The sequence below is a fragment of the Ahaetulla prasina genome, chromosome 3, assembly GCF_028640845.1.
Source record: "Ahaetulla prasina isolate Xishuangbanna chromosome 3, ASM2864084v1, whole genome shotgun sequence".
Lineage (NCBI taxonomy): Eukaryota > Metazoa > Chordata > Lepidosauria > Squamata > Colubridae > Ahaetulla > Ahaetulla prasina.
The window spans coordinates 181,930,124-182,218,481 of record NC_080541.1 but is presented as its reverse complement, the minus strand read 5'-3'; the positions used below and the strand labels follow the sequence as shown (position 1 = coordinate 182,218,481).

Genomic DNA, 288,358 nt, shown 5'->3' with positions numbered 1-288,358 from the left:
TGTAGGTTCGCCATCATGGTATCTACCCATGTCATACCCTATATCAGAGAGATTTCAACCCAGTCTAATTGTTGAAGCACACACAGTGGCTTCATTCACAATACAAGTAGTCCACCACTAATTCAGCAACAGATCAAAATTATGACAACACCGAATGAGGACTTACGACTGGTCCACAAAGTTTCAACTGTGGCGACATCCCCACAATCATAGAATTGCATTCTGGGCATACAGGTACCCAGCTCTTGATTGAAACTTGGCAGCAAGCCACAGTAATGAGATCGCCATTTGCAATATTTCTTACCAGCTTCTCACAGGCAAACTCAATGGGGAAGCTGGCAACGAAGGTCACAATGTGCACCTGTAAAACACTCCCACTGCCTTTTCTTCTGAGGAAACCCACTTGTAGATCTTGTACTCTGTAGCATCCTCTCGCATGTTGTGCTCCAAGTGAGAGGGACCGAGGAGTCAATCATTTAAGTATAACCTAGAAGTGTGCTACGGTTGCCAATAAAGCCAATGCGGTCCTAGGTTGCAGCAACAGAGGGATAGTACCAAAATCACATGAGATGTTAGTACCACTTTATACTAAGACCATACTTGGAATGCTGCCTCTTAGTTTTGGTACCACTGCACAAAAAAGATGCTAGACTCTAGAAAGAGTGCAAAGAACAACAAATATGATTAGGGGACTGAAGGGTAAAGCATACGATCAATGGTTGCGAGAATTTGGAATATCTAGTCTAATGAAGAGTGGAACTAGGGGTGGCATGATAGCGGTCTTCCACTATTTGAGGAGCTGTCACAGAGAAGAAGGAGTCAACCTATTTTGCAATGAGGGCAAGGCAAGAAGTAATGGATAAAAGCTTAACAAAGAGAGATCCAACCTAACATTAAGGAGAATTTCCCTGTCAGAACAATTAATCACTGGCTTGCTCAAGAAATTGTGGGTGCTCCATGAGTGGAGATTTTAAAGAAGAGATTAGACAGCCATTTGTCCAGAATCTATAGGTTTCCTGCTTGAGCAGGGAGTTGAACTGAAAGACCTCCAAGGTCCCTTCCAACTCTGTTTTTCTGAAAGAATTCTATAACAAATGATCATTGCAAGTATATGAGGCTTTTTGTTGTTTTTTTCCAGATGAAAAACTGCTTAATTTCCCATGAGGTATTTTTCTATGGGTAGGAGAGTAACTCTGAGAATACTTTGAGAAATTCTACAGCAACCTGACCGACAGAGGAACTAGAACTGATTTGCAGATTCAGTTTTTAAACTTTGTTTTGCACAAATGCTTCTATTATGTTTGACAGCAGAAGTCCAATGGATTAGTTCTTTGCATTTCATTTACAGGATGTATAATTCCCCAAGGCCTTTTTTGTTTTCTGTCTTCATATAGACATCAAATATTTTCCTGCTGACAAGCTCTTGATGCTACTATGGCATGGCAAAATTGGCAAATGTCTACAGTGAGATTTCTGGTAAAATGTTTGAGTCCTCTGCTTTCTGGTCTTCATGGTTCAATTTACTGGCTGTGTACTGTTTTATTTCTCCAGGAACTTTTAGGAATCTGGAATTAAGCATTAAAAAAAATCAACTTTTTTTTCCTGATAATCCAATACCCTCCCGACTCCTTTCAATAATACACACAGAGATACATACAAAAACCCATAATCCAGAGACAAAAAGGGATTGCTCTGTAGCTATTAAAATATTTATGTTAATGCAGGAAGTCAAACAGTGTTGCACTGGATATGCTAATATCCCTGCTTTCTTATATGAAAAGATACTTTAAAATGAAAAATGTGCTTCTAGTCCTATTTGCATAGAACTTCAAAACATATTAGTCAAGCATTAAAATGCAATTCTAATTTATTTTGTTGACAAGGGATTACGGTCCAGAATTTCCAAGATTCAAAGGATAGAGTTGTAACGAAGGAGGAAAAAACATCCCCCCAAAAATACATAAAAGTTATTGTGCTTAAACCTGTCAATCAAGATTATTTAATTATGAAATTTATATAGCCATCCATCTCGCCTGGTATTCCTAGGTGGCTCATGGCAACCAGGAAAAATATCAACAGAAAAACATATCACACCTTTCCTATCAAAATAATAGATACTTTTAATCCTCTGACTCAACTCCTTGGGCAAAAATCAGTAAGTCTGAAAAACATGAATTCTGAGCAACCAAGCAAGGCCAGGAATGTTCTCTCCATCAAAACAGCTTTAGAAATAAGATGAGGGAATCCCATTTTTTTTCTTTGTTCTTTCCCAGAGGAGAGGCATCTATTCAGACTGGCTTCTTACCAGGAAAGGAAAAGCACCTCAGCCAGAGAAAGGTTGGAGAATCGAAAGAAAATAGCCATCCTTTGAAACGTGGCACTAGATACAGTTTAAAATCCTTTCTAATATTTAATTTATGAGCTGATTTGTGTTGTGTTTTTGTTGCGCTGTATAATGGATGTGTGGCTGTTCCTGAAAGATTCCTGTTGAGTTAAAGCTTCCAGGAGTTATCCTTTCTTTTTACTCTTTTGCCACTATTTTCAATTCTGAATAAATTTCATAAGGTTAATCTACATAATAAAAGATGTGTATCATCTTTTCATTTCTGGTATCAATCAGGCCATTCAAACAGGGTGTGAAATAGGGTGTGAAACCTGACCTTTCACACATCTCAGTCATTTGATGACAGAACCATTTGAGAGCAGAATTTTTACTCTTTTTCTCTTAAGTAAAGTTGCAGGGAGCACTTACTGAACAAGGACTGTGAAGGGGAAATGTGAGGGGAAGGCTCAGGGATGCATTCTTGACCTCACCTGAATAATAATTTCTGTCCAGTTTCCTTTTTGATGATGTTGAGTTTATAATAATGCCTCAATGCTCTTGACATCTTCTCATATGTCATATTCCTTCGGTTCTGAAAATCGTTTAAAATTGTGATTATAACATCAGTTTGCTTTCTCTTGCCTAATTACTAATTTGAATTAGAAAAGAGTTGTCAGGAAACCTGCAGGCATAACCTCTTTCAGTGGAGATAGGATGGGAATTATGTAACCAAACATAAATACCTTGTTTTACATACAGTTAAAATACTAGCTTTATGAATTAATTTAGAATTAAAAGAATGTAAAAGGGAAGCACTCTAGTGCAATGATAAGATAGCAAACTAAGGCCTAGGAAACCCACATTTAAGTCCCTATTCAATCTCTAGCTGACTCTGGCCAGTCGTACTATTTCAGCCCAACTTATTATTGTTCTGATGATTAAATGAGGAATGCCAGTGCATGCTACCTTGAATTCTTATAGGAAAGTCAAGGCAGACATACTGTATAATAAATACATGCAAGTACTCCCTTTGTCCCAGACTGTATCAAATCATCTTTTGTGCTCCCCTTTAATCTGTCATTATAATAGTTGATTATGAGATCAGGATATTTCCAGCTCTACTTTTAGCAAAACTGACCAACGTTATGGCAAATGAAGAGGTACATTTACCCACACCTTGGGAATATAACTTTGTTAAATTATCTCCAAAGAACATTGGGAAACTATAGAAGATGTACAAATTGGTGCCCTCCAGGTAGGCTGAGAGTGTTAGTCCTAATCAGTGCGTCCGAACAGAAATTTATCTCTACTTATGGAGTTTAGAAGGATCGCCTTATTTAGTACCTTGTGATTACCCCAGAGTCCAGCAAGGCCTTTGGGATCTACCACCCGAAAGATCTTGGTTTCTTTGTCTTCCCACTTGATAACTGATTCATACTGGCTATCAGAGAGGAGCCGGTAGATGTAATCCAAAAGTAACCTACAGTCTGAGAATTAGTTACATTGAAAGAAATGTTGTTCAAGACAGAATAACATGGATTAGTTCCTGCTACACTGCATCACTTTTAAAGACAGCTGTAGGATGCATTTGCAAGTGACCATAGCTGGATAGTGAATAGAGTTGGGTTCCCATGCTTCCAAATCTGTGCTGCTGCAGTGGGGGGAGTGGAGCAAATGCCCTTGATGTCTAAGAACAGGTAAGCATTCCTGTCAACCACATAGCAAAAGAATAACATCTTGGTAACCTTATCCTTACCTGATATTTTCCCACTGACTGGAGCAGCTGATTTTACAGCAAAAGAGCAAATGTTTCCATCATGGCTGATCTCTGGATTGCTATAAGCAAGAGGTGTCATCCCAGGAGTACAGAGTCTCTTGGTGGAAGACTGAGATGAGTCCGAGTAACCTGCATGACTAGTGAAGATTGTTGGATATTCTGAAGGCAATGCAGGGACCTTAGCTGGGAAATCTTCTAAGTTGCACTTGGTACCTGTGAGAAGAGACCAGATTCAAAACAGGGCTTTTGATATTTTCTAAGCCAGCCCTCTTCAATCTGGAGCTCACTAAGTACAGTACAACAATCTGAAAAATACCAGGTCGGGAAAGGCAGATCTACACTAATTAACTGGAAACTGATGTAACAGAAGGTACTGCAATTAGATACATTAGCTATGATTGTTTTGCTATGAACGTAGTCATCTCTGAAGTCTGTTTGGTCATATATTTCTTTTATATGAAAAATAACGCTTACCAGGTTTGTAAATGTTTATGATAGTTGAGAGAAATAGAATTATTCCTGTAAAGAACATAGCTTCTGTAACTCCATATTTATGCTACTCATGACCTAAACTAAACCTAAGCTAAGTAGCTGTGTAAAACATTAAAGTAAGGAAGTATGTATGATGCCTGTTCTGAGATAACAAAACCATAAACTTGGTTAGTACATTCTGAGTTGGGTCAGGCTGACTGAAGCTGACTGAAGCTCATTTGATAAGTAGGAAAGAAACTGACATGTTCCAATTAATTGTTTTATTAAGGACACGTGGCAAGGGGATATCGAATTGGGGAATATGTTGCTGAATAAGCCAAAAACTTTATGTAATGTCCGATAAACAATGATAAGAGGGGGCATTCGGGGCATTTTAATTGTTTTGCTGTTTGTTTGCAAATGTATTTAAACCATGTATTCAGATCTGTAAGATGTTCTCTCTCTTTCTTGGGAGAACCCTTTTGCAAAAGCTTATGATATATATCTCTGTAATAAATCTGCTTTTTAATTGTTCATGGTCTCCGCATTACTTTTTATGAGGTTGGTTTTTAAATCTCACAACAGCGATCCATACAAATTCATTATTTATTTACCTAAACTTTACTGTAGGCAGACAGGCAGCTGAGAGACAGATACATTCAACTGACTGAGTCAGAATACTGGTTTGCTTAAGCTAATTCCATCCTAACTGATGTATCCATGGAAAAGATATATAGTATAGCAGGAGCCACTTCCTGTGACTTTGCTATAAAGATCACTTAGTTTACTTTCATCTTAACTCCCCAACTGTTTTTGTTTTCCTTTTGAGTCATATCTTTAAATTAGAAAGTTATGTAGAATGCAAAGCATTCTACATAACTTTTACAGATCTATAGCTGACCTCCCATAAGCTGCTCTAGTGGTGTTGAAGAAGACTCCTGAGAATACCTCAGGTAAAGAATATAAACAAATGGCTCAATCAATACATCAACCCAGAGTTCCCACCTGAGGCACAACCAGGCTTAGATAATATTTTGAATATATTATGCAAAGTATCAGTTCCCTTGTGAAATTTGTCATGTTGGAAAAGATAGAAGAAAATAAATGAAGAGATGACCAGAAGGAAGTTGGATTGACTCAATTTCAGCAGCGATTGGTACACTAAGTTTGGGCCAGTTTGGGAACAAAACCTCCTGGAGACAATCTATGTAGTCACTAAGGGTCGCCACAGATTTGAGGGCACATTATCAATTGAACCTATTCTGTCAGTATGGTAACCAATAACCTGTTAACATGCAAGAACTCAGGAAGAGGTAATTCCTAATTTAGAAAATGAGGTGCTTAAGATTGCATATGGAACCCTCTGAAGCAGGGGTCTCCAAACTTGGCAGCTTTAAGACTTGTGGACTTCAACTCCCAGAGTTCCTTAGCCAGCAAAGCTCTGGGAGTTGAAGTCCACAAGTCTTAAAGTTACCAAGGTTGGAGACCCCTGCTCTGGAGGATCAGAAAGGATTTTGCCTGTGTATCCTCCTGTATAGATACTGGCCCAAAATGTGAGCCAAAGATTACCTAGCATAATGCATATAACCACTGTTGCACAGCACTCACCTTCTGCAGCGCTCTGGATCAGGTTATGGTCTATATCCCAAAAGGAAATGTTAAAGAGAGGGCTACACACAAGGGCTCTTCTCTGGGTCTTTATGTATTGGAGTAATTCATATAATACATCTCCTGTGAGAAAAGAAACATAAATACCAATCCCACTCCATTTGTATCAATACCAACTGGTGACAAAATACCTCCACCCGCTCCATTTGCTGTTTATTTCAAAAGGACTATTTCAACTTGGGGAATTTCTAATGTTTGCAAACCAGAAATATAGTTTTGTTGCACATGTTTGTGGGAATCTGAAATTTTCTGTTAATGCATTCAGCACATTCAGTTTGAATTAATTTACATCCTGCCCCCAAGGAAGCACAATTTGAAAAAATGTATTAATATAAACATGATCAAACAGCCACTAGAGTAACCTGGTTCTTTCCATTAGACATCTATCACATTGTAAAGCTGCTGGATCCATGGGCTTTGGTTCAACCAATAAGTTATTGTCAATACAACACAATTTAGAAGGCAAATCTATTTCAAAGGACATTAGAGACTTCATGCATCTCATAGTCTTTGAATTATTCCTCATTTATACTTGCTACATGGGATAATTCTGAGATAAGAATGCAAACACACAAAGCCTTGACCAAAGAAGGCAATACCTCTAACCTGAATTAGGAGCCCGAAATTTGAAATCGTCCTTGGTGAGAATACAAAGGGCTTTTCCATTCATTTCAAAGTTACTATCATCAGATTTCCTGAGTGAATATTCTTTTTCAGCCCATCTTAGCCAGTGAATCACATCATCTTTGCTCCATAGAAAGGGTTGGATTCCTGAAAACAAACCAGGTTACTTGTAAATTAACATATCTACCCAATCAGTTTTTTGCCCTTCTTTTGGAAGCAGCATAAAATGTCTCAAAAAGCAAGTCAACGACATCTCAGCAATTATTATTAGAACTCATTCACTCCAACTAATAGCACTCTCCATAGATTTTAAAGATAGGTCAATACATTTTCAAAAATAGATTTTTTTTAAAAAAGAAGAATATTCTCTGTGATAGGAAGCAACCTTACACCAGGTCCAACTAACTGATCATCTAATCCTTGTTTCCTCAACCAGATGTTTACAAGATATATCAGCCTAGAATCCCATCAACTGCGGGCAATTTTTTGCCTGATCTGATAGACTCCAACTCAAGATGTGCTGGACTATAACTACAGCTGGGGAATACTGGAGTTACAGTCCAAAGACAACTAATTTGTATAGTGTTGTTCTTACATTAGGAGCAGGTAACACTTTATAAGCCAAGATTGCTTAACCACAAACAGTATAGTGGAACTGCACTCCAAAAAGTAGGAGAACCAAGCTAAAATTTAAATTAGATTTGATTTAAACGTAATAAAAATAAACTCATTTAATACAGATAATAAGAAAATATATATGCCATCCTTCTGTTTAGTGTCACATTAAAATTACAACTTGGTGGCCCTGCTTGGAGAAGCTTGTAGAGCACATATCCAAAGCTTTAAGGAACCACCTTTGAAAAGCTGCCTTAAATAATACAACTTCTACTCACTGAGTCGGCCTGGCAATGTGCAGATTTGTCCATCATACAGCGACTTTACTGATGTCTTCAAAGTGGAGTGCAATGGTAAAGGCAAAGCTGATGTAGCCACAGGAGTCAAAGAGCCAGCTGCCACTTCAACCTTAAGGGAGGAGAAAGACACAGAAGCTATATAGTAACTCAGATGTATTTTCCAGTGCCTCTTCTGTTACTCTGCACTGCCTAGAAGCCAGATAAGTAAGAATCTATGAAGGAAAATGTTTGTAATGTAACTAGAACCAATATGCTTCAGCAGAAGGAACCAGGTGAAAAATTGTCACTACTCTTTGTGGGAAAACTTGGATCAACAATTGTCCCCAAAGCTAAACTATATCCCAGAATTGCTATGCGGATAAAATGGATCAAATACACAGAGAAAGGATGAGATAAAAGCTGTAGACATGTAAAAGGGGAGAAGCATTAAGTGATTAAGAAAAAGAACCATCCTGCTGAGAGAGATCTGCTGAACAAATTGGCTGGCGGAAAAGACTATTGTACACTTTTGAAAGAACAGAGCAGATTGGCAAATGTGTTTTGAATCCAAGAAGTCCAGAAAAGAGACACTTTTCTCTCCTCCCTCAGACATAAGGAAGTCCAGAGGGGAAAGTACAGAAACCAGCAGCAGAAGACTGAGAAACAGATATAAAAAGCTTTGTTTGAAATTGTCTACATTAAAGTGTTTATGTGTATCTTAAATGAAGCCCATGATATATTATATCGCTGTAAATAGAGAACTCTGTAAATTGAGATATCTCTCCCTCTCTCTCTCTCTTTCTCCCTCTCCCTCTCCCTCTCTCTTTCTCATTAAGCATATGAAGCGAGCACTCAGGTAACCTAAACTGGAGTTGATTAGTGTTTGCAAGGGTGATCACTGCTAAATCCCAAAATTGTTCAGTCTGCAAAGTTAAAGAAACACAAAGACACACCTACCTAGTAGAGGCAGGTGCAGGGCATGGGGGGAAAAAAGACAAGATGGCTATGATGGTGAGATGGAAGCACCACTGATTTTTATGTGCATCACATCTCACCATTAAAACCGCCATCTTAAATTTATTTGGACACACTCAGCAGACACTCCTGAAATCTGGAAAGAAAGCAGCTGCCAATTGTTAAATTTATTTTATTTATTTTTTTATTTTATTTATTTATTTTTGTCACACATTATATATAAGCATAAGCATGAAATAACTAGACAATATATAAGTGTGAGTATATAATAACTATATTAATTGGATATAATGAAACAATGGGATAGGAACGGTAGGCACGCTTGTGCTCTTATGCACGCCCCTTACAGACCTCTTAGGAATGGGGTGAGGTCAATAGTAGACAGTTTTTGGTTGAAGCTTTGGGGATTTTGGGAAGAGACCACAGAGTCAGGAAGTGTATTCCAAATATTAAGAACTCTGTTACTGAAGTCATATTTTCTGGATCAAAATTGGAGCGGTTAATATTAAGCTTAAATCTATTGTGTGGTCGTGTATTGCTGCAATTGAAGCTGAAGTAGTCTTCGACAGGAAGGACATTGTAATAGATGATTCTATGAGTTAAACTCAGATCATGTCAAAGGCGGCGTAGTTTTAAATTTTCTAAACCCAGGATTTCAAGTCTGGTGGCATAAGGTATTTTGTTGTATTCAGAGGAGTGGAGAACTCTTCTTGTAAAATATTTCTGGACACGTTCAATTGTATTGATGTCAGAAATGTGGTATGGGTTCCAGACAGTCGAGCTGTATTCAAGAATTGGTCTAGCAAATATTTTATATGCTCTGGTTAGTAGTGTAGTGTTTTTGGAGAAGAAGCTACGCAAGATTAGGTTTACAACTCTTAAAGCCTTTTTTGCGATGTAGTTGCAGTGGGCTTTGGCACTTAGATCATTTGATATGAAAACTCCAAGATCTTTAACAGGGTGGGGGTCATCGGTAAGGTAATGTCCGTCAAGCTTGTACTTAGTGTTTAGGTTCTTTTTTCCAATATGTAAAACTAAGCATTTGCTGGTTGAGATTTGGAGTTGCCAAGTTTTAGACCATTCAGACACAAAGTCAAGGTCTTTTTGAAGGGTAGCTGTATTGTTGGTGGTGTTAAATAGTTTGACATCGTCAGCAAAGAGAACACAATTACTTGTAATATGGTCACAGAGATCATTAATGTATAATATGAAGAGTGTTGGTCCAAGAACGCTGCCTTGGGGAACGCCACTTTTGACAGGAACAGGATTTGATAGAGCATTGCCAATTTTGACCACTTATTGTCTGTCTGACAGGAAAGCTGTTATCCAATTGTGGAGAGGTCCTGAGATGCCATAGGATTTTAGTTTTAGGAGAAGTTTATCATGTACTACTGAGTCAAAAGCTTTACAGAAGTCTATGTAAATTGCATCTATTGCTTTGCCTTGATCAAGATTTGTAGTCCATATGTTTTTGCAGTGGAGAAGTTGTAAATTACATGATAAATTTTTTCTGAAACCAAATTGTTTATTAGAGAGTAGGTTGTTTGTTTCTAGATGGAGGGTAATGGATTGATTGATGATAGATTTCATTACTTTGCAGGTGATGCAACATAGATCTCACAACATAAATCTCACAAATCAATAAATACCTAAGTTTAAGTATTATACCTAAGAGTAGAGTTCACCAAATATTTGATAAAGTAAACTCTTAATTCATGAATGTATATTCCATAATAAACAAATTGTTTATTCTTCATCATATCACAAGAACCATTGTTGATTTTGTAGCTGCAATTCTTTTACCATTGCATGCATGTCTTATGCAGACATGCATAAGACTTTAAAAAAGTTTCAGATTCATTCTTAAATACCAGGCGATAAAGAAAATGAAAGTGAAAGACATGCTTTCATTTCAGTTTTGTTCTGGTAGCTTGTTTAAAAAAATATTTTAGTACTGTACTTTAGTTATAATGGTATAGCGTATAAAGTGTTATTTTTACTGGTTTGATATTTTATATATCTATATTTATACATGTACCCACTTTTAATTTGACTGTAAATTGTTGCATCCTGCCAAGCAGTATATAAATACATGCAACCTGCCTGTAAATAAGTAAATGATTTCCAAAGATCTTTCTTTGAAAAGAAAAAATAGCATACCATGTCAGTGTATGCAACAATAATGCCTGGTTTAAAGAAGTGTTCCCACAGATGGGGTTCAGTTGTCCTCCTTCTCTGGTTGGGGAGAAATGTCTTTTGACTTACCAAAGATAAGGCTTCCCCAGCTTCTCATACAGGAATGCATAACCTACATGGTCTTTTAAGACCAACGTTTTTCAGACATGGTAATTTTAAGATGTGCAGAGGTTCAACTCAATTTGCTGGCTGGGGAATTCTGGGAGCTGAAGTCCACATATCTTAAAGTTGCCAAATCTGAAAAATGCTGGTCTAAAGCAGAGGGCTAATTGGGAAAAGTAAGGGAATAAAAGGAGGGAATAAGGTCACCCTTATCTGAAGTAAATTTTCCCAATCAGGCACTATCATTTGTGTTAAAGTGCAGTACCCATAATTCCCAAAAATGGTATGCTATGAATCCCATGGGTTAAGGAATGCTGGCTTGCAGGGACTAAGAGACTTGCCTTCTGCCCTAGCTCCTGCCCTCTGAATCAGGGGTCTCCAACCTTGGCAACTTCAAGTCTTCAATTCCCAGAATTCCTCAGCCAGCAAAGCTGAGTAATTCTGGGAGTTGAAGTTCACAAGTCTTAAAGTTGCCAAGGTTGGAGACCCCTGCTCTGGATCATTCTTCTTTCAGACCCTGACCTTGCCTTGAAGACTTATTTGAGATGGGCAGCTATAGAAATTGATTGGTTGAATGAATACATGAATAAACAAACATGCCCTGAAGCAATGCTTCATTCTTTTCATGTATTCAAATTATGTTTATACTTTTATCTGTTATCTTATATATGCTTGACAAATAATAAATAAATAAAATAAAAATAAATAAATGCTGAACGGGAATCACTGCAGCATAAATGAAAACCCCAGGCTGAGGAAGGCTGGTTGAAAATACAGGCTTAAAATAGCTCCCTTCCACTTTCTATTCCAGAGTTTAAGATAGAGGGGAAGGATACAGCCCAGATTAAAAAAAGAAAAGTATTTAAGCTTTGGTTACATGAATCTAGCCTTAGAATAAGCGAGCCACTATTTTCCCATTTGAAAGAGCTTCATTAACTCACACACCCGGATTAATTTTGCCCAACAACAAAAACATGTTTCTCAAAGAAAACAGTTGCTTAACTAAATTCCGGGGAATTCCGGGCTTTGTCCATTTTGAAACGATTTTCTTTTGAACCACCAAGAGAAATGCTTTCCGTGGATTCAGCACTAGTCCAGAGAACCCCAAGGCTTTCTGAAGCAAGGGAAGCACCCGTGCAGAGACGCTGCCCTCCAAACGCCTCAGTGTCTGCATGCCGTGCTGGCAGCCCGTATGAAGACGAGAGATGTGGGGCTCAGGGAAGCCGCCTGGCGAAAACGCCGCCTGGGTCAGACTACCTTAGCGTGAATGCTTGGGGCGAGAGGACGTGAAAGAAAGCTCGCAGCCTACGGGGATCTAAGGCGCTGGGACAGGGCAGGGAGAGCGAGAGAAGATCGAGGGGTCAGAGAGCGGCTGCTGTTCTCCCCAGCCCTTACCTGCATTACAAGGGAAGTCGAGGGGAGGGGGAACCGCGGAACCGGGATTGTCCGGACGCGCGCAGAATCCAAGCCTTCTTTCAGCCCAGGCGATGCTCGCTGTCCTTCCGGAAAACGAAAACGAAAGGCGGCGCTCCGAAAGGTGCTGGAGCTTGGCCCGTGACACAACCGCCGTCCGCGCCCGGAGCGACCTCTCAGTCTCTCTTCTCGCCTCACAGCTTCCGCCCCTTGGCGAACCGCCCGCGGGACTGGCGGCGCTTCCAAAGACCCGCGCTTCACTCTCCCGACGCCTCTCCCCACCCCACTCCAACGCCCCGTAAACTCTCCAAACGGGGTTGGGTTGACCTCGTGTCCCCGAAATCTCATCGGGGTTGGGATTTCGCACCCCAAAACTAGGGCCGTTGCCCCGAGGCAGGTAAGCACAAGCGAAACTTTGCGGGAAGAAACTCCTTTCCCTCTCCCGTCTCAAACGCTGGTTTATGGTGCCAGCGTCAAGAACCAAGCCAGCCAGCCAGCCAGCGTGCTGATATTTGTTGGATTTAATTCCAAGGAATATTTGCAATATCAACCGGTGCCCCTGAACAAACCGCGGGTGCATGTGCACTTTACCTTCAGAGTCATAAATAAGTAATCAGTTTAAATAACTAGTATGCAAATCGTGCATCTCGGTATTCCTGAGAAGTGTTATAAATAGAGCGGGGAAATTGTGTTTTACTTCTCCCTGGAAGTTATGCAAACAAAACTCCGTAGTAGCCAACCAAGTCGGATTCCTCTTCAGTCTAGGGCAGATCTGCACAACTTTTTTTGGCTGAGGGTGTGTGTCAAGTTTTTTTCACTTTTTAAAAAGGTGAGGCTAGGACAAAAAGTGTTGAAGCCAGGACAAAACTAAATCTAGTTAAAATTACTATATTTAATCCTCAAGTTCCCAAAGTGTTCTTCTGACTCATTTAAAATGTGAAATGGCTGACACTTTCGGGGATCACCTGGCACCTCAGGTGGTACTTGTCAGGGGGTAATTCTCCTGATACATTAAGGCAGGAGTGTCCAAACTTGGCCCCTTGAAGAGTGGTGGACTTCAACTCCCAGAATTCCCCAGCCAACATGAGCTATAAATATGAACAAGTTGCTGGCTGGGGAATTCTGGGAGTTGAAGTCCACCATTTTTCAAGGGGCCAAGTTTGGACATCCCTGCATTAAGGCAATTGTGCTGATATACAAGCATAGAATCCTTGAATTACTTTTGATCTATGCTACTTCTATTCTAGGTAATAGAAATTATCCTGATAGTTAAATGTGATCAGTTTTGAACAACCAATTTGCTGCTTCTTGCTGTAAGCCGTCTCACAGCCTTAAAGATTTATTACAGATTCATGTAATAAATAAGCCACCAATGCACTACTTGAATGAAAGGGTAAGGTTCCAGGAACTTTACTGCCAAAATCTCATTATCAACCTGATCAGCCTAGATTAGTCAATACCATTTAATTTTTCTGGGCATCAGTGAATGTAGGAAATCAAGTGACTACCTACCTACTACCAGTTTACAATACATAGAGAAGACACCATTTTGAATTGTAAGGTTACCAGATCTAGAAAACTAAAATCTGAATGATCTCTAGATGCAGCAAAGATTAACATTGTCTGGATAGCTTTAATATTTTTTCTGCCTTCTAGCGGGTGTCCAGATTTTTGTAGCCCATGTCTGGCAACCTTTATAAAAGTTAATTGTACTGAGATGAATGTGTTCACACTTGTGATGGCAGAGCTGGTATGGGATGTTGCATCTATCTTTATGCTCCTTCATTTCTTAATAGCTTTTGATGCCATCAATCACAATATCCTTCTGGACCAGCATTAGGGACTACGAATGGACGATACCATATTAACATGTTCTCTTTCTCCTTCTGTGGCCTGTTTCAACTGGTGCCAGTGTTGGGGAAACGGTCAACTCCACATGCAATTTTTGTGGCATGATGTAGGGGCTTGACCGTTTCCCCTCCTGTTCAACAGCTACATGAAACCAGTGCTTGAGTTCATGCATTGATTTGGGGTTTGGTATCATCAGTATATTATTCAATTGTGCATCTTGATCCTGGACCATCCTTGACTTGCGGTCAATGTTCTGTTCCAGTGTCTAGAGAGGCTGTGAAGATTTGATCCTGGGAAGTTTCCATCTCTATAGTCTTGGATAAGACAGCATTATCCTTTGAGATTGGGCAATGTGGGAGTTGCTTTCGATTCAAATTCCTGCTTGAGGAGGAGATAACAGCTGTTTCCAAGAGAGTCTTCACATAGACCCATCTAATATGCTTGTTGTGCCTGTTCCTGATTTGGAAGACCCTCCAGATTATTATTCATGCCCTAACAACCTCATGAATGACTACAGTATTGTGTTATGCTCTATATAGGTATGCCTTTGAAAGCCATTATGAAGCTACTGGTGGTCTAGAATGAGGCAGCATAGTAGTAATTAGTAGTAATGCCACAGTTTTGATAAAACTCTCTCTTCCTCTTTCTCTCTCTCTCTCTCCCTCCCTCCCTTCCGCTTCTCTCCCTGTGTGTGGGTGCATTTCTATTGTTTTCTATGGTCAAAATGTTTTGGATTTGCAAAATTGCTTTTGAGTTTGTTCTGTCAATATATACCACATACTTTTTTTGATGAGAAATTTGGGTGAAATGTTTTGTTTCAAGCTCAGAGTAGCAATTTGCATTCCATATTTGAAATTTTTAAACAAACAAACAAACAAACCAACTAGGAGCCAGCTGATAACAAAGCAGAACATCAGCCTCAACCACCATCTTTATTTCCACAAAGGCCAGTAGATTATACATGCAACCTGCTTCCCAGAAACAGGAGATAAATATTGTAGGTGACTAAAATACAGGCTTTCTTGGGAAAATAAAAATAGATTGAACCAGTAGAGAACACCTTGGGAGAAGAATGGGTAGCAGGAAGTAGTTTCACTAGTTTGTGACCAGCCATTGGTGCTCATGCTTATTGCTGGAAATTACTGAGGGGAATTTCCAGTTTAGTTTGTATCCAGCACATTCTCAGTCATTCTGTCTATCCAGATTAGACTAAGCACAGAAGCCACTCAGTTTGGCTAACAAAATACATAGCCTGATCTTTATTTATTAAACATCCAGCAAATGTCCAACAGAGTTAACTGGCAAAACCAGGATAAAAAGCAAGAAAAATAGACCGCAACAACAACAAGGCAATAATTTACATTATCTCTATACAGTATATTTATCAAAAGGAACAGGATTTTTCAGCACCACTGAAAATAATGCTGTGGATATTAGCATAAAGAATCTTGTAGGGAACAGCCTTTGTTTATTCCAGCTTTAATCTTTGTATGTGCATAACAGTGGAAGAATAAAGATGGTAAATAGGAAAATATTCTGAACCATGAAAGAAACAATCTGATGAAAGGAGATGATGTGTCCAACATTTAAGACATTTTCTCATCAAGGGTCCATTGACAGTGAGAAAGGCAGCATATAAATTCAATAAACAAAATACAAAATAAAATAAATATCAAATGTACCCATTAACCCCAAAAATGTCAAGGGTGGGGGTGGGGGCAGAGAAAAATATTCAATGATGTTCACAGGGATACAGTATGTCAACATTTACAAGATGGCAGGCATGGTACAATGACTTGTATGTGCTTTTGCAGTTTCAAAGACTTTCTGGTCTCTTTTTTATTTTCTTTTATTTGCTGTTCACCTTTAAAGCTTGAGATCTCACATACCTTTGTGTTTCCTAAGAATGCCATATATAGTCCACCTTCCATCAAGCTCTTAGACGTTACCTCCAAAGAGGAGGGGTGTATTTCTTTTTTACACAGTACATATTCCATGAGGTGTTTTCAGGTTTATGAGTCACCAGGAGGCAGGTACTATGTGACTGGTCTTCTCCTACAGAGGACACATCAGATATAGTTAGGTTATTCTATGGGGCTCAAACTCTAGGCTCTGATGAGTTCCTAATACATGCAGTCCTCAATTTACAAACTGGGATGAAACTGGGAACTGAAAACACTACACAGTCTTCTCTCAGGCTTTTTAATGTGTTTATGGTAATAGCTAGGCTGCATTGATAGAGGGATAGAATCAAGATCACATGAAATTCTACTACCACTTTACAAGCCTTATTAAGACCACACTTGGAATACTGTATCCAGTTCTAGTCACCAAGTATAAAAAAAGTCTCTGGAAAGAATGCAGAGAAGAGCAACAAGAATAATCAGGGGGCTGGAGGCTAAAATATATGAAGAACTGTTACAGGAATTGGACATGTCTAGTCTAATGAAAAGGGACGCAGTGGCTCAGGGGCTAGGACGTTGAGCTTGTCGATTGAAAGGTCGGCAGCTCAGTGGTTCGAATCCCTAGTGCTGCCGTGTAACGGGGTGAGTTCCCGTTACCTGTCCCAGCTTCTGCCAACCTAGCAGTTTCTAAAGCACGTAAAAATGCAAGTAGAAAAAATACTGGTGGGAAGGTAACAGTGTTCCGTGCGCCTTTGGCGTTGAGTCATGCTGTCCACATGACCACAGAGATGTCTTCGGACAGCGCTGGCTCTTCAGCTTTGAAACAGAAATGAGCACCGCCCCCTAAAGTCGGCAACGACTAGCACGTATGTGCAAGGGGAACCTTTACCTTTACCTTTTAGTCTAATGAAAAGAAGAACTAGGGGTGACATGAGAGCAATGTTCCAATATCTAAGGGGCTTCTGCAAAGATGAGGGGATTAAACTGTTTTCCAAAGCACCAAAAGGCAAGACAAGAAACAATGGATGGAAACTAACCAAGGAGAGAAGCAACCTAGAACTAAGGAGAAGTTTCCTAACGGTGAGAGCAATCTTCCAATGGCCTTCAGAAATTGTGGGTGCTCTGTCACTGGAGGCTTTCCAATAGAAACTGGACAACCATTTGCCTGAAATGGGATTGGGTCTCCTGCTTGAGCAGTGAGTTGGATTAGAAGACCTCCAAGGTCTTCTAATCCAATACCTGGATATGCACTACCAGACTCTGTGGTCTCTTCCCAAAATCCCCAAAGCTTTAACCAGAAACTATCTACTATTGACCTCACCCCATTCCTAAGAGGTCTGTGAGGGGCGTGCATAAGAGCACAAGCGTGCCTACCATTCCTGTCCTAATGTTCCCTTTAATTGTATCCAATTCGTATAGTTATTACATACTTATGCTTATATATATGCTTATATATCATATAGTTATTTCATGCTTATGCCTATATATACTGTTGTGACAAAAAAATAAATAAATAAAGTTAAAAAAATAAGGTCACTTCCAACTATTATTGTATGTTCTATGCTTTAATGTTGTTGCTATTTTTTTGTTGTTTAATTCCCTTGGTTTTGTTCTTAGGTTTTGCTTTTATCATCTTAGAAATATTTTAGATAAAAAGACAAGTCAATCAATCAGCACTTTCATATTTCCTTCCTTAGTAGATAGCCACATTGTGCTAGACCATGGTTTAAGCATAGTTTACTAATAAACCACAAATATTTGGATTCACATCATATTCAACAAACTTCAGTTTACAGACCATTATAGGCGGATTGCCTTGACATAAAACCAAACAAATCACTTACGATAGCTAATTGTATGCTGGTATGTGTTTGATATCATATAGATACCTTTTAATGAAATTTCATTAAATTATTAAACTTTTATAATGTGCATATTAAAATAGTAATAACTGACATGGAATATATTAGAACAGCTTAAATGTGGAAAGAAGTATGTCCCAGAGACTCAGTGAAGTTCATCAAATGTACATAGATTTTAGAAAAGCTACAAACAAGAAACGGGGTAGAGAGCAATTATCCAAGGCCAGGAAAGGAATGCAGCGGCTCTTGTAAGAAGCTCCCAATAGCCCTGTCCTTTGATATTAGAAAGCAACAGAAAAGGGCAGGACCTTGATCATCCAACCCCAGAAACCATTGTTGCTTTTTGGACATTTGTCCCTCTTCTGCAGGTATCCCTGGTCCATAAATTCTTGAAACCATATCGTGCTCTTTGAATCCAGACCTCTGCCTATTCCTAGTGGCAAATGTCACTACATTATCTCTGCGAAAGCCTGCAGCAGGGGCAGTAGTGGGTTTCAAAATCTGTCGCTACCAGTTCGCTCATGGGCGGCACACGCTTGCACACGCATGCAACACTTCTGCACATGCGTCCGGGTGGGTGAGCAGAGCCTCCTGCTGCCACTGCTACTGGTTTGCCTGATCCGGGGCGAACCGGTAGCAACCCACCACTGAGCAGGGGTTTCCAACCTTGGCAACTTTACAACTTGTGGACTTCAACTTCCACAATCTACTTTTATTTTATTATGTAAAAGTGTATACACTAATATTCCTCCTTCTCTTATTTCTCTTTTTTTTTTTAAAAAAAAATTGTTTTAATGTGATACACAATCTGACAAACACACAACTTATAACATATAAATATTTCCTATTTCTAAACAGCGTTTCTTAGTGGTCTTCTTTCAGTTTTATACCTTTCCCCCATATCACATTTGTTATTTTATTTTCTTTCTTATCCCCTTTTCTTCATTTACATTAAATTATCTAAAACTAATACTAATACTAATAGCTATTTATTATTTACATATTGTACATTTCTAATACATTCTGTACATTCTAATTTCTCCTCTTTATTTTTTTCCTTTATTTCTAGACTGAAGCCATTAATTCCTTGCAGAGGCAGGCCAGAATCAGAATTAGAAGTGGTAACTTTATTAGGGAATCTACCCCTTGCAAGTGTCATGTTAGCTGGGGAATTCTGAGAGTTGAAGTCCACTGATCTTAAACTTGTCAAGATTGAGGAACACTGGGAACCCCTCAGTTAGAGAGGGGCAATTAATAGAGCAATATAAGATGAGGGAATAAAATATTTTATAACTGTTAAATAGATTTTTGTAATATATTTATTAAATAATAAATAATTTATTAAAATATATTTAATATCTTTAACAATTAGAAAAAAGAGCCTCCTTGTAGGAGAAATGGGGGGCATAAAAGTTAATAATTTAATGAATAGAAATAAAAATTAATAAATAAAACAGTGGTTGTTGCGATATTTAAAGCATGCAGTTTGAACTCACATCCTTTGCAGGGCAGTATTCCAGAGCAAAGGTGCTTAACGTACAGTATAAACATGTTCTTTTCTTTTACTGGGCAGGGACTCTTAATTTGAAATAATGCTCATGAATAATCATCTGGATTTAGAAGGGGTGGGGAATATATATATATATCAGCTCTTCTGCTGCGTGGATTTATCCACATCGTTATTAAAAGTAGATTTGCAGGCTACAGCGCTGATTCATTAAGTGGGATCCAGCGGTGAATGCCGGTAAGTAGATGCAAATAATTGCCTCTCTACATTTTTCTGTATGAACTTGAGTCTAGAATAGAAATTAATGTCGACGAGAGCAAAGTTTTCCATGCACGTATTTAATTGCGGCCTGAAAGAAACAGAAAGTGTTTTACAATCATTTTGAGATTTCTGCCCTTTAAAGCTCTATCGCATTACGTAATTGTGGCATGCTAAACATCAGAATGTAGAAATCAATCCAGGACGGTTGAAAGCGGCCATCAAAAAGAAAAAATATATATTATGGGGAGCGGGGGGGGGAAATGCCCATGGTTTTGTGTTAGAGGGATTCTCTTGCAAGGTTTCTTGCAAGGCGGGGCCTTCATGGAGAAGCTCCAAGCGAGCAGGGATCTTGAGTTCGTTTTTCTTGCGATCCCTCCTTAAAAGATCCCGGGATTGGGCAGAGGTTGGACTCGGCAGTGGCATTCCTTCTTCCAGGGCGATGCTCCTCCATGAAGAAAGAAAGCCCTTCCCAAGGTTAATGGTGTCGTACATTGCAACTTTATGGTATCGTTCTTCTTTTCATTGTTGTCTACATAAATATAGAGATTTACTCTCGCGTAATTCCGACATGCAGGAAAAAAAGAATCACTATATTCGGATCCAAGGGATTCATTCGTTTTTCTAGGGCGAATTATCTGTCAATTTGGCGGTGTTATTCAGCCGATATTCAGAGAAACTGCTTTGGATATTAGGTTTTTTTCCTCTCCTAGCAGTGAACAAATATAATTTGAGACGGAGGTTTTGCAACACTATTTTAACAATTAATTTACATTAGGGTAAATTACGTGGGAATATTTTAAAATATTTGTCTTTTCTGTTATAACATAACAGAAATATAACATAACAGAAATATAACATAAAGTAGTCTGGCAAAAACAAAAGGTAAAAAGCATTTTAAAAATCTAAAGTAATCTGTTTTTTTTTAAAATTGTCATCCCAGACTAAGGAATAGTAGCAAAATCTGCTATGTTGTGATAAACTAAGTGTACCATATCCCCAAATTGCTTGATGTTGTGAAATCTGAGAAATAAATCAGAGAAGCAAAATGATAAATCAGGTTTCAGAGACCAAATTCAGGAAATTTGAAAGGAAACATTAAAAATGTCATGCCTGGCACATTACTCTGCTTTCTGTCACCTGAGCCTCAGGTCCTGATTAACAGGTAAATTGAAGGATTCCTTAATGCAAGGGTGGATAGCTACCATATGGGCAACTTTATAACCTGAGGACTTCAACTCCCAGAATTCCTGTCTCAGTATGGTTGGCTGTGGAATTCTGGGAGTTGAAGTCCACAGGTCATAAAGCTGCCATAATTGCCTATTCCTACCTCAATGTCTTCTGTATTGATGAGATCAAGAATGTTGCACTTTTTCCTAAAACAGTCTTACCTCCAAAGGTAGGTAAGAATGGATGACTTAACATTAATTAAAAATTTGAATAGAGCAGACACAACATCACACTTGGTGGATCTAGTTTTTATTCCACAAAATGACAGAACATTTGCCATATGATGTTTTAATTATAGAACAGGAATGGAAAATTAGTGTTGGGTTGTTGTTTTTTTGTTAAAATACAAAGATGGCTTTTCTTTTATTAGATGTGCTCAAGCAGAGGCCGGAAAGTCATCTCTTTTTATAGAATCATTAAATTAAATGGTTGGAATAGATTTGGAGCTGATTTAGTCCCACTGCTAAGTAAAATATTTTCTGTCCAAAGGAAATGCAGTATTACACATCACTGTATCATATGAATCAGCATCTAAAGTACCACATCTCTAATCTTCAATTGGAACCATTAGTTTCTTCCAGAAAAAGAGACATGGGGGAGTGCATATCAAATACAGTGATATTTTGTGTTGAATTAGTTGTAGTTTTAAATCCCCAGTGTCTGTGTAAATCATGAATAATAAATAAATGCCAAGATAGTCTTCTATTGATATTCATGTAGTAGACATTCCCATTTCTTTTGCTGTGACTCCTTAGATTTTTTTAGCATATGATTTTGCACATTCTAAAAATGAATTCTAAATTGCTGTTATTACATTTGTAAATAATGTCTGTAAAGGATTTTCTAGTACTGTACTATTGAGGATTTTGAAGCCCTTACAGCTTGGATTTCACATGCTAGTTTGGCTGAGAACATTTCTACTCTGCAGTGATGTTTACATTAAAAATTGCAACAATTGATCATTTGTCCCAATAAATACATTTAAGGTATTCACCTAATAAGCCACGCCCATTTCTCAAATAAAAGTGTTTTCTTGTTGTTTTTTGGTTTGGATTCCCTATAGGTTAATCTTTGAGGATCAAGTGGGAGCTGCATGCCACACCTCTCCTAATAAATTAATATGGCAGAAGGGGAAACATCATGCTTTCCAAGTTATTTCCTTAAAATTTTCCATCCATTCTTCTGAAAAAGAGGAAGTTAATAATTTCTGCTTTTGACAGTTAAAACTTCCTTGGTGAAAAATGATTGTTCCTCAAACCTTCTTGTCTTCCAAATAAATATGAAAGAAGCATTAAATGTCTGGAAATATGTTTGCCATGCTACAAGTTGCTTGAAGCAAATTTTTTTTCTCCAGATATTTTTTTTATTCACCTGTCCATATCTGTTGCTATTTAAGTATTAATGTTGTTCGGGAAGAGTTGCTGGTTTGGTAGAACTCTTCTTTTTAATTATATATCAGCAGTATGGAAAATAGCAGGAGAACAAAAGGAATCATCCTCTGTGCTTCTGTGGTTGCAGAGTTAGTAATGCTATAAGGCTAGAAGAGCAGTCATTATCCATCAATTATACAGTGATCTGAATTGCTTACTTTTCTTTCTATATTTAGATGAGCTTTGCATTTCTATTTGTTTCTTTTTATTCTTGCAGGGTTTCTTTTAGTTTGTGTTAGTTTTTAGCTTTTTAGTGGTAATGTTTAATAAAATTATTATAAAAAAATCTTAATGTGCCAAGAAAACCTTTTTCTAATATAAAGTCACAGTCTCTAGACTGGCGGCCCACAGGTTGGATGCGTCACGTGCAGGCCACACCCACTGCCACTCCGTGAATGGAAAAATGTCGTGATACGTCACATGATAGTGACGTGGCAAGTTTTGACACCTGTGTTCTAAAGCACGAGTGTCAAACTTAAGGCCTGTGGACCGGATCCGGTCCCAGGGTGCTTAGATGGCCCCCTGGAAATAGTGAAGGACTAGCCCGCAGTGCCTCTGCCAGTAAAAACGGAGCTTGGGCAGGATGCACACGTATCTCCCTAGCTCCGTTTTTGCTGGCAGAGGGCTGCAGTGCCACCGTGCCATCACAGCTGCCATCCGTGCCACCGCAGGTGGCATCACTCCTGACATGAGTGATGTCGACCTGGCCACACCCACCTCCCCCCCCCCCCGAGGTCAAACACAACCCTGATATGGCCCTCAATGCAGTCGAGTTTGACATCCCTGCTCTAGAAGGACCTCCTTGGAAGAACCATCTCTAGATGGCTTTCTTGGATTGAAAAAGATTGGAGCATCCCTGGTCCTAGAGTGGGTAGCAGATGCAGTTTCACAGGGGAAGCACAGCACAAAGAAAACTCAATTCTAAGAGTTTATAGTAGCAAGACTCTTTCAGAGGGTGCAGTTAATGTTTATTTTTCTCCTTACTTGTCCTTAAATAATAATAATTTATATAATTGGAGATCTGTATATATCTAGGACCATCTTTAACACATGAGAAATGTATCCTTTTGTGGGCTTTACTTTTTTCTTCTCCATTTCATCTTTTCTTTTTTCTTCAGATACTTGCTATGGTGGCAAATGTCCGTGGTGGCACAGTGGTTAGAATGCAGAATTGCAGGCTAACTCTGCCCACTGCCAGGAGTTCGATCCTCAAGGTTGACTCAGCCTTCCATCCTTCTGAGGTCGATAAAATGAGGACCCAGATTGTTGGGGGCAATATGCTGGCTTTGTAAACCACTTAGAAAGGGCTGTAAAGCACTATGAAGTGATAAATAAGTCTTAAGTACTATCGCAAGTGCTACTTAGAATATATTTTACAAAGTCAATTACCAGAATATCCCCACCAGCCTTCAAGTCTTTCTCATATGATACAGAGGTCATTCCTGGAAAGTGGCCTCTCTGCCAGCTGTCTTTACCAATGATAGGTCCCAACAGCAATGCTTATATCTAAGGATATGTAAGTTCATCACCAATTTGTTACCCTCCCCAATTTTATCTAACGTGCCCCAATAAGAGAAGCAAAAATAATGTCAGACTTTGTGTTTTTTTTTTCTTGCTGGTCTGTCTGGAAAGCTGGAAGGTGATTCTTTAAAAAAAAATAAAAAAATCTCCTGAATCCTTATCAATCCGGAAACTAATCAATATAGAAGCACTGAACTCTAGAACCAATTCTGTAGTGGTTATAAACATATCCTGATAGAAATTTAATATTTCATAATGAAATATGAGCATGCCTTTAATATTTCCATATTGGGAGAAAGTATAATGTGAGAGGGCCAGCAAATCACATTTGGTTTCCATGGTAGAATTTAGAACTGTACGTACTTCAGAAATAAAGCAGAACGATTTTTTTCCCCAGGGTTCTATGCAGCCTCCCCCACCCCTAATGCCATTGCTTTAAGAGCTGCTTTAACTTTAATAGTAGATATCTTTAAATATCTGCATTTTTTTCAGGCCTCTGCATATTCCAAAGCATTTCCTTCATATCATTTTTGGAAGGATGTACAGACCTAGCAACCATTCCCCTGTACACATAATCCAAACTAAGTTGCCACATGCCTTGTTGTGACTTTGGTTCAGCTTGTTGTTCAAACATAGCAATTGTGGTTAGTTCAATAAACCATAGTTGATCAAGGCTTGGAATTATGCATGAAATTCGGCACTATTGTATACTGTATACATACAAAGACTGAATATAATATGTTAATCATAAGTAGAATTCCAAAATACATTAAACACATATCTTCCTTAAGTCAAGTTGCAAAAAAATTGAAAATTTTGAGTTTGTTGGACCTTCATCAAGCAAGATGTGGGTTTCATTGACAAAAAAATGTCTCTCAATTTCTGTAGCTGGTTAAGCAATACTATAATTTGATGATGATTTTAAATAGGAAGATGAAGAACCAGAAAGGCAAATCCCTGGACCAAAATCTATGTAAGTTGCATGTTGTTTCTGAGTCATGTAGTGAAATGTGCTGTGTTGAGAAAAGAAATTAAACACATTCATATGTCAGCCACTTGTCTTGTGATACTATTTACAGAACTGGATTTATTTTTAAATATGAGTATGTCAATAGAACGGTTTTGGGTTGCTAATAAAAATGGTTAACTGGAGGATTAGAAAAACAAATAGATATTTCATTAGATTTACGGTATGATCTTAAATATTGTTTAACAGTATTACATGTTTTTTTTAGCTGCTAACTTAGAAACTTAGATGTTATTTCGTGTTATAGTTAAAAGAGCCAGTTTACTGTGATGGTTAAGGCACCAGGCTAAAAACTGGTTGACTGTGAGTTATAGTCCTGCTTTAAGTACAAAGCCAGCCTTAAGAAGTCGGCAATGGCAAGTTGTTCCTGAAATCTTGTTGTTAAGAGTCAAAACTAAGTCAAACCACCTCTCTTCCCAAAAGACACTGTTTGTCATTTTGGTTTCTTAGAGCCAAGGATTTTGGCTAAGAATATATATATATATATTCTGTTACATATAATGTATAGGCAACATTATATGTAACAGAAAAGTGAATTTATCACAAAAAAGGGAAATGATTTGCATTTATTTAATTCAGATATTTATTATTCCCATGTGCTATTTCTTCAAACAGCCAGGGACATAAGATTAATGAGGCTCCTTCACAAAAGGCACTTTCTTTTGGAAGGTGTGCAAATCTGAATACTAGTGTCCATGTCTCTTGTTTAGTTTGCTGGGTGTAAACTGTTGAGACTCTGCCGGTAAGCTTTCCAATAAGAACACATCTAGCAGAATAGACATTTTCACTACCTGAACATGTGATCCACTGCATTGGTCTTCTTCTCCCCATTCATGTGTGTACATGGAACAAGATCTTGTATGAAATCAATGCTCATAGTTACCAGCTTGTTTGATTGATTAGATGCCACCAAATCATTGCTGATTCTAGCAACCACATGGATAGATTTTCTCTACGATGATATCACTGTAACACAGACTGTCCACCTTGTTGCTGATCATCCTTTTCTTCTCTTTCCATCCCCTTGCACAACATTAGAGTTTTCTCTAGAGAGCTAGATGTTTGTAAAATGTTTCGGTAAATGTAAAGGCCAAGTATGAAACAAAAACATTTAAATTCTAAGAGAAAAACATCATATGAAGTCATAGTCCACATGGTGAAGTGATTAGAGAGGCTTCCCCAGCTTGATGCCTTCTAGTTTCCAGATATACCTTGTGCAAGCTAAACGTATCTCGTTGGCACCAAATTGAGTCAAGCTGAGATAAGAATATGCTGCTGAGACCACAGTCTAAATTCCCATTCAGGTTTTTTAGTTGATGATTTTGGCCATCTTTTGTTGGAAGCCATGAGCTGCTGTTAAAATTTGGATAGTGGAATTAAGGCACAGAAAGTGAGTAGGAACATATCACACATATATAGTAGTTAAGCAACTTTGGCACCTTGTGTTTGTTTTTATGGGTGATATTATTGAGTCTGTCATCTGCACCTCTATAACTGTCTGGTTTGGTTCTGCAACCCAACAAGACAGACACAGACTTCAGAGGATAATTAGAACTGCAGACAAAACAATTGATACCAACCTGCCTTCTATTCAGGACCTATATACTGCACGAGTCAAAAAGAGGACTGTGAAAATATTTACAGACCCCTCACATCCTGGACATAAATTGTTTCAACTCCTACTCTCAAAAGGATGCTACAGAGCACTGCACACCAGAACAACTAGACACAAAAACAGTTTCTTCCCGAATGCCATCACTCTGCTAAAACAAATAATTCCCTCAACACTGTCAAACTATTTACTAAGTCTCCACTACTATTAATCTTCTCATTGTTCCCATCACCCATCTCCTTCCACTTATGACTGTATGACTGTAACTTTGTTGCTTGTATCCTTATGATTTATATTGATATTGTTTCCTAATTGCTTATTTGTACCCTATGACTATCATTAAGTGTTGTATATTATGATTCTTGATGAAGGTATAAGGTATCTTTTCTTTTATGTACACTGAGAGCATATGCACCAAGACAAATTCCTTGTATGTCCAATCACACTTGGCCAATAAAAATATCCTATTCTATTCTGTTCTGTTCTGTTCTGTTCTATTCTATATGAGATTCCAGGGTTTATACTGCATCTTCATATATTTTCTACCTCTTTTGTGTCAGCAAAGCATGTGGAGGGATTTTCAGGGGCTACCTATGGCCTTGAGCATGTGCATGTTGCTCGAGAAAAGAATAGACAGAGAGATTTTGTCGTGATGTAAATCCTTTTTTTCTTTCCTGTAGGACTGCTTTTCCAGTTGAATATTAGTCATGCCGGTGGAATGGAGAAACTGAGTAATCAAGAACTTGAGAATTTAGCTTCTTCAACCCATGATCAGGACAAAGGCAGTGTGAAGCAGGGCAGTCACAGCATTAACATGTTTCCTTTGTGCAGAAATCATGGTAAGGACAAAACCAGTTTTTTTTAAAAAAAAATTAAAATGTATCACAAAATGTGGTCTTGTGTACCTCTTTGGGATCAAAGGCCGCATTTTCACAGACTCTTTAACCAATTGTTACCATACTGTGAATAAGATGCATTGTGGTGTGCATAGTCCATTAGGTTATATTTGTCTCTTCTTGATAGTGTAAAACCTAAATAGATAAATTGTAGTGAAATGAAATGAGCCAAGTGTGAAAACAAAGAGATTGCAGTCTATCCCTAGATAAATTCATACCAGCTGTGTGAAAATTCATATAATTATAGAAACATGAATGCAGAGTGTGAATCAGTCTTCTGTCCGATCAAACTACTATAGATCCTTAAACACAAAACTTTTATTATGTAATCAACCTGCTTTGGACATGAACTGTACCAAAGGTTGAGCCATTCACAATTTCCATCTGGAATCTTCCATTTTTTTAATATCATAAAAAGGAAGTGTGGAACAATTTTGCATTGTTTTATATTAATTCAGCTTGAAGAATCTGTCTATAGGTATTCTAAACCAGCAATGCTTTTTCTTATGACATTGGGGCATTTCTGTTTTAACCCACAATTAATGTATTAAATATAGTTTGAGCGGCATGGTGGACTAGAGGTGGAGTTTCGTCTCAAAATCAGGAGGCTGTGATTTCAATCCTAGGTAGTGACAGATATTTCTCTCTCTGGACATAAAGAGAAAATATCTATTGTGAGCTCCACATAGGCATTGGGGGGGGGGGCATCTGGCCAGTAAATGCTCATCGTCATTCAGTCGCCCCAACTCCACTCCAATGCAGGGGATAACAGGTTTGTTCAAAAAAATGTATTAAATATAATTAATCTCATCAACCAGCTTGGTCTAGTAGTTAAGGCATCAGGCTAGAAAGCCAGAGACTGAGTTTTAGTTCTGTCTTAGCCATAAAAGTTAGCTGGGTAACTCTCACAGCTCTCTAACTCTCTCTCAGCCTAACCCACCTCATAAGGTTGTTATTGTGGGAAAATAGGAGGAGGAAGGTGTGTTGGGTATGTTTTTCGCCTTGAGTTATTTATAAAAATAATAAAGTCAGGATACAAATAAAATAATCACTTTGAGTTATAGGTGGACTTTTAAAATCTAATAATTGATGCCAATTATTCAGATGCTGCTCATATCTGATGTCTTTAGAAGAACAGCTCAGATCTGCTTTTCACCCAGCAAGTTCTCTATGTTCTAATGGCTTTGAATATGCCAATATTATTTTCTTCCCAGGAGGGAGTAAACGAAATCAAGGCTACTACAGTACACAAGAACAGTCTGGGAACAGTCCTAACAACTTGAGCAATAGTCCACAAGTCCAAGCCCCAGAGAAAGTGACTCTTATTGTAGATGGAGCAAGATTTGTTGTAAACCCACAAATTTTTATAGCCCATCCTGATACAATGTTGGGAAGGTAAGTGACTCCGAGGTGTAAAGAATTCCAGAACCTGTTCTACATGCTTTCCTATCATAGAGGTATGACCAGACTAAACAGGACTGTGAATGGTATGTGTAAAATTATATCAAGTGCTTAGATCTAGTTTTCCTATTCAGTGTTAGCAATTCAATCACAATTTCTAGGCTTCAAAAAATAAAAACTTTGTAAATGCTAGATAATTTTTATGATAATCCCCAATAACAGCTTGCTGATATAGAAATTATTCTTTGCTTAAGTGGTCTTAATCGGATCTTCCTACCTTAATGTCTTTCTGCTTTTCAGAATGTTTGGACCAGGACGAGAATATAACTTCACTCGTCCAAATGAAAAGGGCGAATATGAAATTGCAGAAGGCATCAGTTCTGCTGTTTTTCGGATTGTGCTGGTAAGAAATTCCATGATGTTCCAGAAGCAGGGCTATTCCTCCTATTTATAAAGTTCCTATTCTTGCTTTCAACTTCAAGGGAATTCTGATTTACTTGATAAGTATTTTTTATTCTGCTTAGACTTCAGATTTTTCTCTCTCATTTTTCTCCATTTAAGGAAGACCATATTATTTTATTTGTTAGATTTATATCTCATCTTCCCTCTAAGAGCTCACAGAGTTGCTTAGGGATCTTGGTGCATTTTATTCTCACAACATCAACCCTATTAGCTAGGTTAGGCTGAAATAGAGTGACTGATCTAAAATCATCCAGTGAGTTACAGTGGTTAAGAGCAGACCTGAACCTGGATCTGTCTGCTCCTAATACATTAGATGGATTGCTCTCCATAATATATTGAGCTTTGAATCCCAAATCCACATAGGAAAAGTCTTGGAATTCTGGGAGTAGAAATTAACTCATCGAGCAAACACAAAGTCAAAGTTGAACATGATAAGTACACACACAGACATACACACATATATAATCTCACATTTTTATCATATGGTTTATTCCGTATTCATTATTCAAGGAGGAAGGAAGAATATAGGCTTAGGACCGCGCTATTTACGAGACCGCCTTCTGCCACCGATAGCCTCCCAACGACCTGTGCGCTCCCACAGAGCGGGCCTGCTCCGGGTGCCATCAGCCAAACAGTGCCGGCTGGTGACCCCCAGGGGGAGAGCCTTCTCTGTGGCAGCACCGACCCTATGGAATGAGTTACCTCCAGGGTTACGCCAACTTCCCGACCTCCGTACCTTCAAGCGGGAACTGAAGACTCTGCTATTCAATCGGGTGGGACTAGCCTAAATATTATTTTAATTTAATATTTTAGTGTAACTTAATTTTAATTGAATTTTAAATTGTATTAATCTATTTATAATTTTATATTTTAGGGTTTTATATCGGTCTTTTGATCGTTTTAGTTTTAAATTGGCCGGTTAAATATTTCATTTTAAATGTATTTTAAATTTATTGTGTACCTATGTGTTTTAATAAGGCTGTACACTGTCCTGAGTCCTTCGGGAGAAGGGCGGTCTAGAAATTTAATAAATAAATAAATAAATAAATAAATAAATAACAAAATCATTATGTACCAACTATATGTAAAGCATTAGAATATGCCTAAACTATCAGTAGATTACCTGATGCACAATTGCCTGTGCATGCTATTTTGAATGTTTTTGATGGGGAAATGTATTAATAATAATATTTTATCCCTTGACTTTTCAGGATTATTACAAAACTGGAATCATTCACTGTCCTGATGGAATTTCTATTCCTGATCTCAGAGACACTTGTGACTATCTTTGCATCAATTTTGATTTCAACACAATCAAGTGTCAAGATTTAAGTAAGTATAACAGCATTTATAACAGCCTTCCGCACACAAGCGCTCTCCAGATATGCTATCTTCCTTTCCAGAATCTTAAAGCCATCATGGGTCCATTGATCATGCTGGCTAGCATTTTGAGAGTTAAAGCCCAGTCCCTTTTGGAGAGATTTAAAGTAAGGAACACTCACTTAAGGGAGAAATATATTAGTTCCCTATACATTTATATGCTTTTATGTTTTGTGCTAAATCTTGCTGTTGAAATGATATGAGACTGATAGAGTTAGATGTATAACATTCAGCCATATATCTTCTTTCCTTAGGTGCATTATTGCATGAACTGTCCAATGATGGGGCTCATAAGCAGTTCGATAGCTATTTGGAAGAGTTAATCCTGCCAATAATGGTTAGTAGTGCTAAAAAAGGAGAACGTGAATGTCATATTGTCGTATTAACGGATGAAGACATAGTGGACTGGGATGAAGACTATCCACCTCCAATGGGGGAAGAATATTCACAAAGTAAGTATTTTTAAATGTTTCATGAAATACTTTTAAAAGTAAAAATAATATTGCGCTTTTATAAAAAAAAATCTCTGTAGTGTCTTGTGCAAATACCAATTTCCAAGGCTCTGTGCATCCCAAAAAGAATTATTGAAGATAATTTCTTCTGAAGTTAAGAATATAAAAGTCATATTGATCAGGACATACTACACTGCTGAATGTAAAACTGTATGTTTAAGGCCATATACCATTATAAATTATATAATATCATCTTTGCAATAAATGTACAATTTTAGTTTATTAATTGCTTGGGAGATAGATTCCTTGCTATAGGAATATTACATTATTTCTTTTGACAACAGTATTTTTCCATGGGAAAAATGCAGTGCTTCTTGAAGTTTCTGCATTGGTATTTTAAATGCTTTGTAAAATATGATTATGAAAATGATATGGGTGTGAAATGCCTTGCAGTCCGACAGGGAGATGGGTGGCATATAAACCAATCAACGGGCCTCTGTGGCTCAGACTGCTAAGACAGTCTGTTATTAACACAGCTGCTTGCAATTACTGCAGGTTCTAGTCCCACCAGGCCCAAGGTTGACTCAGCCTTCCATCCTTTATAAGGTAGGTAAAATGAGGACCCAGATTGTTGGGGGCAATAAGTTGACTTTGTATATAAATATACAAATAGGATGAAGACTATTGCTAACATAGTGTAAGCCGCCCTGAGTCTTCAGAGAAGGGCGGGATATAAATGCAAATAAAAACAAAACAAAACAAAACAAAGCACCAGGCTAGAAAGCAGGAGATTGTAAGTTCAAGTTCTGCCTTATCTATGAAAGCCAAAGGGCCAGGGTGGTTTTTGGGGAAAATAAGAGGAAGAAGGTGCCTCCTGCCTTTGAATAAAGGCAGGATGCAAATAAATAATTAAAAACCGTATCTGAGTGGAGTAATGAAGAAATACCAATATATAAATCAATGCATTGAAAAACTTCATAGGCTTTTAGTGGGTATTGTGCCATGTCTACACTGCATTTCAAAGTCAACAGCAGGGTGGCAAAGACATAGCAGTGGCAAACAAGCATTTCTCTGTTAGATGGCTTTCCAGATGTGACTTGGGCACTAACCCATTGAATGGTGGATGGTGAGAAAAGGATAAGAGTTTCTTTAGAACATTAGCAGCTTGAAAAACAAGATGGCAAGCAAGATGCTAAACCTCTTTGGGGAATTCAAAAAAGATAAGTTCTAAGTAAAACATTCACAAACAGAAGGCTATTACAAGGTCCATGAACAAGATACAGAATCAATGGAATGGGAAGGGAATGAGAGAGAAGCTTCATCAGGGCTGCAGTATTGCTTGGCAGAGCAGAAGGATGTTGAGGCAAGAATTTGCTCAAGGGAAAATAAATCACATTGTGGCTGCTGAACCACAGCAAGAATTTTCTAAGAAAAGCAGGAGCTTCCTAATTCAAGGGAAAGAAGTAAACATTTCTCCTTTTACAGAAATAAGAACAAGGGGAAAAAAATAGAAATTGTATTTGAGAGGGAGGCCTTTTGGTGTTATGAAACTGCCAGTCTTCCTTGTAGGCCAGTATAGGGTCTTTGGAAATCACCTGTATTTTCAACTGTTTTTTAAACAAATTGGAAAAAAAGTTGCTCAATTATTGTTTGTCTCAGCAAATTTAAGAATAGCTGCTGTACTCATATTCATTAACGCTGTACTCATAGTCATTAATTCATGTGGCTTTTTTCTCACCTCCAAGTTCTGTATAGTTCTAAGCTCTACAGATTTTTCAAGTACATTGAGAATCGGGATGTTGCAAAAACTGTTTTGAAAGAACGAGGCCTCAAAAATATAAGAATTGGCATTGAAGGTACGTAAAGCATTTCCTAAGTAATACAAACTGTTAAAAAGGAAAGTAGCTGCACTTTCCTTTTCAAAACAATCAATTTACTGATTTTATTAGTCAGCCCTATGTAGTTTGGCTGATTCCTTAAATGATACATTTTGTTGAGATCTTTGGAATGACCCACCCAGTCAGTTCCTGACAAACCCTTATGCTTAACATTTCTTGAGCTTTGGCTATTTCTGAAGTTTTCCATTAGGGTGGGGTGGGTGGATGTTATTTAAAGTCTGGTCCTCCCTGCTGAAATTAGCAGCAGCAACCTGACTCAAGGCCAAGCTAGACATAATAGTTCAGTTTTGTGTACTGAACACATGAGTCAGTTCCATTTATATTTTCAGTGCTGGGAAAGTCTCTTCTTTGTGTCAAGTCTTTTTCAGTCTATTCTCTGCCTCAAGATGCCTTGGGATCAATCCTCCCAGACTAGATGGTCTTCTTTTTAGGAGGATATTATCCTTTTAGGAATATTTAAGTAATAATAAGTAATGATTAAGCTTACACGTAGAGACTGGAGTTGGGGTGGTGGTGGTTTGGGAAGATAATTATACCAGAATTACTGTGTTCCAGGTTACCCCACTTGTAAGGAGAAAGTGAAAAAGAGGCCTGGCGGACGCTCTGAAGTTATCTATAACTATGTTCAACGTCCATTCATCCAGATGTCTTGGGAAAAGGAAGAAGGAAAAAGTCGGCATGTTGATTTCCAGTGTGTTAGAAGTAAATCTCTAACAAACCTTGTAATGGCAGGTGAAGACGTAGCAGAAGATCAAGAGATTATGTTGCATCACCCTCCCCAGGTAGACGAGCTTGATCGATTAAATGCACCACTCTCTCAAATGGATGCCAATGAAGTGGCAGATTAATTAAGCAGCACAAAAGGCTCTCAAATGGACTTGACTGAGCTTTTGGGTGGAGACTTAATGCCCATTTCAGAGCCGAATTTTCTTGTCATGGTTGCTATAGTTTCCAAATATAGTCTCTTCAAGCCCAGAGGACTATTTTTTTTTATTTGCTTCTTGAAAGTTCCAAGCATTCTCTTAGGACAGCTGGAAATCTGCGAATTGAGTTAATATTTATCCCTGTGGCTAAATAATTGAATTGGAACTAAAAGAATGGAAACCTATTTTCAACTCACTTGAATTGAAAGGATTGTTTGATTATGTGACGTCAAGTTATTTTCAGTTCCTACCACTTAAGATTTTCTCCATGATGATCTGTCCCTAATTTGTTTGTTCACGTCTCCCAACAGTGCGCTCCCAATGCCCCTGCAAATGTCCACCCATCTTGCTCCTGGTTGTCCTCCTCTTCTCTTTTCCTTCCTGCTTTCCCAGAATTAGAGCTTTTTCTCGAAAGACTTTGTGTAAAATATTAAGTGGGATAATTTGACACTGGTCATTTGTGCCTCAAGTGATAAAGTCTACGTTGAGCTGTTTGATGTTCCACTGAATTGAAGGAATACAACATAAAAAAGTGTTAAGAGTCTTCATTAACATTAGTCTAGACAGACTCAGTTTTAAAAGGTACCATATCATGAAGGATTCCGTTGTGGTATTACAACCATTATCAGTATCATAGCAACGAGTTTGGTACCCTTCATCCTCCATTACCTGACTGAAGTAGATACTTGTAGAAACATCACACCTACAATGCATGCACTTTTGTCACCTTTCTCTTCAATTTCCTAATACTGATATAACAGCTCAGAAAGGACGATCAGACACACTTACCAAGGTAAGCACTAATTGGGAGAAATTGGAATCTGTGGGTGCCCAGTGAACCACTCAAATTAGTTACAAGGAAAGAACCAGTCCTACTTTACACATATGCCTAAATTGTGCTTACTTATGGAAATAAGCTACTGGAATACAAAAGAAAGTACCACTTGCAGAAAACAATGCGTAATCTTGGGCTCAAACATTCAAGCAGTAACACTGGATAAACGAAGATGGCTGAACATCCCCCCCCCCTTGAAAAGCAGCATTTCTTGAACGGAAAGAACTTCCTTGTGAAAGAATTCCACAGCATTTTTTAAGAAAGTGACTGTTGCAGGAAAGCCTGCATTGCAGCAGCTATCATGAGTCTTGAGTATAGTAAACGCTTTGTGGTTGTTCCATATAATCCGTTCTCTTGGCTAAGGATGTTGATCTTTGATACTAGCAAGGATGTCAGGTTTTATGACATCACTTCTCAGCATTTTGGCTAAGATCATTTGTAGGAGTAAAGTTTCCTAGCTGCCTCAGCAATTTGGGACTATCAGGGTGCTTGAGGCTGGCCCTTGAAAGAATCAATTGGGAAACATTATAATCAGCAGGATCAGTAGAAAGCAGGGCTTTCTATACCAGGGCTCCTCAAACTCATATAACCGCAATTCACAAAAACAATAAAATGAATTTCTGTGATCCCCTCTCCCCATTAACAACTCATTTCATTGGGATTATGGTTGGGCAATAAATAATAACACCTTAATTGAAATTGAATTCATGTATCAAATCAAGCCATGATAAAACTTTACATTTATAGTCAGAACAGTGGAGGCGATCCCCACTTCTATGAATAAATGCCAAAGTTAATATTAAGGGAAAAAGTTTTTTTTCTTTCCGTTCTATTATAATTTGCCTTCTTATAATTTGAAATGATTATAGAGCGTCTTGCACTCTGGAATGATGGAGAACCGATCTTGTCATTTTCATTCAGGTACAGTAGTCCTTCAGGTTCAAGAATATTGTCATACCTCCCTGCTCCCTTTTTTTCCTTTTTCACAGCTAAGCATTCCTAATTCCTAAATCTTCTTTTGTAATAAGACTTGGTTTCTAATCCGCTGCTAATTCTTATTTCCCTTTCTGAATCTGTTTATTTAAATCTTTTTTAAACTGTGGTACCAAGAACTAGATGCTGTAGTCAATATTGGGATCAGTGACTGCAAAATCTTATGTAAGCCACATTGTAAAGTAAGTTTGAACATAGAGTACAACCAGCTCATTCTCATACAAATTAAATATTTCCTTGGAGGCCTATCATCTAGAGAAATTTGTTTTAAATTTGGCAATTTCTAAATTGGTTGACATTTTTTCCCAATTTTCCAATGTGAGTAATTCAAATTTGGTTCTAATATCTAATGTACTCCATGATATTTACATGTTGATGGGCTACAGTGTTCAACAGTCCCAGAAAGCATGAATGATGGTGAAGGGTGCAGAGAAACATCTGGTTCAGCAACATCTGGAGGCCATAGCTTTTTTGGGACTTAGAAAAATTTGCTGTTAGCACTCTGATGGCGAACCTGTGGCACGCGTGCACGAAATGGCACATGGAGCCATGTTGCCTGGCCTGCGCAGCAGCGCCAGTTCCTCTTCCGGGTTTCTGGCGCACATACGCGCATGACGATCAGCTGGCCTTTTTGCATGCGGCAGTGCCGGAAACTAGGAAGATCTTCTAGCTGGTCTTCTGTTTTCCTGCATGAGGACATGCACGCCGGCCAGCTGACTTGTCACGTGCACATGTGCGCCAGAAACCCAGAAGAGTAGCTGGCTGAAACTGCAAGTTCAGTAGCTGAAACCAGAGGTCCATTTTTGGACTCGTGCATGCACCCTGGGCAGCTCCTCTTCCAGGTTGTGGCCCAGACATGCGCACGCATCCCTTTTCAGTGCCAAAAAGGCTCGCCATCACTGCTGTAGCAGATAAAAAGCAATGCTTGTGCCATTGGACCAGATCCAAATCAGAATTTTAGGAAAATCATGGTTTCAGTGGGTACAGATCAAACCTGAATCTAACTCACTGGATAGATAAAATAAAAAAATAACTTTTAAATTAAAACAGTAACAAATTCAGATCTGTGGCGTTTAGGCTCCTTGTATCCCAGTGAACTGAATATCACCTATCTCGCATGCAAAGGCCAGCAGCATTTCTTGTAGAACTACTCTGGTCTCTTAAGAGTGAGCATTAGAGGCAATACAAACTCAAGCAATTCATACAGATTTATTCTAAAAAAATATTTCTTAATTGATGCAAGTTTTTATTTTCCCCTCCCATTGCATTTGAGCAAATGGAGAATTTCAGTAATCACAACCTTGTTCTTTTATTATTGTGATTTAGTTTATAAGTTAATTCAATGCTTAGCATTTACAAGATCATGCTGTTTAAGTATTTTTTGTAAAAGTTATTTTATATACTTCTTCATAGACTTTATTAAAATACCGGTACATTTTAATCTATTTTCCTGTGACTTTTCTTCTCAGCCAAGGAGGATCAGTAGAAATTGCATATATTGGTATCTATATTCACTTAATAGGCTCCACCTAGGTATGCACATATACAATATATCGACAATTGATGCTACAAAGTCTAAATGCTGCCATCTAATTTCTATCATATGTGAACCAAATCTGATTATAACCAAAATGGTTTGCGCGAAGTCTCTATAAATTCCCTCACTCTCATTGTAACAAAAAAGGTTTATATGGACAACTATAGTTTTCCTTTAATCAACATCCTGATGCCATGTATTCTTTTCTTCCTGTCTCCCTTTCCTAAATTACTTGTTGATTTTTTGCAAGTATATAAATTTACTAACTGGAATAAAGTTGTGAATCAACTGCATTTGAAAAATATGCTGAACAAATACATCTAGTCACATACTGATCATAAGTTATAATGAAGCAACTTTTAGTAACTTTTCAAATTCAGAAAACCACCACAAGAAATAGCAAAACTACATTTATTGAAAATGAATTTTATACATTTCAGAATGCAAAGGTTGTTCCATATAGAATTGGTCTCCAAATAAAACCAACAAATCACATACAAAGTGTACTAAATTGTACATTGCATTTAGGAACAGCCATATGCAGATACAAAATAATTGTCATCTACCAAAATAAGGCAGAACCCAGGCACAGCGGCTAGTCAGTACCTAAGTGTAGTATAACCTGCTAGGAATCATACACAACCAGCAGTATGTTGCTTATATTTACCTTAAGCCAAGATTTTTATTTCGTCCCATACCCCAGCAAGCCAAAATCTTAAACTTTCGCAGTTTTGGGGGTATGTGGAAGATACATCAGTGATTACTTAATAATTCAGCTCAGCAAAATACAGCAACTTGCATTTACTAGTATGATATAATTGCTTGGCCAATTAGATCGAAAAATTGCTTTAGAACAAGGAAGTGTCATCCTAGAAAAGTGACTTTCAAAAAGTACAATGAGCTTGTGCAAGATGTCAAGAGCCAGCAATATGAAAGTGGCAGCCTATGGCAATTACATGCTTCAGTGCAGCCCAATTATGGTTATGAGTTCACAAATAACATTGACAATAATGGCAATTAAGCTTTAACAGGGTTCCTTTTAAGTTAGAACTTAATACTTTCAAATGTTAAATAGCTGGGATTTTTAATTCACTTTGAGAACAATACCAACATAGCTGGGCTTAAAATGAGGAGGAATAAGGACGCAAGTTCATATGGACCACTCTCTAAACTGTGAGTTAGGTGCCAACATTATGCATTCAAATATATAACCTGTTTTGTTAGAACCCTTGCTTTAGTGTTCCCAAACACACAATTGGAATCCAAATGCTAATACTTCCATGCAAGGGGAAATGGCAGAGTTTTTTTTTAAAAAAATGAATAAGATTTAATTTTCATAAGCTTCTCAATATACTATCCTTGTTTGTGAGTGTCCTGAATTTAGCCATAGTCACAGTGGCAAACAAGCACACTACACAATAACAGGATAGTCTACTGAGATCTTGGCCACTGTCCAGATTGCAGAACTCAAGTTAGTCTTTTGCTTATAGCAATATGCTTTATTCAACTTCACTAAAATAAAAACACATAAAATCCCTCTAGATATTTCCTAATTACAAAAGACAAGCAGAATTACACCTTGTACAGTAAATTCAATTTACCCACATGCATACTATCCTTGCATTCATAATCTATCACACTGTGCACAACAGCTATGTACTATATTGACATAATGCAAAAGAAACACATTACTGTAATGGAGATAGAATGTAACTCAAATGTTCTTCCCTTTGAAAAGTTGTTGGCTGGTCAACTCTCTTAAGCTATTTGGTTACCCTGAGGGTTTTCTACAGCTTTTTTATTTAAGGCTTATTAAGCACCAGTTATATATGCTACATGTTTTCAATATTTAGCAAGCACCAGAATTTAACTTCAAATCCATCATTATCTAGCAAGTAAGCAAAACCCTAGCCTCATTACAGATGAGACACGTCTAAACATGGTAATTGTAAAACTAGGCACATAGATACTTAAAAGCGGAAGCAAGCCTAGCTTCCCTTTAGGCTTAAGTTAAATGCAAATATTTCATTTGCTTCTTCCTCACATTTCTGTGTAGATTCACATCTAGAAAGCTACTTGGAGTAGCAGCCTTTCTAAGACTCTTGGAGATAGATAGCAAAACTTGTGGCATTGAAAATAAGGGTTAGGATTAGAAAGAGTTTACATTACTGCTTTATGTGGTAGAAAGGCACATGGCACACTCTTGGAGAACATGTATGTCACTATGGCATGTATATAGCTACAATAAAAAAAGTTCCGTTTTTAAAAAGTCCAGTGGGTAAGAACAGATGAAACAGAATGGGACAATTTATGGTTAATGTAAATGGCTGATATTACTGCAAGCTGCTTCAGATCTTTCAAAAAGAATAAGGGCTTTTGAATAATCCTGGAACTGACATATCCTTCCTGATCTATTTGAGCAGAAAACTTTAGGTGCTCTTTGTCTATTAATTATAAGAAAAGAGCCAGAATATATTAAAACTTCATAATTTTATTCAATTATCTGATAAAAAATTTAATGTACTTAAAAGTATTCTGGGACATAATTTTCAGGTCAATCCTCTTTCCTTTTTCTATTTCCAAATGCACATGTACATTTCTTTATAATCATTGTGCTGTGACTCAGAATAAATCATCCTCCAAACTTAATGAGATACTAAATAAGAATAGTAAATGGTACATTGTGTAGAGCTGGGATTTGCCTGGATAAACTGGATATCATAATAGTGTCAAAGAGCCCAGTGTATGCAACTATTACAACCAAACAAACTTTGATTCAACAATATGAATTCATGTAATTTGTATTACAAAACTATAGCAGCTCAAAATCTTAGAATCATTCTCTTTTTATAACTATGTATTGGCTTTGATATGTAAAAGATCTGAAAGAAGGGAAGGAAGGACGACATATTGTTTCCTATTTCCTTACAGTATTGCCTACAAAGTGTTTATGTTATTACTAGTGATCTGCTTTTTTTTTACCAAATAGAAAAAAAAAGTTCTTTAAACAGGTTTTACTAGAAATTGCCACCATTGCTCATAACATTGCTTATAGACTACATAATGTTATACATACCAGAAATTTATTAAAAGGCATAATACTTCCAGATGACTATTTTAGTACCAGCAGTAAAGTGCCGCAGGTTTTGAAGCCATTACTGGACTGAAAAGATGCTATCAAAAAAACACGAATAGCCCTATATTTAAGGCAAAAAAGATTCTGCCATCCTATGGGATAAACTACTGAGAATCAGCTCTCTCACCATAGTAATTACTGCTCTGCTTCTTCTGTAATGCCTTAGCCCTTAGAACTGAGCTGTATTTTCAGACAGCACTTGTAAGACAGAACACATCATACTCGTAATTAAAAACCTCTTTTCTTTGTTGATGAAGTAACAGTCTTAAAAAAATTTACCTAAAGACCAAAGACTAATTAATAAAATCTGCAAATGCATCTGTAAGTGCGATTTGTGGAATTTCCCCCGTTCCATCACTTGTAATGTAAACAGAGCATAAGATGTCATTTTGCATTCTTCAAACTTTCACAGTCCTCGGGGTAAAAGTTTCGAGACGAGAGTAACCATCTAGCAAAGAGCTGTTATTTTCCAGACTTCATGTAGGATGGTATTGCCCCTCGAGCAGTCAGGCCTTCAAATCGTTTGTAGGTATAATTGATAAAGACCCAGTCTTTGTTCTTGTAGTCTGTTTCTGGATGGTTACCTGTGGTCACTGAAGAAAAACAAAATTCAGAAGGAACATTAAACCATTTAATACAAGACAGAAATTTGTTGTGAATATTAGAGAGTTGCAAGATAGGTGAATATTGTCATTCAGCTTGAGTGTATTGTGTATTGTATTGTAAAGAAGAAAGAATTAAAAATCTGGGAGGGAGGGAGGGAGGGAAGGAAGGAAGGAAGGAGCGATCATTAAAGAGCATGACATCAACCCTTCCAAAGAATGAGGAGACAAATTAAATCAGCTTTTAAACTCAGAGAATTTAAAAAAAAAATTCAAACATTTAATCACGTGTGAAATAAGAGATTCATGACAATGCATTTCGTATAAAAAATTTCAAAAAGGAGGGGAAAAAAGATGTTCAGATCACAAAGATGCCAGCTGCTTTATATCACTCTTACCCATCGCCCAGGCCAGCCTTCTTTTAGATGTGATCTTAAAACTGGACTGTAGTAAATGCCTCTAAATTTGGAGTTTCCTTTTCTTTTTTAGCTCCCATTTCTGGGATTCATCTACTGTATCCGGGCACTAATAAGGATAATCTCTGCTTAGCTTCTGAGATCAGCCAAGGCTAGCTAAGTATTGCCATCAGCTAAGGCAAAATTAACAGCAGGGATATGCAAAACATACAATTCTAAGAAACGCTACAACAGGGGTGTCAAATTCACGTCATCGTGGAGGCATCACATGATGTATCAGGACTTTTTCCCCCTTCACTAAACTAGGCGTGGGCGTAGACAGCACACGTTGCATCTGGCCCATGGGTTTGACAGCCCTGCCCTACAACATTCTATTTTCTTTCTGATAATGTCAATCTGGACATTTCAGAACTGGTCTGCTCATTTCCTGGAAATAAATCTTCTGTAATGGGAAACAGTTTACTACTGTATTATGAAGCTAGTGTTTGTCAAAAGAAAAACGGAACATTCTGATGTTCCCAGAATCCTCAGTCTCTGGAGGAGAAACTTTTGCATACAACTTAAGAGTAGATATGACACCCCCAGAGTAGAGATTCAACCACAGATTCACCCTGCTCCTAAGTGAAAAAAACTAAGGATCTGCAGTGATTTTTTTTCTATGAAAAGGCTATTACTTGAGAGAATCAGTGAAAGCTAACGTCTCACCTTAGAATAAAATAAAGCAAAAAGATTAATAATATACCTGCAGATTTAAGGATATCAGATTCCGGAAATTCATCGAAGTTTGATGTGTCATCAATACTTTTGATTTCTATGGAAATTGCTGCAGGTCTCTCTCTGTGAAAGAGAATCAGGGTTAAATAAGTGGTCTTGCAAGGGAAAATAATTTGTTCTACCACAAACCAAATATATATCATGAGTCTTTTGAAACTCAATCTCCACCATGTTCATAGTTGTTGCAGTCTTTCCCTACTGTGTGATTCAGTTAGAAAACCGAACAAACGCTGAGAAGAAAATACTGTACCTGATATGCTCCCAGTCAACTCCTTCAAAAAAGGGATTTGTTTTAATTTCTTCAACACCTGGGGCACCGATTCGATGTTCCCATTCACAGCAAAATCTGAGGACAAAGACACCATGGAGAATTCAGAAGTATTTAAATATGAACTACTAACTAGAAAAGAAAGTATCTGCAGTAGACAAATACATATATTCATTCCAAGACAGCATAACTCTTTCTCAGGCAAGCCTTAATAACCTATTAAAAATAGAGTATCAGTGCTGATACAATGCTACTGCTATAAACAAACTGGAAAAAAGTGCAGGGTCTTACAGCTTTCCAGGGAGCTACAGAATGTACTGAAAAAAATAGTTTTTGATATATCAAAATACTAAATGAATGAAATCAACATACTAATGAAATACTGTTTTTGTATGAAAAACACTGGTTTTCCCCCCAAGCCCTGGATATCTTATAAGAACCTTTCCATTGCACTTTGAGATACAAATCTTTCAATTTCTAGAAATTAATACATATAGGAATGCAAACTGATCATCAATGTGATCAGGATGCATATTTTCTCATTGTAATATTGGCTTTTCAAGAAAATAGGAAACAATTTAAGCCCCCATTGGATGGTGAAGGTGGACTCAGCCCAGCAGAGTTCTATGCTAAGGTATTAAGAGCTCTAGCATTTTATTTCCTTCCTTAATAATCAGTCAGATACTTAAGGGAATCCCACAAGTAGAGACACACATGAAACAGCATCCATCCACTCATGCTCCTCAGTAATAGTATTCAGAATCAGACCCCCTCCCTGGACTGAATATTACATATAATCATGATTGTAGCCATTGTTAGTTATACATTCCATGCATTTATTCATGAAATGTTAATTACATAGGTACAACCAAATCTATGCAGTGTTTGGGGGAAAAAATTAAACACGAAAGAACATAGTCAAAAAAAGAAAGAAAAGGCAAGATACCATTTTAAAAAGCATTGGATTGTAAGCAGCTCTCTTGAATATAGGATTTTCAGTTTATGCGGAATACGGACCAAGTCTCTTGTTTGAAGGAAATGGAGTGCATGTTCTGGAATACACCCAATGCTCTTCCAGTTTCTATGCAATACGAAGTATAGGGGAAAGTGCTGGGTGAACCAGATGGGAGGAGGGGGGCTGAAAGCATTGGCTGAGGGAAGGAATGGAATGGTGAAGCTGGCAAAAAGGCAGATGGGCCAACAGATTATTGTTGGAAGCAGGGTAGAAGACAATGCACACTAACGGTGCTAGATTTGCTCTCCAATCCAGATTTTGTTCTTCTGAAAACGTGGATCAACCTAAATCTTTTGAATTTTATTTCTGCCAAATCATGGCTTACCCAACAGTTCAGGAAAATGTCTAGCAATGATGGCTCGTTTCTAGCTCAAAACAGAACTATTTTTTCATTTTTAGAACATCTCTACTTATACTCTTGAATATCAGTGCCCGACTTGGATAGTTTATAAAGCACAATTTTATAATTTCAGAAAATGACAACCCAAATCATTGAAGAATGCATATTAAAGTTTGTGTAATGAAAACCAAAATATCAGTTTCATCACTCTCCAAGACTTCAAGATTAGCAATTATAGATTTAGGTACCTTAAAATGAGATCTTTGGCTCTTTCAGAAATAGGAACTTCTGGGGGGAATATTAAAGTCTCTTTCCAATTCATTACTTTCTTGTATGTTTCTTGAGGAGTTTCTGAACAGAAAGGAGGGTAACCTGAGAAAAACATTATAAAAGTTAGATCAGTAATTAATGAAGCAAGCCTATACTGGTTACCAATTCCTAACTCCATACATTTCATTTCAAAGTTAAACATTACAACTGCAAATAAAAATCAAGATAATGTTACACCTCAAATTGTATTCTGTTTAGAAATCAAGGAACAGATTAAGATCTGTGACCATATCGTAGCTCTAATTTGGATCTACTATGTTATCCCTTACCAATTAGCATCTCATACATTATGACTCCAAGGGACCACCAGTCACAAAGCTTATTGTACCCTGTCTGCATGAAGACTTCTGGAGCAATATAATCTGGAGTTCCCACAGTGGAGAAAGCCTGAAATGAAACAGTATTTATTCAAATGATTTTAGAAATATTCCATCTGTGAACAAAGGACTGGAGTAGCTGAAGAAAATTATGCAAGACATACTGCTTTTGTAATAATTCCCTGAAACAATCTTGAGGTGTGAAACTTGGAGATGAGGTGGTATTTTCTTTCTAAGTTAATATCTAACACAAATGCTGTACTTCTGGAGAGCAGTTTACTTCAGACTGAATTATTTATTAATGCAAATATTATTTCTAATATTATTTCTTAGCATTTCTATTTGCTAAGTCAGTTTGGCTAACAGTTGCAATACTTAATATCAAGTCTAATGTCCACAAATATTAAGATTGTGCTATTGTTTGCTTTCTATCCCCCAAAGCTTTTTCCAAGTACATATATCTGGCATCTGTCTGCAATGCCTTAAAGCAGCTGTTCCTTTCTCCAGGATTTCATAATCCTGAGGCAAGATACATTTACTTTACAGCACTAACATTTATAAAGGGTTTTACTTGTCAGATCTTCCAAAAATCACATCTGAAGCTTGACTTGAATATCTGCGACATAGGAACAGTATAACTTACCAATGAAGGAAATCTAATATACAGCTGGGCCATGTCCTCTTACCAACACCAGCATTTTTTACATGATAATATTAGAATGCATGTTATTTTACTCCATCTTCCAATGCCTTCAAGGGGTTTGTAGGATCTTATAGACTTGTCACAACACTGCTTTCAGGATTATACCATCTACATATGTAAATGTTCCCCCACACAAGAGGAGTGCAGACTCCTGAATCAGGGCTACTACAAGCATTAGCAATGCTTACCACCTGTACTCTTCCTATATATAGGAGCTTTATCTAACCTGCACTTACAGAACAGAGAAATAATTACAGAAGTCGTCCCTATCAGAAAAGGGTGTCTCCACCTATTTTGCTGAGACCCCAGTTCCACTTCCCTTTCAACTATTTCCATTTGGTTTAAGAACTAGAATCCAAGTTTGTTTTTCTTCACTCTTCCCTTATCTTCTTTTTGTTTGTTTTTGGTGTTATTTACGATCACATACTTATTTGCAAGGAGTGTCCTGTTTGTAACTAATCTAACATGAGCCACTAAAGGAATTTCTTTTTTTCTTGGTTGAACGGCAGAGTATTGCTTCAAATAAAGCCATATAAGACAAATTATCCAGAGAACACTACCTACCAATTGTCTTCTGTTTCTTTTCCAAGTTTCTGCTTTTCTTTTGGAATTCATATTCTGAAAAGCTGAAGATAAATAACCAAAGATAAATGACACTGGTATTTTCCATGTTGAACTGTTTTAATCTACTGATACACTGAAAAAAAGAAATATTTATAACATGGTGAACGTCTTTTTATATATTTGCTCTGAATCCTAATGGCCCACATTCTCTCCCCTCTCCTTCCCAAAAAATGCAATGAAAAGAATAATCTAGTGCAAGAGGGAAGTTGCTGTAGATGAATGAATGGCATTAATAAATATTCCTAATGTGTGTGTGTGTGTGTGTGTGTGTGCGCGTGCATGTGTGTATAATCAAGTATTTTGTAGGCATTTGAAGCTAGAAATAGCAAGAAGTCATAAACATGTATATAAATTCTGAATAAGCTACCCAATTTCACGAAAGTATTATATGAAGGCAGCATCTCACCTGTTTTATCTATCAATTACTGCTAAAAGGGTATCTACATGCTGAACTGAAGGTATAATTCCAAGATAAAAGCATTTCAATATCTAAGCTTAATGGGGTTGTCCTTAGGCACAGAATAAAGCTACACATGTTGTATAAAAGACATTTAAATCACACTCCCACATGGTTTATTTTTTTTATATTGATACCAGTATATATTATGTAGCAGACAATTATCAAAGGATTTATTTTAAATGAACAGAATCTTTTTTAATGCAAATGCAATTCTCCTAGGGAGAAGATCTATCTTTTTAACTTTAAAATATGAACAGTACCCATATCAAGTATTATAGGTAGTTTTCATTTAGCAATCACACTCAGGCTGAGAATTTTGGTCTCAAGTTGTTGCAGTTGTTAAGTGGGTCACCATATTACCTGATTTGATTTGACAACTGTTTTTACGACACTCATACAGCACATCACCATGTGGTTGGTAATCCATTCTCTCAAATGAGCATTTTTTGCCAGAAGCAAACAAAACCATTGCAAACCTTGACCATGTGACTATGGGATATTGCAACCAATCAAGTACCCGAAATGAAATTATGAGAACTGGTGTGTGTGTGTGTGTGTGTGTGTTTGTGTGTGTGTGAGAGAGAGACAGACAGAAGTTGAGGATGGATTCTAAGTTTAAACAGTCATTAAGTGACTGGTTATTAACCAAGGATTACATGTATATCATGACTGGCAAGAGTGACAGTCTTGTTTATGACTGGCAAAAGTGTTTATAAGAGCTTTATGAAGTAGTGCCCAGGTTTGCTTTTCTCCTTTCTAGTCTAGTCTCTTTTCTTTTATGCGTGTATATTGTGCCTGAACATAGCCTATCTGAAAGCAGAAAGCATTTTGAATGTTACTTACTTTATATAAGCTACTTTTCTGCTAAATAGTAAGATAAAAATACTTAAAATTAAATAAGTATCTGAGAGCCACCCACAAAGGAAACAAACTCTTCTAAACATATAGACCACCAGGTAGACTCAGAGTGGATAAGAACAAAAGAATATTTGAGGGCACTTATTATTTGGGTGGTTACAAGTTTGTTTAAATTATATAAAAAGGCTTACTGAAATCACTAGGAAGATTATAGCTCAAATTCCTATAGAATTCTGTTCTATGTGCTTTTTTCAGTCCTGTGCAAAGACCAAAGTCTGACAGCTTCACATGGCCCTGAAAGTAAACAACAATGCAAAAATAGGAGAATTAAATAACAGCACACAACAATTCAAACACTAAATGCTTAGCAAATAATGATTTGATTTTCTTTTTAGATGAACTTTTATATTTTAAAATAAAGTAAAAAAAGAAAATTTCTGTGTACTATTCTTTGCCTATCAGATATGCAGAATCAGGTGGATTCTTTAAATAAATTAGGAAAATAGAAAGTAATATGAGTACTGGTAAGTATCCCAGGAATTCTTAATCAAATCAATAATATCATGCAAGGATTCAATCACATCTGTCATTCTGTGATAGTCATTCATATTTTTCCTGTTACAGTGAACAGAACAGTATACGGTGCAAAAGATGGAACACTTAAAAAATAAATTAAAAGGAAAGCTCTATTAGATGCCTGCTGATTATTGTTCCAGAATCTTCCCTGAGAAAAGCCATATATATTTTCATTTTCAGCAAAGCTAGAATGATCAGGTTTGCCCAGGCTGCAGAATGCCCTTTAACTGGCTTGCATCTTGGGCCATTATGACAGAATACAAAGACGCATGTTTTACATGTTCTACAAATGCAGATATTTACTTAAGATATTGTGGAAGAATGTTTAAAAAGTATTTTAAAAGGATAGCTTGCTTTCAATCAAAATCATTTCATTGTCATTTCTATACATAAATCTCCTAAGAAGAACCCCATTTCAATATGTTCTTTCTTGAAGGCCAGCGAAAAGTATAAGAAAGGGTACTAGCCAACAGAATGGCATCTTTTCTTTCCCTATTTATTCCGCCCCCCTGCGCAGTATTTCAAATGCCGTGACAATATTTCAAGTAAGAGCTAAGTCACAGGTGCTAACAACAGACTTCCACTAGATCAGGGGTCTGCAAACTTGGCTCTTTTAAGACTTGTGGACTTCAGCTCCCAGAGTTCCTCAGCCAGCTGGCTGAGGAACTCTGGGAGTTGAAGTCCACAAGTCTTAAAAGAGCCAAGTTTGCAGACCCCTGCACTAGACAGCCACACAATTCATTGAGTCATCATTTAGAGATATTTCCTTAAACAGAGAAACAGAATAACCATCGACAGGCCAAAAAAAGAAAAAAAAAGTTGGAGCAGGAGTGATTTCCAACTTCCTGCCAGTTTCCACATTGGCTTTCCATGTAGGAAGCTGGCAGGGAGTGTTGGAAATGTTGATTATGTGCCACAGCAGTGCAATGCTGTGGTAGCACTGAAGTGGCCACAACATTGCCAAATTTCAATCCCATGGGATTGATGGGTCCCAGATTTTGGATACATTCTCTAAGTGTGAGATATATTGATTCAAAAATTGTTGCTCTTTGATGCACCAGGTTACAAATGACCAAGCAGACCACGAGAGTTTTAGCAGTATATAGATTTCAAGCTTAGAACAGAGATAGTTTTATTCTAGATAATTTTATTTGGAATGATTCTAAATAATAACAAAAATGATAAAGTCTAGCATTTTAATAGGAAATGCTAAAGAAAATAGCACTCATACTTTACTGTCCAAGAGAAGATTATCCGGCTTGATATCACGATGAATAAAACCCAGCTGATGAATTGAATCTATAGCTAACACAGTCTCTGCTATGTAAAATTGAGTCTCCTCTTCTGTAAGGGTATCTTTTTTCATTAATAACGTCATCATATCACCTGCATGCACAATGGAAAGTGAAGGCAAGTTAATTCACCTCTTTTATAAACACAGTATCGGCACTTCACTTAACTGAACTTATACTATAAAAAGTACTCTGTATTCTCTACAAAATCTTCTTTTCTCTGGAACAATTTCATCTACTCCTTTTTATTTATTTGCAACCTGACTTTACTATTTTTACAAATAACTCAAGGTAGCAAATATATCCAAGACACCTTCCTCTTCCTATTTTTCCCACATTAAAAATCCCTTTGAGATAGGAGTCGGGCAAAGAGAGAAAACGAGAGACTGAATTGACTGGTCCAAAGTTACTCCGTTGGTTTCATGGCTAAGACGGAAGTTGAACTCAGTCTCCTGCTTTCTTTACCACTAGAATTTTCACAGATATAATTCCAAATAAGCAAAAAATATCTTCACATTCTGAAAACCTGCCACTGATTACTTCAGGATCTTTTACTCAAATGAATGCTGTTGTAAAGGAAGTTATCAGTAAGGACATACAAAATACCATTACTAAAGACTTCCGGTGGCTCTGTGCGCGTTGGAGACGGTCCTCTTGGACCAACGCCGTGATTCTGTTACAGCTGCTCAGACAGCACAAATCAGCTGTCTGGCGGCTTGAAAGGGAGAAGAGGGAAAGGTGAGCAGCTGATGAAACCCAGCTGATGAATTGAATCTATAGCTAACAGTCTCTGCTGGTAGAGGTCCCCAAGAGCTCCAGGAATAACTCCTGGAGCTCGAAGGGTGAGAGCTCCCTGTTTAAACCTGGCAAATGCTCCAGATCTGGGAAGCTTCTGCATCTATGCAGAACAAAGCGCTCGCGACCATCTCTGCTATCAAGATGAAGATATTCTAATTACTTTAAGCAGACGGAGCGGAGGCAAGAGGCAGGGTGGATGCATGTTTTAGACCTCATCTCGATCTTCGGAAGGTATAGAATAGAATAGAATAGAATAGAATAGAATAGAATAGAATAGAATAGAATAGAATAGAATAGAATTTTATTGGCCAAGTGTGATTGGACACACAAGGAATTTGTCTTGGTGCATATGCTCTCAGTGTACATAAAAGAAAAGATACGTTCATCAAGGTACAACATTTACAACACAATTGATGGTCAATATATCAATATAAATCATAAGGATTGCCAGCAACAAGTTATAGTCATACAGTCATAAGTGGAAAGAGATTGGTGATGGGAACTATGAAACGATTAATAGTAGTGCAGATTCAGTAAATAGTCTGACAGTGTTGATGGAATTATTTGTTTAGCAGAGTGATGGCCTTCGGGAAAAAACTGTTCTTGTGTCTAGTTGTTCTGGTGTGCAGTGCTCTATAGCGTCGTTTTGAGGGTAGGAGTTGAAACAGTTTATGTCCAGGATGCGAGTGATCTGCAAATATTTTCACGGCCCTCTTCTTGAATACCGTGAGGTATTTGAGAAGAAAGAAAATGGCGGATTTGTTTAATGAGGTGTGAAAACGAAACTTAAGGAAGTCCTTGTTAACGTCGTTAGCGCCTTGTTAACTCTGCTTAAATTTGATGGATTTTATACTTAAGTGAAGAAATCTTAAAGAGAAAAGCCGAAGGTTTATAGAACTGATTTACCCATTTCAAATAAGTTGTTTGAAAAGATTTGACTTTGTTGCAATTTACAAAGTTAAAGCAAGATGGCTTCTAAACAAATACAGCCTGCTGATTCTAAGGGAGCTGCCTTGCTAGTTCAAATACACAAATTACAAGAGGAGCTGAAATAATTTTTGAAGGCTCAAATTTCTGCTCGAGACAAAAAACTTAAGGAAATTGAGGAGAAATTATTGGAAATTAATAATTCTGCTACAGCTGAGAATGAAGACTTACAAGAAGATATGAGGTCAGCCTTTATGACTATGTTTGAATTTATAAAAAAGCTGGATAGAAAAGTGCATGAGATTGATCAAATTAACTTGAATTTAAAAAGTCAAATAGAGGAGCTTCGGAACAAGGTGGAGAGAGCAGATGAAGGACGGGTTTTATTACAATATAAAATAATGGAATCTGCATTGAGGGTGAGAGGTTTAAAAGAAAATAAGCGAGAGAATTTTAAAAAGATGTTTGCAGAAGCCTTCTCACAGGTGATTGGACTGACATCAGTGGATCTTGAAAATCAAATTGAGAAAATTTACCATGTTAATTCATGGGTGGCAAGGCAGAGACAACTGACAAGGGATACAGTGATTTATTTTACATCTAGGAAGATTAGGAGTGAAATTTCACAAGCCTCCTATAAAAGTAAAATTCAAATATTGGGTCAAGAGGTTTTAGTGTTGAAAGAAATTCCTTCCAAAATATTGAGGGATAGAAAAGAATATGCTTTTTTGGTGAATGAGCTTAGAAACCGCCAGGTATGATATAGATGGAATGTGCCAGCCGGATTAACAGTAAATTATATGGGAGGGAAGTATTGTCTTAACGCAGTTACTAAAGCAAGAGATTTTAACATTAAGGTATTGAAGGCTGGAAGTTTACCAGTCTTAGAAGTTAAGGTGGGAGGAGAAGTGGAAGTAGCTAAAAAAAGGGAGAAGGAAGTAAAGCAAACACAATTTGAAATTGGGGGTGTAACTTTGGGAGAAGAAATACAGAAAATAGCAGGAGAGGAGCAAAGGATGGTAATCTTTAAAAAAGAGCAAGGAGTAAAGAAGCAACATTGTCAGATGAAAAGTGTTTCCTTTTATGGGAAAGGGTAAACTGTAAGTAAAAATTTCTGAACATAAAAGAAATAGAAAGGATAATGTGCAATTGTTTGAGTCTGTAAGTTAAATGTGGGTGTATTACATTTATACTGTTATTATTATATATGGTGGATTTATCTATTTTGGATAAAAATTGAAAGAAAGGATAATTTAAATTCTTTTTTTATATAAAATGTTTTATAGATGGTATTTGGAAATTAAGTTGGGGTGTATTTGTTTTAATTTGCAAGTAAAATGTGGGAGATATATTTTATTGATGTTATTTTATTAATCGTGGATTTAGTTACTTTGGATAAAAATTGATGTTGGGTTTAAAGTGTTGGGAGAGGGAAAATTAAATTAAAAATTAAAACAGAAAGGGAGTTGCTTAAGGTTAAAATGGTTATTATTATTATTTTATTATTATTTATTATATTTGTATACCACCCAAATAAAATATAAAATATTTATAATTTATTGTGATGATGTCAGTGTAATATTGGAAAATGGATTATATGTTTGTTATCAAAGACTGGAGGTCAAAAATATTGAACTTGTTGGAAACTTCAATGTACCAGACTGAAACCCACACAAGAAAATATACCGGAAGGAGGAAGATGGACTGACTACATTTAGAACAATTACTGGAGGAAGAAACATCAAATATTTTATGAACGAACATTTCCTTCTTTTTTGTTTCTTTTTATGGAGAAGGATAGTTGAAGTTTTAGGGGAGGAATGGGAATTTATGGATAATTAGGGTATTCTAGCTTATGATTGTTAGATTTTATACCTTGTATTCTGCTCTGGGAAATCCAGGGGGTGCGTGATGGTGGGCGGAGGGAGGGGTGTGGGATGTAATGGGGAAAAATTTTATTGTAAAACTTTTTCAATAAAAAAATACCATTACTACAGATAACCACCCCATCACAATTATAGTTGTCTGTGATATCAACATTAACTTTTGAATATACTCTTAATTCCCTCACGCCTACCATTTCTTTTTAAAACAGCTTCTGATTATTTTGCAGCTAAGAAAACTAGTAACTGCAAGTTTAGCTATGACTCTAAAAAGATAGATATTGAGCAACAAACTGATAGGCTTTGATTACGCTCCCCTACTCCCCCAGCAAATATGCAAAATAGAGCACAATCATTATTTCATGGAATGCCAACACAAGCAACAAGTTTTTGACAGGCCAAAAGTCTCACATACTACTTCATTTTTCAAACAAACAACAATGAATAATTACCTCCAGGTAGAAACTCCATGATAAGATAAAGGTTTAGCTTATCTTGAAAGCTATAAAACATTTTTACAACCCACAAACTATCTGCCTCCACTAGAATGTCTCGTTCTGCTCGAATATGGCCAACCTGGAGATGGATATATAAGTGAATGTGTTTAGTTACAGGTACCATTTTCAGATATTTGTAAAAGGCATTCAGGCATTTCTACCTCTATCATAATTTTAAAATGAACTGTTTTTATGAATTACCCAGTAACATGACTGCCATTTGGGACACATAAGCCATCATGAAAATTATAAACCGTAGTGTAATACAGATATTTTTCTATATAATATACCCATTAAAATCTTCAGTGACTAAATAGGAAGCATTGTGGTCCTTCACGTATTGCTGAGTTACAGCAAAAACAATTATCTACTGTTGGCCATACTGACTGGGTTATTAAAAGAAATATATACAAGGCCACACTATCCTCTGCTGTTTTAGCATTAGTCTTTTTGAATCATAATTTCTGGCAAATATTCTTTTCATTGTTAATTCAGTATTTATTTTGTTAATCAATTGCATTTCCGCTGTGCAAAGAGTAGTCTATAAATTGCAAAATTAACACTAATGATGTAGCCAAAGAATATTTTAAATAACATGCAGTTGGAAAATCTGCATTGGTAAGTCGTTTCAGAAGGAGGGAGGTTTTCAAATTACATTTTAAAAGTGATCAGAATATCCTTCTAGCTGGGTCTCCTTCATGGGCAACATCTTCAGCAGATCCTTAGTAGATAAACAGAGCTCCCGGTTAAAGAATGATGAGTCATTATAGCTAGGGACCTGCCCACATAAAGGAAAGGCATTTATATGTTAGACACTTTTGAATTTGGTTTGGAACACAATGGGTAATCGGTGGAGCTGAGCCAGGACTGATGTTATGTGCCTTCAGTGAGGGACACCCAACAGAAGCCTGGCTACTGCATTTGAGACCGACTGTAGTTTCATTAAAGGCATATCTATTTAAAGCAAGGGTGTTCGAACTTGGCAACTTTAAGACTTGTGGACTTCAATTCCCAGAATTCCTCAGCCAGCAAAGTTGAAATCCACAAGTCTTAAAGTTGCCAAGTTTGGACACCCGATTTAAAGAATCAAAAGCTGAAATAATTAGTTGAAAACATATAAACACATAGAAATAAACTTTAAATTGTTCTTAATCAGTCAATTTGCCTTCTAGTTACTTAGAATGCAGTACTGCAGGCTGATTCTGCTGACTGCCAGCTGCCAGCATTTCGATCCTGAATGGTTCAGGATCCTTCTGAGGTCAGTAAAATAAGGACCCAGATTGTTGGGGGCAATATGCTGACACTGTAAACCGCTTAGAGAGGGTTGTAAAGTGGTATATAAGCATAAGTGCTATTAGTATTAAATAACCACCATTCATTCAACTCCGGTTCCTGACATATCCTTCAATATTCACAATTAAAATGACTTTCAGAACAATTTCTTTACGATTTCTACAAATGTTCAGTTAAGTTCCCTTTGGTTGTATTCATTTTATGTATTCAATTCATGCTTATACTTATATATATTATTTAATATGTATTTGACAAAATAAATAAATTCAATAAATAAAAAGTTCAATGAGAGTTACTCCCATGTAAATAGTTTCTGTAAAATCAATGTTAAAAATTCAACAGTATTTAAATGAAGATGGAAAGGATACAAATTCAAGAGGAGCTCATCTACAAGTATACATTTTTGCTAGAGTGATGTTCCAAAAATATTAATACTCAGTCAATGTAGTGACTAAAATGACTGTTTTTGTTTCTTTAAGAAAAGTATCACTTACCTTCCAGAAATTCCAGTTATTTTTAGAGTGGTAATTCAAGAAATCCAATTACCAGTCTAAAGGCTTGATCAAAAAACATGTGCCCCCACCCCCCAACTTCAATAGTAAGAATTAGATGGCATAAACCTTTTGGAAACTGCGTTTACCTGCTCTTTTTCTAGCATGTCAGCTTTTCGTAGGATTTTCATTGCATATACATGCCCTGTGTCTTTCTTCTGAACAAGCCGCACCTAGAAGTTAAACACCAATTATTTTTGTGTTAATACATTTCAGATATTTCAGTTAATAGTCTCTGCTAAGTTAATATCTTAATATCAGTTAATATCTCTGCTAAGGTTAATAGTGACAGAAACCGATCTCTTTCTTTATAACAGCAAAAACATTTGTATCAGCAGGAAGAAATCTTGTGCTCTCCCCATGTTTTCAGCTGCTACTCCTATAAGTCTCAATCAACACTTCCAGGACCTATAAGACGATGTCCAAAATATAATCTAGGACACTGAGTTACCTACTTCTGTTTCATTGCAGTAAAAATGCTACCTAATAATGAATGCTAGCCAGCATGAATGGTGGTATTATTTTAAATATTTATGTATCACTTCTCAATGGAAAAATCCTGAAGGTGTTTACATCATTTATAAAAATGATTGTAACTTTAATACAATTCCTTAAAAAAAAGTTATGAGGAGGCAGTATTGCATTGCAGGGATGTGTTCACTCCCTAGGACAGATGCAATCACAGAGGTGTCTTCAAAATCAACTCCAAAAAGTAATATTGTGGACAAGATTACCAAGAGATAAGCAAAGATTTTGAATAATCTGTAACAGCATTACAACACCATGATGACACTTCAAGCAAAACGAAAAGCTCCATTCACTCATTATGCTAAACCATGGTGTAATGTTTTAATAAATCAATATAACACAAAGATATAAAACAGGGTTTATAAAGACTGATTAATTCATTGGTCTAAGTTAATACCAAACAGAAACATAATATGATGGATGAATCCAATCTAAGGTGCAAGCAGTATGCTTCTCTAGTGAATAAATTAAAACTTTTAAACAGTTGAAAAATGAAGTTAACTGATTTTATCTGATTTTCAAATTAGCCAATAAAACACTGTCTTCTAATTAATTAATTAATTAGAATTAATAAAATAGCCAAGTTTTTTAAAGAAAGAATATAATTTAGAATGCAGAAAGTAGAAAGTTATTATGGAGTTCAACATGAAACGCCACATCATTTGGTAAAATAGAATAATGTTAAAAATGAACTATTGCCTAGTTATTCATTTGTTTTAGATACATACTGTATTATTGACATCTTTTTATAGTTATATACAAAGGAGTGGTAATTGTAACACATGAACTAAAAATAGACTACCCAAAACTGTGTATCTTTTTATGTAAATCAGCATGATTTCTGGACAAGAAATTGCCATTGCCTTCTTCCAGGATATTTTTTCAGCTTCTCAATTTAGCCTTTAGATCTGGTACAGATCCCAACAAAGTACTAGCAAGGAATGACCTTGATTATTTTCCAAGCCCAGAGCACATTGAACAGGCTCTGTCATTTGCTAAAACTTCAAATCATTAGTCCTTCTAACATTATTAGTCTCAAAATCGTACCTCCCCAAATGCTCCTCTGCCTATTACTTTTAAAGACTCAAAATCCTCTAGTCCAAGCCTTGTTCTTTTCAGTCGCAGAAACTCTGTCTCCTTTCTGGCGTGTGCTGATCTTCTTAGTCTTTTCTAATATATTTTTAAAGGAAGAAACAACAACAATTAGAGTATAGTCATACACAGCAATAGCTTTGGTACATAATCACCAACAAGTTTTAGCACATGCAATAATACCTCTTCATCTTTTAAGCCTTCTTCTTCCATCACTTTTTCTAGCTTCTTTTGTCTAAAAAAAAATTAAATGGATTAGAAAATTCCTATCTTTGTCTAGAGGCATACAAGTTCAATACTGAACAAAGTCATTTCAAAAAACAAGAAACAATGTGGGGAATTTGGCGTTTGTACTACTTTCACTACATTCTTTCAATTAGGACTAAAACTGATTTAATTTCAGAATTTAATTCAGAATGTTATTTGTCAATATCCTGCTTGGTATATGGTATTTGATCAATAATTAAGTCATTTATCTTTTTATTTGTTAAAGAAGATCACATCAAAGTATGAAAAATGATGTGTTTACAGACAAAACAAGTTTTAGATATTATGTAACCCAACATAAGTCAATTATGGATCATCTTAGGACCTGGGTACTTACGGGACCGCCTGCTGTTACCACATGCCTCCCACCGACCCGTACGCTCCCATAGAGAGGGACTTCTCAGGGTGCCGTCCGCCAAACAATGTCGGCTGGCGGCCCCCAGGGGAAGGGCCTTCTCTGTGGGGGCTCCCACACTCTGGAACGAGCTTCCCTCGGGTTTACGCCAAATACCCGACCTTCGGACATTTCGTCGCGAACTCAAGACTCATCTTTTTATCCGCGCGGGGCTGGCTTAAAATGGGATTTTATTGTTTAAATTTATTAATTTTAAACGGGGTTTTTTAGTATGGTAAATTTTAATCATTGGGCTAATTTAAAATAAGTTTTTTAAATCGTATTTTAAATTTGTATATTGTATTGTTGGTTTTATTATGCCTGTACACCGCCCTGAGTCCTTCGGGAGAAGGGCGGTATAAAAATCAAATAAAATCAAAAAATCAAAAAAAAAAAATCTTACTACTTTGATCAATACAGGTTTGTGATTAAAAAAACCAAATAATTGAGACAACAGGGAAAATATATAGGCTTCATGTCAAATCCCATCTACTACTTGGTTCTCAATGCACAAAATAATTTCACCATACTACAGAGTAAATGTAAAAAGCAGATGTTCTATAAGTCGACATTATTTCTCAATTTTTAAAAGTAAACATAAGTATGACAAAATAAAAGAGAAATTGCAATATAATTTGAAAGAGCATTCATACTTCTCATACAGGCAGTCCTCCACTTACGACAATTGAGTCTAAAATTTATATTTTTTAAGTGAGTTTTGTCCCATTTTACCACTTTTCTTGCCACATTTGTTAAGTGAATCACTGCAGCTGTTAAATTACTAACAAGCTTGTTAATTGAATCTGGTTTACTCATTGATTTTGCTTGTCAAAAGATCTCAAAAGGTGATCACATGACTCCGGGACACTGTAACTGTCATAAATGTGAGTCAGTTGTCAAATATGTGAATGTAAATCACGTGACCATAAGGATGCTACAACAGTCGTAAGTGTGAAACACTGTCAGGTCACTTTTTTCAGTGATATAACTTCAAATGGTCACCAAATGAACTGTTGTAAATTGAGGATTATCTGTATTATATTATTATCTTTCTTTCCATAAAAAGCTGGATAGTTCTATCTTTAAAAATTCTATTCTATTTATCATAAAAATGATCTCGGTATAGATTCAAAATATTTAAAAGCCCAGTAAAATGAATACATTGGTTCAAAAAAAGAGGAAGGACTTCTTCCATCATTTTCCAGTATATAGAGCTTATTATTAAAAAAAAGGTATAAAATTTTAAACTGGTACTGAAATTAGCCAACCTAATTTCCAGTAAAAATATATTCCAGAGAAAAAGTGCCACCCCAGAAATGTATTGCTATAAACACCAAAAATCTTTGCTTCATTTGATAATAATATGAACAACATTTGCACTGGCACTAGCAAACAATACATATAAGGTACTCATTTAAGTAATCAGAGTTATAGGTGTTAAAATTAATATTTTGAACTGGGATTGGTAATAAATTGGGATCCAGTTCTGTTCTTTAAAGGCTAAAATTATGTGGATCGTGCTACAGGTACCTGAACAGGCTTGTAAGTGGATCACAAGCTTCCTAACAAACAGGAAGCAGCAGGTAAAGCTAAGCGGGATCACTTCAGATACCTATACACAGGGACCCCCCAAGGCTGTGTGCTCTCCCCACTTCTCTGCTCTCTGTATACCAATGACTGCATGTCTAATGATCCATCAGTTAAACTACTGAAGTTCGCAGATGACACAACAGTGATCGGTCTCATTTGAGACAATGACGAATCCGCATATAGACATGAGGTCGAACGACTAGCCTTGTGGTGCAACCAAAACAATCTGGAACTGAACACGCTCAAAACCGTAGAAATGGTGGTAGACTTTAGGAGAAACCCTTTCATACTTTCACCTCTCACAATACTTGACAACACAGTATCAACAGTAGAAACCTTCAAATTTCTAGGTTCTATCATATCACGAGATCTAAAATGGACAGTTAACATCAAAAACATCATCAAAAAAGGACAACAAAGAATGTTCTCTCTGCGCCAACTCAGAAAGCTCAAACTGCCCAAGGAGCTACTGATCCAGTTTTACAGAGGAATTATTGAGTCTGTCATTTGCACCTCTATAACTGTCTGGTTTGGTTCTGCAACCCAACAAGACAGACACAGACTTCAGAGGATAATTAGAACTGCAGAAAAAATAATTGCTACCAACCTGCCTTCCATTGAGGACCTGTATACTGCACGAATCAAGAAGAGGGCTGTGAAAATATTTACAGACCCCTCACATCCTGGACATAAACTGTTTCAACTCCTACCATCAAAACGACGCTATAGAGCATTGAACACCAGAACAACTAGACACAAGAACAGTTTTTTCACGAAGTTCATCACTCTGCTAAACAAATAATTCCCTCAACAAAATCAAACTATTTACTAAATCTACACTACTATTAATCTTCTCATCATTTCCATCACCAATCTCCTTCCACTTATGACTGTATGACTGTAATTTTTTGTTGCTATCATTAAGGGTTAAATTGCAACCTATGATCATCATTTGTGTTGTAAATGTTGTACCTTTGATGAAGGTATTTTTTTTCTTTTATGTACACTGAGAGCATATGCACCAAAACAAATTCCTTGTGTGTCCAATCACACTTGGCCAATAAAATTCTATTCTATTCTACAATATCTGCATGCTGTGCGACAACATTTATAATATACAGTATTTTATCCCATTTAGTGCCCTTTAAAATTATCTAATTAGCAGGTTACAAAAGCATAGTCTGCTATGATCAAGCCATTTATATTGAGGATGGGCAGACAAACCGGACAAGAGAGCTAATAAGAGATTCTATGCTGCTAGTTACTAGCCGCCAATGACAATGTAGAGTGAATCCAGAGGAATGCTGTCGATATAATTTACTTGGACTTCAGTAAAGCATTTGATAAAGTAGACCATAACCTACTACTAGATAAAGTAGAAAAATGTGGGTTTGACAGCACCACCACCAGATGGATTCGTAACTGGCTGACCAACCGCACTCAACGTGTAGTCCTCAACGGAACTACATCCACATGGAGGGAAGTATGCAGTGGAGTACCCCAAGGCTCTGTTTTAGGCCCAGTACTCTTCAACATCTTCATCAATGACTTGGACGAGGGGATAGATGGGGAACTCATCAAATTTGCAGATGACACCAAGCTGGCAGGAATAGCCAACACTCCAGAAGATAGGCTCAAGTTACAGAAAGATCTTGACAGACTTGAACATTGGGCGCTATCTAACAAAATGAAATTCAACAGTGAAAAAGTAAGGTTCTACATTTAGGCCAAAAAAACAAAATGCACCAGTACCGTATATGTGGTACCTTGCTCAATAGTAGTACCTGTGAGAGGGATCTTGGAGTCCTAGTGGATAACCATTTAGATATGAGCCAGCAGTGTGCAGCAGCTGTTAAAAAAGCCAACACAGTTCTGGGCTGCATAAACAGAGGGATAGAATCAAGATCACGTGAAGTGTTAGTGCCACTTTATAATGCCTTGGTAAGGCCACACTTGGAATATTGCATCCAGTTTTGGTCGCCACAATGTAAAAAAGATGTTGAGACTCTAGAAAGAGTGCAGAGAAGAGCAACAAAGATGATTAGGGGACTGGAGGATAAAACATATGAAGAACGGTTGCAGGAACTGGGTATGTCTAGTTTAACAAAAAGAAGGACTAGGGGAGACATGATAGCAGTGTTCCAATATCTCAGGGATTGCCACTAAGAAGAGGGAGTCGGGATGTTCTCCAAAGCACCTGAGGGTAGAACAAGAAGCAATGGGTGGAAACTGATCAAGGAAAGAAGCAACTTAGAACTAAGGAGAAATTTCCTGACAGTTAGAACAATTAATAAGTGGAACGACTTGCCTTCAGAAGTTGTGAATGCTCCAACACTGGAAATTTTTAAGAAAATGTTGGATAACCATCTGACTGAGATGGTGTAGGGTTTCCTGCCTGGGCAGGGGGTTGGACTAGAAGGCCTCCAAGGTCCCTTCCAACTCTGATGTTATGTTATGTTAAATTCCTTAAGAGTGCCAGAACAGTCTTATTTCCCTAAACTCTAGACCGAGAAACAAATAATCCACAACACTACCCTCTTGTTGATTTTCAATTTATTGCCTTATGGATCCTATTACTGCCTTCAAACATCTGTACAGTTTCACCTGATCTTGATGGACAAAAAAAATAGAGCTTAGGCATCATCAGGATCTTTGTATCTTATCTTTTTTCATCTGTTGACTCCATTCAGTGGTTTCATATAAATACTGAACCATGTAGGAAAAAAATATAAACTTATGCAGGCTCCTTTAATATAACTACTAAAGGGCAGAAAATATTTTCAGAAACAACTTTGCAAATAAGAGAAGAGTCACTGTAATACAAGTGCCTCCAGCTCTCCACAATTCTAGAAGGTCAAAAGCAGTAAACAGAAAATTATAGCCCTTTCTGGCTATATATCCAGAATCAAGCTGACAAAATTAAATTCAATCCCAAGAGTTAAATTGAGTTAAACTAACAATCATCACTCTTGTCTTTGATAATTAAAAGGTATCTGCTAAATATATTTGACAGATCAAATCTCACCAGGCTCAAGGTTGACTCAGCCTTCCATCCTTCCGAGGTGGGTAAAATGAGGACCCAAATTGTTGGGGGCAATTAACTGACTCTGTAAACCGCTTAGAGAGGGCTGTAAAGCATTGTAAAGCGGTATATAAGTCTAAGTGCTATTGCTATTTATTGCATACAATTTTTACAGATCTTTAATTCACAACATACAAATGGCATGGCTATATACTGCAGAAGATTGTCCAGCACTTTTTTAGAAATCTTTTTCCCTATAACCAATCTTCTAACTGAAAAAGATTACTGAACACCACCCACCTCTTTAAGTGATCAGAGACTATCACGATTACACCCACCATGTTTAACTGCAAAGACAAGGAATAGCCAACTCAAACTAATACTTCCAAAAGCCTATTCAGTATGCAAAACTAATATGATCTAACATAATCCTTTAAAACTAGTAAAACCAGTAGAGGATCCTCACATTTTCTTCTCCAGTGGAAAGAGGCCTTTAGTAGAAACACAGCTTTTGTTCTGTTCCATTATGTGCCCCAATGAAATTTCTTATCAAGGAAATACCTTCATCACAGCAATAAGTAGCAAAAGGAAGGAAAGGGTGGGTAAATAGATAACTGGAAAAAAAATTCAATTTCTGACTAGAATGAATGAACTAAATAGCTTTACAGAAACATAACATCTCCCTCAGGAAGGAGTTATTTTCCATTCAAAAATTTATTAAAAAGAAGCCTGGAACTTCTAATTGTCTCTGCATAGTTTTATGTGCTTCATAGCAACAAAACACTACATTGTATTTCATTAAGCTATTCTTCAGAATCCCAAGACCTTTTTCCTGGTTATTGACTGGTGACGTAGAACACCTCAGCATTCATGGAACATTAGGATCTTCTTTGCTAAGAGAGACCATTTTGTACTTGTATATACTGAAAACTATTTCACATATTAATGCCCACTCCCTAAAGTATATCTAAGGGGAAAAAATGAGAGTATCATGGAAATAGGTTTCCAAAGGTTTACCTTTCGCACAGATGTATACTATACTATGTATAGAACAGATAGGTTGTGGAAGGAAAAAGTGTGTAACAGCACAGCCTCCACTGTTGTCTGCATTGTATCGCAGTCAGAATTAATTGGATGGATATTACTCTGGCATCTACCATTAGGATTGGACTGATTGATAATCAGCTTTAAAATTGATTTTAAAATTGTGAAGACCCAACAGATTGGATTAATGGAAGAAAAATATTTTAAAAAAAATATATTTATAAATTGAGATAGTTGGTATAACCGTTAAGGCACTCAGCTAGAAACCAGGAGATTGGGCATTGTAGTCCTGCCTTAGGCAAAACAGCAGCTTGGTATTTTAGGGCGAATCAAGTTTTCTCTCAGGCATAGGAAGAAGACAATGACAAGTCACTTCTGAAAACTGCCAAAGAAACTGCTTTCTATCTTCACAATTTGTATGCATGCACAGATTTTCATTTTTTCATTTATTTATTTATTTAGTTTTTACTCAGCTCAACCAGGTGACTCTTGAAAAGTCAAATTATTAGTAAAAGGTAATGAAAGATCCATTATCCTGATTTATTCATCTTATTAATAAACTCATTTGGGTAAAAAATAAAACTGATTCCATAATAACTGAACTGAAAGATAAGCATAACCACCGGCTTATAAATGTTTCCATTATTTAGGTATGCACTATCCTCCTTTTCAATTTAGTTGTTACTTTCAGTCTCCTATTCAAAATAGCTTATCCACTTTCCATATACTAATGGAGTGAATAGAGCATCTTAAATTTTTAATACTGCATTCCAGGTACAAAAATTACTTTGTTAATAAAAACCTAATATTAGACTGCCTGATCAGCGGCTATTTCATTCCTTATTTCAGCTGTCCTTAGAGGAACATTTGACGGCCGTCGCCAGGGGAGCATTCTATCAGGTTCACCTGATTCGCCAGTTGTGCCCCTTCCTTGACCGGGACGCCTTACGCACGGTCACTCACGCCCTCGTCACTTCCCACCTAGACTATTGCAATGCTCTCTACATGGGGCTCCCCTTGAAGAGCACCAGGAGGCTTCAGCTAGTCCAGAATGCGGCCGCGCGGGTGATAAAGGGAGCACCGCGTTGCTCCCATATAACACCTATCCTGCACGGCCTACACTGGCTGTCGGTGGCCTTCTGGGTGCAATTCAAGGTGCTGGTCACCACCTTTAAAGCGCTCCATGGCTTAGGACCGGGATATCTACGAGACCGCCTACTGCCACCGATTGCCTCCCAACGACCTGTGCGCTCCCAGAGCGGGCCTCCTCAGGGTGCCGTCGAGCAAACAATGTAGGTTGGCGGCCCCCAGGGGGAGGGCCTTCTCTGTGGCAGCACCGGCCCTATGGAACGAGCTACCTCCAGGGTTATGACAACTCCCCGACCTCCAGGCCTTCAAACATGAACTGAAGACCTTATTATTCCACCGAGCTGGACTAGCCTAAGAAATATTTTTGTGAAATTTTAAATGGGTTTTAAATTGGTCTTTTACCGTTTTAATTGATTTGGCCATCAAATATTTGGTTTTAATTGTTTTTAATATTGTTATTTATTATATTGGTATTGGTATTGTGTGTTTTAATATGGCTGTGAACCGCCCTGAGTCCTTTGGGAGATGGTGCGGCATAGAAATTTGATTAATAAATAAATAAATTCATTACTGGCTTCAAAATAGAAAAAGAAGAAAACAGATAGAAAATATTGTTAAAATAAAGCTTTCATTCACTGCAAACTTTAGCAATACAAGATGAATGCTACTTTTCATGTAATCTAGGTAACTTAATTTCAAGTTAAACTAAGTTGTTTATATTATTTACAGCTATAACTGCTTTTTAAAAGAGTCAACCTACCCATTTGAACTGAAGTAGAGTGGGGGGGGGAGGAAGGAAGGTACACACACAAGAGTTATTACAAAAACAACTGAAAGATTTTTGTGGCTTAAAACACAGCTATGAAACTTCAGCGTTTCCATAATGGGAACATATTTATTTTTTATCAACAGCTCTACCATATAGGTGGAATTAGAAGAAACTGGCTAGTCCAACATTATCCACTGAGCTTCAGCTAAATATGGACTAGAATAAGATTGAATAGAATAGAATAAGATATCCACTCCAACATCTTAACCACTGTATCACTTTAAGCTCCAAGAGGAGAAAGTAGCCAGAACCTACACCAGAACTCAGAACCTGTAATGTTGTATTAGAATGACATTGGGAGACAAAAGGAAGAGCTGGTCTAAATAACTATCATGCAAAAGGTATCTCAGTCCACAGAAGATGGGGCATGGGAAGTATCTCAGGAAGGGCTCTCTCTAGTTTTCTGGAAAGTAAGAGGTGGAAAACTACATTCAGTTTGAGGAAAGATTCTATCATTGTAACACCTTACAATAAAGATAGTGTTAGGGTTCATGGTTTGTGCTTCTTCTCTAGATTACTTCAAAAGGCTGACAGAACCTGTTCATTTCCTATATCAAAAAGTCTTTGCTACCTCAACATCAAATACACATCTTTAACTCATTGTCTTTATAACTAATGTTTGTCAGCCTCTTTTAGAATTGAGGATAACAAGGTGGGGGTGAAATAATTAAATATTTCCTCACAAGAAAACTGAAGAAATGGAAAACACATAATGCAGAAAGTATATGAGGAATATGTATGGTGACAAAATAATTATTTTGTGTTTCCTTTGCTATTGATAAAGACTGAATGGGAGGAGGGGTGCAACTGTCTGCTTGCTGCATACAAAAATGATTTTCTTTCCATTGACCTTATACACATGATAAGGTAGTATTTGGAAAGTTATAGTTGTTTTAAGATGCCGAAATTTGTTTTGTGTGGGACTTCGTTTTCCCAAAGTTCTAGTTAACATGACAAATGGAGTTATAATGCAATTGTTATCTTCAAGTATACTGAGCAACAATCTAGAAAGAGTATAGGAATAAGCAATATAACCTACAACCAGTTACAGTATTCAACCACTTTGTACATTATATCTAGCACACTCTGTATTCGTGCAGAATATCTGTTTTTCAAAAGCATTGAGATTAATCTCCAATGTGAATCTGAGCTCTGCCTCCAAAAGTGACTATATAAAAAAGATAGCAAATGTAGTTATTTATACTATGAAAGAACTAGCATTATGTTGTGAGGGGCATAGAAACATGGAATACATGATAATAAAAACAGAATTTGGAATTTGTCATTTTAAAAAACAGAGCCCAGCAGAGTTGAGCAAAATCCTAAAAGGACTATAAGGGGCGTGCATAAGAGCACAAAAGTGCCTACCGTTTCTGTCCTATTGTTCCCTTTATTATATCTAATTAATATAGCTAATGCATATTCCTTACTTATATATATATATATTTTCATGATATGTTTTTTTACTTATGACAATGTATACTGTTATGACAAAATTAAATTAAAAAAATGTGGAAATGTTTATATTACATTGCAAAAATTAGTGTTTTGTCTAGTGTTTCAGTAACAGTCTGACAATCCTAGAGTTTACAACAATTTTATGCACTCAATTATTTTATAGGTATTTCTAGTGCTACCTCATTTTATTACAACTCCTATATCAACAGCATGCTACCTTAAGTTTTTTAAACATAGGATCTTAACTTTCTATCAAGTTTCTTGATTATTTTAATCAAACTTACAAATGAATTCTAGAATCCAATGTAATTTATAAATTCCCTGCCTCAGTTCAAGAGGATTAATTAAATAAGAGTCGCTCTGAATAATCCGAGATAGTTCTTCCTGATTTCTTTTCACCTGGGCTTAATTACCATTTATGAGATAAGCCAGCAACAGGCTCATTCATTGCATCTTAATTACTATTACTCCCTTCTACTCCCCCACAATCTGAAAACTTAATCTTTTATTCGTCCACCAATAAAATTTAATTTTATTAATTTATAGAGCTAATTTAAGTAGCTCAACACACATATATCTTAAGAATCCCCCCCACTAGGAAGTATTCTTTATGGGCCTTACTCCCCATCTTTGGAGTAAAGGAAGTGATAAGCAACATCACATTCAATATCATATTGCAGGGGATTCCAATCTCCAGGCCATGGGTCTATGGTCCACCAGGAAATGGGCCATGCAAACAAGTGAAGTCTCATGCATGCATGCACAGGATCCAAGCAGTGTGCAAAACCACGCCAAAAACTGCCTTCCATGGAATCCATCCCTGGAGCTCAAAAGGTTGGGGGCTGCTGTCATATTGACACCACAGGGAGCTTTTTTTCTATACTTACTTTCCCAACTACTATATTTAATATTGTGCTTCTTTTTTCCTCCTAGTGCTCTTTTAAAAAAGTTTTATGGTCTTTAGTTTATGCAAGAACTTCCAAACTGAAAATTGAGATATGTACTAAATACCGCAAATGAAATACAATATGTATGCACTGGAATGCATTTACAAAAAAGTATTTTCTGACAGCTATCTAAAGAAATACAAAAAGCTGCTAAGGACCTTCCTGAGTACTCAGAGCAGAAAAGTTTTTTTTAAAATAAAAATATATGATTTAAAGGGTGAGATTTGCAGGAAAGACAAAAAAAATGTACTTAGAAAGGCTGCTTTTGATTATCATGCTCAATCAAGCCAAGCATATTTCGCAACACAAGTTACGTTTATGCTGGACACCCTAAAATCAAAAGAAAGAAAACATTAAGCTGGAAGAAGAAAAACAGCTTTTAATTCAGGGGAAAATTTCCACTCATTTTCATAAAGCAGAGACTAGTAGGGTAGTCAAGAAATATTTCCTGTTGGGCAATTTAAATAAATGTTAGAAAAATTGTTCAGCATAATAAAAGATCAATGCACTTGAGGCATTCAAGTTTTTTATCCTGAAATTAAGAAAGTATCCCATATTCATATAACAATATTTTACCTCATTTCTCTTTCTTCATGCTGGGCAATCAGATTACTGTAGAAGTTTTCTAATGTCACTTTTGTCATTGTAACTCGCTCCTTAGTATGGTTACTCATAGATGAACAAGGTGCTGGACCGGTCATTGCCATAATTACTTTAGGAGATGGGAAGAAAAATAAAAAGATTTTGAGGCTAGGTTCTTTATGTTCTTTTTGCTTAATTGAAGGAAAAATTCATACTGAGCACATAGAAATGCAATACAATAACAAGTAGTAATCCAAACTGGAAGCACATTAGAAAACCATATTGTTACAAAATAATTTCACACACTGGACTTCCTCTTTTTCTTTCTTTTTTTTACCAGAGTTATAAACAAGACAGAAAGAAATGCAGTATTTATGGCACTAAACAATATTTAGCTGCCTCATTCTTTCTTTAAAACAACCGGTAAAAGATTAGTCAAATTCCTGGAAGTTAAAGGTAGTAAAGGGAACAGAATTGGTTGCAAAGCTGCCAGTACATTAAAAACGTTTAAAAAGCAGTTTTAATAAAGTTCCTGTGCCTATTTCCATACCGCCAACATAATTAGCCAATCTGGAACCAGCTTCAGTACTCTTTACAAGAAATGGTAATGCAGTTGCTTAGAATGCAGTTGAAATTTCTTAGTTCGACCCAAGAGTGTCTTTGAAGGGATATTCAAAAACCACTAACATGTTTTTCTTGATTTGACATCCGAAAAAAAGTTTCCTGAACTACTGCAGCTGCTACTACTCAGCCATTGTTCATATGCCGTAGGAATCCTAAAAAAAAAAACCACCACCCATCCCGGATCATTTAAATACCCCCGAAATCAAAAGCCTCGCGCGTGCCAACTATACTGGGGAATAAATAACTACAGTCGGGTACGCTTTACTCTTTTTTTAAAAAAAAAAAAGTTCCGCGGAAAGGAAACAAAAGACCGCAGGTGCGGACAAAGAAAGCAGGGGAGGAAGACGCCAGGTGTGCGACCCGCTAAAGATCGACAGAGCCAGGCTAGAAAAAAGGGGCGAGGAAGCAGAGCCCCCCTCTTCCGCCGAATACGGCCACGCCACCAGAAAAGGGGACGAGCCGAGCCCAGCACGATGGGCACCGGAGGGAGAGGTCTTCGCCCGCCGGGCATAACTTTTTTTCAGGGAAGTAGAAAGGTGGACCCTGAAGACAGAGGAAGGGCGAGGAGGCGCGGGGAGGAGAGTCACTTACCAGCGCCCTCTTCCAAACGGGGCAGCCCTGGAATCGAAAGAAGCTTCGCAGATGAATTCCCGCTCAGGCCCCGGACACACGAGAGAGAGAGAGAGAGAGAGAGAAAGACAGAAAGCCGCTCCGGAGGCCTAACCCCGCCTCCCTCTCTGAAGAAAGCCGGAGCCTGCGTCGGGACAAGCGCCAGCTCAAAAGCCTGGCCTCACCCGCATGCGCAAAAGCTCTCCAGGTTCCGCCCTCTTTGGGAGGCGGGGTCGTTCAATTTGTTTAGACGAGTGCAGAGGCGCGCGTGCGCCTGGTTGTCTCTCGGGCTATTGCGGAGTTGTGATTAAATCCGCTTTTGAGAGGATTGAAGAATTTGGTGATTTCTTTTTCTTGTGCCATGCGAATTGTGCATTTTACCACTAGGCATATACGGAAATATATTCCAGAGCATTACTTGCTCCCCGAATAAAGATGAGTGTATTTCCAGGTTGCAGCATTAACAATTAATCTCAATGGTGATGTTATCTGGTAGGTTAAGAGTGTGATTTCCATCTACATAGGATGGCGAGGCTGAAAAGTTTCGGACATCTGTCTCTTCTTGTATAGTTATTCAAAACTGTGTGTCGCTAACTTTAAGGAGAGGGCTCTAACCAGTGGTGGGATTCAGCCAGTTCGCACCACTTCGGGAGAACCGGTTGTTAACTTTCTGAGCAGTTTGGTAAACTGGTGTTTGGAAGAAATCATTAGGGCAGAGAACCGGTTGTTAAATTACTTGAATCCCACTACTGGCTCTAACCTCTACTATCAATTCAGAAGTACCATAAAGCTTGATCAAGTTAATGAACACGTAAGGGGAAAGCAGTTATTCATTGCTGCAGTTTATAGGCCATTCCATTTCCTGAGATTGAGTGGAATACAATATATGAAAATGGATATAGGAAAGTAAAGTTTATCTGGAAACCAGACAAGAAGATATTATTGTCTTAATTCCCAGGACAGTAGTTCTGAAAATTACCAGTTCTGTGCGTCTCTTATCAGAAGCAATCTCCAAGGAGTACAATCTAACTGTACCTTATTAGGTTTGCAAGTTAAGCAGCATTTAATGCTGTAAGTCAGAACAGGTAATAAACTATTTCCTCTCCACCTCCCCCCAGGTGAAACTTGAGGAAAATACAAAGGACTTGTTTTGAGTTGAAGAGAGAAGAAGCCATGTTAACCTTTGCCTGCATTCAGGCATATCCCTAATTCTGCATGACAGTCTTCCTTTCATCCCACCCAAGGCCAACCAGTTTCCTAAATTTTGAACTGAAGCTGAAGTGGCAAGTTCAACTGGGATAAGTACTGTTAATCTGCCACTTCAAAGGCTTTCATGTTAATGTTATGGCCAGGAGGTATGTAGAGGATAAGGAAGATGGCCTTGAGAGATATATGCAAGCTCTGTTGCCTAGGCAAAGGGCCTGCTTATCTTCACTAATGTCATCTTCCTTATTCTCTATTGGGTGGGATGTAGCCGGCTTCTCTTAGATATTACAAGCTCATTGACAGTGCATCTTATCCGGCTGCTGAGTAGATTGCCATTGTGGTTTTTACTGTTGGACTGAGAGGACACCTGATTTCCACAGGAAACCATCTACTGGGCTGCTTTCAACCACTGGTGTGTGGGAACACAGCATTACAGAGCTCTCTTCCCCAAACATACTTTTACAGATGGTTGAAAGACCAGAAATGCAACTTGAGTTTTCCAGTTTTCATATATTCTGATATGTTCTCCAGTTGTTCTCTGACTAATCATGTGCTTCATAAACACAATCAAGTGTTTTACCCAAATGAGGTTAATGTACAGCAATGACTGCAACACTTTTTCTCCCCTGCTGTGAAACCTAGACAGCAGCTTGCAGGAAATGTTGGGAAACAACCAATCACACTACTATATGAAGTGGTGGATGCATAAACACAACTGTCAAAGGAAGAAGTGGATGTTGAGGATGCTGAGCAGGGGAACGTGCAAATGCTGAGTTCCATCCTTCTTATGCAAGGGTAGTGTCAGCCTCCGCTTTATTTGAAGTGTACATTTACCTATTGGAGTGTTTTACTGTTTTATTACTTCGTTAAAGGTTTTCTTTACTGAATATCTTACTTGATTTATGGGAAAGGGGGAGAGGTTTGTACTGTTGCCAGGGTTCGGCTGATCATTGCAGGTGAAGAAGGAGATAGTCTTCCAACCAGATGCTTGAACTGATTTGGCGTGTGAATGTAACAGGAGTTGCATGCTTCGCATTCCATCCAGAAGATTGACAGAGGGAGAACATACGGAAGTGAAACAACACGTGGCCAAGGAGGAAGAGGACATTGGACTATGACTGTTTGATCCCTGGTGGCAGGAGGGTTCAAGAGAGGAAATACCTTTATACAGTTGTAATTACTTTCAGTTCTGGCTTAGCTTTCTCTGCAATCTGACGTGTTTAGTAAAAATTACCAATCTCTTCAAACTGATGGAGTTGTATTACTGAGTAGCTTCCTCATACAGCAAGTATAGTATGCATGAAGCTTATTGTTCAGAGACAAATGATGAATCTTCCGTGAAAAAGGGTCACCATGAACAGCGAGACCAAGTACAACCTAAAGTACAACCTGTCCTAAAGGAGGACAGTTCAGCAGAATATATGGTGTAGACCTCTGGACCTGTCCTATTAGGATTGTAATGCATGGATGAGTTGTGTTGATAGTACCCCTAAGCTTAAAAGTGCTTGGTATACTTTGAAATGGATTGTAACTCAGGCAGGCATCTGCTGCATGGCAACCAGCCATTTTATGAATAGCCTCCTTAGATTGTTATGTGTCTTCTCTTGCCATCCATGGACAGGATCCCAGACAGCCTGACCAGGAAGCAATTTGCAGAGGTGTCAGTGTTCCCAGGAAGTTAAGATGCATGCCATTGTCAATGAATCTTATCAAAAGTCTTCCATAACCAATTCATTGCAGCAGGTATGTACTTCAACCTCTCACCACCACCCCTCAAGTGCAGAGAGTGCCTGGTATCCAGTAGGGATTTGGTTCCAAAAACAGGCCAGCCTCCAATGAGGACAGTATCCCCAGGAGTTGAGGAGTAGCCACTAGAGGAAGGAAGGTGCATTAAAATCAGTGTCTCATGGATTGCACAAAATTCTTGCCATGGCCTTAAGCCTGAGGAATCATCTTCAGTACAGTTGTGCTAGAGACCCAGTCACTGCCGCAACAAGTACAGCAAAGTTCACATTACAGTCTGCTTTCATCTGGTTGGTGAAGAGAAAATTCCTTTCTAGCAATCAGTGAACCACGAAGCACACTAATACTATGTATTATTTTCAGCCCTGATCCATAACAGTTTGTTCTAGTCCTCAAGAACAAGGTGAGCAGTGCAGAACTTTCTTCAGGCCATACAAAGCAAAACAACAGAACTGAACAGCACCATGTAAAATAATATACCAGCACACTTGCTGTTACCTGGACTTTCATAGGTACGTGATCAAGATTTCCACAAATAAAAGACTCTGTTATTTTTTATGGAGAAGCCTCACCATCTAATCCATGGGTTAAGATTCAATTTGCTTGGCTTGTACAATCTGTCAGTTGGGGCATTTTTAGTGGTGGGATTCAGTCAGTTCAGGTGAACTGGTTGTTAAATTGATGGCTGGCCCCGCTCCGCCCCTTCCAGAAGCCCCCATGCACCCCATTTTGGCTCCCAGGTAAGTGCAGGAAGGCCTACTAGGCCCAAAGGCAGTCTGCTTTTGCTCCCAGGGGGGTGCAGGAGGTCCAGTGCTACCTGTCACACCTCCTGGCCATGCCCACCATAGCCACACCAACCCAGCCGCTCATTAGGGCAGAGAACTGGTTGTTAAATTATTTGAATCCCACCACTGGTTCATCTATACAAATTAATTGGCAAATCAAATTCTATGCATCACTGACAGACAGTATCTACTCACTAAATAAATAATCTGCAGTTTCTGGTCAACAGGATTAAATCCAATAAAGCAGGAATAGAAAACTCCCACCCATCCTGTGGATTAAATTCTGACAGATGGCTTAATCTACCACAAGCTTTCAAAACTTCAATTACCCCTAACATCACCACACATTAGTAAGAGTGATTGGTGGATGAAGTGAATCCTGATGAAAAATTATGCCCAGATAGAACAGTTATAGTTTTAAGTTTGCTACAGCATTTAGTTGTTGGATTAATATATTTTTTTGCAATGGATGAATATGACTATTACCTTAGAATTTAAAAATATCACAGTTCATTAAAACAGATTGACATCTTTGGAAGAACCAAGAATTCTAATTTCTTCATGTGGTAATTTTCTTTCTAAAACAGACATTTAAGGAAATGACTCAATGGACAACACGAGACTTCTCCAATCTGTAGATGATTGGATCCAATCCAAGGATCTCAGTCAAAAGAAATTCTGGCTCAGGTTATTAAGCTGTTAGGTCAGGGCTGTCAAACTCCTGGCCCATGGGCCAGATGTGTCATGCTCTGGCCATGCCCATGCCAAGTTTAGCAAAGGGGAAAAAAGTCCCAATATGTCATGTGACGCAGCCTTGATGACTTGAGTTTGACACCCTTGTGTTAGGTCAGATTAGTGTAACTTCTCTATATAACCCAACTATAAATAACATGTAAGACATAATCATGTATCATATGTTGGCTATATCAAAACAGCTGTTCAATCAGAGCAAATATTTATAAATAATGAACTGATTGATTCAGAAATGTGTGCAGTTCAGAAATTATTAAGAAGTACTTTGGACTTTACATAATGCAGCAAAATCCATGAGGTATGTTTTTTTTCTAGCTCACACAGATGTTGGGCTTCCTTAAAAGTAATGAGATTTGTGTAATGACTTGTGATCACATGAAATCCAAAGCACTTCTTCGGGATCATTTTTAAACAAGGTACAGCTACATTATTTATCGACCAGGTAACTATTAAACTAAGATGCAATTGTGCATAAAAAATAGGATGCAATTGTAATGCAATTTTTTGAAAAAGCTTTTAAAAAGTCTTACTACTAGCTTGTCTGATAAAAGTATGCCGGTTAATTCTGTCTCTTTGTGATACCACAAAGTTGCTGACACCCTGACTAGAATGTGACACTTAGATGAAAAATTCTTTGGATAAATCTACCTAAAGTTCAATATTCTTATAATAACTAAGAAAAAACACACGTTGCTGGGGTAGCCATCCTCATCCTTTTTATCAAAAGACATCTTAGAGCATTTTGACAAGAATCTCAAATTCCACATTAACATTTTTAAAACTTGCTTTATTATTTCAATTTATAGAAGAATAATGTCTTCATGGTATCTTCTACATAAACAGTAGGTAAGTTCACATATTTCACCATACCACTTAAAATCTTTATTGACATTTTGTTATGACAAAAAATGTGATTTAAATAGAGTTTGTCTTACATGTATAGTAACAGAATATTTATATTTTTGGTTGCATAATAATAGGTAGATTTCTTGGTCCATGAAGGAAAATAAATCCAACCTTCATAAAGGGGCAGTTCCATTAATAGAGATCAAGCAAAATCTTGCAAAAATGTGCATGTGAATGATATGACAGGCTTTTCTATTTCTGGAAATGAAGGAGTACACACACACACACCCTACATTACACCCAATCTTAAATTAAAGTTGAAAAGCCCTAAAATGAAGGGTTAACATCTGATTTTTTTTAAAAAATCCAGAATAGTACTATCACCTGATAACTGTAACACCTTCAACTAGCTCACTGAGTGTGAACTATTACAGCAATTACATCTGAACTTCATTTTCCACTTCATTGTTTTTGTATCATTTCTTAATTTTTTTAAAATTGAAGATGTCAAATGCTTGCACACTCTTTTGTGACACTTTAGCAAGCTATAATAAAGGTACATTTTGTATTTTTATTATCCATAAAAACTGAACTATACCCAATAATACATTTTACTTGCTGTATATATTTTAGCAATTGTAGAGTGTGCATTACTCAGACTTATTAGCTTATTATGTGCTTGTGCCTTTTATTACTCCTTCAGAATGTATGGAAGTGGTCTTGTATGTTTTCTTGTCCCAAAATAAAATGCCACAAGTTAATTTTTCTGTTTATGTGAAATAAAACTAGAAACTGAGAAACCACCATCCTTATTATTAGCAAAAAGAAACACAGATGTTTCACAAATCTAACCGTGATGTATGTCACGAGATTCTCTGAAAATGTACCAAAAATATATGCAATGTTCCAAAAGTAAGAAACAAATTTACGCTTAACACCATCTAATAGGCATTCAGCTAAACTCCTGAAAAATGTTGCCCTGCACAATGTACATTAATATGCACCTGCACTAGTAAGCAGTTTGGTCACATATATGTACAATACATTAATCAGGTTAAAGGTTCTGGTTACCACCTTTAAGCGCTCCATGGCTTAGGGCCCGGGTATTTACGGGACCGCCTGCTGTTACCTTATGCCTCCCACCGACCCGTACGCTCTCACAGAGAAGGTCTTCTCAGGGTGCCGTCCGCCAAGCAATGTCGGCTGGCAGCCCCCAGGGGAAGGGCCTTCTCTGTTGGAGCACCTACCCTCTGGAACGAACTTCCCCCCGGTTTGCACCAACTATCTAACCTTCGGACCTTTCGCCGTGAATTAAAAACTTATTTATTTATCCAAGCGGGACTGGCTTGATTTTTAAATTTTCAAATTTTTAATTTTTAGTAATTTTATATGGGGTATTTTAGGCTGGGTCAATTTGACGGTTTTAATTTGGCCATATTGAATATGTATTTTAATTGATATTTTAATTTTGTATATTTAACTGTTTTAACTTTGGCTGTACACCGCCCTGAGTCCTTCGGGAGAAGGGCGGTATAAAAATTTAAATAAATAAATCAGATTTAGGTTACTTGTGTCATAAATGTGATGGTTATGCAGCACCTATAGCATTAATATTAGCAAAGCACTATTCTTGACTGATAATCAGGTCCAATTGATTAGCTCTCCCTTAAGTATGTTACTCTTGTCTTAGATGAGAAAGCAAACCTAAATTCCTATTTGAGTGATGGCTCAGAAAGCTGAACATTATCTAGCATTTTTATTTGAACGGTGCCTGAAAATAACATGTTCTGTTTCTCCTGTCATTTCACATTCCATTCAGTATTTCTATCATTGGAACATGTAAAATCATGCCTTTTTCCATGAAACTAGTCTTTAAAGACTCAAGAACTCTTGGATATAATTTTTTTTCACTTTTAACAATTTGGAAAATTACAGCCAATTAATTCAAAATAATTCTTCCACAGATATACCTGAATGATTTCTTTATACAGAAGTAGTTCCAATTATTTCTGATTCAATTGATTATTCCAGTAATTTTATTTAAAATCTGTTCACTTTTTCTTGAGTACAACCAGTGGGAGCAAACTCTCATAATAGGCCCATTGTCTTAAATTAGAAATGTGAAGTACTCTGGTCCTTACTATCTGTAAAAACTAGAAGAAGTAATAAACGGCAGAAACATGCATGTCTAATTATAGCATAACTTTATTTCTGTCCTAACTTGGACAGTACATAATTCAGGTCAGACACAGATAAAGACAGCAGCTGGGGTTAGAAATCTACATCTGAGCACTAAGATTTCTTTTACCATCTTGGCTTCCCATTTGAAATAAATCAGAAAGATCTTGCAGGACCTGGTGGCCTTTTCCATTCTTAAGATAGTGCAGCAGATTTGCTTTTGGTATTTTGGTAAAAGGTGTGCCCCTCCCCAGGAGCTCTAGCAATAAAGGCTCCATCATATCAGACATTTCTTCTCTATCCATGGTGTCATAGAGATCTGAGAGATCTTGCTCCTTTGAGGTCAGCAGGACATGTGCTTGGGAGAGGTCTCGGCCACTAGCTGTATGCACTCCCCCCATGGCATTATGGAGCCACATGAGTCGCTTTAAACTTTGAAGGGTTCTTCCTCTGTCATTCAGCAGCTGGTGTTCTGTCACAGCTCTTTTACTGAAATATGAAAAATCAGTACCTTGAGAAGCAGAACATATTTAGAATGGAAGAATAAAACATTTCCAGCCTCTTTCACTTTCTGCTACAGACTTCTTAACAAACGAAAATGAAAAGAAGAAGATTGAACACAGAAGAACACAGCATTGCATTCTGTTGTCATATTACATCCAACTCCTTGCTCAAACATTTAATGGCATTCCAAGAATTTCAAATGGAAATAATATAAATTGTTGATCGTTGATTGTTAGGTTGATATCCTGCCTTGCTTCTATACTGTTGTGACAAATAAAAAAAAAAAAATCAAGGCAGTATACATAATGCTCCCTCCTGCTATCTTCCCCACAATGGCAACCCTTTGAAGTGAGCTGGGCTAAGCTGAGAAAGAATGGCCGAAAGAATTAGAAACCCCATCTTCTTTATGCATCAAGTCTAGTTGGGTTTTGAATTCAGAAGGTTAAACGTGAGCTTTCAGTCTGAGTCAAATTGTTCAGCATCAGTACCTATGATTCACTTTGATGCTCTCCAAGTCGTTTTTTGAATTAACAAAATACCAGAAGAGTCTTACATTTAGTTTTGCTATTTACTGGCTACAGGATAACTTTGCCTTAAAAAAATGTCACCAATTTTTAAATGAAAAATAATTTTGAAAAAGATAACATTAAATTCCTGTTTTAATTTTTTTCTACAATTTTAACTAGTAAAATACTGGTATAATTACATTTTAACATTTAATTTCACATGCAAAATACATAATTCTAGATACATAATACAAGATATATAATACATAGAATTACATAATTCTATATGAAATTCTTACTTTTCTGTTTCTTGACATGTTGCAAAGCAAGCAAGAAAAAAGATGAATATAATTTTTGCCATTTGTAGATGTTTTTCTGACAAGAAGATCTTTTTTCGGTCCTGTAAACTTTTTAATGAGATGAAATTATAATCACTGAAGTACAATTATAACATGCCATCTTTAAATAACTACTAATAAGAATAAATATATCTCAATCAAAAAGAAGTAAAGATAATTAATCTTTCATATTGCTTTAATGTATAGCAATTAAGTAACACTAGTACCATAAGAATGACGGTATCAGTTCAATATAACAAAACCATCACATTTGATTTACATGTTATTTGTATTTAAAGCTAAAAAAGGAGTTATTAAATACATTTGTATTATTCCTTTCATTAAAAAAAAGTATACATTTACTTGGTTACAGACTTCCTCATGTAAATACTGTCAGGATTTTTTTTCAAATTCAGCACCCATTGCCAGCCAGCAGTCAAGTTAGGGAAGGATTGTATCATAAAGGAAAACCAAGAGCAGATGCCTATAAAACAATATGCTTCGAAAACCATAAAGCAAATGCAATGATTCACCTCCCCCCAAAAGGCTTGATGAACAATACAAGATAATAATTCAATTTTTAAAGAATACTAATCACTTACTGATGAATTTTGTATGGGCTTTATACTCAATACTCACTATTATATGTCTTCCTACTGAAGTATATTCAGGCTGACCTGCTGGAGTCTATTGAGGCTACTGGAACTCTGGTGAACTTGCTCTACACTGCAGAATGAGTCTTCAGAGCTGTTTTTATACTTACCCTGTGCCTCATGAACAATAGGTATGAGCTGTGCATCATATTCCATAAGACCTTCCCCCCTGCCCTTTTATAAATGAAATACGTGTTCTGTCTGAAGTCAGTCAGTCCGGAAGAAAAGAAATCTACTCATATATCCTTATTAGTGATTGAGGCAATGGGATATCATTAGTTTAAAATATTACTAAATATTTGATACTGCAGTATTGTTTCTTTATAGGATCATAAAATAGTGCAATAAGTGAGTCAATAACAAGTTATAGGTGATTTTTTGTTTTAATTATGAGGTGCACAATTCAATCAAATGGGGGTAAGAAGACCATCTCATCCATCTCTTAGCTCACTTAGTACAGTTTAGATCTGTACTTTTAGTACAGTTTTTAACAATGAGTTAACCTTTGTAGTTTTTAATATTTAATATTTTAATTATTCTTGTTCTATATTATTCTTATTCTTGTTCTATAACTTGTAAACTGCCCAGAGTCACCTTGTAGGGTGATAGGCAGAATAAATTTTAAAAAAAAAAATAAACTGAAAAAAATGTTGGATACCTTTTGACATGTATTTTAAAATCAGTATCAATGGATGCTATAAGATGTGTGTTAAGAGAAGGGAAGGCAGTCCACATCCTCTGAGTTGCATACCTCTTGCATTCTCATTATTTGTGCTACTAGATTTTGTTGTGTCATAATACAGTGGTCCCAGTCTTTGTGGCTTGGTGGCCTGGGGTGGGGGAGGAGAGAAGAACCAGGCCGTGCAAGTGCATGCCAGCCCTCTACTCATCGGGCCTGGTTTCGAATAGGCCACAGTCCAATAGTGGGCTGCAGCCCGGCGGTTATGGACCCCTGTCATAATAGTTGAAAATCAGTGGTATGATTTTGAGATGAACAAACAGAGTAGTTATAGAGTAAAGCCCCACAATTGAGACTTAAATTACTTAAATAAATAGCAATGCACTATCCTTCCAAGACAAAACACAAGGAGAAGCGACTCTCCATCTCATTACAGCCCAGAAACCCCCCTTCCTCTCAGCCTTCTATAACATGTAGACTCCAGCCACCAAAGGCTTGCCCACTACATATTGATTATTTGAGCGGGTTCTTTTTAAAGGTATCAATAAATGTGAGACAGCAAGAGAGAATGAGAGCTATTATACTTTGTAAACCATAGTTTATAGCTTAATTTGTAACCATTTATTGTTTACATAGCAAACCGTGTTTAAGCAAACTAACTTCACACAGTAAATAAGTACGCTTTATGGTAAAATTTAAAATTCAGATTATTTAATGAAAGAGGCAAAAAAGAAACAAAACAAATTAACATTAATACATGTACAGCTGCCAAACCTCAGATAACCTTTAGATGACAGCAAAGGAATACAGGATACATAACTTCTCGATACCTTGTGATAAACTTAATTTTGCAACCCAGGCCTGGTAGCCTAATCTAGGATTTTTTATATTTGTTGACATCATACTTAACTTCACTTAAGGGTTCTAATATTGTCGCCTGATTTTCAGCTGTTGCTGTAAGAGCCATTTACTGAAAAGGTTAAAAACTGTAAACAATTAAAAGTTTTAAATAAAGATTGCTAAATTGGTACTTTTGCGATTTCTCTTTAGTTTTCAGAGTACCCATAAAGATAAATTATTTCTTTGTGAAAGAAAAACTACCTAGTTACAAGTTCATAGACTGATCAGCATTAGACAAAGTCAAGTCGAAAAAATCTGATCTAATTTGCTGTTCAGCTTTATGATTGCCTTCATTTGATAGAAATGAATGGAAAGGAAACAGCAATTATTTTAAGAATTATGTTTACATTCATCTGAACAACTGAATGTCAACTGGAGAAACTGGAAGATGCTGACTGAATGACGTCATGCATTCTATCATGGACCAAATACACTGCCATGGCTACTCTTTTGTTATATTTGAGAAGGTGCATTCAAGGAAAAATCAAAATGGTTCTGAATTCAGAGACTGGATCTGTCCAGCATTTTTAATTACTGCACTAAAGAAATTATGGATGCTTTATAATGTAGTGATATTCCTATTAGACCAAGAACAGCCAGGCAAAAATGAAAGCCTAATGATTCTCAGGTTTGGCTTCCTATGGTGAACTCAAAAATGTTCTGGGCAAAAAATGTATCTCTTCTCCGAAAAGTATTTGCTGTTCATTTCTGTACATTGTAGTGTCTCAAATGAAAATATAGATTACCATCAGAAGAAGTATTAAATGGATAGACAATAAAATGGTTTTAAAACTTGATTTTTAAAATATACAATTTAATATAACAGGGTTCCTAAACCCAATTAGGTTAGTCCAAATTGTATACCAGAGGTTCAGTTGGTTGTAGTAACTGGTGGTATTGTAAAACAGTTCATATGTAACCGTTTTGTTAGAATTGACAACCACACAGACTAGATTTCTTTAAAGCTAGCATTAACTCTCATAATCCACACCAAAATCTCCTTTCTGAACTTCAAAAACTAATTTCTCAGCTTTAATGTAATTGCAAATTTTAGGGTAGGAGAAGGCAACCTGTGACTCTTAAAACTTTTCCAGAGTGACTAGAAATATGTGTCATGAAATATTAGTGGCAAAGCATTACAAATGTATATGAAATTTGGAGTCCATGCTGTTTGCTAACAACTTTTGATGTGCCTTTGTTTAATCTGGATTCACCAAATATAAATGTAAACTCCATCTACATGGAGGTAAATATTATGGAAGGAAAGTTTACTGTTATATATGCCTTCTACTTATACATATACATACTTAATCATTGATTGCTGCTAATACTGAAAAGTAAAAAAAAATCCACGAGCTTGGATAGTGTAAGCTTGCATTAAATTTGAATTAGAAACTATCACCAACTTCTGCAATTAAGTAGAGTCAGAAATAATAAGCGTTCTAGATTGTGACCTCAAAACGATCAAATTCATTTTCATTTTCTCAATGAAACAGAAAACCAACAGCTGCATTATCTCTGACAGGGTGTCCACTATTTGAGACAATCTCTTTTATTGGCAAACAGGTTATAGTTGAAATAAAATTTACTTTTGAATAATATACACCTATTAGTTCAAATCCTATTTTTCTGATCTTAAAATCCAAATTTGCTTTATCTTTTATGTGAAAATTCTTCAAAACTCTGAAGATACAGTAATTGCTATTTTTTTTTCTTGGCTAACGGTATGCAATTCTTTCGACCTTTCCATCACTATTAACTTTTAGACCTTTCGTTATATTTTTTCATGCTCTCCTTAACATTTCAGTTTAATAATAATATGCTTCTTAAATTAGGCAAACCTTTTCCAGTGGAGTTACCCATGTTTTTGATGTGTTATACATCTCAGAAAGAGAAAGTAATCTTTTGTGGCTGATAAATATGTTTGGATTTTTAAGATTGTGTCATGAGTATTCTCAGAAAAAGGCTGTCATGGGGGTTTGTTTATTTATAAAAGCACTGTCGTGGTTGAGCAGACAAAAGCATCTATTTACCAGACATCAGGAGAAATGAAAGCAGAAATAATGTGAGGAAGAAGTAAATTACTTTAATTACATATATCTAAATATAGTTACAGTGGTAAAGGACAACAATGAAATAGTAAACCTTGAGATATTAAAAGAAATGAATCCAGAAGAGCAAAGACTACTGGCAGGGAGGTATCAAGATGTGAGTGGCCAAGCAAAAAAGGCTGTGATGATAAAAATAGAGATAATGCTCATAGGATCCAGAATAGTAAAAAAAAGAAAGTTAGCATAATATGATTACAGTCCTCGATTTACAATCACAATTAGGACCAGAATTTCTGTTGCTAACCAAGCTGGTTGTTAAGTGAATCATGGGCAATTTTACCACCTTTTTCGCCATGTTAAGCAACTCACTGCAGTTTTTAAGTGAATCACATAATTGTTAAGTGAATCCAGTTTCTCCCATTGACTTTGCTTGTCAAAAGTTGGCTGGGAGCATCGCAAATGGAGATCACATGACCCCATACATTCCAGTTACCAAGCATCCAAATTTTGATCACCTGACTGTTAGGGCCATTCATAAATCACTTTTTTCTCAATGCCATTATAACTTTGAACAGTCACTAAATGAATGATTGTAAGTCAAGGACTACCTGTAATAATAATTGTAAATTATTTTGACAACTGATACTAGAGGGGGTGAAACTGAAAGAATACATCCCCAAAAGAAAACTACAGGAGAGAAAATGTTTATATGAACAAAAATAAATTATTTACAGTCCCAACTGACCAAGTAAGCAAGAAGGAAAATGGGATTATAAAAGAACACATGACAGGGTTGAATAACCTTGTGTTGAATTCAATGTTATTTAAGAATGCCCCACTGCTAAAACTATTTGTATATCTTCCTGATAATTAGACATTGCTTCAAATTCTATGCATCATAAAAAATACTAGGAAATTACTGTGATGGAGATAATAAAATATAATAGGGCAGCTATGTCCAAAGTGGAGCACCTATATCCAAATTATTGAACATAGAAAACAGTGAAAGCAAAAAATGAAACTATTATCATCATCAGAAAGACAAACAGAATTACTTAACTCACCGCTAGATGGCAAAGTGCAATAAGTTCACATATGACACCAGGCCAAAGTATATACAGTACTATATTTTATACTTTGAACTACTCACTTGGATACCGTATTCCACTCTATACTAAAGATCAGTGGCAAGAGTATCTATTACTAGGTTGGACTACAATCATAGAGAAAGATGCAAAAGACTATTTGCTTCCATCTACTGGAAATCCAGATTTTTGCCCATCATTTCACTTTTGCACCAAAAAATATTACCAATGCTAGCGTGGATGGAAAGACCTTGGTTGCCATGAGAAAATTAGCACTTGGAGAAAAATGGAGATATTAGTGATATTATAGCAGTGCGCTAGTTACAGTACAGTATGTGCCTAGCCCAGAAGGAGGCAAAAAACAAGTTTGAAATCCCAAAAAGGCATAAAAATGAAAAACACATCCTCATGGAAGAACTGCAAATTGCCACCAATTTGGGTATGCTAAGACATTATCCATGTTAACCAAGTCCTACTTATATTGTGGAAGGCAGCTGATCCCAAAAGAAGCACCAGGGTACTTCTCAGAAAACACCACACATTTATACCATCTCCTCTGTGAATTCCAGTAGCACATTTATATCATTTTAAAATATTCCTTCAGAGGAATATTTAAGACACTTTGCTGCAAACTATCATTTTACAATAAAATATATAAGACGTCAGCCACATAGGTTCCTTGATAGGATATTTACAAGTTACACAGCCTTTTTTGGAACAATAGTTAAAGAGCAACCAAAAGAAATGTTTTTCAAACAGCTCAAACCACAGAATCCCAAAAGGCATAATGATTTATTTGTGCATTATTCTAAATCATAAATCATGATTAATAACAATTTTCAATTGTTACATTCACATGTCCAAAGGCAACTATATGATGTATTATGGTTCAAAAACATTTTATAATAAATATGGCTTGTCAGCTCATGAGTGATAATTTAGCAAGTTGCATAAATGTAGATTATGACAGGTAGTACTCAATTTACGAGCACAATTGAGCCCAAAATTTGTTGTTAAGTGAAACATTTATTAAGTGAATTTTGCCCCATTTTACGATCTTTCTTGCCAAGTTGTTAAGTGAATCACTGCAGTTAATAACACGGTTGTTAAGTGAATCTAGCTTCCCCATCGACTTTGTCAGGTTGGAAAAGATTATCACATGAACCTGAGACACTGCAATTGTTATAAATAGGGGTCAGTTCCCAAGTTTCTGAATTTTGATCAAGGAACCATGAGGATGCACAATGGTCATAAGTGTGAAGAATGGTCAGAAGTTATTTTTTCAGTGTTGTAACTTTGAACAGTTACTAAATGAACTATTGTAAGTCAAGGACTACTGTAACATCTTCCAGAGACCTGCTGTGGTATTTAGGAATTGGAGACAGGAGTTTGTATTTTGCCAAAAGAACAAAGCACTACACCCCACTGACCTGTTGGATGTTTGGCCTTTAACAAATGCATCAGAAAAAGAGAAAGGACTAGGGTGGGGTTTTAAATTTGCATATCAACTATTCAGATGTAGAAATACCTGCAACACTGTGTACTGCAGGAAAAACTTCAACATTAAGTTGTGTACTGCAGAAAAAACTTTTGTGGGATGAAATAGTTTTGTTTTACAGAATCCAAGACAGAGTTTACCATGGAAAAGGTAGAGACACCCTATTGATGCAATAGTCCAAACCCTCAACTGTCACAAATACTCCTCATAAATTAGACTTTTTCTACTTTGTCACTTCTCCTAGTGTGTGGCTCCTTCTTCACTACCCCACCCAAGTGCACTTGGCATGAGGCCCTTTTCCTTACAAATCATCAAAGCTTCCATTTGGGAACATTTATTGCTTCTTTTCTGCTAGGAGTCTGTTGGCACAAAAGTAAATTAGAAAATATTATTTTAGCTCCTTTTCATGTCATCTTAGTCCAAAGATAACCAGACCAAGGTGATTCCACTTAAAACTGCATGAACGCTTCGCTTTAGTTAGGGTTTTTAACCCTTGAAATTGTTTTCATATTCTGATTTCAAATATGTTAAATCATTAGCACAAAATATTTATTTTCATTTTTTGTTCAATTTCTGTAGTCGCCCTTCTCAGTCAATGACTGAGCAGCTTACAATTCAAAAAATATATTAAACATATTTGAAACATTTTAAAATAATAAAAACAGTATAAAACCAATAAAAACATTAAAACATCCAAATGAAATATACATAGGCGCAAGATACTTGGCCAGTTAGCAATATAGCCAGGAAACGGGAAATTATGTATTATTAATCATTGTTTTCCTTATTTAAAAGAAGTTTTTGGTTGCAAGGTATAATTTTTAAAATGTAGAATGAAGTGACTTTCATTCAGCGCTGAATCAACAGTATCTATTGGATATTGTTGGACCCGATGGACTATTGGACCCGATGGACTATGTGCATACTTCTTAAAAAAACTTTCCATTAATATAGCAGAACCCCTAAGTATTATCTTTGATAAAGCTTTCACTACCAGTTCCCTTCCCAAACTTTGGTCACTAGCCACAGTCATCCCTATCTTCAAAAAAGGAGACCCCAGCTTAGTCGAAAATTACAGACCGATCTCTCTTTGCTGCGTCACCTGCAAAGTCATGGAATCAATCATCAACCAATCCATTACCTCACACTTAGAAACTAACAACCTACTCTCCAATAAACAATTTGGTTTCAGGAAAAAATTATCATGTAACTTACAACTTCTCCACTGTAAAAACATATGGACTACAAATCTTGATCAAGGCAAATCAATAGATGCAATCTACATAGACTTCTGCAAAGCTTTTGACTCAGTAGTACACGATAAACTTCTCCTAAAACTAATATCCTATGGCATCTCAGGACCCCTTCACAAATGGATATCTGCTTTTCTGTCTAACAGACAACAAGTGGTCAAAATTGGCAATGCTTTATCAAATCCTGTTCCTGTCAAGAGTGGCGTTCCTCAAGGCAGCGTCCTTGGACCAACACTCTTTATACTATACATTAATGATCTTTGTGACCATATCTCAAGTAATTGTGTTCTCTTTGCTGACGATGTCAAACTATTTAACACCACAGACAATACTTCTATCATTCAAAACGACCTTGACCATCTAACCGCTTGGTCTAAAAATTGGCAGCTCCAAATTTCAACCAGCAAATGCTCAGTCTTACATATAGGAAAAAAGAACCCAAACACTAAGTACATACTAGATGGACATTACCTTACAGACAACCCCCATCCTGTTAAAGACCTTTCTCCATTGCTCTGAAAACAATAAAATACCTTATCCCACCAGACTTAAAATCCTAGGCTTAGAAAACTTGGAACTCCGTCGCCTTCGACAAGACCTAAGTTTAACTCACAGAATCATCTATTGTAATGTCCTTCCTGTCAAAGACTACTATTATTCGTTTCATAGTTCCCATCACCAATCTCTTTCCACTTATGACTGTATGACTATAACTTGTTGCTGGCAATCCTTATGATTTATATTGATATATTGATCATCAATTGTGTTGTAAATGTTGTACCTTGATGAACGTATCTTTTCTTTTATGTACACTGAGAGCATATGCACCAAGACAAATTCCTTGTGTGTCCAATCACACTTGGCCAATAAAATTCTATTCTTCTTCTTCTTCTTCTTCTTCAGCTTTAATTGCAATAATACTAGAGCAACTAATAGATTTAAACTTAATGTCAACCGCTTTAATCTAGATTGCAGAAAATATGACTTCTGTAACAGAATCATCAGTGCTTGGAATACTTTACCTGACTCTGTGGTCTCTTCTCATAATCCTAAAAGCTTTAACCAAAAACTTTCTACTATTGACCTCACCCCATTCCTAAGGGGACCATATGGGGCGTGCATAAGCGCACAAACGTGCCTACCTACCGTTCCTGTCCTATTGTTTTTCTTTTCTTCTTCCTATATATATATATGCTTATACCTCCTTATATTTACTCATATAAGTGTTTATATACTATATAATCTTTTTGTATGATACCTACATATATTGTTGTGACAAAATAAATAAATAAATAAATAAATAAATAAATAAATAAATATCGGAAACAGAGCTGTAACATTACAGTTTGGAAAGTCAGGTCTGAATAAACATCCCTTTTTTCCCCTCCCTTTTCCGCAACACAATGCGGTTTGTAGTTAAGATTGCATTACATAGTCTTGATATTCAAAAACACTCATCAACTGGGACATAACTATACCCCAGAAAGAATGGAGCGCTGAAAAAAAATACAATCCTCTCCTTGAGCCTTTATGCATCGCAAGAAAACCTGAGCGCAAAACACGACCGATGTACGGTAATCGCCACCCCAACTCAGGCCTCCACGGCTCCACTGTCGGGCCCACCTATTCCTTCCTTTCCCTCCCTCGCCACTTCCCTGCGGTTACAATAACGGTTGCCATGGCGAACCGGCTGTGCCCACCCGACCAGTACTCTCAGTCTGAGCTGGGCACCGGGAAGAGGGTAGGGCACTGGAGAAAGTCAATCATCAGAGAGGTGTCTTGCTATTGGCGAATGTTTTGGTCACGTGCCAATTGAGCAGGCGGTATATAAACTCAGGGCGTGGAGGTGCCGTCCGCCATTTTGTCCAGTGGGGGAGAAGCAAAAGAGACAGCGGAGTCGAGTCTTGGCGGGAAAGCAAGCGACTCCGACCGCGCTCACGGGGCTGCCGGACGAAGTAGAAGAGGCGAAGAAGGAAAAGACTGGAAGCCGCTCGCGGGAGTCTTTTACACTCCTGGTTAGGGAACCGGTGAGGGAAAGGGAGTTGGGTCATCGTAGAAGGCCTCGCGGTTGTATTAGCGGACAAAGAGCCGGCCGCCATTTTGTGTGATCGGAATAGCGTAAAAGTTACTGCGATCCTAGGGATTGATCGCATACGCGGGAACGGAGATGGATTGTCCTTTTTTTTACTGTACTCGCCCGCGAGGTGAACGAGGGGATAGTCAAAGGGAGACGGAGATTGTGAGGGACTCTCACAATCTATTGTTTAATCTATTGTTAAAAAAGGGCGCGCCATTTTCTATGTTTTTCCTTGTGGACGAACACGAGGTTTATTTAACTGGGGGGCTCGTCTGCCTACCTGATAAAAGGCCTTCCCCGAGTATGTGGTGGTATATGTACTTTGCACAGCAGCAATTGGGGGTGGGGGGGAGAAATGTAACAAAAATGGAAAACGTCGCTGCTGGTTACCTTCCTGATTTTCTATTGAGTTAGCTAATTACCTTCTCCAAATTCAGATCATTTTCCGATTTCAACTTGCATCAGAACAGGTTTCTGACTTCAGAACATTTTTTTTCGATAAATGTGAACCTTTATGAACTCGGAAGTTGCTAATTCACAACGGTTTTTTAAAAAAACTTTAGCGTTATCTGTAATAAAGCCGTGTGCGATTTATAGGATTCTCTTGTTTGATAATCCATACGTGAATTACCTTCCGCTATGATTGTCGTTTTCGCCCATATTGATCACCATTTTTGCATGAATTTCAGAGATGCATCGCGATTCGTGTCCACTGGACTGCAAGGTTTATGTAGGAAACCTTGGGAATAATGGCAACAAAACTGAATTGGAACGAGCTTTTGGCTACTATGGACCGCTGCGGAGCGTCTGGGTTGCTCGAAATCCCCCTGGTTTTGCTTTTGTTGAATTTGAAGATCCACGGGATGCTGCCGATGCAGTGAGAGAACTAGATGGGAGGTAAACTTCTTTATGATTTTCTTGGGAAACCTCCAAATGAGCACTCTGATTTTTAAAAATGGAATGAATAATGAGAAAATCCCATGTTAAAATGTTCCTTTAAAAGGATTTGAAGTAAAGGACTTCTTGCAGGTATCTTGCATCTCTTGCAGGTAGTTCTAAGTACTGATCAACGTATGAATTGTTACCTTAGGAAGATTTTAATTTGAAAGCAACTCAAATACACACTTTTTTCATGGTTACCAGATTTTAGAAATACTAAAATGCTTTATCATTTGGTATTTTGATTTAGCATTTAAAATTTTAAGCATTGTTAATTCTTAGGAATAATGACTCAATCCAACCATATTACTGGCAATTATATTTGCATGTTAATTTCTTTAAATATTAGCCTTTATACTGAAAACCTAAAAGTGAATATGAAATAACATTTTGGATGTTTGTACTTGTACTGTTGGCATTCTTCAATAATTAAACAGCTTGAATGTGAGCAATAGGACGAAGTAAATAGATTGGCTTGCAAGATTTTGTGTTCAGATTATTCTGACCATAGGTTGTACTGATAGGAATTGTCTAAAAGATTGAAAAAACATGCCTGTCTCCTAGTGTAGGAAACTCTCCTTAAGCACATGTCCTTAAATTGTTTGATTTAAATCGATTAATATCAATCATGATCTTTCCCAGAACATTGTGTGGCTGTCGGGTCAGGGTGGAGCTGTCCAATGGTGAAAAACGCAGTCGGAACCGTGGCCCACCTCCCTCATGGGGTAGACGACCTCGAGATGACTATCGCAGGAGAAGTCCTCCACCTCGCCGCAGGTATCTAAGATGAAATAACTTTATTTATGATGTTGGCAGTATTACCATTTTGACAAAATAGACTTTTCAAAATCTGCACTGTCTTTATCAAATCACCAAATTCTAAAGCATTAAGCAGATGTTAGAGGGATACACTTTGTAGAGCACTGACTTCTGTCATTGGGTACCTGTACCAGTTGATAGTATCCTCTAACGTGGTTTATCATCTTTTCTTCTGAGGTATATTCATCTAGTCACTTCCCTTTTTTTGTCCCAATATTTCAGCTTTTTTTTTTTTTTTTTGCTTCATTGTTGATAACATTACGTACAACAACTTGGATTTTTTCACTCAGTTTGCTTTTCCTTTAGCACAAGTGATGCTAAGCAGGCAACTGTTTTATGGATTCTGAAGCAATGAATAGTCACTCAGCTAAATTTCGACTGTAATAAGTTTGTTGAAATATTATTGCCTCATTTGAATTCTGCAGTTATGAATTCCCCAAACAAAAGCAGATTGCTTGGTAATGCATACTCTGACCTGGAAAATTGATGAAGTGTTAAATACTCACTTCAGTACTTAAAACCTGATTTCTGCAAGGGCTGACCTCAACCTATTGCAGATGAATGAAGTCCATACTAAATAATGAAACCTGTTCCCTTTCACTGTAGAACACAATAGGAGTATTTGTTAGCTGCTAGATGGTTGTACTGATGGCTTGTTTTTCATTTTTTTATGCTTTTTGGTCCATCTATTAATAAAAATGAACCCGTTACAGAGTCACCATCATGTCTCTTCTCACCACCCTCTGAGTCTGCATTAGCCAGTCAACTAGCCCTTTCAGCGTCATGTGACCAGCGCGCCCCATTCAGCTTGGCTGGTGTCGTTTCACATGACCCAGGCATGGCCAGTCGTCAGGTTGCACCGCCCTTTGGTTCCCGAGCATGCTGTTTCTCTCAGCCTTCTCTCCAACCTTAACCAAATCGGCAGCAGCCACCTCGACCGCCCACACATTCCCGGCCAATCAGCTCAGCTGTTTATTTACCAAATGTCTTCACAACAACTACAGCAGCAGCCTTCGGCTAACAAAAAAGCAGGAAAAATCCACAACACCCCCTTCGCCAACCAGCTAAATACAACGCAACATCTGGCAAAACCTTTTCAGCAAATTCTTCTTGGCAGTCAGTCCGGCAGCCTCACCTCACCATTTCTAGCTTGTTGAAACCAAAAACTAGTAAGTTTTTCCTGCTTATACAGTTTACTGCTGGTTAAAATAAGGAGTAAGCGGCTTATAAGTAATTATTTTTTCTCAATCAAAGGCTGGCTGTGCATAATTTCGTGGTAACATACATATGTTGCTTGAATAAAACTTTTAAGGGTGTTAAGGAATCTAATATAAATAACTAAGCTGCAGTATATTTGCATGTGAGTTGGGCAAACTTAATTGCTAACTTTGGTTTTCCTTGCAAAAAAACTGCCACATCCTTTCACCTTTAAATGGTTTTACTAACTATTTCAGAACAATTACTTTATGGGATAAACTGGGCAAGCTAAGGTTCTTTAGACTAAACACACTATGACCTTTTAAAAATTACATTCACAGATGCAGCTCTAATTAGTCATTGTCACTGTGTGCATTAGTCTTTCACTTGGTACTCTGCCTTGCATGGGTTCCAAAACACTAGTTATACCAGTTTTGGAACTACTTGTGGGACTTTGGTATAGTCTTTTAGGCAGTGGATTTAGTTGAGATGGAAGTGCTGCATTGGAGACAGGTTTGCTATGACATGGTATTAGTTAAAACAAACTCATGGCTGGAAACATGCTGATCACGCTGAGTCTTTTTAATGCCTGAACCTTTCCATTTTGCTGGACGATGGGTGCCATTTATCTTGGCACATTCACTGGGCCCAACAGTGACTTGACAAGTTGGGAATTACCTCACCTCAGTTGTGTTGGATTGATGAAAATACTCACCTTTCTTTTTTGATTGTAGATCTCCACGGAGGAGGAGTTTTTCCCGTAGTCGTAGCAGGTAAATTGTTGAGGCTGATCATGCATTGCCAAAATATTTCACACACAGATGTAAAGAAGCATTCCCTGTGTCATGAAAATGTTTCACAAATTTAGTAAGCCATGCAAACAGACTTGCATCGTAAATCTGGGAATGGGGACTGTAATGCACTAATGGTCCATACGCTAGATCAGTGTTTCTCAAGTACAACAATCTCAAGATATGTGGTCTTAAAATCCCAGAACTACCCAGGCAGCTTGCTGACTCTGGAATTCTGGGAGTTGAAATCCCCACACGTTGAAGTGGCTAAAGTTGAGGAAAACTATAGAATGAAAGAACATGGCTGAACATAATTTAATAGTTTTAAAACGACCTTTTAAACTGTTCTTTTCTAATTTTCTAATTCGTTTTCAATTGGGAGGCTTCAGAATAAGTTTCCTTGCCACAGATACAAATTGGATTGTTAATTTTTTGCTGAATAGTTTATTCACAGTTTATTCTGAAGTCATCCTTGACTTTTTCTGGTAGCAGATATTCATATGGAATCTATTAGGGATTGCCAAGCATGAATCTGAAGCATTGATAGAGCTTAATACATCACAGCTCTAAATCTCTTTAGAAAAGTTTATATGTATATATCAGCCACAAGTGTTAATTGAAAATATTTAACACACTATTTCTATCTGAGACTGATAAACACTTATCTTCTAGAACGAGTCCCCAACCCCTGGTCTGTGGACTGACACCTGGACACGGCATGCCAGAAACTGGCCGTGTAAACAAGCAAAGCCCCTTTTGCGGGATGCAGGCGATGTGCAAAACCACGCCCCCTCTGATCCATGGAAAAACCTCTCCACAGAATTGGTCCCTGGTGCTCAAAAGGTGGGGTGGGGGATGCTGTTCTTAAACCTGATTTTTGATGCAGCTAACTTTATGATACTATTTCCTTTACAGGTCCCTTTCTAGAGATAGAAGGAGAGAGAGATCACTCTCAAGGGAGAGAAATCATAAGCCTTCCCGTTCATTTTCCAGATCTCGTAGGTAAGAATATATGGACTCATTCAAATACTGGAGTGATTTAAAATATAATGTATTGTCCTTAAAAATCTCTTTGATCATATACGGGCCAAGTTGAATATTCAAATGTAAATTAAACTTGTGTAATATTACATTACATTGAAATATATTTTGGAATTCATTTATCATTGTTTGACTAAATCATTTGTGTATACTCTAGCCGTTCCAGGTCAAATGACAGGAAATAGAACTTCAGGAAGAATGATGTACAGGAAGTCACATTTTGGTCTGAAGACAGTATGTACAGAACATTGTTTTGTTTAAGACCTCATAAAGCTTGGTGCATTTTAAAAATGTTTTAGCTGTCAAAATTTTGTGTTTTTTTTTTGTAACAGGTGACATGTAACAGTTGTGAAAATGTATATGGTTTTGAGCAGGTCATTCAAAGTGTAATAAATCTGTTCTACATTGTACCCTTAAGCATAAACTATTTTAATGTTGGCCAGTTACCTTGCAGAGATAAACAGAATAAGAAACCTACAGAATAAAGAAACCTTATAGCAGCAATTATTCATAGTCTGCTGGGTCATCTTTTAGAATCTGCAAAAGCTAAACTCAAAAATAAATTAACACATAGACTTGTAAATCATGAATATTTTCTATAATTGTGAACGGACAATCTCTGCAGTATGAAATGTGGAGGCTTAATTGGCCAAATAAACTAATGGCAAACAAGACTGAAAACTTGTAGCTAGCCTTTTTTCTAAACCTGTCTTGACTTGTGATTTATGCCAAAATTCCCATTATTGTGCAAAATTCCAATTAAATATTACACCTTTTTCTGTAGAGCACTACTAAAACAGAGCAGATTAACTGTTGATTTGGATAAGTACATATGTATAAGGGTACATTGTAGATAGAAATTTTCCTCATTGTGCATAAGTTGTCTTGTCACTGTAAACTCTGAGATTAAAGTTTTTGTTACAAATCGTTCTAAGGATTTAACTCTTGTATCTTGACAACCATTCGTGCAAAATAAAAAGTTGACTTAGGTATAGCTTAATTAAAATTTGTTAATAGTTTGAAGGCACATTCAAACGTAATAACTTCCAAGCAAACTCTAGTGCTGTTCGGCTTAGCATGCTGTCTTCCATTACTCTTGTATTTGAGTAATAAAGAATTCAAGCTTTAATATCAAAAGTTAGCATAAAGCCCTGCGAGTAAAAATTAAATACAAAAAATATTTTTCTTATGTTTACAGAGCTTTAAAATTCCCCCTAAATATTGCATGCAATATTTATCCACATAAGCCTTTGATGGTTTGTGATTTGAATGCCAAAATATACATTGATTTTGTACCCAGATATTTAAATTAAATCCATGCCAGTGGAAATAAATCTGTTTTAATTTCTTCATGTTTTTAAAAATAATTTAAAGATCTTAAATGTTTAATTTGTTTTAAACAGAAGGTCTTCAAAGGGGGTATCAAATAGGAACTTCATAAGATTTAATATACTGTCAAGTTATATCAGACATAAAGCATTCCATGCACAGCTCATCTTTTAGGAGCCCATTGTGGAAATAGCTCTTTAAACTGTTAGTTCACAACTAATAAATTCAGGTGTCATTTAAGAACATCTGAGAAGAATAAATGTGATCTTGCTTATTTTGCATGTAGGTCTACTTTAAGCTTATAGACAATGAATGTCTAATTGCAAATAGGTAATGAGGTTATTGTTCATTTAAAAGTAACTGGCTGCTACTTAGCTGATGACTGATTTTTTTGGGGGGGAGGGAATCAGAACCTTATTAGTACTTGGGAGACCAGCTGATAATTCTAGAGTTTCAGGTTAGATCCTGGCAGCCACCTTTTTGTGGTTACCAAGAACAATATGGTTGGTCCTTACAGTTATGTGAAAAAGAAGGTTGGCTTCCTTTTTGTAAAATAAATGACATGGTGTAAATATGTCATGTTGTTCATCTGAGGGTTGTATTTAACTGCTAAAGACAGGATGATTTTTACTATGTCCTGATATGTAAAACTTTAGAACTCAAGGAAGGTGTTCTTTCTTTTTCACAGGACTGCATAGTCAGTAGGAGTTGGAAGTCAACTCACCTAACATGTAATTAAATTCATGTGATGAAGTAGCCCAAACTGTATTTTTTAAAAAGAAACTAACTGCTGAATTCCCGTTCGTCATTTTTATAATTATTTAAGAAGTAGTATGTATTTAAAAAGTAATAACTAAGCCACTTATCTTTTAGTCTTTTGAATATCTTAGTTAAATTTGACCTTTCTAAGTTTGCAAATCCTCCCCTAAACATAAAGTTCTGAAACTTGTGTAGGGGGTATACTACAGAGCCTCACTGTGAAAGAATTGGGCAGTAAATCCTGGTAATTCAGGTACATGTTTAAGTAGATCCAAGAAAAAATGGGTATATTCTTGGGCTAGCTGTATATAATTTTGTTATTTGGCCTTAGCAAAGTAATAGCAATTGTTTATTTTGTTGTTGTTCTTGTCCTAATTAGCATTGTGATCTGTGAAAGGATTTTATCCTTTAGAGTGCTGGAACTCTCTTCTGTGAACCCTCTCTAATGTTTGATAGCAAAAGCCGGTGGATTTTTAATTGCTAAATTAAATTTCCTTTAATAGGAAAAACAATATAAAGAAATTAATCTTTTTTTAAGGAGCTTGCACTTGGAGATTATATTATAGTGGGTTGCATATATGCTCATCATACATCACTTGGATAAGGTATGTGGTACAGTTCTAAAAGTTCCTTCAGTTAAAATAGACTATGATAGTGTAGGTGGTTACTACAGTTTAATACTCTCAAATGCAATATAGTTAGTTTTGAATTCTGACTCAGAAAATTACACCTAACCTTTGTGATTACATTCAAGGCTTGTAATTTTCTTTTGATTTTACTTATACCAAATGTAAATAAATTTAAAATTGTGCTAGTCACAGCTTGAGATACTGATAGTAACCTCAGTAACCATTGAGCAGAATCAGTTGGTGACTTTGCAGTTGTCAATTTCAGCTGGGAAGAAGGAGATGCTACTCTTCAGTACTTCTCCTGAGAGGTTAAATCAGCTTGGAGTTTGTTAGAAAATAATCACTCTTCCAGTGAAATTATTAAATATATACTTAATTGACTCAATATTGTCATTGTTTAGGTCAATTTGTTCAGAATTGTTCAGGTAAATTTATACTTAGGCTGAGTGAAATAATTTTTTGCTCATTGAAAAATATCTTAAATTTTAGTTAAAAATAAAAATAAAAATAAAAATATAAATTTTATTAAAAATAAAAGATTAAATAAAAGGGAAGAAAGCTAATAAATGTGGTCTACAACAAAACATTTTACATTTGTACTGTATCCACACAAATATTTTGTGGGAATCAATAAATAATTGAAGATTCAGTAAAAAAAGTAAGGCAAAGGTTCTCGCACATATGTGCTAGTCGTAGCACATATGTGCTACGACTAGCACATATGGGAACGACAAGTGCTCATCTCTGTTTCAAAGCCAAAGAGCCAGTGCTGTCCGAAGATGTCTCCGTGGTCATGTGGCCGGCATGACTACACGCCAAAAGCACATGGAGCGCTGTTACCTTCCCATCAAAGGTCGTCCCTATTTTTCTACTTAAAACTGACAAAATCTTGGAAAATGACTTAACGTTTTATGTAGAGGATATGAAGCACCTAGACCCTCTAGGTATTTCTGACTTCCAGTTTTCATAATCTTCTGTTGTTAGCAACAGTCTTTCATGTTACAGACTACAATTAATACTTTTAAGATGGTTGATTCTTATTTCCTAGGTGTGTATGAAATAGAAAATGTTTTTGTTTCAGATGCAAACATTACCATTCAGACATTTTGTCAATCCATTTTGAACAGTCACCTCAGTTTTCGAAAATGTAAGTTTTCAGATGTTATGACCGAAGTATTCTGATCAAGAAAGTGGTAATTCTTTGCTCCCATTTAGTAACCATCTACATTTATTCAGCTCAAATCCACAAAATCTTAGCTTTTGCATGCATAAGAGCAAATATTTTCACTGGAGGTATAGGCATTCTAGTGAAATGCGAGAGGAGCTAGGCTACTTTACCTTGTGCATGCGAGAACACTTCTAATCAATCCTGTCCTCTAGAGCAGAAAATACTACATTCCAGTCAAATTATATTTATATATGAATTACATTTGTTGTCAAAACACCAAATACAATACTTACATGACTTTTGCATATAACTTATTTTTGCGCATCTGAATGCTATAGGGACAGAACTGCACCAACAGGTCAAGCATGCTTGTTTAGTAAAATGCGCAATCAATTGTATCATTAGTGCACAAGAGTATTGTACACAATCCAAACAGAATCATCTTTGCATTTTTAAAATACATTCTAAAGTTTCTATAAAATTAAAGGCATAAGAAGAGAGAATGAGCAACATCCATATTCAAATTTAAGCCAAACAACCCATTACCATATTTTTGCTTTCAAATGCATTCAGTCAGAAACAGCCGAAAGCTGACTGAACCAAAAAAGACAAAAGTGCAGAAATCTGGGGGAGGGGAGAGAACATGGTAATATCTTGCTGAATTTAGTTATGCACACACACTTTCATCTTGTTAATTGGGAGTTTTCAGGATGCCTTTGAAGTTGAAGAAACTGCGCAAAAAGGCATTTTGAATCTCAACATTGGTGAACCATGTGGATCTCATCCAATGTGCATCTTGGGTGGTATGAGCCAGAGTCCCATACCACTGATTTCTTGCCTGTTCTGTCAACTTAATAACAGATTAAGAACTTGACAAGGTGAATTGACACTTGACACTGAGATAAGGATATAGACCTCAGTCTTCACCAATTGTTTTGAGAAGTCCAGCTAAGGGACGCTCATCTTGAGGACATGTAATCAAATCCATTTCAGATATGAATTGTGATATTGCCACACCACTTAGCTGAGAGAACTTTGTCTTGCTCAGAACTTCTTAGTTGGTGAGAAGGAAGCATATAGCTGGACAACACTTACTGGATCTGGTGAGACCTTTACATCAATTGCCCAAAACAAGTAGGTTCAACTTTCCAATTTCCTCTGGAACTCTTGTCTGGCAATAGATCAAAAGATGTCCTTCCTATCTGTAGGAGTTGCACACCAAAGGCACTGGTCTTCAAGTACAAGTGCTTCCATCAGATTATGCCCTCAGCATGCCCTACTCAGCATATCCATTTGGTAGTAGATGGTTTACTGGGATGTCTGAAGTGGATCTACGACAACCCACTATGGCCAATTTGCCGCAGCCAACTCACCATAGAACAATTCACCATGGCAAACATGGTATGGGACAACTCATCACGACACGAAGAGTTTCAAAATTAAAATATTTTTAAAATTATTTTAAATGATTACATTGAATTGTTGAATTGTCTCACAGCAAATTGGCCATGGTGAGTTGTCCTATTCCCGTCTGAAGCATGATTTCCATCACATGCTAGGGATTCAGACTTTCCTTCTCAGAACTTGGGCTGCTGAGGAAAGTGGAGGCACATCTACGATTGTCATTTGCTTGTGCAGTGTATAGAATTGCTTCAGCAACAGATTCTTCCTGAGCACCACCCACCATGGTGCCCCCAAAGAACCCTTATGGCATAGAGTTCAGCTGAAGCCTTAGTGTGTCTCTGCAAACATTGGCCCTGACTTCCGTTTGTCCTAATTTCTCTGAGTAGTGGATTTGGGGTGGGTGAAGTTTGAAAAAGGCCCCTGTCTAGTCTAAAATTGGCATGATGGTGGAATTAAAATTTTTTTAAAGCAAGTTTCTGGACAGAAAAGGAAATGAATCTTCATGCATGTATTCAGAAAGCAGTACTGTAATGCGATCAGCATCCATCAGGTTGGAAAAATTAGTTCTTGCTCATATAACAGCAGGCTTATTTGGATTAAATGTTTTGGGGTGACAAAAATGTTCTTTTAAATTCAAACGGTCTGATCTAAAAAGTGACGAAATAGAAAATCCCTTTAACCATCACACATTCCACCACATTGAATCAAAATTGAAATTATAAGAACAGCAGCAGTTAAAATGGAATTGGGGCTATGGAGGTTGCACTGTTAGCCAGGTAGTTATCACTAGTCACTACAAGTCCAGGAACAACAACAGTCCTGCTCTGAGCCCAGCGGCCTTGCAATACATTCCCTTGGCAGTTTTTTCCACAGATCCAGAATGGTTTCCTGTGTGCCTGGTGTTTTTTAAATGACTGCAGTTTTATTTATTTTTTTAAAAAACACGTATAGCTCTCAAACCAAACTCTTGAGTGGCTTACAACTAAAAAGAAAACCACATACATACATAATAAAAACAATAATAAAACCAACAACTAGAAAAACTTGGTACCACAACCACACTCCCCTAATACAACCCACATGTTCTCTCCCACTCCGAGCCCATCCCATCCCACTTTTTGGAGGGGATGGAAGCCAGCTCTCCCCTGCCTTTGGTCAGTTAAAAAGATGGGGACCTGTCAGATCTCAGGGGGAGGGTATTCTATAAGTCAAGGGCTACAATAGAAATTTCACAAAAGTCATCTGCCGCCTGGTTTAAACAGCAGTATGGACCCAACTCTGTTCTACTGGCCCAGAAGGAGAATGCAAAAGAAGTATTTCAACTGCAATAGTCAACAGAGCATCCAGCAGAGAATCTGTTTTTCAATCCATACTGGAAACAGCTTCCCTTTGGTCAGTGTCTGGAACAAAATATCTAAAATACACATGTTTTATTTAGTTCAGGCACAGACCACCTCAAATCAGCTGTTCCCTGTCTAGAACAGTTCAGACACAGAACATTTTGCATATTTCTTCCATCTCCCAATTGTTTTAATTTCAGGTTCTCCAACCTGGCTCAAGCTCAGGCAGCTCCAGCGTGGTAAGGCAGAAATAAAATATTCTGAATATCTGGCAAGACTGAAAACTGACTTAAAAGATCTATGCAAAAGCATCAGCTTCTGCTTAAAGTTTATCATCTTTTATATAGTTTTATTTTAGATATGGGAACAACTGGCCTGCATTGCAGGGGTCAGTTGCTTTTAAACAGCTGCTGGTGGTTTAAGGGGCACTTCTGACTTTGTCTGGCATGCCAAGGGCTGTACTCCAAGAATAAGCGGATCCAAAATCCATTTGAGAAGGATTTGGGTCATACGGTATGAAATGGGCACATTAAGCCCTCTCTGAGCTTAAGACGGTGCCTCCTGCAAAAAAACAAAAAAGATGAAATCTGAGGGTTACAAAAAGAATATTGGCAGACCACATGCCCACCTACTACTATACTTTTTCCACCTGGCTGCACAGTGTGTAATCCTGGTACCAGCACGGAAGCTTCCGGGTTTTTTTTTCTGGAACGCTGACACCTGGCTTATGTTTTTCAACAGACACATTTAATTAGTCATACAATTTAATGAGAGCCTAGCAGTATATTGATAAAATTCATAATTTCCTTATGATCTGCAAAACATAAGTCCAGTGGGTGGCAGACTTAGTTGCCAGAAGCTGGGAAGCATAGGACAAAGCCTTTGTAACTGAATTTCAGATGAGAAAGAACCTGTTCTGGCTGCAGGACTAGGGAATGCATGCGTATTGGAGAGAACAAAACTGACTGAGTCTGTCGGCATCTATAGCTGGTAGGGTACCAGTTGCACTGTATTTCTCTCTGCTGTGAGGTCCGTGAGAGTTCTAGCAAGTATGCAGAAATGGAAACGGGAGTCTTGCCCAATACTGTATCTGGTTAGGAAAGATACAGCAGGAGACATGCCAATCAAACTGCATTATCTTTTTGAATCTCCCAGGAATCGCCATCAGTAACACGAGAGCTGTAGATTCCTAAATAATGTATGAGCTCAATTGAATATCTTCTACTCAAGCAAAGAAAAAAAAATGCAGCACATATTGATACTGAAATCTTAACATCTTCTGTTTTCATTGGATGCTGATAAAATTGAAGCAGATGGCTAAAATAACAGACTACAAAAGCATTTACACATTCCTTTTAACATCTTTTTCACAAAACCTAAAGATTATTCCATTATACGGGATGGTTCAAGCTAATGTTTATTGAAAGATACTGAACTCAGTGAGTGTACAGAAGCTGATACAATTCACAAGTCCCCATTCTGAAATCTATTACAACTATAGCTTTGACTTACTGATACTGAAAGTTTATTAGAAAAGATTATACACATCTATACATATTCATTAGCTGATTCCATTTTTGAAAGTCCAAAAAAAAAAAAAAAAGAACTGGTGAGCAAAATAATTGAAAGGCAGGATATTAAGAAAAAGAAATATAAATCAAGTTCACTATATTCACTTCTTCCTGTCTTTCTAGCCTTCCAATCCAAATGTGCTCCCATCAGATCTGGATGTGTAGATTATTTATCACCCCTTTTTTTTGTAAACATCAACTGCATCCTGATTCATTTAGTGATCATATTGTAATGTACTCTGTACTGAGTTACCTTATCGCTAATCCAGAAATACCAATTAGCAAAGAATTCAGCCAACAAGGTTGTTCTCTGGCAAACTCAAAGGGCCAACAGTACTAAAAGCTTGCATTGGCTACCAATCCTTTTCCAGGGAAAATGCAATGTACTGGTTCTCTAAAATCCTACACAATTTGGGTCCCTGTTAGCTGAAATAATTATGTTGCTGTGGAATCTACTGTGGGCATTGAGGTCATTGGTGAGAATTTGGCTGCAGTTGCTGAAACTCAACTGGTGATGAAGCAGGATGAAGCCTGCTTTATATGGTCCTGCTGGCTGGAATACACTTCCTCTTTCTTGTTTTTATTGTAACCTATTGTCAACTTTCAACAGCTGGTGAAATAAATAAAGCCTTTTCTGTCGTTTAACTTTCCCTGCTTCAAAATTGCCATGTCATAGCACTGCAATACTCATTAAGAAGCTACAAGTGCCAGAATTTTTATTTCTTTTTAGTTCTAAGGAGGTGGTTTTTTTTAGAAATTTAAAGATATTAGAAAGCCCTAATAGAACTGGCCAAGATTCTATTCAAACATTCTCTATTGCATTTGTATGTCATTTCACGGAAGGATAGAATATCAGGTCTGCTAGTTTTGATGGATGGTGATTCCAAGGCAAAATGAGAACTAAAGCCGTAAGTACACAAGGGATTTGCGCCTATTAGCTGGCAACCAGATTGGTTGGCAATCTTGAGAGCTGCACAGTAGTCCAGAAAGCTCCATGCTTTAGTCATTTGACAATTTTTTCAGATGCTGGTACAGTAGTACTTATTTTGGGGAGGGTGATTTTTATTAAAAATAATTGAAGCCCCTCAGCATCTGTCCACACTTTTTATTCAAAACAGATGAGTTTAATTATTTAACATAACCAAGTAAAGAGGCAATAAAACAACCAGAACCGACTATATAAAAGTAAATCAGGCCGATTCTACATTATTTCTCCCATTTACAGATACAAAAACCTGACAAAAGCCTGTGGGAAAATGTTACTGTCAGATGAGGCCAAGCTTGAATTTTTTAGCCATAATCCCAAAAAGTATGTTTGGTGCAAAAATAACAGAGTGCATCATCAAAAGTACACCGTACCCACACTGAAGATCGATGGTGATGGCAGCATTATGCTTTGGGGCTACTTTTCTTCAGCTGGAACTGAGGTTTTGCGTTCAGCTGAGGCTTTAGTCAAGGTGTAGAGAATTATGAACCACAGTGGTGGGTTGCCTCTGGTTGGGACCGGTTCTATAGAACCGGTAGTTAAAGCGGTGAGAGGCTCTGCCCACTGACCCAAATGTCATCAAAACTCTTCTGCGCATGAGCATGCGGGCACGATGCAAACCGGTAGTATAGGTAAGTAGAACTGCCCCCGATTAATAGTTCCAAATATTAATCAATTTTGGAACAAAACCTTCAGGCCTCTGCTAAAATGCTGAAGATGAAAAGGAATTTCACCTTTCAACATTACAACCCAAAGCATACCTCCAAATCAATGGAAGAATGCCTTCACCAGAAGAAGATCAAAATTTTGGAATAACCCAACCAGAGCTGGGACCTGAATCCAACTGAAAATCGGGGGGGGGGGGTGTAACTTGAAGAGGGCCATACATAGGAGAGACTTGCAATTTGACAGGTTTGGAGCGGTTTGGCAAGGAAGAGTGGCCAAAGATTCTCAAGACATTCTGAAAGTCTATCCAAAAGACTGAATGGTGTCATAAAATTAAAAGGTGCTCCAACAAAGTATTAGTTTAAGGATATGCAAACTTACTGCAATTTTTTTTTGTTATTTCCCCCCCCCCCAAAAAAAAAAAGATTTGTTTTTCAATTGAAGTGCGTAGCTTATATGTTACATTAAAGGTGGAAAAAATTCTGAAATGATTTATCTTGGTCTGATTTTTTTAACATCTCAGAAACCTGGCACTTTAACAGGGATGTAGGTTTTCTATGTCCACTGTATTTTCCACTTTCCTTCTAAACCTTAAGATATCATGCATGGATCACTCGTGTCTCCGATTAAACTGAGAGAAAGTAACTGATGAAAAGCCCCATAATGAAATGGAAACTTGAACCTGGTCCCAATCCAATATTAACCACTACTCTACCCTGGCTTGAGGATAAAAAAATCTCCATCCCCACATTGTTAACCCCTTGGCAATTTTCAACTTAATTTTGGCAAAAGTTCCAGTGCATCGTTGTTAGTTACGATTTTTTTTTTCTGCAACAGCAATATAAGCAGGGGTCAAACTGGCTGTTGGCTCCCAGTACAAGACCTCTTCCACTTTCCTATCTCAACAGCACCGGTATTGTAATGAAGCCTGGTGATTACCATGTTTGCTAGAAGAAAATGTGTGTTGATGTTGCAGTTCACTTGGTTACAGAACCATCTCAAACTGCAATAACTAAATTAGGAAGCTCCTATTCTCTCTGCCACCTGGGCAGACACTCAGAAATTTTCTTGCACAGCAGAGAGTCTAATTCTTTCTGGATAGTTTAAAACATTGCCTGATGGGTAAACTTGGCTGCTAATCTAGCCTAAGGCATAACATGAACCTAGAAGATAGAATAATATTGTATATCAGGCTTATCTTTGCCAAGTTATACACATCTGTAATGATTTCCAAGTATCAGAGATTAAGAAATGACAGCCGAAAGTAAAGAAGAGCTGTGTGTGGTTGATCCCTTAGTAACAACAGCAACTCTGGCCATGATAGTCACAGATTTCTAACACGAGAACAATATTTCTGATGTTTTTTTAATAGATAGCAGCCCTGGTGATCCAATAAAAACAGGGATATTGTATGTTTATGAGGGTTAATTAAAGCCGTGGATGCATAGTGATTTCTACATTTGATGTTGAGGAAAAAGAGAAAGAAACTTCAATGATGAGATGGAGTTTCTGGGTAAAGTAAGTTCAATAGCATTTAATTCACTTAATTTATAACTTGAGACTGTTGTAAACCATAGATCCCTTCCCAATCGTACATCTATGGAATATTGCTTTTTAAAACTTAATTTAGTTCAGAAATCGAAATACCCCTTCTTGAAGTCTGAAAATCAAGCAGAGTGGGAAGGAAGGATTCAGACTCATTGTACAAATGTTTTATACTGCTCCATGAACTGGTGTGAAATTTAGCATGATGATTAACATTCATGTGTGCATGCATGCATATGTAATTATTCAAGGGCATGCATTTTAATTATGCTTTTCCAGCAACATCCGAGAAGCAAATAACTGGTTCAAAACAGTAATCCACAGTACTTTATTACAAATAAGAAAAATGAGAATTAGATACATTACTTTTCAAGAAAAAGAAAAGTAATTCCATTTTAAAATCTGGAATGCACACTGCATAAGTATCTACTACTAACCTTTTTTTTAAATGAATTACTGGTTATTTGCAGTGTATAAATGGCCAATTACTAGGCCATTTCTGCAATTCTATATTGCAGAAACATTTATGGATAGTACATACAATGTATTGCTGGGTGGAGCTTTTGCATCTACAATATTGTAGATACTAACTTGCTTTTGAAAAATATCAAGATTGTCCATTAAGGCTCTGTTGATAAATTTTGGTCTTATACTACGTTTATTTGGTATTAATGTCTGATGTGGTTGATAACACTGACAATGAATTGGAAGCCTTTAAAATACAAAGATAATTATGGAAGTAAGCTTAGTTTTAATATTTTTCTTTAATTAATTTAGCCACATTGGTGTTGATATAGCCAGTAACATTTAAATTGCCTTGCTACACTCTGTATATTAGCCCAGACATACTCTAAGGCCAGGATATAAGAAATCTGAGTACTGCATGCACATTATTTAAACATGATGCTGACTGGCTATCAGATCAATATATGTAGCTTTTTCCTCCACTCATTTAATTAAAGTGATCTTGGGACTTAAGAACAGCCAGCTTCCTCCCTCTGCCCCCACAAATCCTTTCAATATTTGGATGAGTGGAAAAAAGTGAAAGATGTTTCTGCTTTTTCAAGTGCCCTGTAATTGTTAAACCACTTAGCTTTCTGGGGACATGAGGCATTATGGGATGGTGGATAGTCTTTCTAGCACCTTTCCCAAATAAGGAAAAATCAAGGCTATTATTTTTGGTACTTTAATTTATTGAAACATAGTTTGTCATTCTGAAATTGCCTTGAAGTTAGCATTAGGCTGAGTGCTAAAGAAAATCTTACTTGAAGACAAAAGTTGTAGAATGTTAAAAACACCAGCTGCATTCTGGCATAACACAAAACTGAGAACAGCTGGTTGGCATACAAAGGGAGCCAGAACTAGAATACTTTAGAGCTAATAAGTTTTATGAATTGAATTGGACTTTGAAAACATTGGAATTAGTAGATATAATATGAATTATAATATTAATAATTCAATTGCTGTTGCCTTCAATGTTAAACCCATTTGATAGCAACATCAAGACAATCTTGGTTGATTTTGAAATGTTAACTAGTATCAAGGCTTACTAGTTGTTAGATGGGAGACCTCCAGGAAATCTCTGGGTCATTGGGACTGGGAAGTTGAAAAAAACCTTAGAAGAAGTGGTGGTAAACCATTAGTTTTCTGTTATCAATAAACTATTTGGACATAATTGTGTAGTCATCAGGAACTGAGCTGATTTGAACTGGACTTTACTAAGTTCAATACTTCATATTCTCAGTGCACACCACACACCAAATGCAAGGTGTGTGCGCACAATGCATGCCAAAAGGAGGCATGGGGTAAGTAGAACAGCGGGTGGTGGTGGTGGTGTGTTCAGCTTTGGTGCGCTTTTTTTTAAGTTTTAAAAGCATTTTTTACAACCTATTCAGCTGAAAAGTTATTAAAAATGCTTTTAAAAGTAAAAAAAAGGCTCTGACGATCGTGCGGCTCAGCTGTGATCTTCAGAGCCTTTTTTTAACCTTTTAAAAGCATTTCTTAAAAGAAGCGGCAAGCAGGAAAGTGGGCGACCGGTTCTTTTTGGGCATGGGCGGTTCTTTTTGGGCATGGGCGGGGTGGGTGGGCGGGATTTTTGCTACCAGTTCTCCGAACCACCCGCCACCATTGCTACCGGATCAGCTGATACGGTCCGAACCGGGAGCATCTCACCCCTGGTAAGACTCCCTAAAACATAATTGCTGTTCACTTAACTTCTAAGTAAATCCCATTGTTTTAATTGAATACTTTCTGGAAAAAATGTGCACAGTCCAGCAGGCAAATGGGGCAATAGCAATGAATATACAGATCATGCCTTCAAGAATTAGGTTCCTTGTATTCAGAAGGAAACCTAAAATTTACTGTTTAAAATATTTCAAGGCTACTTAAACTACACTACAGCAGTTTATATGGGGATGTATTATATAATTAAGTAGGAAAAATTAAGATTTAATGAACATCAGCAATTATAGAAAACATCCAGACCAAACAATAATAAAATGGATTTGATTGTGTATGATAATCAGGTAAAAACCACAATCAGTCTGATAAGAATATACCTGGGGAAAGGCCAAAGACCACAGATGATTTTATTGTATTATTACTGTATAATATACAGTATATTATATATATTTTCCCTTTCAGGATAAGCAACATTTATGTTGAAGTACAAACTGTAAAAGAAGTGTAATCCAAGGCATGAAAGAAGAAAACAAAAGCATAACCAAAATTAGTTCACAACGATATGCTATGCCTTTTTCATCCTTGTAAACCATCCCTACTTCCTCTATTTCTGTTCAGGGCAACATATGCTGCTTCTGGTTTTTTACCTTTCTCACCTGTTTAATAGAATGGATGCTTAGTTGCAATGCAACTGCAACAAGTGGATAATCAAGAAAAATTGTTGGAAGAAAAACTTAGGTAGTCCCTGCTGTCTTTTCAATGCAGTGCCTTCGAACAATGACATTTCTTTCCATCAGCCTAAACTCTTGCCAGATACAAGAAAATATTCCCGGAGCAATTATGTTAATGCCAGGGAATGAACTCCAAAATAAGTATGACTGGAAATGAATGGGGAGAAAGAATGAAATTCAGGGAATCAATCAAGCAGACCGCCTGGACCAGCAATGTCACTCTCAGCCAAGAGAATTTGTTTCAGAATATGTTTCATCTATATTGTGTTTGGCAAGATTGTGTTTACACACTGCTGCATTTTGGATCCCATCAAGATGCTTTCTAAATGGCGTAAACAATGTCTGAATATGGCATAGCAGGGAGGGAGGCAATTAAACGATCCAAATTAGTAGAGGGGCAGTGTTAATGAAGCATTCTGTGCTTTGTCTTTCTTTCCTGGGAAAATCCTATTAGTATAAAAACACTTAATAGAGGCACTTCAAAGCATTGGTGGGGAAACAGTTTTTCCCCCCTCTCAGATGTGAGCACCATTCAGCCAAACACAGGTTTCATTTAGGCGCTGACTGAAGCATGAGCTCCATTAAGGGTATTCACGTTTCTCTGCTCTCTTTCAAAAAAGATGCTTGTCAGTAGAGATAACAAAATCCATCAAAAATTGTAGCACAATCCAGGGCATGTTTACTTGGAAGTAAGCCCTGCTGAGCACAATGAGGCCTGAATACAAATACATATATATGTATACAATTGCAACCTTAAGAGACCAATTTCTCTTTATAGATGCATTTGGCACAATAGGTGTGAAACAGTAACTTTTCTAGTGGGAAGCCTTTGTCTCTCTCTCTTTGGAAAAGGACACAAGACACCCTCATGGGCATTTTAAATCAGAATACTGAAACCTTCGAAAATAAAGAGAGGGTTCAGGTAATAAAATACCCATATGGCAAGTTGGGACTTAATAAATAGTTGTTGGCTTCCTGTAGATAGATCGTGCTAGCAAGCCACAGAACTGCACATTCAGCTTCGGTGTGGGTTTATATTAAGGAAGAGACATAAGAGCTGAATGGTGCTCCGATCAAATCTAGAACATTGTACAAGACAGCATTCTGCCGGCTTTCTTCCCTGGATATCTGGAAGGGCCATTTTTCTGTATTTACATGAGAAAGGTATTAGGGTGGCAGAGAATAGCTTTCAGATAAGCAAATAGATGTAAGTTCCAGGAGCTAAGTTAGTATTTGAAGGACTTAGTGGGATTTGCAGTGAAGAAATGCACATGCACTCTTTATAGTTTCAGCCATTGAGTGTTTTCCTAAGGTGTTCTGTTCTGTCCCCACTCCAATGCCTAGAAGGTGGCATTTTTATGTTTAGAAGGTGACATTTTATGATAAATAATTGTTGCTTTTCCCCCTCAGACCTGGAAAAAAGCCTACCAATTTAGGAGTTTACTCAAATCTGTAAATGTATCCTCTGCTTATATAGGGAGCCCTATTTTACAACTGTAATTGGAACTAGCAGTTCAATTGCTAAGCAACCTAGTTGTAAAGCAAAAAGTCATGGAACCATGTTGACTTAGCACTTTCAACTGCAGTCATTAAGCAAATTGCCTGCGGTTGTTATGTGCGATGTCACATGTCTGTGACTTGCAACCTGCTGCTATCTTTCCCACTGACTTGGTCAGAAGCCAGCAGGGAAAGTCACAAAATAATGATCATGTATTCATGGGATGCTTGATTGTCATGACTGCATGCTGGTTGTCAAGTGCTTGAATTTTGATCATGTGATTGTGGGATGTTGCGACGGTTGCAACTTTGAGGACCGGGTGTAGTATTATTGTTCAGTATTATTGTAATTTTGAACGGTTGCTGAAGGAATGGTTAAGTGAGGACTACCTGTATAAGATTCCATCAAAAATATTCACTATTTGCATATGGATTTTGTAGGCGTATCACTGCATTTCTGAATGTTTAAATGTCTTACTCTTCTAATGCTTTATTTTTCTGACTAAACTGGTGAGCCACCAGCTGATTATCAACATATTTTGCATAATAAACAAATGTGCCTATCCATTGCATAAAATAACGGTGAATAATTGTTTTTAGTTGCTTTGACCATAAATAGATTTTATTTTCTGCCTCTTCAATCATCTATCATAAAACACTCCTCTCCCCCTTCCCCATTTATCTGGAGTTGGAAGAATAACTGATGTATTAAGCTGTACCTCTTTAGAAAATATCTGAAAGTCCTGGATATGGAATAAAACATTGTTTTCCAAAAGAAGAGATTGCTACCTGGTTTGCAAGATCAATTTCTCTCCCAGAGTTCCTGGAGGCAGGGTGCAAACATTCTCTTCAACTAATTCTGTTCAATCTATTCCATTATGTCTTTGTCTCCTCTAAAATCTTGTGATTCTCTCATTCTCTCTCTCTCTCTCTCTCTCTCTCTCTCTCTCTCTCTCTCTCTCTCTCTCTGTCTCTCTCTCTTTTATGGCTCGGGACTACCATGTGAGGGCGCTGGCATGAAAGTTTTTATTTGAATGGAAAAAACAATAAAAATAACTTTATTTCCATATGTAGCATATTTAAAATTTGTCATAAGCTTCGGCACTAAAAATAAGTGGTTGCTCGAGAGTGAGAGGACTCTACTTCATTATTTGCTTTGTCACATGCTTATTACCATGTGGACATAATCGGGGCAGCCCAGGCTCTTTCACACTATGCTTTCAACATTGGTTTGTACTATTGAAGGATTATTTACACAAGAAAACTTACATCATCCAATCAGACTTTTGCAGCTGGTGCTTTCCAGATGTATTAGACTGCAGCTAGCTCAATGGGATACAATTCCCAACAAGATGAACATAGCTACATACGAGACTCAGAATATTGCAGGCAGTCCTTGAATTACAACCATTCATTCAGTGATTGTTCAACGTTAAAAAGTACTGAAAAAGTGACTTAGAACTGTTTTTCACATTTATGACCATTGCAGCATCCCCAGGGTCACATGTTCAAAATTCAGTCCCTTAGAAACTGGCATCTATTTATGATGGTTGCAGTGTCCTGGGGCCATGTGATCACCTTTTGACACCTTCTGACAAGCAAAGTCCTTGGGCAAGCCAGATTCACTTTACAAACATCTTACTAACTTAGCAACTGCCATGATTCACTTAACACCTGTCAATAAAGGGTGTAAAATGGAGCAAAACTCTCTTAATAAATGTCTCAAACAGAAACTTTGGGCTCAACTGTCTTTATATTAAATATATATATTGTGAAATTAGTGTCCATGCTTCACCGGCGTATGTTAGAACAGAGAGCACACACTGATCAGAAACTTTTCTCTTCAGGTATAGGGGGAAGTTGCTCTTGAAAATTACACTTAGCTTGCCAAATGCCTGTCAATCACATTTAACACGCTGTTCAATTTCCATCATTGTATCGTCTTCCATTGAGATCTGTTGGCCAATTTATATGTAGTGGTCTAATTATAATTAATTAGATATGCATTGAAAGAAAAAGCCCATCTCACAGAATCTTCCTTTTCAAATGAATCTTCTTTCCTCCGTTGCAGAACTATCCTCTCAGACATTTTATTGCTGAGGAATGGATTATTCATATCATAAATAGTCACCCTGCAATAAAAAAAAAAGGAGAGGAATGAAACTGGCATTTCACTCGGAGTTCCAGGTTGACTGGTTTGCCAACTTGTCTCCACCCTGATTACAGAATGATTGAACAATCCAGTGAGGTCATTAATGTACAGAACCAGCCTCCTATTCAAATGACCATTTGACATCTGTTCCTAGTTGTTTGTTTTAATAGATTGAGCTTCAACATTTACTTAGAATAGTTTATCTTGTTTCTGCTGGCTTTTGTGGAGACTGACAGTGGCACTCTCTCACCTTTCTAAACTAATAGGGATATGGCAAAATATAACCTCAGGTTTTTTTCCCCTTTGTCAATATATAGACCACATACATTTGACTAAACATTGTAAGCACAATCCTAAAGATCCATTAATCTGGAAGTTGGCTAATGGCCTAAACCATGTTCATGCTGCATACTGAATCCATGGTTTGCTTAACTGAATAAATCAGAGTTGGCTGGATTCACCCAGTACACTAAGCTGTAAACAAGGAAATTGATTTTCGAAAACTGGAAGTTCATTTTTGAGAAAATAACCTATATAGAACCCCCTGTACCCTGAAACTGTTTATTACCAGGGGACAATAGTAGTAACAAAAACAACAACCATGTCTAAATTCAAATACACAATAATATACCAAACCATTGTGACTGTCCAGAATTTCTGATCATATCTTCCCCTGTATGTCAGTACTTGGTTATGCCTACCATTTTTCATGACTCCATTAGATCTTCTGAATTTGTCTGTTCCTAAATTTTCAGTAGCAAAGCTGCCCTCATGCTCAATTTAAATCTTACCTGCTGCTTTTCTACCAGAACATCACCTTGGACAAATCCAGATGAGCTGGTCCTCTAACTACTAGCTTCTCAATTTACGCATTCACATTACACTTCACATGTTCACACCTACCTCTTAAGTTATTCCTTAACTTAAAATCTTCTGGTTCACCCATCTGCACCCCTAACCCTTGTCATAGATTGGCAAAAGCAAAATTATCTCCACCAGTAAGAAGTGAGTACTCACTTGGTACTTTCTCACTCCAGGTGGTCTCTTTTTCAATTTATTCTTAGCCTGCCTGGTCCAGTGACAAATTGATTGGTGTTCTTGGTTCTTGAATCAGAACCTAGAACTATTCTTGATCCCTCTTGCCCTGTTATCTGCTCTTGTTTATTACTGGCTGTTTGGTAGTCTAGCCTTTCAACCACCTGATCACTTACTTTTTCCATAGCATTTTCCCAGGCTGAGGCTATTAAAATGGGGAAGAAATTTCTGGTATCCTCTTCCTCCAACTATTTTTCTATCACTCAATAGCCATATGTTTATGTGCCATAATGGTTTAGCAATTAACCTTATTTCTGTCATCTTCTCACTTGTATTTTTCTTTCTAGTTCCACCAATCCTCATCTTCTCATCTTCCTGTCTTATCTATACTGATTCTGTTCAATATCTATTCCACTATCTCTTTGTCTCCTCTAAAATCTTGTGATTCCATCAACTAAACAAATTGTCCTTCAGCAGTTCCCAAATTTTAGACAGCAGTAACATTCCAATTGCTACTTTTTCTTCAGTCCGTTATTAGACATCTGTAGTCATCTTCAGTGGCCAATTAATAGTTTCCAGCTCAGTTCTATTTTCTTTTGAGATTAGAGAACCTGCTATATGGATTGGATAACACAAATGGTTACTATTTATTGTTTGAGTGTCCAACATTTTCCCTTTATTCACCATTCATATTTCTGGTGTCTCTGGGATCCAGGCTGTTCAATGGCTTTTGAATTGCCACTTTTCCAGTTCATTGTCATTAATTGAATAAACCATGATTTATCAAGCCATTGTTTAGTGCAATTTATGAGTTCAGTCTGCTTCATGCAATATGTTAAAACACAATGCAATTGTTTGTCCTTTAAACATGTTTCTCCATTTCTCATCCAGGGAAATATAATATTCTGCCCTTTTTAATATTTTCTAAAATATTTCATTCTTCTAGGAGAGGGGTGGGTGCTAACTTCCTACAGAATAAAGGTAGACTTGAAAGTGTGTGGGTACAGATGCCTGGTGCATGAAAACAAAAATCAGAAATCAAACTGGCAGTGTCTCCAGGGATCCTGAATGGGAACTGAAGGTTTGTATACCTTTTCTCCTGGCTTCAATTTCCTGATCTATATTTTATAATTGAAATTGTGGGAAATGCCTCAAGTAATAGCATTTCTCATAGGACTCCTCTCTGTTTATTTTATTTTTGCCTATTAGAGAGGTCTGAACAATAAAAATACAGAGTTTTTTTTCTTAAAAAAAGAGCTGCATGTGATACCGGTGAGAGGCTGCTAGAAATCTGGAAGCAATCGTCAAGAAGGATCTCAGTGAAACCACATGGGAAAGCAATCACACCACAGGGCTAAGCAGAGAAACTTGGACATGTCCAAACATATCCCAACTGGTCTCATTAATCTACAATGTGAAATAGATAATTAATGTTGAATGAAGGCAACTGTATTAACATTAGGAACCAGTGCTGTGGGCAGCGTGGATGAAATCACAGCATGCTCCCTCTGTTTCTTTTCCTTTATTGTACAGATACGGCCCTGATGAAGATACCACAGCAATTAAATGCAGCGTAGCTTTCTTCTCAGTGTATTATATCAACAGCCAAGATATTTTCTTCTGTTTCAAACAGATTTTGCATATCATTTCACCTTTCATTATTGTTGTCTTTGTAGTAGACGTTTCTTCAACAAAGTAAGTGTAAATTACCACATTAGCTGCAGATGGGGAAAAAATTTTAAAATCGAGCTCCAAGAGTGCAAAAATCATGAGCGGATATGAATAATCAGCATGAGGAGAGAATCCTTTTGTTTGCAGTTTGGGGACTGCCTGGCATAGGAAACAGAGAGAGCAAGATAGGATCTGGCATTTATCAAAGCAATCTCCACAACCACATCCCTCTGAAGAGGTTATTCACCTGGTGATGTATGATCTGGTGGTCTATGATCTGCTTTACATATCCTGACATTCCATGGTTTATTGAACAAACTATAGTTACCAGGATTCACATGGAATGCTGTGTCACAGATAAACAAACAAGGTTATGATTCAAGGGAAACTCAAATTAATGCTTTTTATGGGGAACCTACACAATTTAAGGCAAACCATCTGCTGTAACCCTGGGAACATACTATGATAATTCTCTATCCCAACATACGTTCACACAGCTCTGGATACTTAAGCTCCTATTGTCTTCTAGGTGACATAAATCAATCATTCCAATCCGGTATCCTTCAGGTGTATTCAAATATATTTCCAGAATTTGGCATGAATTTGACTTCTGTGAATTGTAATCCCAATATAGATTAACTCTGGTTTAACTGAAAGACAAGATTGCATTGTCAGTGGAAAATTGAAATTACTAAACAATTTACTAAATCTTGTAAGGGCAGAGATCTTGAGCTTCAAATATTTTTTGATGGATTGATAATAGGGCAATTGTGAATTTCAGTTTCTAATAGTCATTAAAAAAATCTGTCAAGGAGTACGGCAGATTACAATGAATCTACAAAGACTTTTTTAAAATAAAAAATTTATAATGTAATCTGTGCCTCTGTCCATTTTGGATATGAGTTATAGAAATTTCCCTTTAATTAATTTTTTCTAGCTAAAATGAATGACATAATTACTGATGGTGAAATCAGTTCTACTTTTCAGGAAGACTGTCTTTTAAATCTTGATATAATATTGTTTTTGTCTTTTCTGAAAAAGAATGCTTGTTTAACTTACTGCAAAGTTTCATATTTAATTAAAGACTCAGAACAGTATAAGATCGTATAAATAGGATAGTTAAATAGTTTTAATTGAATAAAGTAGAAAAGAATAACTATTATTCATGTAGTACCACTTGTGTGTAGTGTTTTACAAAATACAGCTTTGACAGGCTTCTCTTCCAGGTATCTTTCAGTCTAAAAATAGACAGTAGGGAAACAATAGAAGAAGGGCAGAGAAATAGAACTAGAAATAAACAAGACCAGAATATATTGTCATTCCAGACACACTTATCTTGGCTCGATTATATTAAAATCATGCAAAATACACACCGTAATTATTATTGACTGGCTTGTCCCCTGAATTGTCATATTCACTTGTAGAAACAGAGACTTTATGTGAGAAACTGCAGCTTGAGGTTAAAAGACACAAGATGCTAAAGAAGACAAGAGTTTTTAATTGAAATTGAGTTGACTTTGTGAAACCTACGTGGATTGCTTTTTGAGGAATTGTTGCTTTATGTAGATTGTTTGCTTTCAATATATAGGCATGTAATAAAGAAAATTCTAACAAAAATATTAAACTTCTCATGTTCAAAAACAATCAAGTCTGTCACATTTCCTGAAAATTCTCACAATACCCAACAATAATTTCTTGAGGAACAAACAGATTAAGGAAGAACTACCAGACCTGACTGCAAATATCTGAATGACCATTAGACTACAGCAAAGAGAGCTTTCTATATCACTATGAGCCACGGTGCTGCAGTGGTTGGAGGTCAGTACTGCAGGCTACTTCTGCTGACTGCCGGCTGCCTGCAATTTGGCAGTTCAAATCTCACCAGGCTCAAAGTTGACTCAGCCTTCCATCCTTCCAAGGACCCAGATTGTTGGGGGCAATATGTTGATTCTGTAAACTTAGAGAGAGCTGTAAAGCACTGTAAAGCAGTATATAAGTCTGAGTGATATTGCTACTAAACCAAGGTGCAGTCATCCAGATTATTGCAGCCCAGATTCCATTGGAGGCTAGACATATGGAATTTCAGCTGACCAAAGGTAATGCTATACATAAGCTATATTGCTCTCATTCAGTTGACATGAATGAAAAGGGATTTGGTACTGCCTGAAATAAGCAAGGCCTTTTATGATTGGGCAATGACCTCTCAACACATGGCAACAATAAGAGTGTGACAATATGCTCTAACTTCTTTGTTCTAGGTCACAAGAACAAAACCCCAAATCTGGCTGGCTGCTAGCTGTCTTACAGATAACAACAGTTCTTTTATATTCAGATTGAGTTCCCAGCAGGGAGGAAAAAGTGGAGGGAATACACAGATATTCTTCCCTTATGAACTCTTTTGTAACCCAGTCAGTAATTGGTTAGTGAACACCAGAGACTGATGAATACTAATAAAAAAGAGCAATTGCTGTTTTCACCTATAAACTGAATGGTGTGGGTGGGGAAATGACATTTATGGCTTAAATTATGGCTATAGAAGTCTTAGCTTTATAATCAGTGCTGGAGCCAATCCAATATAGTCAAGTGAAAGGTCTATGCTGGAGAAACTCAAAGTTTGCAGAAGAACGAATACCCACAAAAAGGGAGGGGAGAATTCAAAGTATCTCAATGAAATTAAACCAGCTTAGTAAACCTGACATGTGTCTTTCTGCCTTTTGTGGTGGGGAATGAAAACCACAACGAAAGAGAAATCGATAGGAAGTGGTTGGAAACCTGAGTGGTAATTAATTTTTTGTTGTGTCAATTTCACTTGTGGAGCTAAAGCCTATTTTTTGTCCTGTTGGGCAAATTATGCTCTCTGGACTGCCTGTGGTCCCTGAATTTCTTCTCTGAAGGCTCTGGAGCAGAAGTGTCCACAGTCAGACATATCAAGATAACAGCCACAGCTGTGCAATTGAAGCTCTGCCTATTTTTTATGTGTATCACAATTGCCATCTTCACACATTTGACTGTACCTTGTGGACATCCCTGCCTCGGAGCTTCCTCGGATCCCTATTGCTGAAAAATAAGAGCCTTATTCTTACTATTTTAAGCAAGGAACATCATAAGGGTATAGTGCAGTTTCTACAAGAAGCTTTATCAAGTTGAATTATCTAAGTGCCATACACCTATGCCTCCAAAAAAAAAAAGGGGGGGGAAGCACCACACACCTTGCCTATGGCCTAACAGTGTTGAGTTTAGCATGCATCCAGTCAAAGGTTGCCTGCCCCTTTTGTAAGGGAGAGAAATACCGATACAGGTCCTTCTGTGCTGTCTCTTTGCTCTTCCAAGAACTATTTCACTCCCCTTTAATCTGGAGCAGAGTTTCTCAGACCATTTATTTTTATTTTACATCTTTACATCTATAACCACCTGGCAATGATTTATTTGGCTGGCAGTCTCCAAGCATATTCAGAAACAGATGCTTGCCTAACTTGCTGTAATTCACACATTTACAAACTGGGAGACTAATCCAATATTAGCATAACAGAACCCCTTCAGACATTTCTGAGAAACCTCCTATAGCCAACCTGCCCTTAAAAGAAAAAAAACATGCAGAAATGAGTTCTGGGTTCAGGTTTGTCACTCACCCTGTCCTCTTGGACTACATTCTCCTGACTACATTCACATGATTCACTGAATCATCCAATTGCAAACCAGCATGTCTGGTTAGTTTATGTTTTTTATGTGCTATGCAAAACTAACTTTCCAGCAGTTAGACTGAGGCTGTGGTAGATACCCTCACACATAATGACTGCCACATGTGCATGATCAGTCCCAAAATAGTTATGCACTATAAAGCAAGCTATCTTCTCTGAATAGTTTTTTACCTTGCCAGCAAGATCTTTGTGAAATTGAAAGGCGTTTTTGCAAATAAGCATAATGCTATACGGTTGGTATTTTGATCCAATTTAGATCTAAGGAGAAATTTCCTGATAGTGAGAACAATTAATCAACAGAATGGCTTGCCTCCAGAAATTGTGGGTGTTCCATCACTGGAGATTTTAAAGAAAATATTAGACAGCCATTTGTCTAGAATTGTATAGGATCTCCTACTTGAGCAGCAGGCTGGACTAGAAGGCCTCCAATGTCCCTTCCAACTCTGTATTGTTCTTTGTAGCATATTTGGCTCTATAAATTTAAATTTAGCAAGTTTTTAAAAAGCCAAGTAGATTAGGAAGCGTGATCCAAGGAAAGTGGGGGACATACCTCTCTTTTTTAATATCTCTTTTTCCATCCCAGGGAGCTGATTAAGGCAAATACAGCCACTATTTCTGAAGCTAAACTTTCAAGTAAAGTTGACGTGAGAATAAAGCAAAGTTTGCCGAATGATTTCTAAGCACTATTTTGTGTTCTTTGGAGAAGTATAAATTAAAGGGGAGTGCCTGCCGATTCCATGCTTATCATAGTGATAAGGATCCTGTTAAGACCCTGTGAGAGGGTCCTCTCTCCCCTTACATTTATGCCTTCTTCCTTTTTGCCTTGTGCAATACAGAGGGAGTGGGGTGGTGGGAAGGAAAAGTGGCTCAGTTTAGGAATCATTGCTATAGTGATAAAAGCTGCAGAGAAAATGTGGGACACGTAGAAGAAATATGAGCAACATTGATCTGGTTCTTATCATATGGCCTAGTTTTCACTGTAGCATAAATTCCACGTTTTGGAACACTCTGCAATGGAACAAGGCATGTGATCCTATTTAAAAAAGAAAACAGCTTCTGCTATTGTTCCACTTATAGGAGTTTCCCACTGTTTTGGCAGCATTTGAAAACATATGGAGAAGAGGTGCTGGTTTTTTGTTTGTTTTTTAAATTCACAGTGAGCTGCTAACTCACAGCCACCAGCCACAACTGTTTCTGGCACGAAATTAATGCCTTCCCAGGCCCTGTACTCTATTTTTTTGTAAACATAATTTCTCTGCTCTGTTTAGCTGAGTGAGAGAGACTGGGTACAACAAGGGAATCTTTCACACGCAGCCCTTTGCCGGGGGAGGTCTTACACCAGCCGAACTGGAGAGGTTGGTCACCAAATTGGGTCTGAGCTAAAGGGAAAAAAAAACAGTGGCTGGCACAAAGAAGAATGACATGTCACAAATATGACATACTTAAAGATCTTTGCAAGTTCTGTTTTCCTAACAAAAGTCAAAATGTCTCAAAAAACACAACAGGAAGGAATGGGATATAGTGAAATAAAATGATGGGAAGAAGCTGCTGCATCAGTTGAACAGCTGGTAAATATGCAGGCAGACTTCCAGAAATAAAGGTAGCAATCAGGTTTGAATCAAATGTAGTTATTTTTCAATTGTGAAGGGTGAATGAAAGAACAATACAATAAATATATCTCATGTACAATAATGGTAACCACAATATAGTACTGTACTATATAGTACTCTTCTTTTCAAAATTATAGATGACAGGCTAACAGTTTGCAAGTAGATTCAGTAGTTTAACAGTTTGAAATTTTTTGGGTCTGTTTCACTAGGGGTGGGAAATTAATATTGTTTTATACTAGGGAGGTGTATATATATTATATATATATTATATTTATTATATTTGTATACCGCCCATCTCCCGAAGGACTCAGGGCGGTTCACAGCCAAAAAACAACAGAAAACATATAATACATATAAACAGCTAAAAGAATAGACAGTTAAATTCAATTGATGCCCTAAAACTTTTAAATACAAATTTAAAACCTCATTTAAACCCCTTTTTTTAAAAATCCCAATTTAAAAACTACGTTCAAGCTAGTCCTGCTCTTCGAAATAGTAACGTCTTCAGCTCGCGGCGGAAGGACCTGAGATCGGGGAGTTGACGAAGCCCCAGAGGGAGCTCGTTCCAGAGGGTAGGGGCCCCCACAGAGAAGGCCCTTCCCCTATAGGTCGCCAGCCGACATTGTTTAGCTGATGGTATCCGGAGGAGGCCCTCTCTGTGAGAGCGCACTGGTCGGTGAGAGGCTAATGGTGGCAGTAGGCGGTCCCGTAAATATCCCGGCCCTAGGCCATGGAGCGTTTTAAAGGTGATAACAAGTACCTTGAAGTGAACCCGGAAGACCACCGGGAGCCAGTGCAGACTACGCAGGAGGGGTGTTACATGGGAGCCACAAGGTGCTCCCTCTATCACCTGCGCAGTCGCATTCTGGACCAGTTGGAGTCTCCGGTTACCCTTCAAGGGGAGCCCCATGTAGAGAGCATTACAGTAGTCCAGGCGGGATGTAACAAGGGCATGAGCGACCATGCATAAGGAAGCCCGATCCAGAAAGGGATGTGTTAGTTTTAGTTATTTTTTAATACACTTTTTTGTTAATGTCTTTTTTGTTGTATTTTTTTCTTTTTTAAAAAATATTTTGGTGTTCTATATTGTAATCTTTTTTGAATAAACTAAAATTTTTGAAAAAGTACTTTTCTTCTGAATAAATGTTTATTAGTTCAGAAATAATAAACTTAGTCAGGATGCAGCCTCTTCAGTCTTTCATGCCCAAACATGCTCTTTGCAAAAATACAGCAAATTGAAATCAGCTTATTTAGTGAATGTGAAGAGGACATTTACCATTTGTTTGTATAAGTAAATTTTCAAAAGTACTGGCTGTTTACTTTAATTTTGTATTGTATTGAAACACTGTAAGTTCATGGAGCCTGTATCTTTTAAACACGCACTGATTTTCTATGAGACTGGTAAATTCTCCTGCTACTCCCTTTTCCCATGCAGATTTTTCCCCCAAGAGATTTTATGCTGTCCCAACTGTAATTAGTTTTTGAAGATCACAATACAGTAGACATTTATTGCTATATTCAAGTGAAGGAACAATGACTCTAAAAGTTGCTGGGTGATGACTCTCAGCAACCTGAACCATTCATGGCCACAGGTAAGCCATCCTGGCAACTTACATTCAGCAATAACCAGAGAACGACAACTTCCTCTTACATGTAGGGGAAACCACACATATATTTATTTTTATTCATGGATTCAATTTCTATAGCCGCTGAACTCAACCAAGTGACTCTACTATTTATAGAGTCTGGATTTTCTACATGAGGAGAATATTCCAGAGTTATATTTTTTTTTCTCCTATAAGGTTGTAATGAGGAAATCTTGTCTTTTCTAAATTCTTTTGGTCAGAGACAAGGTATTTAAAATATTGTCATATAACAGATATATGATGTTGATCCACATTATTGGATTTTAATTCTCACAGCCAGCCTTTGATTAGGTTTACTTATTTACTGTATATGCCATCCATCTCACTATTGAGTGAGTCTGGGTAACATTTAACTTAATTTAATTAATGTTGGTTTAATGGCTATGGAACTGAAATGCAATACAGTTGGAGGCCACCAGAGAATGGGGAAAGCTTACTCTGATCCTTCATTTAGAGCAGGGGTAGTCAACCTTTTTATATCTTCCCGCTTTTGTATCTCTGTTAGTAGTAAAAATTTTTAACTGCCCACCGGTTCTACAGTAATGTTGATTTATAAAGTACCGTATATACTCGAATATAAGCCGATCCGAGTATAAGCCGAGGTCCCCAATTTTACCCCAAAAACTGGGGTAAACTGGGGACTCGAGTATAAGCCGAGGGTGGGAAATGAGGCACCTACCAGTTGGGGAAACCCTCCCTCCCTCAGCTGAGAAGGCTGGCGGCTCCCCCGCCCCGCCCTCTCACTGCACCGGCAGGGCTTCCCCGCGCCGTCCGGTAAAATGTGAAAAAAAGAAAAAAAAAAAAACTCGAGTATAAGCCGTATATACTCGAGTATAAGCCGAGGGGCTTAAAAAAAACAAAACTCGAGTATAAGCCGTATAGACCCGAGTATAAGCCGAGGGGACGTTTTTCAGCACAAAAAACGTGCTGAAAAACTCGGCTTATACTCGAGTATATACGGTAGGTTTGGGGTGGGGCGCCGGCTACCAGCTCTGCTTGTCTGTTACAGCTGGGGGGTATGGGGGGAGATGCGTGAGCTATTCTGGGACGAAGCTCTTTTGTTTCCGGTTGCACTATAGCGCCATTTAGTTTCACTTAAGTAATGTGAACTAAACTTATGCACGGATGATACAAATAATATATTTTCAGAAATTTAAATTGTCACGGGAAATTTTATGAAAACCTAATGAAAATGTTTTTAAATAATGCTATGAAAATGTTTTAAAAAGTCAATTAAATTAAAAAAAAGGAAAGTGCTTCAGTATCGGACAAAACCCCTACCGCCCACCATGAAAGCTGGAATGCCCACTAGTGGGCGGTAGGGACCAGATTGACTACCACTGATTTAAAGCCATGATGGTGCAGTGGTGGTGCAGTGGTTAGCATGCAGTATTGCCGTCTGACTCTGCTCAGTGCCTTGAATCCTGACAAGGGTCAAAGTTGACTCAGCCTTCCATCCTTCCGACATAAAAAATGAGGTAAAATGAGGAACCAGATTGTTGGGGGAAATATGCAGACTCTATAAACTGCTTAGAGAGGTCTATAAAGCACCATGAAGCAATATACAAGTCTAAGTGCTATTGCTATTCTTTTTATTTATTTTATTTATTTGGAAAATTTATATTGCTAGCTCATAGGTGACTCAAGGTGACTTAAAGGAAATAAAAACACAATTTAAAAGAAATAAAAATAATAAAAAATAAAAATAAAATGACCCCTCATCTCCCTATCCCAGTGACAATACAAACTCATAGTAGCATTTAATGTGGTCTTTCCTGTTCTGGCTTCCCCAGGCCCACTGGCAGAACCATATCTTCAGGGCCTTCCGAAAGAGTATCAGGGTGGGGATCAGTCTAATTTCCAGAGGGATGATGTTTCAGAGGGATGGAGCACCACAGAGAAGGCCCTATGTATCTCCGTAGGGGATGGGACCTGCAATATTCTTTGCCTCCTCACTCTAGTGGGTTGGGTGGATGTGACTGGCAAGAAACGATCTATCAGATAGCCTGGTCCCAAACCATGAAGGGCTTTAAAGGTGACAACCAGTGCCTTGAATTGCACCTGGAAGCAAATTGGCAACCCATGTAGCTCCCGCAGAAGAGGTGACACATGTGCACACTGAGGTCTGCATTTACAAGTACAGTGAAGAGCTGAAGTTAATCCTCAGGAAAATAAAACATGAGAAGAAGGATCATAATTTTGCTTCTCACATACCAAGGCCTTATTATTATTATTATTATTATTATTATTATTATTATTATTATTATTATTATTATTATTATTATTATTATTATTATTATTATCAGACAACACCACTTCCTAGGATTTGAACTTAAAGAGACCAAAAAAATGAATGAAAATAAATAAATAAACAGGTTCAGGTAATTTTAATTTTCCTGATACAGATTGTGAATGTTAAGTAATATCTTTTTCAGTGCACAGACTCTTAACAATCAGTTCAGAGGAATATATTGGAAACCATAATAGTTTATTAAATCCTTGCAGAAACTGAGTACACTGTAAAAATACATAAGGCCGCTGATTTCAGATGACCGGAAAAGGGTCACAAATTGTTCCTTATACCCATATTAGAGGGAAGGGAGAGATACTAGTGGAAGGATGTCCAATCTTAACAACTTTAAAACTTCTGGATTTCAACTCCCAGAATTCTCTGGCCAGCTTAAATATATACATAAATACAATTTTAGTACTTTCAGAATATCAATTTGTTGATTTTGCAAACAAATTTGTTATTTATTATTAATAAAGGTGATGCTAATTGTCAGCATTTTGTATATATATATATATTAATGTGTCAAAATTGTTTAAAATATATTTAATATTTAACAAATTCATTTGCAAAATCAACAAATTGATATTCTGAAATTTTGTGAGGCACGTGGATCATGAAGCCGTAAAATGCAGCTTGTTTGGGTTTATTTCTAAATTCAGCACTGCCTTCAGGACTAAGCTATCCTCACTGTCTGTTGTGTCCTGCATTTTGAGGTGGGGTAACTTTTTGAATGAGGATTGTTGTTAGTTGCGAAGTCGTGTCCCATCGCAACCCCATGGACAATGTTCCTCCAGGCCTTCCTATCCTCTACCATCCTCTGGAGTCCATTTAAGCTCACACCTACTGCTTCGGTGACTCCATCCAGCCACTGGTTCTCTGTCGTCCCTTTCTTCTTTTGCCCTTAGTCTTTCCCAGCATTAGGCTCTTCTCCAGGGAGTCCTTCCTTCTCATTAGGTGGCCAAAGTATTTCAGTTTCATCTTCAGGATCTAGCCTTCTAAAGAGCAGTCAGGGTTGATCTCCTCTAGGACTCACTTGTTTGATCACCTTGCAGTCCAAGGGACTCACAGGAGTCTTCTCCAGCACCATAGTTCAAAGGCCTCAATTCTTTGATTTTCAGCCTTTCTTGTGGTCCAATTTTCACAACCATACATTGCGGATGATGAATGAGGATTACCATGATGTTCTTCTGCCTGGACCTCGTTTGCCTTCAATCTTTTCCTGGAGGATTGAGAGAAGGATGCCTTATTATTCTGGGTGTTGCATCACATGTCCAAAATATTCTAACTTTCGCTTTTTAATGGCTTTGATGATTTCCCAATATTAAATATTGTTAATATGGAACAGAAAACCTAAAAGGCCCCATCGAATCACAGCTGCTTGAAATTAAATTTAGTCGAGGCTGTACTTCTTTTTGAGACTCTTAACTTAACCCCAGGCGAGTTAATTAAGCCACCTCTCACGTCTGGTGTGGACGAGTCCGATTCCTTCCCAGGGTCAGTGCGTGAGAGCGCGAACGATCCGAAGCAAGCTGGCTCACTAGCAAGGCGGACTTTCGGAAATTCCTAGGAGGGAGAAAAGCAGCAAAACCCCGCCTCTTCGCGAGGCGGGCTTCTGCAGGCTTTATGTAGTCTTGCAGGAGCGGCGGAGCTCAGAATTGCGAACCAGAGGGCGCTTTTCCTTGAGCGGCCGAGGGAGGTGAGCTTTGCGCCTAACCTACCGTACATTTCCCCCGTCTGTTTGTAGGGAGGGTGACTGGGCTATGGCATCAGTGCTGTATGGGCGTGTTGTTCGGATGCGTTTATATGGTCCCGTTTTATAGGAATATCAGAGCTCTATTTATCTCCCTACCCGCACTGGGAGAGCTGTTTAGACAATTCCAGACGCGCGCAGGTACTGTCATGTTGTTTTCTTTGGAGGAGGGGGGATGTTTCGGCCTGGAATTATGTTCCTATCTTTTGGAATTTGCCATCCCCCCCCCTTCTGGATTAAGAGACTCTCGATGGAGCACCACGGCCTCTTAACGATGGGCTAATTATCCAATCCACCGTATATAGTTTGTAAATATGAAATGGAACGTTGTCTGGCGAGGGAAGGAAAGATCAGCGGACCGATGGAACCTGAACCGAGTAGCCGTGGTGATTCTCTGCCTTCCCCGCCCTTTTGATCCCGGTTGAAGCAGATTCTGCATTCCCGAGAGACGACCTCGTCTTTCCACCTGTTCTTTCCACCTCCTCTCTCTGCTCATTAGGTGGATGATGATGATGGGGTGGTTTTTCGCGCTTTTCCTCCTGGCTCCCAGGAGGAGATTCTCGCCAAATGAGATTAGACTCATTTTTGTTTTGGAAGTGAGAGCGTCAGCTGGACGCTTCTTACCCAAGTCCTTCAATCTCTTCGACGAGTGAACTTTGAATTGCGGTTGATTTGTCCTCCTGTTCCCGAAAGGCTAGTTTCAAGACCGCGGTACGGAGGAGAGAATCTGTCGCGTTGTTACCGATGTTCGTGCCTTTGGAGTACGATTTACTCGTTCGCTCCTTTTTTTTTCCTTTTACACCAAAATTAAGACGTCGCAGCAAAAGGAGAAGTAGCAGGTTTGGGCTGATAATCAGAGAGACGTTCTTGTGGGGCGGGGCGGGGGGGGAGGAAAAAAAAGGAAAGAAAACAGGACAGGAAGACTTCTCTTTCCCGGAGGCGAAACTGATTTGTGCGCTCTTCCTAGAACCGGGTGGATGCGTGCGTGTCTAATAGGGTAGTGGTGATGCCCACGGCCCTAGCCGTTTCCTTGTAAGAGGAGCTAAAGGAGCCTCTTCCAGTCTCACCAAAAGGGATGCTCTTGGGTCACCAGCTGCGCTATACTTTTGCCTAGGAAAGGAGCCTGTCAGGGCATGCCCTGGCGTGGAGGAGGCGGCTGCGGCTGCCGCTTGCAAGAGGGTGGGGAAGTCAGGCGGCGGTCGGGAGTGATTCAGTGACAGTCACTCTCTGGGGCTGATGTAAGAGGACAGGCCCAGCCCTGCCAGTTTGGGGACGTTTAGAAACGCCTTCGTTTTGTATCAGGGAGTTAGAAAGAGGCGTCTTTCGGGCGTCCTTTCCCCTAAGGTCTCCCTCTGCTTCTGTGAGCAGAAATAGCCCGTGTCACTGGGAGGGGTGGGCCATTAGACGCACGAGTTCTTCCGACTCTCCGCCCAGCCCCGCCGATGTTCTTGTCTCAGTTGGGAACTCCTTGTTCCCAAACGGAGTTTTATTTTTGTTCTCGCTCTGTTTAGAGAATCGGCCCGGCTACGCTGCTGCTGCTGCTCCTTTTTTTTTTTTTTTTTGGGAGTCGCGCGCAAACTCGGGCGCGCGCTGGAGGCGGTGGCAGGAAAGCGGCTAGACCGAGGCTGGTTTTGTTTACTCGTCCGATTTATGACTTCGTGTCTTCCAGCAGCTGTGGTATTCTCCTTCTTCCTCCCCGCCCCCCGACCTCTCTTACTAAGGGGTGTGTGTGTGTGGAGAGATAGGGAGTGAGGTAGAGAGCCATAAAGCTGGTTTAGGAAGAAGCACCTAGACCAGCTTTTTAGGGAGGCTGCTGAGCCTAAATCCCAAAGATGCTACTTGGTGTGCGTGGGTTGCGCCTGGGGTTTTCTCATTCCTTTGCGCCTGCTAACAAAAAGGCGGTGAAGTAAAGAACGCACCTCAAAAAGAGCTCCAATTCTAAGCCCCAAAGGCGAAGGGGGCAATATTGTGTGGGAAGGAAAGGGAGGCGGAGCCGTAGTAAATTCGACGCACGTTTCCCATTTCCTGGCAGCAAATCTTGTCGGTCTGTGTGGCGAGTGCGATTTCGCAATTTCCAAGCCGGCACGTGACGCGACTGCTGTGGTACCAGATGACGTAACCTGCCCCCCCCCCGCCGCCCGAGGCGAGCTTCGTGAGCGTCTCGCACATCTCCTCGGCTCCTCCCGTGGTGATAAGGAAGTCCCTGTTTTGCTTTCCGCCGGGGTCGAGTGCGAAAGGGTCTGTTTGAGAGAGAGAAACGTCCGCCGGCGGTTTCCAGCGTTGAAATAAAGCGGGCAATCGCGCGACCCAAACTTCTTTTTTTTGGGGGGGGCAGCCGCAAGACGGGTCGCTGAACTGCTGGAAGGGCGGCGGCGAGGGGGGGGGGGCGGCGGCCGAGAAAGGGAGGATAGCTACTGTTTCAACAATGGTGACCTAAATTTTGATTGGCTGGCGCTGGCAGAAAACAACTACGGTAAATTCAAGTTTGCAGGGTAAACGGAGGCTAAATTAGTGCCGCGATTGAGACGGCTACGTCTTCTCTCTTTCCTTCCACCAGTAGGCGTTGTTATCTACCAAGATACGGCTCCCCTGATACAGAGATGGCAAATAAATTTCCTGATAACTCGCAGCAGCCAAAGTTAAGGAGAGTAGGGGGAGTTGTTGTAGTCCAACATTTCTGGAAAGCGTTGGGGAAGTTAGCGGTAACGATTCCAGAGCAGTAGGTTTCGTTAGGTACTGAGCGACGTGGACTACTAGCCAAGCGAACCATTAGTTTTGACAGTTGTGCGACAGGTCAGCAAGGCTGGATTGACGGTGTAACGTTGTAATGCGGTTTCCTTCTTCGTGGTTTAGCATTTATGAGAATTCCACCATTATGGTTTGGAAGCCTGGTTAGTGGCTTGAGGTAGGTTGGGAACCAAGTCATTGTAGTGGAACCACTTGTGAAAATTCATAATGAATGACAGTGTGTGAACAAATCCAAAGAACAATTGCATAACATACTTAGTTATTGCTTACTGAATCATTAAAATAGATGGGTTCAAGGGACACACTGCACCAGGGGTCTCCAACCTTGTCAACTTTAAGCCTGGCGGACTTCAACTCCCAGAATCCCTCAGCCAGCTTTGATGGCTGGGGAATTCTGGAAGTTGAAGTCCGTCAGGCTTAAAGTTGACAAGGTTGGAGACCCCTGCGCTACACTATAACCCATTGTGGTTGGGGATATGAAGCCACAAACAAGTCTCTTTTCTCAAATCAGATGCACTAATGCACTACAGAGCACATATTAGTATTCAAGTATCCACAATGGAACTCAGTTACTTAGAATTAACCAAGACTACTTTTTTAAATTAATTGTACAATTTGAGGAAATGTGGATGACATAAGAAAATACTTAAAAGCTTGTTGCTTAAATTCATTGATAACTAAACCAGTATGTGTGTGTGTATTCAATTGCTTTATTAAATTTATATTTTGTCATTTTGTCAAGTGGAAGGCAACAAAGATAAGGAAAAAGTTCTGAATAACACTTAAAGCAACGATACATTTTGAAAAAATGAACACTTAAAATATATTTCACTAAAGTTATTATTATTATTATTATTTGAAGTTGGCTTGGAAGCCAGAAATGTGTAGTCTTGAAAATACCTTTGCCTGCTGGTAGAAGGTCATCAAAAATAGAGCTAGCTTGCTCTCTTTTTGGCAGAGAGTTCTAGTGATTGGGGTTTTGGAGGGATAGGAGAAGCCATCTAAAAATTTGCCCAGAGTTGTTTTGGTCATATATTGAAAGCATACAGTATACAATACGATATATTTTAATGATATCTCTCCCCAAACATTGATCTACAAGTATTTGTGATCTGGGATCCATTTGGTGCTATGTGGATTGGCCTTAACTCAATTGAGATGCGAGCACTGTTGTCAGACAGATGTTGTTATTACAGTTGGTTGTGCCTTCATTCCTTTTGAAGCATGTCAAAAGTCCACAAGCTTGATGTCTGTCTGCATGGTAGTTAGGCCAATATTTCTCAACTTCGACAATTGTAAAATGTGTGGACTTCAACTTTCAGAATTCCACAGCCATACATGCCTGTCATTTCATTGGAAACTGGTTCCCAATGAAAGAACAAGAACAAAGAAACACAATCCAGAGTTAATATTTGTGGGGTAAATAGCTGAGCACTGCAAATATCTGGTAAGCATCCTGTTTTAGTGACTTGAAGTGGTGAGTTAAAAACACATCAAGCTGTGGCCTATCCTTGGCAGTTACGAACCTGCCTGGACTTGTTCTGATGTGACTAAAGCTCTGAGTGATGTCATCTGGCATAGCTGTGTGTAATGGGCATGTGAAGGCTGCTACTATTTTTAATCTCTTTGCCTCTTCTTTAGCAACATCAATATGCTAGGCAATGCAGGTGTGAAAACTGTTTGGGGAAGCACTAACCAAATAAAACAGAGACATGGGCATTGCAATTCAATTGTGTCTTTGATCCAGAGCTTCTGCATGGAAAGATGCATATATATTCAAATAAAGGTGGCTTGCCAAAGAGGGAAATGGGTCTTCAGTTTATACACTAGTCAAAAATCATGCTCGGAGGCTCTCTAATAGTCTGCTCTTCCTTAATGGGATTCATAACTGAAAAATGGCATTAATGCAGGATGGCCTTATTGGACAGATACAGAATATAAACCTTGTGATGATCCTTTTGAATGGAGGAGAGGTAATCAGCAGACACCAAACTGTAGCTCTTTATTGGTTAAAGATATCAAATACATGGAAGTAGTTAATGCAAACTCCGTTAGAGCCGTGGTGGCGCAGTGGTTAGAATGCAGTACTGCAGGTTACTTCTGCTGACTGCTGGCTGCACAGCAGTTCAGCAGTTTGATCCTGACCAGCTCAAGGTTAACTCAGCCTTCCATCCTTCTGAGGTCAGTAAAATGAGCACCCATATTGTTGGGGGTTATATGGTGACATTTGTAAACCACTTAGAGAGGATTGTAAAACACTGTGAAGTGATATATAAGTCTAAGTGCTATTTCTATTATGGCTGGAAGAATTCTAACATATACAGAAATTGGATGATCGGTGCTGCATAATCACAGATCTGGACTTTGGCACTGTTAATGTTTAAAATATATGGATGGAGAAGTACTGTTCTGCTAAATGTTAGTGTTGGAGTCTATTTTTGATTCAGGGTTTTCCTTTACAATTACCTGGTTCTTAAAACATGAACTTTATTGTGTTGTATTGAGTTTCATGCTATGACGATGCTATCACAAATGTAGAATGGATATGTAAAACTATATCTTTCATACATCTTTTCTATTTTTTAAATCTGGGGAGTCAGAGGTTATTATTCTGGGCTAATTTAATCCAGTCCAAAGAGTAAGATAAAAAAAGGCAAGATGGCAGACATAGGATCACAATGCAGTCCTTTGTATGCCTATATTGTGATCCTGTTTCCGTTGTCTTACCTTATTTGATTATATATATATACATACACACGTTTTGCTGCTGTTCTAATCTCTATTTTAACAGTACTTCAGAATATAAGTAGGTGACGTATTTGAGACCTGTATGAAGTGCCTTTTGGAGTGAATAAATACAGAAAATCAGCAGAAATTCTGAAATAAAACATTAGGCCTATCTGAATGGTGATGTATAAACAGTAGATATCTGACAATGGAAATTTCCACTTTCATAGGCCATCTTAACATATACAATCTCTGCACAGTGCAAAATGCTGTATCTTAAACGTAGGACTTTCTTTTGCATTGTACCTGCCTTTGTTGGTGCCCCATGGCACTGTTCCAGTAAGAAAAAGATTGCGTGAGACAACAAAGTTAACTTTTGGGTTGTGTAAATCATTTAGTTCTCCATGGACTAGAAGCATTTCATTACTTATAACTATTGGCAACCTTTTCTGTGTTCAAAATTGTTTAAACATTAGAAAGAACAATTTTGGCATGTATAGGGCAAAGAGCATCTACTTGGAAGCTGGTAAAAGTTACTCCAAAGAAACTTTAATTCTTCAAATATTCCCTGACATACTTCTTTCTCAGGGTGAACTCTTGGTAAAATATGTCCCGAGGATCTCATAAGTACAATTCTACGTGGTTCAGTTTTTAAAGAGATATGGCTTGTATCCAGAATATGAAAGGGTCCCACTAATCCAAACTTGCTTTCTAACTAAGGTTTCTAATGACATTTTAATTTGAGCTCTGTCACACTTAGTTGGTGCCACTAGGTATAATGATGCCTAGATATATTATCTCTCTTTTGAAACATATTGAAGTTCTTTAATTAATTACATTAAATCATGCTATTGTTGTCAAATTCTAATAATTTGAATCAGAATGTTTAATGTTACCCTGATAGGCTTTTCAAAGAGATTTAGTTACTGTATTTTTAAAAAAAATTGTTATTGGGTTGGAGGCAAAAAGTAACTTCTCCTTTTTTAAATGTTCCTGATCTTTCTCCCAATAGGAAACATGCCTCTTTCTGAGAGTAAAATCCTTCAACCTTCCTGCAGCAGGAAACTATGCAGAAATCTCTTTGGACCAGTTGATCATGAACAGCTCCAGAAGGACTTTCAGTCCTTGATGAAGGTCCAGCAGGAAGAAGCCCAGCAAAAGTGGAACTTTGACTTTGAAACAGAAACCCCACTGGAAGGGAATTACAAATGGGAAAAGGTCTCTCATCTAAATATGCTGCCGTCTCCAGATCTCTTGGGTCACACAAAGGAGAATAGCTGTACAGGGGAAAAGAGCCGGAGTCCTCCAGCACTCTTCAAGAGGCACACAAAGACAGAGAGACCAGTGCAGATGGGCCTTGAAGCTTGTAAGGCTGATTCCCCTAGATGTTTGAAAAGAAAGCAGACAAGTATCAAAGGTAAGAATGGGGAAGCTCTATTTGTTCTTTGTGTTAACTCAGTGAGTTGTTAATATTCAGAATTGGAACTGAAATGAAGTTTTGTAAAACCCAAATCCCAATTTTTTTTAAAAAAAAAACCCCTCATAATTTGAGTTTTGTGGCTCAGACTGGTAAGACAGTCTGTTATTAACACAGCTGCCTGCAATTACTGCAGGTTCTAGTCCCACCAGGCCCAAGGTTGACTCAGCCTTCCATCCTTTATAAGGTAGGTAAAATGAGGACTCAGATTGTTGGGGGCAATAAGTTGACTTTGTATACAAATATACAAATAGGATGAAGACTATTGCTAACATAGTGTAAGCTGCCCTGAGTCTTCGGAGAAGAGCGGGATATAAATGCAAATAAATAAAAAATAATAAATCATTTAACATTTGGCATTTGTGTCTTGACATTTAGAAGATACTTAATTGCTACAGATGATGTTAAGAACAGTGTGATGTGTCAGCTTATGTGTGTGTATTTAATCTTGAACAAACTTAGTGTTCATTCCTCATTGGGAACTGTGCAAATAAATTCATTTTAATATGTAGATATAGCAAATATGTGTATAAAGATACCCTGTTGAGGCATTTTATGTATTTGGTTTAAAAATATGTAAGATTATAGATGGAGTACTCCTTCTACCTAATCACATTTATCAGGCTGCATGTCTTCCGTGACGATAGAAAAGGAAAAGGAAACAAAAACTGGCTTTTGGTGATACAATTATTATTTCAAATGTATTTCCTGAGTGTATGCCCTAATACACAAGCAAACACTGCAATAATTAAGGTTTACCAAAGCTATGACAGTTCTGGAGATGAAAGGCCTTGTTGGCTGATGTTTGTACTCAAATCTGTGAGCAGACTTATGGACATGTTTGAATCCCATTTGGACACTTGGTCTTATCCTTTTTAGTTAAAAAAATTAATTTGTTTTTCTGCTCTTTTCTAGACTTTTATGGTTCAAAGCGACGAACTAGCCCATATAAGCCAAAGCCATGATAACAACACTGCAAGCAAAGTCCATCCATGTAGTCTGCTGGCTGAAGATTTTGACCTGTCTTTATTATTATTAGCTGGAATGACCTACTTGGGTACCACACCCAGTGAACTCATGCAGGATGGCTATTTTGAAGGACCAGCTAATCAGCATTACAGTTCCTTCTCTGAAGAGCCAGAAATCTCTTATTTTATGTAAACTGTTTTAGTGGACTAGTACAACACTTCAGAAGGATATGATTTTTTTTTTATCATTGATAGCACTGGATTCTTATGTGCAATGAAATATTGTAAAATCTTACCTTTAAATATGCTTGTTGCAGCAGGAGGGATCATATCTAAAGGGTCAAGTGTGTAGGGGGCCAGTGTCTGTTTTATGTGTCATTTACTTGTCACCTTTTATGGGCCTCAGGAAAAGCTTGATATGATGACTCACTATATGCGGGTGCAGATCTAGGAATCAATAGAAGTATAGGATAATATCTTAGACTTCGATCTTCCTACAACTTTTTACTCTATTGTGTTTAAACAAATTTTGTGAGGAGGAAAAGAATGGATTGGGTTTTTTTTTTTACAGGCTGGTAAGAGATTTTCTTAAAGATGAAGAATCTATGGTTATGGTGGGTACAGGTGTGCGTTAAATCGTAACACTTACTGCTGTGAAGAGGGTAGGGTTGGAAATATTGTAAATATTGTAGCCTTTACCAGTTATTTTTCTGGGTAATTTATATGTCCTTTTGTTATATAACTGTACAGGAATACATGATATAATTTTCTCCCAATAACACAAAAAACAGAAGATGCAACACATAATATTTGTGGGAGGGGCAGGTATAATCAGTAGTGGAATTCATTTTTTTTTTACTACCGGTTCTATGGGCATGTCTTGATGGGCATGGCAGGGGAAGGATACTGCAAAATCCCATTCCCTCCCCACTCCTGAGGGAAGGATATTGCAAAATCTCATTCTCACCCCACTCTGGGGCCAGCCAGAGGTGGTATTTGCCGGTTCTCCAAACTACCGTATATACTCGAGTATAAGCCGAGTTTTTCAGCACATTTTTTGTGCTGAAAAACGTCCCCTCGGCTTATACTCGGGTCTATACGGCTTATACTCAAGTTTTTTTTTTTTTAAGCCCCTCGGCTTATACTCGAGTATATACGGCTTATACTCGAGTTTTTTTTTTTCTTTTTTTCACATTTTACCGGACTGAAGCCCTGCCGGTGCAGTGAGAGGGCGGGCGGGGAGCCGCCAGCCTTCTCAGCTGAGGGAGGAGGTTTCAACCGGTAGCTGCCTCATTTCCCACCCTCGGCTTATACTCGAGTCCCCAGTTTACCCCAGTTTTTGGGGTAAAATTGGGGACCTCGGCTTATACTCGGATCGGCTTATATTCGAGTATATACGGTACTCAAAATTTCCACTACCGGTTCTCCAGCACCTGTCAGTATCTGCTGAATAATACCCCTGGGTATAATCATAAAATCTAGCATACTTAGAGACGACTTCCGGTATCCAGTGGCAACGGACGTCTGGAAGGTTTCTCCTGCCTCCAGCGCCCGAATCCGGCCGCCGCCGAGGCCCTCAGGGGCCAGGTGTTCCGAAAAGGACACCTGCCGTACGGACGGCTCGCCAGGGGTCTCCCAGCCGACATACAGGACTGTGGGGACCGATGCTGGCGCGTCCTAGGCTTGGCGGGGTTCGGAGGCCACAGGCCGCGGCCATTATTTTGGTCGTCGCCTGGGCCGCTGTGCCCGGTGACACCGGGGCATTGGATTTATAACTGCAGCAGCCTGGTGGTGAACAGGGCACGGAGAAGAATTGAGGAGGAGAAGGAAGGAATATCGGTGGCGTGGTGGAGTGCTCCGGAGTGCGGGGGTTTTCTCCCCTGCGGTTGGAAGGAGCACGAGTTATTTTGGAGAGAGGAGAACTTAAAATAAGAAGATTACCGGTTTTGTGGAGCTCTGGAGAGAAGAGGTGATGGAGAAATTTAGGAGGGAAGGTTTGAGGCCCCCCCTCCTTCTGGGGAACAGTGGTGGCGTCCAGCTTCCGCCTTCACTATGAGAATTTTGATGACATCACTTCCCTTGGTTTTCCTGGTTGACTAACTGTACTCTGGACTCGTTGCTCCTGTGAGTGCCCCTGGTGGATCCGGAGGAAATTACAAGGATACTGTGCTTGCCTGAGGATTTTGATTCTTTTTTTTCAAATGGCAAAGGTCAGAGACCAACTGCGGGAGAGATGGAGAGAATTCTGGAAAAGTTATCCAATATGGACAAGAAACTGGATGATTTGCAAAGAGGCCAAACGGAAATAAGAGAAGAAATTGTGACTATCCAAAAGGATTTAAAGGATACTCAACAAGTCTCAGCAGAAAACAAGCAGAAAGTGGAAGGTCTGGAGGGTGAAATGCGGCAGTGCAGAAAAGAGAGGAGACGACAGGCAATGCTGTGCTTGGACTACAGATGGATAAAATGTCTTATTTCCTTAGGTTTCAAAATTTGGAAGAAGTGGACCAAGAAGACTTGAGAGATGTTGTGACTAAATTGTTGGGAGAATTTCTTGGGAGAGGTGTTGATTTCATGAATTGGGATGTGGATCGAGTTTATAGAGTTAATTAGCAATATGCACGCACGCATGCAGTTCCCAGAGAGGTTCATGTCAAATTTGTGAGAAGAGAGACGAGATGAAATTCTTAGAAAACATAGGAGTGGGGCACTGATTTACAGGGGCAGGGAGATAGCCATTCTGAGGCAGATTCCCAGACAGGTGCGTGAAAAAGAAAGAAATATTATTTTTGTCAAGCAAATTGTACCAGAAGGAGTGGGCTTCAGATGGCTGATGCCAGAGGATTGATGATTTTCCGGGAGGGCATTACGAAAAAATCAGTACAATTATGGAGGCTACGGCCTATGTGGAGGAACACAAAGCCTTCCTGGAATCAGATGACCCAGGAATTGAAGAAGGGGAGGTTATAGATCATGGGGCTGAAGCGGCTGCCGCTGTTGCGGCCCTGGAGTTGGGTCAGGCTGAACCCAGAGTTCTGAGATCCAAAACTAGGAAGTGATAAAGATATTTGGGATTGTGTTGGTTTTCCTTATTCTCTTTTGTACGATATTCTGTTTATTCTTGACTCTTCTTTATTACGTATTTAAAATTTGCAAACTTTGCTACTTCGTGTCACCTGCTTGCCTTATGGCTGTTGTATGTGTTAAAAAATTTGAGTAAAATTCTTATTTTAGATAAGAAAAATGAAAATTTACCATACCTGATATGTATTTGTATAAACCTTTTTTGACTAATAAAAACTTTTTGAACAAAAAAAAAAAAAAAAAAAAATCTAGCATACTTCACTACTGTCTTACTTGCTTCATCCATACAGTCTGTTCTTTGCCACCTTAATTAGCTATTGAATCTTCTTTAATGCAGACCATTCATTTTGTAATTATGTAGCACTGTAGTGATTAGTGAGGGAAAATAGTGTGTGCCAGCAAGGATTGATGTAGTATAATCTTTGACTTTCTGTTGCCTTATTTCACTGATATAGCAGCTTAGTGATATAAGCTGATATAAGGACTCAGATTTGCTTTCTCTAATTCCTATAACTGCCTGTGTTCTCCAAGTGACTTTAAATAAGAGGTGTTGCCAAACTGGCAATTGTATCACTTAAATTAATATGAGATAATCTAATTTACAGATTACTGTTGCTTGGAATTTGGGGCTATTATAAATACTTGCTGTTGCACTTTCCTATCAAATAATCCTGGGTACAGTGTGCTATTATATTAAAAAGTTCAGGCCTTATTATATTATAATCAAAACTTTGGAACCAATTTTTAATGGCAAATTTGCTTGCATATGCAATGGCTTTTATTGCAGTCTTGTTGTAATAAGGGTCCCTTGTCAGAATTTTGTTACTATAGTGTAACGTGGTGTTTGTAGGAAATTGATTCTTTTATCAGGTCATCTGCAGCTTGCAAACATTCAGTTCTAACCATGAAAGAGAAGCTTGCTTGCTTGAGTGTGGAGATTCATGTTGGTTCATGCCATCTGCACAAAAACAGCTTCAGGCACTTTTTATATAATAAATTTCCTTAGTTTTTGGTTAGAATTTCTATAGACACATCTGGCCACTTTGACAGTTGCACTTTTACATTCAGGATAATGCTAGGATTCTTGAGCATTAATCCAGTTGTGAATATAATGCTGCTGAACTAAGTCTGGGAGTAAAATAAAGCCACTTCATAATGGAACAGCACTTTGTCTGGTGTGAATTTCTTGCATGCTTCATTTAGAATTGAGCATACCGTGTTTTCCCGAAAATAAGACCCTCTCTTATATTTTTTTGAACCCTGAAATAAGTGCTTGGCCTTATTGCTATGCGCTCAAAAGCCTGATTGGGCTTATTATCAGGGGATGTCTTATTTTGGGGGAAAAAGAGTACTAATGTTCTGTCCAGCGATGACATTTGATTGGCCTTTAAAAATAATTGTTTTAAAGGGTAAAGGGCTTTATAAAATATTTTATCAAGATAAAAACTCAGTGGAACAATCTACTGAATTACAGACTAGCCAATCTCCTTTAAACCTGTAAACATGAGTAAATCATGATTCAGTTAACTTGACATTATGTGCATTAAGTGCAACATGAGATAGCAATTCTATCAAGCACAGCCTCTTCCATTGTGTATTTTAATAATTAGTTTGCTTAATTGGGGTTTACTGAATAAGTCACCATTATCTGGGCACACAGAAAGACTCTGAACCATTAATTACAGTGGTTGAGATCCATATACTAAGCCAAAACAATCTCTTATAATTAGGACATTGCGTGAACCTAGGAAAAAGTGATAGTGGGGAAAGCATAAGAAATTAGAGTAGAATTGACTGGTTTGTTTGTTTGTTTGCATTTATATCCCGCCCTTCTCCGAAGACTCAGGGCGGCTTACACTATGTCAGGCAATAGTCTTCATCCATTTGTATAATATATACAAAGTCAACTTATTGCCCCCCAACAATCTGGGTCCTCATTTTACCTACCTTATAAAGGATGGAAGGCTGAGTCAACCTTGGGCCTGGTGGGACTTGAACCTGCAATATTGCAGGCAGTTGCTGTTAATAACAAGTTTCTATACAAGTAGTCTTGAAGAGAGAGAGGTTTGTATGAGACTTCCGTATCTTTCATGGCATAATCTAGAAACGCTTAATAAATCCTGCTTGGAAAAAGTTAACACACAATGTGTTCTTGATAAGACAGTCTAAACTCTAGGGATTACCAAACAAAAGTCCATAGTTACTACCATACTCTGCAATATTTGAAGTGCTTTTCTCACATAAACTATGAATTAGGTTAAAAAACCAGGAGCCTGGGTCTGTAATTATTTTGGTCCTTTAGAATGATCAACTCGAATTTTGTAGGATGTTATTAGGGTGCAATTCCATTTTATGGCTTCTATCCAGGCTAACTTTTTGATTGTGACATCTTGTTCCTAAGTCTTAACTTAGCATGAGATAAGCAATGCACACATTGGTTCAAAGGCACCATTCCTTGTTAAAATGTCCCTTTTAATAACAGCTAATCAATGTGCATTTACAATCAACAATGTGGCAGAAAGGGAAGCAGGTTGTTACACAGTTAGGTATTGTTATGGAAAAACAGCAATGAACCTGAATGAAAAAAAAAAAATTCTGCCATCTCAACCAGCTTAGATTCAGACAAACTCGTCCAGCATGACTGCACCCTTGCATAAATACTTTATGTTCCAAAAAGTGTATTTTTCTATATTATACAATATTAAAATATTAATATATTTCTACCTCAGTCATAGCTGCATGAACCGAGATTGACATGAATAAGTTGTTGTCATCCTTTACTTCCTCGGAAATATGTCCTGTGTAGAGTTGATTTGAAAAATAGTTTCATTTTTAGCTTCTGTCTTACATTTAGCACAACAAATAGTAACTGTAACAAATTTCTAATTCTGCATTAAATGTGGAAAAAAGCCAAATTCTCCAAAAGGCATGTTAAGAAATATAATATATGCCAGTAGTATGAATGGTCTCTGAGAATCTTAGAAATGTCCTCAGGGAATGCTAAAAGTTATCAAATGCCTTATTTAATGCAATGTAAGATTACATACATACATAAAATAATGGGAAATAATTCCAATGTTATTTAAATGCAAAATAAACAAAATCAGTTTTAGGTGTTCTCCTGGGTTCAATCTTTGTGAAATGTAGCCTCCAGCATGTCCTTAAAGCAGTGTTTTTCAGTGTTAATGACTTTAAGACATGTGGACTTCAACTCCCAGAATTCCCCAGCATGAGAAGCTCTGCCTTGAAGCCAAATGGTGCCTAATTCTTAAAAAAGGGGGATAGTCCTTATTCTAACTAAACCAGAGGTGGGTTGAGCAAGAATGAAAATGACAAACTGATGGTTCACAGCAGCTGGTGAAATGAACCAGCAGATGAAACCTCCCCCTGCTCTGCAATTGCACTAACTTCCTGTTGAAAAAAAAAATAAGGGAACATTCTCTTAAAGTGGATGAATCCTGCACCGTAGAGTGCCCTAATTGCTCTTTTTATTGACAGGTAAGTTTTCTTAAGAGTTCAGCCAGGGTTAAATTTCAAGTTATGCTTCATTTCTGACTTGGCTGAGAAGGCGTTGTTGTTTTTTTAAATTGAAGTTAGATTTTATTTTAATGGTGGAAATTGGGTCTGAGTTCATACATAGCTTTAAGCCATAATGTGTTTTGACTGGTTTTGGTTTAGCATGTGACATAAAGTAAGTTACAGTAGATTGGAATTTCTGCTTTATGACTGAATGAACTCAGCTAAGTTCTTGACTTATTTTAGAATCTGTAATTAAACAAACTATGGCTTAACATCTGTGAACCCAGTCTCTGAAACTAAGTTGCTTCCAAAAACAACGCAGCGTATCAAAATGCACTGGCTTTTTCTTATTGTGCCTCTTTTCACAAACTGAAATCTCATCAGGCAGTTGTTAAAAGCACAAAATGCCTATAAAACACAATGCCTATAAGAGACAACATATGTAGCTCTTAAGATTTTCACTAACTGATTTTGGAATACAGTTAGCCCAAAATCTCCAGCAGCCAATGTAGGAAAAAAGTGCATATGTTATTTGCTTCTGGCATGTAATAAACTCATGTAGAACATATTTGTCAAGGTGGACACTATATGGGGCAGACAGTTGCTCACTAGGCTGCAACTGGTAATAGCACTTAGAGAGAGAGAGAGAGAGAGAGAGGTGGGCTACAGAAAATGAGCTTGGCAGTGTGTTACATGGACTGAGGCCCACAGATGGATTCTTGAGAATTTCTGTTTTTAAAAGCTATGTTAATCATGTTTTATAGCTTACTTTAGTGTTTATGATTCTTCCTTAAAAATGGTAGGAGAGAGTATATTTTTCCTCTTGCAGTTCTTCTTGATCCATCAGCTAGAAAAGGTGGTGTACTGAGCACAGAACTTTCTGCAAACTATATACGTACTACAGCCTCCCCACACCTGGCAGCTGGTCATTTTAAATATATTTTATCATAAGCCACAAAAATCTTGGTGGGTAGGAAATAAAAATGTCTACGGGCTATAAATATTGTTGATCTATTGTCTGAGCTTGGCGCTTAGTTACAGCCAAATTAGAACCAGGAAGTTAGAAATTAGAGATCAGATATTATGAAAATAGTTCCTTAAGAAAACAGATCACTCATATAAAGGATATTTTCTTCTGTCCAGGTGCGCGAAATCTACTGGCAGTCTTAGGTAGCCAATCTCTTCAGAACACAGGAATGTTTACTAGATCAGGAAATTTTTGCAGCTGTCCACACTGAAGTATGTAAATCTTTATTCCTGGTTCTAATTCCTATAACCTTTGGGTGAGTTTAATTTAAAAATGTTTCAATTAACAAGCAAATGCACTGATACTGTACACCTGGAACAACCTACTTTGATCAGTTACCCATGCTTGGATTTATACAATACCTTAGACCAGGGGCGTCAAACTTATGTCATCACAGCGTCGTCGTGTGATGTATCATGACTTTCCTCCCTTCACTAAACTGGGTGTGGGCATGGCCAGTGTGTGACGCATCCAGCCTATAGGATGCCTTAGACCAGTGTTTCTATGACTCAGCAATTTCAAGTTATGTAGATTTCAACTCCCAGAATTCCATAGCCTGTGTGCTAGCTGGTAAATTTTGGCATTTGAAGCCCCCTCCCTTCTTGAAATTGCTGGGTTTGAGAAATGCTTCCCTAAATTACTCTGGGATTCTTCAGATTGAAGTTCCGAATTATTTGAATTCAGCCAGCTGAAAAAATTCATTTGTGGTTTAGTGTGTTATATGAGCTATGCTTCAATTAACCAAGGCTTAATTTGTTGTACAAAAGTTCGTGAGTGAAATGTTAGTGCAGTTAAATATTAATACTGTGCCACATGTGTCTCTTATGTCAAAATAATAAGACTACTTGTAAACATTAAGGATAAATACCCTCCCCACCCAATCAAGCTGTCAACCATGTTCAAGTAGAGAATATCAGCTAATGGCAGAACATTTAGACTTAGTTTCTGGGAGCAAGTAGAAGCCCCTGTGAAAACCTACTTAGAAGAAGGGCTATTTAATTATGGAAAAGAACTGGGATTGATGAAAAAAAGAAGTTTTCCACGATCTGATCTGCAGGTAAAGTGAACCTTTTAGTTACTCTGTTTTAGTGTGATTAAGGAGTTCAATAATGAATGAGCAAATCTTGATAAAAATTCAAATGTCAGTTCTTTTGTGATACCTGCCACTTTTCTTTCATTTTATTTCATAGGTGGCCTTAGAGAGGGTGGAGATCAAGGAGTTGAAGTCCACATATCTTCAACCTTGCTAAGGTTGAGAAACCTTAGACCAGGGGTAGTCAACCTTTTTTATACCTACCGCCCACTTTTGTATCTCTGTTAGTAGTAAAATTTTCTAACCGCCCACTGGTTCCACAGTAATGCACCATGTATCATCGTCTGCGTATGCCTCTTGCGCATCGTGGATTGGGTTTGGGAGGAGTTGCTGGCTACCAGTTCTGCTTGTCTGTTACAGCTGGGTGATATGGGGGGAGATGCACGAACTATTCTGGGACGAAGCTGTTTTGTTTGCGGTTGCACTACAGCGCCATTTAGTTTCACTTACGTAACGTGAACTAAACTTATGCACGGGTGATACAAATATTATATTTTCAAAAATTTAAATTGTCATGGGGAATTTTATGAAAACCTAATGAAAATGTTTTTAAATAATGTTATGAATTTTTTTTAAAAAGTCAATTAAATTAAAAAAAAAGGAAAGTGCTTTAGTATCAGACAAAACCCCTACTGCCCACCATGAAAGCTGGAATGCCCACTAGTGGGCGGTTGACTACCACTGTAGTAGCTCCACGATACTGTACTCAGCCACATGAATATGTGGCATGATTTCATTTGTTTATTTGCAGGGCAGTTTTGGGGCTCGCAGTTCTTGATAACAAAGGAAGAGGAAGACAGCTCTGATGAAAGCAACTTCAAACTTGTCCCTGGAGGAAATTAATAGTGAAGAGAAAAAACATTTTGAGTCTTTCATTAACCAACTGGGAGCTGATAATGTCTTTGAAAAGTAAGAACAATATGATAGTTTTACATATGTTTCATACTGATTCTGACAGTTAAATAGAAGCAGAATGGGAACTGGTGAAAGAGAAATGGATTTGATACAAATCAACAGGTTAAATTAATATAAGGGCCTTAAAGGTAGAAGGTGATATAGGTGATCACATAAGTTTTAAAGGAAAGATGGCTGATGAAGATCTTATCTGCATCCATTTTGCAAGACATCTATAAATTCCTTGATTGTGTCCTTGAAATCCTTGGGTTTTGGCCATGGAATTTTAGCTAATGAAAATGCAAAATTAAATTTCCCTATGCACCTGAAAAATAAAGCACCAGAAAAATAAAGCACCATGACAAAGATCCACTATAGAAAGGACAGACAAAAACAAGACTTGTGGCATTTCATTTTTTTTTGTTTACTAGAACTTCCAAGTTCCATCAATCAGGTGTAAAATCTGTTTCTGATTTTCCAGCAAAATTAGTTTTAGCTGCTTAGTTTAGCATAGGTAGAAATCTTTTCTTTGCTTATGTAACTCCTCTTGCCCTCAATCCCTAGATACAGTATCCCATTTATCTTCATAGGTATTCCTCTGCCTCTTTACAGCATATTTTGCAGCTGTTATCTCCAGCTGTGTGGAACACCAAGTACCAGCAGCAAGCATTACACTTGTCAATTGATGTGATTGAAACCAAGTTAGCATATATATTAGTATATCTCATTTACCCAGATCTTTTGTGGTTTACCTGTAAATGAATCACTTCCAAGACAATTTATATGGAAATATGGATATTTCAATATTGGCAATAGAAACGTTTCAGCCTTAATGCACATTTTCATGCTGATTTATTCATGTTCAACTAGCACTAGAATAAGCTAAAATAATAAAAGCCATTAAACCAGAATATTGACCAGGAAGCAATAAATTCTGCTCTTATTATAGCAAGTCAGAAATCTGGAAGATCTGGGTGCAGCTCTGGGAAGCAGAACCACATCTGCTGGGAAATCTGAAGGAGTTCTTGGCTAAAATGACACACTTGATCAAGGAAGCTAAGCATGAAAAAGAGAAGATACAGTTACTACTGAAAATGTAGGTCACTGTATAGAGATGGAAATATGGGATGCATTTTCATTAACAGATTTTTAAAATAGGGAAAGCAACACAATTCCAAGAAAAGTAACTATGGAACTGTAATGGGGCAGGGGGGGGGGGACTCAGTACCTGAATTACATAACACACTAAGTTGAGGTGGTTCATTTGTTGATGACTAGTGTGATATGCAAAATATAGTCATGAGATCTGTAAATCATACAGCATAGCATGTTATAGCTACTGTTGCTTTTAAAATAAACCATTGTTTTTTATAATGTAGGAACCATGCCTACATCAGAAGAGGGCAAAGAAGGCAGGTACTTTAGCTTCAGAAATCTTCATCAAGAGACAAAGCCTGAGTTCACAAATACTGCATATTTTCCTGAACTATGGTTTGTCAGATAAGCCACAGTTAGCAGAGTTAATACATAATTGCTGAACCAGCATATTGGTTTAAGACTTGGCATTGTTTGTTTGGATTTGGCTCAGTATGTTATATGAGGTCAGCACATACACCTGGGATTAGAGAACTCTGAGTTCAGGGATTAGTGTTTTGAAGCCAATCTAATGCGTCAAGTTTTCCTCATGTAAACTATAATTGAGTGAAGTGGAAAGAAGAAGTTAATAATTGGGAATTAGAAGTCATTATTGATAGCTGCAAATGCTTGAGATCAGATTTTTCATGAGGTCTATTGTTTTTCCACATTGGCACTATATATGACCCTCTAGTTTTAACAAAGTAAACATAATTAAATAAGGACTTCATGGACAGTTTTGTTTATTTAAGATAACTTCCTCTAAAATGGGGCTCTGCAGAACTGTTGCAACATCTGTGAATGATAATACCAACATAGCTAAGAATAGCTATAGTAGGAAAGGCTGCTTTGGGAAAAAATAAGGAATAGCAATAGAAAAAATAGCGGGCATACCAAAGGCCTCTGGTCTGTCTACCTTAAGGGAACTGGTGAGGTTGGGCTCGGGTTACAGAACAGTCCTCCTGTAAAATTAGTTACTGAGCAGATTGAACATAAATGAGTGTAGTAACAGTTGAAGGGTCTCTTTGTGTGCATAAACATCCAGTAACGTATTTTTATTGGCACTCTGCTAGACAAATATCTGATCACAATAAGAAGGTGCAGAAGCTATATGACGAAATGGAGCAGCAAATTGAGAGGGAGAAACAAAAACTGCAGCATGAGGTAGGTGTCCAGTTGGACCATGATCAGGATTTATCCTTTGTTGAATAAAAAATTGCCCTTTCTCAATAATTTAGGGCAAATTTACGTGCAATAATTCTCAATAATTTAGGGCAATTTTACGTGCAACATCGTAATGTGGGATTACTTTCCTATATAATAATTGGAGGGAAGGCTGTGTTTATCTTCCTCTTCTACAAAAACAGAATTGAATCTGGCCATCCAGTGAGGGCCTGGATGAAATACCAGACCTTTTCCATGGCAGTCATCTCCCCAACCCCTGGCCAATTCCATTTTGGAATTTCTAAACTCCAGAGGTGTTTATAAAGTTCCTTCTTCAAATAATTCCTTCCTTTTGAAAATAGATTGAAGATAGTTCTATTCCTCCAAGCCTTCAACCTTATTTCATTGTTAACAATGTCTGTCTTGGAGCTGGTGGGTTGGTTTATATCTGTATACTATTTTATACTTTTATTATATTGTATTATGATTGGGGCTGCAAACTTTTCCTCACCCTTCTGTTTGTTTTCTGGAAAATATCCTGAGTTTGCCATGTGATACCTTCTAGTATTTTAGACTTCATTATTTAAATGATGCCTCAGCCAGGGCAGGGACTGAAAGTTAAAATGTAGGGAGAAATCTGGTTGAAAAATCTGATTGACAAATACCTCTTGCTCTTATGGCTTGCCACCTCTCTTACTTTTCAATGTTGGTTCTAGAGTAAATACAAGAGGAATTTACCTTATCACCTTACTTTAAAACATTAAAATATGGAATTCCCTGTGCATTGATATTGAAATTAAACATTATATTACAACACACATTAAATGTAAAGGTTTCCCATGTCCAGTCATGTCCGATTCTAGAGAATGGTGCTCATCTCCATTTCTTACCTGAGGGAGACAGTGTTGTCTAAACACACTTCCGTGGTAATGTGGCCAGTGTGATTATACGCTGAGGTGCATGGAAGTGATACCTATTTATCGACTTGCATGCTTTCAAACTGCTAAGTGAACAGGAGCTGGGGCAAATAATGGAAGCTCACCCTCTTGCGTGGCGCTCTGGTCTTGAACACAGGCAGCCAGCTGACAAGCTCAGTATCTTTAACCTCTGAGCCATTGTGCCCCTACATTAAATATTACATATTCATTTTAACCACATTAGGGTTTATTTATGTTCTTCTATGTGCTTACTGATTAAGGAATAGATAATCTTTGTGTATTGTTATATTGTTACAATGGCACCATCCATGTATAATAAGGAAGTATCAATGGAGAACTCCAAATACTGAAGTATCAGTGGGGAACTCCAAATATTGTAAAAATATTTTGGGATGGGCGACCCAACAGTGAAATCCACAGAGAGGGCCTTGAGCATTGGGTACCAGAACACAAAACAAGAGTGGATGGATATAGAATAAATTATTGTGGAAGAGTGATGGCTGCCAGTCTGTCTAGAAGCCTGAATTTCTGACAATTTCTCCAAAAGTATAGGGCAACCTTCTCTTCAAAGTTTGACTTGTAGAAGACAAACTTCATGTATAGAAATGCATTAGGGTTGTTGGTTTTTGGGATTTTTGTTTTTTACAACCTTATAGTTTCATTATAATTTACTGTTGCAGAGTAAAGCCAGGAGCCAGTTGCATTACATGGAGATGCAGCAAGAATTGGATGTTAGAGAACAGGAAATTCAGCATTCCCTTATTGATCAAAAAGAGGTAAAATATCAGTGGGACATGAAGTGAGCAAGAGCATATGATTGCAACCACTTTTTCAATCTTTCACAGCACTGTGGCATTTTCTCACTTTCAGATGAATATACTTTATGTTGTCATCCTGATTGATAGTTTATTTCTTGCAACAGAAGCAGCGCCACCTGCTGGAAGCTTGTCCTTTGTTTCAAATCATCATTTTGAAGCTGCTGTTTTCAATACTTTCAATTTTATGCAGAAACACTGGCTGTTATTTACCACAAGTAGAAAGTGATACCACTTTGGAAGCTTGCTATGAAATATTTATTTACTTAGGCTTCTTACCTGCTTTAACTATTAATGACACCAAGCAAGCAGATTGCATTCCTACTTTCCGGTAACAAGGTTAAAGCAATACTCTTCCTTTGAACCACCAAGAACAACAAACACACCCAAGTACATAACATACCAGGTGCCAGGGGAGCTGCCATGCAACCACACTCTCAACAACCTTCGCCACAAAGCGAAGGTTGGAGACTGGACGATAATTACTCAAAATAGCTGGGTCCAGGGAAGGCTTCTTGAGGAGAGGTCTCACCACCGCCTCCTTCAAGGCGGCGGGGAAAACCCCTTCCATCAAAGAAGCATTTATAATCCCCTGGAGCCAGCCTCGTGTCACTTCCTGAGCAGCCAGCACTAACCAGGAAGGGCACGGGTCCAGTAAACATGTAGTTGCATGTAACCTCCCCAGCAACCTGTCCATGTCCTCGGGAGCCACAGAATCAAACTCATCCCAAATAACCTCAACAAGATGCGTCTCTGTCGTCCCGGCTGGATCATCGCAATCTTGGTCCAAACTATCCCGAAGCTGAACGATTTTATCGTATAGATAACCGTTAAACTCCTCAGCTCGTCCCTGTAAGGGGTCATCCCGTCCCTCTTGATGGAGGAGGGAACGGGTCACCGCAAACAGGGCGGCCGGGCGGTTATCTGCCGATGCAATGAGGGTGGAAACGTAGAGACGCTTCGCCTCCCTCATTGCCACTAGGTAGGTCCTAGTAAAGGACCTCACTAGTGTCCGATCAGCCTCGGAACGGCTAGACCTCCAAACACTCTCCAGGCGTCTTCTCCGGCGTTTCATCTCTCTCAGCTCCTCGGAAAACCAGGGAGCCAATTGAGATCTACGCCGGGTCAGAGGCCGCAAAGGCACGACACGGTCCAAAGCCCCAGCCGCGGCCCGTTCCCAGGCCGCAACCAGTTCTTCAGTCGTGCCGTGGGTAAGATCCTCAGGAAGCGGCCCAAGCTCCGTCAGGAACCTCTCCGGGTCCATCAGGCGCCTGGGACGGGACCAACGCATTGGCTCCGTCTCCCTACGGTGGTGAGCGGCGGTCTGAAAGTCTAGGCGAAGAAGAAAATGATCTGACCATGACACGGTTCTTTCACTAAATCTCCTAAATCCAGATCATTTACCCACTGACCAGAGATAAAAATCAAGTCTAGCGCCTCCCCAATGTGTGTAGGGCCATCAGTTACTTGAATCAGGTCCAAGGCCGTCATGGAGGCCTGGAACTCCTGAACCACCGTCGACGACAAGCCGGCAGATGGCAGGTTGAAATCCCCCAAGACCAGTAGTCTGGGGATCTCCACCGCCACGCCAGCAAGCACCTCTAGCAGTTCAGGTAGGGCTGTAGTCACGCAGCAAGGAGCCAGGTACGTGATCAACAGCCCCATCTGATTCCGGTGGCCCCACTTCACAAGGAGGGATTCACAGCCAGCTATCTGAGGAACAGTGGACTCCCTCGGCTCCAGACTTTCTTTAATCACAACCGCCACCCCCCCACCCCTACCTTGGGTCCTCGGCTGATGGAATGCACGGAAACCCGGAGGGCACAGTTCGACCAGGGGTACACCCCCTTCTGTGCCCAACCAGGTCTCCGTAATGCCCATAAGGTCCGCGGACTCCCTCTGAATAAGATCACAAATCAGGGGAGCCTTGTTAACCACGGACCGGGCATTGCAAAGCATCAGCCTAAGACCCAAGCTCTGAGGGTCTTGACCATCCGGGGAACGAGTGAGGACTGGGGGGCCGGAGCACGTGATCGCTTTTAAACATTAAATAATTCCTTCCTCCTGAAAATAGATTGAAGATAGTTCTGTTCCTCCAAGCCTTCAACCTTATTTCATTGTTAACAGTGTCTGTCTTGGAGCTGGTGGGTTAGTTTATATCTATATACTATTTTATACTTTTATTATATTGTATTATATTTTATTATATTGTATTATGATTGGGGTTGCAAACTTTTCCTCACCCTTCTGTTTGTTTTCTGGAAAATATCCTGAGTTTGCCATGTGATACCTTCTAGTATTTTAGACTTCATTATTTAAATGATGCCTCAGCCAGGGCAGGGACTGAAAGTTAAAATGTAGGGAGAAATCTGGTTGAAAAATCTGGTTGACATATACCACTTGCTCTTATGGCTTGCCACCTCTCTTACTTTTCAATGTTGGTTCTAGAGTAAATACAAGATGAATTTACCTTATTACCTTACATTAAAACATTAAAATATGGAATTCTCTGTGCATTGATATTGAAATTAAACATTATATTACAACACACATTAAATGTAAAGGTTTCCCATGTCCAGTCATGTCCGATTCTAGAGAGTGGTGCTCATCTCCATTTCTTACCTGAGGGAGACAGTGTTGTCTGAACACACTTCCGTGGTCATGTGGCCAGTGTGATTATACGCTGAGGTACATGGAAATGATACCTATTTATTTACTTGCATGCTTTCAAACTGCTAAGTGAACAGGAGCTGGGGCAAATAATGGAAGCTCACCCTCTTGCATGGCGCTCTGGTCTTGAACACAGGCAGCCAGCTGACAAGCTCAGTATCTTTAACCTCTGAGCCATTGTGCCCCTACATTAAATATTACATATTCATTGTAACCACATTAGGGTTTATTTATGTTCTTCTATGTGCTTACTGATTAAGGAATAGATAATCTTTGTGTATTGTTATATTGTTACAATGGCACCATCCATGTATAATAAGGAAGTATCAATGGAGAACTCCAAATACTGAAGTATCAGTGGGGAACTCCAAATATTGTAAAAATATTTTGGGATGGGCGACCCAACAGTGAAATCCACAGAGAGGGCCTTGAGCATTGGGTACCAGAACACAAAACAAGAGTGGATGGATATAGAATAAATTATTGTGGAAGAGTGATGGCTGCCAGTCTGTCTAGAAGCCTGAATTTCTGACAATTTCTCCAAAAGTATAGGGCAACCTTCTCTTCAAACTTTGACTTGTAGAAGACAAACTTCATGTATAGAAATGCATTAGGGTTGTTGGTTTTTGGGATTTTTGTTTTTTACAACCTTATAGTTTCATTATAATTTACTGTTGCAGAGTAAAGCCAGGAGCCAGTTGCATTACATGGAGATGCAGCAAGAATTGGATGTTAGAGAACAGGAAATTCAGCATTCCCTTATTGATCAAAAAGAGGTAAAATATCAGTGGGACATGAAGTGAGCAAGAGCATATGATTGCAACCACTTCTTCAATCTTTCACAGCACTGTGGCATTTTCTCACTTTCAGATGAATATATTTTATGTTGTCATCCTGATTGATAGTTTATTTCTTGCAACAGAAGCAGCGCCACCTGCTGGAAGCTTGTCCTTTGTTTCAAATCATCATTTTGAAGCTGCTGTTTTCAATACTTTCAATTTTATGCAGAAACACTGGCTGTTGTTTACCACAAGTAGAAAGTGACACCACTTTGGAAGCTTGCTATGAAATATTTATTTACTTAGGCTTCTTACCTGCTTTAACTATTAATGACATCAAGCAGATTGCATTCCTACTTTCCGGTAACAAGGTTAAAGCAATACTCTTCCTTTGAACCACCAAGAACAACAAACACACCCAAGTACATAACATACACTACTGTAGGAGAGGCCTAATCCCATCCACCCCAAATGCCTTCTGGAACACTCAGGGCTTAATAGCTTTAATGAAGCAGCAGGGCTGGTGACAGTCTGAGCTTGGGGGAGATGTTGTTCCAATGGAGGCAGTGACCAAGCAAACTCTCCCTGGTGGCACTTGATGATGATGCACCTTTGGAGTGAGAATCCAGAGGGAGACCTTCCTTCTAGATCTTCTTGGACAGCTTGAAATACCATAGGGAGGTATCTCTTGAAACTATTCTGGTATTTTTGCGCTTTTGTTGCCAGCTTCCAATTTGCTGCCTGCAATTACTGATGCATAATTCTGTAATTGTACGCTCAGAATTTTTTTTTATTTTATTTTGTCACAACAGTATACACAAACAATTGTCATAGATAAAACAACATGTGTTGAAGAAAATATATAAGTAAAAAATATGCATCAATAATATTAATTTGATATAATGAAGGGAACAATAGGACAGGAACGGTAGGCACTATTGTGCTCTTATGCACGCCCCTTATAGTCCTCTTAGGAATGGGGTGAGGTCAATAGTAGACAGTTTTTGGTTGAAGATTTTGGGATTTTGAGTAGAGACTATGGAGTCAGGTAGTGAGTTCCAAGCATTAACAACTCTGTTACAGAAGCCATATTTTCTGCAATCAAGTTTGAAGCAGTTGACATTTAGCTTGAATCTATTTTTTGCTCTTGTAATATTGCGATTGAAGCTGAAGTTCCCATTGGGTGGAAATTATGCAAATTGCAATCCTTTGGGAGGTCACAAGACTGAAGAGATCTGTTTATCTATGGAACAGAGTTGCGCTAGGTGGAAACATAGAAGAAAAATAAACTTATGTATAGCTTAGTTGAAGAATATTCATTCTCAGATATTAGTAACATTACCACTTCCTCTGCCTAACTGCAGCCACTTGGTCCCTAGTGATCCCTGGAGGAGTTTTAGACATGTCAAAGGTTGTTTGCAGTTGAAGCTTACCTCCAGGCCCAGTCTTTGAATAGACTGAACAAACTCTTTTCAGACAGAACAAATATTTTTCACATTAGGTTGCTTTACCATTTTTCTTGTCTTTAACTGTGTCACATCCAGCAATACCCAGCAGTTGTCTGTTCCACTCCCCAGCCACACACCCCACCCTCAATTCCTTTGTTTGTGAGAAAAGATGAAATATGCTCAGTTTTTGCCATTTCCCAGTTTTTAATTGCACAGGACATTTTACTTTAAAAAGGTGTGTATCAGGGGAAGGTTGCTCCCGGTTTGCACTGGGTTCAGGAGAACCGATAGCAGTGGCAGGAGGCTCCACCCACCCCCTCAGGCATCATCAAAAACGCTCTCTACATGTGCAAAAGCACTGCGCGCTCGCAAAGCGAGCATGTGCACACGCATGCTACCAATAGCAAATTGATAGCCCCAGGATTTGAAACCCACTACTGGTGTGTATGTGTGTGGAGAGGTCAATGTTATTTCAAATGGGTGGAGCGCCATCTGCTTTTTTCCAACCCAGCTTCTGATTTCAAACATTCAGTTGCAGAAGAGCCTTACTGACAAGTGGTTATGAAAGGTGGATGGACAGAAAAAACACCAGTAGGAGATAACAAATCCGCTTTTTCCCTGCCTCTGCTCCACAACCACAAGAGGCTCAGAAGGTGAAAAAGAAGCGAGAAGCCACAGAAGTTGCAAGTGCCGGGATAGCAACTGAACACCTCCTCCCCTCTCATTTCTCTGCCATTCACTTGCCATCTATTCCCAGCTCAGGCTGGCACATGCAGTTGTGAGTTGGGTGGGGCAAGGCGGCATCACAATAGCTCATGGTGGACACAAGCAGTGATGGGTTGCTACTGGTCACCCCAGATCGGGTGAACCAGTAGTGGCGGCAGTGGCAGGAGGCTCTGCCCACCCATCCAGCGTCATGCATGCGTAAGAGTATGCATGTGCACATGAGTGAACCAGTAGCAAACTAAATTGAAACCCACTACTGGACACGAGGCTACTGGGAGGAGAATGGAAAAGTGCCAGCTGTTTCATTAACTTTGCCATCCTTCCACAAGCCTTCAGCCCTAAGCAAACTAGGTCCCATCTGGTTTCACCACCACCAGACTATCAGGTTTCTCTTGTAAGAAGAGATGGCAGGATCTCTGGCCTCCCTTCTATTTCTACCTCTGGAGCCAGCTAAAGAATTATATTCTGCCTTTATGTTTTTTCAATAAGTCAAGGTGGCAGCAGACATAATACTTCTTCCTTTTTTCATTTGCCCCACAACAATAACCTTGTGAAGTGGTCGGGCTGAGAGAGAATGACCGGCCCAAAGTCAGCCAGTCGGCCTTCATGGCTGAGGTGGGATTAGGAGCCTCAGTTTTCTGGTCCCTAGCCTGGTGCCTTAACCACCATACTAAACTGTTCTACTGCTCTGTTGGATTTTTCTTATTTCTCAGCTTGAAACTCAGTTGCTCAGTCTCAGGGAGAAACAACTGGTGACCAGCACCCAAACCCAGCAACTGCAGCAAATCAAGAGCAGCCTTGAAAATCAGCTGCAGCAAACCCTCCATCAGCTTCAAAAGACTGAAAGGTGCCTGGGCGTCATGAAGGATAGAATATCCCAACTGTACAGTGAAGACAGGCGAGTCCTAATAATTGTATGGGTGGTTGTCTTGGAAGAAGGTCTGCACATTTCAGTTGGTCCCAGATGCTTTCAAAAAGAGAGTGGATAACCAAGTGTTTGAAATGGTATCTCCTGCTCTAGCAGAGAGTTGGACTAGAAGACCTCCAAAGTGCCTTCCAACTTGATTATTCTATGTTCTATGTACAGTGCACTGGCCACTCATGCTATATGATGCCTATCTCTTCTCTCTCTGTTGAAGAGCATCATCAGTTTTGAGGACCATGGTCTTCCTGCATCTCCCACCCTTGTTTTTTATTTGATTGCTGTTAAATGAGGCCCAGCAGCATGTCTGGGTTTTCTTTTGTTCAAAAGCTCCATGTTAAATAAAAACCTGCTGATTCTAATATTGATCCTTTGGGGCCAAATGACACAAACTTTCGCTCTCATCTTTTTTTTTTATTAAAAAAGTTTTACAAAGTTTTAACAAATATCTCCCCTCCTTCCCCCCTCCCCCCTCCCCCATACTCCCCCCTTCCCCCCCTTCTCCCACCCCCACCCCCAGACTTCCCAGAGCAAAATATAGGGTATAACAAACATCTAACAATCATAAGCTAAACTTATGCCAATTATCCATAAACTCTCATTCTCCCCTAGGGCCTTAACTCTCCTTTTACATAAAGAGAAATATAAATATAGTTCTTGCAATCTGTTCATTCAAAAGCTATTTGGTATTTCTTAGTCTGATATCTATTTTGAATATAGTCAATCCATCTTCTCCATTCCACTATGTATCTTTCTTGTGAACAGTCTTTCAAATATGCTGAAATTTTTGCCATCTCTGCTAAATTTGCAACTTTTAATATCCATTCTTCAATCGAAGGCAGATGTTCCTTCTTCCAATATTGCACTACCAATAGTCTGGCTGCTGATATTAGATTAAAAATCAATTTACTCTCTGTTATCGTACAATCCGAAATTATACCCAGTAAAAACAATTGTGGAGTAAATTTTATCTTCTTTTTCAAAATATTTTGCAGACCCACCAAATTCTTATCCAAAATGGTTTGATTTTTTTTACAAGTCCACCATATATGATAATAAGCAGCATCATCACAATCACATCTCCAACATTTAGCTTGCAAATTCAGATACATGCAGGCTAATTTTTTAGGGTCTAGATGTCATCTATAAAACATTTTGTAAAAATTTTCTCTTAAATTTTGTGCTTGTGTAAATTTAACATTTCTAACCCAAATTTTCTCCCAAGTTTCCATCATTATAGGTTCCTGTATATTTTGTGCCCATTTTATCATACAGTCCTTAACTAGTTCCGTTTCTGAATCTATTTCTAGCAATGCATTATACAACCTTTTAATATGCGATTGACTTTGATCTCTAATCTGTTTTACCAATTTTTTTTCGTTTTGCATGATACCAATTTTCTGATCCTCGTTCCATCTAGCCTGCAGCTGTCCATACTGAAACCAAGTATGAATTATCCCTTCTTCCTTTTGCTCTCATCTTTAGAGCAGCTTTTGTCAACTGGGATTCCATGAGATATTGTGATTTTAAAAAAATGTTTTGAACTTTGCAAATACAAAATGTTTGCAGTGGTAGGAATTTTTACTTGCCTTGACTCAGCTGCCCAATTGCCACTTTGGTTCTGTTTTTGTAAATGTTGTAAAACCATGGATTATATAGGTTAGAAGTGAATTTTGTTGGAACTTTTTGTATGTTTGCAATGTTTATGCAGGGCTTCTTTGAGACTTGAAAGGTCTCGGATTTGATTTGAAGGTTCCTACAGGATGAAAAGGGACGCGGTGGCTCAGGGGCTAGGATGTTGAGCTTGTCGATCGAAAGGTTGGCAGCTCAGCGGTTCAAATCCCTAGTGCTGCCGTGTAATGGGGTGAGCTCCCGTTACTCGTCCCAGCTTCTGCCAACCTAGCAGTTTCGAAAGCATGTAAAAATGCAAATAGAAAAAATAGGGACCACCTTTGGTGGGAAGGTAACAGCGTTCCATGCGCCTTTGGCATTGAGACATGCCGGCCATATGACCACGGAGACATCTTCGGACAGCGCTGGCTCTTCGGCTTTGAAACGGAGATGAGCACCACCGTCTAGAGTCGGGACTGACTAGCACGTATGTGCAAGGGGAACCTTTACCTTTACCTTGCAGAATGAAACTTACATATAGGATGAAACATACAGGGACACAGTGGCTTAGAGGCTAAGATGCTGAGCTTGTCGATCGACAGGTCAGCAGTTTAGCAGTTTGAATCCCTAGTGCCCCGTAACGGGGTGAGCTCTTGTTACTTGTCCCTGCTTCTGCCAACCAGATTCTACAGCCCCCCCCATCTTTTGTGGCAAAGAGATGTGAACAAGCCCTTGTCTCAGGCACTTTGGACAAAGGCAGGATGTTGTTGGCCATCCTGAGCCTCCCTCGGTCTGGGAGGGAGGGACTGTGGCCGATGTGCCAGGGCAAAAGACTGGGGGAGGGCCAGCTGAGGAGAAAAGTTTGCGGCTAATAATGCAGAGGCGAAAACCAAAAAGTCCTAGACTCAAAACAAACGCACATCTCTTTGAATTCCATCATGGAAGAAAGGCTAAGGAGCGCAGAAAACAGACTAATTATTTGCAGGACTGAATGAAGCACTTCTTAGCTAATGGAAATGCTTGTGGTTTTTTCCCCCATCTGGATAAGTGCTTGCATCATTAAAACACCCACTCCCATCAATATCTATTAATTTGCTTCGCTGGCACCATGGTAACTTGGTAAGCATAGAACAGTTCAATTTCATCCCCCAATAATTTTGCACAAAAAGGTGGGATAAACATGTGGAGTGATGGCAGGAGAAAGAGCATTTTAATTGTACTAGTACTCTTAACACATCTTGAAATAAATATTCAGAGGCTGTTCTGTTTTTGAAAAACCTTTATTAGGGATGCAGTGTGATTATTCTCTTTTCCTTGAACCCCTTGAGAGAACACCCATTTCTCTTTGCACCATCAATTGTATTTCTATCATCTGTACACATTGTTTTATTAGTTTTGACTGTATTCCTGTTATCAGGTGTATATCTCGACTGAAGCAATTCACAAAGGTGCATGGAAGGAATGGAAACTTCTGTGCTATCTTCCTTCTTCTCTTTGCAGAGACACAGAAATGGAGGGAGACACCAGCAAGGATCCTCACTCTGCGCAGGTACTATTTGCTCATTTCTGACACCAACATTTTCTTCTGAATTAATACTGGAGGTAGCTTTCTGATAATATCTAAGGTTTATGTGGTCATTGAATTTAATAGGACACAACTTCTGCTTTCACAAAGCCTCATTTCCTGTGTTTTATATGAGTCACTGTTTGCTTTGCGTCCTTTGGATTCCCTTGTAAGTTAATTATTCTGTATAAGCTGTATAAGATTTATTCAGTGATCCAGGTAGATGGATGGATAACAGCTTTTCTCATCTTTCATCTTTGTAGCTTTAGCAGAAAAAAAAGAGAGCAAGTATATTTTATTAATGTAACTTTTATATTCTCTTTTAAAAAATTTTTAAAAATCTTTTTAAAAAATCATATTTATTTATTTATTTATTTATTTGATCATATTTATATACCGCCCTATCTCCCGAAGGACTCAGGGCGGTTTACAGGCACTTAAAAACACATAAATACAATATAAAAGCAATTAAAAATCTTATTCTAAAAGCCCGGTAATTAAGAATTAAAAATATAAAAATAAAACCCAATTTAAAACCCATAAATTTAAAATCTAGCTCAGTCCTGCACAATTAAATAAGTATGTTTTAAGCCCGCGGTGGAAGGTCCGAAGGTCCGAAAGCTGACGAAGTCCGGGGGGTAGTTCGTTCCAGAGGGTGGGAGCCCCCACAGAGAAGGCCCTTCCCCTGGGTGTCGCCAGACGACATTGCCGCGCTGACGGCACCCTGAGGAGACCCTCTCTATGGGAGCGCACGGGTCGGTGAGAGATATTCGGTAGCAGTAGGCAGTCCCGTAAATAACCCGGCCCAATGCCATGGAGCGCTTTAAAGGTGGTCACCAAAACCTTGAAGCGCACCCGGAAGGCCACAGATAGCCAGTGCAGTCTGCGCAGGATGGGTGTTATGCGGGAGCCACGAGGGGCTCCATCTATCACCCGCGCAGCCGCATTCTGGACTAACTGCAGCCTCCGGATTTATTTATTTATTTATTTATTTATTTATTATTTAAATTTGTATACCGCCCTTCTCCCGAAGGACTCAGGGCGGTTCACAGCCAAGTAAAATGCACAATACATACAATTAAAATACTAATAAAAAACTTATTTAAATTGGCCATAATTAAAATTTGGAAGTAAAACCCATTTAAAAACCCATAACTTAAAAAACTAACCCAGTCCAGCGCAGATAAATAAGTAAGTTTTGAGCTCATGCGAAAGGTTCGGAGGTCCGGAAGTTGGCGAAGTCCTGGGGAGCTCGTTCCAGAGGCGGGGCCCCACAGAAGGCCCGTCCCTGGGTGTCGCCAGGCGACATTGTCGCGCCGACGGCACCCTGAGGAGTCCCTCTCTGTGAGGCGCAGGTCGGTGAGAGGTATTTGGTAGCAGCAGGCGGTCCCGTAAGTAACCCGGCCCTATGCCATGGGCGCTTTAAAGGCGTTCACCAACACCTTGAAGCGCACCGGAAGGCCACAGGTAGCCAGTGCAGCCTGCGCAGGATAGGTGTCACTCGGGAGCCACGAGGGCTCCCTCTATCACCAGCGCAGCTGCATTCTGGACCAACTGCAGCCTCGGATGCCCTTCAGGGGAGCCCCATGTAGAGAGCATTGCAGTAGTCAGGCGAGGCGTCACAAGGCGTGAGTGACTGTGCACAAGGCATCCCGGTCTAGAAAGGCGCAACTGGCGCACCAAGCGAACCTGGTGGAAAGCTCTCCTGGAGGCGGCCGTCAAATGATCTTCAAAGACAGCCGTGCATCCAGGAGAACGCCCAAATTACGCACCCTCTCCGCCGGGGCCAATGACTCGCTCCCGACAGTCAGCGCGGACTCAGCTGACTGTGCGGGATGCCGGCATCCACAGCCACTCCGTCTTGGAGGATTGAGCTTGAGCCTGTTTCTCCCCATCCAGACCCGTCGGCTTCCAAACACGGGACAGCACTTGATAGCTTCATTGGGGTGGCCGGTGTGGAAAAACTACAGCTGGGTGTCATCAGCGTACAGCTGGTACCTCACACCAAAGCCACTGATGATCTCACCCAGCGGCTTCATATAGATGTTGAACAGAAGGCGAGAGAATCGACCCTGCGGCACCCACAAGTGAGGCGCCGCGGGGTGACCTCTGCCCGTCAACACCGTCTGCGACGGTCGGAGAGATGGGAGAGAACCACCGATAAGCGGTGCCTCCACTCCCAACCCCCAACCGGCGCAGCAGGATACCATGGTCGATGGTATCAAAAGCCGCTGAGAGGTCTAATAGGACCAGGGCAGAGGAATAACCCCTATCCTGGCCCTCCAGAGATCATCCTGCGCGACCAAAGCCGTCTCAGTGCTGTAACGGGTCGGAAGCCGGACTGGAGCAGGTCCAGATAGACAGTTTCCTCCAGGTGCAGGGAAACTGATATGCCACCATACTCTCTACAACCTTCGCCGCGGCGGGTTGGAGACCGGACGATAATTACCTAAAACAGCGGGTCAGGAAGGCTTCTTGAGGAGGGGCCTCACCACCGCCTCTTTCAAGGCGGCCGGAAAGACTCCCTCCAACAAGGAAGCGCTCGTAATCCCCTGGAGCCAGCCTCGTGTCACCTCCTGAGTGGCCAGCACCAGCCAGGAGGGGCACGGGTCCAGTAAACACGTGGTGGCATTCAATCTACCCAGCAACCTGTCCATGTCCTCGGGAGTCACAGGGTCAAACTCATCCCACACAACATCACCAAGACCGCCCTCAGATACCTCGTCTGAATCGCCCGCCTTCAAGGGGAGCCCCATGTAGAGAGCATTGCAGTAATCCAGGCGAGACGTTACGAGTGCGTGAGTGACCGTGCATAGGGCATCCCGGTCCAGAAACAACTCCAATCTTAGTGGAGCATCCATAGCAATATCTCTTTAAGAGCAATTAAAAGTTTAAAGATTAACACATTCATTTCTTTCATGGACTACAATTAATTCATCGGGGGTACAGAATGTTTATCTATTTTGCTTATTTTTAAAAATAAAACTGTAGTTTAAAAAATTATCTGAAGTACATATCTAACCTTATGTTATGCCCACCTTTGGTAGCTGTAATCAATAAAGTTTAAAGATTAAAGATTAAATAAAAAGTATTTATTTTACTTGATTTTCCCTACTGCTGTTCTACTTTCTATAAATTCTGCACATGGATACTTCATGGTTTCATTTATTATTTCCAAAATGATTTTCACTCCTATACATATGTAGTCATCAGCAAGTAAATTTAATCTGATAGTACGGTATTTATTTCTAGTTTCATGGGTGATTTGTAAGCTTTAATGAAGAATCTTCAACAAATCCAAAGTAGGTTGCAAGGAAATGAAATGTCTCACTGAAGATGTTAAGTATTTCCTTATAGGAATTGCTTCTGATAGAAGAGCTTGGAAAATAAATAACTTTCTTTTATGCTATTTTCGTATAAAAGATAATAAAGTTTAAAAGTTTGATTCACTTGCTGAAGAAAGGAACGTATGTGAAACACTTTGATTCAGTGGAAGCTTATATTGCTGCTGTGCTCTTAAAGTCCTTGACCTGTGCTTTTTTGCCTTTGTTCCCCACTGGTTCCTGTCACATCAAAAATGAAAAAGCTGCACAATTGTCTCTTTAGAAATTGGGAAAGTCACAGTAGTAGATCATGCTGAATAGTATTTTGCACAAACTAAATACGGAATTAATCTTAAATATTTTTCTTCTTGCCTTTCTTCCTTCTCTAAGGATCCTGTGAATTTAGATGAGATGATCTTCTCTCAACAGGAGGTGAACATGGAATATATTCTGAATGAGGATAAAATGGATAGTTCTATACAACAGTAAGGGTCAAAACACATCTATAACAGCTTTTATATAAAGATAGGATAGAAGGGAAAGGAATAGTTTCCTGTATAGGTGGGGTCAGGAGCTTCTAAGGCAAGAGTGAAGTAACGGGTGTATTCAAGAACTTAAAACCCAATTTGAATTGTGAGCCTCCATTATCCATTAACTCACGTGCTAGAGAACAAAGGAAAAAGCGATTCAGTCTGCGCTTTATAACAGACCAAAAAACCCTTAAAGAAAACTTCTTTGAATCTTCTGCAAAAGGGGATATCTATCTTCGGTACAGAAAATTATTACGGTACTTGATGAACTGGGCTCCAAACTTCTTACTCCTACTGCTTCTAGTAAAAAGCAGAAGCCATTCCACCCCCACCCCAATGCTAATAAGGGTAAATGCAGATATTCCTTGGTTAACAATCACTTGTTCAACAATCATTTGAAGTTATGACAAAGCTGAACAAGTGGTGGTTATGGCTGGTCCTCAAAGATGGGATTGCCATTGGTGACCTTCCCTGCTGTTTCCCCACAAACAAAATGAATGGAGAAGCCAGAAGGGATGACTGTAAGTTGCTCTCTTTCTCCCAGCCTTTCTTCTTTTAAGCCTTGCAAGCCACCCACAGATCCACTCATGCAGCCTCACTCATCTTCTCTGAGCCTTGTGCTTGCCTCATGCCTCCCCTGCCACTTGTGCACTCTTGTGTACCCTCTCCCACCGATCAGCAGCCACCCCAAACACCCCTCCACTTCTGCCATGCCTCCCCTGCTACTCATACACCCCTGTGCTGCTTCTCCCACCTGACAGCAGCCACTTACCTGCCTGCTGGCCTGTTTTTGAGCTGCCTGCTTGTAACTTCCTACAGGCTTCCCCGCTGATTTTGGTTGTTAAAAACAGGCAGAAAGTTGTAAGCTGGTGATAGCTTAATGACCCAGGAACTTCTCTTAATGATGTGCCAGGGATTGCCATTGCTAAATGATGGGGCCATGTGACATTGTGCTCTACAGCTGAACAGAATAGAACAGCCACATTATTTAGTGATTGAAATTCTGGTCCCAATTGCCATTGTAACCCAAGGACTACCTGTACCATGATGGCAAGGTGGACAAGCTAAAGGATATTTAATGCATGTAGGAATTCCATATTCCTGGTAGATATTTTTGTGTCACTAGAATTCAGTGAGCTCTAGGATCTGTGTCCTTAAGAGCACTCATTTCTTTTTTTTTCTTTGTATTGTTAATGATGTGACAGGATATCTGATGAGGTGACATCAATGACTGAAGCTGATGTAGAATCCTGTAGAAGAGTGATTTCCACTGAAGAGGATTCTTTGATAGAGCCTTTTGTAGATGAAGATCAATACTTCCCACAGGAGCCTTCAGATACAAATTCTTTGTTTAAAGAGTTGAATGAGGCTATTGCAGCACAGAACAAAATGTCTGGGTCCCATTATCAAGAAATAGATGATTTTGGTTTTCAACAAGAGCCCTTGGATCATATTAAATATCATGAAAATTCTCAACAAAATATAATGCCTCTGTCTCCAATAAAAGAATGCTCAACAAACAAAACCGTACAAAATAGAATTTCTGAAGGGGCTATATCAGAGGCAGGTGGTCGTACACCAGTTCGTGTACAAGTCAGAGATCTGAAGATGAAGAGAGCGAATTTTTCTAAAATCAGAAAGGAAGTCAAAACTACAGAGCCTACATTGACAGAAGGGTTTGCTTCCATGATTCAACCTTTTGTCTATTCAGACTTGGCAATACAAGTCAGTGACTACAAGAAAAGCCCAATTGAAAGTGGAATTCTACTTTTAGAAGGGGAAACCCAACCTGAACATAAGAAGAAAGTTTTAAAATACAGTAATACCATTCAGGTTCCACAGTTATCCACTGAAGAAGGTGTGGCAAACCAGTCTGCAAAAATGAAAATTCTAGATAGAAAGGTCTCTCAGACTATGAAAAATGTGCCATCAGAGTATTTTCTGCCCAAGGTGGCTCTACCCAAGTTACCTGCAAAATATAATCCAAGCAGTCAGTTACAGAATATGTTTGGACCAGGAACGCGCATAGAACTTGCTGAAAGGCTAAAGATGTCCTCATCAGAAGACAGAAGAAAAAGATGGATTGGTCCATCTGAGTGTAAGAAGAATCAAGAGGTCAGTGCAGAATTTAATGAAGAAACCAGTGTTAGAACAGAAGTTTGTGATTGCCAGATGAATAAAGAAACTTCTAAAGACACGGCCATTCTGTATTCTCATCCAGATCACTTTTATAATGTGCTATTTGTAGGAGATTCTAATGTTGGCAAAACTTCCTTTTTAAACAAGTTGCAAAATGATTCTTTTGACGCAAAAGTGACTGCAACTATAGGTATGAATCATGCTTGGAAATCATGTGACAATATATAGATTTTTCCTTTTGAAAAGTCTGCTTTTGGTTGTTGTTTTTTTGTTTCTTTGATTTTGCTTTGACTTAGGCCTCTTTTAATAGAACTATCAGATTTGGGTTACAGAAATTCGGATGACTAATAAATGACAGCAAGTGTCATTTTAATGTAATATTGCATTAATAACAGCAATAATAATAGTTTTTATTGTTATTCAAATGTAACCCAACAGGATGCAAATAACTTTTAGCTGGAACTATTCTATAACAAAGTAGGATTTTTTAAAATAGAAAACATAAACATTTTAGCTATATGGAGCTAAACAACTCCTTGAATATCTTGAAGGAAAACAGATTTCTTGGGATTTTTTTAAAAAAAATGGGCTCATGTTATGTGTACAAAGTGGTAACTCTGAATTGGAAGCCCTTGGTTTGTACTGAATACCACCTACTATTAATGCTGGTTCTATTCCATCTCGCCATGGCTAACTCACAATGGCCAACTTGCTGCAACCAACTTAACCGTGGCTAACTCACCGCAGGACAACTTGCCATAGCCAACTTGTTGCGGGATAAGAGGTTTACCAATATCGAAGAAACAATGGAATAGAATCATTAACGAAATAATGCTAAAAGAAGGACAAAATGAAATGTGAATGACAAAAATTAAAATTATTTTAAAAATTATTTTAAATAATTACCATATTTTTTGGAGGATAAGACGCACTCCCCCCCCCCAAATGTGGGTGGAAATGTCTATGCTTATACAGCAAATGTTGCTGAAGCCCCACCCATACTTCAGCCCCCACTCTTTGGCCTCTGCCTCCCAGCAATTTGCCTCCTTGCAGCAAAGAGCAAACAGCCTGGTCAGCTTCAGCACAACCTGATTTAGCATGAGCAGCTGATTGGCGGTTAGATCAGCCTCCCGGAATACCTCCTATCAGCTATTCCAGGCTGTGGAGATCGCCGCTGGCACCGCCCAATGGATAATGGCGATGGGCGGTGGCCATTCCTGCAGCCTAGAACAGCTGATACTCCTATCAGTATATTGATTCCAGGTATTCCAGGAGGCAGATCCAACCACTAATCAGCTGCTCGTGTTAAATCAGGCTGTGATGAAGTTGACCAGGCTGTTTGCTCTTTGCTGCAAGGAGGCAAATTGCTGGGAGGCAAAGGGAGATTTTTTTAATTGTTTTAGAATAGAATAGAATTTTTTTATTGGCCAAGTGTGATTGGACACACAAGGAATTTGTCTTGGTGCATATGCTCTCAGTGTACATAAAAGAAAAGATACGTTCATCAAGGTACAACATTTACAACACAATTGATGGTCAATATATCAATATAAATCATAAGGATTGCCAGCAACAAGTTATAGTCATACAGTCATAAGTGGAAAGAGATTGGTGATGGGAACTATGAAACGATTAATAGTAGTGCAGATTCAGTAAATAGTTTGACAGTGTTGAGGGAATTATTTGTTTAGCAGAGTGATGGCCTTCGGGAAAAAACTGTTCTTGTGTCTAGTTGTTCTGTTGTGCAGTTTTTGTCCTCCCAAAAAGCTAGGTACACCTTATACTTCGGAGTTCAAAAAATATGGTAAACTGAATTGTTGAATTGTCCTGCAGCAAGTTGTCCTGTGGTGAGTTGTTCCACAGAGAGTTGGCCGTGGCAAGTTGACTGTAGTAAGTTGACTGTGGCAAGTTGACCATGGTGAGTTGGCTGTGAAGGGTAGTCCCATTGTGTTTCCTACTGCCTCTGTCAGGGTCCCTTTTGGAGATAATTAGCTTTTTGTATACTAGAGGCATCTTCCAACTAACATGGCCCTTTTAAGTGCCAGGATGTGCTATATAAATCAGGGGTCACCAACCTTTAGGACCTCAGTGACCACTAAATTCATAATTTTAAATCCCGAGGACCACTAATATGAATTTTTTAAAAAGATAAATAGTATTTAGTGCAATATAAAAATGCAAATAATTTTTCTGCGGACCACCAAAATTTTCTCATGGACCACCAGTGGTCCACGGACCACTGGTTGGTGACCACTGATATAAATAATGCACCAATAGAGTGAATTCTTTTTTTCCTGGCACTTTTGTTACTTAAATAGGACTTCTGATAAATAATGGAAAACATTATTTTTTTCTTCTGTATATCTAATGTTGTTCCTTCCTTGCATTGTGATACGATTGGACAACCATGCTTTAAGTTGAACTTTACACACCTTTAAAGGAAAACATAGGCAGGATGTGTATCTTCTTTACATTATCTCATTTCTCCTAGGAGGATTTTGCATAAGCTTCCATTTCTTTTCTTTTTAATGGTACAGTTAACATGAAAGACAATCCAAAGTCATTCTCTGCCTGCAAATAGCAATTGCTAGGTAAAACCTTGATTTTATTAACACCTGCAAAATGATTGATCTTCAATATGCTACTCCTATCTGTAAAATTCCTGCTTGCATTCCTTTTTGTTTTGTTTTATTTTATTTGAGCCAGCTTGAAGCTTGACCTGAATTCTATTGTAAATAATTGCATTGTATTCTGTAGGAATAGACTATCGGATCAAAAACCTGATTTTGGATAGCAAATGCTTTGCTTTACGTCTGTGGGACACAGCTGGACAAGAAAGGTAGTATAAAGGCTGCAAAAATAAGGACAAAATGTTGGGAAACTGACTTTGGACTATGCTCAAGACTGGTGTGATTAATGTGGATGGATAATGTTTGTTCCCAGAACTGTTGCATGGCTTTAAAACTGCAAATTCTGTTATTGAAGGGAAAGTCCCATCAGCAGATCATTCATGCAACCGTTCATGTCACTTCAGCCATTCAGTGCAATTGCTTAATCAATGTAAGAAGTCAGACTGTAGCATCTCTGACTGAAGGCTTTATATGAACATTTATTTATTTATTTATTTATTTTGTCACAACATCATACAAAAAGATTATATAGTATATACACATATAAACATATATAGGAAGAAGAAAAGAAAAACAATAGGACAGGAACGGTAGGCACGTTTGTGCGCTTATGCACGCCCCATATGGTCCCCTTAGGAATGGGGTGAGGTCAATAGTAGAAAGTTTTTGGTTAAAGCTTTTAGGATTATGAGAAGAGACCACAGAGTTAGGTAAAGTATTCCAAGCACTGATGATTCTGTTACAGAAGTCATATTTTCTGCAATGTAGATTAAAGCGGTTGACATTAAGTTTAAATCTATTAGTTGCTCTAGTATTATTGCAATTAAAGCTGAAGTAGTCTTTGACAGGAAGGACATTACAATAGATGATTCTGTGAGTTAAACTTAGGTCTTGTCGAAGGCGACGGAGTTCCAAGTTTTCTAAGCCTAGGATTTCAAGTCTGGTGGGATAAGGTATTTTGTTGTTTTCAGAGGAATGGAGAACTCTTCTTGTAAAATATTTCTGGACACGTTCAATTGTATTGATGTCAGAGATGTGGTGAGGGTTCCAAACAGGTGAGCTGTATTCTAGAATTGGTCTAGCAAATGTTTTATATGCTCTGGTTAGTAGTGTGGTGTTTTTGGAAAAGAAGCTACGCAAAATTAGGTTTACAACTCTTAGAGCTTTTTTTTGCTATGTAGTTGCAGTGGGCTTTGGCACTTAGATCATTTGACATGAAAACTCCAAGGTCTTTAACGGGATGGGGGTCGTCTGTAAGGTAATGTCCATCTAGTATGTACTTAGTTTTAGGGTTCTTTTTTCCTATATGTAAGACTGAGCATTTGCTGGTTGAAATTTGGAGCTGCCAATTTTTGGACCAAGCGGTTAGATGGTCAAGGTCGTTTTGAATGATAGAAGTGTTGTCTGTGGTGTTAAACATATAACCTTTATATGAACATATCATAAAAATGTATTTGTCTCTCCAGGTAATTAGTTCCAATGTTGAACTGTCGTTACCTTTTGAAGATTTTTCTAACACTGTATCCCATGAGTCCTTTTGTAATTTAAGGTCATTATTCTATGTCTTTCTTTGTGGGACAGAGGCTCTTTATCAAGTGGTTGAAAAGTGCAATCATAATTCCCTTATCTCAATGATAAATGTACCCACTCCTTAATCCCTTTTTACAGATAGTCCTCGATTTAAGGACTGTTTGCCCACGGCCTTGGATGAACAGCACATTAGTTACAACCATTGCATCACCCTTGCGGCCCACACGATCTCAATTCGGGTGCTTGGCAACTGGCATGCATTTACAACATTTGTCTTGTGGTCACCTGATGGTGATTTGTGAATGTCTCAGCTGGTTTCCGATAAGCAAAATCTCAGTTCACTTAACGACTTGATTGACTTAATAATTACTTGATTTGCTTAACAACCACATTGATTTACCTAATAACCACAGTAAAGATGGTTGCAAAATTGTATCTGGTCATGTGATGATTTGCTTAACAACCAATATTCTCTATTGTCTCTATTGTCATAAGTTCAGGACTACCTGAATAAGATTTAGATTCAGGGCCTTGGTCATTCTTGTACTCTTATTCCGCCTTTTAAGAAGCTTTGTTAAAGTGGGATCTCCAGAATAGTGTTACTCACAGTACTTATGATGCCTTGACCAATGTAGCAGAATACGTACATTGTGTGATTCAGAAATTATCTATCCATCCATCCTAAAATAGTTTTATGGTATAGTTTATGAAATTTGTAGCTTTGTGTACTTTAAAAGATATTGTATCTTTTATAGTCATATCATATCATAGTCATAATATGTGCATATATGCATACAGTATTCCTAACAACAACATTCCCTTTTTACAACCCTGTAATCCCTGAATTAGGGGTAGAGTCAGGGTGATTGGATGGAGCTGAGCATTTACTGGCTGGATGCCCTTCCTGATGCCATACAAAGTTCACAACATATATTTTTTCTTTAGGTCCTAGGAGAGAAATATCTGCTTCTACCTAGGATTGAATCTTCAACCTTCCGAATGGGAGGCAAGCCACTAGGCCACCATGTTGCTCTATTCCTAACAATAACAACATATTAAATATATTAAACAACATATAAACTCTAAAGACCTTTTCCCTTCTAATTAAAATACATTTCAATTGTTAAAGTAAATTAGGTTTCAAGAAATTGAAAAGAAAATGTATGATAAATTTTAAGTTTTTTTATCATACACAATCATGCACATGAATCCGTATGTACAGTATGCACACACATATTTGTGAAAAAAATAACACGTTTCCTGACAGATATCACAGTGTCACCAAACAGTTTTTCCGAAAGGCTGATGGAGTTGTTTTGATGTATGACATCACCTCAGAATACAGTTTTACAGATGTGCGGTACTGGCTGAACTGTGTCCAGGTAAAGAATAAACAGCTATGTTCCACTGTTGTTTAATCTCAGTTTTTTAATTTTGATCTTGATGATTCTTAGAAATTTGAAACAATTTAGGAAGAAAAATACTGGTTGGTGCTGTGTGTGGTTACAGTCTGCTTCTGACAGTGTTTATTGCTTTGATAAATACATTAAGGATTGCAGCTCAATCTCTTGTTGTTGTTAATTGCAAAGCCATGTCCGACCCATCGCGACCCCATGGACAACATTCTTCCAGGCCTTCCTGTCTACCATCCTCTGGAGTCCATTTAAGCTCCTGCCTACTGCTTCAGTGACTCCATCCAACCACCTCATTCTCTGTCATCCCCTTCTTCTTTTGCCCTCAATCTTTCCCAGCATTAGGCTCTTCTCCAGTGAGTCCTTTCTTCTCATTAGGTGGCCAAAATATTTGAGTTTCATCTTCAGGATCTGGCCTTCTAAAGAGTAATCAGGGTTGATCTCCTCTAGGACTGACTGATTTGATCGCCTTGCAGTCCAAGGGACTCACAGGAATCTTCTCCAGCACCAGAGTTCAAAGGCCTCAATTCTTTGGCACTCAGCTTTTCTTATGGTCCAACTTTCACAGCCATACATTGCAACTGGGAAAACCATAGCCTCGACTATACGCACTTTTGTTGGCAGGGTAATGTTGACAGGCTTTTTAGTATGCTGTCTAACTTTCCTTCTCAGGAGCAAGCATCTTTTATTTTCTTGGCTGAAGTCCCCATCTGGGATGATCTTGGAGCCCAGGAAAATAAAATCTGTCACTACTTCCATTTCTTCCCCATCTATTTGCCAGGATCAATCTCTGTGATGTTACTCTAATGCATTTTAGTGATTTAGCTAAAAGTATAACAGCTGCTGCATAGATATAATATTATACCAAACTCTTTTAAAAGCATATATATTGGAAATTGTGTTATTAAAATAGTCACGGAGATGAACTTTGAAGTTTGTGTATCTCAAAGGTGCTTTTCTAAAAGGTAACTGGATTTTGTTTTTTTCCTTGAGAAAAATGTTTCGCTTCTCATTCAAGAAAACTTTTTCAGTTCTGACTTTATTTGAATTTGAATGATTCGGTCAGAACTGAAGAAGTTTCTTGGATGAGAAGCAAAACATCCTCAAGAAGCAAACAAATCCAGTTGCCTTTTCAAAAAGCACCTTTGAGGCAACCATGACCTGGACAACTGAGAATCTCCATAGAAATGGTTTGTATGGCATGGTTTATGACAGTGATGGCTAACCTTTTTGCTGTCGCGTGCCAAAACCGGGGTGAGCGCACGGGTGGTGGTGGTATCACAAGCGGGTGTGCCCATACCCATAATTCAATGTGGGCCCCCCTGCACTCCCCCTGCTTTTGGCACAGTGGGACGGGTAGGCCCATTTTTCGCCCTTCCCAGGCTCCAGAGGCTTTCTTGGAGCCTTGGGAGGACGAAAATGCCCCCCCCCTCCGCCGAGACCCTCTAGAGGCTGGAAACGGCCCGTTTCCCGACTTCCAGTGGGCCCAGCAGGCCAAAAAATCACCTGGCCATTGTGCGCATGCACACTGGAGCTGAACTCAGCCAACGTTCATGTGTCTACAGATATGGCTCCATGTACCACCTGTGGCACTCGTGCCGTAGGTTCACCTTCACGGGTTTCACTGGTTGTGAAACAAATCATTGACAATTATGCAATAAACCATTGTCAAAACAACTATTTGTAAACTAGCCATTGTTTTAAATGTTGTAACAAATTAGGCAATTAAAAGTAGATGTTGCATATTTTATATCTCCAAGTAAATGAGTATATTGGGTTTTTTTTTTATGGGTAAGAAACTTAATCCCAATAGATTTTCTTGTTTGTTGAAAGATTTAACAAAGCATTTTGATTTCATTTAACATCTGAAGAATTCTGTGCTTCCTCATAGGAAGGAGCTGGAGCTGGAGTCGTCATCCTTCTGCTTGGTAACAAAATAGACTGTAGTGTGGAAAGGAGAGTATCTGTAGCGAATGGAACATACTTGGCCAAGGTACACTTCCCTGCTTTTCTCTTATTTTAATTATTTTTCCACTGATGGTAAAAAATAATCCGATGTTACCTGGAAACATTTGCCACTGATTTAATTACTTTAAATAAAATATTAATAAAATGTTTAATAAATTATTTGATGAAATGTTAAATTAATTATAACAAACATGTACAAATGCTGGGCATTGCCCTAACTCTTTTGTATTCATTTGTCCAAGACTTACTCTCTGCAGGGAGAAATATAAAAATAATAATAGTATAGGCCTATGTTGATGGTACACTAAAACAGGCTACAAAAGCTAAAAATGAGGATAGGGAACTTCATAGGGCCGTGGTAGCTCAGGCTGGTAAGAAGCCTGTTATTAGAACACAGCAGCCTGCAATTACTGCAGGTTCAAGCCCGGCCCAAGGTTGACTCAGCCTTCCATCCTTTATAAGGTAGGTAAAATGAGGACCCAGATTGTTAGGGGGGCAATAAGTTGACTTTGTAAATATACAAATAGAATGAGACTATTGCCTTATACACTGTAAGCCGCCCTGAGTCTTCGGAGAAGGGCGGGATATAAATGTAAATAAAAATAATAATAATAATTAGCATTTATACCTGTATTTCATTGACATTGGCAGGTGGGTTCGTTTCAGTCAAATTACTTGCCAATGACAAAACCGTTTTTTTTTTGACCCAGCTTCTCTACTTCACTCCATCCAAGAATACAAACATTTGACAATATCCACTGTGATATATTGCATGTTCCAGATAAAATAGCAAGACTGAAAGTTGGATTCACTTTTGGGGTTTAAGTGTAAAATCTGTCAGTTCGAAACAAGTATGTGTTCCTTATCATCAGTGTCTCTTACATATTTTGTGCCAGGTGTATGGACTTCCATTTTATGAATGCAGTGCTGCTTCAGGTTACAATGTCAGAGAATCCATAGTACAGTTAGTCAGGTGAGTAATTAGTGTCAGCTCTTACTTAGATTGTGACAGGAAAAATACATTTCTTATCCAAAAACCTACAGCAGCAGAGATCTTCCTAAGGAGTGAATGAATTAGTGAACTTGTCAAGGGCAAAAAAATCAGGAAATAATGAATGAATAAAAGTTTATTGCATGTTAACACTCTACAAGAATCTGAACTACTAATGCTCAAGGCAAGTTGGTGGTAGATAAGAGTCAATGGAATTCAAGGTGGGCTGGACTTAGATCTCTTGTGGGTGCGAAGGGACTCATGACTTATGACGTGCTTGACCCCTCCCCTGGACTCAATCTGGTCATCTCTTACCGAAACTTTTTGAATATTCATTGTGGAATACAATGATGTCAGTTATACCCAGACTATTTTTATTAAAGGGAAGAATGTGTGTGAACTTCAGTATTGTATACTTTTTGTTTAAGGGGAGACTGCATGAAAGAGACCTGTTACTTCAAATGGTCTCAGAAATATTGTAAAATATGAGCCATAGTTGTATAGTGGTTAGAGTGCAGTACGGCAGGCTACTTCTGCTAACTGCTGACTGCCTGCGATTTGGCAGTTCAAATCTCACCAGGCTCAAGGTTGACTCAGCCTTCCATCCTTCCGAGGTGGGGAAAATGAGGACCCAAATTATTGGGGGGAATATGCTGACTCTGTAAATAGCTTAGAGAGGGCTGTGAAACACTATAAAGCAGTGTAAAAGTCTAAATGCTATTGCTATATAGTATGCAAAACAGTCTACAGACTATTTGTTTCTGTATTTATAATAGGTTGATGAAAACTCAGGAAGACCAATTAAAAAAGAAGGCTCTAGACTTGCCAGTGCAAGTTAAAAGTAAGAGAAGTTGTTGTTTATAAAGTGGAAAAGACTAATGGCTGTTGATCCTTGCGTCCATTGCATGATTGTCTATATCTTGAATCTGGACTGAATTCAACTTGTATAGTTTAAGAAGTTTTGCCACTCAGATGAAAATTGAAGATGGTCATCACTTTATAGATTTCGGACTTTGAGTTATTCTGGATTCCTGACCTGTTCTTTCCACTACAGATTCTGAAACTGTTCTCCATTGGAAAGTTGCCAAACAATTATGAAATCAGCTCTATTTCCCCTGCATTTAGCCATCTAATTCAATAGATTTGGTTTAGGGTCTGTGATTTCTATAGAAATGCTATAGGTCACTTACATTGCTGATTAAAATATATCTGTTAAAGAGACAATTATCTGTGCTCTGCTGTAGGGGATGACATGTTGATTAAAGAGACAGTATTGAAAACAGTGCCAGTGCTGGGGGGAAATGTTTATTTCATATAAGTTATGCATATGTTTTGGATTGTGGAACAAGAACAACAACAAATACTGGTTTTTGAAAAAATAATGGAAGAAGTATTGCACTTTGAGATTGGATGAGGGAACCACCTGTAATTCTTTACAAAGCTACAATATTTAACATTTTTTTCCTATGTTCTCTCCCACCCCATCCCTGTTTATATCTGTATGTCTGTTTCTGTTCACCTAGAGTAAGGGTCTGCAAACGTGGCTCTTTTAAGACTGGTGGACTTCAAGCAAAGTTGGCTGAGGAACTCTGGGAGTTGAAGTCCACAAGTCTTAAAAAGTCAAGTTTGCAGACCCCTGACCTAGAGAAAATCCCGAAGTGCCTCATGAAATTACTGTATGCTATCTAATAGAAAGGCAGGCCTCACATGAATCTTACAGAACTAATAGTCACAAGGAGTTCTGGAAATGTTGACTACCTGAATCTCATGTAGCAGTTAGCTTTTAATGGTTGTGGCAAGATGCAACTCCAGTTCTCCAGGCTTCTAGAGCAATATTCATCCCTTGCTCAGTTCAGCATATGGCAGTGTATTTTCAAGCTTGGCAGCTTTAAAATGAGTGGACTTCAACTCCCAGAATTTTCAGCCAGCATGCTGGGAACTGAAGTCGACCCATCTTAAAGTTGCCAAGTTTCAGAAATACCAGCATGTGTTGTCTTTAATTAAGCTACCCCTCTCTTTCTATCTCTAATACAGAGTTTCCTCTGCTTATTAATACAATTTGGTCGGTCTTTTTTGTGATTCCCAACTGATGGTAAAGAAGATTTTAATGTGTGGAAAGTTATCTATATTTCTTATTATTCTGTTCTGCATATCATATCATAGTGTGTATTTTTCTGTTTATGACATCCTTGTGCTGACAAATATTGGCATAAGAATGATAAAGCATGCAGGTACTGCACTGCCATTAATGTATAGTATTTCTTTTATACTGTACCAATTTCATTTTTAAGTATATGATATCCATGTACAGCTGCAGTTCACAGACCTTTAAATAAAGTATTCTATTCCCAATACACAGTTCGGTTTCTTTTCTCCATAGAATTTTAATGATATGCAGAGGAGGAGAAGGGGGGAGGGGAGAAACATGCAGATTTATTCTACTCTTGCCATTGTGTTTTAATTTGTTTTAATTTGTTCCCTGCCATTGGTGTCCTCAGGATGTGGCTAGAACAGTTAACATTGTGGCCATCAATGGTGGATTCAAAGCTCTAAGGTGAAGCTTTGCACTTATTTCCTAGGAACTCTTGGGGATTTATTTACTTATTTTAGGAAATTTATATTGCTGCCTATTTGCACATGGCGACACAAGGTGGCTTACAAGAATATAAAAACCTCATATATAAAACAATAAAACTAATAAGAGAATAATCACATAATAAATAATATAATAATATAATAACCCCCTACCAGTGGTGGGTTTCAAAATTTTTCACTACCGGTTCTGTGGGTGTGGCTTGTGGGCATGGCATGGCTTGATGGGCGTGGCTTGGTGGGCATGGCAGGGGAAGGATACTGTAAAATCTCCATTCCCACCCCACTCCAGGGGAAGGATATTGCAAAATCTTCATTCCCTTCCCAATCCAGGGTAAGGTTACTGCAAAAATCCCCATTTCTTCCCGATCAGCTAGGACTTGGGAGGCAGAGAATAGATGGGGGCGGGGCCAGTCAGAATTTTTACTACCGGTTCTCCGAACTACTCAAAATTTCCGCTACTGATTCTCCAGAACTGGTCAGAACCTGCTGAAACCCACTTCTGCCCCCCACCCATATATGGTTCCAAGTAACACCGCCAGCGAGCGATATATTAATACTATTAATCTTCTCATCGTTCCCATCACCAATCTCTTTCCACTTATGACTGTATGACTGTAACTTTGTTGCTGGTAATCCTTATGATTTATATTGATATTGATTGTTCCTGATTGCTTATTTGTACCCTATGATTATTTATTGTTTTATTTTATTTTATTTATTTATTTTTGTCACAACAATATATGTAGGTATCATACAAAAAGATTATATAGTATATAAACACATATATGAGTAAATATAAGGAGGTATAAGCATATATATATATAGGAAGAAGAAAAGAAAAACAATAGAACAGGAACGGTAGGCATGTTTGTGCGCTTATTATTAAGTGTTGTATCATTAAGTGTTAAATTGTATCCTATGACCATCATTTGTGTTGTAAATGTTGTACCTTGATGAAGGTATATTTTCTTTTATGTACACTGAGAGCATATGCACCAAGACAAATTCCTTGTGTGTCCAATCACACTTGGCCAATAAAAAATTCTATTCTATCTATTCTATACATATATTTATATAGTAGTTTTCTTGCAATTGTATGGAAACAGATTGCATTGTTTTCTTATGTGATTTTTAATGTTTGCTTTCCAGCCTGGCCTTGGGACTTCCTAGGAAATGATACTAACTGAATCTGATCCTTTTTTTGAGAGTAGCGAAGTTGGTGGACATCAGTTGGTGGACATCACCAATCTCTTTCCACTTATGACTGTATGACTATAACTTGTTGCTGGCAATCCTTATGATTTATATTGATATATTGACCATCAATTGTGTTGTAAATGTTGTACCTTGATGAACGTATCTTTTCTTTTATGTACACTGAGAGCATATGCACCAAGACAAATTCCTTGTGTGTCCAATCACACTTGGCCAATAAAATTCTATTCTATTCTATTCTATTATTGGCAAAAAGCAAAACAGAATATAACCTGTGATTATCAGAAAGGAACTCTTGGCCATTAGTAATAATCCTAGTTAATTCATCAATATGGGACCTAATTTTTCATCTTCTGATTTATTTTGATTGATTTGAAACATCTGCAAAATCATTTACCTAAAACAATTTCAAAAAAAATTAAATTCTGGAAAGATTTTTCATTAAAAAATCATAACAATTGAGAAATACTTAGTAAATTAAAACATCTTGATGAAATTAGGACAGTTTTGCCTGGAATTAAAAACAACTAGACTGGTGTGAACATTGGCCAATCTTGAGGAGATGGCCATTAAAACATATCTTTGCTATAGAACTTTGGGGGCAGAAGAGATATCAGAAGTACAGGTAGTCCTTGACTTAGGACCACAATTGAGCCCAACATTTCTGTTGCTACGTGAAACAGTTAAGTGAATGTCACCCCCTTTTTATGACCTTTCTTGCCACATTTGTTAAGTGAATCATTGCAGTTTTTAAGATAGCAACATGGTTTTTAAGTGAATCTGGCTTCCCCATTGACTTTGCTTGTCAGAAGGTCACAGAGGGTGATCACATGATTCTGGGACACTACAACTGTCATAAATGTGAACCAGTTGTCAAGTATCGAAATTTTGATCACGTGACCATCGGGATGCTGCAAGGGTCATAAGTGTGAAAAACAGTTATAAGTCATTTTTTTCAGTGACATAACTTAAAGTAGTCAACTTCATGAATTGTAAGTCGAGAACTACCTATAGACCTGTTTGGTTATCAGCTTTTTGAGTTTCCCTTAAAGTCCAGATTTATTTTGACATTTAATTACAACATTCTGTTTTGTTTGTTACTAACCTTTTTATTCAAAGATAGTTTTAAGCCATACTGAGACCTGTGAGATTGGACTGGCATACAAACCCAAGTAAATAAGGGAACAAATAAGTGAATGGTTCCCCACCCAAAAAGTCCCTTGCCCTCATTATGACCCACTTATTTTGGACTTGCTCTGTTGATCTCGAGATGGCTACACATCTTTGTGCAAGGCCTTGCTAAAAGGCAATTTGAGGGCTGTTGGCCAAAACATCGCATGGGTAGCCTGGAGGCACAGACAGGATGATGATATTGCCAAGTCTCCAATTTCCAGAGAAAAAGGGATTTTAAATTAAATTGTTTAGATAATAGTGAATAGACATAATTGAATAGAATTATGTTTACTGAGACACAAGCAGAACTTTAAACTGTTGTTTTAATTTTTAGTGAGTCATCCATTTGCTTGTTTCTTTGTGGGTTTTTCTCCGTCATCTGTTAATAGTCCTGAATGCACAGAAGAAGGATTTCAAGAAAACTGCCAGTTGTGTACAAAAGTACCTTTCTTACTTCAGATATCAAATTGCTACAACAGAAACACGTTTTTATGATCAACCTTGTTTGAAATATCTCCACTAGATGGCAGCAACACAATTTAAAATTAACCACTTGTGTTAAGCTTGGGCCAATTTGAATTTCTTTCAGAATTTAAATCTTTACAGCAATTTGAAAATCAACAGTAAAATGAGATCCTAATCAAAACAACTCTTTTAAAAGCAAGTTGGATTAAAAACAAGAAAAATGTATACTGATAATGAATCATCCTACAAATGAGTGAAATGACAGTGACAAAACTCAGATAAGTATGATAATTGGAACAATAAATTGTATTGTTGCATTTTGAGTTTTATTTCAAGTGAATATATGGCCATGAGTTAGTTTCATGCAACCCAGCAAAAAAAAAAAACACTTAAGAAAAAATACTGAGTACCTCTCTAAAATATTGTATTGCTGATTTATATACATGATAAATATTACATATTTTAATATCTATATGTTGTAAATTTTCTTCAGGAGATCAAGGCAGCATACATAACATTCCTTCATTTTTTTCTATAGGATAATGGCTGATTCAAAGTGACCTAGTGAGTTTCTGTAGCTAAGGATAAATTTATGCCTAATTCTGTCAAACATTCAGTTATTATCCAACCAACCTCTTTAACCTGTGTGTCATACTGACTTGCTATTCTAGGCTGTTAAAGCTTTAAATGGAAAGCTTACAATGAAGAAATTCAAGATCCCCAAACTATAAAGAAAACAAATGAAAGATCAAGACTTTAAAGAAGGCGACTAAATGGAAATCTGTTATCCATGAAGCAGTGTACAGAATTAGAATTTAGGATAAAGCAGCTGGTGGCATTGTCATATTGTTTATTAGTATATTTGAATTTGATTTTAAAAAATGTGCTCGGAAGTGTTAGAATTATTTAATAATAATAATAATAATAATAATAATAATAATAATAATAATAATAATAATAATACTTTAATTTGTATACCGCCCTTCTCCCGAAGGACTCAGGGCGGTGCACAGCCAGAATAAAATACAAAGAAAACAGTACATATAATATTAAGAACAACCCCTTAAAAAACTTATTCGATTGGCCAAAAATTTTAAAATACAGTAACACCCTATAAAAATTTATAAAAATTTTAAACCCATAAAAGCAAATTAAAATTTTTAAAATCAAGCCAGCCATTTCTAGAGGGTTCCAAAGAATGGGAAGAAAAATGGTGCATTTTAATATTTTATTTAATCCTATATGGTGTAAGAAGAAAGGATTTGGGATTATTTATTTATTATTTATTTATTTATTTTATTTGTCACAACAGTATATATAAGCATAAGCATGAAAATAACTTTGTAGCTTTTCAATCTTAAAAGCAGCTAGAAGCTATCTCTGACTCATTATTTTGGTTGCTTTCAAAATGCTGAGAGAACCGAGCCACTTTATTCAGTGGCACTTGAATACTTTTGCTGGCACTTGATGAACAAAGATGCATTACCTTGGGACTAAATTTTAAAAAGTCAGATGGGGAACTTTTGTAGATGCTTCCAAGACCTCAACTCTATGTCATTTTTCTTTTTAATTTTGTCATCGGTTTTGCAGTCATGATCTTAAATGAATGTGGCTTTCTAACTTTCTTCTGTGCATTGGGATGCAGTGAAGTTCTGGATATTTTCAGTTTTGCCAGTCATCAGAAAAAGAATTTACCTCTTGAAATTACTTTGCCTTTGTTACTTCCACTTGCCTTCCATCCTAACAGTGGGCTGTCAAGCTGCTGAATGAAAAATAACTTTACAACAACATAGTATGATTGACTCGATGTGCAATAAGTTTACATGGTACCATAGGATTGTGTGTTAATAGGATTCACTGGGTTAGGGATTTTTTTTTTCTTTTACTATTTTTCACTATGAGTTGTATTGGGGTGGGGGGTGCACAAAGTGAGGGGGCTCAGCCAATCTCATTGTACACATGTTGTACTCTGACAATAAAGGTTTACATTGAATCCTATCAGCCTCATTGGGTACTAGAAACTTATGCTTAGTTAAGCAGGTGGACACCGATACAAATTTTGTATACGGGACGCACCGGCTTATTAATTTACCTCAAGGGTGTCTTGAGGTAAATTAACTGTCTGATTTGGTTCTGCAACCCAACAAGACAGACACAGACTTCAGAAGATAATTAGAACAGCAGAAAAAAACCATTGCTACCAACCTACCTTCCATTGAGGACCTGTATAATGCACGAGCTAAAAAGAGGGCTGTGAAAATATTTAGACCCTTCAAATCCTGGACACAAACTGTTTCAACTCCTACCCTCAAAATGACTCTATAGAGCACTGCACACCAGAACAATTAGACACAAGAACATTTTCCCCCGAATGCCATTACTCTGCTAAACAAATAATTCCCTCAACACTACCAAACTATTTACTAAAAATGCACTACTATTAATCTTCTCATCGTTCCCATCATCCATTTCCTTCCACTTATGACTGTATGACTGTAAGTTTGTTGCTTGTAACCTTACGATTTATATTGATAATTTCCTGATTGCTTATTTGTATCCTATGAGTATCATTAAGTGTTGTAAGTGTTGTACCTTGATGAACGTATCTTTTCTTTTATGTACACTGAGAGCGAATGCACCAAGACAAATTCTTTGTGTGTCCAAACATAGCTGGCTAATAAAAAAAAATCTGTTCTATTCTATTCTATTCTCAGGGGTGACCAAACCTGGCAACTTTAAGACTTGTGGACTTCAACTCCCAGAATTCCTCAGCCAGCAAAGCAAAGTTGGCTGAGGAATTCTAGGAGGACACCCCTGGTATACCTAAACCCCGTTTTCTGGAGACAGAAAGCTACAATGTTGTTTGTGGTTCAGTGCGTGGTGGATGGGCAGAAAAAAGCTGCCAGCTTAATGGCTCATTATTGCAAGGATGGGTATCTCGAGAGTGCTGTATGCGCGACTGATTAAAATGTAAAAAAGACTCTTCCTTTGCCAGTTAGGAAAAGAAGTCTTTTTTTAAAAAACTTTTTAACCAGTCGCGCTTTGAGGATAGGGCTGAACGGAGAGCTACTGAGGCGAATGTGCCGCTGCGAATTTGAAGCGACGCTCCGCCCGACTCCGGAAGCAGGAAGCCCGGAGTGCAGCGGCTGGACTCACCCGGAGGGGCCTCTCGGGTCCATGTTGAATCCAGGTGGCTCGACCCGCCCGGGGCGGTTCATGGGGTGAGAAGGCGTTCGCGCTGTCGAGAAGCGGAAGAGGCACCGCCAAGCTTGGACCGAGGCTGTCGCTGGGGTGGGGAATGATATTTGCAGATTGTATCTCTTGGGGGGGGGGATCCCTGGAGGGGAGAGGTGGGTGGGTGGGAGATCCGCGCCCAGTGGGAGGGGAGCGAGAAGCAAGTCTCCGGACTAGCGCGAGGCCAGGAGGGCAACTCGAATGGCTTGTGGCCAAATGAATTATAGGGCAGCCTGCAAGCCCGTATGCTCGCTTCCTGGGATTGAGCCCCCACCCCATTTGAGGTTATAGGGGTTGACTTCCGAAGCAGACACGTATCAAGATTGCTGTTTGTTACGGTAGAAAGCCAAAGGGAACCAGGTGGGATGGAGAAACAGAAGCCCTTTTACCATTGACTGCCAAGTAGAATGACTGTAAGTCCTGGAAAGGATGGCTGTAAATTCATGTCAGAGGCTTCTGACATGGTGTATTCCCTGCTAGATAGGTGCTTTGAGGGATGAGGATTTTTTTGCTTTTGAACAGTGTGGTGCAATTGAGGAAAGTTCTATATCATTAGGTAGCTAATGATGGAAATCATGCAGTTGAATTTTATAAGGCTTTCTCCTTATGTGATGTTTTACAAGGCTTTCTCCTTATGTGATGTTATTTAACACTAGGATGGATGGATGGATGGATGGATGGATGGATGGACGGACAGGTGCATAGAGATTTTTTTTTAAATAAAGTACTCCTTTTAAGAACTACCATAATTAAATTCTTGATCCTGATGTTAACTTATTTAAGTTAGTGCATTTAGATAGTACAATACGACAGTATGTTCCAGGACTCCGGCAAAGAACATTATGGTAACATGGATTTATTGTCGTCTATGGATTGATTATACCTTAGTGTCATTCTGTTCTATAACGTTTTTGCATTCCAGTTGATCCTTTTGACAGTGTCTCGTAATACATGAAATTGCACTGAATGTCTTGTTGACATTTTGAATATATTTAACAATCAAAAACTCTTATGAGCATCAATAGCAGCTGACATTTGAAAAAAATATGGCAGTGAAAACCCTTTTGCCTAATTTTGGCAAGAGGTCAATAAAGTCCAACAGTGTGTGTGTGTGTGTGTGTATGTGTGTGTGTACACACATATTCTGACTATTTTCCACAAGGAACAGTCAAGTACCTGAGTTTTATTGTGAAATAAGCAGACAATTTAATATTAAATGCTCTAAGAATGTCTTCTATATCTGTTTTCTATTCCAGCACTTGCTGTGGTGCTAGAGCTGTTATAGAAGCTGAATAAAATGAAGCTCATTTTTTTCTTTTCAGTGTTTTAAGTAAGCAACATGGTTGCAACAAAAATCTACCATTATTTATTTTATTAAATTTATTTCCCATCTTTCATTCAAGAGTTTAAGATATACATAATAGCCCCTTCTATTTCCCTCACAACAACCACTCATTGTGCATTTTGCAGAAATGATTGCTATTAACTGTATTTAGAAAAACATTTTGTTTCATTAGACATTTGCATAGGAAAGGAGATTAGAGGAAGTATATAGTCTTGTGGACCAACATCATGCCAAGTGGTGTATACGTACACTTATTTTTTACTCCCCTACCATATCCGAAACATTTTTCATAGTTCAATATATTTGTACTGTAAGTGACGCTTGAATATATATCCACATAAAACATTGCTCCTGTTGTGATGTTTTTCCCTCAGAAAACAATCACACTTTCAGAAGTCACATGAGTCATGTCTATGTTATTTGATATCCATAAATAGCACATTTCTTAAATGAGGGAAATATTGTATTAATGCATTTTGTAAAAGTAAATAGAACTTGACAAAAGCATGAGGAATTTTATTTCTCTGTGTATTTCCCTTTCATTGGGAATTATGCTGGTGCTGATTATACAAATGCTTGGTACAATTGGGAGTAGATGTCCTGTCTCTTATCTACTCAGCATCATATGGGTAACAGAAGGTTAGAAGATTAAAACAATGATGAAAACATTATTTTTAAATGATGATGCTGTATATATTAGCATAGTGTTCCCTCCTGTTGATCTCCAGACACTTTTGGTCTTTTTCCATTCATAGAAATAGTGTTATTTTATTCCAGTGCATGATTGCATGGCGTTATCAGACACCAGGACCTTGAAGAGTCCTTGAAGGATTTAATGTTCTAAATATTTTCTCTTCTCCGAAAACATGTTATCAGATTTTCTGTTGTGCAAGTATGGGCTGCTCTTGGTATTATATTGCTGAGTACCATAAATAGAGCAGTATCTCATGGTAAAAGAAACAGGGCGTGTGTTTTAGTCAATGGCACTTTGCTTGAAACATTTTATGTATAATATTCATTTTCTTCATTTTCATGGCTTGAGTATTCATTGAACAGCGATAGTGTGGCTCATATCTGTGTCTGTTAAGTTGCAAGAATATAAACCATTGCTTTTGCAATAGTAAAATTGCTTTGCATTCTGAAGTTCTGACTCCTACATTTGACTATTTCTTTATTGTATTTGATAAAGTAGGACAACATCCCATTTCTGTTATTTGTTCTTTGTCAACTACTATTCATAGGCATGAAATAGCTGCAGTACCACTCCAGAAGTTTTAGAGAGTTACAACAATTCTTGATCTGCCAATTCTGTTTAGTATAAACAAAAGTGAATACACAATTGTTGCTTGATAGTATCTGTTTGTGGTTTACTGAGATGAATAAAATGACTTTATTCCAAGAATCTGAATGATGGTGCCTTGATTCCATTAATTATATGTTTGAATGAACCAGACTTGCTACTCGCGCCAGCCAGATTGGCAGGCGTACTAGAAAAAACCTACTGTCTTCTGTCACCTTCCTTGAGGCACTGGAATAGTTTCTTTCTTAATTGTGTTGAATTTTCCCTAATAGGATTTTTCATCGGAGGACATGGAGCTTTCGACTAGTGAACTCAGCATTTATGATAAACTTTCGGAGACGATTGACTTGGTGAGACAGACAGGTTATCAGTGTGGTATGTCTGAGAAGGCCATTGAGAAATTCATCAAACAACTCTTAGAAAAAAATGAACCACAACGGGGACCCCCGCGCTTTCCTCTATTAACGGTTCTCTATAAGGTAATACTGTTTTGGATTCTCCATGTTCTTGTACAAAGTGTACAGGTAGTCTTTGACTTACGACCACAATTGAGCCCAGAATTTATGTTGCTAAGTGAGAAATTTGCTAAATGACTTTTGTCCCATTTTATGACTTTTCTTGCCATATTTGTTAAGTGAATCACTGCAGTTGTTAATAACGCTTTTGTTAAGTGAATCTGGCTTCCCCATTGACTTTGCTTGTCAGAAGGTCGCAAAATATGGTCACATGACTCTGGGGCACTGCAACCGTCATAAATATGAACCAGTTGCCAAGCATCCAAATGTAAATCACATGACCGTGGAGATGCTACAAGGGTCATAAGTATGAAAAATGGTCATAAGTCACTTTTTTCGGTGCTGTAACCTTGAACGGTCACTAAATGAACTGTTGTAAGTTGAGGACTACCTGTACTGCAATTTGAACTCTCCATAGGATGTCTGTAGATCTGATTAGATCCATGGTTCTCAGATTTTGGGATATAATGATGTTAATTTGTGCAACCACTCTTCTTGTGACAAAAACTAATGATTTCATTTGTGTTAGGATTGGATTAGAAATAAATATATTACTTATTAGTGACTTGTTAATATCAGAGAGTATCTCAAAAGTTGAGAAACTACTATGGATTTCATAGAGAAAATGAGGAGTAAAAGCAAAATTGTGTTTTGATACACAATGTGCTCCTGCCATTGAAGCTTGCAGTCAACTTGCCAGGACAAATCTGGGTGGTAAGCCAAAGTGAGCTTTTGGCAGTGACCCCACTTTGCTTGTTGGTCCCACTGATCAGGTTTGAAAATAAACAAGGCAACAAACCAAGTGACCCTCCTCCCATAATGATCCCCAGTGACCCCTGACCCCACAAGTCGAGAATCTCTCAGATAAAAATTTACATCAACAGTCATTTGTATGGTTATTGTACGGGAGTAATGTTAGATGGAATTAGTAATACTAATAATCTTATTCTTCTCTTCTCTTTTAGGGATTAGTTACCCTGGGAATAGTTTTACTAACGGCATACTTCATGATCCAGCCTTATACACTTTTACCATCTGAAAACACACTCACCAAAACCCATCCATGGGGTTCCCTCTTTCATCATATCCGGTTGCTGCCATTACCCATTACCAAGAAATACATGCTGGCGAGTAAGGATCTAAGCATTTATTTCATCATCAAATTAAAACAGCTGGGTGCTTTATGATAAATGCAGAGGACATAAATACAAATCGCTATTCAGTTCTTTATTTTTAAAATAACACTGCATTCTGCTTTTTGTAAAAAGAAAAAAAATAAGTCAAATCTGCTTCCAGTAAACACCCCTTGGTTCCATTCTTATTTTTGTAGCAAAACTTAACAAATTAGCTCTTATGACTTGCCAGTTGTATGGCAGTTGCCAGTTGTATGGCAATTGCCAGTTGTATGGCAATCTATTAAGATATTTTTCCTTATGCTCAGATTTCCTGATTGATCTTAAAAGGCTCATTTTGAAGATTTATACATTTAAATGCATTAACTCATTGATCAGTAACTAGTTTAATTCAGTTCTGCATTTTTGAAGAGTGAAACCTATCAATTAAATCTTGTATAATGAATTTGTATCTCTCAAAACCTATGGAGAACTACACTTATGTCAGTTCTAGTCCAGTTTATACAAGATGTTTTAGAAAAGAAATAATTTTAAAAAGGTTAAATTTCTAATATTTTGTACATAGTCTTCTTTTTTTCAAAGACTTGGAAGACTTGATTTGGCAGTTACTTTATTTCCCACTTTTCCTGTAATCTTCTGCTGCTGCTCTACTTCAAAGCACAATTCCATTTTTTTTTCCGGTGGGTGTCAATATGATTGAGAGACTAGCAGTAGCAGCTTTTCCCGAAATGTTTTACTCATTAAATTAAAAAAAAATACTTTGGCATGTCTGCTCACAGCTTTAATGAACAGAAGAAAAATAAATTAATTTTCCCAGATAAAATTAATTTTATCAAGCTTTCAAAACTTGATAACTTGGAAAACTTGGGTTTTTACCAGTCTTGTTTTTATATATATGGGTAAATTATATGATCACATATATATATGATCACAGTTGTAACTTCATTGTACTACTGTTTACTAATACGAATAAACAGGTTAATCTTGGAGAGCTGACATGACAGTTACCATTAGGCAAAATTTTGTTTGTACTAGTCTGTCCAAGAAGTAATTAATTGCACAGGGGAGTAAGTGATTTACTTTTCATTAATTGAAATATACAAGAAGGCAGTGTTAAAAAAAACTTGGAATAAATTAGTCAACAGTTTTCCTTTCTTAGAAAGTCATAACACTGATATAATAAGCAACCAAGGTGTAATACAAACATGGGTAAAAGCTGTCTGAATTGAACATAGTTGAAAAGTCATTACCACTGAAGTGCCTTCTCAATTAGGATAAATAAAAACATCATCATTTTATAATGTTGCATTCACACATAATCAGGGAAAAAATGATTCCTAGGAATTGGCTACTGAAATGATAACTTAATGATAAAAAATAGAATATTCTTACTCTTAGTGATTCATTTGGTAGGATTATGTTCTATGTATCATAGTGGCATTTCTATGGACTGTTGGATGTTCATAGCAAAAAAAATAAAAATAAACATCAGATTCTTGTTTGTATCTTTTGCTCCAGAAAACATAGCCTAAGTGGTTTCATAGTTTCTATTTCTGGAGCAAGTCTTTAAGTCAGGGTTGTCAAACTCGCGGCCCGCAGGCTGGATGCATCACACACTGGCCATGCCCGAACCTGGTTTAGCGAAGGGGGGAAAAAGTCAACGATATGTCACATGACGCCACTGTGACAATGTGATTTGATACCTGTGCTCTAAATGTATTGAAGATGAATGCGTCCAAATCACTTCTGTCTTTAAAGGGAAGATTATTTGGTACATGAAAACAGAAGTATTGAATTTACACTGGACAGTTCCAGCTGTTTACTTAGAAAGGTAGGGTGTATCTGGAATTTCACAGAAGCAGCTGCTAAAAGGGCAACTATGCTATTCTGTTTTATTCTCTTTTGTCTGCTGTTGATTTATGGTATTGTGGTCAGTGATTGTAATAAAGAATTTGAACTGAAGTAAAAGAGTAATTTTGAGGGGAAAAAGGACAGTTTGAAAAATTGTAAGACTTGGCTGCATGAAGGGACAGGTACCTGCCTATCACTTTTCATGCAAGCAGCTTATAACACTCAGGTTCTGTTACCCATGTTAATGTATATGTAACATATTCCATTTAAAATTTATCTAATTTTATCATGCCAAGTCTTTTTGTGTTAATTGGGACATCAGTAGCATATCAAGAATTGCAGCCCATATTGACTATTCTTTCAAATAACTTGATTAGAAATAATTTCTCTCCCCCCTACAATATTGTTATATGAAAAGTGAGATCGGGGATGATGCATAATTCTGTATGTTAAAGGACATTTTTCAGGTTGTCTCAAGGGTTCACTCACTCCTTTTTAAACAGCATTCTTACCATAGGCATATGCAGTTCTTTTTTTTATATGTTATCTGAACAATCTCCTTCTAGAGCAGGGGTCTCCAACCTTGGCAACTTGTGAACTTCAACTCCCAGAATTCCTTAGCCAGCAAAGAGTTGAAGTCCACAAGTCTTAAAGTTGCCAAGGTTGGAGACCCCTGTTCTAGAGTGTGCTAGAATATGTACTGATACAAATAAATGAAGAGGTTAATAGAGGAAAAACCTGCTGCCTCAGCTTTTCATAGATGTTTCTTGGTTCTCTGCCACAAATAATTTTATTTATTTATAAAATTTATTGGCTGCCTATCTTACCATAGGGTAAGCTTACAGTTACATCTAGCTTAGAACGTAAAAAGTTAAAACCAAAGACACATGGGTAGGTGGCAGAGTAGGGGAAGGTGAGATCTGTTATTACTCAATCAGCCACCTCCATTGTATTGTTCCCCCACTGGCAAAGTCTTCTGTTATCCATCACCAAGATACTTTTTAGAAAAGACCAGAGTCTTTTAACTCTGTTTGAAGCAAAAATCAAGATCATGGGGGCATAACCTCAAACTGACAGGAGAGAAATTCAAAAGTAAATTAGAAAGCATTATTTCTCAGAAGGATTAGTAGAAACTTGGAACTAACTTCCAGCAGAAGTAGTGGGTCAGTCATCTGTAACTGAGTTTGAGCTTGCTTGGATAAACACATGTCCATTATCTGACAAAAAATTAAAAGATAAATAAAAATAATAATTAAAATATATAAATTAATAAGAAAGCAAAAACAAACAAACTCAAAGGGCAGACTTGATGGATTATGTTGTGGTCCGCCAGCAGCCTGTGGTGTTGGCAGTGGTGTCGGACAGTGAGGAGGCTGGGGGGGAACATGGGCCAGTCGTGGAGTCTGGGGAAGGCCCAGATGAGGGCTCTGTGTCAAAGGCAGAGATGGGGCCAGGGGCATCTGGGAGTGATGTGTGGACTCCGGAGCCCCAGAGTTGGAGAGCAGAGGAACAGGGGGAGCCTGTTCCTAGTGCACGCGTGCGCAGAGCTGCCAGAAGGCAAGAGCAGTTAAAGCAAAAGGGATGACTCGGGAGTAAGGCCAGGAGATGATTGGCCCCTCCCATAAGGCTTAAAAGTGAAACAAAGGCACTTGGGGCCTTTTGCAGGAAAGCAATGTTGCTAACTCTGTTTCCAGTGGACATCTCTGCTTCTTTCTGATCTTCGTGGGGCTTTGCCAAGTAAGGCCTTTAGCAGGTTGTCAAAGAAGATAAAGATTGGTGAATATCCCGCAGGACTTCTTCCGAAGGAATTGTTTTGCAACTAATTGGGACTCAGCTGGGAATAAATGTAATTCTCAGCTGTTACAATAAAATAGGTTTGTTTGGGTCTAATTGTGTCTTGTAATGACTCAGTAAGCCTAGGTCACAACAGATTACTAGATCTTTTACTGCTTTCAGTTATCCACGCTTCTGTGAATTAGAGATTAAATTATTGTTCTCCATTTTCATGCTATGAGCTTCTCGGAAGTTTCTTTATAACTTAGCATTACACGGAGATATTGCAACCATCTTTGAAAGAAACAGCATGCGAGAAGTCATTTCACATCTAGCCCAAACGCTATTGATTTCTTGCCATTAATATTTGGGTTGTGATCAAGCTAGAAAAAAAGGCAAGATTGTGTAATGCCTGAAATGGGAGCTCCCTTTGCCCTGATTTTAATTTGATATATTGTCATTATCTTTGAATAACGTGTCAAAAGTGTTGAAAGCTCAGTGGTCTGGAATCAAAAATGTGTGTCATCATCCAAAATTGCTTATGAAAAGCATGGTTGTCTAATTCATGCAAGGTGTCAGAATCAGAACTACAACTTATAGTTCAGTTCTCTCTCGTTTATGGGGGGGGAAAGCCCATCTTTCCATCATATTTAAATATATTTCAGATGTATTTAAGTAATGTATACAGTATATTGCTAATTTTATAAACCCCAAAGAGAAGTAGATTTGTTTGAGAGCTTAATTTAAACTTTAAAATATGAAGACTCTGGAGTTTGAATTTAAGAACATATACCAGCAATATCTTTGAATTGCTCTGATACAGCAATACAACTGAGAATTAATTATGTATTTTGACATGTATGCACCTACCTCAGTGAAATTGTTTGGAAAATGTGGAACAGGAATTGTCAGGTGAAAAATAACTTTGGCTCCTAACAAAAGAGGTTCAGATATTTTTAGAGGCATCTGTTTTAAAAGGATGTGAGAAAGTGCCAATGAAGCATTTAGGTTGGCTCACGAGCAGAGTTCCTTGTGGGCAGTGAGCTGTAACTTAAATCTGAAGGATTGTGGTGTGAGAGGAGTTAAGAGTGGTTTTGGTTTTTGTTTGTTTTTGCTTTTTTTGCTCTCTTGTTTTGCATTTTAGACCCTTTAAACAATACTTACAAACCCTAATTTATGAGCAAGGGTGGAGTCAGTATCCATTTAGCTGGAAAAGTTTCCAGCAATAATCTCTTTGGCAGCGGCCTTCAGCCTTAGGTGTTTGACTTTCAGCCAGTTTCCAGGGCCTTTTCCTCCTAAATCCATTTGGATGATCTCAATTAGGTCTGCTCTAGAGCATGCACAGAGATTCCCATTGCAAATGAATACGTTCTTTCTAAGACCCACCAGGAAATAATAATTGCCCCAAGAGGATATTGTCCTCTTGCATAACCCAGCTGCAGCATCCTTCCACTACTCCGGTGTGAACTTAACATGATGCCTCAGAGCTATCATCAGGATTTAAAATGCTGCCAAACATGCTGAATGTTATTGTAAACAGCCCTTCTTCTTCTTATAATCTGGAACCTAATAACAGACACATGTGTTGGGACCTAGTTTTTCATGGACAGCCTGCCCTTTTAAAGATGGGCGGTGCAAGTTCTTTTTAACATACTTGGACAGTTGTTCAGCAGGAGAATTGTTTGCTTGTAATTTCTGACAGCAGACACATTATTGTGGGAACCTGGAAAGCTGAAAGCTCTTCTTTTTTGCATTTAGGATCGTTTTAATGTTGTTATCAGATTTATAGATGGTTCTACATGACTGATTCTTTGGAATACTGTCCACCTTATTCTAAAATAAGGATTGCTGTCTAGGGTTTGGTTGAGATGAAACTTACCCTAAAATTTGTTGCAGTTTTGCAATCACCAGTTGAATATTCTGTAGTAGCTTCTTAAGCTGTTCTTCACCACTTCTCAAGTTTTCTTTTGTCGTTGAGATTTGAAAATACATTTGCAACATTTCTAGATCACTATGAAAAATAGCTTAAGATATGATTTCCAAAAAGTATAGGCAAATCTGTTCTCCTTAAAGTTATTACAGTCCCTCTGTATTCTTTTGTTGCCCTTTGCTGACGTACCTGTTCCAAATTTAGGGGTTAATAGTTAAATAACTATTCTGACCATAAAAGGAAGTTTTTTAAAGATATGAATTCATGGAGTATGGTTGCTAATTTTGGCATGGAATTGTGTAGGTTTGCCAGCCTAAGGAATGAAGTTTTCCTTCATTCATTGCTTCAGAATGGTAAGCATTGTAAGCATCTAAAAGACATATGTGTGGCAAAAAAACCCTGCCATTTTGCATCTAGTTTGCAGTGAACCATGACTGCTGTTCTTACCAGCTGAGGTGATTTGAGGCTAACAGTACTAAACTCTTATGACTTTCGAAACTGATGTTTAAGAATGTTGTGGTTTTAATTAACTCCTCATGTCTGGCCTTACATATTGAATTTCTAGCCTTTGTCTAAAATTTTAAGAGCTTAAAGCAAGAATGGAGCCTAAGACAGTTCGTACAAACTATTAAACCTATAATGTGTTTTATTGTGTTATTAAATAACACAGAAGTTAGTCTCTGCTATAGCTATTAATTGACTTTAACACCTGTTCATCTGAATGGCAGTACCAGGAGCATCACATTCAACTCTTTGGGTTGATGGATGTCTTTGTTTACATTCTGCCCTTAACAGTGGCGATTAATATGCTGTTGGAAGACCTGAAGAACTGGGTTAGGGATAGATTGTCATTAAGAAAATTCTATGTGGACACTAAGAGTTGACACCAACTTAGTGGCATGTAATCAATAAAAAAGGACTGTCCCTCAGGTTAACAGAGTCAGCAGCTCACATTTCTTTTCAGTTTAGTGAACCTTGTTAGTTTGCTGAGTCAGTTATTTTGTAATTCTCAAAGGTGAAGAATTTGTATCAGAGGTATAACTAGTAGCCTCGGGCCAGATGCATCATGTGCAGGCTATGCCCACCATAGCTCCACGAAGGGGAAAAATGTCACAATACATCACGTGACGTCTGACACCTGTGATTTATATCTTCATGGACTAGAGAAATGACTGAGATGATATGTTGATTTTGCAAAATTTGCATTAGTTATGTTTAATGAAGGCAAGAAATGTGTTCTACTTTGCCATGAGTCTGAATCATTTAATTTTTCCCATTGACAGATAATTTTTAACACACTATTTCTTTTGGCAGAATAATTACTCTACACATTATAATAATGTTTAAATTTTATGACTAAAATATTATCTATTAATATATATTAAATGCAGAGCAATGACTGAATTGAAGAGGACAATTAAAAGCACAGCATGGCTAATAGAGTTTGTTTGCAAAAATTCTTTGGCATGTTTTGAGCAGTTCAAATTGTTGCAGTCTATATTAATTTTTTTGTTAATTTCTGGAGGTTCTGTGTTTATAACTCTTACGGCACCCAGCAGACCTTGGTTGTTCTCAAAAAACTAAGTTTAGTAGCCCTTGCTACCCACTAGCTGAACTTAGCTAGAGAGAGTCTCTCCTGTTTATACTGCCTTAGTGTATCCTTGTGCTGCATTTGTTCAACAATATACATGGGGAATATTGGTTCCATTTTCTAGCAGCAAATGTTTCTTCTCTGGAAATAAGAAAACAATTTGGCATGGAAAGACCCTCTGCAGCATAACATTTGCACTAGTCATGCCAAGAAAAAGTGTGGACTGTTACCGAAGCTGTGCAGGGTGGGATACATATTACAGTTTCTGCTGCTTGGGTGATTGAACTATGAGCCAATCTTTGGAAAACATGTGGTGTAATCATGGAATTATTGGGCTTACTCAGTTCCTAATGTACAGAAAAGTTCTAAAGTTGACTTTACTTAAGCAAATGTGTAGCAAGATGTAAACCATATGGAATTACATTAGTTTAGAATGAATTTTATTGCTGTGATAAGGGCATTTGCTTAGGTACACAATTACCAGTTATGGCTTGTTTACATGAGCAATATTTTTATCTAGTCTAAGGCAGGGGTCTCTAAACTTAGCAACTTTAAGACTTCTGGACATGCTGGCTGGATAATTCTTGGTGATGAAATCCACAAGTCTTAAAGTTGCCAAATTTAGAGAACCCAGTTCTAGGGCAAAACCAGCCACATTTAGACACGCCTCAATCACCTTGAGTAGTGGGATCTTTCAGTGGTTCCTGTTAAAGTACAAGTGTTTTACATTATATCTGAATTTCATTCAGTTTTGAAAACATTTTTTATCATGATGCAGTGTGAGAAATGTCTGAACAAAATCCAGTGAGGGGCCAATGTGTTTAATAGATAATAAAATCATAAAATTGTACAATAGGATAGGGCTATTTAAAACAACATCCAACTTCCTACTTTGTAAAGGAATTAAATTAAAATATCCCTAACAAATGGCTGGTTACTACCCATTTGAGTACAATAATAAGTTCCATTGTTAAGTTGTTAATATTCAGAAATTTTAGTATTCAGTTGAAAGTTGTATCCTGTAGCTAAAATCCATTATTTTCTGTCTGGCGCATTGGATATTTTTAATATGTGAACAAAAAGCATTAACTACATATATAAAATAAAACAAAAATAGAAATTAAAAAGGGTAGAAGAGAAAAAGGAAATGGTAAAATAAACAAGTAAAAAATGAAATTGATGAATATAAAACAAAAAGTTCAGTTCAGCAGATTAAACCATTTAACATGTGGAGTTATTTTGATCAAGCTGCATATTATTGATTAAAAAAACCAGTTCATATGTAGAAATATATGTACATATATCTTCAGTCTGGGTTCAAATGCAGTATAGCAGGTCAGAAAAAAACTTCATTTTTTTTAGTCCCAGACCATACAAAATCCAGTTCACAACATAGAAGAAAATCCAGGTCCCAACATAGGAGTCTCTATGTCCTTCATAATGTTACACTTCGAAGATACAGAACTGAAAGCCAATTTTTGTTAAACATGTTTAAGTAATTGCACCTTAAGATGACAGGATACAAATGTAATATTATTTAAAATGAATCATCCAATTTTTTAAAAATCAGGTATTCCAGTTCATTGTTTAAGGTTTCTTGCTAGTTTTTAGTTTTCTATTTCTATCTTGTTCATACATTTCGGTTGTTATAAAAAAATCAGTTGTGACTTTGGAAAATCTCAAATCTTTTCCAATTATATTGTTAATTTCATGTTAAGAATTTAGAACATTTGCATGTTGTTAATGTAGCAGGCTGACACTGGAAGCTTGAAAAAAAAAATTGAAACATGGCCATTCAGCAATTATTTTAAAAATCTATTTAAAGATTCATATGTATTCTTAGATTCCTATTAACTCTCCCTGTTCTTTCACATCTTGGAATTTAAGTGCCTCATGTTCCTCTTATGCTCTCAGTTTCTTCAGCAGGAAGCTGTCACCTAATCAGCTATAGGCATCTTTTCAGGGAATGAGCTTTTTACACTTCACACTGCAGCACACGGTCTCTTGGAACACATCTTTCTGCTCTTTTATCTTTAGTGAACTGCTCTCACAACTCTTATTTTCCCCATTTTCTTGCTTAGTCAGGTATAATTACATGAAATGTTACTTAAATAATCAATATATGTATATTCTACCTTGTTTATTGGGAGTCCTGAGGTCACACATAAAAAACATTTCAAGCAAAATGAATTTAAAAAATAAATATGAAAAAAACTGAAATCCCCGTTGGCAGAGTCCAGTCTCCAATGAACAGAACTAGCTAAAAAGTAATAGAGGGGAGTGGAAATTTGTGTCAGATGGACAATTGAAACAAAGCAAGATTTACCAGCATTGAAATGTCATGGAAAAAAACCAATAATATTCTGGAGATTCAGGGTGAAATTCAGGTATGAAGATACATATAAATTTTACTTTGCTAAACTTCAGGAGTATATAAAAATGAAATGTATGCTTTGTAGAAACACAGTCAAGATAGTATAGAATGGTGTATTTAATTAAAGGATTAATAGAGCGTTTAATTTTTAAATACTGTAGAACAGCCCCCCCCAACCCCTACCAGGCCTTCAGCTGTTTGGAACTGGGCCATCCCCTCTCCCACCCCACCAGTCAGCAAAGCTGGAAAGATTGGAGAACTCTGTGCTATAGGGAAGCAGTCACCAACTGGTGGTCCGTGGACCGGTGGTCCGTGGACCACTGGTCCGCGAGAAAATTTTGGTGGTCCTCAGAAAAATTATTTGCATGTTTTATATTGCACTAAATCAGAGGTCCTCAAACTACGGCCCCTGGGCCGGATATGTGCAATGAACGTTTGTGTTGCTGCAGGGAGTCTCCCCCTTTGGGGTCTCTTTGTGTGGGTCAGCAGGGTGGGAGAAATTCCAATTTGGGGTCTGCTTCGGCCTCCTGGTGCGGGGCTTTGGACGAAGGCTGGAGGGAAGCACAGCTGGTGGCGAAGAGCCGGAGGGCCTTGTTCCAGTGGGACTGCATCACGGCCTGGAACTGGCTGACCTCCAGGCGCCGGTACCTGGCCCTGCACTCCCGCAGGTCTTCCCTCTGCTTGGAAAGCCTATGCTCATAGTCCTCAGTGAGTTGTTCCTGGTGAGCCTCCTTCTCAGCCAGATCCAATTTGAACTGAGCCAGCTTTTTTGCCAACTCTTTCTAATGGTGGCTGCTTAGCTCCAACAACTGCTTCCTGTTGGGATCCTAAGGAGCCCAGGCAGGGAGGCAAGGAGTGGCTGGGAGGGGAGGGGTGAGTAGAGGCTGGCAAGGCGCCCCTTGACGTGAGTGACATCTAGCCCACCCAGTCACATTATCACCTAGCCACGCCCACTCAGCAGGCAGATCATATTAGTGGTCCATGGGATTTAAAATTATGAATTTAGTGGTCCCTGAGGTCCAAAAGGTTGGTGACCCCTGCTATAAGGTACTTAAACAGCTGTGGTGGAACAGTGGTTAGAATGCAATATTGCAGGCTAATTTTGCTGATGCTACAAGTTCGATTCTGACCAGTGAAGATTGACTCACTTCAATCCTTCCAAGATTGGTAAAAGGAGGACCCAGAGTTTTGGGGCAATATGCTGACTGTGAACTGCTTAGAGCGGGCTGTACAACATTATGAAGCGGTATATAAATCTAAGCACTTTTGCTATTGCTCTTGTTATTTTTATTTATCAGATTTATATTTTTAAGCTAGGTAGTTCTCTGAAGGATCAAGCAGGTTTATTATTTATCCTTCGTAGGGTACATAAACAAGATCAGCTACAACAGAGAGGATAAAGAAGAAAGTTGATTTGGTAACTACAGATGTTGTACAGGATGAAAAATGCTATGATGACAAATCAAAATTGTACCTTAATCACAATGAAGGATGCTAAGTACTTAAAACATTAGAGTGATATTAAAGTCAATAATGTCTAGACTGGAGAGGGTGGGAGGAAGGCTGCCTTTATCCATGCAGAATGTGCTTCTTCTCTCACTTTTTGTCCTTCAAAGTCTAGACAAGGGTGGGGAACCTGTGACCCTCCAGATGTTGCTGAACTGCAATTTTTAACATCCCTCCTGTTGGCCAAGTTGACTGAGTCTATTGGAAATTAGACATCTGGAGGCTAAAGATACCCCACCCAGGCAAAGTTTGAAACTCATACACTTAATCTAGAATGGTGGAGAAAAAAGCCACAGTTCTAAAAGCCCTGCCACGACCTTCAACTCTTAATTGCTGGATAGAAAGTATATGTATGTGCTGATATTTTTGCAGGTGTATGTTATAGAACCAGTATTTTAGAATAATGAAAATCTGTAGCTGTACACAATTGAGAATGATTGAACTTTACACAAAGCTGTGATTAATAGAATGAGGGAAAAATTCCCTCTTCGTTGGTGGTCCTTTATCATCCCATGACTTTAGCCAAGAATAATTACTTTTCCAATTGTACATTTTAATGCTGTATTTTAATTATACCATGAAGCAATATTGGTACTTTTCTAAATATCTATGAGCTGTTCATATACAAAGCATGCTACACTGAAAACTGAAATAACCCTTGAGTGTCCCTGGGCAAAGTGATAATCTAAAAGGAATGCAGGAGTGTAATTGGAAAAATAGAAGAATAGTTTTATAAAGGTCCAATTCATTTCCCTTGTGTATTTCTGTAGTTACATTTTCTTTGCCCAGACCATTATTTTTCCATCACCCCTTCCCCATCTGCCCAAATTCTAACAGGACCTTCCCTTTCCACTACACTTTTTGGGAAGGTTGACGCCTCTCAACAATAAAATTCAGACTGTTTATTAAAATAAATCAATGCCTGTTCTCAATTCTACTTGGCTATTATCCCATTAACAATAACTCTGAATTAGCCAATTGAAATACGTAGTTTAAATTATAGCCAAACAAACCAAATAAAAATTTTGAAACAGTTTTCGGAGATTAACAGTTCAGAAACAATTTAATGGTTTCTTTTATTTCCATTGTTTGGCCCTAGCATTTCTATTACTTAGACTGTAATAGAAATTGCAACAGAGACTGAAATTTGTCATAGAAGATAAGTCTTTAGACACTTGCTATCCATAGCCTTGTTAAATAGTTTTCCTAATCTCTTTTTTTTTAAAGCTATGTATGATGAATAGAAAAGACAAGTCTTTTTCAGAAAGGCATAATGAAACTCTTTTGAAAAATATTATCTTTCAGCGAAATGCAAGGTTAGGATCAGCTATCCTTTTGAAACAATTTTAATGTCTCTTTTCCAAACAAATCATTTTATGATTGTTTTAGCATATATCCAGTAGTAGTACATCAATAATTCAGATTAACAAACTGGAAAGAATTGGCTATTGTGATGTTATGATGTGAGAGAAGAAATCTTTCCCCAAAGAATAATAGGCTTCTTTCCTTTCTCTTCTTAAATATAGTTCTGGATATTATTAATATCTTCTTGCAAAAGGATAATAGATCCATATAGGAAATAATTTGCCTAATATGCAAAGAGGTCCGTGCTGAATGAGTTACTTAAGTACTCTGCTATTAACAAAACATTGGACCATTAAAAGATAAAACCTTATTTATCTTGGGTTGTTGTGCAGTATCACAACAAGGCCACTTGAGCTAAGCCGCTTTAATCAAATGAAAGGATTTCTCCAAAGAATTGTTAAGTGTTGTAATTTCATTGTACTGGTGTAATTATTATTGCTCTAATCAAATTGATTAGGAATAGCCATAATGCCTAAATGTGTTTTGCATGTAGTTAAGCTACACTCTTCAGTTTTACAATTGATTATCAAAAATGTAAGTATTTATCTGTCTTAATCATGGATCCAACATTATCAGATGTTACCAAGTTCCAAGAGTTTCTGGAAAGTAGACTGTGAAATATGGGACCTGGGCTATTTCTGATGTGGCCCATATTGAGTTTAAAAGTTTTTTCCTTTATGAATTAGCCTTGGAAATTTTCAGTAATCACTTAATATTCCACAGTAGGTTTAGAGATGAACTGCTAATGATTGGAATTGGTTGCTATTTGCCTAAAATTGAAATTTTGAATGAAGTTCATACATCTCTTCTCTCCTTCCTTTCCAAAGAATGTCCAGAGTGGTGGGGCTTAGACTGTAGACGGAATATGTCTCTAACTGCCAAGTGTTCTTGCTGCTGCTCCATGAAAACTCTTGTTGCTCCAGTTGACATCACGCAGCTATCGGACGTCGGGCAACTACAAGGGCAGCCTCTCTTGATCAAGGTAACTTAATAGTATGGCGGGACCTGGCAGATGGTGGAAAACCTCTTGGACATATGAAGTGACTTTTAATAAATGCAATGTCATCCTTTTCTCATCAGACAGGACAGTATCGTTCTTTTGCTGAAATGAAACATTTTCAGTCCCTCTATCCCGAATTGACAAATTTTGTGATACAAGAGGAGGCAGCTGAGTTATGGAGCAGCCCTTCCAAGCAGCAACCTCCATTTCCTCTTTTCTGGTGAGTTTGAGCTGTTAGAGGTCCCCCGCCTCTCTAAGCACTAGCTCAACAGTAGCCCCAGCTGACATTCAGTGATGCAACTTTCAGGAGCCTTGAAGAGCAAGGAGTAGGGATGAGGTGCAGCACTAGAAAAGAGGTACGGTTACTATCCCCATAATTTTCTTCTTTCTTCTTTGAATTATCTTTCTTGATTGAAATGGGGAAGTGGTCCTGTCAATATGCTGATTTAAAAAAAAGGGGGGGGGAATTGAATCACATACTAGTAGTAGGCTATGAAACTCAACAACATGATTGTTTCCTCTTATTCTGGAAAATCTCATACTTTAGAGGCTATACTAAGTTTATGTGGCCGCTAAGAGCTATTATATTATATATAACACTTGCTTTTGATCTTTTGGATTGGAGGTGACTGTGAAGCCTGTAAACTGCACTATGGCAGCATGCCCAACTAGGGAGGGATAGTGGATTGTGTTCTGTGTAGATTGGAGGCTGTGCAAAAACTTTTGACTCCTGTTTACAACATAGATCACTGCTACCTTACCAATAGGTTCCAGTAAACATTTACTGCACTGTTTAAATCATTTCAGGATTCAAGTCTGTCAAAGAAATACGAAAATTCTGGAAACTTTGAAAAAAACCCTCTATTTTTTAAAAGGAATTTTTAGAGAAATTAAAATATATGCAGCGCTAAATTCTTAATATTTGTTGTAACTATGAAGTGAGGTTGTACAAAGTGTTCTGTGCATGGAACAACTGGTTTGGGATGGTCAGTGCACAGACAAAATATACAAGATTTTGGATGTTCCTTCCATACAGAATGCTGAATGGGGTTGTTTTATTCTGGCAGAAGCTGGAAAGTGACTGTACTAGATAAAAAACGTTTTGTGTGCTCTGCTCTATTTTGATTGCTATGACTAAATGTTGTCTTTTCAATCAATTTTGAATTCTAATAACTGGAAAGTTGCTATCATTATTGTAGTTTTGCAGATACTTCTTTGAGGAACCTGTGGGTGCGTGGGTTGGTTGGTTGGTTGGTTGGTTGGTTATTTATTTATTTATTTATTTATTTATTTATTTATTTATTTATTTATTCATTCATTCATTCATTCATTCATTCATTCATTCATTCATTTTTATGTTGCCCATCTTTCTTACAAGGCGAATCTGGGTGGCTTGCAGGTTATAAAACAAGTAAAAGTAGTTGAAAGATTAAAAGATTAAAACAACACAGAGTTAAAATATTAGAAGAACTAAGAACCGGATGGGATACGGATGAGACGTTCCTACTCCATTAGCCAGATACTGAAAGTGCCATTTAAAAAAAACAAACATGTGGAGAAAAAAAAAGAGTAAGGAATCAAGATGCAGCATATGCATTTTGCCAAAAGAAATGTTATTTAATCGTAGGGTTGTGTACTCTTGAAAATGATGTGGAAAAATGTGTGGGACATCTACAGACACTGCACCTGTCCACAAGCTTCCCAAAAGTTGCTACTGTTTTAAATATTGCTTTACTTAATCAATTATTTCAAGAGCAACATATTTTTTTCAAGCTTGGATAGAAGTTTGTAAAAGGACATAGCTTCTTTAGCTGATGTCAGAGAAGTACTGTACTTGTGCTCAGGGGTTTCTCTCTCTCTCTCTGTCCCCCCCCCCTCTGAGTATGTGTGTTTGTGTAGATGTGACCTGTGATTGCATATGGCTGCCATTTTTAAATTCCCCCTTTGTTCCCATATAAAACTAAAGTAGTTTTTCCAAATAATTTGCAAATTGTGCACAGAGCTATTAATTACTGGACTACTATTCATTGGCAGGTTCAAAAATTGAATTTTTTTGAATTTTTATGGGCTTTTGAAAACCGAAGGCACATATTACAAGCTTATGTAATATTTTACATATTAGTATGTTTCTTGATTTCATGTGACAGTTTTCAATCAGCATCATTTTTAACATAATCATGTTACATAATCATGTAGAATTTCAAATGAAATATTTCAACCTTTCTTCCTCACCCCCCAATTTTTCTGAAAACAACAAAAAGTTCTTGAAAAAGGAAAAGGGATATTCCTTCTCTGAATTTCCATTTCCCCCGTAGGTTTTACATCTTTAATCTGCCCTTGAGTGCATTTATTTTATTGTTTCCATTCTACAAAGTGTCCCTTTATATAGTTTATTAACCCAAAGCTGGAGTTTTCATTTTCCCCCCCAGTGGTGGAACCTCTTAATTTTTTTTAAAAGTTGTAGAATCTTAATCAAAAGGCAGAGTTCTACAGATAAAAGATTGACTGCATTCAATCTCCCCCCCCACTTTAATTCCTCCATCAAGTTCTTGCAGGATCCTAAATTCCACTGAATACAGCTGAGAAGCCTTTTGCAAATCTGTGCTTATTTGAAAGTTCAGCTGAAAGTTAAATTCCTTGTTACCTTGTACAACAGGTTTTTCCCTTCATATTTTTGAATCTTCCAGTGGACATGCTCTCTGGCAATGGGTTGGAAGAACGTGATGTTTTGCATAAATATTGCAGGATCGTAATGGTTGATGCTTTGAGTCATATCTGGGCATTCCCTATTTGTGAAATACAGTGTTCCCTATCATCCAGTGCTGTATTTTTTTTATGAACTTATGATGGACAGTTTGGGTGCACAGTATCTCAGTATGAATCATGACAAGTCTCCACACTGGGATTTCTCATGTTTCCCTGCCCTCCATTTTCCTAGAATGATGAGTAAGTTAGGATTCCCAAAGTCTTTCCCATGTGGCTTTGGTTAATGCTGGACTAGGTGACGCCTTTCTTTGTTTTACTTCTTCAGAATTTAATTTGATAATAAGCGTGAATTTTTTCCCCTCTTCAGACAGAAACTTTAAGCTTATATCTGATCTTAGATAATACCGGTCTCCTGATTCCTTGCCTATATTATTTTCTTGGAGAATGTAGATTATCTAAAGTTAGCTAAAGATTTCTAATCCAAATGCTCATATCACCACATTGACATCTGATTTGTGTGTGACTGTGCATGTGTTTTCGTGACATATATGTTAAATTAAGCCAGATATAGGTAGCCCTTTAGGATTGCAAACAATGACTGTATTGAAGTGGTTTAGAATTCAGTAGCAATGCCATTGTGAGGTGCCTGCTTTTTTTCTTATTCTCTAAAATGTCCCATAGGCAAACCCCTCAGAATAAATCTCAGATTCTGCAAGAGATTTTTCCCATCTTCTCTTCGCTGCTGTTTCCAAAGGACATTTCTCTAAAAAGCTGTTTCCTCATCCACCATCCACGACTTCAAGATAAGGTTGGTGTGTTTAGTGTTAAAATATTTCTGTACTTCTTTTTACATTTACACCAGGAACTGAAAAAGAATGACTTTTTCTAAAAGCATTTGTATTCTGTATTTATGTTTAAAAGGCTCTGATCATGGTTTATGCAGTAGAAAAACTAAAAGGCCTCATGCTCTCAGATGAAGAAACAAAAAAAGAAAGATATGGAGAGAAAAAGGAAACATGTTCTTAGTGCTAACATTATTCTAAAAGGGTTGATTGGGAAGAAAATGGTTGCCCAGAGAGGGCAGAAGATGTTGTCACCTTCAGGGCAGATAGTTCTGTTCTTCTTTCTCACAAAACTGTTACTTATCCTGTCCTCTGTGAAGAGAGAGGAATAGTCTTTAGTCCAGTTGGTTATAGCAATAGGAAGAAGAAGATTCCAGTGTTGGGCTGCTCTTTTTTTTGTGAGGCAAGTGATTGAAAACGAACAAACATAACTGAAACCCAACAAATAGCCAGCTCTTCAAGAGAGGTGTAATGTTGCTGAGCATTTGTTGCTTCTATTCACACCTATCAAGATAAGCAATGGGGTGACATATTTGTGTGTGGCAATACTATATGTATTGCCACATACATATAGAAAAGGGATAGTGCTCTGATTGCAACATTGTAACCTGCCATTTTGCAGATTTTGCTATGCCAATGTCACTGGGTAGCATCAAGCTTTAGATCTGCTTGGTTGACAAGATCCTTGAGAGATGGTTATGGGGTCCTACTTCTTTTGGCTCTGGTTTGAAGTTGCAGAGGAGCTCTAGAGAAGAAACCATTATCTATGCCTTCAATTTCTTTGAATTCAATTCAGTAAAACTATAAAGGGTTCTAGGTGATAATAAAATGAACAGTCCTTCTTTTTTTATTTTTCAGACATACAGACTGCAGAACACCTTTGTGGTAGGAAGTGGTCAACTCAACTTATATGTTATTCCATCTCTCTTGTGCAGAGAACACTGCAAGACATTGATGGTAGAGCTGGAAGCTGGAGATATTGGTGAGAATTGATACAGCAATGCGAGTTTATCCTACAAACAGCAACTAGCTGCAACAAACTCACTGCTGGGGGAAAAAAGCAAGGCCTGACTTGTAGCTCCTGACATTTTGCCCTACTAAATGCTTTAAGTTTTGTAATGCAGTAATAGAGAAAATATATTCCACACCCTATCTATTGGGAAAAAACCATGAACTCTGTATACACTATGTGGTCTTCTAAATTGGCTTTCTACCCTAGAAAACTGCATTTGGCATTATAGGAAGTTTGTGTTGAGTCTATTGCAGCAGCCAAAAGTCAAAGTGCTGTTTATGGGAAGGCTACAATATAGTAAATAATGTTGCTTCATTGTTGTACAAGGCTAGGCCAGACCAAACTTGATTGATCACCACAGTTCAAAGAAAAGAATGCAGAACTGCTTATGTATAAACATTATATTGGAATATAGCAAGTCGGGCAGGCAAAGAGTGGGCAATCTTTTCAGGCAATGACCATCCATTCTTTTTTTAAAATTACATGAATTTTTATCCTCGAAATCTCATACAAGAATGTTGGGGTCTCATAGGTTTTGGGCCGAGTTGGGGTAAACTCATGCTCTCTAGAGGTGTCATGGACGTACTGGTGTTCGTAGAGTTTTGAAGTGGACTCTTGAGACTATTAGGTCTGTTTTATTTAGGCCACTTAATGAAATTGTTCCTATGAAGACATACGCTGAAGTAATTTTTTTTATATTTCCAAAGAAATCTTGCTTAAGCCTTAACAAATTGATTTTCTCTAAGCTATATCATATTGTTAAGGCCAGAACATATATATGGATAATTTACTTTATGTAAGATACTGGTGGGATTAGGACAATTCGGCACAGCCAACTCAGTGTGGCCAGCTCACTACCACCAAGTTGCCTCTGCCAACTCATTGTTGCCAAGTCATCGCAGGACAACTCACCATGGGAACAACTTGCCGGCAGCTAAAGGTAGAGCTGAGTGGGTGGGCAGAGATCAGAGCAGCAGCGACTGGGGGCTTCCCATCAGAGAGAGAGCCAGGCAGGTAAGTGAGCAGGTGGGCTGAGTGCAGAATGGCAGTAGCAATGGCTGGAGGCTTCCCATTTTCACATCCCCTGCTGCTGCCACTCGATAAGCTCTGGGCCTTTCAGAGTTTGGGGGATTTGGCAGCGGCAGCAGTATTTGGAGCAGTGGTGAAATGCTCCTGGTTTGCACCGGCTCGCCTGATTAGGTAGTGATGGCAGCTGCTGGTTCGGAGGACTGGTAGCAAAAACCCCTGACCCTGCCCCCACTGCCTCTGCAGAGCCGCACCATCAGCAGAGGTTTTTTTTTTTTACTTTTAAAAGTTTTTCTTCAGCCGAAACATGCCTTTAAAAGTAAAAAAAAAACACCTCTGATGATCGCGGGGCTGAGCAGAGATCATCAAAACCCTTTAAAAGTTTTTTTTAAAAAAACCTCTTCAGCCTAAGAGGAAAAAAGAAAAGAAAAAAACCCGAGGTTTTAAAAGCCTCTTCTGGCAATCCCAGAGGAGTTTCCTGATCCTCACAGGCTTTTAAACTCACTTTTTAACAGCCCCCACTTACAAGCGCCCCCACCCATGCCCAGCCAATTCCCCCTCCTCACTTACCTATAATTACTGCTCTTTCGGGCTGGCAACGGCATGCTTTCTTCAGCTGAAGAAAAAAAAAAGCTTGCTTTGACTTCCTGCTTTGCTGGCTGAGGAACTCTGGGATTTGAAGTCCACAATAAAATAAATTAAAATAAAATAATAATTATAATAAAATAATAAAATAAAATATTTGTACAGCTTTCTGACATTTGGTGTGTTTCTGTAGTGTTTCACTCACTCTAACTATACAAACACACAAAATCTCAGAAAGCTGTATGTGGCATTTTGTGTGTGTGTGTGTGTGCAAATGAGTTTTGTGTGTGTGTAAAGTGTGAAAGTTGGTTTTTGAGCTTTTTGTGGCTGTGTGAAGTGCAGTTGCTTGTACATTGTGTGTGAGTCAGTTGTGTTGTGTTGTGTTGTGTGTGTGTAAAGTGTGAAAGTTGGTTTTTGGTACCTCTTATTGTTTTGTATACTTTGTTTATTATTTTTATTATTTATTGTTATTGGCCATGCCTACCCAGTCATCTGACCACCAAGCCACGCCCACCAATTAAGCCACTCCCACAGAACCGGTAGGGCAAATTTTTAGATTTCACCCCTGGTTTGGAGCGTTCAGTGGTAGTGGGCATGGTAAGTGGGGGAGAGGTGTTGGAGGTTGGATAATGTCCCATTTTCACATCTCCCGCTGCTGCTGCTGCTGCTGCTGAACAGCCTGCGGTGGTGGAGTGTGTCAAACCGGGATGTGCCTGCCACCTCCTGGCTGCCCCCCACCCCCCTAAACGGCCTGAACACCGCTCATACCCTGAATTCTGAATGGCCTGGATCTTGGCGCAGCAGCAGTGGTGGGTGGGTGGGTGTGAAAATGGGAAGCCCCCAGCCATCACCACTATGCTCTTTCCACCTGCTTGCATGCCCACCCACCTGGCTCTCCCTCTGCTGGGAAACTTCCAGCTGCTGCCATCGCTCTCCACTCTGCTTTGTTGCTTGTTTGCCTGCCCTGCTCTCCCTTCAGCTGCCCTCACCGAGCTGCCCCATGCTGAACTGGCCATGATGAGTTCTCCCATTCTGGACACTGGCAAGGAAGCTTGTTGAAGTACTTGCATACCATGGAAATAGAATGATGGGATGTTTCAGAGCACTATCACCTCCAATAGCATCCAATAATAAATCATAATAATCTGGTGTTATTGTTTTTCTTCCAAAGGTTTTACAAATGTAAATTATTGGACAACAAGTTTTAATTCCCGAGGATCTGAACCCGTTGTCGTTTGTGATGGATCTGCCAGTTGAAAACTCAATGTGTAAGACCGCAATATCACAAAAGATATGGGGATGATGCCACTACGGTTCCTAGTGATAAGTTTTCCCTTCTGATCTGCAACGAAGAAAGCTGTGCACTTTTAAAAGAATATTTTATTCAAGGTCACTGGCTTGCCTTTTCAGATGTTTTGGTACAAACTGGAAGACCTCTTTCCTCTAGCTTTTTGTAGAGTTATTCTTGAAAGCTGACTGATGGATTTTGTGTGTGTGTGTGTGTGGGGGGGAAAGTTCTGTGAAGTACTCTTTGTGAACATTGTTCCTTTTGACACTGCAGAAGGAGTTGTCACAAAATATTTCTTTCCAGACATCCTGGAAGAGGTAACGTCAGAGCTGCTGATGAATCTGTCTCTGGATCATTGCTTTAAAAGAGCAAACTGCTAAAATATTGGATAGGCTGAGAAATTAAAAATCTCTCTTGAGAAAAGCATTTGCTCAGGTTCTTATCCTATGTTACAGTTTGAGTGCAGGAATTTGATCCACAGCTGCATTTTTTCTTTCACTGTATCGTGATGACACATCTTCAGAATATTCTTTCCAGTGAAAAAAGATCATGTCTTTCTACCTAAGAACACAGCAGGACTTTATGTAGTCATCACCAAACTGTGAGGTGGGGTTTATATGCTTGACAGAGAAAAGCATCCCGCAAATATATTTTTCCATCTCTTTTCATGAATGCTGAAATATGTATTCTTGACACTTTTCCCTGGACTAAGTCAGTAGAACACCAAATCCATTTCCCCCCCAAATGAGTAACAAGAGCCAAATTCGTTAGAGCAATGACTTGGTGAGCATCCTCTTCTGAAAATTAAGCATTTGGAGAGGGTCTGAGTTGGACATTTCAAATTAGTTACCATTTTAATTTGTTATCATGGTTGAATTGAGCTTGGGAAAGTATTTCTTGAAAGCATTTTCTAAAATTTTGGTTTGAATGTCTCCAGAATTTTTTAAAATTGAGACAGAAAGTTTGTGGGCAGAGTTGCAAGGTGAAATGTGTGCCATGAATATGTTTGCCATTCTCTACAAGCATTAATTGTATTTTCTCTTTCATTAGCACTGTCAATGTTTGATTCTTGGTTGCCTTCCAGGTTTTTGCATTTCCTCATGGTTCTTGTGAACTCATCTATCTAATATCTTTAGAGGGGAATATTTTCCAGCACTGAAACTGTAGAGGTGTTTCCCTTGAGTGAATCTTTAGGTTCCTGTTATGCTAAGATAATTTGCAGATGTGTCAGGCTGAAGCCGGGCCAGCAATGGGGCTAGTGCGCATATTTGTACAAGTTTATATGCTTTGGGGGGATTCTTTTATTAAAATGTAATAAAATAAGAAGCAGAATTGCATGAATTTGTAAAGAAAACAGTTTTAAACATTGGACTAGAATAATATCTTTGTTTTTAGAATCTTTGGTTTAATTATTAATTGTTAAGCAGAGTAACAGATAAAGGAGCCTGTCAGGATCATGATCCTATTCTCATGGCATAGTGCAAATAGACAAATTTTGTTTATTTCCTTCTGTTTCTCAAACATGCATAACTAATTGGGGTATTGAGGGATTAAATTATGATAATGAAATTAGTTTTATGGATGGTTAAAGGATTTGTGAATAAATAAATGATAGGACTATGAAACTTAAACTTTTAGAAGGTGGGAACTTAATCTTCATCACTGATGTTTATTCTGCATACTTAAGTTTTTTATCTTCTTTTAAAATAGAAATTTCACACATTATAATGTCACAAAAGAAATCTTTGTAATCTGGGCTAAGTATTTTACTTAAGACATATGAGTGTGTGCGTGTGTATGCGTGATGATAGCTATAGAAGTGGCAAATGTGTTGTTTGGTTTTTCATTAATATTTTCTATATCATTTTATATGAGAATAAGCTCCATTAAGTTTGATGGCACTTGCTTCTCAGAAGGCATGTATAGGTTATAGATGAAAAACCTCACTGTATCCTAAGTAGAATTTCTTACTTGACATCTGTATTGGGTGGGTTTTTTTTAAAATGAAAAAGCTAGAAGGTTTCTAAATTCTTTTTCATTCATTCTTTTATCAAGGTTAAATATAGACCTATCTATCCAGAGACTATTGCTCGCTTTGAACTGCATGTTGGTCATATTTTTAATTTTTATACAAATAATTTAAAAGAAAAAAAAAAGCCAAAGCATTTTGGATGACAAAGACCACTTAAATCTACAAAGTTATAGAAAGTTGTTTCTGCTTTGGTAGTGAAATATGTAGGTATATTTAACAGATTTATGTCAGTGATGCTCACTGTTTAATAATGTGCTGGAGGGCAGGGAATTGATGTCAGTCTAAAGGTCTCTGGATAACAATTTTTTAAAAGTACAAATATTTCCATAAAATGGTTTGTTTGTTTTCTGTCTCTCTCAAATACAAACCGGGATATTGTTAGCATGTTGGACAGGGGATAATGTATCTATCCTACATTTGGACTCTGGTTTTCCACGTGTAGTTTTGTCTTTGGTTTGGCTTTCAGATCTGGGTTTAGGAGGTGCTGTGCATATGTCCAAGTCTCATTCCCTCTGGAGTTTACATCATTTGTTTTCAAACTTCCAGTACATTTTCTCCTCCTTTTCTACAAGCTGCAAGGAATTAAAAGCAGAAGTAATTGCTCAAGAGGAATCCGAGATCCAAGTTCTCTGCTTTTTAGCTGATTAAGAGCATTTACTTAGATAAGATCCTCAGTTGTTTCATTTGGAATGCATGCTACTATTGGAAGGCACCAGGCAGGCGGAGACTGTCACATAACATATGGCAATGAATGAATACATATATATTCATTATTGTTATGTTTTCAGCACTTTTTGCCACCCTGTCGCATGATATTGATAGATTATTTTTTGGGAAGGGGCATAAAATGCTTTAGATTTCCTGTCTGATATTCACTGTATATATTGGTCGATCTGTTCTTTGCTTCTTTTGGAGAAACAACCTAGCTGCTGTGTTGTGCTGCAGCACTTATAAAACTTAGACATTACATCCTTGTAGGTACAGTCCTAAACTAGCATTGGTAGTTTGTTTCTCGGTTAGGTTCAATGGCCAAGATGCAGATTTTTGTTTGCTAACCACAGAGCAGTGAATGAAATATTTGTCTTTGGGCAATCTGCATTGAATTGATGAACTGGAATGATATAATGAGCAGCATTTACTGAAGCTTACCCGGCTGCCCATTCATATCTATGGATAGTTGGGATTCAGGTCACTACGGTTTTCCTCCTAGATTTCAGTTTTTAAACCTCAGGACCAAGGTATATATAATAAGTGCAAACAAGCTTTATAAAATTTTGTAAACAATTTCAGGGAAATCATAAAGGGGTTTCTTTTGCACACAGTAGAAATTGCAGATACAGGTAGTCCTTGACTTATGACTAATTGCTTGAAATTATGACAACCCCCTCCCCAACCTATGTGCCCATTTTTGAAGTTACAATGGCTGCATGCCTACATACTCTGCGATCCCATGATTGCATATTGAGCACGTGGCAGCCAGGTCGCCTTTACAGCCATTTGCAGCATCCCATGGTCATTTGACTACAGTTTACTATGTTTTTTGCTGGTTTCTGGCTTTTATTTCCAGTTTCTGGCAAAAGCCACCCATTGGGGAAAATTGATTCACTTAATGACTGCTGCATTTGCTTAATGAGTGCCACAAAAAATAACAACAAATTGGTCTAGTCATGTTGATGTTTTGATTTATGACTTCAATGACTTATATCTGTAATTCCAGGCTTAATTACACTCTTAAGTTGAGAACTACCTGTGATTATTCATATTTATAGGAGAGTTGTGTGTTTGAAAATAATGGCAATTTAAAAATTTATAACTTTGGCAGAGTATATGGTATAAGTTAGGGGTGCGCAGTTAGGTCTCCCTGGAGCCACTGTTTGCCTACAAAGACAAAATCTTCACCCAAAATTCAGCTACTTTTGAATGGAAGGCATTTATATCTCAGAATATTTCTGAGTTTTTTTTGTTTCATTGATTTGGGAAATGTTCAGCTTAACAAAGCCTGGAAGGGATGGTTTTTTAGAGAAACGAAATTATCTGCTCTTTTACCGACTAAGGGAAATACTCGACTTTCTTGTTTTGAATTGTTTTAATATTATTTGTTCATGCACAGAATAGTGATAATGCGTCTCATTGCTATCTTATACAGTATATTATAAAGACTAAGGGTTGCCTGGGAAATAGTTGTTTGTGTGTGCATATTGAATACCCATATAGTCCAAATTATGGAACTTTTCATATAAATGAATGTAAATATGCAATACATGCAGAGTTTTATGAACAATTATAAAGTAATATATTGCAACTTTTTGTAAATATTGGGAAATGGTTGTAAAGAGTGTAAATAAATCAGATTTATATGTTGAAAGTAGAGGTCAATTTTTACTTTTACTTTTTACTGCAATTAAATATAATTGTTGATGCACTTTGTCCCATATGGCTTTTTTCCTTTGTTAAATAAATAATGTTCTATCAAAAGCCTCTGTATCTATGCTGTATTGTGAAGTATTTAAATTGGCATGGGGGAGTATGTTTTAGCAATATGCCATCTGCCAAGAAGGGAAAACAAAACAATTTAATTGCCAAAGAAATATGCTTACAGTATACTCCCATACACACACACAACTTATATATAGGTTATTTCATTGCCTAATTTTGACTACAACATTTGTGATTCTGTGATTTTTTGAATGAAGAGGGGGTTAGAAAAAGGAAGAGGAACATCTATTATGGACTCCTGGAAGTGAAGGATATTTCCAGGAAAAATATGGTTTCCAAAGCATGGGTGTCTTTGGGGAAGAAATTTTGGAAATAGAAGGCAGATAACATCCATCTTGACATCACTGACATTTTAATGCAAGAATTAGAGATGATGAGAAGAAATCAATATATATCAACTGAGCTATTTATTTTATTCACCTCTTGAAATGTACAGTATAAGGTATTAATACCATATTTCCCCGAAAATAAGACCCACCCTGAAAACAAGCCCTACCCTGATTTTTTGGGGTGGGCCTAATGTAAGCCCTACCCCAAAAATAAGCCCAGGGGATGGGCTTGGATGGAAGTCAGAGCGCAGAGGCAGAGGCAGGGGGGACATGCTGTGCAGCTGCCTTGCTCACAGAAGGCTTGCAGAAGGTTTGTGCAGTGGCACCGACAGCAGGCAGAGGCCTGGGAGGGGGGAGTGCACCTGCACAACAAGCCAAGAAACTGGGATGGAGTGGGTGGAGTGTTGGGATCTCCATACCTCTGCCTCCATCCGGCTCCACTGTATACATTTTTCGCCCACAGGCTTGCAAATGGGATGCTTTGAAATGGAGCTAACTGCTCCATTTCAAAGTATCCCATTTGCAAGCAGATAAAGCGTTGAGTCTCCCTGTTCTGTCCCCCCTCGCCTCCGTCCGAGTGATGGCTTAATTAGCCGGCACTATCAGCTCTGGCAGCAAACTAGCGAGCGTCTGCCAAGTGTCTCTATTATCTCCCTCGATGCCGATGAGTCACCCAGGAACAAACAGTACTTCAGCTCTTAGTTAATCAGTTGATTTGCCTGCTATGAAGAGGCAGAGCTCTCTTGCTGCCTTTATATCCTGTGGGGTGTGGCTCCATGACTCAGCACTTCCTAGGCCTGCCCCACCCCTGCTTCTGTTGCTCCCGCCTCTCCTGCCTACGAAACCTAGGATCCAGCCAGGCCTGATTGCCATCAGTTGGGTCTGGAGGCGTAGCCTTGGGCGGGGGGGGGGGAAAGAGTCAGGGGACGGAGGCCTCGTTATCTCTTCCACCTGGCCTGCCTCTGGCTCCTGGAGCTGAGCCAGGGAAGCCGGTGCTCCCGAGGTAAGTCCTGATGGCCCTTCCCCCTCACTTTCCAAGTCACTTTCTGGCAAGACGCCCGGCTCGGGGGGCGCAGACACAACACTCCCTCATTTCTCTGTCTTGGCAAAAAGTCTTTGGGTACCTATGGGGCATTTGGGAATGGAGTGTTTTGCCTGGCTGTGTCGCTCGGCCTCCTGCTCTGGTGCTGCACTAGCGCCGGAAGTGAGCTGGTGACCACATGGGCTCCTGCTGCATATGGCTATTGGTGTTGCCACTGCCAGGCAGTTGTTGGGGTGTGGTGCCATGGGGGCCCTGAGGTAAGCCGGTGTGTACGTCGAGCAGCTCCACACCCCCATCTTGCAGTGGTGGCTTTCAAAAAAATTAAGCCACCCCTGAAAATAAGACCCAGTGCTTATTTCCGGGCCCAAAAGAAAATAAGGCAGGGTCTTATTTTCAGGGAAACACAGTAGTATTGGACTCCCAGCAAATTTTAAAATATAAAATATGTTTTCAAATGCTGTGAAATGAGTAAGTGAACTGAAAACTCTGATATTTTTAAAAAACGACCCTAATTTTATAAGTCTTTACAAATTTACAGTCACATTGAGCTGTATCTGAGAAACTATGAGGATTCAATGCAAACTCTAGGACAATAGTGTATCCTTTTGTTGGTGTGCTACAAAGGCAAGATTATTACATTTAGATCCAACTAAGATTTTTAATCAAATTGATCTCGTGACAGTGGTTACGCTAATCTAAACAGAAAAGTTATGCAGTTTTATCATCACTAGATATTAATTGAGCATACATGAATATGCTTTCTCCCACATGGAACAAATGAACTTCATTGTAGCCTGAATTTTCAGTGCTAACCATTAAATTCATGTTATGAAAATGGACTAACATATTTTGTAAGCATCACTAAAATGGATAAGGCTAAGTACATGGAAACATCAGTGTGCGTTCACTTTCTAATCAATGAGGATTAAATTCTGTCTTGATCCCTGCCTGCTTCCAAATCTGAAGAAATAGTTGAACATCAATCACTACGTGTAATATTAAAATGTTGATCTTAATTGGAAGTCTAGTTCAGTATGAAATGACCTGATTCAGAGTTTCAGATAAAATATGTGTAGAACTTGGGGTATGAGAAAATTTCATGGAGAGATAAAGCTACTCTTGTTTACCTTTTCCACACTTTTCTAGAGACACTCAGTTTTGGTAACCAGAATACTCTGAGTCATGCATCAAATTCTATCTTATTTATTTGGAAGCAATCTAATGACACTATTTGGGATATGCCCTCATTGAAAGAGGGATGGGAAGGTTAACTTTCAGATTTGTCTAATGAGTAGGGTGTATAGAGCGACGCCTGTATCACATTTCATGCTTCTACATCATGTGTAGAAACACAGCAATCTTGATACTTCAGTAAGATCTGTTTTTATGTGGGTAATTTTTACATGGAACAATATTTACAGGCGAGTTCAAAGAATAGTTCATCTTTTAGGCAAGTGAATATTTTTACCACTTGACCATGTTAATCTCCTAAAACTATACCAAAAAGGTCATGTGACAACATTGGACAAAATTGCCATGTACATGGTTGAGGCCGCAGCTGCCTACTATGGTTCTTGGCATTCTTTTAAAATACCTGGCTTGAGTTGTCATTTTCTGGGATATTCTGAAATAATTGGATTACTGCTCTGAGCCAGCAGAACATTCATATATTCCTAATATGTTTTTATGCACAGGAATAAGGGCCTCATTGAAAGTCTGTCATCTTGGATCTTAGACGGCATTTTGTCAAAACTTAAATCATATGCGGGTGTTGTATAACTATATCTTTAGCAGATGTAACAAGTGTATTTTAGTCAGTCAGATCATATGTTCATGGCTAAAGCACTTAATAATGAGAGATAAATTCTTTATGCATTCATTTTAAGATTTATTTACAGGACCTTGTGTGTCCAATCACACTTGGCCAAAAAAAAATTCTATTCTATTCTATTCTAATATGGGTTAGTATGTGGGGTAAATGTAACCAATTATGCTGTATTCAATAAATGATAATTGAATCTAGCAAGCAACAAATGAAAATGTCCTGCCCTCTACTCAAAGCGAATGGAAATCTTAATTCACAACACAGAGGCATGCCTTCACTACATTTAAATATGGGATTTTAAAAACAAAATCTATTTTAATAAACCAGGGTGAAATGGGAAGGGAATTGGATTGTTAACATTATCCCATGTTGAAACTTTCGTATGAGAATTGCAAAACAAACATTAGTGAAGCAAAGAAAAATTCAAGATTCTTAAGGAAGAGGAACATATGGGACTTCTCATATGTTTGTTTAGATGCCTTAATGGAAATGGTCTGTGCTCACAAAAAGCTGCTAAGATGTGACTGGTCCAGAAAGGCTTTGGGGATAGATCGTAAAGTGGATCCCCTCCCTGCAGTAAGCGATTATTGCTGCTAGGACTGTTTCCTTGAAGTGTCAGATTAGAAATTTGAATTGTGCTTAATAAGCCAGATTTCCCTATAAAAATATAAAACTCCATATAAATCTGTAGTTTGAAGCTTATGTAGAGAAAGAAGCTTAACAAGCAAGCTATATATAGTGCATTAAACCACAGTTTGACATTGGGACATGTTTTTCAAGTTTTGAGGTAAAGGATGAAAGGAGGACTAGGTATAAGGATGGTGGGACAGTTTAAACCCCTCCTGATGAAGTCTCAACTCTGATAAGAGTTTGTGAGGTTAGATTATACCAGTGCAGGCACTTGAAATCACTTCAGTACTGACAAATGTAATTGGGTAAGGTGGTCTGTCGAATAACCTGGTCCTATGCCACAAAGGGCTTTAAAGGATGAAGGCATTATATTGAAGTAGATCTGGAAGCAAACTTGAGAGTAGAGCATCTTAGAATAATCCAATTGGGAGGTGACTAAGGCTTGAGTAATTGTGAATAAAGCTTCACAATTAAGGGATGGCATAACTGGCACACAACATGAAGGTATGCAAATGCCCCCTTACAGTGGTGGGTTGCCCCCAGTTTGGATCAGTTCTTGCGAACTGATAGTTAAACCGGGGCGGGGGGGAGGCTCTGCCCATCGACCCTGACATCATCAGGAAGCTTTTGCACATGCGCAGAAGTTTCTGTGCATGTGCAGAAGCAAGCGTGCATGCACGATCCCGCTGGGAACCGGTAGTAAAGGTAAGTAGAACCCACCCCTGCCCTCTTAGCCATGACAGCCACTTGCTCTTTGAACCCAGGAGGACCCTTGGATTGCATTCTGGGGCTGTTGGGGCCTGTACAACCTGAGCACCCAAGATGGCATCGTCCTAGAACTGACAGGTCTCCAAACTCAAAACCACTCAACTTTGCTAGGGTTCAACTAATGCCTATTGTTCTCCATCAGGCTTTTCACAGAGATGTATAATTGAGTATCATCATATACTCATTCCATGGTGATGGATGATCTCACCCAGCAGTCTTATGTAGCTGTTGAATCCTGTGGCACCCCACCTTGTAGAGGCCAGGGGTGAGATCTCTTCTCCCCAATCACCACTGACTGGAATTGACCCTGGAGAAAGGAGGTGAACTGGGAAACACAGTGCCACCCATTCCCAGTCCCTTGAACCAATCCAGAAGGATACTATGGTCAATGGTATTGAATGCAGCAGAGAGATCAAGTAGGACAAAGGTGGATGCACAACATCCATTCCACCCTCATCAGAGATCAATTAAAAGCATGACCAATGTTGTTTCCATCCCATACCAGGACTGAATCCTGACTGAAAGGGGATCTGGAAAATCCACTTCATCCAAGTTCCTCTCAAGTTTCTGTGCAACCACCTTCTCCACTACCTTCCCCAGAAAACAGGGGTTAGATAAAGATAAAAATTGTCCAGTATAGTGGGATCCACTGATGGCTTCTTGAGCTGGGAGCAAACCTCTTTAAGAGGTAACAAAAAATCAAACCCCTCAGTCAGGGAAGAGTTCACCAATGATAGAACCCATTCATATACCACTATCACCTCCCTGGGACAAGTTGACAGATTACAGGGGTTTCACAGTTTGATTGGCTTGGTGTTCAGTCCTCCAGACTGGGGTTGCTGCAGCACAATCTTTTTAATCCTTTTGGGATTGTACCTTCTTCATTTTGTTTTTGTTTTTTGCTTTCCCAGATGTTTGCGCACACAGACGCCTTCAGATTGCTTTCCCACATTCTCTGATGCTAACGTAGACCATTTCTCTACTCCTCACCCTTTTAATTGTCTCATTGTTGCTATGATGCCACAAGGATCAAACAAGGAACAGATTGTTTCTTCTTCTTGTACCTATTTCTATCATAGAAATTTTTGTATCAAGCCGAATTTCACAAATGCAAAAAGAGCGTTCTTTGGAATTGTGTAGCTTCATTCCAAAGTGCCTTCTTCACTGCAACTTAAAAATGTTAGATAACAAAAAAAATGGCAAGGGAAGTGTCTTGCAGCACTGTTGGGGGTGGGGCTGGGGGGTGCGGGAATGTAAGAGGAATATGCTTCACCATATCTGGGCAGAAATGATGCCCACTGGGAGATGTAAGGGTTGAATGGAGCAAGGACCTTCTAGAGCAGACAGGAAAACTTGTGGCAAAGAAAGTTTATTTACTTAACAGGCCATTGCTGGATCAACTGCAAGATTTAAAAACACACACCAGCTGCTGACTAGTGGAGAACAGATCATCAGTCCAGGATAAAATGGTTGCAGAGGACAGTGATCGGCCATGACAGGAAGGGATGCGCTAGGCATTGTAGCAACTATAAACCATCTACTTAGAAGGCTTAAAATGTTTAAGATGTTTTAAGATGGAAAACAGCAGTTTTGAAGTGGAGCAGGAGAGACTCCATTTGCAGTAGGCTGGGAGTCAGTGGAGGGGGACCGCCATCCTAGCAGTCGGCAAGTGGTGGGTGGCCCATTCTGGGTATGGGATAAGCCGAAAGAGCAGATCTGTCTTTGGTCAGGATGGAGAATCCAGGGTGGCCATCAAATACCTTAGTATTGCCGTGGGTCTGGTCTGGTTTGCTGGATCGCATAGTTGGGGTCGGAGAACTGAGATAGAGGTCATATCACAGCCCCCAGCTCGGTCCCCTCCCAATGTCTTGTGTGTTTTATGAGCCTGGCTGTACCCTTATTGGCCATTCTGCAGACTCTGTGTCTCCTCAGCCATTTATCTGCATTCTGACTTTTATGCTCACTAGAACTTAATACAAACATAAGCAAAGCCAGAAAGAGAAAAAGAACAACAATCCTGTCTCTCATTACAAAATGCAGATTCATGTTTCAGACTCCATCAAAGTCATAAAGCAATTCAAAATTATAGCAAAAACACTACATTGGCAAATACAGGAAAAACACAGAAATTCCTAACAGGACACATATTAAAACATCTTAACCATCTGGCTGTTTGAAATGTGTTTTGAGGGAGGGGAGTGAATTATAAAGAGGATTACAGTTTGTAGAAGTTATTCCATTCGTATTTACAATATGCACGTGGAGTTGGAGCTCAGTCCAAAATAAATTTACTTATATATTTTTATCCTGCCTTTATTATTTTTATAGGTAACTCAAGGCTGCAAACATACCTAATACTCCTTCCTTCTTCTTATTTTCCCCACAACAACAACCCTGTGAGGTGGATTGAGCTAAGAGAAAATGATAGGCCCAAAATCATCCAGCCAGTTTTCATGCCTAAACTGGGACTAGAACTCACAGTCTCCTGGTTTCTAGCCTGGTGCTTTAACCATTACATAAAACTTACTGTTGTATAATCTTCAAGAAATCTGGGACTTTCTTTGAGCTATTCTCATGTTCATGGCAGCTGATTTGAGGAATGAATAGAACTCCTTAATGTATAAAATTTGGTGCAATTCAAGATATATAAACAAAATATGACCTGTAAGAATAAATATTGCATGGACATATATTATATATATTTTTTGCATGGTGAAGAACTCTCTGTTAAGTTTTATTTCTGCTGTTGGAAATTGCATATTTGGGCCTCAAATTAGTTTTGTGGGTTCATGCACCTTTGCACCTTTCTTTTTGTTCCTATGGCCAAAATGTGGCGACTATGACATTGGCTACTATGTTCAATATATATGTTTTCAGTCTTATTGATGAACCAAACTTTAGATACTATAACAGACTTCCCAGTTCCTGGTTTATCCAACTAGCTGATTCTAGCCTAGATTCCAATTTCTTCAAGTGTCTTACATCAAGTGTTGCCTGCAATATTGATAGATCAGGTGAATTTATATAGATCACTCGTGGTGTCCTATTGCCATTACGTGACGTTTCATGATGTTTTTTTCCAGGGGTGAAATCCAGCAGGTTCTGACAGGTTCTGGAGAACCAGTAGCAGAAATTTTGAGCAGTTTGGAGAACCGGTAGTGGAAATTTTGAATAGTTTAGAGAACCAGCAAATACCACCTCTGACTGGCCCGAGTGGGGTGGGAATGGAGACTTCCCCCAGGAGTGGGGAGGGAATGGGGATTTTGCAGCATCCTTCCTCTGCCATGCCCACCAAGCCACACCCACAGAATCAGTAGTAAAAAAAAAATGGATTTCACCACTTTTTTTTCCCCTTTGTGGAGCTGGGGTGGGTGTGGCCTGCACGTGACGCATCTGACCCATGGGCTGTCAGTTTGACGCCCCTGCTATAGATGATGGAAAAGGAGACCAAGAGAAGCTTATTTTTTAGAAAAAGACAAATATTATGAGGATTTGAGATTCTCCTGAAATGAATGTGTTCTACAAAATAAACCTATTAAAATAATGCTGCTTTATTTTTTACGGTGTGTTCAATATGAAAGGATTTTCTAATGGAATTATCCTGAATGTAATTAGTTAATGACCTTATTTTGGAATAAAAACTTGGGAGCCTATTCATCACTCCTACTAGTGTACAATTTGATTTTATCCCTCTGCTAGCTTATTTATTTTATATGTATAAGGGGTCTATAAAATAAATTGATAGAAGCAATGGGTGGAAACTGATCAAGGAAAGAAGCAACTTAGAACTAAGGAGAAATTTCCTGACAGTTAGAACAATTAATAAGTGGAACGACTTGCCTGCAGAAGTTGTGAATGCTCCAACACTGGAAATTTTTAAGAAAATGTTGGATAACCATCTGACTGAGATGGTGTAGGGTTTCCTGCCTGGGCAGGGGGTTGGACTAGAAGGCCTCCAAGGTCCCTTCCAACTCTGTTGTTGTTGTTGTTGTTGTTATATTGTACAAGCAGATTATGAATAACACTCATTTTAATGGTTTTACTTTACATGTAAACTAGTCATGATCCAGCCCATTAATATTCACCAGATTTCACAAATAATTGTTGCTACATATTATGGGAAGCTGACAAATTTGATATTGTCTGAAATTTCCTTATGGATTTACCACTAAATTCCTCATTAATTTCAATGATTCAAAGATTCATAACTGGATCTACACAATTATATGGTGGATATGCAGAATGAAAATAGACATAATAATTAGACAGTACTGGCAGGGGTGGGTTGCTCCCGGTTTTGTCCGGTTCTATAGAACCAGTAGTAAAACCCTGCGGGAGACTCTGCTCACCCACCCCGACATCATCAAGGGGCTTCTGCACATGCGCAGAAGTGCACACACATGCTCCCATTGCAAACCAGTAGTAAAAGTAAGCAAAACCCACCCCTGAGTACTCGCTATGACAACCTAATTTCAAGATTAGAGCTGTTTCCTCTGGAATTATTTTATTTATCTGTCCTTAGCTATAGTGGTCAACTTAAGCAAGAAAAAACAACCAATCAATCAACCTTTATTTAAATATAACACGTGCTATGGTTTTTCCAAATAATGCTAGATAGAAAGATTTGTACTTTATGCAACATTGAAAAACCTGAAATGGTATCAATATAAATTTTTTTGACCAAGGATGGAAATTAGGAAGTCTTTAGAACTTAAACAAACAAAAAACAAAGCAACAAATAAGCCATGAATGAACAAACTATGAACTGTGGATTCATGTGAGTTGCAAAATATAACGAACCTATTTTAGATAAAAAATATCTGGAAATATATGCAACTACATATTAACCATTTTTACCCAAGGTCAGGTACGATGGGCAGAAGAATGGTCTCTTATTATCTTTTTGTTCTCTATTTCCAGAGGATGTCAGAATAATATACATTACCCATCTTTTTCAGTTCAACCAGGATCAGTGTTGTGAATGCAAAACTGTCACTAATATTTTTTCTGAGTACATGGATGGCAAACTGCTATCTACGGTATATGTAATTTGCAGCCCATAGTATCCCCATATCCGAAAAGGATTGTCCTGGCTTATCTGTTAACCTTGCCACATTTCCTGAGCCTGGGATGAGTAGGATCATCGATGGTCTGAAAGGACCACAGGGCTGAGTCAGTTTAGCAATGGCTTTGATCCCATTTTTTTTTTCTTTAAGAAGTCAGTATTGCTGATTGCATCACTACATGAAATCCTTTGTGTCCAAAGAGATTTTTCCAACGAGTGAAGAAATTCTGGTGGGCAGCTTAGTGTTAAAAATATTTGGGGAAGAAGAATGTGAGAGTGTGTGGAACATGTACGCTCGCTCCGGTGGGCTAAATTTTAGAGCTAATAATGTGTTGAGCAAGCCTAGAGCAGCCTGGCCTGCCAAACAACCTGCCCTTTACCCATTTGATCAAACAGCCATGGTTTCTCTGACTGTCCCTGAAGGACCATTCATCTTCCATCAGTGACCCTATATAAGATGGGTGTGTTCCCTCTATGGCTCTGAAAGGCATTTCTAGTAAAAAAAGATAAATATCCTTCTTGCAGTTCTTGGGCTTTGGGTGTTCCTTACTCTGGGAAAGGATTTAAAGCTGTCTGCCAGACCCGTGGGCTGTTACAACAAGACAGTGCCACAATGCTGAGCTCAGGCCTGCGGATTCCCCTCCTTTCCCTCCTCCTCCTCTTGCTGCTCGCAGCGATGGAGCTGAGCTGGTCCTTTACAGATGAGGAAAAGAAGCAGATTGTGGACCAGCATAACCTGTATCGTTCCAAGGTTTCTCCTTCGGCTGCAAACATGCGGAAAATGGTAAGTTTGTGGTGAGGGGCTTTGATGGAGTTGGGGAATTCAGAGATTTCTATCTCTTATCATGAATATATGGCAACTTTTCTTGAGTGTTATAAAAATGAACTTCAAAAAAAAAGAAAAAACTTTGGTGTCCCTGTGTTCAGTTGATGAAGGAAAGAAAGGTGAGGAATTTGAATTCAGTGACCAACTAAATGGCCTTTCTGGACATGCCTTGTGTCTGTCTCCTCATGTATTTTACAAGTTAATTACTTTTTAAAACAACTGTGACCTAATTTTGTGTATGTGTGTGTCTGTAGCTTTTCTGTTCATAAGTCAGTCTGCTCACCAGGCATTTACAGATAGCTAACTTTTCTTCTGGAGCTTTTGAATGGAACAATCCTCTGATGCTTATCAAATTCTTGCATTTCATGAATTAGAATATTTTGTGTGAATCTAAGATAAGGAAGTCAGTGTGGGCCATGGTTACAGGAGTTCTGTACCAAGTTATAATACTAGGGCTTTAAAAGTCTAAACAGGCTTTCATTTTCGTTATGAAGAACCCATAGATATTGGATTACAGTTCTATTCAGAAAACATCCTCTGGGCTTTTACAGGTGGGTGGTGATAGTGGTGTATATATCCATGTTTTTTTCCTTTTAAAAAATATGGTTTCAGCACATGAAACTCATTAGTTGCATGGGATATAAAACAGATTGTTTACATCCCAGCTCTGCTACTGTTCTAGAAAACACAATGATCAAACTGATTGCATTATTTCCCCTTCTCCATGCCTGCCTGTCAACCGGCTGCAACCTCATTAAGGTTCTGTTTGTAACAAGTAGGATAATACCGACAATGTTACTGATGACAAGGTAAATATATTGACCCCCTATTTCCCATTACACGTGTACATTTTTGTGTATTTTTTATAAATGTTTCCCCTTTTGCTGTCCAGACTGATTTCTGCCCTTCCTCCTTTTTTGGGGGGGTTGGGGGGTTGGGGAGGGAACAAGATACAGATTTAGACTCTTAAAATTAGTGTTTAACAAAAAAGAATCTCGGGATTTGATTTGCTTGGTGGAAATCAAAGGCTGGACATCTCCCAAAGATATTTATAAACAAAGGCAAACTGTTCTGTTGAGATTTCAAGTAGCCATTGATTGAAAACCAGCAGCACGTTTTGAGACTGTGGCCATGTTGTCCTGTCACCCAGAATGGGTGACAATTGTTTCTGGAGGGCAGTAAGAGATGATGTCACCTTCTATTAATCCCTCACTCGCCCCTAAAGCAACGTCAGGAGACATTTTCCTGAGTTAGGTCCAAAATACACTTTTCTATGTTATGTCACCTTGAGCTCGTGCCCATTTGGGTTAGTATGCTTCAGTTCATTCAAGTTAACTCCGGCATTAATTGGCTCCCGTGATGAAGCGGAAACAGTCCTTCAACTGGAGCAGAGCCTACCGTAACTCTTTCAAAACTTTCAGAGCTGCATTTTACTTTGAATTCTATGATAGCACAATGACTATAGGTAGTCCTCGACTTACGACCACAATTGAGCCCGAAATTTCTGTTCTTAAGTGAGACATTTGTTAAGTGAGTTTTGCCTCATTGTAAGACCTTTCTTGCCACAGTTGTTAAGTGAATCACTGCAGCCGATCAGTTAGTAACCCGGTTGTTGAGTGCATCTGGCTTCCCCACTGACTTTGCTTGTCAGAAGGTCGCAAAAGGGGACCACGTGACCATGCAGCACAGCAACGGTCATAAATACGAACCAGTGGCCAAGCATCTGAATTTTGATCACATGATCATGGGGATGCTGGAAAGGTTGCAACTGTGAAAAACGGTCATGTCACTTTTTCTCAGTGCCGTTGTAACTTTGAACTAAAGTCACTAAAGGAACTATTGTAAGTCGAGGATTTACCTGTATAACATTTTTTTATTTTTAAACCAGGGGTCTCCAACCTTGGTCCCTTTAAGACTTGTGGACTTCAACTCCCAGAGTTCCTCAGCCAGCTTTGCTGTCTGAGGGACTCTGGGAGTTGAAGTCCACAAGTCTTAAAGGGACCAAGGTTGGAGACCCCTGGTTTAAACGGTTGCTGGTTTGAAATGAAAGCATTTTTTAAAATAAAAAAAAATACTACACCAGAGATAAAAAGGTACACTTCCCGATCTCCCAAAGCCCATAGTTACATGGAAGCTGAAGTGAAAGCCCTCTACTTTGAGTAATGCCCCCCAAAAATGATGAAATGATACACTGCTAGACTTTTCTCTATGACTAAAAAAAAAAAGCAGAGGGAAAAATAGCAAGCTCAGAAAAATGAAAATATTTTTTTTAAAAAAACTGCACTGTTTGAAATAATCAGCCTTTTATTTACAAGAATTATAGTCATTACAGCTATGGAGTTTTTAGAGCCTCCTATAATAAAGGAGGCTCTAAAAGACATGCAAAAGTAACAGGTGTGTTATGCCTATTTGCACATGCGTTTCGGTGCTTCATTTTGTGTGAGTGTGCTTGTCGATCAGAAGGTCGGCAGTTCAGCGGTTCAAATCCCTAGCGCTGAGTAACAGAGTGAACTCCCGTTACTTGTCCCAGCATCTGTCAACCTAACGGTTCGAAAGCACATACAAAGTGCAAATAAATAGGGACCACTTTGGTGGGTACAACAGCGCTCCATGCACCTTCAGCGTTTAGTCATGCTGGCCACATGACCACGGAGACATCTTCAGACAGCGCTGGCTCTTTGGCTTTGAAACGGAGATGAACAACCACCCCGAGAGCTGGAAACCACTAGCCGCATGTACGGGTGAACCTTTACATTTATGTGCGTGTGTACATTTTTTTCATACCTGTAAGAATGTATATGTCTAGGAAGACAAAAAGAAAGGTGACTGGTCATTGCTTCCCTGGAACAGGATAACAGGGCAGTAGAGAAATAGTCTGATGGGAGAACGTGGTACCCTGCATTTTGAACTGAATACCTCTCAGCCTCAGGTTGCCAAGATATCTCAGTCTGGACCCAATTTTCTCAAGAATTAAGGTGGCATGAGCACAGCATCCAAGCAGTTAAACAGTAAGTGCAGACAGGCCCTAAATCCACTCTCTTTCATCTGGGGGAGAGCTGCGTCAACAGAGAGCTTTGAGCAGGTATGAGCAAGGTAAGAAAAAATATGGAGGGGGAGGCTTGCTAGAGGAAAAATTGTTCCTTTGCCAGAAAATTAATTCAAGTAGAAATGATTTGTGTAAGGGCTTTGAGTAATACATTAGATTGGAGTAAATTGAAAGGGCAATGATTGGTGTTTGCTAATAGCTGTGGCTCAGACCACCACGCTCTGCCTTTCGGTCTGTGTGGTTTTTAGCAGGTTGCTCCCCAGAGTCCAAGTGAACCTGCAGTGGAATCCTGATAACTGATTCTTTTTGATGACAAACATCAGCAGAACTATAGCCAAAGACCAAAGGGCAGTGGCAGATTTTGGGAGGCTGTCTTCTCATTCCTTTTACTAGCCCTGAAAGAAGAAAAATATATGAATTTCCTTTAAGGGTTCATCCATGGAAGCATGTGGTTTTGGTGACTGAAGGGTGCATTTTACTATCTTTCTGATGGAGGAGAAAGATGCAGCAGGTGGATAGATCACATCCCAACATAGGTGGTACTGGATTTTTCCATTTTTTCCCCTCTTGTTTTGGGGAGAAAGTTGGGACTTTGCTTTTTCTAAAAAAATATATATCTGTGAGTTCTTATAAAAGAAACAAACTTTCTCAGGATAATATAAACACCATATGAAGGCAAGGACAGGGAACAGTGCCACAGACTAAATAAAAATGAGGGCCCATCATAGTAATGGCAATTAATGCAACATTAAATCCCAATAATCCCTCCAACCAAAACAAAGTTCTGAGAAACAAAAAATGTGTTGAGACTGTTCTTAATTGTCCGAAGCCTATTTTAGGTCTTACACTTCACCGTTGAAAATGTCAGCAGTGTAATCAGATTTACATGGGTCATAAAAAAGAGTGTGAATGCAGGAGTGGCATGTTAGTAGCACGGTGTCTTTCCAGGCTAGTCCAGGTATCAACCTGGCTATCATACTTTCTGAACATGAGAAAAACTACTGCTTTGAATCAATCCTTTTCTCTTATTAAATTTTCTCTTATTATTTTCTCTTATTATTAAATTTATTATTTATCAAGGTAAATGTTGTACCTTGATGAACGTATCTTTTCTTTTATGTACACTGAGAGTATATGCACCAAGACAAATTCCTTGTGTGTCCAATCACACTTGGCCAATAAAAATTCTATTCTATTCTATTCTATTCTATTATTAAAAACTAAATGCTAGTAAATCTGGCTGCTAGGGACATTTGCCCACATCTTAGAAGGGCTGGTGGGCTTTGATGGTGTGGTCCTGCCACCATCTGGACTTTGTTGACCCCAGGGGCCGACAGTTCTCTTTTGTTCCCTTTCTGCCCCAAAGCATGAAAAAGTCCTATAAGGGTGCTCCTTTTTGCTCAAGGTTTTTGTGAACGGAAGGTTTGCTGCTGTATTGCATTGGGTTCAGTGGAAATTTTTTGGGATGGTGCTTTTTGCTCATGCTGCTTCCCTCAATTCTAAATGTACTTGTCAGATGATTATCTCGACAATCTATATCAGAGTTATTTATTTTTTAGGGCAAGCTTTAGGGTCCCATGGTTAGCTCCTTTTCCTGTTATGAATTCCTATCCAAAGTCATGCTTTTTATTTTGTTTGGGTCAGTAAGTGCTGGTTGTCATGGAAATACTTACATACATTGAGCTATGCTTGCCAAGCCATATTTAATGGAATGAGAAATGCAGCTGTAAGAGCCCTCCATTTGGCTATGAATCACAAAAAGGGAATAACGCACCCAGCCTGGACCTACATCAGCATCTCAGTATTACATCTATGTTCATATGAGTTTAAAACACTTTCATTTGCAATCATCAATACCCCAGCCACAAAGACAGGTAATCCTTGACTTAAAATCACAGTTGAGCTAGAATTTTGTTCGTAAGTTGCTGCGGTCATCAGTTGAGTGAATTGCCCTGTGACTGTTTTTGCTATGGTTGTTAAGCAAGTCACCAACATGATTCAGCAAATCATATGGTTGTTAAGTGAATCATGTAGTCATAAGTCAAATCCAGCTTATTTAATGCAAGCTTTTTGCCATATTTTTTTTTTGCCAGAAATACGATCATTTGACCGTAGAATGCTGCAACTGGTCATAAACACAAGCCAGGTGCTTTGAGATGTGATTACATGACTGCTGGGGGATCATGTGGCAGTTGTAACTTTGAAGACAGGTTGTAAGTAACTTTTTTGACTGTGCTGTAATGTGCAATGGTTGTTAAATGACCGGTTGTAAGTTGATGACTACTTGTATTGCATATTTTGTGCTAGAATTGGAGCAAGACTATCCAGTTGTTGATTAATCTGTTTGATATGAAAATCTCATTATTTATACAATTGATCTGAATAAACAGTGAGAGTATAACATAATACATGTCATGTAGCCCATAATAATTCTGTTACACCAGTCATAAAACAGGGACTTCCATGAGGGGAAAGAAGCCAAAAAAATTCATGATCATAGTCATGATCGCTCAAACGAAGTCGTCCATCTTTTGTAACCTCTTGCATGCACAAGGCTCATAAAATGGGTGGCTTTGAATATGTAGTTGCAGCTGTTCTTTGGACGTTTTGACCACACCCCAGCCTTGTATGTGCTGCAGGTTAGAGAAGAGACAAAACAAGATGTTGATGGAAAGCCAAAGGGTCTTAGATAAAGACCTTCATCAACTGTCTTTGGGAAGTGGCAGTGATTATGTGGATGAACTCTAAGTGGAATGGTACTGTAAAATATTATTTTTAAAATAAAAAATAACAAACCAGTCAGAACATTTTAGAACAGCATCACACTATTTTTCTTCTTCTTCAGTTCTTCAGCCACGTTTTCATTCATTTATCCAATATCTGAATGTATGTTTAAAAGATTAAATTAGATATGTTTAAAATGTGAGGATGGCTTCATTGAATTTGGAAATCTTTGGGGTAGTTCGTTTAATTTCTGGTTTCTTCTATGGTTATTCTGTCTAAATGATAACAGATTTTGCTTGGATTCTCATTACTATAAATATGGTTTAGCTGATTACAGATAGTTCTCAATTTACAACCATTTGTTTAGTGACCAAAGTTACAAGGGCACTAAAAAAAAGTGAATTACAACTGTTCCTTGCGTGTATGACCGTCACACAAAGTCATGTGATCAAAATTTGGGCACGGCAACCTGCATATATTTATGATGGTTGAACCACCCTGGAATTGTGTGATCACCATTGGTGACATTCCCAGCTGACTTCCAATCAGCAAAGTCAATGGGGGAGGCCAGATTCATTTAACAATCACATAACAATCACTTAACTGCACTGATTCACTTAAAAGCTATGGCAAAAAGTTCATAAAATTGGGTGTGACTCACATAGCATTTCTCTTGCCTAGTAACCAAACTTCTGGTGTTAATTGTGGTCCTAACATGAGGACTTCTTGTATGCCTTTTGTTGGGACCCAAGACTACAAATGTTTTTAATATAAGGATGGATTTTTCTGAGAAGTCCCAGTCTCATAATTAAATCTACCAGTTGGATCTTGAATCTTCCTCCCCACTAAGATTCAACTGGCTTTTGGTAGTGCTAAAGCAGAAAACAATTTCTGAACCGGAACTTTGTTTAAGAGGTTTGTTGAGCATGTTATCTCTGCTTATTTGGGAAGATGGCATTCAGAGGGAATGCCTTTCTATTGTCATGAAACAATTTTTCATGTGTTTGATAGGTAGGAAATATGAAGGTATGCTTTCTGAGTGTTATGGTGCAAACAACTTTGCAATGACCATGTAAGGTAAAGGTTCCCCTTGCACATATGTGCTAGTTGTTCCTGGCTCTAGGGGGCAGTGCTCATCTCTGTTTCAAAGCTGAAGAGCCAGAGCTGTCTGAAGATGTCTCCGTGGTCATGTGGCCAGCATGACTAAACGCCAAAGGCGCACGGAACGCTGATACCTTCCCACCAAAGGTGGTCCCTATTTTTCTACTTGCATTTTTACGTGCTTTCGAACTGCTAGATTGGCAGAAGCTGGGACAAGTAACGGGAGCTCAACCTGTTACGCGGCACTAGGGATTTGAACCGCTGAACTGCCGACCTTTCAATCGACAAGCTCAGCATCTTAGCTGCTGAGCCACTATGTCCCTTATAATGACCGTGTATGTCTTAAGAAAGAAAAAGTATTCACCTAGGTTTCTCAGCAAGATGAAGAAACTTCAGACAATTCCACACAAAGACTTAAGCTGCTTCTCTCAGCTATATCTGAAATCAACATTAAAAAATCAACATTTACGGGACCACCTTCTGCCGCCAGTAACCTCCCTTTGACCTGTGCGTTCCCACAGAGAGGGCCTCCTCAGGGTGCCATCTGCCAGACAATGTCGGCTGGCGACCCCCAGGGGAAGAGCGTTCTTTGTGGGAACTCCGGCCCTGTGGAATGAACTACCTGTGGGGCTACGTCTTCTCCCTGATCTTCGGACCTTTAAGCGTGAGCTCAAAACCTTCTTTTTTCATCAAACAGGACTGGCCTAAATAATACAGTTTTTAATTGAGGGTTTTATGGGGGTTTTAAAGGGTTTAATATATTTTATTAATTTTTACTTACTAAATTTTTAAATTTTCTCAGCATATTGAATTAGATTTTTAATTTGTTACTGTATTTTAAACTTTTTGATATCTATGTTTTTACCTTTGCTGTACACCGCCCTGAGTCTTCGGAGAAGGGCGGTATAAAAATATGAAAAATAAATAAATAAATAAATAAATAAATAAATAAATAAATAAAAGCTCCAGGTTGGATTGCACTGAGTTGGTAAATTGCCAATTGTGCTGGATTGATGCTCAGTTTTCATTAGGGCCCCTGCCGTCCTTGACTGGTGGTTCCCCTGCTGCTTGCCATTCTCATCCATGCAAGGAAAGCAAATCTTACATGCTGGAACCTCTGTGAATGATTTACCAATGTCTACTTTTCCTTTTCAGTATTGTTCCCTCTTTATTAGTTCCCATTTTTCCTTTTCTGTCCCATAAGTTTGCATACTCCTTGGAGGGGCATCTTCTAATCCCCCCCTTCCTGGGTTCAATAAAAGTCTTGATTGGTCTGCACTAACCAACCTGTCCCTTCCTCAGTCTTCTGGGTTTGATGCCCGTTCATCACCTCTCTAACCTCCCAAATATCAGGTCTCAGCTGGATTCTCTTCTTCCTCACAAGATGAACAAATTGACCAGCCTTTTAACTCAGAAACTAAAAGAACAAGCCCAGGACCATCAAAGAAAACACAGATGCTTCTCCTCCAGCTTTCAACCCTGATATACAGCAGAAGATTCTGACCCGGAATTGGAAATTGAGCTTCCAACCCATGGGAATGGCAGTTACAGTGTGGGGAGTATCAGAAGATCATCAGGCAAAGGATTTTGGCCAATTTCAAGGGAAGGCAATTGAAGGCAGCTGCTTTGCAAATCTGACCTCATAAATTAGGGTTGTTTAGCATCAGCTGAGCATGGGTGGGGAATAAGAGCTTTAGGCATTTAAGGGCTCCCTAGAAAGGAGATATAGTGATAACCTGTAGCTATGAGTTATGTGTATTCCTCACTCTTGAATTAGTTTGAACAACTCAGATTGACTCCCTCTTGGAAACCAGCTGTGGTACTTGACCATTACAGTTGGACTGGACATTTTGCATCTCAGACTGACTCGGGCACAATATGTTCTTTCGTGACTCGTGTGAAAAACTAAACCAAATTTATAGCTTGACCAGCATACATCACCCTCAATGCATTTCCTAGTGCATGACCGATCCATTTATTTTCTTCTGGAGTCCAATTTACCAGGTCGTGCCAAAAGTTTAATCTTTCCCTTTTTTAAAAAACATTTTTAAATAGGCCAGCATGTTGTGTGATCACATACTTTGCTGTACAATGTGTGTGCCCAAGTAAGCATTATGAAAAGAAGAAAAAAAATGGACCGTCTATGAATATATGGCTACTCACAATAAGTGTTAATGTGCCTCTGTTTCCTGCTGTTGCTTCTTCATCAGATGGCTGTGAACTAAGCATCTAAGATGCGAATCTTGTATCCTACAACAATTTCTTAGAACAATTAATCAGTGGTATGGCTTGCCTTCAGAAGTTGTGGAGGTTTTTAAGAAGAGATTGGACAACTTTTTGTCTGTAATGTATAGGGTCTCTTGCTTGAGCAGGGGGTTGGACTAGAAGACCTCCAAGGTCTCTTCCAATTCTGCTGTTCTGTTGTTCTGTTATCTCATAGCCCAGGACTACCAAAGGCCTGCAAAGTGGTATCTGTAGGAAATGGGATCAAAAATTTAAAATAGTTATTTCACCTTGGCACTCTTCCCTATGTGTTGCATGTGTGGTATATGTAAGAAAGGGCCAGGGTTTTAATTGTGTGGTTGTAGCTGCCATTTTGAGGGATGCGGTGGCTCAGTGGCTAAGACGCTGAGCTTGTCGATCGAAAGGTTGGCAGTTCAGCGGTTCGAATCCCTAGTGCCGTGTAACAGGGTGAGCTCTCATTACTTTTCCCAGCTTCTGCCAATCTAGCAGTTCGAAAGCACGTAAAAAATGCAACTAGAAAAATAGGAACCACCTTTTTTGGGAAGGTGACAGAGTTCTGTGTGCCTTTGGCGTTGAGTCATGCCGGCCACATGATCACAGAGACGTTTTCGGACAGCGCTGGCTCTTCGGCTTTGAAACAGGGATGAGCACCACCCCCTAGAGTTGGGAATGACTAGCATGTATATGCGAGGGAACCTTTACCTTTACCTTAGTGGCCATTTTGGAGCTTTTTTGATACCATCTCCCACACATACCCTAGTTTACATGAAGGAGCAAACTAAGCTTGAAGTGTTCATCTGCTGTGAGTCAGTTCTTTATTTGTGGCAGAAAAAAGATGCGTGCACATGTGTATGTGTGTGTATTGTTGTGTAGTCTGTGCAAGTACAAATATTTAACAATGACGTTACTTTAGAACTATCTCAAGTGGTCAGGTTTCTATCATCTTGTTCTGATGTATATTATAGTTCTGGGTTTCTTTCTATAGAGGTTTTAACAACACAGAATTCCCTTTTCTCCAGGAATTTGCAACTTCAATTAGGTGAATAAAACTTGGGTGGTAGAAATGCAGCTTACTTTAAACACAAATGCTTGAAGAAATGGTCTCACCTGCTACTGGTTCCAACCTGAAATGGTTGAAATTCTAAATGTGGTTCAATGATCCAAATCTCTTTTATAAATGCTTAATTTTAACAAGCTACTTTCCTTTCTTATTAAAGCCACCTTAAGCTTTAGGAGTACTGGTTTTATACTAGAGTAAGCGTGGGAAGCTTTTCTCTCTCTCAAAGTATCCACCCCAAAATCAACCTTTTGACTCTGGTATCTCCTTGTGCCATTTCCTTTCCCTCCCCAGCCTTGCCCAAGACCAGATGAGCAAACGTATAGTCTTTGTTCATTTGCTATATAAAATCAGGATAATTTGAAATAAGAAAAGTTTTCTACTGTATACTTTTGCTACTCAGTTTGGATCTCTGCAGGTTTTCTTATAATACCGCTGGTCCTTGGTCACTGGTAGGGTTCATGGGAAGAGTGAAGAGGTCCATATTGAAGAAGACTGTTCTAGAGCAGCAGGGACAATCTTTTTGTGGTGAGGGTGGATAGGGCTGCAGTGTTCAGATCACTGTAATCCTAGACTTGATGTATGTTCCTCCTTTGAATTGGCTGTCGATGGAAAAAAAAGAGCAGGCAATACATTGTAGGTGCTCTATGTTCAACTCATTTAAAAAGGGAGATGTATTTTATATAGAGATGTAACTTATTGTCTTGAATTGCATAGAAATAGATGCATTTTATTATTATTGTACTATACCTTTCCCTTCTATTAAATCTTATTTAAAAGAGTTGGATTTTTCAGTATCTTGTTGCCATTTAGTGGCAACTTGGATTTATATAGAACAAATATGCTAATGCTATGTTAACTTTAGGCCACAGGAAAATTGTGAAAATGGCAAGTCAACAGTAGACTTCTATAGAGATAGATGATTCCCTGAAGTATAAGTTCCATTGCTTTTGGTTCCATTCCTCTATGGATTTCTTTTCTTTATAAAATCAGAAATGCAACAGATTCTGTGAACTTACTGTATTCACTGAGACTGAGACACAATCCCTTCAAGGATAAATCCATAGTTCATAGAAATTTAGTACAAACTGGTAAGGTTGCATCACTAAACACATGCCTATTCTGATAGTTTGAATCTTGCCTAATATATAACTGTGACCAAGTTCTACAGAATGATATGGTTTGTACCAGAAGCCATATTTATCAGAAGGATACAAATCCTATGTTCAATATCAGATCTACACCAGTGTTACGTTACATACTTGGAAATTAAAATAAATTTCCTTCCTTTCTTGACTAAAGTGCTGAGCATCCTGCATTGCAAATTAGTCCTTTCAGGAAGTCTTCCGAATCCTTCTGCAACTGAATCTATGCCCTTGCCTGCCTACTTTGCACCAGAATGCAGAGACACTTGGAACTGCATAACAGAATATGGTCCAGAACTGAGTACTAACTTGAGTTGTGTACCATAATATTCCCTAGTCATCCTCCATACTTAAAAGTTCTTCCTGCTTGACAACTGCTTCTAAAGTAGCCTAAGGAGCACAGCTGGATAAGAAGGGCCTGTCTATCACTACACTGGAGGGATCAGTTGACAAACAGCTGTTGGACTCTATTAAGCAACGTATGCCAGATGTTTGCATTGGCTCTAGTCTAGCACAGCTGTTCAATTAGGCATGTTGCGGCAGGGAGTGTTTGCATGTTTACTATCCTTTCCTCTTCATGGGAAAAAGAGGATTCATACCAGCTACTGGCCAGAAAATCTTCCTCCACTTTATGTCAAATGTGGTGGCAGCCTGTGAGTTTTTGGATTGAAGCTTTTTCTGATGGGTGGGCAAGATTATTGCACCGAGAGAACATTTTTAGATGTACCACAGCCCTATTGCGTAAAACCCTGGCTTGGTCCAATGGCCTAGTTCAGCAGAAGAGTTAGTCTCACTCCTTTTCCTTTCCTTTGGGGTGGGTGGGTGAGGGAGAGAGGATACGTGCTACTTTACTCCACATGAAGAAAGGAGATTTTAAAAATATTTAAAGTGCCATGGAGATTTAAAAAATATTTTATAGCTATAGTCCAAAACATTACTACCTCATTCAGCAAGTTTTCAGTAAACCCACTTGATAGATTTGGCACCGTGTAAATTTGAATTATGTATCATAGGATGTAAGGAAAGATACTGAAATATTTTTAAAATGTTGTATGACTGTTATAGTCGTGGATTAAATATAAAAATATTTAGATGTTGACACTGCCTGTGTTACATGACATGATGTAGAAACAAAAATGCTTATCAAGTAAGGAAGATAAAAAAAATACTGCAGAATCTCAGTATTCTAGCTCTCATTGCAAATATTTCTATATGGCATTTATGACTGAAAACTCTTCTTTATATCCTCTCAGCTTCCTTATTTCAGCAATAACATGGAGAAAGGAGCAATTATGCAATAATTTAATAATCTTGAATTCTGATGACATATCTACCTTTGTAAATGTTGCTAGAGGAGTTTAGGAAGCAGCATTCATTGTCTTCAATAGCCAGAATTTATTAAGACTGTAACCTCGAAAAGCTTCAGCTTTCCAAAAGTCTCTGAGCAACCTGGAATGTGGGGTATATGAACTAATTTGGATGGATGATATTCTGCACACAAAGTGCAAATGATTATTTCCAGCTGAAACTGGGAACAACATCAAGATTCTTGACTCCATTTTTCTAGCCCCTGATGGCATTAAGCATAGCTATTGCTAGGAAGCCTGAGACTCTGGCTGTTTTCTGGGTATTCATTGCTATACTTTGCCACTCTGTGAGATTTTGATGTTGATGATGTTTTGGATTATTGTGATTTCAGAGCTGGGATTCAGAACTGGAAGCCTTTGCCAAAAACTACTCAACAAAATGCACTTGGGAACATAATAAAGAACGTGGCTACCGAGGCGAGAATCTTTTTGCCATGTCTGGAAACCTGGATCTAAAGACAGCGGTGGAAGATTGGAATATCGAGTACAAGTATTATAATTACAGCACACTGGCATGTGAAGAGGGGCAAATGTGTGGTCATTATACCCAGGTACCCAATTATATCTTGATAGAGGCTTGAAGTCAATGCCTAGGAAATGATGTATCATTGTGCTGCCTACTGAAATGAAGAGCCCCAGAGTGATAGAGAGCTTATAAGTGATAGGAAGTTAAAAGTTATTCTATAGAGCACAGAATTGACAGTGGTTGCAAGTCAGATTGTAGGTTCTGACTTCCATTTTAATTCCCAGCTAAGATTGTAGTATAGAAGTTGTTCCCTTAGTCTCGTGAGAGGCATCGTAAGCCACTTGTCAGTTACCAAGGATTTTTTTTTTATTTCAAAAGAGCTTGGGTGCACACAGTGCTGGTTAGAAAAGTGATGGCTAACCTTTTTGCCATTGCGTGCCAGGAGGGGGTGGAGTGGGGAGTGAGTCGCACATGCACGTGTCCATGCCCATAATTCTGTGCGCCCCACCCCCATACATGCTCCTGTGACCCCATCCAGTTCCCCCCTGCTCCTGGCATACAATAGCCTGGTAGGCCCGTTTTTTTCTCTCATCTGGCTCCAGAGCCTTTCTAGGAGTCTAGGGAGGGTGAAAACAGTCTTCCCCACGCCCCCCTGGATGCCAGAAACGGCCCATTTGCCAACTTTCAGTTGGACCGGAAGGCCCATTTTTTGCTGTCCCCAGCCTCCAGAGCCTCTCTAGGAGTCTGGGGAGAGCAAAAATGGCCTCCCCCCTGCAAGGCCCTCCGGAGGCCAAAAATGGCCCATTTGCCATTTGATAGGTTTGCCATCACAGGTATATAATATAACTTTTAACAGAATAAAAAAACTACTTCAATTCTAATGAAGACTACAATTCTAATGACTACAATTCTAATGAAACTAATGACTAAAATTCTAAAAGATTACAATTCTAATGAAACCAATGGGACACACATTCATGAATAAGGGTCCTGTTGATTTTTAGTGGTACTGAAATGGATGACATGGTCTAAATTCAGCTGAATAGCTCCAACCAATTGTTGCTGTTGGAAAAAGTTCATTTCCATGACCCTTTGTGGGAAAGCCATGAAATTATCATCCTGCCTGCCTACAGATTTGAATCCTTGGTCCTGGTAGATTGTTTTCATTTTATATTGCTCTTATATTTTTTGGGAATGAATGCTAATATTTCAATAGGATGTAAGGCTTGCCCAAGACTCTTGCCATTCTATTTTCACAATGTTGTATAAAGTAGGCAGGCTGAGAGGGGTGACTCAAACCCATCGTATTCAAGGCTGACTGAGTAGTTGAACCCAGAACTTCCCTAATCTGACCTTGAGATTGTTGCTTAATGGAAGAGATGCAGTTGCTTCCACACCTTCTTTCCAAAAGAGTTTAAGTATACAGGACACTGCATAATATCAATTTGTATTTTTTAAAAGGAAAATAATAATAAATGAGGACTTGAAAATGTCTGCTCCTCTGATTCTCTAGGACTCTTAATATCTGTAAGCTGGCCTAATGTGAATGAGCAATGAGTATCCCTACCTTTGTAATAAGACAGATTGGATTTAATTTCATCGCACATCTTGTGATGAAAATAATGAACTGAGTATGGAGAGAGAGGAATTGTTGCATGCCAATCCACTCATGGAGAATACTTGATTAAATAGCATCTCTAACAAGGTCAGGTCTATGCTTCTAAAGAAGGTGAAACTGATAGTAAAATATTGCTTCACACTAGGAAAAAAATGCATTTGTACAAATGTACATACAATGTAAATTGTAATAGAAGGTCAGGAATGAGCCTTTAGAAAACCTAAGTAAAAATATTGGCCAATATGTATGAAAAAAAAAACATGCATGCACAATTTGAAAACTTGCCTGAAAGATTCTGAAGAAAACATGTGGATAAATAAAGGGCCGGTTTAGCTCACGCTGGTAAAGCCTGTTATTAAGAACACAGTAGCCTGCAATTACTGCAGGTTCGAGCCGGCCCAAGGTTGACTCAGCCTTCCATCCTTTATAAGGTAGGTAAAATGAGGACCCAGATTGTTGGGGGGGCAATAAGTTGACTTTGTAAAAATATACAAATAGAATGAGACTATTGCCTTATACACTGTAAGCCGCCCTGAGTCTTCGGAGAAGGGCGGGGTATAAATATAAACAAAAAAAATAAAAAATAAAAAAAATGTCCCAAAGGTGCTTTTTCAAGAGGCAACTGGACTTTCTAGTTTTTCTCTAAAGAAGCTTTGCTTCTCATCCAAGAAGCTTCCTCAGCTCCATAGATTCCATTTGGAATCTCCATAGACATGTGGATAAATAGTTTCAGTAGCCAGGTAAAGGTTGGGCAGATGTCACTCATAGACATCTTTTCGGTCTGATAATGAATAAATGGGTTATTGCTTTCTGCTATAGGTAGTTTGGGCCACCAGTGAGCGTGTTGGCTGTGGGACGACATTCTGTGAAACCCTGGAGCTGATAAACGATACTGACATGCATTTCTTTGTCTGCAATTACCAACCCCCGTAAGTTTCTTTCTCCCCCTGCTTATTGTGTCATCATTGCTCGGATGCTCTAAAGATCAAAGAAAAAGAACAGCTTGTTCTTTCATTCTTGTGTTCCACTACAGGTCCATGCAAACTTTGTAGCAGGGAAGAATCGATACTTCGGCTTAAAGAGACAAATAAAAAAGAACAGGGAAGTTTTGTAGATAAGGGGTAGGAAAGCAAGGGAACCGTTTTTTCCATAATCTGGGCAGAAAATGAAAAAGTGCTCAACTGGGAAATGTGAGAGTTGAATGTAGTGGTGAATTTCTAGAAAGAACAATCATTGGCGTATAGGCCATCATTGAATCAATCAAAGACTGTAAAAAAAAGTTACCGATTATGAGATTTATCAGGGGAGCCTGGAAACCAGGGATAAGGTTGCATAAAGCAGCAACCAGCCCACTGGAAAGGTGGGGAGAATGTGCCCTACCCTGTAACTAGTAAGATATGTTGCTGTCAGTAGATTGGAAGGAAGTAGAGCAAACCATCTGTATAAGTTGACTTACACTTAATTAAGCAAATGCTCAGTCTTACATATTGGAAAAAAGAACCTAAACACTAAGTACAAGCTTGATGGATATTACCTTACAGATGACCCCACCCTGTTAAAGACCTTGGAGTTTTCATATCAAATGATCTAAGTGCCAAAGCCCACTGCAACTACATCGCAAAAAAGGCTTTAAGAGTTGTAAACGTAATCTTGCGTAGCTTCTTCTCCAAAAACACTACACTACTAACCAGAGTATATAAAACATTTGCTAGACCAATTCTTGAATACAGCTGGACTGTTTGGAACCCATACCACATTTCTGACATCAATACAATTGAACATGTCCAGAAATATTTTACAAGAAGAGTTCTCCACTCCTCCGAATACAGCAAAATACCTTATGCCACCAGACTTGAAATCCTGGGTTTAGAAAATTTAGAACTACACCACCTTCGACATGACCTGAGTTTAACTCATAGAATCATCTATTACAATGTCCTTCCTGTCAAAGACTACTTCAGCTTCAATTGCAACAATACACGAGCAAACAATAGATTTAAACTTAATGTTAACCGCTCCAATCTTGATTGTAGAAAATATGACTTCAGTAACAGAGTTGTTAATGCTTGGAATACACTACCGGACTCTGTGGTCTCTTCCCAAAATCCCCAAAGCTTCAACCAAAAGCTGTCTACTATTGACCTCACCCCATTCCTAAGAGGTCTGTAAGGGGCGTGCATAAGAGCACAAGCGTGCCTACAGTTCCTGTACTATTGTTTTCTTTCATTATAGCCAATTAATATAGTTATTACATACTCATACTTATATATATGCTTATATATTGTATAGTTATTTCATGCTTATGCTTATATATACTGTGTGACAAAATAAAAAAAATAAAAAAAATAAACTGGAAAAGAGCATTCAAGAAGTCCTAGGTGACCAGTGCAGATCAAGGGACCAGAGAAAGTATGGATTTATCCTAATGGTGAATATAATTCGGAACTGCATCCTTAAGCCCAGGCTCAATTTGGAGTCTTTTGCATGCAAAGCACATGTTGGTCCCTATTATGGGCTTCAGGAATTCTCCCCACCCCCCAGTGAAGTGAAGACAATTTCTGAACTGATCACTGCCCAATAAATAATAGAAAAACTAATAAACCAGAATAAATGACCTATGAAAAATTAAGCTTTATCGTAACTGCAGGAACCAGGTGCGTGAAACATATTATTCTAAATCAATAGCGCAAACAGGATTCTACTGACTGCAAAGCAAGAGTTAAAAGACTCCACCAATCCATGAGACTATATTGCTTTGATGTGCTGACTGAAATTCCACAGCTGTTGCACTGGCAGTTGCTTTAAACAGCTTTGCAGTGGGGTGAGCCATTCCATAATCAAAGGGCTTTGCTAACAAGGAAGAAGGTGACACAGAAAAAGTCAGAATTGCTTCCCGCGAAATGTAGGCACAAAGATTGTAAGTGCACCACAAAACTGCCTCATTTACTATGTGACATAGTTGTGTAACTGTTGTGTCAGCAGTTTGCAAGATTGGATGGTTTGGTTGTTTCTTGGCATGTCTCCCTTGTGCTAGAAACCTGTAAAATATGACGTGTGACACATATAAAAAGTGGGCAGAACTTCAATCATATCATCATAGTCACCTACCCCAAGAATACCCCTGAATATGAACACTAATCATCAATAAATAACAATAATTATCAATAATGAATATGCAAATGAATTAACTTGCTAAGTGTTAACCTATTTTGAAAGTGAATAGTTCAAAATGACTGTGTATATTCAATTAAATAGAGTAGACCAATTAATATTTCCTTTTCTTTCAAGGCAAGTCAGCCACAGAAAATATAAATACAATTTATAGAATTAAATAGGGAATAGAATTAAATAGGGGAAAAAATGGTAAGTGAACATCTGTCTACCCTAGACGAGTTCAAATCACCAGGACCGGATGGATTATACCCCAGGGTTCTGAAGGAACTGGCAGATGAAATCTCAGAACCACTGAACTATATCTTTCAAAGATCCTGGAGCACAGGGGAACTGCCAGAGGACTGGAAAAGAGCTGATGTAGTTCCCATCTTCAAAAAAGGAAAAAACAACAACAACAGATCCAGGAAACTACAGACCTATCAGCCTGACCTCAATACCAGGGAAGATACTGGAAAAGATAATCAAGCAACGAATCACCGAAAACCTAGAAGCAAACAAAGTAATAACCAAAAGCCAACATGGGTTTGTCAAAAACAGATCATGCCAGATTAATTTTATTGCATTCTTTGACAAAGTGACAAAATTAGTGGACCAGAGAAATGCTGTCGATAATTTACTTGGACTTCAGTAAAGCATTTGATAAAGTAGACCATAACCTACTACTAGATAAAGTAGAAAAATGTGGGTTAGACAGCACCACCACCAGATGGATTCGTAACTGGCTGACTAACAGCACTCAACATGTAGTCCTCAACAGAACTACATCCACATGGAGGGAAGTATGCAGTGGAGTACCCCAAGGCTCTGTTTTAGGCCCAGTACTCTTCAACATCTTCATCAATGACTTGGACGAGGGGATAGATGGGGAATTCATCAAATTTGCAGATGATACCAAGCTGGCAGGAATAGCCAACACTCCAGAAGATAGGCTCAAGATAGAGAAAGATCTTGACAGACTTGAACATTGGGCGCTATCTAACAAAATGAAATTTAACAATGAAAAAAGTAAGGTTCTACATTTAGGCAAAAAACAAAAAACAAAATGCACAGGTACCAGATATGTGGTACCTTGTTCAATAGTAGTAACTGTGAGAGGGATCTTGGAGTCCTAGTGGACAACCAGTTAGATATGAGCCAGCAGTGTGCAGCAGCTGCCAAAAAAGCCAACACAGTTCTGGGCTGCATAAACAGAGGGATAGAATTAAGATCACGTGAAGTGTTAGTACCACTTTATAATGCCTTGGTAAGGCCACACTTGGAATATTGCATCCAGTTTTGGTCGCCACGATGTAAAGAAGATGTTGAGACTCTAGAAAGAGTGCAGAGAAGAGCAACAAAGATGATTAGGGACTGGAGGCTAAAACATATGAAGAACGGTTGCAAGAACTCAGTATGCCTAGTTTAATGAAAAGAAGGACTAGGGGAGACATGATAGTAGTATTCCAATATCTCAGGGGTTGCCACAAAGAAGAGGGAGTCAAACTATTCTCCTAAGCACCTGAGGGTAGAACAAGAAGCAAAGGGTGGAAACTAATCAAGGAGAGAAGCAACTTAGAACTAAGGAGAAATTTCCTGACAGTTAAAACAATTAATCAGTGGAACAACTTGCCTGCAGAAGTTGTAAATGCTCCAACACTGGAAATTTTTAAGAAAATGTTGGATAACCATTTGTATGAAATGGTGTAGGGTTTCCTGCCTGGGCAGGGGGTTGGACTAGAAGACCTCCAAGGTTCCTTTCAATTCTGTTGTTGTTGTTGTTGTTGTTGTTGTTGTTATTATTATTATTATTATATACAGAATTACCACAACTGCTAATCAGATAATGTTACCTTGTACAAAAGAAGCATTATTCCATTTCTACAGTAATTAAAGTATAATTGACATTTGATCACAGTATCTACTATTAATAATTGTCTGGATTTAATTGTATGTTTCTAGTTCTAGAACATGTTAAGAGCTCTAGAGATTTCATTGTAAACCAACTTCAGGAGTCCATCTTACCTAAATTGCAATTATCCTCAGTATCAATCTTAAAATTAAAGATTTTTCCCCCCCTAAAGTAGTGTCAGCCTACATTCTGGAGTAAAAGACTCACTGGATAGTAGTTAATTAACTTTTGGGGTGTAAATACTTACACAAATATATAGTTAACATGAATACAATTATATTTTCTTTTTCACAATTCAAAGCAGGAACATCCTAGGGGATAGTGTTAGAAAGTAAAGATTCACCACACAAAAGTGTCACCACACAAAAGACAACATGATCCTTTTGAAATGTGTTCTCAATATGGTTCATGTAAAAATGGGGTGAGATTTTTATTGAAGAGATGTGGTTGCCAACTGGACTTTATTTTAACTTCTTTCCCTCACATACATCTCTGAATCAAAGTATCCAAAGTTCCAAATAAAAACACAAATACTTAAACATTTATTACAAACACGTAAATGTCCAGAATACATAAACATGTGGACAAATAAGCCTTTTATGTAAATTATTCTAGAATGACATAGCATCTTTTTCTTAGGTCTTTCTCCTTATGGAATTCCTGGTATTAAATAATCACTGATGGGTACCAAAGATGGCCACCTTCTATATTTTAGTGTTTGCTACATTTGCTGCTCCTGCTTTGCTCTTCTGCATCATATGTTCAATTTTTAATTCCTAGGGGAAATATAAGGGGACAAAAGCCATATATCGAGGGAGCTTCATGTTCCATGTGCCCAGATGGCTACTTCTGCAACAACAATCTCTGTGGTAAGTCAGTGAAACCTGAGAGGCTAAATATTCCCATGTGACTGCAGGTTGGAAAAAAGGCATTTTGTTTATGTCCTAGAACAGGGGTCAGCAACCTGCGGCTATGAAGCTGCATGTAGCTTTTTCACCCCTTTGCTGTGGCTCCCTGTCACTCAAAATATGCATCGCAACTGCCAATGTGTGATACCCACCAGCACATGATTTATTGAGCTTTTCAACCCCCAGTAGGCCAACCATGGATAAATCCAAGAAAAGAAAAGTTTCAGAAGAAAACAGAACATTTAATTCAACTACATATGCTAGTTTTGTGGCCGCTCAAGAAATAGTCAGGCATGGGAAGGGTTTTGTGGCTCCTGGTGTTTTCTTTTCTGTGGGAAACGGATCCAAATGGCTCTTTGAATGTTTAAGTTTGCAGACCACTGTCTTAGAAGATTAATTCTTTCCTAAACGATTATCTGTTGAATTTAAATTTAATTAATTCTGCTACTAGTAGCTACTCTGCAAATACACCATTTCAAAAACTGATGACCAGTATATGTGTTTGACTTCTACTGTCCTAGGAGGGAAGCTGATTTACTTTTTTATAATTCAGTAACTGCGATTACTGTGATAAAGTGCATGTATAAAATAGATCAGACATTTCTGACTAAGCTTTCTGTCTCATGTGACCACAAATCAAACATATTTCTATGGAGACAGTGACATATTCAATTGAAATCCATCACGAACAAAGTAATGAGGGATTACTTCATCCTCTCTCATAGCTATGCTATTTTGAATAATGAGGGGATTAAAATATGGACATTTATTGCTGACAAATTACCCAGGAGTTCCAACTGAGGCTATACTGAAAAAGAACGATTTAAATGACTATTTTTCTCTTATGATGAAGTCCTTTATAACTCAAAATTCTCTCCAGGTCTGTATAGCATCTACATGAAGATGCTAAAGGAGATCATCCAAAGACATTGGGTTAGGCCCAGTAACTGATGATACGTAGTTATTTACCTCAATCCCTATCTGACCAAGTGATGCTATTAAGGTTTTGTTGCAGTGCCTGAGACTAATGGAGGTGACTTAGGCTCAACCCTGGCAACACTGAGTGGTGCTTATAGATATCGGAACTACTCAGTTCCAGAAAGCTCCACATTATCAGAATCCTTGCCTACCAACCACTCATCCAGTGACTGTTCAAAGTTATGATGGTGCTGAACAAGTCCTTATGATTGGTTCTCAAAGTTTCAGCTGGTGCACCTTGATTTTAGTAACGTGATCACAGTTTGGTCATTTGGCAACTGGTTCACACATATGATGGCTGCAGCACCTTTAATTATGTGACCTTCCCGTAAGCAAATGGGAAGCTGGTAGGCAAGATCACAAATAGCTCTAATAGCTCAACCTCCCTGGACTTGCATGATACTACATCACATAGCCCCTGGTCCCCAATACTCTCCCACCCTTTACCTGGTACTCCCACCCTTTCCCACTTAATGACCCATGCTTAAGACAGCAACCAGGACTGTCAGAATCGCGGTCGCTAAGAGATGCAGTCACGTGACATTGTGCTTTATGACCTCGTCACTTAGCAATGGCAATCCCAGTCCCAAATGCCTTCAAAACCCAAGGACTACCTGCATTGGTTCTCAATGGGTTGCAATTCTCTAGATAGAAGAGATCTGAAATTTAGGGGTCCTTCTAAACTCTTGGCTCCTGCTCAAAAAGCAGATGGAAGCTGTGGCTAGATGAAACTTTGCATAGTTCATTTTGTGTCCTATTTGCAGTCATAACAAATAGTACACAATGCATGGAAGACTATACTCACAATCATTTATGTTTCTCATTTGGGCTATTGCAATACATGGTGTTGTCCTTGAAGACACCTTATAGCTATAGCTGGTGCCGTAGTAGCACGAATAGTTATGGGTGCATCTGAGTATGCCTACTGTATGTAAACTACTACTGCATGAGCTGCACTGATTACCAGTGGAATTACTAGTACAAAACAAGGTACTGATGTTCATCTAAATAGGATCTGGATATGGCAGAAGACCTGCAGGACAGTCTGTCTCTAATTATCACTGCCTATTTTACAGGATCTAATAGGATTGGCATGCTCTAGATTCCATCAAGTAAACAGGCACTCCTTTTCAGTCACAGTGAAGCAGCCTCATGGAACAGCCTCTCAAAAGATTTGGCTAACATCAAGCCTCCCGTTAATAAAGTTTGGAAAAAACTAGATTTTCTCTTAGGCACTAAGCTGGGCAGGCCCATAAGGGAAGAGATCAAACGTTTCAGACTAAGCTTTCTGTCTCATGTAACCACAAATCAAATATTTCTACTGGAAATGTAAATATGTTTGTTGTGCTTACTTCTAGATTTGTTATGCATTTTATTTTTTTATGGTTGCTTTTTGTAGCAATGTTTTTTAAACCCTGTAAATCACCTAGAATTGATCTGTGAGTAGGCAGCCATATGCATTTTATTAATTAAAATCATGATTTGGTCCTCAGGAACGTGGCTTCTTGATGACATCTGATTACAATGATACATGTCTAGTTCATGGTGGTTTGAAAACATGACAATCCCAGCCAGATATGATATATGTAGTCCAACAAGTCCTTTTCCTTAAACACTGTCATCTTATGGGACCGCACAGGGACTTCTTCTCTATAGCCATCCTGTCCTTTAGAATAGCTTCCTTATAAATTTGCCCTCTCTCCCTTTAGCCTTCAAGAAGGTTGTGAAATCTTGTCTCTTCCCCCCAAAATTGGGCTAGGTTAATTTTGGGTCAGGGATGTGGTGGCTCAGTGGCTAAGATGATGAGCTTGTAGATCAAAAGTTCGGCAGTTCAGCAGTTTGAATCCCTAGTGCCGCGTAACGGGGTGAGCTCCTGTTACTTGTCCCAGCTTCTGCCAACCTAGCAGTTTGAAAGCACGTAAAAAATGCAAGTAGAAAAATAGGAACCACCTTTGGTGGAAAGGTAGCAGCATTCTGTGCACTTTTGGTATTTAGTCATGCCGGCCACATGACCACGGAGACGTCTTCGGACAGTGTTGGCTCTCTGGCTTTGAAACGGAGATGAGCACCGCCCCCTAGAGTCCGGAATGACTAGCACATACATGCGAGGGGAATCTTTACCTTTAGGAACCTTAAGGTTGGGTCAGAAGATGAATGTTATGGGAATAGCAATAGCACTTAGACTTATATACTGCCCTATAGTGTTTTAGAGCACTCTCTGGGCAGTTTACAAATGTCAGCATATTGCAGCAATCTGGGTTCTCATTATACTGACTTTGGAAGGATGGAAGGCTGAGTCAACCCATACGGATCAAACTTCTGATGTGTGGGCAGAGTTAGCCTGCAGTGCTGCATTCTAACCACTGTGCCACCAAGGCTCTGGTGGGTACGGAAATATAGGAAAGGATATGATCTATTGTTATATTGTTTTTATGGATTGTTCTGAGCTGCCTGGGATCATTATATGAGATAAGCAGCCAAGTAAATTATGCATGAGGTATGAGGAAACCAAAGTTAATGGATATGTGTATATGCTTAATTTCTTCACAGTACTTTATGTCAATCGATGCTAAATATGAGAATAAATCTGTTGTCTGGGATAGAAAATCCCAGTGGTATCCTCTTCTTGATATTTTAAAATATAAGAGTTAAATAACCTTTTCCTAATCTGATACCCAGGTTGGTAAAGGCCAAACTAAATAATTAACTTTCGTTGCAAAAGTTGTTGGAGTCCCATTTAAATGATGCTCTAAATAGTTGCAGTGCCTCAGGGAGGCACAAATGCTTATTTCATCTTTTATGAAATAAATGTCTAAACTCGGAATTCTTACAATAGATTGCAATGGAGCTTTACAGGGCCCAACTAAGCAACATTGGCCTCTGTTAAAATGCAGATGGCATCTAGATTTAATTTAAAAGCAAATGTCTATGTGCTGCTTTCTAAAAGCATCCAAAATCTTCAACCTGGGATAGTTACCAGAGTCTCATACACATACAGCAATCTCTTCCAGCAGCATAAAAATGTGTGTCAAACCACAAATTATTGCTGACTTGCTGTCAATCTGTATTTTCTACCAGATTCCACTGCTGTCGTAGAAGAAACTACTGTACCACCCACAGCCCCTGAGTCGGAAGCAACTACTATCCTAACTGCAAGTCCAAGTTTGCCGTCCATCGTAACAGTTTCAGCAGCACATATACCAGAAAGTCCCCAAACTGGCACTGAAACAGGATCAGAACCTCCCACTACAGACGATCAAGACATCACTTCAGGCTCCCAAATTGGCACAGAAGCACAACCCATTGTGACAGAAGGGACGGTTCTGGATCTGCAGACACGCACGGATGGGATTGATGAATCCTTGATGACCACAACCAGTGCTACGCCTTTTATAAACTTAATCCCATCTTCTATTTCTCCTGAAACAGAAACTGAAAGAACTACTGGCACAGAGCATCCATCTTCTGCTGATGTTTTAATCACAACCCAAACATCCTTGATCAAAACTGAGCGACCTGTAACTACTCTCACAACTACAAAGACTCTCTCCACGCCAAAACTGCCATCTGTGTCCCAGCCCCCCTCCGTGTCCCAGCCCCCCTCTGTGTCCCAGCCCCCCTCCGTGTCCAAGCCCCCCTCTGTGTCCCAGCCCCTCCGTGTCCCAGCCCCTCCGTGTCCCAGCCCCTCTGTGTCCCAGCCCCCTCCATGTCCCAGCCCCTCTGTGTCCCAGCCCCTCTGTGTCCCAGCCCCTCTGTGTCCCAGCCCCTCTGTGTCCCAGCCCCTCCGTGTCCCAGCCCCTCCGTGTCCCAGCCCCTCCGTGTCCGAGCCCCTCTGTGTCCGAGCCCCTCCGTGTCCAAGCCTCCTTCCGTGCCCAAGCCCCTCTGTGTCCAAGCCCTCCGTGCCCAAGCCCTCCGTGCCCAAGCCCTCCGTGCCCAAGCCCTCCGTGTCCAAGCCCCTCTGTGCCCAAGCCCTCCGTGCCCAAGCCTCCCTCTGTCACTAAGCCCCCCTTCATCCCTAAGCCTCATTTTTTTCCTAAGCCACCCCCCATGCCTATTAAACGCCCCATCTCTAAAAAACCAGCACGCCATCGTTTGATGGCCTATTCCAAGGCCATACAGAGCAGCAGCAATTATTTCCAGTCTTCTGCAGGTAAGGCAGCCACAATGTCTGTCTGCCTGCCCTGCCTTGGTTGTAAACAGATCAGCCAACCGGAGGACATAAAGGCTGCACTTCAGGAGCTGACCTTCAGATATCCCTACGCACCTTGCTTTGGCTCCCTTCCCCGATGGCAAAGACATAGCAAGTGCAGTTGGTGTGGGCACACTCGAAACAATGCTCTTAGAAACACCAGGCCTTACTGGCTCCACAGTTTATAGTAGTACATAATGTAACGTATTTACAGGTAGTCCTCAACTTACAACAGTTTGTTTAGTGACCGTTCAAAGTTGCCACAACATTGGAAAAAAAGCGATTTATGACCGTTGTTCACACTTGCTGCAGCATCCCCAAGGTCACATGATCAAAATTTGGATGCTTGCCAACTGACGCATATTCATGATGGTTGCAGGGTCCCCTGTCATGTGATCTTCTTTTGCAATTTTCTGACAAGCAACGTCAATGGGAAAACCAGATTCCCTTAGCTAATGTGTTCCTAACTTAACAGCTTCAGTGATTCAATTAACAACTATGGCAGGAAAGGTTGTAAAATGGGGGAAAAAATAACAAATGTTTCGCTTAGCAACATAAATATTGGGCTCAACTGAGGTTCTAAGTCAAGGACTATCTATATATCTAAACTCCTCCCTTTTTTTCCCTTCGTGCATGCCTGTATATGGGTGTCTGTGTGCACACTTGCACCTTTTTCTCTTTTCCCTTAGCTGAGCAAACACTCCATCAAATGTGGATTGAATTGGTCCAAAGAACAGAATTTTCAGCAATGTAGGGGGTTTGTTGGGAATTGTTTACTGTTTCCACTGCCTCTACATTTTCCTCAGTTCAGGCTGTGGGAAAACATCTGATTTCTTCTTTGCTTTTCTCATGATTTTGGCCTGAGTCAAAGTTCAATAATAACAGATCATCATTGTGTGTCTGATCTGAAGCCCTGACGCAATTTTCCACATCACCTTACTTGTAGTGTATTTATTTATAGGTCTGTGCCCGCATGCCATTCTCATACCTCCCGTCCTGCTTTTGACTTAGGGTTAGAATGTCCCCAGTACGGTCTTCTTTATTGATCTGTTCTCTGCCAAAAATGTCAGACTATTAGAAGAAATCTGGAACTTGAAAATAGAATAAATTACACAAGCAAAGCACAAGCATGTACCTTTACCAACTTCTTTTGCTTATTTCAAAATAGGAATTCATTTGTTCTTGATATAAATGCTGAAGCTTTGTGACCTAGAAAAACAAACCCAAACAAACCTCTGGATTCATCATATCCTCTGGAAATGTAAGGCATGCTGATACTGTACTGCATGTCCTGTTTGTAGAATTGGATACAGTAAATGATTGATTGGAAAACTTGGCTAAGGAGTTTCCAGAGAAACCTAGTGCACAACAATTTAATCTTAGACTAAAAATGCCCATGGGGATAAAATATTAAGCATGAAGTGAATGAAGTGTCCTCATCCAAATGTTATGTGTAGATTTTTTTTACTTTCAGGACTCTTCACTGCTAAAATATTTTGATCAGGCAATATTATTAATGAACAATAATAAAGTTGGAAAAGCTGCTTTTGTGTCTGCATGTGTAAACGGAATCATTTTATGAGCCTGATTCATACGGCCGTTTTTAGTAGTTGCTATTATTAAATGATACTTGATTGAAACGATTCTTTCTTAGCTATCATGCAATGTTGTCGTTTTAAAAAAAACATTGTAGTCATTGGATACAGGTAATCCTTGACTTACAACCATTTGTTTAGTGACCGTTCAAAGTTACAGAAGCACTGAAAAAAGTACTTATGAGTACTTTTTCATGCTTATGACATTGCAGCATCCCCATGGTCATGTGATCAAAATTTGGATGCTTGTATTTATGATGGTCGCATGACAGGGTCATGAGATCACCTTTTGCAACATTCTGATAAGTCAATAGGAAGCCAGTTCACTGAACAACTATGTTATAGCTTAACAACTACAGTAATCCACTTAATATCTAGAGCAGGGGTGTCCAAACTTGGTCCCTTTAAGACTTGTGGACTTCAACTCCCAGAGTTCCTCAGCCAGCTTTGCTGGCTGAGGGACTCTGGGAGTTGAAGTCCACAAGTCTTAAAGGGACCAAGTTTGGACACCCCTGATCTAGAGTAAGAAAGGTAATAAAATGGGGCAAAACTCATTAACAACTGTCTTGCTTAGCAGCATAAACTCAATTGCGGTCATAAGTGGAGGACTACCTATACAGACATGATGCTTGATTATTGGTAATCACGTAAGTATCTCTGTGAACAGCCTGCATTTAAGTTCAACCTGAAGCTACCTGACTATCTTGAAACATTTCAGTCATTTACATAGACATTTATTTTGTTAGATTCAGTGGTACTTACAGTTTTTTTTTTAAATTTGCATTTATATCCCGCCCTTCTCCGAAGACTCAGGGCGGCTTACAATGTGTTAAGCAATAGTCTTCATCCATTTGTATATTATATACAAAGTCAACTTATTGCCCCCCCAACAATCTGGGTCCTCATTTTACCTACCTTATAAAGGATGGAAGGCTGAGTCAACCTTGGGCCTGGTGGGACTTGAACCTGCAGCAATTGCAAGCAAGCTGCTGTTAATAACAGACTGCATTAATCTGTTGAGCCACCAGAGGCCTTTCAAGTGTACTTTCAAGTACTTTCAAGTGACTGGATTTACAATTGTAACACTATATCTCCTCTAAAGGTACGAATAGCTACAATAGCACACTTCGTTTAGCAAGTCAGTTCTATGGTGTAGCATCTTTCATATGAAGTACCCCAAGGACTATCACTATCCACCAGTATGATATATGAAAAATTACTCTAGCCCAGCTGAATAGCATATAGAAAAGTAGCTTTCAAAGCTAACAGTATATGAATCTTAATTGTTGTGACAGACAGATGTTCTGTTTTGCAGCAGTATCAGAATTAACATGTTTGGATGCCTCGGTGGTCTATTCTGGAATAATTTGTGACACCTCTTAATATGACACTGAAACTGCCTTTCGCTCATCCCTTCATGGTAGATTAACTTTGTCTGTATTTCAGAACGATGATCAGACTACTCACTGATGGTGATTTTGATTCATTCCCATGATTGCACAGGCAGTGATCAATCTTGAAAAAATTCATGCCTGCAATTTTTATGGTTAGCTGCAGAATGAAACTCACTCCTAATGTAGAGATGTTTGATATATTCATTCAGTCGTATCTAAAATAAATCAGGAGTAAAGTCTTCTCCTTATTAATCCCAATTAGACAGCAGGAATGTGTGAGTCATGAAAAGATGAGAAATGTTTTCGAAGGCATAACTAGATAAATGTAGCTTTAAATTATGAAGAATGAAGGCCAGAGTGATGCAGCTGGATCTCTTACACATCACAGCCAGACAAATGCTGATCTGATCCATATCTTTTATAGTTTCCAGAGTAATGGATTCAACTTTTGACAAACCTCAGCTGGCCTAGCTAAGATCCAGTTGAAGGTGCCACTTGAAGCAAATACTGTATTTTTGTTAACGGAACTTTGGGAAAGGTACAGCATCTTCTTAAATGGAACATTTTAAATGGGAAATAAAGCAGCATTGCAAGGCATGGTTTTTAACACTTCTGAAATAAATTTCAAAAACCTTTTGTCTATAAAATGCATAGTTTGTTATTGGCTAGCTGATATGAAAATTTATTAAAGGAAGAGTTGAGCTGGAATGTCTGAGAAGCTTTTCTTGGTTCATATCAAAATGGCCATACAGCAGCAACAAATTTTATTAAGGCCATTGGTCAATCAATGTGATCTATCCCACTGTGTTTGTCAAATTAATAATACCCTAATGAGGCTTTTAATTGCTGTGGAGTTTTAAGTAATCAGCTCCTGGAAAGCAGGAAAAAGAGTCCCTAAAATGCAGCCATGAGGTGCATTTGCCACCCTTTACCCCAAGCCTATATGATATCTGCATCCACATGTATGTATGTATGTGTCCCAGAAGCACGAAGCTGAAGCCTGAAGATGACGAATGAGACTTCGTCGAAACGTTGCGAAGACACTTCCAATTTTATGCAGGAGAAAACCCGAATAACCAAAGACCTACATATATATATATATATATATATATATATAGATATATATATAGATATATATAGATATATATAGATATATATAGATATATATAGATGTTTTCTGAGGTTTTCACGGGTGTTTGTATATAGGTCTTTGGTTGTTCGGGTTTTCTCCCGTGTAAAATTGGAAGTGTCTTGGCGACGTTTCGACGAAGTCTCATTCGTCATCTTCAGGCTTCAGCTTCGTGCTTCTGGGAGCAATGTGTGATCGCAGCTGTTTCTTCCTTTTAACTGCTAGTGGGGTTTGAACTGATTGGGTGGGAGCTTGGCTGTGCTCTGATTGGATGGGGTTTTTTTTGTGCTCTGATTGGCTGGGGGTGTGTCCTGTGTTGGTGGGGGCTTGGTTGTGCTCAGTTTAGTCTGTGTTGCAGGGGGATTTGAGCTGGTGAGCTGCATAGCTGTTGTTTGGCTTTGTGGTCGTGCTACATCTTCATAGTGGGTGTCAGTCTGCTGCATGTATGGATTGGAGGGGTTTGAAATGGCTAATGTTGCAGCTGCGGTCTGGCTTCTGGTCCTTGGTCGTGCTTCATGATCAGTGTGGGTTTGGGTCTGCTTTCTGGGTGGATGTGCGGTGGTGACATCCTGTGTGGACCTCGTGAGTGTGGGTCTGGTGTCATTCCTCGTGTTAGGGACTCGTTTGTCAATAAGGGCAGGTTTCCAAATGGCTGGTAGGCGGGAGGTGTCATCTCGTTTGTTCATGCTGTGTGGGCGTTTTTCTATCTCAATGGCTTCTCTGATTATTCTGTTGTTAAAGTGTTCAGTTTTGGCGATAGTTCTGGTCTTTTTAAAGTCAATATCATGTCCTGTGACTTTAAAGTGTTGGACCAGGGAAGAAGTTGGTTCCTCTTTTTTGAATGAGTTCTTGTGTATATATATGTGTGTGTGTGTGTGTGTGTGTGCGTGTGTGTATGTGTGTATGTATGTATGTGTGTGTGTATATATGTGTGTGTGTGTGTGTATGTATGTATGAGTATATATATATATATGTGTGTGTGCATGTGTGTGTGTGTGTGTGTGTGTGTGTGTGTGTATGCATGTATGTATGTATGTGTATATATATATATATATACCCCTGTTTCCAAATATATGTACACATTTTTTTGGTGGGGGTGTCCATACACACTTGTATTTTCAGGTTAAAATTTGCAAGCAACTTTTAACTTTTGCAAAAGGTAAAGCTGTCTGTAGATTTCATTTCATTTGATACTTATTTGGACCTATATAGACTTGGAGTTGGGATCAGGGTTAAGTTAATCACTCTGGGATTGTTGTGGTTTAAAAAGTACTTTGTGCATTTGAAGGAATTATTTTAAAATATCTTGAGAATGAAACCCTTTAGAAGAAAGGGGACAAATGCAGGCTAGGGCTGCATTTTTGTGACTCCTTTTTCCTGTATTCAAAGCATTGTTTTTTTAAAACGCCACCAAAATTAAAAGTGTATTAGGTTATTATTTATTTTACAATGCATAAAATAGGGTTTGTCTCCCAAACACCATGCTGCCTAGGATTATGTTTAGCATTAATGCTAATCATGTATCCCTGGGTTGACTGTCATCCTTTTCTTGATGGGATTAGGTTCAACACACCTCAGTTCAACCCTACAATTAGGGTTATTTTTTTTTTTAATTTACATTTATATCCCACCCTTCTCCGAAGACTCAGAGCAGCTTACAATGTATAAGGCAATAGTCTCATTCTATTTGTATATTTACAAAGTCAACTTATTGCCCTCCCAACAATCTGGGTCCTCATGACTTTGCAAGTGTTGCATCATGCGGGGGAAGAGAGTTATGCAGGTCATATCCAGGGGAAGGGAGTTATATACATCCCTTCTACAGTGAACTAATGATGCCTTGGTTAAAAAAAAGTATACATTCTTACTAATAGGTGAGGTCTTGATCCTATCCTGAACCTTAGGAGAAACCAATAGCAACTCTGACTGCCTTCTGCCCAGTCACCTAATGGGCTTATGTGAGACAGCTGTGCTTTGCCTCAATCAAATGCTTTGTGCTGCAAGGAACACAATGTGCCTTGACATGTTGCTTCTGGAAGCTTCCTTCTCATGCCAATAGCTGGGAGAGGTTTCAGCACAGAGCATGTGGGATCTTCGTTTCATTGCTTAAAAGCCAGGGCAGGCTGCGTTGCCAAGCAAGGCTGTTTTTAAGAAGCATCTTGAAGCAAAGTGAATCTGCCATGACTTGTATTGACCAAACACAATATCGTATGCAAGATCTTTAAGAACCACTCAGATTTTTCTCTGTATAACAAAGATAAAGGAGGTCAGCTGAACAAACAGAATTCAGCAAGTATGTACAAATAGTTCTGCTCTCCCTCCTCTGTTGGAAGTTGGAATGTAACAAATTCCCTATGACCTAACTATTCTACAATTCAAAAATTAACTATCACTCTACTGGCAATAGCACAGCTTCTATTGAAATGATGGTATTCCTAAGAAGTTGCTGCTAGTGAATTTTCCAAAGAGTTAATCAAGAACTCAGTTAACCTTAGTTGGAAGCTTCCGATGGGCTTTTTTTCCTGAGGTCTCCAGTTCCTCTTCTCTCTCTGGATACTGGTGTTCAGTATAGAAATTATTCCACGTTGTGTCATTTTCCTTAAAAGGTGATTATTACATTAAATCCATTTTCTTGTCTTGAATCCTGCTGGAACTTGCTTTTCTTTAGCAACCCAAGAAAGCCCAATTTCATCTTTGCTTGCTTGCCATTCTTCTTCTCCTCTCCCTTTCTCCAACTTTCATTCAACTCCTTCTTATTTATTTATTTATTTATTTTATTTATTATTTACATTTATATACTGCCCTTCTCCGAAGACTCAGGGCGGTTTACAGCCAAGTTAAAAAGACATATACAAAAATTAAAACAAATATTTGAAATTTAAAAATCTGAAACCGAATATTAGGCCGAATATTAAAATAACAGGTAATAAAACCACTCAATTAAAAATTACTCTTAGGCCAACCCTGCTCGGTGAAACAAAAAAGTCTTGAGCTCACGCTTAAAGGCCCGGAAGTCGGGAAGAAGGCGTAGCCCCAGAGGCAGTTCGTTCCATAGGGTAGGTGCCCCCACAGAGAAGGCTCTTCCCCTGGGGGCTGCCAGCCGACATTGTTTAGCTGACTGCACCCCGAGGAGACCCTCCCTCCCTGTGGGAGTGCACAGGTCGATGGGAGGCTATTGGCGGCAGTAGGCGGTCCCGTAAGTAACCTGGTCCTATGCCATGGAGCGCTTTAAAGGTGATCACCAACACCTTGAATTGCACGCAGAAGACCACCGGCAACCAGTGCAGCTTGCGTAGGAGAGGTGTTATATGGAAGCTCCGAGACGCTCCCTCTATCCCCCGCGCAGCCGCATTCTGTACTAGTTGAAGTCTCCCGGTGCTCTTCAAGGGGAGCCCCATGTAGAGAGCATTGCAGTAATCCAGGCGGGAGGTAATGAGGGCATGAGTGACCATGCATAATGAATCCCGGTCCAGGAAGGGACGCAGTTGGCGGATCAGGCGAACCTGATAAAAAGCTCCCCTGGCAACGGCCGTCAAGTGTTCTTCCAATGACAGCCGTGCATCCAGGAGAACGCCTAAGCTGCGAACCAACTCCCTGGGGGCCAATGACTCACCCCCCACAGTCAGTGACGGAACTAGCTGACTGTACCGGGACGCCGGCATCCACAGCCACTCCGTCTTGGAAGGGTTGAGTTGAAGTCTGTTCGTCCCCATCCAGACCCGAACGGCTTCAAGGCACCGGGACATCACATCGACGGCTTCGTTGGGGTGATCCGGGGTGGAAATGTACAGTTGAGTGTCATCAGCATACAGCTGGCAACTCACCCCAAAACCACGGATGATCTCCCCCAACGGCTTCATATAGATGTTGAACAGGAGGGGCGAGAGAACCGACCCCTGTGGCACCCCACATGTGAGGTGCCTCGCGGTCGATCTCTGCCCCCCCGCCAACACTGTCTGCAAGCGGTCGGAGAGATAGGAACCACCGAAAAACGGTGCCCCCCACCTCCCAGGCCCCCCAACCGCTGCAGCAAGATACCATGGTCGATGGTATCAAAAGCCGCTGACTTTCTTGATAGCTTCTTAGCCATTTAAATTTTTACTACGAGAGAGACATTCTGTGTGATATCCCATACCTTTCCATCTCTCAGCATTTTCCCCATGTTCAGATTATTAGCCAAAAGTAGTTTGTATGTCTGGGCAGTCACATAACAATGACTTTTAGCTTCTCCTTTCTGTCACAGACTCCCCAAAGTTCTGCACAGTTCAATCACTTAGATATAAACCAATTTGAACTTGGTAGTATATATAGGTCTGAGCCATGTTTGCATTAGTTAAATTGTGGTAGACTCTTGCTTCTAACACCGCCAACTTATTCTTATTGCTTTAAAAGGTAATATAACTTTTAAAGCCTTTTGGGGGATTGAGATTTCAGCAAGAATATTTCACAGATTTGATGTCTCTTGCATAAAAGAGAGTGCTTCATTTGCTAATATCTGAATTGATAATGGAGCACTTGTGTAATTGCAAGATAAAAGGTGTTTAAGGTTAAATATTCTCAGCAGCTGTTCCTCCTTCTAGGCACTGAATGATACCGATGAAGACAATACTGAATAAAAACCAAGTATGCTTCTGGGAAAGAGATTCAGCCTTTCAAGCTAGCTCCATTTCTATTCCCCAAATGTCTACAATGCATGTTTAAATTAGAATACAGGCATTTCCTGGGTTAAGAAGTCTGACTTACAGGCAACATGTATTTGCAAGCAGGCTGCCTATTACTAAAAATGGTGGACGTGCAATGTTTTCATGAACCGCTGAAACCTCATGTTTCTAATATACAGCCTGTTTTCAGTTGTTTTCAGCGGTTCATGAAAACATTGTGCAGCTTCAAAGGTTTGGCGGCTCAAGGAAAGAGCATGTCGTCCACCATTTTTAGTAAGAGGCAGTCCATTTATAAATACAAGTTCTGATTTATGTAAAAATTCAAGTTCAAGAAATGAACTTGAATTTAGCAATGAAACTCGGTCTTAACTCAGGGGCTGCCTGTACTTCTTGGCAGTTTTCATCTCTTTCAAAACTGTAGGCCAACATTCATATTGCTATACTTGTGAGTAGATCTAATTTTTTAGGAATCTATGTCTTGCATCAAGAACATTAGTCAATACGTAGGTTACACTTTGAGGATGATTTAGAAGTACTTGAGGCTAAGAGCAAGCACAGCCCCTTTTTGCAATTCATTTCAGGGGTCTGTGTATTAAAGTTAATGCAACCATTAAAGCAGTGGCTCTTCAATACCACCCCCCAAAGGTTCATGAAAAAGCCTGAAAAAATGTTTTTGATGACTAGTATTGCTGCAATCAAGCATGTCTGCAGTACTTCATTTTCATGTCTGAAGAGAGCATGCTGCACAGCCTGCTAATCAGAATTCACTTGAATTATCCCCATCTGGCTGATTATCCTTTGTGTCTACCCATAAGTCCTGCTTTCTTTGGGTGGGTCTAATAATTATTCCACACATATACTACACGCCAAAGAAAAGAACTTTCTATAATTTCTCTGTTGCCTGCTCCCACCTCTGCCTCACTTTCTGGTGGTTCACTAGATAGCAAAAACAAACAAGCAAAACCCCTCCAAATCCTGAGAGGCTGAAAGATTAGAAAGATGAGGAAAAATCAATCGTAAAAAAAATGTAAATTAATGCATGTCAGTAACTTGCAGACCTGTGTTGAAATTTGCAGCCATTGTGGCACAATGTTAAATCTGGAAAAAGCTTTTTTTTACCCAGAGATGCTGGGTAGAATTAAAGAAGATCAAATTCTAAGCAAAACATGAAGCTCTCTGCAGGAAGATATGATCAAATATTATGGTTTGATCTGTTTGGTTTCATTTTCAGAGGAAAATGGCATGGTGAAGAACAGCCTGGACAAACTTATCCATTAGTAGCCACAGAGCCTACGGCCAACAAAATTACTATAGTAATGACAAAAGACAACACAAAAATATTTAATATGTTTAATTGAAACAGGCAAGGAATGCATAAAATTTGAAGCTCAAATTAAAGGAATTATTTGTAACCTATAGACATAGCATGAATACTACAATTTAATAACTTTGATGATATGTAACAGACTTCATAATTAATTACAAAATTATACACTTGCACATATGTATGCAATATTTCTATGAAGAATATGAATAAAATATTGAAAATTATATTAAATATAATTTTAATAACATAATTTTCATGGAGGCAGAATCCATAAATGCAGAGGTGTCTAGGGTCCACAAAAATCATAATGCAGCCCTGGGAGTAGGGAGAGGAAGGAATGTCATGAAACCTCTTCCATGCAAAGTTTAATGTTATCATAGCGCTGGGTCATGTTGAGGACTTTAAAGGAAAAAATGTTTGCCTTTACAAAAAAGACATGAGGCATATAAGCCAGTTTGGATATAAGAAGCATTTTTTACCATAAAACTATAAGTAGGTGGAAAAATTTTTTGGAGGACTTAAAAAGATGCCTGAAAATTCTGTTTAACTACTTAATTAATTCAAACGCTCTTATATGAAGCCACAAAACCAAGCAATTTAGATTCTGACAAACTTTTAGTATTTCTGAGGACTAAATCCTAAATTTGGGACATAAGGATTTGAGGTCTTTTGAGGTCTTTTTTCTGAAATAATCATTAAACAATGTAGGCAGACATACATCATTTCTCCCTGTGCCATGAATTTGGAATATATTTATTTATTTATTTTGTCACAACATCATACAAAAAGATTATATAGTATATACACATATAAACATATATAGGAAGAAGAAAAGAAGAACAATAGGACAGGAACGGTAGGCACGTTTGTGCGCTTATGCACGCCCCTTATGGTCCTCTTAGGAATGGGGTGAGGACAATAGTAGAAAGTTTTTGGTTAAAGCTATTAGGATTATGGGAAGAGACCACAGAGTCAGGTAAAGTATTCCAAGCACTGATGATTCTGTTGCAGAAGTCATATTTTCTGCAATCTAGATTAAAGCGGTTTACATTAAGTTTAAATCTATTGGTTGCCCTTGTATTATTGCAATTAAAGCTGAAGTAGTCTTTGACAGGAAGGACATTACAATAGATGATTCTGTGAGTTAAACTTAGGTCTTGTCGAAGGCGACGGAGTTCCAAGTTTTCTAAGCCCAGAATTTCAAGTCTGGTGGGATAAGGTATTTTGTTGTTTTCTGAGGAATGAAGAACTCTTCTTGTAAAATATTTCTGGACACGTTCAATTGTATTGATGTCAGAGATGTGGTGAGGGTTCCAAACAGGTGAGCTGTATTCTAGAATTGGTCTAGCAAATGTTTTATATGCTCTGGTTAGTAGTGTGGTGTTTTTGGAAAAGAAGCTACGCAAAATTAGGTTTACAACTCTTAGAGCTTTTTTTGCTATGTAGTTGCAGTGGGCTTTGGCACTTAGATCATTTGACATGAAAACTCCAAGGTCTTTAACGGGATGGGGGTCGTCTGTAAGGTAATGTCCATCTAGTATGTACTTAGTTTTAGAGTTCTTTTTTCCTATATGTAAGACTGAGCATTTGCTGGTTGAAATTTGGAGCTGCCAATTTTTAGACCAAGCGGTTATTTATTTTATTTATTTATTTATTTATTATTTAAATTTTTATACCGCCCTTCTCCCGAGGGACTCAGGGCGGTTTACAGCCAGATAAAATGACAGTACTATTACAAAATAAATACTATTAAAAATACCACTAAAAAACTTATTCAAATTGGCCGCAATTAAAATTTAACAAATAATAAAACCCATTAAAAACCCATTAAAAACCCATTTAAAACCCCTTAAAAACCCACGAATTTTAAAAACTAATCCAGTCCTGCGCAGATGAACAAATAAGTTTTAAGCTCGCGACGGAAGGTTCGGAGGTCCGGAAGTTGACGAAGTCCTGGGGGGAGTTCGTTCCAGAGGGCGGGAGCCCCCACAGAGAAGGCCCTTCCCCTGGGTGTCGCCAGACGACACTGTTTCGCTGACGGCACCCTGAGAGTCCCTCTCTGTGAGAGCGCACGGACGGTGAGAGGTATCCGGTAGCAGTAGGCGGTCCCGTAAGTAACCCGGCCCTATGCCATGGGCGCTTTGAAGGTGTTCACCAGAACCTTGAAGTGCACCCGGAAGGCCACAGGCAGCCAGTGCAGTCTGCGCAGGATAGGTGTCACAGGGGAGCCACGAGGGGCTCCCTCTATCACCCGCGCAGCTGCATTCTGGACTAACTGAAGCCTCCGGATGCTCTTCAAGGGAGCCCCATGTAGAGAGCATTGCAGTAATCCAGGCGAGGCGTCACGAGGCGTGAGTGACCGTGCACAGGGCATCCCGGTCTAGAAAGGCGCAACTGGCGCACCAGGCGAACCTGGTAAAAGCTCTCCTGGAGGCGGCCGTCAAGTGATCTTCAAAAGACAGCCGTTCATCCAGGAGGGCGCCCAAGTTGCGCACCTGCTCCATCGGGGCCAATGACTCGCCCCGACAGTCAGCTGAGGACTCAGCTGACTGTACCGAGATGCCGCATCCACAGCCACTCTGTCTTGGAGGATTGAGCCTGAGCCTGTTTCTCCCCATCCAGACCCGTCGGCTTCCAAGCACCGGGACAACACTTGATAACCGTTGGGGTGGCCCGTGTGAAAAGTACAGCTGGGTGTCATCAGCGTACAGCTGGTACCTCACACGAAGCCACTGATGATCTCACCCAGCGGCTTCATATAGATGTTGAACAGAAGGCGAGAGGATCGACCCTGCGGCACCCACAAGTGAGGTGTCTCGGGCCGACCTCTGCCCCCTGTCAACACCGTCTGCGACCGATCGGAGAGATAGGAGGAGAACCACCGATAAGCGGTGCCTCCACTCCCAATCCCTCCAACCGGCGCAGCAGGATACCATGGTCGATGGTATCAAAAGCCGCTGAGAGGTCTAATAGGACCAGGGCAGAGGAGCATCCTCATCCCTGGCCCTCCAGAGATCATCCACCAACGCGACCAAAGCCGTCTCAGTGCTGTAACCGGGCGGAAGCCGGACTGGAGCAGGTCTAGATAGACAGTTTCATCCAGGTGCAAGGAAACTGATATGCCACCATACTCTCTACAACCTTCGCCACGAAGGAAGGTTGGAGACGGACGATAATTACCTAAAACAGCCGGGTCCAGGAAGGCTTCTTGAGGAGGGTCTCACCACCGCCTCTTTCAAGGCGGTCGGAAAGACTCCCTCCACCAAGGAAGCGCTCATAATAGCCTGGAGCCAGCCTCGTGTCACCTCCTGAGTGGCCAGTACCAGCCAGGAGGGGCACGGGTCCAGTAAACATGTGGTGGCATTCAACCTCCCCAGCAACCTGTCCATGTCCTCGGGGGCGACAGGGTCAAACTCATCCCATAAAATATCCCCAAGACCACCCTCAGCCGTCTCACCGCGTCACTGCAATCTTGATCTAGACCCTCCCGAGCTGAGCGATTTTATCGTATAGATAACCGTTAAACTCCTCAGCACGTCCCTGCAGCGGGTCATCCCGCTCCCCTGATGTAAAAGGGAGCGAGTCACCGAAACAGGGCAGCTGGGCGGTTATCTGCCGATGCAATGAGGAGGAGGCGTAGCTCGCCTCGCTTCCTCATTGCCACTAGGTAAGCCCTAGTATAGGACTTCACTAGTGTCGATCAGCCTCGAGCAGCTAGACCTCCAGGAACTCTCTAGGCGTCTTCTCCGGCGCTTCATCCCCTCAACTCCTCGGAGAACCAAGGGCGGTTGGGACCTGCGCCGGGTCAGAGGCCGCAAAGGCACGACACGGTCTAAGGCCCCGCGCGCGGCCCGTTCCCAGGCATAACAAGTTCCTCAGCCGAGCCGTGAGCCAGACCGTCAGGAAATGGCCCAAGCTCCGTCCGGAACCCCTCCGGGTCCATCAGGCGCCTGGGACGGAACCAGCGTATCGGCTCCGTCTCCCTGCGGTGGTGAATGGCGGTCAGAAAGTCCAGGCGAAGAAGAGAGTGATCTGACCATGACAAAGGTTCAATGACTATTTCCTTTAAGTCCAGATCTCTCAACCACTGACCAGAGACAAAAACCAAGTCCAGAGTGCCACCCCCGATGTGAGTAGGGCCATCCACTACTTGGGTCAGGTCCAAGGCCGTCATGGAGGCCATGAACTCCCGAGCTGCCGTTGATGACGAGCCGGAAGATGGCAAGTTAAAATCCCCATGACTAAAAGTCTGGGGTCTCAACTACCACTCAGCCAGCACCCCCAAGAGCTCGGGCAGGGCAGCTGACACGCAGCAAGGAGCCAGGTACGTGATCAGCAAACCCATCTGACACCTATGGCCCCATCTCACAAGGAGGGATTCACACCCGGCAATCTGAGGTACAGTGGTAGATGGTCAAGGTCGTTTTGAATGATAGAAGTGTTGTCTGTGGTGTTAAATAGTTTGACATCGTCAGCAAAGAGAACACAATTACTTGAGATATGGTCACAAAGATCATTAATGTATAGAATGAAGAGTGTTGGTCCAAGGGCTGCCTTGAGGCCACTCTTGACAGGAACAGGATTTGATAAAGCATTGCCAATTTTGACCACTTGTTGTCTGTTAGACAGAAAAGCAGATATCCATTTGTGGAGGGGTCCTGAGATGCCATAGGATGTTAGTTTAAGGAGAAGTTTATCGTGTACTACTGAGTCAAAAGCTTTGCAGAAGTCTATGTAGATTGCATCTATTGATTTGCCTTGATCTAGATTTGAAGTCCATATGTTTTTGCAGTGGAGAAGTTGTAAGTTACATGATAACTTTTCCTGAAACCAAATTGTTTGTTGGAGAGTAGGTTGTTAGTTTCTAAGTGTGAGGTAATGGATTGATTGATGATAGATTCCATGACTTTGCAGGTGACGCAGCAAAGGGAGATCGGTCTGTAGTTTTCGACTAAGCTGGGGTCTCCTTTTTTGAAGATGGGGATGACTGTGGCTAGTGACCAAAGTTTGGGAAGAGAACTGGTAGTGAAAGCTTTATCAAAGATAATACTTAGGGGTTCAGCTATATTAATGGAAAGTTTTTAAGAAATATGCACATAGACCATCAGGTCCAATAGAAAGCGATGGTTTTAAGTTGTGAAGAGCTTTACCAACGTTGTCTTCTGTGAAATCTATATGAGTTAAATCATCATAGTCATTGCTGGTTCGTTTGTGGAATGTTGGATATGTGTTATCGGAGTTAACAAAAACTGAGCCAAAGAAAATGTTGAAGAGGTTTGCTTTGACTGTTTCGTCATTGCATTCTTTGTTGTTAGAATCTTTTAGTGGTGGGATGGATCTTGAATCTTTAAGTTTACTGTTGACAAAATTATAAAAGGCACGATTGGAATTTGTGCGTAGAAGGTTTTCTTCTTGCTTGGTGTGGTAATTTGTGCATTCAGTTTTTATTTGGTTGCATATGTTTCTGTAACGGTTTCTGAAGTTTGTAACATAGCCTTTTTTGTTTCTTTTCAGAGGATTTTTTTTGATTGAAGCTTTTTATTGATATGGGTAGTTTGTTTTTCTTGGACATGGTAGTCATTCGTGGTACATATAATTTAATGACTCTATTGATTTCAAGTAGGAAGATTCTATAGAGGTCATCAGCGGTTATGCAGGTTGCAAACAGATTTTGCCAGTTCAGAAGTGAAAGATCGTTGTTTATAAGGTCGTAATTGGCTTTCTTGAAGTTGTAGTTGGGAGTTCTGGTGTTATGACGATTTAAGTATGGACGTATATTGAGACGAAAATCAATCATGCAGTGGTCACTGTTTGAAAAAGGTTCTTTAATTTGTAGTCCGTAAATTGAGTTTGGATTGTTGCAGAAGATGAGGTCAAGGCAGTTGTTGAGTCTTGTATTGTTAGTTACAAGTTGTTCAAGACCTAGGTTTGTAACAGCGTTGTATAGTGTATACAGTGAAATGTATAGTGTATAGTGTATATAGTGAAATGATCATGCAACAGTGTCCATTCAAAACAACAGCTTGTTATAGCACTTTAAATAGTGACAGATTTATTGTTTTTATGGCCTACATTCATCAAAAGCAAGCAATTTAACCTTGGCATATTAGTATAAACAAATGAACACACAAACTCTTCTGAGTATGTGGAATTATAAACCGGGTGTTTAAAGCAGTGGTGAAATGTAAAATTTGTTACTACCGGTTCTGTGGGCATGGCTTGGTGGGGGGTAATGTGACTGGGTGGGTGTGGCCAACTTTTTTTTTTTTTACTTTTAAAAGCATTTTTTCTACAACCTCTTTTTTTTAAAGGCAAAAAAAAGCATTTTTTTGCCTTTAAAAGAAAAAAAAAGCCTCTGACAATCAGGCAACTCAGCTGGGATCGTCAGAGGAGCCTTTTAAAAGCTTTTTTTCTACAACCTCTTTGGCCAAAGAGGTTGTTAAAAATGCTTTTAAAAGCCTCTGATGATCCCAGCTGAGCTGCACAATCATCAGAGGTTTTTCAACTGAAGAAAAAATGATTTTAAAAGTAAAAAAAAACCCCCTCTGATGATTGCATGGCTCAGCTGGGCATGAGGGGGGGGCAGGGATTTTTGCTACCGATTCTCCAAACCACCCACCGCCATCACTTCCGGATTGGGCAATCCAGTCTGAACTGGGAGCATTTCACCCTTGGTTTAAAGGGATATTGCTTGCAGAATTTTTCACACTGAGAATGATGGCAGTCATATGCAAACTTCTCTGGAGGTAGGCATGGCTCCTATAGAGGATAGGTCACAGATCTAAAGTACTCAGTGTTGATAGGAGGTGAGAGAGATCAAAGCTAAAGCCTTGGTTTGTGAGATATCTCAGCTTTCAATGCCCTTGGCCCGCTTACACCCTATTGATCATTTAGATGAAGTTGTTAGAGGACATTATTTGTTGGCTTGATGTCAAGTGTTATCAGTACACTAATGATGATAGCCAATCTAGACTAAGCACTGTCCTGCTTAGGATTTATCTGCAACTGGGGAATCTTCCTGTAATCTCAACTCTTGCTTGAGAAGGAGATAACAACTATAGAAAAGCAGGCCTTTGCACTAATTCATCTTGTGCATCCGGTGTATGGTTTCTGGACTGAGAGGCCATTCTCACAATCACCCATGCTTTGGCCACCCATAAAGGCCATTAGCAAGTTATGCCTGGTCTAAAAAGCAGCAGCTCCAGCAATGACGGGCAAGCTTCACTATACCCATTCCTGATATAGGGGGTGCACTTGTCAGCCGGCTTCTGGTGAAGTCAAAGTGCTGGTTGTCACCTATAAAACCCTGCATGGCTTTGTTACTTGAGGGACTCCCTGTTTGCCCATCCTATATGCTCTAACAGGTTAGTCTGCTCTGGGTTCCATCACTTAACCAGTGCTAGTCAATAGAATCCAGAGAGTTGACCTTCTCTGTAGGAGATCCACATGGCTCCTACAGTGCCTGCCTTCAGGCAATCTTTGAAAACTTGGTTGGGTCCCAGGCCAGAAGTTAGATGGGTGGATCTAAAAGAGGGTAGATCCTCTTTTAGTGGCAAATACGCATAAACACAATTGGTGTTCTGATCACAAGGTGGCTACGATCTTGACTTTGATGACCACATCCTCCAGACACCATGACACTAGGGCTTGCATCAGTTTCTGTTGTGCATTGGCTCCTAAAGAAAAACAATTAGCTATCAAGTACAGAGGATACCAAAGGTGGCCTTTGGCTGAATTTTCTGATGAAAATTTTTAAAGTATATTTTTCAAATTTATATTGCCCCCATCTTGCAAAACAAGGAACTTTTAGCAGCGTACAAGAAAGTTAAAAAGCTATAATACACAAATAACAACTATTATCATTATTAAAATCATTAGAAGCTACAAAAATACAGCCAAAAATGGGTAAAAGAATGTGAATAATATTGATCATAGATGGGAATGTTAAAACTGTAAATCAGTTTGCTTCAGATGACTCCCCCCTCCCACACTACATATTATAATAGCTCTGTAAGAGTATCATCCCTGGTTGGCATTAACCAAGATTTTTTTAAAAAAACTGCTGTCAGGTTTAAAGAGCAAAACTAAGATCCATGGCAGCCATAAATCTCTCTTGCTGCCAACGCAAGCTGATGAGAGGCAGCCTGATGGAGTACTCTCCTTTGCCATGCTGGTCATGGGCATTAATTACTTCTCTTTGCCTGCCCTCTAAGAGAGTTGCAAGGTGGAAGAGCCAACACTCTTTATCTGCAGCCATGTTGCTATAGCAGCTAAAGCTGCTGAACACAAGCTTTTTTGTTAAAATTCATGGACTGGCTCCAAGTTCCCCCTCCCCTTCATCAGAGGTTTCACAAGTCTCTGAATTACGCATTCTGCCTGCAGGAAAGAAGGGCGAAGCTCTGGGAGGCCCGATTGTGCCAGGCTGAGGTTACAGCCCTCACTATGGCGACCACCAATGGTGAGGCGGTTCTATGCACCCTGGCACCAACAAAGCTATTTGCATGCAATAGGCACAAAAGGCAGCTCCCTTCCAAGGTTCTTGCTGCTGCAGTTCAGAGCTGTGCTATGGATTCCCTGACTCACAGGACACTTTCTGTGTCTTCTTGAAATTGTGAGAAGAAGCAGTCTGCTGATCTAAACTTCAGATTGATTGTCCACATTTGGCGCTATGATGGCGTAATTGCCCTCTGTTATTTAGAGATCCCTCTCCAGTCTTACTACATTTTTTTCTGGAGAAGTTCCATTAAGAAAAGAAAGAAGGACGAGATGGAATAATGCACAGTGTCTTTGAATGATTGTGATAGAGGCCCTCCAGTGGCAGTATAATGCTACAATAGTAAAAATCAATATGCTGTTCAAAATGTCTGATTTCACCGTCTACTCTCCCACTCGCATTCCAAATGGCAAGAGTGCACCATAGTTCCATTTACTTCTGGAAATGCATTGCATCACAAAGTGGCAACATGCGCCATGATAGTCCTAGCTCTGATTTTAGCCAGACTGATAATTTTAGATGAGCAGAAGGCAGCAATATCTATCACTATGAGCAAACCTGATCCCATCAGTATCCATTTTTTTATCCATTTTGGGGAACAATATTTAATCAGGATTACTGCCATGGGTGAAATGTAAGGCTGTCATGAAAGAACACATTTTGTAATTTCAAATGCTGCAGAACATGACAGCCAAACTGGGAAATGTCATTTAGGAATGTAAGCATATAATTGAGGCTTTTTCCCTGGCTACAACTTTTTGTTCAGACAAAATTCACATGTCAGTCTCAATTTGCTCTCATTTGTTTTCATGCAGTTCTGCTGGTTTCTTTTAAGGCGTTAGGATTCTCTTCTTCATAAATGAGATTGCTAGTGATTGGAAATGGATTTATTTGCAGACTTTCAAATGCCTTCCTCTGGATTATCTATCAAGTTGGGATAAGTGGGAAATTCATATTTAAAGGCAAAGTTGCTTTATTTCACTTTTGAACCACTGTGTGAACCAAATACAAATTGTTGATGGAAGTTAATCTTCTCGGAAGTTACCATACATAAAACCAGCAATTTTACAGAAGCTAAAGGAGAATGCACACAAACTGCTTATACAAATGCATGCATGTGGCAAATGCATGTATTTGGCAAATTTGCATGCATATATTAAAAAAAATAGATGTGCATATGGGACAAAATGAATTTGAGACAAAAATGCTGAGAACAGAAATTATAATAGTCATACAATCCTTTATTAAATATATATATTTACTTTCTTTTAGACTTCAGTTTAAAATATTGTTATTTGCTCAGGATTTGTTTCGTTGAATTGGATTGTCTTTATCATTCAATAGATTGAACATTCTAATTCAGATAATGGTTTCTTTCATTGTGGCAACTTGAGCCTTTAGTTTCTAATAAATATCTGGTTACATTTCCTGTAACAGAGAACCTCTCGAAAATCTAACGTGTGTGTGTGTTTGTGTATGAGTTTCTCTCATTTGTGTGAAACCTGTAAAGTATGTTCATTTCACTTTTGATTCTAGTTTGGAATTTGCAGCAAAGATTTATGTTAAGTGATAGCTAGATTTCTTTATATTTTCTCTAAATTTTTGATGCTTGCATCAATAGAATTCTACCTAGCTGTTCTAGCACTCATTCAATTGGGTAAGCTATACTTTTGTGTGTAACCCATATAAATCCAGACCCTTTTGCTAGTCAATTACTGGCAGTCATTTACTATCAGCATCATGTGAGATTATAGGTTTTAAACATAATTTATATTTACTTCTATTAAGCCTCATTTACAAGTCTAACATCCATTCTTCCAGTCTGGAGTGATCTTTTGGGAGTTTTTCCTATTCCCCATTTAATTACTAAAGTGATTTTAAGATATGAGAAAATTCATCAAACTACTCACTTTTCCTAATGGCAGACAAGTTACTGGCAAGTGAACAAGCACCAGTCCAATATCTAATGTCTGGTGCTTGTTAACATGAGTAGATTACTTATTGTAATACATGAATCCAGTCTGTATATAACTTAAAAATGCTTAAGAATACTGAGAATGTGACAAGAGTTTGCTTGCAGTAGCAAATATTAACTAGTCTGTAATTTCTAATACAGAATAGAATTGAATTCTTTTATTGGCCAAGTGTGATTGGACACACAAGGAATTTGTCTTGGTGCATATGCTCTCAGTATACATAAAAGAAAAGACACATTCATCAAGAATCATAAGGTACAACACTTAATATCTACATTAGATTTCCTTTTTAAAATGCAGGCTTCAGTTAGGCAATTTTCCTATGCTGTAGGCTTTTAGGAAAATGTTCCTGTTTGAGTCACATCCTGTGGAAGCTTATCTAACAGTTTTATTAATTATGGGCATCAGGTGGAAAGCTTTTTCTTCTCTCAAACTTACATTTTGATTATCTATCAAGTTGGGATAAGTGGGAAATTCATATTTAAAGGCAAAGTTGCTTTATTTCACTTTTGAACCACTGTGTGAACCAAATACAAATTGTTGATGGAAGTTAATCTTCTCGGAAGTTACCATACATAAAACCAGCAATTTTACAGAAGCTAAAGGAGAATGCACACAAACTGCTTATACAAATGCATGCATGTGGCAAATGCATGTATTTGGCAAATTTGCATGCATATATTAAAAAAAATAGATGTGCATATGGGACAAAATGAATTTGAGACAAAAATGCTGAGAACAGAAATTATAATAGTCATACAATCCTTTATTAAATATATATATTTACTTTCTTTTAGACTTCAGTTTAAAATATTGTTATTTGCTCAGGATTTGTTTCGTTGAATTGGATTGTCTTTATCATTCAATAGATTGAACATTCTAATTCAGATAATGGTTTCTTTCATTGTGGCAACTTGAGCCTTTAGTTTCTAATAAATATCTGGTTACATTTCCTGTAACAGAGAACCTCTCGAAAATCTAACGTGTGTGTGTGTTTGTGTATGAGTTTCTCTCATTTGTGTGAAACCTGTAAAGTATGTTCATTTCACTTTTGATTCTAGTTTGGAATTTGCAGCAAAGATTTATGTTAAGTGATAGCTAGATTTCTTTATATTTTCTCTAAATTTTTGATGCTTGCATCAATAGAATTCTACCTAGCTGTTCTAGCACTCATTCAATTGGGTAAGCTATACTTTTGTGTGTAACCCATATAAATCCAGACCCTTTTGCTAGTCAATTACTGGCAGTCATTTACTATCAGCATCATGTGAGATTATAGGTTTTAAACATAATTTATATTTACTTCTATTAAGCCTCATTTACAAGTCTAACATCCATTCTTCCAGTCTGGAGTGATCTTTTGGGAGCTTTTCCTATTCCCCATTTAATTACTAAAGTGATTTTAAGATATGAGAAAATTCATCAAACTACTCACTTTTCCTAATGGCAGACAAGTTACTGGCAAGTGAACAAGCACCAGTCCAATATCTAATGTCTGGTGCTTGTTAACGTGAGTAGATTACTTATTGTAATACATGAATCCAGTCTGTATATAACTTAAAAATGCTTAAGAATACTGAGAATGTGACAAGAGTTTGCTTGCAGTAGCAAATATTAACTAGTCTGTAATTTCTAATACAGAATAGAATTGAATTCTTTTATTGGCCAAGTGTGATTGGACACACAAGGAATTTGTCTTGGTGCATATGCTCTCAGTATACATAAAAGAAAAGACACATTCATCAAGAATCATAAGGTACAACACTTAATATCTACATTAGATTTCCTTTTTAAAATGCAGGCTTCAGTTAGGCAATTTTCCTATGCTGTAGGCTTTTAGGAAAATGTTCCTGTTTGAGTCACATCCTGTGGAAGCTTATCTAACAGTTTTATTAATTATGGGCATCAGGTGGAAGGCTTTTTCTTCTCTCAAACTTACATTTTTGATTATCTTTAATTCTTCATTTAGCTGTACAGTACAGTGGGAAACTGGAAGGCTATCTTAGAAGATGGCAGTGGCAAACTGCTTGCATACTGTGGCCAACAATACTACAAGGATGTACTGTCTAGCCACTAAAAATCAAACTGCATTTGTGAGGAGTTTATTTTCTTCAGTTTTCAAGTGTTGTTTAATTGATTGCATTGTTGCTTTATTACGATCATCTTAAATCATCTTTTTAATTTTAATTTTAAATGAGAAGCAGCCAATATGTGAAATCAGTTAATGTAAGCAAGCAAATTCCAAAAAAAAACACCAACATTTGGAATGTTTTAAAAGGTATTTATAATTTACTGAAATTTCTGGAATTTCAAAATACTACACTTTTAACTTTTGGAGATTAGGAAAATGCCTTATCTCTGTCCTTTCATTGTTCATGTTCAGGGCAGAAAGAACATCTTGTATATGTGGAAAGCAAGATGACCTAATGGAAAACTAATTTTTAATCCATTTGTGTGGATGACGATATTCTTTTTGAAGATGGGAAGAGAGGCAAGAAGCAACTGGCAATCTTTGTCACTATGGACAATCGCTATAGTTTTGTGCCATTGTAAGACTGAACACTGTCCATCAACAAAATTGAAGAAAACAATCCCCACCTACAAAAATAGAGAAAACCAGATAAGCAGCCGTGGTGTTTCATTCCTCTCAGCTAACAGTGGCTTCTGCACTTTCACTGAGCAAAAAAGAACTACTTTGCTTTGTTCTTCTTTCAGAACAAAGGCCGGAGGGGAAACCCATCATTGGCAAATTGGATTCAGTGTTTCCATTGTGAAAATCCAAAACTTTCTTCCATAAAAGTGACACTAGCATTATTGTAAAAGTTCATTTTTGGCTCCACTTTTGTGCCCACCATTATGCATGGTCAAAAATTGTGCAGGACTATTGGACATGAAAATAAGTGTTCCACATCTGCTTTTGCTTAAACAAAACTTTATACAAAGTCTGAGATGCTGAGTTCTTGAATTACTTCTGGCAAGGAACTAAATGCAATTTTTTAAAAACATTTTTTTTTTAAAAAAATACAATTTTGGAGTTGTCTTATACCAAATAACCTAGTACCCAGAATTCTTACTGCATGTAATTCTATTGCAACATTTATATCTTACAGATCTGGACATAAAATAGAACAAGAGTGCAAAAGAAGAGTGGTAACACTTATTGAGAATTGATGGAGCAGAAGGAAGATAGTAATTGCTATAATCCAAAAGGCAGCTATTCTAATTTTTTGGTGAATAGACCTCCACTCCAGTAAGAAAAAGATACATGGGTATTCCTGTAAAATTTTTTGAATGGTGCAGAATGATACTACAAGTCAAAAAACAACAACAAAAATAAAAAAAACACTTATGTGGAAATCCCTAAGCCCTTCAAATGAATTGCCCACTAGTAATACTTATTGAAATACTCAAAGTTAAACTGATAGAAGAATCTAGTGCAAATAAAGATAAAGAAATAAATCATATTAAATATGACAAAAAGCAAGTTAGTGCAGACACAGTATAAAAGCTGTAAAAAGAGAGCAAGTGTGTTAACTGTAATGTCCGGCTGGAATTCATGCCAAGTCATGTCACTTGCTGAACTATGTGTGTTCCTTGCAAGCACATTTCAAAATTTTCCTTGGCAAGCATCAAGCTTGAAGCATCCTGTTTTTACAGGAGGATATGTAAGCCAAGATTCTTGGGATTTTTCCATCTCTTCTTCAAACAAATGGCTAGTGCAATTGATTAAAAGGCATTGTGTAGTGTTTTCCCCAATGGACTTTTTGTCTGGAAAGAAAAGAGCTGGATGAAGTGACAAAACATAAAAGGGTTAAAATGGAAGATAATATCCAAACCTTTTAACTGTTCTACACTACCAGCTTAATGGCCCACCTACTGGCAGTTTCTACAGCATAGAAGCCTCCTCACGTTGAACTCCCTCTTTCAGCAAATGATGAAAAGCCAACTATTTTTTGAAATTTGCAATGATATTATTATTTCATTACAGTACTCTATCACACTTCTACAGCCTAAGGAAACAGCCCATTGGGAATTGTTTGCTATTTTCCATCGAAAATATTTTCTTTCTTTTTGTCTTAATCTGTGAAGGCTTCAGAATTTCAAATCCTGTCAAGAGTGGCGTTCCTCAAGGTAGCGTTCTTGGACCAACACTCTTCATACTATACATAAATGATCTTTGTGACCACATCTCAAGTAATTCTGTTCTCTTTGCTGACGATGTCAAACTATTTAACACCACCAACAATACATCTACTATTCAGACCTTGATCTTCTAACCACTTGGTCTAAAACTTGGCAACTCCAAATCTCAACCAGCAAATGCTCAGTCTTACATATTGGTAAAAAGAATCCAAACACTAAGTACATGCTTGATGGACATTACCTTACAGATGACCCCCACCCTGTTGGAGTTTTCATATCAAATGATCTAAGTGCCAAAGCCCACTACAACTACATAGCAAAAAAGGCTCTAAGACTTATAAACCTACTCTTGCGTAGCTTCTTTTCCAAAAACACTACACTACTAACCAGAGCATATAAAACATTTGCTAGGCCAGTCCTTGAATACAGCTTGCCTGTCTGGAACCCACACCACATTTCTGACATCAATACAATTGAACATGTTCAGAAATATTTCACAAGAAGAGTTCTCCACTCCTCTGAAAACAACAAAATACCTTATGCCACCAGATTTGAAATCCTAGGTTTAGAAAATTTAGAACTCCGCCGCCTTCGACAAGACCTAAGTTTAACTCATAGAATCATCTACTGTAACGTCCTTCCTGTTAAAGACTACTTCAGCTTCAATTGCAATAATACAAGAGCAACCAATAGATTTAAACTTAATGTTAACTGCTTCAATCTAGATTGCAGAAAATATGACTTCTGTAACAGAGTTATCAGTGCTTGGAACACATTACCTGACTCTGTGGTCTCTTCTCATAATCCCAAAAGCTTTAACCAAAAACTTTCTACTATTGACCTCACCCCATTCCTAAAAGGACTATAAGGGGCGTGCATAAGAGCACAAACGTGCCTACCATTCCTGTCCTATTGTTTTTTTTTATTCTTATACATATATGCTTATACTTCCTCATATTTCCTCATATATATGTTTATATACTATATAACCATTTTGTGTGATGCTTATGTATATTGTTGTGACAAAAATAAATAAAGAAAAAAAATTCAAATTGGCCTGGAATCAGGGCAAATACAAGTAAAGTCAATGTCCCTGGTATTTGCCTATGTATGTTACAGGCATGATTGTCTTTCATCCCTAACCTCCAACACTCAGAAATGCTGAATTTCTTAATTCATAACTGGTGAATGGGATGAAGCCACAGCAGTAGTGGGTTCAACTTACCTTTACTACTGGTTCAGAACTGTGAGCGCGCATGTGTGCAGACCCTTCTGCGCATGTGCAGAGCGTCCATGATGACATCTGGGCAGGTGGGCGGAGCCTCCCACCGCCGCCACTACCGGTTTGCCTGAACCGGGGCGAACTGGTAGAAACCAACCACTGAGCCATGGGCAGGGCCAAGACAAACTCAGCTAGAGATAAAGTTAGAAAAAGCAAAAAGATGCTTGCATACTATATTTTTGCAGTAGCTCAGATCTCTAGTACCATCTAATCTTTTATCATCAGCCACATCCAGGGGCCACATCCATTGATTGATAGTTCAACTGTGGTGCATCTGAAATAATAAGAAAACTGATTTTCTTCCCAAAAGCACCATAGAGTGGCAGCACATGATGGTTCTTGCTTTGATTGGGAGAAATTTACCTTTCAGTTTCTTTCTTCTGCTCTGATAGTGATTCAGTTGCTATAACTTTAGTTTTTGCATTCTAGAGATGATTACAGGCCAGCTTCAGACTATTTTAAGGATTAGGCAGCAGAAACAATATGTAACACTGTCCACTAAAATGACTGATATCTCCTAAAGTTTTAAACTTTCACAAATATAGACATATAGAGGTATTTACACCAGTGATCTGAAAAAATAAAGTGGGAAGTATGTCTGTGAAGATTCTCAGTCATTCAAGTCATAGTTGTCTCAAAGGTGCTTTTTTTTTCTTCAAAAGACAACTGGACAGTTTTTTTCCTTGAGGATGAAGAAAAAGTTTCACTTCTCATCCAAAAAGCTTCATCAGTTCTGATGGTGGTGGTGGTGGTGGGGGAAATGGAAGGATAGGTACTAACAGTTGAGATTGGATGGTAGGAAGATGGAGGGATAGGTTCTGATACAATGGTGGGGGGATGGAAGGATTGTATTTCGTTGCAGTCATCTGGTCGTTAAAACTCTCTCTGATAGCTGTTGAGGCCACTTGGAAATTTATTTGTGCCCTCAGGGTCACCTGAATTGGGGGTGCAGTTGGCTGTGGAATCTTCTTGGAACTGCTGCAGGAATTGTGTTGTATACTCGAGATAGATGGTCTTCTATTCCTCCCCCTCTGTTAAGAGAGGTGTATTCAGTTCCAACATGGGTTCTTTTAAATCATTGGTTTGAAAGAGGGGTAAAGTAATGCATTTATATTAGTAGCTATGTTAATGCTGATTTTGGGGGTTGCTATTTTATTTTTATTTGCTTCATGATTACATGATAATTTTTTTGAAAATGTCAGCTGCAATGTCTACCTAATGTTAGCCCCAATGCGTGGCCGCATGTCGCGGCTGCCATTCCAGTGGGTACAGAGGTTCTGGTGATGCGGAGGCTCCCATGGCACCCTGGCTCCTCAGCTTACCTCCTGGCCACCAAGATCCCTCTCCTGGCTTGCACCCTCACCACTCATCATTTGCAGGTGCCACTTGATGATGTGGTCGTCGCCATGGCAGCCTCCTCTGGACGTTTAAGGCACTCAGTCTGGCAGCAAGCATTTCTGAATGGACTTGGCAGCGAGTGCAGCTGGGAGCTGCTGACTGAGCAGTTGTTGAGGGCGGCTGAGAGGCTGAGAGTTACAGAGAAGTTTGGAAATGGCTGTAATGATGACTAATCTGGAGAGGCTTGGAAATGGCTGGAATGCTGGCCAGTCTGGAGGAGTGGCCAGCAGGCTGAGAGGGTGCAGGAGTAATGCCTAGTTGCAGTATCTAATGGAACAATGATTAATGAGTAGGGAGGAGCCGGGTTAAGGGTCACCTGAGTTATAAAGCTTTATAAGGTGGTGGGGAAATGGAAGGATAGGTACTAACAGTTGAGATTGGATGGTAGGAAGATGGAGGGATAGGTTCTGATACAATGGTGGGGGGATGGAAGGATTGTATTTCGTTGCAGTCATCTGGTCGTTAAAACTCTCTCTGATAGCTGTTGAGGCCACTTGGAAATTTATTTGTGCCCTCAGGGTCACCTGAATTGGGGGTGCAGTTGGCTGTGGAATCTTCTTGGAACTGCTGCAGGAATTGTGTTGTATACTCGAGATAGATGGTCTTCTATTCCTCCCCCTCTGTTAAGAGAGGTGTATTCAGTTCCAACATGGGTTCTTTTAAATCATTGGTTTGAAAGAGGGGTAAAGTAATGCATTTATATTAGTATCTATGTTAATGCTGATTTTGGGGGTTGCTATTTTATTTTTATTTGCTTCATGATTACATGATAATTTTTTTGAAAATGTCAGCTGCAATGTCTACCTAATGTTAGCCCCAACGCGCGGCCACATGTCAGGGCTGCCATTCCAGTGGATGCGGAGATTCTGGTGATGCAGCGGTTCCCATGGCACCATGACTCCTCATCTTACCCTGGCCACCAAGCAATGTGAAGATCACTCTCCTGGCTTGTGCCCTTGCCACTCATCAGATGCAGGCACTGTTTGATGACATGGTCGTTGCCATGGCAGCCTCCTCCGGACATTTAAGACACTCAGCCTGGCAACAAGCATTTCTGAATGGACTTGGCAGCGAGTGCAGCTGGGAGCTGCTGATTGAACAGCTGTTGAGGCTGAGAGACTGAGAGTTACAGAGAAGTTTGGAAATGGCTGTAATGATGACTAATCTGGAGAGGCTTAGAAATGGCTGGAATGCTGGCCAGTCTGGAGGAGTGGCCAGCAGGCTGAGAGGGTGCAGGAGTAATGCCTAGTTGCAGTATCTAATGGAACAATGATTAATGAGTAGGGAGGAGCCGGGTTAAGGGTCACCTGAGTTATAAAGCTTTATAAGGTGGTGGGGAGCACAAAGCATTAGCTCCAACAAAATCTTCCTGTATTGCTTTATGGAAGTTAGTTTCTGCCGGTAAAGGATTCAAACCATCATTTGTGTGTATGGCATTTTCTTTATACACCAGAACCTGACACCTAAAAACAACTTGCTTCTTTATCATCCCCATCCAAAGTACCTTGGAGTAACATTGGAACAGACTCCCTCTTATAAGATACATCTAGAGAATCTGGCAGAAAAAATGAATACTAGGAACAACATACTCTAGAAATTATGTGGAACTAAATGGAGAGCTTCAGCTGCCGCCCTCAGGTCATCAACACTAGAATTGGTCTTCTCTGCAGCAGAATACTATGCCCCTGTATGGCTTAACATCTACTAGTAAGTTAGATGCCAGACTCAATGACACCATGAGGATTTTAAGTGTATGTATTAAAACCACTCTGACTTGCTGGCTTCCTGTTCTGAGCCACATAGCACCACCAGCTTTACAAAGGAAAGCTCACTAGTGAAAGAATATAGAAAAATTATTAACAACTCACTTCTGCCAGTGCATGCTGATCTTCCTCATTTATCAGCCAGAAGATTCAAATCCAGGAAGCCTCCATTGGCACTTACACATCATCTGCCCAACAACTTCTATTCCCAATGGAAAGCCAAATGGGTTGTTGAACGCTTAGACACAGGCAGACATATAAATGACCCCACAAAAAAGGTGCCAGGCTTTGAACTATCACCTCAGCAATGGACAATTCTAAATAGGATTGACATCTCACACTTAGATTCTCTGTTTAAATGAAGCATAGTATCCTCCCTTATGTGTGATTGCAGGGTCACATGTCAAACTGTAGATCACATAATGATTGGCTGTAAACTGAGGACCTACACTGGTTCAGTATCTGATTTTTTAAAAATAAAAAGGATGCTGCGTTTCAATACTTAGATCAGGGGTGAAATGCTCCTGGTTCGGACCGGATCGGGAAATCCGGTAGTGATGGGGGCGGGTAGTTCGGAGAACCGGTACCAAAAATCCCTTCCCCTCCCGCCCATGCCCACCCAATTGCCTGGTCCCCCTGTGCCTACTTGCTGCTTCTTTCGGGCTTGGAAGGCCTTGCTTTGGCTGCTGCAATCAATTGCATCATCTAGCAACTGAATCTGCCTGCCTGCAATCAATCTCATCGGTGAGGAATTCAATCTGCCTGCCTCCAATTGAGTAAGTAACTGGGGGGTGGGAGCTTTAAAAAAATAGTTAATTGGGGTTTTTTTTAAAGGAGTTTTATTTTATTTTTTTAGACAGCAAAGCTGGCTGAGGAACTCTGGGAGTTGAAGTCCACAAGTCTTAAAGGGACCAAGGTTGGAGACCCCTGGCCTAGACATCAGTATTTGAACATAGAGCTTTTTAACATTTATATCTTACTGTGTTTTACTAATCTAGGTGAAATGTTAATAAATTTTGCTAGTCCATGTATGATATGCCGTACGCTAAATAAATAAATGAACAACAAGTATTCTAAAATAATGTAACATTCAGGGCATTCTGACAGATAAGGATCTTGTCACGTCAATGCTTTTTAAAAAAAAGCAACAACAAACACATCCAGTCTTCTCCTACACTCACTCTCAGACAATTATCCTGAAAACTCAGGCTGAATTACCAGCAGTCCCTTCCTCTGATGAGCACAAAAAATGGCTGCCAGCCAAGATTCCCCCCTCTCTCTCCTTGTTCTGCTGCACCACTTATTCTCAATAGTGGGGAATATTAGAAAACTGCTGGCTAAACTTCCCTGAAGCCCTGAGTGAGAGCATTGAAGTGTCATGGAGAAGGATCTGGGCTACTGCTCATTAATGCTCAGTCTTACATATTGGAAAAAAGAACCTAAACACTAAGTACAAGCTTGATGGACATTACCTTAGAGATGATCCCCACTCTGTTAAAGACCTTGGAGTTTTCATATCAAATGATCTAAGTGCCAAAGCCCACTGCAACTACATAGCAAAAAAGGCTCTAAGAGTTGTAAACCTAATCTTGCGTAGCTTCTTTTCCAAAAACACTACACTACTAACCAGAGCATATGAAACATTTGCTAGACCAATTCTTGAATACAGCTCGCCTGTCTGGAACCCATACCACATTTCTGACATCAATACAATTGAACGTGTCCAGAAATATTTTACAAGAAGAGTTCTCCACTCCTCTGAAAACAACAAAATACCTTATCCCACCAGACTTGAAATCCTAGGTTTAGAAAACTTAGAACTCCGCCGCCTTCGACAAGACCTAAGTTTAACTCATAGAATCATCTACTGTAATGTCCTTCCTGTTAAAGATTACTTCAGCTTCAATTGCAATAATACAAGAGCAACCAATAGATTTAAACTTAATGTTAACTGCTTCAATCTAGATTGCAGAAAATATGACTTCTGTAACAGAGTTATCAGTGCTTGGAACACATTACCTGACTCTGTGGTCTCTTCTCATAATCCCAAAAGCTTTAACCAAAAACTTTCTACTATTGACCTCACCCCATTCCTAAAAGGACTATAAGAGGCGTGCATAAGAGCACAAACATGCCTACCGTTCCTGTCCTATTGTTTTTTTTTCTTATATATATATGCTTATACTTCCTTATATTTCCTCATATATATGTTTATATACTATATAATAATTTTGTGTGATGCTTGTGTATATTGTTGTGACAATAAATAAATAAATAAATAAAAATAAATACTGCTGCTGGGGAAGGGGAGGACCAGTGAGAGATTCCACCAATGAAAAAGCTGTGCTTCCTAACCCCTCAAAATTCAATCATTTTAAATCCAAAAAACAAAGATGGGAAGTCTGGGGCAGCCAGACCAGAAGAAAATGGGCTCTCCTGCTCTGCGGTTGCCAACCTAGGAAACAAATGGGGCAGACTTCCACAGAGACATGCCTCAATAATGAGGGAACCAACTGTGCTGCTCCTGCCGCTGCAGGAAGGAAGGAGAAATGAAATGAATATAATTTCAGCAAATCTATAATGACATGAGCAACAAAAGCTTTGCAATAATGATAACAAGCCAAATAAACGAAGCAATCGTTTCTTGTGTGTTGACACTTCCTAATAGCATTATCCCAATTTCACACTTGGAAGCAGACATACACAAATATCATTTGTATTATGTTACATTTGCATAGGGGGAAGATTACAACAACCTTCTTTAATACCTTCAGAGAGAAAAAAGACTGGAAGTTGGGATCACACAGCCACCTGGGCACATGAGTAGTGTTTGGAAAGCTGATATATATGCTAGTTCCCAGCCCCAAGGAAATTGTATCTAAGCTCCTATTTGGATGCATATATTTTAGAATGGTAATATATTTTTGAATGAGTGCCATTGCATTGGCTAGCTAGGTATATAAGATCACTTTGCCATGAGAGATAAGGTCAAATATAGGAAGGCTTTTAATTAAACTACCAAGTGTTCAACATGAATCTTTGATGACTAGATTTTCCATAGATGTGGAAGAAGGGGCAGAATTGCAATGTGGGTGTGCTGGAAGGACAAAAAAGGGAAATCCAAGGTGGAAAAAGAAGAAAGGAACATATGAGGAAATCTAGCAAAGAAAAAAAAAGAGTGCATGATTGTTGTATTTAATCCAGAATACAGGTAGAAGTTTTTCCTCCAATTTAGAATCAGGAAAGAGCCAGGGTTTTGTTGGGTTGCTCAGTGTGGCATATAATAGCTGTATCATTCACCTCTTAAAGCAGATTTGCTGCTCCTTAAGGAAGGCAATAGACTGTATAGTTATCACCTGAAATGGGATTTAATCCCTCCCACAAACTATACAACCTACTACCTCACCTCCACAAAGCAACACAAAGGCCCCACACATTTGCATATTTGTAGAACTGCATGCCTGACACCCAAGGTCCCCAAAATGATCATTGTTCATGTCAATAACTTGCATGTAGGAATGGGTAATCCCATGGGAGCAGTTGAATTGACTGTCTCCTTAGGAAAGACAGTAGATTGTATAGTTAGCTCAAAGGGAGAAGATGGCTCCACAACTATTCAATCTACTACCTCAGCCTCAAGGACAGCATTGTTTTGATGGTTAGGACTGGCAAACTTCAATGATGGCTAAGAAGAACATTGATCGTCTTGAGGTTCAGATAAAGATGGCTGATCAAATGCAATCTACGAAAACAGAAAATGAGTAAATATCAGCAAATACAAAGCATTGGCTCTTGAAGTTGTATTGAAGCAAGTTTTCATTGTTTTTTCCAGACATCCACATTAAATCAGTTTGATAAAGCTTGATAAAAGAGACCTGCTATGATTTTTTTCCAGTTCCACAATTTTTTTCCAGTTTTACAATTTTCATTTTCATTCTGAAATTGCCCTCTTTCTCCCATGAAAGTTTTTTTTTTGTTTACATTTATATCCCGCCCTTCTCCGAAGACTCAGGGCGGCTTACAGTGTATAAGGCAATAGTCTCATTCTATTTGTATATTTTTTTTTACAAAGTCAACTTATATACAAAGTCAAAGTATATACAGAGTGGAGACCAGATTGGACTGATCTGCATTTCTTTCTTCCTTTCAATTTGGAAGGGTAGGAATGGATCATTTCATCCTCAGCCTGCATCACAGCTGCTGGGAAGATGTTCTTTTCTTGATTTGCATGAAAAATACTCATCTTGCCCTCTTCTGGTGGAAGCAGGCAGACAGGTAACCTGGTCCACTTGCTGAACTTCATTCCATTTTACACCAATGGCTAGTAGGCAGTGTACTTTTCAATCTTTGTTCTCTGACAGTCATTTTAAACTGTACTGTTGGACTCCATGATATTAGACTTTGTTTTGTTTTTGTTTTTCAGATTAAGCAGTAGAACAATGTAATGTAGTTTCTCTTTTGTGGAGCAGTGAAATACTGACCTGCCTTCCTTCCTTCCAGCAATTTTCCATTTCTAATCTATGTGTCAGGAAAAACTATAAAACTTATTTTTTTTCCTATCAGAACTCAAAACCAAAAGCCATTTTTTAAAAAAAGCATGCTTTTTCATGCTTGCCTTGTTGAGGCTAGTCTTGTTGAGACCAACTGGGAGGAGTTTGATCCTGTGGCTCCCGAGGACATGGACAGGTTGCTGGGACGGCTGAATGCCACCACATGTTTCTTGGACCCGTGTCCCTCCTGGTTGGTGCTGGCCACTCAGGAGGTGACACGAGGCTGGCTCCAGGGAATTGTCAACGCTTCCTTGGGGGAGGGTGTTGTTCCCACTGCCCTGAAAGAGGCAGTGGTGAGGCCCCTCCTCAAGAAGCCCTCCCTGGACCCAGCTGTTTTAGGTAACTATCGTCCAGTTTCCAACCTTCGCTTTGTGGCGAAGGTTGTTGAGAGTGTGGTGGCACATCAGTTACCCCAGTACCTGGATGAATCTGTCTATCTAGACCCGTTCCAGTCCAGTTTCCGACCCGGGTACAGCACGGAGACAGCTTTGGTCGCATTGGTGGATGACCTCTGGAGGGCCCGGGATAGGGGTTATTCCTCTGCCCTGGTTCTCCTAGATCTCTCAGCGGCTTTTGATACCATCGACCATGGTATCCTGCTGCGACGGTTGGGGAGTTTAGGAATGGGAGGCACCGTGTTTCGGTGGTTCTCGTCCTATCTCTCCGACCGATCGCAGACGGTGTTGGCAGGTGGGCAGAGATCGACCTCGAGGCGCCTCCTTTGTGGGGTGCCACAGGGGTCAGTTCTCTCGCCTCTCCTGTTCAACATCTATATGAAGCCGTTGGGTGAGGTCATCAGTGGTTTTGGGGTGAGTTACCAACTGTATGCGGATGACACCCAGCTGTACATTTCCACCCCTGACCACCCCAATGAAGCTGTCTCGGTGTTTGGAAGCCATGCGGGTCTGGATGGGGAGAAACAGGCTCAAGCTCAACTCCTCCAAGACCGAGTGGCTGTGGATGTCGGCACCCCAGTACAACCAGCTGCAACCACGGCTGACTGTTGGAGGCGAATTACTGGTCCCAATGGAGAGGGTGCGCAATCTCGGTGTTCTCCTGGATGAACGGTTGTCCTTTGAAGATCATTTGGCGACCGTCTCCAGGGGAGCTTTTTACCAGGTTCGCCTGGTGCACCAGTTGCGCCCCTTTCTAGACTGGGATGCCTTATGCACGGTCACTCACGCCCTCGTCACTTCTTGCCTGGACTACTGCAATGCTCTCTACATGGGGCTCCCCTTGAGGAGCACCCGGAGGCTTCAGTTGGTCCAGAATGCAGCTGCGCGGGTGATAGAGGGAGCCACTCGTGGCTCCCATATAACACCAATCCTGCGCAGGCTGCACTGGCTACCTGTGGTCTTCCGGGTGCACTTCAAGGTGTTGGTTATCACCTTTAAAGCGCTCCATGGCATAGGACCGGGATATCTTCGGGACCGCCTTCTGCTACCACATGCCTCCCACCGACCGGTACGCTCCCATAGAGAGGGTCTCCTCAGGGTGCCGTCAGCCAAACAGTGTCGGCTGGCGACCCCCAGGGGGAGAGCCTTCTCTGTGGGGGCACCTACCCTCTGGAACGAGCTTCCCCCAGGACTTCGACAACTTCCTGACCTCCGGACTTTTCGCCGCGAGCTGAAGACGTACCTATTCTTCCGAGCAGGACTGGCTTGATAGGGGTTTTTTAATTTGTTTTAAATGGGGTTATTTTATATTATGTATTTTATATTTAAATTTAGGCCATATTGAATAAGTTTTTTAAATAGTTTTTATTGTAATATATTGTATTGTTTTTACTTGGCTGTTCACCGCCCTGAGTCCTTCGGGAGAAGGGCGGTATAAAAATTAAAATAATATTATTATTATTATTATTATTATTATTATTATTATTATTATTATTATTATTATTATTATTATTATTATTATTATTATTATTATTATTATTCAATGTGGGTGGGAGGAATAAAAAAGCAAGGGAATCCACCAATTGCAAACCTTGGTAATTCTGACCAGGTTGGACATCAGGCTGTCATTTTTGTGGAGGAAGGAACTGAAATTTACTTAGATGAGAATTTCTTGAGCTGGCTTCCTTTCCACTCAGTTCATACATGGAAGACAAGTAGCTGAAGGCTACATTGCAAAAAAGTCCCTAGTCATCATAATTTTCTCTCTACAATTCCTTATTGCCCCCTCCCCACCTTAGTTAAGAATATCTATTAAGGGAGGAAAAAATGAATAATTTTATAATATATTATGTTTAATGTTGTTAGGTCTGTCCATTTTTTAAAGTTATAAACTTAGTTTGAATAATACAGAGATTTTAGATGATGGACAAAGTCCATTATCTAATCAGCAATAGTACCTATAGTAATTCAATTGCCATTAAATGGGACACAGAAATAAAATTAATAATACCTTGTTTTCCCCAAAATAAGACATCCTCTGATAATAAGCCCAATCGGGCTTTTGAGCGCCTGGCAATAAGGCCAAGTGCTTAATTCAGGGTTCAAATAAATATAAGACAGGGTTTTATTTTCTGGGAAACACAAGTAAATGAAAAATAGTGTATAGACTAGAGAGCATTCTCGGGTCTAAATCCAAACATGAGCTGTTCTTGGAATGGGAGAAAACAGGCTTTATTGCTGTCTTATCTCAGAATAGCTCTTTTTTAGTGCATGGGGTCTCTCGCTTTAAGAACAACCTTTGAAGGGCTACTGGAGAAAGGAGCAGAACTGGTAGGAAAGCTACTTTCTTGGCTTACCTTCTGCCATCTTTTCTGCATCCAGTAGAATCCATTCTCTCTCTCTTTCTGTATATTGGACAAATAATTAAGAGAAACACATAAATTAGTTAAAAAATTAATATGCAAAAATGATTTACTTAGTTTATTTTATTTTTTATTTATTTTTATTTACTTTATTTACATTTATATCCCGCCCTTCTCCGAAGACTCAGGGCGGCTTACAGTGTGTAAGGCAATAGTCTCATTCTATTTGTATATTTACAAAGTCAATTTGTTGCCCCCCCAACAATCTGGGTCCTCATTTTACCTACCTTATAAAGGATGGAAGGCTGAGTCAACCTTGGACCTGGTGGGACTAGAACCTGCAGTAATTGCAGGCAGCTGTGTTTTAATAACAGGCTTCTTACAGCCTGAGCCACACTGCGGCCCTTAGTGAGTTTATGCTTTAAGAACAGTCTTTGAATGGGCTACTGGAGGAAGGAGCAGAATTGGAGACAAAACAATTTTCCCTTTCTAAAATAATGAACACTTTAGAAACACAGGAAAAAATGAAAACAAATATTTATATTATTTTTTAAAGGTTCCTACAATGTGACAACCAGGATGGAACAAATGTAAAACTGTGACTTGTAAGAAAGTTAGGAATTAAAAATGGTGTTTATCCACTTGTATTTTCTTCTTTATTTTTTAATGAAAATATTTTCATTCAAGTGCATTCCTATGGCAGCTCAAAATGTAAAAACAAAACAGTAAAATAATCCTAACGAGAGAGAGAGAGAGAGAGAATGATTTCTGAAGAACACACCAAAATTGCCCTAGCACTTATACTTATATACTGCTTCATAGTGCTTTACAGCCCTCTCTAAGTGGTTTACAGAGTCAGCATAGTGCCCCCAACAATCTGGGTCCCCTTTTTACTGACTCAGAAGGATGGAAGGCAGAGTCATCTTTAGCCCCATCAGCATCGAACTCCAAGCTGTGGGCAGAGAGTGCCTGCAATACTGCACATTAATCACTGCACCACCAGGATCAAAGTTAGGTTCTACGACCATGTAGCACTGATTCATTATATGCATTTGACAATTTGGCATCTGGCTAACTTTTCTTTCTGATACTCCCCCCCCGTCCCATATGCACTTCCATTTCTAAAAATGACATATTTCTTAAGTGGTCTCCTGTGGTTCAGTGGTTAAAATATGTATGGTATATTCTATAGTATCAACTTGCCTCCACATTCTTTTTTAAAAGTATTGTTATTACAGTTTAATCAAGCTTGTTAGGTTCAGTGACAAACAGTTGAAAAGTAGCAACTTCCTGCCAGTTTTCAGCAGGAAGCTGAAAAAAAAAACCTTGAAGCCCCAAAGAAAACCAAACTTCATCAATTCAGTGCTTTCAATTGGGGCTCTTATTTTATCAAATTAAAATAATAAAGGCATCCTGAAAAACTTGAAGCAGTATATCATCTTTTTACAATAAAGTTTTTTTAAAAAGATGTAACACAATTAATCCCCATATAGGTTTTTAAAAATTATACATAACTTTTTTATATTTTTCTAGACAATTTTATCCAATCAATAATTTTTAAATACAGTCTCCCACAGAAAATATTGAATTTTACTGCAACCAAAATTTCTAACGCAACATAAATCTTTCAGGCAGTCATGTCAAATAGTGGTATTTCAGTCTAGCCTGACAGTGGATTTATTTTACATCTTTTGATTTCATCAACAGTATCTAGGAGGGAAATATTAATGCTAATCTTTGCCTGCAAACGTCATCTGATTCTTGAAACATTCCCCTCCCCTCCATTATAGGCATGAACCAAGCCTATAACTTTATGTTTACAGGTATATATGGATTTCATTATGTATATTTTAAAAATTGAGCTCCAAGTCCTTTTTCATAATCTTAAGCCATTCTGAAGGGTTCTTACCAGACTGAATTTCTTTAAAATTTGTTTACGTAGATGATTTTTGCTACCACTAATTTGTACACAATCCTTTTTCACAAAAGTGGGCAAATATGCTAGAGTACAATTTGTATCTGGCCAACCCATAACATTATAAATTCCTTTTCCTTTCTTTTCTTTTCTGTGATTTAACATGCCTAGCTCCAAAATCTTTGCACTTATTTCTCTGAAGTTGGAATCATTTATTACCCTTGCAAAGATTATTCCATTCCATTAAAAGTATATTATTGTAGTGTAATATTGGAGCTTGGAAGAACCAAGTTCAAATCCAGTCTCAACCATAGAAACTCACCATGTGACTTTTTCCTTAGCTAACCTACTTCACATTAAATTGCAGTAAGATTCCCCTGCTATCATGAGTCTTTGGAAGAAACGCATGATATAAATCATGTATGTAAGGCAGGGGTGGGTTCCAAATTTTTTTACTACTGGTTCTATGGGCATCGATTATTTGGTGGGCGTGGCTTGGTGATCATGTGACTGAGTGGGCGTGGCCAACTTGAAGTCACTCAGGGCAAGGTGGGGCTGCACCTTGCTGTGAGTGACATCAAGGTGCCAAGCCCACTCTGTCACATGACCAATGCTGCAGAGACAGGGCAATTTCTCCCGGGGGACAACCAGAGCTTTGCCGCCTCCTCTTTTCCTCAGAGGAGCTGCCTCCAAGTTCTTGTGAAGGGACACACACACAAAACAGCACAACACAACAGACTCACACACAATGTAAAAGCAGCTGCACTTCACCGAAAATGGCCCCTGCAACAGCAGGAACCTCACACAGCCACAAAAAGCTCAAAAAACAACTTTCATGCTTTACACACACACAACACAACACAACTGACTCACTCACTCACACACACACACACACACACACACAAAATGCCACATATAGCTTTGTGAGATTTTGTGTGTTTGTATAGTTGGAGTGAAACACTACAGAAACACACCAAATTTCAGAAAGCTGCACAAATATTTTATTTTATTATTTTATTTTATTTATATTTTTTAGATCAGGGTCTCCAACCTTAGTAACTTTCAGGTTTGTGGACTTCAACTCCCAGAGTTCCTCAGCCAGCAGAGCAGGCAGATTGAGTTGCTCAGTCTGGATGGATTTCAGGCAGGCAGGAAGATTCAGTTGCTAGCTGATGCAGCTGATTGCAGAAGCCGAAGGAAAGCAAGCCGGAAAGGAGCAGCAAATAATTAGGTAAGTGAGGAGGGGGGATTGGGTGGGTCAGAGGAAAAAAAGATTTTAAAAGGCTCCTCTGGTGATCCCAGCTGAAGTTGCCTAATGGCAGCCCAGAAGCTCTTAACTCAGCTGGGATCGCCAGAGGAGCCTTTTAAAACCTTTTGTTTTGCTCAGCCGCACGATCCTCAGAGAGTTTTTTTTTTAAACTTTTAAAAGCCTTTTTTTGGCTGAAGAAAAGATGCTTTTAAAAGTGAAAAAAACCAAACCTCTGATGATCGGGGAACCAGTTCGGGGGCGTGGCCAGCCAGCTGTTATTACTGGTTATCCGAATGCCAGCAGATTTTTACTACTGGCTCTCCAGAACTGGAGTGAACCGCGAGCAACCCACCACTGATGTAAGGTAAGATAAATGTTATAAGTAGCTGTGGGTAACCCATGCCAATCAACAGAAAACATGTAACCTTAAGTTAGAATTTGCCTCAAACTTGTTCAAAAAACCTAATTTACTCCATTCATTTTTTCAAATTGCTGAATTAGGCTCTTCACTTAGTTCCTGAGCTAAAATTTTAATGTTACTATTCTACTTGAAGCTTATGAGAGCTGAAGTCTAAAACATCTGAAGAACATCTACCTGTGGAAGACAAGAGGCAGACAGAATTTGACAAATGAATATTGAGTGTGAAATACTTAATGTTTCTCAATAAAAATTGTTAAGAGTGCTTCTTGACAAACACACATACACATATACACATACTGTATGTATGTATATAATTTTGTATCATATAATCTGTCTGTGCACACACACCCCACACCACACCAATAGATTTTTTTTTTAAGATTTAAAAGAATACATTACAACAGACCTGGCATTAATTCTATAATATGACCAAGTCAAAATTTTGGAACTGTATAAGCTAACATGATTTAAGTAGTGCCTATCTGGAGATGTGATGTGGAAGCATATTTCTATTATTTATCTCCCTGCTGGGCAATTATATCTGTATAGAAATCCAGATTTCTAAATATTTGAAGTTCTCAGTGATACCATTACAAAGAAATTAAAACAAGGGTAAGTGCTGCACTCCTGTATCTTCTGATGGTGCAGGAAGCACAAACAAAGAAGTTCAAAGTATTGTATTGATGAAAAATCATACCATATGAGAGTCAAGAAGAGTTTCATAATCCAGTTTCAACGTAAGTCTGCTTTCAGTAATGGCTGCATAAGTGCTCTTTCTCATCTGCTATTTGATGCACACATTTTCATTTTTAAAGGTCATACTCCACCTTGATTTTAAATATTAGCAATATTTACCTAGATTAACAACAAGTTACCTATTCTATTCTATTATTTTCAGGTGAGAGATTACTAAACATACACACACACAGATTTCCCAAGGGCAGTGCTGGATATAAGTAGCAGACATAGAATTAAACAACCACAGTCACTTACGGTACTCCTAATTTGATCCAGGAAACCCTGTTTCTATTTTTGTTATAACAATAAGGGTCAGCGTGTGATCAGGCCCCTGCTTTAATAGAGAATGTTTAAACACAATAGAAAATAGCTGCTGTTGAGAACAGAATACCTAGGAGAACACGGAAGTCACATAGGAGCAAATTCCATTTTTCAGTGGTATACACTAAATTTCACAACTAGTTCTTTCATAATAATGGAGCCCCAATAGTTCACAAGATATGATAAATTTGTAAATATTAAATAAAATTGATTGTAAAGACTTCTGTTCCTCTGAATTCACATTCTTGGATACAGCAGTAGAAATCAAAAGCGTGTTCACTCATTTTGAAACTGTACCCAACATTTCATGTATGGCTAGAAGAACTTGTTTTAAAGATTTAATTGAAACAAGCAATTAATAATTATCAACAGTTATAGAATATTTGAACATAAAAGATTCTCAGTAGGTATTATACTGCAACTGAGCAGAAAAAAGGATCTAGCTTAAAGGCTACAAAAAAAAACAACTCTATTTGTTTTGTTTTATTGCCTCCAAACAAGAAACAAAACTAGGTGCCTTAGCATTTTTAAAAATTATTCTTTTTGATTGTTTACTTATTGGGGGTTGGTGGAAAAAGGTCCTGATTGCAAAGGGAAGGGCCTCCACAAACAAATATGAGAAAAGTCTGTAATTAAAGCAGGGGAAAATGACATTTATATAACATGAAAGTAGATCTTTAACCCTCATCCCATCTTCAAATAATATATTTACTTTGAAAACTTCAATCTCCTATAAAAATAGTTATGTTCCCACACAGCCTGAAATTTCATAAAAGGAAGCAGCATTGTTTCTACATAATTTTAGAGGAAATATCTATTCAAATCTTCAGAATGAGTGCTGATGAAAAATATGGAACTGGGACTTTATTTGGACACAGTAAAACAGTACAAGTGCTACAATATATTGTGGAGGGGGGACACTTAGGGTTTTTAATGACTGGATGGTTCCCAAGTCATCATATGTAGATAATAATAAAAATTCTCCCTTGTGGCAAGAATCAAGTGCTCTGAATCTTTATTTCATGCACATTTCTAAGAAAAGAGATGTCACATCTATGTTTTCCTGTGGCTTTATATCAAAGTCATGACCAACATCTCTGACCGACCGTCTTAAAAGTCTAGCACTGGCAAACCCAACACATTCCAAATGCGGTCAAAACAGCATTTTGTATGCAAACAAACACAAGCAATTGCTAATGCTAACCCAAATATTTTTGCAGAAGCATTTATAGCTTCAGGTGCTGCTATATCTTATCAAGAGAGTCTGGCAGATTGTAAAAACAAGGAACAAAATAGCTGCTTTATAAGTAGATGGTGCTTTCAGCTTTTGTACAAGCACAGTCCAGAGCAGGGCTGCCAAAATTATCGGAGGCAGTTCCCAGATAGAAAAGTGGTGCCAGTCTCCCTTAAAATCTTGTCAATCCTTCAGTATGATAGCCAAACTTGGAAACAATTAACCTGAAACAAAAGCTCAGGATTAATTTCGCTGCCTGCATTCTTACAAAATGGCTGACAGTCAGCCATTTTGTCATTTAGATTTACGATAGAAACGGTGCAGCAATTTGATGTTCGGTTCAGGTAATCTTTTCCAATGAAAGCAGCAAGAGCAGCAGCAAAAGTGTTTTGAAATGCTTAAGACTTTCTGAAATGGCATAGACTTGCTGCATGCTGAATATTTGTTCGATTATCCTGTTTCAAAACTATTTTTTTTAACCTGCAGCAATAATAATAATCAAATGCTTTCTTTTGTATGTATTCTTTTGAAGGAATGGAATTATTGTTTTTAGGGGTTGCTCTCAAGAGAGAGAACTGAAATTATATAAATACTACTTGGAGTCCCTAACTTTATTGTTTATATCCACTTCCTGCTCTCATTCTAAGCAGCTAACAATCATTCTGTTAAAATCACACTGTGATTCATAACATGCACATATATAAAAATAACCAGTCACCATGTCTCTGGAAAGGCAGAAAGGCAGCACATGGCGGCTACCTGAGTGAAAAATAAATTTA

At 38.7% G+C, this 288,358-nt stretch overlaps 9 protein-coding genes across 29 annotated transcripts; 6 read left to right on the top strand and 3 right to left on the bottom strand.

Annotated features, from left to right (window-relative positions):
* Positions 1–1,067: 1,067 nt before the first annotated feature.
* Positions 1,068–12,834, bottom strand: ETV7 (ETS variant transcription factor 7). 2 transcript variants are annotated; one of them, XM_058176049.1, is made up of 8 exons: positions 12,425–12,834; positions 7,757–7,886; positions 6,846–7,010; positions 6,180–6,302; positions 4,080–4,313; positions 3,668–3,810; positions 2,815–2,915; positions 1,068–1,565 (listed from the first exon to the last, which is right to left on the bottom strand). In XM_058176049.1, exons 1-8 carry the CDS (start codon positions 12,788–12,790, stop codon positions 1,460–1,462), a joined length of 1,368 nt encoding a protein of 455 aa, XP_058032032.1. In that variant the 5' UTR covers positions 12,791–12,834; the 3' UTR covers positions 1,068–1,459. The 2 variants fall into 2 exon arrangements, with proteins under 2 accessions (XP_058032032.1, XP_058032033.1); XM_058176050.1 differs by lacking the exon at positions 6,180–6,302.
* KCTD20 (potassium channel tetramerization domain containing 20) lies at positions 12,705–37,710 on the top strand. 6 transcript variants are annotated; one of them, XM_058176054.1, is made up of 9 exons: positions 19,720–19,803; positions 24,935–24,978; positions 27,325–27,483; positions 28,755–28,935; positions 29,242–29,344; positions 30,615–30,735; positions 31,038–31,235; positions 32,981–33,091; positions 33,689–37,710. In XM_058176054.1, the coding sequence occupies exons 3-9, from the start codon at positions 27,363–27,365 to the stop codon at positions 33,979–33,981; spliced, it is 1,128 nt and encodes a 375-aa protein (XP_058032037.1). In that variant the 5' UTR covers positions 19,720–19,803; positions 24,935–24,978; positions 27,325–27,362; the 3' UTR covers positions 33,982–37,710. The 6 variants fall into 6 exon arrangements, with proteins under 6 accessions (XP_058032042.1, XP_058032036.1, XP_058032037.1 ...); XM_058176055.1 differs by having other exon boundaries at positions 19,773–19,803; positions 24,894–24,978; XM_058176056.1 differs by lacking the exon at positions 19,720–19,803 and adding an exon at positions 20,240–20,331.
* A 108-nt stretch (positions 37,711–37,818) lies between these two features.
* Positions 37,819–69,336, bottom strand: STK38 (serine/threonine kinase 38). Its single transcript, XM_058176048.1, has 14 exons — positions 69,139–69,336; positions 67,918–68,053; positions 56,885–56,936; positions 56,657–56,779; positions 55,171–55,254; positions 53,193–53,316; positions 49,072–49,226; positions 47,456–47,558; positions 45,887–45,948; positions 44,572–44,689; positions 44,221–44,344; positions 42,600–42,695; positions 42,318–42,412; positions 37,819–41,150 (listed from the first exon to the last, which is right to left on the bottom strand). The coding sequence occupies exons 2-14, from the start codon at positions 68,046–68,048 to the stop codon at positions 41,020–41,022; spliced, it is 1,398 nt and encodes a 465-aa protein (XP_058032031.1). The 5' UTR covers positions 68,049–68,053; positions 69,139–69,336; the 3' UTR covers positions 37,819–41,019.
* Positions 69,337–76,705: 7,369 nt separating this feature from the next.
* LOC131194737 (parathyroid hormone 4-like) lies at positions 76,706–87,822 on the bottom strand. The gene is made up of 3 exons (XM_058176100.1): positions 87,613–87,822; positions 77,977–78,084; positions 76,706–77,156 (listed from the first exon to the last, which is right to left on the bottom strand). The coding sequence occupies exons 2-3, from the start codon at positions 78,036–78,038 to the stop codon at positions 76,769–76,771; spliced, it is 450 nt and encodes a 149-aa protein (XP_058032083.1). The 5' UTR covers positions 78,039–78,084; positions 87,613–87,822; the 3' UTR covers positions 76,706–76,768.
* Positions 87,823–87,987: 165 nt separating this feature from the next.
* SRSF3 (serine and arginine rich splicing factor 3) lies at positions 87,988–93,928 on the top strand. 3 transcript variants are annotated; one of them, XR_009154284.1, is made up of 6 exons: positions 87,988–88,161; positions 88,901–89,108; positions 89,793–89,927; positions 91,901–91,939; positions 92,630–92,959; positions 93,156–93,928. XR_009154284.1 is itself a non-coding variant. In XM_058176089.1 (6 exons), the coding sequence occupies exons 2-6, from the start codon at positions 88,903–88,905 to the stop codon at positions 93,181–93,183; spliced, it is 495 nt and encodes a 164-aa protein (XP_058032072.1). In that variant the 5' UTR covers positions 87,989–88,161; positions 88,901–88,902; the 3' UTR covers positions 93,184–93,928. The 3 variants fall into 3 exon arrangements, 1 of the variants encoding a protein (XP_058032072.1); XM_058176089.1 differs by having other exon boundaries at positions 87,989–88,161; positions 92,873–92,959; XR_009154285.1 differs by having other exon boundaries at positions 87,991–88,149.
* A 30,595-nt stretch (positions 93,929–124,523) lies between these two features.
* CDKN1A (cyclin dependent kinase inhibitor 1A) lies at positions 124,524–133,070 on the top strand. 3 transcript variants are annotated; one of them, XM_058176097.1, is made up of 3 exons: positions 124,524–124,604; positions 131,146–131,550; positions 132,526–133,070. In XM_058176097.1, the coding sequence occupies exons 2-3, from the start codon at positions 131,151–131,153 to the stop codon at positions 132,573–132,575; spliced, it is 450 nt and encodes a 149-aa protein (XP_058032080.1). In that variant the 5' UTR covers positions 124,524–124,604; positions 131,146–131,150; the 3' UTR covers positions 132,576–133,070. The 3 variants fall into 3 exon arrangements, with proteins under 3 accessions (XP_058032080.1, XP_058032082.1, XP_058032081.1); XM_058176099.1 differs by lacking the exon at positions 124,524–124,604 and adding an exon at positions 127,111–127,131; XM_058176098.1 differs by lacking the exon at positions 124,524–124,604 and adding an exon at positions 128,221–129,587.
* Positions 133,071–135,900: 2,830 nt separating this feature from the next.
* Positions 135,901–259,878, top strand: RAB44 (RAB44, member RAS oncogene family). Of its 10 annotated transcripts, none has more exons than XM_058176040.1 (12): positions 135,901–141,265; positions 141,399–142,210; positions 143,145–143,291; positions 144,403–144,493; positions 155,820–155,951; positions 159,680–159,774; positions 161,025–162,148; positions 164,716–164,797; positions 167,386–167,500; positions 169,422–169,523; positions 170,395–170,471; positions 171,266–173,986. In XM_058176040.1, the coding sequence occupies exons 2-12, from the start codon at positions 142,107–142,109 to the stop codon at positions 171,351–171,353; spliced, it is 2,157 nt and encodes a 718-aa protein (XP_058032023.1). In that variant the 5' UTR covers positions 135,901–141,265; positions 141,399–142,106; the 3' UTR covers positions 171,354–173,986. The 10 variants fall into 10 exon arrangements, 9 of the variants coding, with proteins under 9 accessions (XP_058032023.1, XP_058032021.1, XP_058032020.1 ...); XM_058176038.1 differs by having other exon boundaries at positions 135,901–141,481; positions 142,053–142,210; XM_058176037.1 differs by having other exon boundaries at positions 135,901–142,210.
* C3H6orf89 (chromosome 3 C6orf89 homolog) lies at positions 179,023–209,006 on the top strand. Of its 2 annotated transcripts, none has more exons than XM_058176077.1 (8): positions 179,023–179,158; positions 182,089–182,295; positions 183,297–183,462; positions 196,682–196,836; positions 196,935–197,074; positions 200,242–200,368; positions 201,261–201,384; positions 204,197–209,006. In XM_058176077.1, exons 2-8 carry the CDS (start codon positions 182,107–182,109, stop codon positions 204,280–204,282), a joined length of 987 nt encoding a protein of 328 aa, XP_058032060.1. In that variant the 5' UTR covers positions 179,023–179,158; positions 182,089–182,106; the 3' UTR covers positions 204,283–209,006. The 2 variants fall into 2 exon arrangements, with proteins under 2 accessions (XP_058032060.1, XP_058032059.1); XM_058176076.1 differs by having other exon boundaries at positions 179,064–179,228; positions 204,197–209,005.
* Positions 218,692–246,871, top strand: PI16 (peptidase inhibitor 16). The gene is made up of 6 exons (XM_058176681.1): positions 218,692–219,284; positions 232,343–232,561; positions 234,914–235,023; positions 239,937–240,025; positions 244,121–244,878; positions 245,012–246,871. The coding sequence occupies exons 1-6, from the start codon at positions 219,114–219,116 to the stop codon at positions 245,417–245,419; spliced, it is 1,755 nt and encodes a 584-aa protein (XP_058032664.1). The 5' UTR covers positions 218,692–219,113; the 3' UTR covers positions 245,420–246,871.
* Positions 259,879–288,358: the final 28,480 nt, after the last annotated feature.

Excerpts from the sequence above, each read along its gene's own strand:
- KCTD20 (XM_058176059.1), top strand. The coding sequence starts at position 27,363 with ATGGAGAAACTGAGTAATCAAGAACTTGAGAATTTAGCTTCTTCAACC. Across the intron at positions 29,345-30,614 it reads CTGTTTTTCGGATTGTGCTG|GATTATTACAAAACTGGAAT; the intron begins GTAAGAAATTCC and ends TTGACTTTTCAG. Across the intron at positions 33,092-33,688 it reads TATAAGAATTGGCATTGAAG|GTTACCCCACTTGTAAGGAG; the intron begins GTACGTAAAGCA and ends ACTGTGTTCCAG.
- ETV7 (XM_058176049.1), bottom strand. The coding sequence starts at position 12,790 with ATGAGATTTCGGGGACACGAGGTCAACCCAACCCCGTTTGGAGAGTTT. Across the intron at positions 7,887-12,424 it reads CGACTTCCCTTGTAATGCAG|GTTGAAGTGGCAGCTGGCTC; the intron begins GTAAGGGCTGGG and ends TCCTCCCTTAAG. Across the intron at positions 2,916-3,667 it reads GACTCTGGGGTAATCACAAG|AACCGAAGGAATATGACATA; the intron begins GTACTAAATAAG and ends AACGATTTTCAG.
- LOC131194737 (XM_058176100.1), bottom strand. The coding sequence starts at position 78,038 with ATGGCAAAAATTATATTCATCTTTTTTCTTGCTTGCTTTGCAACATGT. Across the intron at positions 77,157-77,976 it reads ACATGTCAAGAAACAGAAAA|TAAAAGAGCTGTGACAGAAC; the intron begins GTAAGAATTTCA and ends TTCATATTTCAG.
- CDKN1A (XM_058176097.1), top strand. The coding sequence starts at position 131,151 with ATGCCTCTTTCTGAGAGTAAAATCCTTCAACCTTCCTGCAGCAGGAAA. Across the intron at positions 131,551-132,525 it reads AAAGCAGACAAGTATCAAAG|ACTTTTATGGTTCAAAGCGA; the intron begins GTAAGAATGGGG and ends GCTCTTTTCTAG.
- RAB44 (XM_058176040.1), top strand. The coding sequence starts at position 142,107 with ATGAAAGCAACTTCAAACTTGTCCCTGGAGGAAATTAATAGTGAAGAG. Across the intron at positions 164,798-167,385 it reads GACACAGCTGGACAAGAAAG|ATATCACAGTGTCACCAAAC; the intron begins GTAGTATAAAGG and ends GTTTCCTGACAG. Across the intron at positions 167,501-169,421 it reads ACTGGCTGAACTGTGTCCAG|GAAGGAGCTGGAGCTGGAGT; the intron begins GTAAAGAATAAA and ends GCTTCCTCATAG.
- STK38 (XM_058176048.1), bottom strand. The coding sequence starts at position 68,048 with ATGGCAATGACCGGTCCAGCACCTTGTTCATCTATGAGTAACCATACT. Across the intron at positions 49,227-53,192 it reads CATGGAGTTTCTACCTGGAG|GTGATATGATGACGTTATTA; the intron begins GTAATTATTCAT and ends TTGTGCATGCAG. Across the intron at positions 45,949-47,455 it reads TAATCTTCCTAGTGATTTCA|CTTTTCAGAATATGAATTCC; the intron begins GTAAGCCTTTTT and ends ATTTATCTTCAG.
- C3H6orf89 (XM_058176077.1), top strand. The coding sequence starts at position 182,107 with ATGGAGCTTTCGACTAGTGAACTCAGCATTTATGATAAACTTTCGGAG. Across the intron at positions 183,463-196,681 it reads CAAGAAATACATGCTGGCGA|AATGTCCAGAGTGGTGGGGC; the intron begins GTAAGGATCTAA and ends TCCTTTCCAAAG. Across the intron at positions 200,369-201,260 it reads ATCCACGACTTCAAGATAAG|ACATACAGACTGCAGAACAC; the intron begins GTTGGTGTGTTT and ends TTTATTTTTCAG.
- SRSF3 (XM_058176089.1), top strand. The coding sequence starts at position 88,903 with ATGCATCGCGATTCGTGTCCACTGGACTGCAAGGTTTATGTAGGAAAC. Across the intron at positions 89,109-89,792 it reads GTGAGAGAACTAGATGGGAG|AACATTGTGTGGCTGTCGGG; the intron begins GTAAACTTCTTT and ends GATCTTTCCCAG. Across the intron at positions 92,960-93,155 it reads TCATTTTCCAGATCTCGTAG|CCGTTCCAGGTCAAATGACA; the intron begins GTAAGAATATAT and ends TGTATACTCTAG.
- PI16 (XM_058176681.1), top strand. The coding sequence starts at position 219,114 with ATGCTGAGCTCAGGCCTGCGGATTCCCCTCCTTTCCCTCCTCCTCCTC. Across the intron at positions 219,285-232,342 it reads CTGCAAACATGCGGAAAATG|AGCTGGGATTCAGAACTGGA; the intron begins GTAAGTTTGTGG and ends TTGTGATTTCAG. Across the intron at positions 240,026-244,120 it reads CTGCAACAACAATCTCTGTG|ATTCCACTGCTGTCGTAGAA; the intron begins GTAAGTCAGTGA and ends ATTTTCTACCAG.